The sequence below is a fragment of the Trachinotus anak genome, unplaced genomic scaffold (assembly GCF_046630095.1).
Source record: "Trachinotus anak isolate AG129_WGS33_773 ecotype Australia unplaced genomic scaffold, CSIRO_AGI_Tana_v1 ptg000013l, whole genome shotgun sequence".
NCBI classification, from domain to species: Eukaryota; Metazoa; Chordata; class Actinopteri; order Carangiformes; family Carangidae; genus Trachinotus; species Trachinotus anak.
Window position 1 is genome coordinate 20,590,597 of NW_027273864.1, and position 288,358 is coordinate 20,878,954.

Below are 288,358 nucleotides of genomic sequence, written 5' to 3' on the forward strand. Positions count from 1 at the left end.
TTGTTGTTGTGGTGGTGGTGGCTGCTTTACCTTCCTGTAACTAGTTTAGGATAACACGCAGGCCTGCTGGATGGCCCCCTCTGTGTCTGAGCGGATGACCTTGTTGAACCTACTGGTTTTAATCTCCTATTATATCACCAAAGCCTACTTTTTTTATTACGAGATGTATTGTTTGTGTGTGGTCCTTAATGCAAATTTATTTTTTGACTTCAATCACTTCTGTGGTGTCAAAAACCATACTGTTCGTGTGACCCTTCCGAATAGTGAATTTGTGACAGTATTATCCTTTAAAGGTTATTTACATCTGCAATGTGACATTATTAGAGAGTAGGTCTCTAAGTGCGGCTTCACCAGGGACCTAATCCTTTTAACCATCTATACATCTGTAAACACTATGATGCTCATTTGGAAGTGACTTTATTGATTCTATGGTGTGACAAAGCCATCATGTTAGTGTGAACGTTTTAGATGGTGGATTTATTTGGACTCATAGGATATTTATATCGGCAAATGTGATACCATGGGGACAAAAGTTGGTCAGTAAGTGCGAATTATGCTATTTTAAAACTAGCATTTCAATTTTCTATACTTTATATATATATATATATATATATATATATATATATATATATATATATGGCATATATATATATATGGCATTTATTTTATATATATATATAATAAATGCCATATGCATATTGTGTCTACTCACTGGTGTTTTTTTAGTGCATCTATCAGCTATAATCACAACATGCCAATGAAATTATTATTACCTTTATGGTTTTCGTAAGATTCAATCTTGTATTATGGTGTTTTGCAGTAATAAAAACGAGCCAAATGAATCAGTAGTTACTACTAAAATAAAGATAAAGAGACCAACGATAAGTAATAATACTACATAAAAGTTTTTTTTTTTTGTTTTTTAACGCGGACTAATGAATTTCATCATTAACAGATGAAAAGATAACCGGACATCAAAAAGAGGGGAGGGGAGGGGGTGGGGGGGGGGGGGGGCAGTCTGCTGCTGGATCCCACCCAGCACCGCCACAGACGCTCCGCCGGCCGGCAGCAGAGCGCGATGTATGAAATGACTGAGACTGTGACACCGCTGTGCACATGTTTTTAAAGTGTGCGGGGCATATTACAAACACCTGACAATCCAAAGACATCTGCCCTCCAGAAACGCACTGTCCCACTGGAAAAGTGTCGCTTCGGGTCGATCATTTCTGTTTTTTTTCTTCGTGGATTATTTACAGGTAAAGGAGGTTTGTGATGTCAGGTGCCACCGACAAACTTTACACGAGCACCTGAAATCCAAAGTCGGGTTAAAAACAAAGCGGGTGGCAACACAGTTGATAAAAACGTTCATGAGCAAGCAAGCAAGCGGTAAATGAATACATAAGGCTTCTTTTCTTTTCTTTTCTTTTCTAACCATAATAAAACAATTCATGGGGAAATCGATTCAGCCTTTGTGTTCCGGAAACAAACAATTCTTCGACATTAGATATCCATCCATGCATATATGTATATTTTTAGATTTTTGTTAGAGCCAACACTGTTTAATAAAACATGTTCTGATTCTGCTGGTGTTATCCCCAGCTAGAAATTGGTTGCCAAGCATTGCATCATTCCTTTCATGTGACTCCCATACGCCCCAAATTCGTCCTGGCCGTCTTATGACTGCATCACAATTGCTGCTCGTACAAACTATACAGGCTAGAGTGAGAACAACCAGCTGAGACGACAACAGACGTGCCCGCCTCAGTGCTGATTTCGGGCCACCCCATTGGATGTCGCCAAGGAGAAGATCTCAACTCCGCTCTTCCGATTGGACCATTAGAACGTCAGCGTTCACACTTTGTGTTAGGTTGTGATGAAGCTACCTTCCCATGCATAGTTCGGTTGGCCGCTCCCTCAATATAAACACCGCCGGGAGTTTCCGAAAAATCACATTCAGACGTCAAGACTGAACAATGGTTAACATGAGCTATCGCCAATTTTTACTAAACTATCCACATTCGTGTTCAAGACAGTCGAGAAGGCGAGCGAATAAAAGAAAAAGGGTAAGTGGAGATACGCGTTAATAGTTTTGTTTGGTAGTTAGTCGATGTTTTTCGGTGTTTCACGGAGTAACGGGTAACTCGAAGTGGTGTGGTGTACTGGAAGGAAAAAAAAAAGTGCATGCTTTTGGCAGATATCCCAGTGCCATTTTTAGAAAAACAGTTGTCTTAATCAATCACAATTTACATCGAGTTGTTTTTATGTGTTGTCCAGTCCGTTTGCCAAGTTGTTAAGCTCACGCGGACTAACAGCTAGCAAGTTTTGAGGTTTTGACTTGGTGACAGTGTCACACGTTTCAAAAGGAATTTAGTCAATTTTGCAGCTACGACTTAGTTATTATATTTTTAGGTGTCACTTCATTTCAACACGTATAAAAGATTTTATTCTACTCCGTGTGTGTGTGTGTGGCGTCTGACAGTGAATTGGTGGGGCTGTTGACTCGAAACTGAACGGCTTTCATTTTTGACAGCTGTATTTGTTCTTCACACGTTAACACAAACCCGTTTGGAGTAAATGTTTACCACTGAATGAACGGACGTTTCTATTATTTTGACTTTTTCCCTCCCAACCCACTATTTTCTTTTTTTGTGTCGTTTCCTTTTGTTTCGCCCAGTCTTCCTGCTGGACTTACATTTCCATGACGTAATTATCTTGGCTTAGAGTGGACATGTAGTGTTACTTTAAAAAAAAAAAAAAAAAAAAAAAGAAAAGAAAATATGTATTCTGAATGAAACATAATTGCCAAAGAAAATTAATATGTACATATTAACCAAAACAAAGTTTTAGTGCCTGCACGGTCGCTCTCCTACGGGAACATTTGACATCAAGTTACAGGAGGATTTCTTCTTTTCTTTCTTCCTCTTATTTTTTTAATCACTTTGTAACGTAGTAATTCACATCACTTCAACGCTACATCTATTTAAGGATGGGGGTAAAGCGGAAATCCTTATTTATATTATATATTTAGCTACAAGCTTTGTCTGCAATGATTATATTAAATTTTTATTATGATTTTATCATTTTTATTATTTTTTTGATGGTTTGTTTTGGACAGCTATAAGCAATTTTAAAAAGCAGCAGATGCTGCTGTCAGGCTTGGGGAGATCGATATTAGGATTTACTCGTCGTTTTTAACCACTTGTTTATCGATCCCAACGTGTTTTGAGGACCGGAGAAAGCAGGGGGCGCAGTGGAGAACATTTTGGTCTTTGTTTACTAGAATCAAGTGACAGGGATTTTATTTTCTCCATCCTTATTGACTAATTTGAACAATTACTGACTATTTATTTGTTTTATCATTATTTTAATTTTCAATTATTTCCAAAGCAGCTATTAATGTTTTATTCCAGGCACCTTTTGTTTTCAAACTAGGCTTGCTCTCTACTTGTGCAAATCATCATCTTGATTCTGAAATCTCAGCAAATTTCAGATTTTTCCCATTTTTAAGACTAACCTATCAAAAACTTTTTTCTTTCAGAATTGTTGGGACAAGCTATCTCCAACAAATTGGCATACTTGATTAACAGAGACTTTCTAAAGGTAAATTGGTCCTCTCATATTTGACATTCTGAATGCTTTCTGTTTGTGAAGTTAAGATTTTGATTTAATTTAGTTTTAATTTGTTAATTTTAATGTTAACAATCCTGGATATTGAGTTATTGAAATTTTTATACATCTTCAAATTCCTCTATCAGCAATTTTGGTGCAGTACAGTCATTTACTCACTTAGTGTCACTGTTATTCCATTTCACATTTAAGTGGATTACACAGTATACTGTACTTTGGTCTAGTTTTTTTTTTTATCATGGCGTAAATAATTACACAGATAAAGGCTTCTTGCAGCATTCTCATTAATGATACACATGCACCATCCTTCATCCCTGCATACCTACAAACCGTAACCGTTTGCAGAGCTGTGACGATCAAATTGAACAAGGCGGAGTTACTGTGATGTGTCAGTCATTTAACTTGCGTTTGCTCTGCCCTCTTCCCTTCATCCCTCCCTTTTTCCCATCCTTCCTATGTCTGACGGGTGCCCCCCTCAGGTCCAGTGTGAACCGTGTGGCCGAGTATCTGTGCGTTGCGACTGATTGGCGAGATGACTGCCGAGTGGCTACACCTGCCCCCGCCGTACCCCCCTGGCGTGGGGCCGTTGTGTGGTGCAGAGTTGGAGGCGTGGTATGAGGACCTGCAGGATATTCTGGGCTCCGACACGGGAGGGGCAAAACTGGCACGTGCCCCCACATGCACCGAGGTCAGTAGCTTGAAGAGCGAAATGGCTTTCACACCCACAATGAGTGTGAGTGTTTTTCGCCGGTCGTGTTTTCATTAATATCTTTTTTTTTTAAGTTTTACTGTTTTGCGAAAAAACAATCAATTCATATACTAGGTGATGTGTATTTATACTGCAATATTTGACATGTTTTGACAGCTTTGTGCTTTGTGTGTTCCGCCTTGTGTTTCATAGAAGGAGCCGGAGTTTCTGGATGTTCTGGAGAGTTGTTCTCTGACATGGCTGACTGACGGAAGCCAGACGTGGGGCGAAGGTGTCCAGAGGGCAACAGAGGAGATCCACAACACCCAGCCCCTGCATCACACCTCATCATCATCATCCTCCTCTTCCTCCTCCTGCATGAGTCCAGCGGTAACAGAAGAGCGGCGGGCGGAGGCTGAGAGTGGGAGAAGTGGAGATAGTGTGGCAGGAGGTGGCAGTGACCTGCTGCCTCCAGAGTTCTTTGAGTTGCTGAGTGAAGGAGGAGTGGGAATGGTGGATGCAAGTGGAGCCGTGATCAGTGGTGGCTATTATTACCACCACCATCAACACCACCAGGCTAATAATGTCCATCCTGCATCTCCCTCAGCCAGTGAGGAGGAACTGCCCTGTGTCCCCGATTCTCCATCCTGCTCCTCTTCCGCCTCCCAGTCGCCATCTCAGAATTGTTCCTCTCCCTCCTCACCTGTCTCTTCTCCCTCCGTCTACCCATCCTCCCGCCTGGGAAAACGCAAGAGGACCACCAGCGAGAGGACCAATGGTGCCTTGTCCTCTTTCGCCTCCTCCACACAGCGCACATCCTCATCTTACTCATCTGCCAAAAAGAGTCGTAAAGAAAGGGAGCAGGAGAACGAGAGGAAGGTACAGGAGCTGACAGAGCAGAACGAGCGCTTGAAAGCGGAGATTGAAAGGCTGGGAGAGGAGGTACAGAGGACACGTAGAGCCTTGATAGAGAGACTAGTCAACACCAGGAAATGAGGATGAGGAGTAAGAAAAAAAAAAAAATGACAGGTCCTACACAATTGGAATAAGCAGTGGTGGGGAAAGGTGTAACATGGTAGTCACATGAAATGCCTCTTAGACAGAAAAGGATGGAAACCAAAGAAAATTTATAAGAAAGAGGATTTTTGGAAAAGAGAGCTGAAGATGGCAAGAAGAAGGAAAGTGATGAAAGTCAAGACAAGACAAGGCACAGGGAGAAAGGGCTGCAACAGCAATGCGGCAAATAAAAAGACACAGCATGTATTAAGGAAAAGGAAAAACAGACAGCTCAAAGTGCAAATCATACAGAGGTTCTGATGAATGTTTGTCATTTTTGAAAATGCCTAACACTAAGTTTCTTCACATAGGATGGTAGAAATAACAGTTATGAGCATTTGCTGATTTGTATGTAGGACAGAAAGGAACTTAATTCAGAGAGTGCATTTCATTGTCATCCGTTCCCACCATTTTGCAATAAATTGTAACTCCTACTTTAAGGGCTGCAATCTGGCTAGCAGAGATTATTTGCCCCAATTTGTGGAGAGTTTATGAGCTCAGGAAAAGTTTGAAAGTGCCCAGTGCAGTGTGAGAATGAGAGTGTTTTTTTTGGGAGAGAATTCAGACCCTTTCTTACTTTTTTAACCCATGGCTTGTGTGTATGTGTATTTAGATAAAGCAAGTAGAACCCGGCTATACTTTCTAAGCTGACCTTTTCTATCATTATGGGAATTCGTGGTAGAATTATTAAGTTGTTCTACCCTGATTTACTATTTTTATACAACGCTGTAATATATACAATTGTACTGTAATGGCTTGTACTGTAATATGCCAACATATTCACCATTATTTTCTCATTGTAGTCAAATAAATTGTTAATTGTAGAATAATATGCATGGATTTTATCACTGATGGCATCAAATACATGTATTTTACCATACCATTTATTTTGTCCATCATTGTAATCCAAAATTTGCAATAAAAAAAAAAAAAAAAAGTGCAATTTTTTTGTGTCATGTAATATTTATTCATTTCCCTTGTTAATGACCTGTGTATGAATGGTTGTTTTTGGAGAAAATAGTGTAAACTAGACAGGGGTAGGGGAGAGTACAGACAGTTTTTAGCTGAACTTAATTTCTTTTCTGGATCCAAAAAGGGTATTTGTAGCAAATGGCAAAAAAGAAAAAAAACTATTTTCCAGAGGATATAAAAAACATCTTTAAATGCGCAACACACCTTCCAATGCTAATATCGTATGCTGACTTTATCACGGGGAGAGTATAAAATCAGTTTCTTTTGGTGTAGGGATTTGGAAAAATCCCTCCATTCTGTAGCTGTATTCATTTGACTCTCTCTTTGTGTGTTTTCATTTCCCCATCGGCCCATCCAGCATTTCATTAGTCCTCAGTGCCAATACCACATTGTCTTAGATCCTGTCACGGCTTTGCCTTAAGCTAATACCCTCATCTCTCTTAGTGTACATCTTGTTCCCATTCTCCACTATCTTACCTCAAACCATTCTATTCTTCCCTTCCTCTGACTAACCTCCATCATTTTATTTTCCATTTTTTTCTCCTCTCTCACTTCTTCTTGCTCTTCTGAGGTGCAGGCTCAGGGCTCTTTCCCTCAGCCACAGCCAGCTGTTTCTTAAGGTCCAGCAGTTTGGCCACCTCTGCTGTGATCACAGCCTTCTCTGCCTTCTGGGCTTTGAGTGCTCGCACCTTGTCCCCCTGCGATACATAAAACAGAGTATAATTGATTTTTCACACCTAAATCTGATTTGATTAAATTGTCAAGCTTGTATGGACAAATGGAGATTGTACGCTTACTTGTCAAATAATAAATACACAAAGCGTAAATTTGTGAGTTTACAATTACAGGCATCTGTCTGGGTTTGGAAATAAAGAGTTAAACATCGTATTACCAAATATTTCATCGCTGTATTTACAGAGAAAGTATAATGTTAAATTCAAAGATTGTAATAATATTATATAGATAAAACAATTTTGAATTTAAAAAATACAAATTCAGGCACAATTACAAAATAAAATACTAATTAAATGTAGCTTATAAAATTAACCATTATTTATTTCTGTGGCCGTTCGTTACGTGCATGATTTCATTTTTTGAGAATTTTTCGTTCATCACGGAAGATAGCACCCGTTTTGTTTTCCAATTCTAAGAATAACGATTTTAATAAAAAGCAAGGCAATTAAAATACTCTAACTGAAAACAATGGAACTCACAGTACAATACTGATCTAATAACTGATTATTGATTCCAAAATAACTTAAAATGTAAGAATTAGGTTTGCAGTTGACAAATCAACGGTGTGCTGCCACCAGCCAACGATCTCACCTGCTCGGTCACAGCCTGAGTGAGTTGCTTGGCTTTTTCCGGGTCCACTCCGTTCACCGTCGCCACCTCAGCAGCAGGAGCAGCAGGAGCTGGCACAGCGGCAGGCTGAGTGCTGGCAGCATTCTGCGCTGTCGTCTGAGGGTGGAAACAGACACATGAAGATGTTTGAGTCTGAGGCGATTTGATGGTTATTTTTTCTAGAAAATTCTTACCTCATTACAGACAATAACACTCATCACTCTAAATGTCAGATGGATTTTATGAGTCATGATGTGTGAATGGACAGTGAATCACACTGGACACACAGAGATGAGTAAAAACTCAAAACCCGAGGACATAGGATGAGCTAGTGTTAGTGAAGGCGTGCAGTTTGACACAGCGGCACTACTGTGGACTCGCACACAAACCAATACCACTCAATACCTTTTTTTTGGGCGGTTCATCTTCAGGCTAGAGGCAGGCAGTTGAGAAGAAGGTTTAGGGAGGAATTATTTTTTAATCTATATGATGGATGCTTGATACACAATTTAAACATTTATTGTGTGTTTGGTCTGTATCATGTTTCAAAAGGCAGTTACTCAAATTAAGTACAATTTGTGATTCCTGATGTCTGACAAAGGGATGTGAACGGCTATACATTATCAATTCTTTCTTATTTCATTATTCATAAATAGTCAACATATATTACTACAAGACCTGACTGAATGCAAAGACCATTAGGCATCATAAACATCAAATACCTGCTGTCCACCAAATCTCTTCTTTAAAGCTTCGATCTGGTCCGCCTCCAGTTTCTGGAACAACGGACTAACCTGGGAATAAAACACATTGGCAGGGAAATAAAGGTAGAAATTCAAAAAAATATATGCACGAATATTTAAAAAATTTGCAATTGTGGATCCAGCCCAAGGCCGGCGTAGCTGGAAAATTTAACTTGGAGGCTCTGCGCTCGTCTTTGAACAAAGAGGATTATGTAAGTAAGTAGATAACTATTTATGAGAAATTTGCAGTGTTGTTCATGATCGCCACTCTCCAATGCGGGAATACTCTGATGATAAAGGATGCGGTTTATCAGAGAGGTTATGTGCATATAAGCATTGTGTAGTCTTGGTGTGACATTGGAAAAAAGTGTTGTTTGCTGCTCATTGTCCAGAGACATCAGTCATGAATCACTATAGCCTGACTGAATGCAGCGTTGGCAGGCTGCTGCAGACACAGGGCACAACAATTAAGCCTGAAGGGACAAGTGGCCTGAGAGAAACTTGGTGTTCGAAAGCTAAGGGCCTAGAAACACTATTATTCTTAAGTGCATGTATGTGTGTTCACACGACTACAATGTCCTCCAGAGTATTGAAATATTGACAGACTGTTGCGTCCTCATTGTATCACCCAGCGTCAACATACTGGACGCTCCACAGTTTTGTGTGTCTGCACATGTATGAACAGCGTGTACTTTCTCAGGTCATACTCACGGTGCCGATGCGGTGGCCAGCTTTCAGCGTACAAACAAAGGTGCCAGTACCCTGCAACATGGTATTGATGCAAGCCTGAGGGGCGTTGAGTTGATCCCTGATGGTCTGGCTGACTGTTGGCATGTAAGGCAACAGCATCACTGACAGCAAGCAGGCAATGTTCACAGAGACACCAGTCACTGTGCCCGCACGCTGCCTGAAGGGAGCAAATAGAAAAGCATCAGTCAGTCAGTTGAACCAATCATGAGTCTAAATTTTTAAATTATTCTGACAATGGACAAAGAGTTTCACTTCTGTACGAACAAACATTTTTCTCGTCTAAGAACTGATCTTATGAATTCAGTCTCTGCAAGGTCAAATTTAATTTTCCTGTGTTCAGAGACACATGATGGTGAATGAGTGAGTAATTTTTCATTAGGCACGTGGTTAACCTCTTCTTTAACACAAAACAGTAATTTACATACACACACACACGCAATGGAAGAATGGAGAATGGAATTACACAGACAGAGATTGAGTTTGTTGGTCAAGGACATCTCACCTTTCTGTGTCTCCCCCCTTGATCTTCTTCCAGGGTTCATTGACCTGAATGTACTGGTTGCCATGGCGAGATATGTTCAGGATGTGTTTCAGAGCATCGCGGATTCTGGTGGAACATTTGATGATAGCATAACAATGACAGGAGCTGTTAATCCTGATTTAAGGTGGTTGTGTGAACAAAGCCATTGGTACAGAATCTATTAATGAGTAAGTATAAAGTCCAAATATGGGTTTATGCAATAACGTTTTACCTTTAGTGTCGTGATACAGCTAATGATGATGATACAACTGACAATTTAAAACTAGTGATATAAAACTAATCTGCCAATTTACATACACCTTTGATCATTTAATGGCTTTAAATCACTGAATATAACTAATTGAAGATGAGCACAATTTAACTTCTTAAAAGTAATTTCATTTAAGTTGATGAATTTCCCCCTCAGTCCCACCATCATCCCTCTATCATTGCTTTTGACAGGCATGTGATTCGACTGGTCTTACTTGACTTTGTCCATGAGCTGGATGTACTGCTGCAGCTCCCAGCCCACCAAAGCCAGCAGCTTCTTATCTTCCTGCTGTAGCTCCATTGCAGGCACACAACCCTCAAAGAACTTAGTGACAAACATGCCAGCTCTGGAGGAGAGCAGGGGGTTTGAATGAGACAGATAAAAAAAAAAAAAAAAAAGAGAGGGGGAAGGGGGTCAGGGAAACATGTGTGAACAGGGAGAGAAAGGCAGCAAGAGAAGCAGGGAGAGAAGGAGAGCAAAGCGAGGGAAGGGCACGTTACTTGACTTGCTAATTGTTTATAAATTATAGATTTTGTTGTCAGATGTAATACAGTGCTCTGCTAGTGTACACTAACACAACAGTGTACTGCATTGAGCCTCTTCACATCTCCTATATTGCCTCTAAATTGTACCCGTGTCTGGAGCCAGTAAGGTTTGCACTGAGTTTTACGTGTACATCAGGAGGATGTTTGTAGTGAGAAAGTTTTTATCATGTCTGATGCAACAAACTGCTCTATATTTTACACATCTCTCAGGCTCTGAGGAAGGTTTGCTGAACCAAACTGCTTTGACATGACTGTCAAATTTACAGTGAACTGTGATTTTGATGTGTGAGCATGAACTTTGTGTGACCGGCATTCTTAATTTGTTTTTTGTCTTTTAATTAGCTGCTAAGCCCTGAAGTTTGTTTTTCATCCTGAAAAAAGATAAAGACCAATATTCTTACGGTTAAAATGACCTAATCAATAAAGTAATGTTTGCTGCTGGTAAATGTTAAGTAAGGTTTTACCCATTTCAATTTGTCAAGATGATTATTTGTCAGATTGTTCACAAATGTTTGAACTGAGCAGTAATTAGCTGAAACACCATGAACATCATGAATTTGAACAGGCAGGGAATAAGATGGACACACTGTCGCTAACAATGCAGTGATTTAGTGACTGGATCCAGGCAAGGACAGAATTTCTTTTCTAAAGCGGAATACTTTCTACCTCCAGCACCTTAGGCTGGATGCAATCTACAAGATATTTTTGAACCAATTAGGCATCAACGCTGCTGCCCGAGACCAATTTTGAAGATCAAGGTACTTTGAAAAAAAGCTGCTGAGAAAAATCTTTGATGTGGGATTTAACCCTGATCTTTTAAAAATCATTTGAGGCAATGAAATTGGGGCTAAATTACGCCATCCCAAACAAATTTAGAAAACTAGGGTGAACCTCTTATAATAGTTACTGCTCTAACAGACTTTTTTCTATGAGTACAACAATCTGAAAACTTAGTAATTGGACCGGATGACAGTTTTGCTGCACGTTTACTTTTTGAGGGAAACTTATGTAAAAAAAACGAGCACTTGAGGTGGATTGCTCCATTTTTTAATTCACTGGTGACTGATCTGAACAGATCAAAAGAATTAAAATAGAAAGAAACAATGAGAAAGCAATGTCACAAAGTCACGGAACAAGTATAATTTGTGTTAAAGATACAAGGAGATTGGTGCAGGTTATCTTGTTAGGGTCACTGGGGACAGTAGGTTCCTCACTGTCGGGGTAAATCCTACTATTTGCTAATCACATGTGGGAAGCAGGAATCCATATCAAAACACATAACTATCACCAACCTGTTGATGAAGTTGCCCAAGTTGTTGAGCAGCTCAGAGTTGTTCTTCAGAGCCATGTCAGCCCAGGAGAAGGCTGAATCCTGTCCCTCTGGACGCACATACAGCAGGTAGAACCGCCACACATCAGACGGGATGCCCGTATCTTTTGCCATGTCTCCAAACACGCCAACACCACGGCTCTTGGAGAACTTAGTGTCCTCATAATTCAGATACTCTGTGGGGAGGTTAGAGCATAAGTCTCTGTTAGAGCTGAACCTCAATATCCAGTGTGAATGTGACCATTCATGATGTCTCTGTTGCTTAACCACAAAACTGGAATGTGCCTTTAGAGTGTTTTAAAAAACATTTTAAGATCTGTTGGGAACCCCAATATTACTCTAATAATACAAAATACTGATGATTAATCAACCACTGAAATCATTCAGATGAAATAAGTGATTACCAGTGGCAACGAGGTGGTTGACCAGAGTGTAGTTGTCTTGAGCTCCCAGTAGGGAGCAGGGGAACACCACACTGTGGAATGGCACATTGTCTTTGGCCATGAAGTTATACAGCTCCACCTGGTGGGGGAGACACAACAATGCATGGTGAGGATGACATCATATTAGATCATCATGAGATCATCCAGTTCAAAGAGGGCTTATCAACTACCCCCATCCCCCAACCCCAACCCCATCCCCATCTCTCTTTCTCTCTGCAAATACAGGCCATCACACACACATAACAGTAGCTCAATCCTGTGGTTTTAGATGGAGAAAGATGAGATGAGTCACTGTGAGTGCAGAAGATATGATAATTTTTTTTTTAATCTGTAAGGGTTTAGGTCTTTTTAATCAAGTTGCAGTCAAATGAGGCCTAACAAAGTGATAAGTAGCTAACTAGCACATTTCCAGCTTGACATTTATTACTGTATGTGTGGGAAGCAGGGTGTGAAATCTTAAAATATGAAACTCACAAGTACACACAAAATGTCAAACAGTTCTACTTTTCAAAGTAAGGATGATGGAGCATCATGTATGACAAAAATCAAGAAAACTGATTGTGCTGAGACCTCTGTCAGGGGGGAGGAGTCTAGAAGAACTGCATCGACCTGCAGTATTCTGCTTTCAACAAGGTTATATCTTCCTCTCTTTCACATTAGGGTTATATAGGGCTGGGATTTACATTGTGCGGACAGTGTAAAAGACCAGATTGGGCAATGAAAAAAACTATCAGATCCATTCTGTGCTGAACTTGTCCATCAGTATGGCTCATAAATTCAGTGACAGTATGTGCTTGAGGCGTGGGCTCGGAGCTGGTACCTGCTCAGGATTCTTCCACCACTTTTCCCATTTGTCGGTGTAGTTGGCAGTTATGGACAGATAACCAATCGGGGCGTCAAACCACACATAGAACACCTGCAGAAGTGGAAAGAGAGTCATGATTAACAACGGATAATATTTGCATTGCATAAGATGCACAAAGACATAGATATAATCACTCATTACAACAGCAAGTGTGAAATCAAATGTCCTTATGAGTTTCTGTGTGGAAAAACATTTCAGATGTGTGCACTCAAAGAAATGGTCACTGTTCAGACATGTTAAGACATGCCAGACCTAGATCATCTTCCAGTGAGGCACGAGTGTGGCATTAGAGAGGGCTGCAGTATCATCAGTCAATGCAGGATTTGTAAACAGTTAAATAAGTGCATTGTCATTTTCCATGTTTAATTAGGAACCTGACCTTAGATATTAAGTGCCTGCATTCATTATTTTCTCAGCAGGTAATACAGCTGAGCAGTAGGGCTGTATTATGTTTCATTACAGTGGTGTGAGCATCTTTTCCACAGCATGCAGAAATAGCAAACTAAAAACAAATGCAATCTAACGCCAACATCTGTAACGTGAAAAATTATATTGTTTTTTTTAAGTCTATATGACAATACCAGACCTTCTCTTTAAAGTCAGGGTGAGGTACTGGTGTTCCCCAGTGCAGGTCCCTGGTGATGCAGCGAGGTTTGAGTCCATCTCTCAGCCAGGAGCGAGTGATCTGTTTGGCATTTGCTGTCCAGTCTCCTGTGCTGGTTGACTTCTCCAGCCACTGCTCCAACTGAGTCTCTAGCTGCATGAGAGAAAGAGAGAGAATGAAAATGCTGTCTAAGGTGTCCTCATGTCTTACTCTAAACCACAGCTCTAGTAAGGGCAAAACCATTTATATTGTAAAATTACCACAGCAGTAACTGCACTGAGTAAGGGTAAGCTGTCTGAGTTCGAATGCTACTTTACACTCACTAAACTGGATTACTGTCTCCATTCCTGTGACCCAAAAAATACACTGTCTAAACTAGAAAATGGACAACTGAAGCTATTACAATGCAGTTAGAAAAGCATACCTTTGGCAGGTCCAGGAACAGATGTTTGGACGAGCGGATGACTGGAGTCTGCCTGCAGACTTTACACTGGGGTTCCTGGAGGGGACAACAATGATCAACACTGATTAAGCAAAATTTAACCTGATTTTTAAAATCTGAATTTATTATTTAGAGGAGTACATTATTCTGTCCAAATAATTTCACGGTTGCAGTGCAACCACAATGCTACATGAACAGTAAATGAAGGGCTGTAGTGTTTGCTTCTCTGATCAAAAGTCTGTATTTGTAGATTAAGAGTTATATACCAAAGTAGAAAGTCCTTTTGTGATGCATAAGTGATGCATATTAGATATATGGTGCAGGTGGCATCACAGACTCCATTCAGTGTCAGGATACAAATTCTCCCTTAATATATATTTAGATGTAAAGAGTAAAATGATGTTTCAGCTTCTACCTCTATCATTCTCTTAATCGTCATCAGTGGCTACAATCACGAGAGACTGATCATGACAATCCCTCCTCTTGGCCTTTATAATCACTTCAGATGTGCAGTCTGCTCCTCCAAACTCACCCTGAGCTCCACAGCATTGATGAGCCGCCCACACTTGTCACACTGATCACCACGAGCTTCTGGGTAGCTGCAGTGAGGGCAGATGCCTTCTACGAAGCGGTCAGCCAGGAAACGCTGACAGTTCTCACAACACAGTTGCTCCACCGTGTCTTCCACAAGAAATCCATGCTCGTGGAGTCGCCAGAAAATATTCTGAGCTATCCTGAAAATATAACAGAGGAAAGAGATGGTTGAAAGATTCTTCGAGGGTTGTGTCTGTGATGCAAGAGAAAGATTTTTCTCTTTTGCCCTGTGGGTCATTCAATGCCAACTCACCCAGAACTCAGAACCTTTCCCAGTTGATATAATGGATTTTCTTGAAAAAAATGCATGTGAAAACTTATATTAAATTCATGGGACCTTGCAAAATCCTACAGCTCCACTCCAAATACTTTAAGTTTGGTCATCTGAGGTAATTTTCTATCATTTTTGTTATTTTCTCCATGTGTATTCTAAGCCTCATCAATTTCTTGTTGTCAGCAGCAAGAGTGTAGCTGTTATCATTTTCACCTTATGAGTTTGATCACGGCAAAAAGTGGTACCACAGTGGATGTTTCAAGTACTTTGGCAGGTGTTAATTTGTCTATGGACAGATTTTGTGTAGTTGAGATCATAATGAAGGCTGAGTTGGAAGATGTGTCCAACCCATGTGTGCCAAGTACTCATGTCATAATATAGTACTAAGTACTGAGTATTCACTGGTCAGAACCTTAACATGTTCAAAGGCGTCGCTGCTGGTGTGATCCAACGGCAAGTTTTTCTGAATTTGGTTGAAATTTGTACTGAAATACCCAAAGGATCATTTGCAACGTGTATTCATGTTGTTGTTGCTGAACTTTACGTTACTTTTACAGTAATCAAATCAATAAAAAATAAATATTTTTTACCTGAACGAAGAATATTTATCAATATTTAATTTTTGAAAACTAATACTTCTACTATTTCTCACTTTTTGCAACCAAATTATGATTCTATGTTGTATTAGAAGAAGTTATTTACTTATTATATACTAATCACTGTTGAGCCTGTTTAATTGGGTTCAGTCACAGCTTGTAATGGCTTGGTTTGGTGCATACTAGATGATGCCATCTTGTTCTGAGTGACCGGACAAAATATCAATTTTAATCTTAGTTGCTTAGCTCAATAAACATGTATTACAGTATTCCACAATTTCTGACAATATCAACAAGTACCATTAGAAAACAATAAAGGAAGTCTGGGCTCCTCTCACCTGAATGAAAGAGACTGTGTTATTGATTTACTTAAGGACATATGAAGTAAAATGGTACAAAAAAACAAATCTAGCAGTAATCTTTGATTTTGAGTTTGGGTTGGTAAAACTAAAACCTTACATCCAAAGCACTTTTCATGAATCACGTAAAAAGTCTTTAATCTGTGGGCTGTTTTCACTTTTCAAAGAATTTGGTGCTTGTGCCTTTTATGTTGTTCTCTATCAAAGCAAAGGCTAAAACAAGAGTTTTCAGCTTTGTAATCTTTGTAACCCTTTTCAGTGTCCAAGCTCAAGGATTGAAGTCTAATTTTTACTCAAGAAAAATGTCTCTCTTTTGTTTCCCATTTCCATATTGAAGAAGGTAAACCCATCGTCTTACAATGTCCTATTTGAATATCAATATAAAATGAAAAATAATCTGACAGTTTATCCATACAGTGATGAGAGCCTTGCACTGCTCGCTGACTGCAAATCACACCCACTCCATTACTTTCTTGGCTTCAACAATTCCTAAGAGCAACAGTCAACATAACATAACACTGTAAAAAAAACAAGACTTTGATTACCTCATCCATATTATGAAATTGATACCTTTACAATAGATTTACCTTGCCAGTATCTTTCCTTTCGCCTGATTTACAAAAAAAAGTTTCTTGCATGAATAGATTACCAGACTATTAAAATAAAATGGAGCCTTATCTGTCTGTCCAAATCTACCTTCACACACAACCCTTGGTTTAGTTTACGTGTGCTATTTGAGTAATTCATAAGTGACAGGTGTCAATTGTAGTTCCAGACATGTTGTTCCTTAACTACAGTGTAGAAACAAATGTCATTTAATAAGATTTAGTGTATTTATTTTGTAAATCTCTGAAAAGTAAGCAATAACCTACATTCCACAATCATGCTCAATAATCTCTGAGATTAAGTAAAGCAGAATGTATGGTTGCAAGGGCTAGACGTCCACCCCGGTATTTACAGCAAGATTATAGTAATCCTATGTTATGTAATTTTATACTAAATCACATGGAAACGTGTTATTTCATACCAAAGCCAAACACCACCAGAAACAATTCCAACTCAGGTGAGGACCAGTGTGTTTAACTACATCTTTAGCTTTGCAGTTTATCTTTGATTTTTGAAAGAAAAACCTTGTCTTTAATTTCTCCCATATCAGCAGATTTCATTTTTTCCTCACTGTTGGCCCTAAGCAGACCAACACAGCCTCGTTCCATGCCTTCACTTACTCCGTCTGCTTCTCAGTGGTGGTTCTGCCAAAGAAGTCGAAGTCAATCTGGAACCACTTGTAGATGCTGGAGTGAATGGCGTGATACTTGTCGCAGATCTGCTGCGGTGTCAGGCCCTCCTCTCTGGCCTTGTTCTCTGTAGCTGTGCCATACTCGTCTGTGCCACACACAAACAGCACGTTCCAGCCTCGCAGATGGCCATACCTTGAAGAAGATGATGGATAGATGGAGAAAGTGGAACAATAATAGGACACAGAGGTTAAGAGTGAAAAAAAAATTACGGGAATGGATCAAGAAATAAGAGGATGGAGAGATACAAGGTGAATAACAGTGAGAATAAGGTGAGGCAGAAAATGAGATAATGTGCAACTTGTTGGTGAGGAAGAGTATGATAGAAAGCTTTCCTTGTAATAATCAGAAAGCTGTTAAATACAATAATGCAAATGCCAGTATGTTTTGGGAATATAAATATAAAAATGTGTTTGCCGCAAGAATGAATGTTTTCTTCACAATTATCAGTAGTTTTCTAGCACCAATATATAGAGAGAAAAGACAGAGATTCCTACCTGGAGAAGACATCAGCGCTCAGCACACAGCCGATGATGTTACCCAGGTGGGGGACATTGTTGACATAAGGCAAGGCACTGGTCAGCATGATGTTTCGCTTCCCCTCCTGTGGCAAACTGACAGAAATAAAAAACAGAACTGAATTTGTATCAGGCTCAGAAAGATGTTATTCTATGACATCCTACAACAACAAGCAGTATACATTCACTGCACACAACTCCGACTATCTACTTAGTGTCTAGATTGGGAAAAAGGCACGCTGAAGTATTTACACAGGGTGTTGTCTCTCCTTAGTCGGTGGGCCAACATTCAAATCTCTGCTCCAGGTGAGAACAGCAGCTTCCATCTCCTCTTCTGAAACCACACGTTCTCCCTCTTCACACTGAACAAGGAGGAGGATATAGAGAATATGTTAACAGGGAATTACACTGAAACCAAAATGTAAGGCTGGTAATCTCCACAAGCAGATATTTTACCAATATGTATGGGTTTTTTTTATCCAGCTGTTTTATCCATTTCAATTTGTGCAAGATTATCAATATGGCCCAGAAATAAGGTGTGATAAAAGGTCTGAATGCCTACATGTCCTAAAAATCATTTCAATCAATCTTTTCAATCTTGGACAGTTTGGTCAACAAACCAAAAAGTTCATTGCCCCTGAAAACTATTATAGATCATAACATCAAAATGCTCTCCAGTTCAACATGATGCAGAAAAGGCACAACATGAGACACTGCAGTTTGTGCACAAACTTGTTTTTGTGTCCAGTGTCACTGTATAAACTCTACGAGTCTTTCAACAACAGTTATATTTCACAAATACTGACAAAGGAACAATACACTGCAAGTGAACCATTCTCTCACTGAACCACCCAATCAAAGAGACAAAAAAGGATGATTTTTTTTCTTCTTTTGAATGGTGTGTTTTATTGTTACACGCTCCCCACCTGACCTCTCGACCTTTAACCCAAAGGCACTTGGCAATCTGAGATCCACTCATCCTCCCACCTCCTCTGACAAGGAGCCACAACTCGTGCAGCTAAATTTGACTGACACCTGTTCAAATCCTCCCATGCTTACACAAGAGAGAGAGTGGAGGATAAAGAAATAGTGATGTAACCTCTACATGCTGCACGTTCTATATCCTAACACAGGTGTTAATTTAGCTTTAATAGAGCTAGGTTAAGTCTCACCCGAAGATCACATCTGCTCGACAAGAGAGCCCTGCTTAGTTCAAGAGAGGTGAATTCAAGTCTGAATGCTTTAACTTTCTTCCTCTGAAGAAAAGGAGTGAAAATGTGAGAAAAGAAATGTGTGACAATACACGTCTTGGAAGGTGTTTTGTTTGTGCATCTATAGCTTGAAGAAAACAAAAAGACAATAAATCTTCTTGGAAACCTCGCAGGGTTCCCTGGGGCATGAGCACAAATGTAGTCACCACCTCTGAATGCTTTTAGTTTGGTGAGAATGCTTTAAGTCTAATAGTTATCCTGATGATCTAGCAGATACCTCAGCAGGGCTGCTGTTGCATGGCTGTGTGTCTCTGCAGTGGCTGCTCTGAGGGGCAGGCTGCCTCTGCATGTAGCTCTTCATGCCCTGCAGGCCTTTTCCCCGCAGCACCTTCTGAACAGCAGACTGGCAACTGTGCATAGCAGCCACACGGTCAAACCAAGCCTTCACAGACTTGCGTTCACCTGTGAAAACAAAAAGGGGCACAGAAATGGTAGAGGCGTGAAAATAGGAGCGCGAAAAGAAGCAAAAAGTGAAGGTTTGCAGTGAGGATTGTTTGAACATAGAGGAGGAGAAATCAGAAACAAAACATTGAAAGATAAAATGGAGGAAGAAGGTAATAAAAGGAAAAAAGAAGAGAAAATTGACAAATGAAAACAGGGAGGAAGCTGAGGTATTTAAAAAGGAAACAATTAGTTAATGGATGGAGAGCTTATGCATGACCACCAACAAAGGCTTTTAACATTTACCACTACTTACCCAGTGTTAGTGACGAGTCAGATAAAACGGGGTAGAGCGCGGCCCACAAAACAACATCAGCAACCGAAACAGCTTCCTAAACACAGCACAGTTTAATGAACATCATTTCTTAAAGTAATTAAAGCACCTCCCATGTGTCCCTTTCAGTCATCCCATCAGAAATCTAAATGCTTGTTGTTTCGAAAGCTGTAAACAATGCAGAAGAGGGATCATTTCAACCCGCTGTGACTTTGTCTCGACAGAAGAACCATGAGGAAGACTATTTTCAGCATGAATCGGTTTTGTGCTTGCGTCTCGCTAAATATGGACCATATACACTGCTACAATTGCCTCATTGTGTCTGCGTGCCACAGTTTTTCTTTAGCTTAACACAGGTTCCTCTTCCAAGCCATGCAGCTCACCAAGAGACTTAACAAATCATGTTTCTGCACACATGAAATATATGACAGACGTAGATGACTTATTGCCACAGGGGCTGCATATACCACAGAGAATTGACCCCCCCACCACACACCCACACCCACACCCACACCCACACCCACACCCACACCCACACCCACACACACACACACCCACACACACACACACACACACACACACACACACACACACACACACACTCTCTTAGGGCACATCTGCAACATAAGGGACCTCCTCCCCAGATGAATCTTTTTAACTTAAAAATGCATCACTAGCTCAGCATCAGCTGTTAAAAAAAGAAGAGGAGAAAAAGAAATGTTGCCCGAGGAGCCTGATGGGGCACACAGGAGGCGCTCAGTAAAACTCAGCTGAGCTTCCAAAGAGGCATCATGAACTTTTGACTTGATCATATATCAAATAGACTGAAAAGGCTTTGTTTGAGTGAGTGTATTTGGAAACTGAATGGGCAGAGGAAAATAAGAAATTGCACAGCTAAACAGGAGATTTTCATACCGTACCCCTGTTAAATATGGCGTGTTCCCCTTGCTTAAGCTTTGGTCCAAGTAGTTTAGAGGCCCCTGGAGGACGTTAGACACCTCTGAACCTTTTCCCTGCAGCACTGCCATGTGAAGAGCCACCAGCAGTGACGGCTGCACAAATAAGACAAAACAGAGGTTAATTACAATTGATCAAATGACATTAGATCAAGCAGTAAATCAAAGAAGTGTGACTAAGGTTAAGAAAGGTTAGATTTCTTTACACTGGTCTCTGTACATTGTTCTTTTGAGAGTGTATGTTTAATCAATTAGCTGCATGGATTTATGTCCCCTTTGGCAACACACTGAAGCACAGTCAGAGGATTATGTATAAAAGACAGTACAAAAACAGTTTGCATCTCAAAAGAGGTTTAGTGTTTTGTACAACAGTTTTCAACCAAACTAAAAGGTCTGTAGAGTTTACCTGTAGATCTCTGGCCTCCCATTCAAGCCATTGACTGCAAAGCTCACTGGATTCTTGTCCATTTACTTCAAACAGGTATCTGATATCGTGGGGGAAAAAAAGAACAAAGTCCTTTCAAACAGTTTCAGCTTGTTTAGTTTCAACAGGAATTTGTGCCTCTAGATTTTGCTGCAATGTAAAGTAACACAAATCCTAAATATCAGTAAGACGTTATTGATGAAATTATTTTTACACTCTACTGTTGTGAGCTTTAGTTTATATTATTACCTCTAAATTACAAAGTACCAAATTACAAAAAACTTTTTTTTCCCCTTTACCTCTAATGGTATATAGCCATGCAGATAGTTTTGTTTTTATTTATCTAGGTTTTGAGATACGGATCCTAGAGATTTCAGCTGGAAAAAAAGTACAAAAGAGGTGAAGAAAAATTCCAATTTAGGGCTCAGAGTAATAAAGCCTGGAAAATTAAAGCAAAAGCTGTTTGCATGGCTACGTACAAACTGAGCTCAGTGAAAATATTTTTTATTTGACCCTTTAGAATTTTGGATGTCTGAGAGGTTGTACAGAGGCAGTGACATTCACATTCATGCCTTATTGGCAATGACATTCATAAATGACCAAGCAGGAAGGACCATGTATGCAGTCTACTCACTGGCAGATGGCATTTGAGCTGAAAAGGTATTGTCCTCTAGGCAGGAGCAGGGCTGGCAAAGCTGGACGGCTAAGGAAGGGCACCACTGTGTCTAAGAAACAAAACAGAAAAAGAGATCATGAGTTTGTTTAGATAATCATGAATAAAATACATTACAGCAGATACAACTGTTATGTCTGTTTGCATGTTTCTGGACAGGTTAGACTAGATTCTTTACCCGATGTTACACCCTGATACAAACTCTTTCTAATGGCTTTGTCTTTAGACAGAGAGGAAAAGTCTACATCCATTTGCAGTACATTACACCTTATTTATTCCACCGATTCTAGGCAGAGATGGTATTTGAATTCAACATTGCAACTTCAACAAGTAATAACATGATGCTCCTCAAATACTTCCAGGATAATCCTGAGATCACATTCCCAGCCTCAATACTTATCAGCAAAGTTACTTGAATGTTGCACGAAGAACACACGGGGCAAACTGAAGGTCAAGGATTTGATCTTTTTAATCTGGAATTCATCAGAACTCAGGGCAGATCACCACAGGAGAGGGTTCTGATGACATTTCTTATAGATTTTTTTACTTTGATGGTTCAATTCACTGGTTTTATAGTGGCTCAAGATTCAATACATTTAATGCAGCTTGAATACATCAGGTATCACACATTTATTTTTCTAAATTACATTAACCTTAATAAATGTGTAATATTTCAGACTTTGTATAAAACAATGGATGAATAACAAAAATCTGCTATTGATTAAAGAATGTTTCAACTGCAACATAGTACTATAAGTATACATTCATATTTCTGGGTACAGTCCATTTTATTCATGGACTGTGACTGCCTGCCAGATGGTCCTGTTTATTCATCTCTGTGATCCAGCTCCCAAGGAGGACTAGCACACATCTGGGCCTGGGAGAGAAGCATCTCTCACATGTCTGAGACAATCAGGCCATAAGCCTGAGGCTGGGGTGAATTACCATTGAATTAGAAACTAATTCCTTTCCTTGATGATGTTCCACTGGACAATGACTTGGTTAAAAATACCTAAGTCTCCAAGAATAATGAGTAAGCAAGAGTATATACAGCCCAGATGATCCAGCTGTATTCTGTGTCAATAACAATACACCAGCTTAAACTCGTTGTTGTACTAGTGCCTCGAGTGGATTTGTTGTATTAAAACAGCCTGTTTTTTGAAAACATTGTGAGCTACAGATCAGAACAGTGGGTCAGATGTTAGTCACATGACCATTAATGGAGGGATGAGAATTGATTTTGTTTAAATCAATATTAAGCTTAGCATAGAGACATTTGATCTTGTTTAAATCAATATAAGTTTACCATACAGACAAGACAGACAGACAAGTTACAATATGGTTTTGATGGGTGAATTCACAAAGCCAACCTGGTTTTTTGCCATGTTGACCTTTTTTTTTTTCCTTTCTCTTTAAACAAGCCATTCTTCTTTTTTTTTTAAATAGGTTTTCAGGTCCTTGGGTTAAGGTGTGTCAAGGTTTGCTCTCTGGTACTACCTGACTGTCCATATAGTTTGCCAGATCAGATGTTGAACTAACACTTCCGGCAGATCCAAATCAGTCCTTTTGCTTTGGAAAATGTTTTCCACTTCCCACAACACTGACAGACAAAATATTTGGTCATTTGTGAATGGATTGTGTAATTTAGGTGCTTTTTAGATTTTAAAAGTAAGTGCTAGAATATTTTGAACATGACTGGTATTGGAGTTGACTGAAATAAACAGGGACTACATCTACCTCAGGACATCATGTATCATTTCTTAGATTTCTTTTCTGTGTAAAATGAGCTGGAAGTACTAAGGTAGTACAGGTAAAGGCTCAACACCTGTAGCAATGCAAAGATAAACAAAGGCTGCGTGGAGCTGCACATACACGGCTACAATAAGACAAACAAAGCAGTGATGTGCGGAAAAAGAGACTTTTCTAGCTGTTTCTCAGACGTAGACACAGGTTGACTGTTCACTCCAGTCATCGCGGCTGACGCTGACAGGCAGTTGTCACTCACAGCTAGCATGCTATCCCATACTAGCAACCGTCAGTTACAGCGCGCATTTAGCTCAAACTTGACAAAACAAAACTTTACATATAACGATTTAACCAAAGACAGCTGCTGTTAGGTCCACAGATGAACATAAGGCTAATCATGCTTTCTTACCTTCGTGGTTGACATACTGAACGTCACACTGAACTCCAGTCACTTCTAATGCGGCTAACACCTTCAGGCAGTGAGGGTTGCCTTCACTTACGAAGAGCTTCATTTGGTCGCTTGTAGTCGCTGCGCTGTGTTTGGACCGATGGCTGGCTTCAATAGTGACACAATCTTTACTTAAACACAAGACAAGCAGCTGCTCGTGGTAACTTTGCCGGCGAGTGCCGTCCACTTCGCCCGAGCTGATGCAAGCAATGTCCGCCCTGCTACAAATGACGGGGCTGTAGTTTTGGAAGGGCGTCTGTGCCGTTGTCAGAAACGGCAGCGGTCTGCTTAAAGAACTACATCTCCCATAAATAATTTCCTGTCGCGTAAATTCGCTGCACAGAGGCCGTGCGTGTTTTTAGTTACACCGTGGTGCCGCCGGGCGGGATGCGCCGCTCGTGTTTGCTCATTGCACTCCGGGCGGCATGTTGTGATTAAATGTGCGCACCACAGCGTCGTCTCCTCTGATTGGTCCGGTGTAAAATCATATTACAGCCAATCTTAAAGCAGCAAGCCCACTCAGCGCAAGCTATATTTTTATCCGCTTAAAGAGCCCGGAGGTTGTAGAGGCATGGACTGTATCGAGCAAGTTAATGGCACTGTATGACTGTTAATTTGCAAAAGTGCACGGCGGGGTTCTCCTCTGAGCTTCCCAGCCTGTAACTTATGTGAAGTTTTCAATATTTTTGTTCGCCCAACGAGAAAAGCGCAGCAAACCATCTAAAGACGCAACTCCTGCCGTGTCTGCAGTTTACCACAGAAACACAACTGAGCTGTCATCTCGTCGCTGCACGGTGAGTGATGTTGTGTCCCTCAAATTGAAGGATAGCCTACTTATTTCCTGCAAAAATATTATTGAGGAAAATGGTTATGCAAGATAAAAGTACTTATCTGATGCTCACTATCGGTATTTTAATCTACTGTGGTATTAATGCAAATTAATGCAAATTAATTAGATAAGTAGGCTGAAATGCAAGGTAGATTTATTTAAGATAAATGCAATTAAAGCTGTTAGATCAGATTAATTTATTACCTGCTACATGTAGCTACAGGTTTAAGAAAATGTCCTATTCTCAATCAGGCAAATCGCTCATCCAGTTACAACAGAACTCATATCAGTAGACATAAGATGATCACAGTGTATCTCATTACTTTAATTATATTTATTATATTTTTGCTCAATAATCCCTATTCTTGACAACCTTGGAGGGTGTTTATTTGGAAAAATGTATAATGAAATTTAAAGCTTATTTAAACCCTGATTCAGTGGCGTGGATAAAACTACAGTACAATATATGATAATGTTCCCATCTACTGTAAAGTTTGTGCAAAAAAAGTTGTAGGCCAATGCTGCAACACTTCCAGTTGTATTTAGCAGCATATTAGGCTGGCATCCACAAAAAGGTTATACGCTTCTCACTTAGCCTGCTAAAATTAACAAGCTCACATTTTCCAAAACAACATGTTTTTCCACATCATAGTGTCAAACCACATGTAGCCTGCCCGTCACAATCGCTTAAACTCGGCTGGGGCACTGCAAGGGAGGCACAAGCGGCTAACTTTTAGACCCAGAGAGCACTTGAACACACTTCAACCTACAACCATTTCCTGTGGAGGAGTACTTTCTACATTTTAGAGTTTCCTGTTCAACCCTCCGTATATACTTTTTGGCACGTAACTACTTGTCAGATTTTTTTTCTTATACTTTATGTATACATACTTCTTGAGACAGTGATGTACAACACCACTACAATGATGCTGACTCCATGACTCCATATTAGGTCATCTCTATAAATGTTACACTGATAAGAACTGCTAATCACAGCACTTTACATATGACAGACCTCTTCACATCCGGAAAAATTTGCATGCGCAAAATGTGCAAGCGAGTTACTGTAGCCCTTACATACTTCGGAGAAAGTGCATGGATGGGTTAACCACATGGTGTGATGGAAACAGTTTGACTGAGGCATTGCATTTTTGCTTTTTCATAATCTGTTTTAAGTCCATGCAAAGCAGGAGATTTGCTTCCTTTTTCACCAGCTTGTGACGGCACAGGCTTGAAAGATAATTCTCCAGTTGCAAGTTTGCTGATTAAAAGTGCCCTGTACCATGCACAGTATTAACAGGAGGGTTACAAGTTTGCTGTAATTACTAGTGTGCTCCACAGATTGCTGTTGTGGATGCAATGTCACAGTGAGATTGAGAGACTGAAGCGTCATACATTGTGGTGTGTTACTAGTGAGATTATCCGGCTGCTCTGGGATACTTCAGCAAGTCTGTCGGCTATCTCTTTTTTTTCTGACTGTGAGATGTGTGTGTGTGTGTGTGTGTTTGCATGCATGTTGTCACTTGTGCAAAAACATACAGTAGCAGATTACGAAGATAGTAAAAACCTCCTCTCACTGCTTTGCACTGTAACAACCACGTGAAAGCCACAATACAAAGGTGTCTCTGCAGACAGTTTTGTGACATCTGGCCCTTCAAAACAATCCTGAACTCCACATCTGAGAGATAAATATTAGTTTTTTTTCTGTGTTTATTTGCATGTTCAGTTGTGTAGATCACACTGGTCTGCTGAAGGCACTCTAGCTGCAATTAACTTGTAATGATTTTGAACTACCTGTGACTGAAATCTGGTCCCACTAGAGCAAGGTTCTCAACTTTTGTGGCCTTTGACCCCATTTCTCTGTTTCAAAAACTTCTCATGACCCTGAGCTAGTCATGTGATTTTACATGGCATACTTTCAAGGGCACGGGGTGGATTCAACAATTTATATAGAAATGATAGCATATTTAAAATTTATTAATTGTTTTTTATAATACATACACTCATGTTGCTAATCAACCCCACGATTAAGAAACTCTAAAGTCGAGCATCATTTGAGCCTAACCCTGCATAATGATGTCTAGCAAGTATGGATTTTATGACTTCACAGAAAACACTTGGCTCAATCCATTGGGACTGCTTTTTAGGTAAGTAAAAAGAAAACAATCAGAATCAGTTGAAATTGAGTTTGTTTTTACACAGGTCATTGAGCTGAAAGACAGTGGTGTGTGGCTGAATTCTACATTCAGGATACTCCTGTTAGAACAAACCAGGTCTCATATTCACTCACTATACTGTACTGTCCATATGAGAGCATATATACTACATTCACATCTGTGCTGTGTTTTAATCCAGTTTAATCCTGCATTTACTTTCTTTTTCACTATAGGTTGTATTATGCATGGGTGCAGCATTATAGATTACATTATCATCAACGTACTTGTCACTATAAATAACTTAACATCCTGTTTCCCACACTTATATTTCAAAAAAGAAACCAAATTTTAATTAGAAATAAAACTATTAGTTTATGCATTGATTAATTAATCAACAGAAAAATAACTGGTGAACTGTTGTAATAACAGATTAATAATTTCAGTCATTTTTCGAACAGAAGTAGTGCAAAATGCTGCAGATTCTCCAGTTTCAGTTTCTGGAATTGCTGTTGTCCTTAATAATATGTTATTGTTAAGTGAATGTATGTGGGGTTTGGAGTTTTGTTTCACTAAACGAGAATTGAAGACATCGCCTTAAACTCTAGAAAGGTTTGATGGGCACTTTTTCACTAGTTTGTGACATATTATAGACTAAACATTTTGCTAGCTAAAACAAATAATTTGCAGATTAACTAATAATGAAAAGGATTTTAGGTGCGGCCCTATATCCAGTGAATTTAAGGAAAATGGAAGGAAATCTATTTTTTTTAAAAGCAGTTGCAAATACTTGAATTAACAGACCGGAAGGCACCATGGGTAAACACTCCTTCAGTGTTTGACACATCCCACACCCATTTTTTTTTTTCCTGTATTGAACAAATAACCCTGTTAACGCTGTAGGCATCAAAGCTGTGTCTGTATGTGTGCCTCCTCTCCATAGCATTTGCCTTCGGAGGTTTAGCTGCTCTTCTTGTGCACCAACAGTATCATGCTCACTTCAGCTGTGCAGGGCTGAAAGTGGGTCTTTGACTTGCCTGATAGCTTTTGACAGCTCACTCTCATCCCTGGTGGATCAATGGAGCTCAGCACTCTTCATTAGAAACATCAATGTACCGCACATTCCCACAGGCTCGGCAACAACCCACCAGCCCAGTCACAGAGCGGAGGGATTTTTTTTTTTTATTCTCGAAAAGATAATTCTTGACTTCTATGCAATGTTTTATTTTCTTCAATTGGAGGACTGTTGTAGGAATACGATGAAAGAAGAATACCTTATTTGTCATTACTTAATATATGAGTGTTAGAAACAATTTGTTGGTCAAACATTACCATCCATATGAATAAAACCTGATATTGTTTATTTTTGGTTTATATCAATGAAAGCTGATATTGTTTATTTCAGTTTATATCACATAGAATATCAAATTATTTTAACACATCTTATTCTGTTTGACTACTCCAGACAAAAATCTATGCACTGCAAAATCTTTACCTTGGAAGCCTTACTCTTATGCTCAATCATAAAACAGTCTTTAGCAACAAAATAAATCAATGTGCTTGAATAACTCTACAGTGCCACAGTGTAGTTTTACTTTTTTTGCGAAAGGGATGAAAGACAAAAGATTTTTGGTAAATCTTTTAAGTAATTTTTCAAATAAATGTCCAACCTCATGACCTGTTACAGCTCATCAAATGAGCAGTGTTGCTGTTATTTTGTGTTTTATATTGTTGTGAGTGGAATATCTTAGTGTTTCACCCTGTTCATCAAACAAAACAAGCCATTGATTTGTTTGATATGATTTATGATATGATTTATCATAGGATTTGGACCTCAGTACTACTAAAAGTAGAACCATAAGGTGAGATACATATTAGGAAAGCTGCTTAGTGCTTATTGAAACAAGAAACTTTTCTCATAAGCTTATTTCCCTTACTAAAATAAGCGTATTATTCTTGAGCTAAAAGTAAGCTGGCTGTATGTTTTTTTTACCTTCCATTTTTTTCTATAAAATGCATGAGCTAATTAAAAAATGTGATGCTTGAATTAATTCTCTCAAGCGTTTAAAATGCCCCCTGAGCAATCCTGCACTACTTTGCCTAACTGGCAAACATTGGTCTGTCTGGTTGTTGTTTATATTCAAATAAGGGAAATGAGAACTCGAATAACATACAAGTGAGCTCTCTGAAGAAGTGTGCTATGTGTCGATGCAGGCTGCAGGGTTCATTGTAAACACAAGTATTGCGTCAGCAAATACTTGAAATGATGGCATCACACATATGAAATGTTGTTATATGCAACAAGAAACAAAAAAATACCACACGTACTAGAAGACACTGGAGATGGTAGTTGGTCACAGAGGCTGTTGTCATGATGATAGTAGCAAGAATGAGCCAATGGCTGCTTTACTGTCATCATCTGCTTTTTGATTGGCTCAGTGACAATTTACACAGCTAATCATGGAGAGAATCCAGCCCACCTGTTTAGTCTCACACACACACACACACACACACACACACACATACACACACATACACACACACACACACAGAGACTTGCAGTCACACGCACTACACCCAGGCAGCCAGCCGTCACACTGGGAAACGCAGTGTGTGTTTCAGTGTCTCTCTCTGGTCTAATCATCAATAATGCATGGCTTTGGGAGGATGAAAGGCTGTTTTGGCTTGAGGCATGTGTCTCATATGGAGAGAGAGACATCAGCGCAAGTAGTTATAACTGTACATTCACAGACAAAGTGAGCGTTCTTTCATATGGCTGTCCTCGGTAGAATTGCTCATCAAGCTGATGGTGGACTGATTTCAGACTAAAGGTGTAATTTGCTAAATGATTTGATATAAGGAAAGTGATTTTTTTTTTCTTTACTCAGAGTTTTATTGATGTCTGAACTAAATGTCGAAGAATAAAGGGTCTTTTATGTTGCGCATATTGTAAAACCCTCAAAGAAAAAGATGTTATTTTGGGCTATATAGACTTTTGGTGCAACTGCATTCACATTAAAGCTGTTGACTGCTAATTGGTAAAAGTAAGTTTTAAATGTATTGAAGGGCTGTCACAATGTCAGATTTTCAATACACGATTATTGTGGCCAAAGGAACTGACGATAGAAAACTTGACAATAATAATAACAAAAGCGTACAAAAAAGAACAACTACACCTAATTGATAGTGAAAAGCAAACTAGATGAACCAGTAAACAAAAGATCCTAAAGGCCTAACATATTTGATTTTCTAAATATCACAGTTATCGTCAATACCAGTATATCGCAACACCTCTAGTCTTGAAACATTAAAGTTTAAGGTTTCACTGTTTGATCTTTTCATTTGTCTCAGGTGTAGTTCAGTGAAAGTTTTGTTACATGCTGTTTGGTTTAGCATTGATTTTAGGAAAGTTTCAAGGCACTTCTGTGCTCGTTCCAAAAATATACTGCTGTGTTACAACTCCTTTTATCCATAATGTATGATTGTATGATGTAATCTCGTCCGGCCTTACTTGACTACAAGCTGGGATTCAAACAGCCAGTTGAGCAGACAAACTAGGATGCTTGTTTGCACATGGAGAACATGCACAGGCAGCACGGCTCCTGTCACACAGAAGAACTTGATATGAGCAGTTGTTTGGCTGAGGTAGTTATTTAAACAGCTGTCCTGTTAACTTTAAATGTCATTTTTTACTTGTTTTTTGTGGTAAACAGTATGTATGATGTGGAGAAACTCTTCTCTTATCTCATTTACATGTGAACCCTTTGGTAATAGACATACATATGTAAATACAGTACAGTCTACTTGAGTGTGTGTGTGTGTGTGTGTGTGTGTGTCTGTATGTGTGTGTTTGCTATGTGTATACGGATGTGGGAGTGCATGCAGAAACCCTTTGAAGTTCCTCATTCACTCTATACTCCTCTTCTCCATGTCTCATCTCTCTTTGAAGACCATGTAGCTATGATTATTAAAGCCACCCTCTTTCGACTTCAAACATATGGAATGAATATGGATATGATATGACACCAAACTTTGCGCCAACACCCCCCACTCCACTCTCATCCTGCTGCGTGGTGAAGTTTGATAGACCCAGTGATCATAAACACTCAAACACTGTGGGAACTAAACTAGTCATTTGGTGGCTTGTCTTAGAATTGAGGTATTATTTCTGACCGAAATAGAGCTATTTGGAGTAGCTGTGACATCTGTGATGATGCAGCCACTGGGGAACATTGCAGCGTTCTCCCACGTTACTCTTAAAGTTTGTCTTACTTTTTCTGGCTTGTCAGGTGCTCTTTCTGCATTATAAATGCTCTCTAAACACGATCTACTTGTTTCATTCCCCAGCCATATAATTTATTATGTGGTAATTTGCATTCTCTCTCTCGCCCTAGAGTGTTTTCAAAGGTGTCATGATATCTTCATGTTTTGCATGCATGCCTTAGACCATAAACTACATACTGTGTATAGTTTACACTACTGCTAACCAAAGCATTCCTCCCTCAGATATCAGTGTGTCCTTGAAGGCACCAACAAACAAAGTTGTCTGAAACTCCACTACCATGTGATGATAATGCTACTTTGACAAAAACATAGATAAAAAAAAAAGGGTTTTGGTTATTGTTTGACACTAGAGGACTATTTTCACACTCATCTGCTGAAGGGGGAGATTTTCTCTATACTCACCTTGAATCATGTGTAACCTTTAGCACACTGCACCTTTCAGTGTAGTAGGGGACAAAGTGGTGAAACATTTGAAATAAAAATATATTTGAATGTTTATAGATTCTGTACTCTTCAATATTTCAAAAACCACATAAGACACAAAATAGTATCCAAAAGCATTCAAGAGTTCTTATATGTTGCGCTTCAAGTAGACTTTCATGCCTTTATGGCAAGAGCTGAAATCCATGAAGTTCATCTTAAAAATTTATGTATGCTTTGGAAAATAGTTTACTAAAACATGCAAAACCACCAGGAGGGCCTATAATCCCTAAAGTATTTAATCCACTGGTCTTTCAGGATAGTTGATGATACTGAAAATGTAAAATGCTGATGGTATAGCATCCTAAGATGATTTAGATAAACATAATGTCCTCTGCCCCACTGCTAACACCCATGTGGTGGATTTTCTAACTGTCCGTGTGGTAGCTCTCTGATGTCCAGTGGCACTGTTGGCCAGCCAGCTCTGTGCATGGATCAATAGCTTGATCAATCAGCTGGGCTGCTGGAGGTTTTTGTTTGGCCAGCGCACAGCACCTCTCTCGCTCTGTTTCCCCCTCTCTGTGTGTTTTCCTCTTTCTCAAGTGCAAATATAGGTTTATTTGTGTGGACGGTGAACAGCCAACTGACACTCGCTCTGTCGCTGTCACTCCCTCTGTTTTGATCTCTTAGGCAAAATGCTGGCTAAATGGCGGTCAGCAGGGGTTCACTGAGTAGAGGCAAGATCATGTGGAGCATAGGATTAACTGTGTGTGTATGTCAGTGTGAGAGTGTGCATGACAGAGAGAGAGAGAGACAGAGATTGTGTGCGGTTTTCTGTAGGAGGGAGCGACTAGCTTGTGTCCATTTTAGTGGGTTTTTTAATGCCACACCTTTTTTCATATCCCATCTGTCTGTTTTTGTCCGACAAGACAGCAGTGCCTCTTCCATTTGGGCTTGAGATCAGTTGTTGAAACAAATTTGTGTAGTTTTCTCATCTTGCTGTTTTTTTGTGTGTCTGTTTAAGGCTTATCGCATGCATGGATCCGACTGTAGAGTGAGCTGGTGACCTTGTTGACATAGACACGCTCTCTCACTTCAGGACCATGGTGAGTTGCTCTTGTTTTCTCTCTCTCTCTCTCTCTCTCTCTGTCTCTCTCGCATGCATGCACAAATTCTGTCCTCTCCATTCCTTCAGCTCGGTCTGACTTGTATGCACATACACGTACGCACACAGTCTGAGCCGTGAGTGAAAGCACTCAAGCAAAGGCGAAACACGTGCAGCACTCACTGCCAGTTTCTCTCCCCTGTCTTTCTGAAAGTTTGTGCACATTTTACATTTTACATTTTCAGGATTCCTCACCTTTTTATTCTGTCTGTGCATTTCCTCCATATTTCCATTTGTGTTCTTGATACCATGCCATAAGCCCTCAGCGCCTGGCACAAACCATCAGTGCCTCTCAACAGCCCTGACAGGGTGCCCGTGTCTGTCTCTGACACCATATGGACCTCTCTGTGTGTTTGGGTCTATGACGCTCGTGCTCTCTCCACTGCCATCTGACCTGCAAATACAAACACAGGCCTCTTTTTTAATGTGTTCTGGATTATGAATAGTTTGCATCATAATTTTCCCGTTTGAGTGCAGGTTTTGCAGTAAAGTAACACCACGCTTGTCAGAGATTTCCCGAACTTGTTCAAGCATTTGTTTTAAGTTCAAAAGGCTGATTTGGTATAAATCAGGTACAAGTACTTTAATTAAAATCTGTGGCCATTGCCTTTGCCTCTGAGTACTCAAAGCCTGTCTGAGCTGCTGCCCTTTGCGAACATCATGAAAGTGTCCAAATTCTGAATATTACAACCAGGGACTTTAACCCTGCTCTTACAGCCTAATTTGCACATGACATAAAAAGCCTCCTGTGTCTGTGTAGGAATTTAGTGCCTGTACGGATAAGCGAATTGATGATACAGAGTTACCTGCTTTACAAATGTTTAATTAGATACAGACCTTTTAGTAGCCATATGCTCTGAGCAGTGAAGAGACACAGGAAAAGACAAACAGGTGTGCAGCAATATCAGAAGAGCTCTTCCTGTCTGTGCAGGGAGAAGAACTCATAATAGAAATCTCGGTCAGGTTGTATGAATAAGCATTACTGCTTGTTCGGGCCTTTTTTAAACCCAGCTTATGTTGTTATTCTTCCTGCCGATCTAAACAGTGAATTACTGAAGCCATGCAGCAAGATTGTTCAGCCCCCCAAAAAAACTACTACTCTCTGCTTCAAGGCTCATCTCGGTAGGAATGAATGCTACACACAGAGCTGTGCTGTAGTCATATGGGCAGAAAGAACAACTCTTGTTTTAAGTGCTGGCGCATGCATAGAAACAGACTTGGCTGTTAGCCGTTACAGGCTGTAACTAAACTACTAAAGCTGTCTCTTGGCAGAAAAACAAATGGCAAGATGGAGAGGATATGACCCAAACTGTGGTTGAACCTTGATGTCTATGCAGTTTCCTGTTTGCTTGCTCGCCTTGTACCTCTGCCTTTTGCCTCTGTCCCTCCTGAGATCAACTGCAATTCTTAGAGGTGTGGTTTTGAGCGCTGGAATCACCAAGATTATAACACTGTGACAGCTCAAAATTATTTAATTAATTTTAGAATAAATTCACAGATGAGATGAGATCATATCAAGTTACACTTTATTGTTAGATCGTTCTGAAACCTCTGTTTCACTTAAACAGGAAAAAACAGCATGAATAAATAAAAGTACAGGACGGTATTACAGATATAGGCAACTGCAGCATATTCAGTTTCATACAGTCAAAGATAAACATCTCATAGCACCAGTCAGCTTTAAATGACGCTCCCAGACATAAAAATAATAAGTCCCGTGAGAGGTCATTTCATGTCACAGTGAATTTATTTGCAGGTAAAGACTGTGAGTGGGGATGTTTACTAAAATGTTAAAAGTTTTACATAAAAAAAAAACAACAAAAAAACTCAGCTGTGGAGCATCTTAAAAACTTGTTGATATTTCTTTAAAGGGTCTGCACAGATACACAGATGTTTTTACTTGTTCTTATGGAGAATTCTAATCATCCAAAATCAGTTAAATGACCAGTGTGGATGCTCCATGGCTCCAGGGCCTTTAAACATTTTCTGCGAGTTAAGAGCTAGCAGCACATTTAGCACATTTTTCATCAGGCTCACTTGCCAACTAAGAAACAACTCACATGTGTCATGTAATGACCTTAAAGCCAGACGGTGTAACTTTTGAAAAAAAAGACAAAGCACTTTCTGTTGCATACGAATGAAATGTTGAATGTGTAAGAAACAAAACGCAACCTTGTTCAATCCAGTACACTCAGAGGTTTTACTGCTGCAGTCTTACTTGGTCTGGTGTGACCAGTGGTTACGGTGGATACTGTTAGCAAATGTTAGCAAACACTGAAAATGCTCCTGTGCGCCTTACAGTGATCTTCCTGCCAGTGTAAGCCAGACAGGTAGGCAAGCAGACAGACAGACAGGCAGGCAGGCAGACAGACAGGCAGATGGACAGGCAGGCAGGCAGGCAGGCAGAAAGTCCTTTTTCCCATATGCTGGTACAGAGGGGTTTCATTGTAATTCTCCCTGACCGTGGGGGTCACAGATTCATTCCTGTGCGTTAATAACAGTGGGATTATCAAGGTTCAGCCAGCTAAACCAGCCCTCCCTTCCATTGGCTTCACATGGCTCACAGCCTCATCCAGCTACATCCAGCTTCATCCATTCTTCTGCTGCTCAGGCATCTCTGTTTTTCTTAATTTTTTTATCTAGTGCTAGCTATGTGCTCTTTTCGCAGTGTTCAGTATGCCCCAGGCATTCAGACCACTCTTCTTTCCCCCGTCTTGTCCATCTACAGTATCTAATTCCTTTCTGCCTCTCCTCAGTGATGACGTGCATTTTCATATGATTTCTACAAGATCTCTCTCGTTTGCTACTCCTCCTCTTATCACCCGGACTGAGACGGGTTGGGCCTGAGTGTGACTGAAGCACTGTTGCTAGGTGCCTAAGGATGTTCCCCATTCTGTGTATGCTTGTGTGTATTTGCGTGTTTGAGTGTGCGTGTGGGGGTGGTTGGGTGCATGTTCTGTGTGAGGCTGTATTGCTATGTGTCTGGCAGAAAGTTACATGCTCTCTTATGTAAGCGGGTCTTAGCTGGGTAGAGCAGGGGTTTAGCTTGGGGATGCTGGCTCAGGTGGAGAGACGGAGACAGATGCTATTTTGGGTGTACTGCACCGCTTACATCCTACAAACGCATGAGTTATTTACTCACACGTGTCTCCTAGTTCTGCCAGGGTGAGAGGACAATAGACATTTCACCCTCAGTGTTTGTCACAAATAATAAAACTGGAGGTGTTAATTGCAAGTAAAAATGTTTGTTAATTGTTCTGATATTGGCAGTAGCAGTCAATTAATTACTGTGTAGTGCTGAGCGATGAAATGATTGATTGCATATATATATATATATATATATATATATATAAAATAAAATAATAAGTATATGTTACAGCCAGCAGCTGCTTGGATTAGTAGATCTCTCTATTGAATGGACAGATAGGAGAGTGATATCAGTTTTTTTCAGCATTCCCAAAATGTGATGAAAAAATGTTTTTTTTGTTTACAATGTCAGAATATAGTACCAAAATGGCAATTATAATTTTATAAAGCCCAAGGTGAGGTCTTCAAATGTCTTGTTTTGTCTGACCAACAATCCAAAACCCAAAGATATTGAGTTTTCAATTATATATAACAGAAAAAAACAGAAAATCCTCACATTTCATGAACTGGAACTAATGCATGTTTGGCATTTTTGCTAGAACAAGACATTTTATGAGGAAAAAGATGCAGAGAAATTTTTTTTAATGTCATTGTACAGGTGATTTCCCCCAGATTAACCCAGACTTCCATTTTTAGCATTAAAAGGATTCCTGTTCTCTTCCTTTGAACCTGCACAGAGCCAGGGGACATTTTGTCATTGTTCTCTGACAGCTTCAGTAATCTCTCTCTCTCTGTATCTCTGTGTCCATTTTTCCTCTGTGCTTGTTTCAGAGCATGGCACTGGGCTGGTTCCAGTCTCACCTGTCCTGCGCTAACCCGACCACTTTCTCCAGAAGCACACATCAGCACGCTCCCAGCAAAGCCTGCTGAAGAGGACTGCGTGGTGAGCCATGCTGTCTGGTACTTGGCGGCGCTCTGTGGGGCATCAGCAGACTGCTGCAGCACCTGTGGTGACCAACAGGGGAATGACAGTATGTGGGGTCCCAAGCGGTACTGTGGTCCTAGAGGCCCAGTATGACTACAACTACCGTGGTGCCGATGGACGCCAGGTCTGCATAAGGGAAGGTGAAAGGTTTATTCTCCTGAAGAAGAGCAACGCTGACTGGTGGCAGGTGAGAAAAGAGTTCATCTTTTATTTCTGAACCAAAAATATTAGAAAAACATGGACATAGCATCTCCGACGTTCTGTTGGTTTCTGACTGAAGGTTTGGACTCAAGGTTAATAGAGGCTTCTTGACACTCTGGTTTGGCTCTGGAGACCAAAACCAAAACTGCATTAATCCATCTAACTATCTGACCTCCCCAGCCTTCTTGTGGCTCTCAGCCCCAGGCCTGTTAGTTCTCCCTGAGGACATAAATCTTTAACTACTGGTCACAGATATATAATTTTATTTTTCTAAAGAAGCTAAATAATTTCCCAAAACAGCTGGGAGGCTGGTTTTTATGAAAAAGCACTCAACTAGTAGTAAATAGCACATTTGTTGCATTAGTGAGTATTTACAGCAGCAGAGCGGAGTGTGTGGAACTGACTCAACATTAACTACAGTGCCCAGGTTCATTGTAAAGGAGGAACAATATCACCCAGTACAAGAGTATGCCTCTTTTAGGTGTCTTTAATAGTTTGTGGACAACAATGTGGGTCAGTGGCACAAGGGAACAAACAGGAAATACATGCTAGTAGGATCAATTCATTGTTCATTGTTGTTTTTACTCCTTAATGGGGTCAGATATTCAGATTTGCACCAGAGCTGTGTGTGTAACAATGTGAGAAACCTGTGTATCAAGGAAACATATTCCCAAATAGGGGTGGAAAATATGGATAAATTGCACTATTACACTTTTAATTTTATACCACAGTTCAATTGGGAAATCATTTATAGATCAAATAACCAGATGGTAATGTCTGGCTATCTTTTACAGTGATTTAGAGAGCTAATAAATCAAAGTAGTTGATCGCATTAATGCAAAATGTCTGTAAATCCGACATTGCCATAACAAATATGTAGAAATATTAGTTAGCTTGGCATGAACAGCAAAACCTCAGAGGGGTGACCATGTCATGGTAAATATCATCAAATTGCCTCCAAGAAATGCACTAGAAGTAGTGACACTAGCCCATAAAGTTATGTGAGGAAAAATTATCGACTTTGTCTTTCAAAAGAGAAGTTGTGGGTTTGCTCATTGCCTCTGTTGGAGTTACAGGAACTGTAGTGTTAGACATTTCCGCACTGGCGTCAGCCCTCAGCTGTGCTGGTTGCCGCCTGGTTGAACTAAGTGGATTTATGAGGGAGAAAATAGCAAAAGCATTTGGAAATCTGTTTGTTCTTTGACAGGTGCGGAGAATTGGGGCAGCAAGTAAAACTAAGCCATTGTATGTACCTGCTACGTATGTGACAGAGGTGCCTATTGCACCCATGCCCTCGCCACAGCGCCTGGTAATGTCTGCCTCGCTGAACTCCAACCTCAGGATACTGCCAAGGGTGTCACTCACTCCCAGCCCGACAGAGGCTACCTATAATGAACAGCATCAAGGTAATGTGTGAGAGGAAGATAGAGAGTCTGAGAAAACATCTGTTGTGGGAGTTTCACTTAAAATTACTCTTTAGTTCTGTAATATAAGAGTCTAAAAAATAATAGATCTGTGCATTGATGTCTTGAGTATAAATGAAAATCTTCCTTTTAATCTTCCTCCGACAGTGAACAAACCCATCTACCGCTCCATGGAAAACCTCCACTCCATCAGTGCCTTCCAGGGGCTGGACAACAACACCAGCACAGGTGGAGGACGTATCCCTACCTTGCCCCTTTCTGGATTCACCTTTACCCCCAACTCTCCCACCTCCCCATCAGGCCACCTTCTGGTCCCTGGATCCTCAGCAACCTCCACGGCCCAAACAGCACCACCAAACCCCAGGGTGGTCCCCATGATCACACGGAGCCAGAGCTCCAGCAACCTGCCTGAAAACCTGACAGAGAACCCATATGATGAGGTGGGTGGTGGACTCAGCAGTCGCGTCAACCACAGGATTGCTAAGAAGTCTTGCAGCCAGTGGGACATGGTGGGGTCTCCCAGCAGAAACACCCATCTGCAGGTAGGGAGAGGCAAGACCCACAAACGTCACACACAAGTTAAATCAAATCTCTGGTTCACACTGCAGAGCCACAGTGCAACTGAAAGGAGTTCTGGTATGAGTCAATCTACTGTAGTTGTTATTCTCCTTTTCTTTCTCCGTTGTGATTTCCTGGAAGCTTTATTTTGTGTTTATCCTTTGATAGATTTTTGCTGGGTTGAAAGTTTTGTGGAAAGCTGTAAGAGGCTCGCATCTCTTGATCAAATTGGCATCATTTTTGCTGTGGTCTGTGTTTCCAAAATCTCTAAAAGGATTTGGCTGGTCAAATGTTATAATGATCAATAATCATAATGGACACAAATATGACAACAACACCCAGGTTGTCAGTTACCAGAGTTTCACTTCAATTGAGCCAAAGTAGGGCGTGTTTACATCAATTGTGTTTGAGTAAAGCTTTGGTCCAAGGACATCAATGCCTGTCACAGTTGGCTGGCACAAAATAATTGACAGCAGAATGCGACCAAAGATCTGCACACATGGCACTCAGTGACATTTGATACTTTATAGTATTTTATACTACTTCACACATTGATGTCTCTCTGTTAGACGAATATTCGAAATGTAAACGAGTGTGTTTTTTTTTAAATTTATTTGCAAATACTGACAATGGTGGTCATTTAATCCAATAAAGTGAGAAAAAGTATCCTGTTCTCTAACATACACTAAGATGAATTTCATGTTCTTCTACAGTAAGCCCATCTGAAATTATCTGATAGCTTGAACAAGCAACCAAACAGACTGATCCAACATTTATAAAACTTTCTTTTGATCTGTGTAATTAACAATCGTAGTCAAACCTACCACTACTGTCAACAGTGATTCTTAAGGGCGTATTTATCTATTCATTTATCTTATTCCTTGGAAAATGAATTAAGGCTAAACCACGTCTGTACCTGACGTTGAAGGAAGTGTTTCCTCTCATTGGAAAAATCTCTAATCTGATGGATTTATAGGTCATAACTTCAAAACTCTGATAAACCAGCTGGTGGTTTTTACTAGCCCTGTGAAAGGGCAGGATAAAGCATGCATGTTTGAAGATATATAAAAATACTCTGCTTTGAATAGGAATGTGTCTGAAATGCTTCTTCCATTTAAAAAAATCCAATTGCACTGTTTAGAAATTCTTCAAATCACATCTTAGCCTCTCATTGAAAAGTTCAGAATCTATGAATATGCAAATAGTTTTGATTTCAAACTTTTCACCACTGGATACTGGATTTGTCCTGCAACACTGAAAGACCACTCTCAAAATACTGTATGCCAATGCAGGCTTGAACTGCTTTGAACTTCAGATCTTATATCTGCATATAGCATATAGCAGCATATAGTTCTATATGTTTAAACTTTATATAGTGAAACAAGCTTTTCAGATAGAAACAAATAACCGTAGTCATATTCATTTTGTAGAAAACAATTCTTTGGTTCCCACCAGACGATGGAGTTCAGCCACGGCAGCAGAAATTGTATTCGATTTACGTCTGTACTTGACCTCAATAATCCTCCTAGAGCAGCAATCAAGTTCACATTGTCATGACGTCAGAGCTTCCCTGTATTACATCAGAGGGGATTACACAAGGCATTATTGGTGAGGAGAATATTCAAAGTCATCTGTCTGTCAGCTGAGGGGAAACTCCCACAGCTGAGTATGTCTCTACAGACAGGGTTTTGCTTCCATCGAACCAAGCAGCCACATGTGACTTCTGGCTTTGGATACTGTGATCTCGGTGGTCTTTTTACATCTCTCTCACTATCCCTCTTCCTCCCTGTCTGTCTCTGTCATTATCTCTGTGGAGCTTCTTTGTTCGAGCCTTAAATACCAGTAAGCAGGATTATTGCAGCCACATTCAGGTCACAACTCTCTACTTTCCATCCAGAAAACACAATCTCTCTCTCCATAGATTTTTTTTGCGCGCCTTTCTAAAGTGCTGCCGAATCATGAATTGCATTAAAATTTGATCTTATACCTCAAGGAGGCACAATTACAATACACAATTTGAAGAGGTTCACTTTTAATGTTAAAATAAAATTTCTGACTTGATGCATTTTCCCATTGAGTTTAGCTCAAATATTTCTTCATTCATTTTCTGCCTGCCAAAAGTATATGGACACCTAAACAGTTTGTGAGCACTCAAACATTATGCCCGAGAGTGATTGTCAAACTGCTCAGGCCACTGATGCTATAGCCTCCAATCTTCTGGGATGGCTCGCTACAACATTTTAGAACCTGGCTGCAGGGATTTACTCCCACTCAGCCACAAAAGCATTGAAGTCGGCAATAAGATGTCAGGCAATAACGTCTGGCTCAAAGTCAAATGCATCCCCAAGGTGTTGCAGGATGCTGAACGCAGGGCTCTGCGCAGGTCTTCTATTTTCCTCCACACTAGACATCTTTACAGGCATTGCGAAACATATTTTGCAAGATATGTTTGGTGAAAATGAATTTTGAATGGCAGTAATAAATACATATTGCACACAAACAGACTTTTACACAAAAAGAAATCAATCGTCATTGTGCAGGGCCCTCTGAGCGGTCTTTAAAGATTTTCTTCTTTTAATTAAGTTTCTTTTAACTATGGAAATTTGTCAAACAAAGAAAACGTTTATCTTTATATTTACATATATCCCATAGATACAACATGTTGATGTTTTGGTGTTGTTATGGCCGCAAATCATAGCTGGTATGCATTTTTAAAATTTTTCAGTGGAAAACAATCCCCTGTTCCTCTGGAATAATTTTGTGAAAATATATATTATATTGTCAACCCGTTATTTACTTTTAAGCTGACTGATTGTGACAGTTTGTGATGACAGGACACCCCAAGTGACTCATGAATATATAAGCCCCCAAATCAATATTTCTGTGCTCTGTCATTTTGTTACAAATCAAGATAATTTGTCCAAAGTGATAATGTTCAAATAAAGTTAAAGTTCTTTGATATAGCATATAGATAATGCGCCATGGCCCCATTTGAACCTGTTGAGAAACACTTGGTTTCAATTTAACCACTAAGGTGAACAGAAGGAAACGATGGAACACAAAGCTTCAGGTGAGCTGACGACTCAGTGCTGCCCCCTGGAGTCAACAACGATCACTTTTAATGTCTCACACCCCCTCACACATACATCCATAAACCTGCACACACCAACACACACACACACACGCCCCTTCAGTCATCATCTGAAAAGACTGTGTGCCATGTGTTACATAATAGGGATCAACAAGCTAGCCAGTCAATCAGTTAGTGAATTATGTCTCAACTATATTTCGTGGAAAGATGATCTTTCATGCACATCCTTTCAATTAATTTCATTGGATTTGTGGATCTCCTCTCTTGTAGCTGTTGCGTTAGTCCTCGCTATCTGGGCGAGCACATGCATTTCTGTAAGCTCTGTCTTAATCCAGAGTCTGACGAGTTATTCTACATTAAGAGGCAGTGGAAATTATTTGTCTCTCCTCGTGGTTTCTGTGGGGTTTCTGTCTCTTCTTTGCACACTGAGATAATTGTTTTTGTTCAAGGCACTGCTGTTTTCTGCTTGCGATACCTGATCTGTGCTGTGAACACACACATTTTTATTTACATATCGTAGCCAAGTCAAGCTTATTTATATATAATATTTAATAGTATATAAGAGTATATAAGAGCTACCTTAGAGGCTTGGATAAAAAAAATAAAAAAGACCTTAAATAAAACCTATTTGAAAAATAATGCATATAAGGTTGCACAAACACATAATCAGAGACATGGTAATGAACATACATAAGTCCCCACTCTAATGCACAAAAAATAGTGACGGCAGGGATGTTCAGTGTATTCTTATCCATCCATCCATCCATCCATTATTTATCCCGCTTATCTGTACAGGGTTGTGGGGCTGGAGCCAATCCCAGCTGACACTGGGCAAGAGCGGAGTACAGCCTGGACAGGACGCCAGTCTATTATATTCTTATCCCCAACTTATCCTTATTTCCAACTTTTTTTCCACCTAATATGTAATAAAGCTTATTCCTCTCCATTGTTGTTCAAGAATCATACATTTATGACAAAACTGGATGACTGTAGTTTATTTATGCATCTGAAATTAGTCCCCAGCAAGTGTGGTATTTACTCCAGTTGGAGTGACATTTGCTAAACACTAAAGTGCCCAGCTGTTTAGGAAATTATTTTTTTTCTTTGTATTTTACATTTGTATTTAATTTCCATTTTTCCTTCCATATCCTCCTCCATTTTTTGCCTCTCCCTCCACTTCCCTCCTTGTCTCTCTGTCTTTTTTTTCCCCTTTACACTGTCTGCCTACAAGGTCCCAGCGGAGTCTTATCTGTCACAACTGTCCTGGCAAGACTCTCCTCTTTACACTGAAAGTACACAGCCAGAGAAACATCCATCACAACCAGACCCACCCTGTCCTGCCCCAGGTCAACAGCCTCTTCAGATCAAGGATCTGTGGGAGCAGTACTCGGACCCAGCTACAGGTAGATTCTACTATGTCAACACCATCACCGAGGAGAGGTCCTGGAAACCCCCTCGCCGAGCTCGTGGACACACCAGCAACAAGGTACAACACCAAACAGTGTTTGCTACTCCTCCTGAGTAAATTTTATTTCTTCTACTGAAATTGCCAAAAAAAAAATTGAAAAAGGTGGGCATTTTCAGAGCTTGATGAAATGATGAAAGCTTCTTTTCTCAAAGGAGAGGATAGAAAAGGGTCAGAGTGTAGAATAAAAGAGAAAGCTCATTTGTATGCTCACATAGTTTGATGGTATCAGCACTAAAAGGGACCTTTTTAGCCAACAACTTCATACAGACCTAAAGGAAAGCGACCTGGTTTGCATGTTTTCTCTTGACTTAGACGTGATGCAGAGAAGGTCGTACGCACAGAGATCACCTGGCAGGTTTCCACACCTGGAGGCTCCAGTCCATTGCACGTGGGGAGACTCATATATGAGTTTGAGAGTTGCTGAATATTGCAAAGTAACTGACCAAAGCCAAATTAGCTTATTCAATTTCTTGCCGATTATGACAATATAGCCAGGGTAAAAATAGTTTATCTTAGCTTAGCATAAAAACTGGAAACAAAGGGAAACAGCAGAACAACAGTCCAAAGCTAACGAAATTCACCTACCAGCACCTATAACGCTCAGTAATCAATGGTATCTCTCATATGTTTACTGTGTACAAAAACTAATTAATATGTATAAAAATGGCACTTTGCTATTTTCCAAGTAGGAGCTTATGGCTCTGAGCAGTTGCAAGGCAACCAGCAGAGACTCCTGAAAGTAACCCCAACCCTAACTCCCCCTCATCCAAGAAATATCATATACCGCCTGTAGAACGATGCTCATAGGTGTTAGCACCTTTGTTACATTTAGACAGAGCCAGTTTAGCTGTTTTTCTGTTTCTGTCTTGATGCAAAAGTAAGCTGGGACTAAGCAAGGTCTGGCTTTTACCTCACAAACATGAGAATGGGGTCAATCTTCTTATCTAACTCTTGGCAGCATAGCCAATAAGCATATTTACCAAAATGTCAAAGTTGTCCTCAAGATGAGTCAAAGATAGATTTTTCCAGTTCCACAGTCAGAGTTTTTTTCTGTCTCTGTGGCAGGCCAGTCCAGCACAACCTCAGACATTACCCAGGGACACCAGCCATCTGTCACTACCGCTTTCTGAAGCTGGCAATGGAACTATGCACAGGGTAAGGCTGTTGTACAGATGTAGTAAAATTCAGGCCTCCTGATGTGTTGTGTGATTTAACAATGGACTCAATTCTGAATCAGCTTCATAGGTAACTATGCTCATAATCACAGGTTGTATGAGGTTTAGGGCTGATGGAATCAGGATGAGGTTTTCTTTGACTACAGTGACAGAATTGTGTGTATATTATCATATGTTTTATTGCTTAATTGAGGTGTTGATTCACACTGACATTGTACTGTGGTTATTATTCAGCGATCCATGTCATGAGGAAGTTTGCACTAGGTGGTGGGAAATATGTTTATGACATGGTCAAGTCAATGATTAAGTTGATGTTTTGCTGGTTTAGTTTGTTACGATCATTCATGTGGTTCTTCAGAACTGTCATGAAGCTTTTATGTTCTTAACTTCTTGCTCTGTCCTATTATGTGAATAATTGTTAAAAGTGTTAAATTTTTTTTTTTTATGTAACATGTTTTGAGTGCAAACAGCTGTGCTTTGGCATCTGTAAACACAGACAGACAGAACAAACCACAGTGAGACACATCTTTCAGCATATGAATCTGTTGCTAGCCTCTGTCATTCAGAGTGCACCAGCACTGTACACCACATTAAAGCAGAGAGAAACGCTGAGCGTGGCCAAATTACAAAGGGGATTACATCTTTCTAGTTGCCGCATCGTTTACTGACCGACTCACCGCCTTACTTATTTATTTATTTATCAACTGCCCTCTGACACACACTTCCTGTCAAATGGTGGGGTTTTTTTTGGGGCTAATCCTTGAGGGGAATAACAAGGTAATGCCTCTTGATCTGACGCAGATGAACAGAAGCCATTAAAACATTGCTAAATTTGAACCACTCACTGAAACTTCTCATCAGCCATAAACCCCCCTTCCTGACCTGGCAGTTGCTGTCGTCATGCTGTTGTTTCACCTTTTTTTGTAAACTTGATTTTACAAGAGGGTGTTAATACGCTTCGAGTGAGGAAGTACATCTGTTGTTTCAGACGTAAAGGGTTTTGGGAATTTATGCAACAGCCACCACCGACTGAAATTGATCCATCCACTAATTCAGTGACGACATCTACGTGACACAAGCCGCATGAACCAGATTGTTGTGGATAAGCATTTTGCATCTCAAGGATGCGTTGCCTCAGCGTTGCGTCAGTGTTTCAAGTTTAATTCATCAAAAAAATGCCCACATGATCAAAGCAGTGATACCCCATCAAGTCAGTTTGAGATGCATTCTGTTGACCTATATGTGTCAGTTTTCATTCTGTGGAACATCTGTTACCAAACAGGAAGTTAACCTTTGATATATAATGCACACTGCATGCCACATGACTATATGACCCAGGTGTTAAAACTGAAAATGACCCACATTACTTGTTAGCCTACAGTGTTCTCCACTCCTGTCCCTGTATTTGCATTTTACTTTATGTTTGCATGCTACTGCTATCTAAGCTTTTATGCTTTTCACTCCTCAACATATTCTGCATATTTGACACTAGAGCTACAACAATTAGACAATACTTGAATAGCCGATCAGCAGAAAATTATTTTGATAGTCGTTTAATCATTTATCTTAAAGCTAAATTTCTCTGATCCCAGCTTGTCGAATGTTCTGATTTGCCGCTTTCCTCCCTTTCATATGATTGTAAATTGAATATCTTTGGTCCAAGTCATTTGAAGACCTCAACACGAGCTCAGGAAATTGTAAAAATGTCCGTCGTTATTTTCCAAACATTTTATAGACCCAACGACTAACTAGTCAATCAAGAAAATATCTGCAGATTAATTGATAATGAAAACAATTGCTAGATGAAGCCCTATGTCACGGATATAGTTACTTGCTTAATGATCACTACGTAAAATATGATATAGTGAAAAGCTTATCATTATATAAAAGTAGATAATGTTGCAATAGTTTTTTATAAAGGACAGTGATCCTGGAATTACCAACGTTAAGGCTGTTGCTCTTAACTGCATCTCTTGTGTTCAGGTGTTAAAACTCACCCAGGTTTGTGAAGCTGTCTCCTGTGCAGTTGTAGCTGGTACTTTATTGGTTATTGTGACGATAAATATACTGAAGATTCGCAGCCGACCAGTTTGTAATCCTATCTGTGTGCATTTATTTTCCTCCTAAACACAAATATACAGATATTTTTTAAAAACAAAATCATTGATTTATATAGCAAATAGTAGAAACCTAAGCTCTACCACGAGCAGAAACAGTCTAGCCTTATCCCCACTTCAGGACTTACATTACTATAACAGCCCGTTGATATTGCTGGTACAGTATGTTAGCGCTTGTCTTCTATGCCACCCCATACATGATTTTTGTGTCTTCTCTTTCTTTCTTCTTTTCATTGTCACACTAGTTCACCAATGTGCTACATCTTAGCATCTGTGTATGACATTGTATACTGTATATTTGTCATTTTTTGTCACACTATTTCACCAACAAAAAAAAAAACAAAAGAGCAGAACATGGTACATTTTGCTCACAGTGCTTAGGGAACATTTAAAAGCTAAACCTTTACTTGTAGTGGACCAAAGTCTCTAAATAATTCTTCAATCTCTGTCTTTGCCTACACTACTTCCCAAAAAAGGACAGATGTTGGACAGTTGTTAATGTAGGTGGCAGTGTTAGCAAAGATCTTATGTGCATGTTCAGTTGAGCCCACCTTCCTGGATGAGTAGTGCATGATTGTGTGAGCTGATAAAGCCAGCTTCCCTCTAGAATGGGGAAATAGACATAGACGTAGACAAGAGGGAGAGATGAATGGTTTTTACATTTTGACACTCCGAAGAAAAAGTGCCATGACATCTAACAGCAGACAATTGAGGACTTAAACTCGGCAGATTACAATCACTCTGAAAGGAGAGCTGGTCTGGATTGCATAACTGGGTGATCAGGGGTTATGAGTGTCTCTGCTGTAAGTTCATTTTAGTTTGCTACACAATATCATTTATGTAATTGTGTTGTTATTTTCATGCTTTTACTCATGACATGATGTGATTTGGTGTTAGATCTCTGGTGGCACATGCTAAATGTCCTGCCTGTTAAATGGAACTGAATGGACTGTCATTCTAATGTGGTTTATTTATATTGGCTCCTCAGAGTTGGAGCTGTTAGTACTGGCAAAAAGCTGATATGACTGTACTGATGTAGATGTACAGTATGCCATGGGTGGCCCAGTTCAGTAGCTAAAAATCAGCATGCTTGAGTCAAACAAGTACTATGCAATGGATGTTTCTGTCTTACTGAGCAACGGTAGCAACTGCTTCCCATTAACCTCATCTAAATACACACTCACACAAGTGTGCGTGAGTATGTGTGTGTGTTTGTGTGTCCCTCGGTGCTGTGGTGGCGAATCAAAGAGCATTTTTAGCTGGCAGGATGTAAGGGGGCCAGATGAGTCGTTTCAGCGTTAGTGTTAGTATGAGTGTTAGGCTGGGCTTCACTGCTGAACTTAACTGAGAAAATTTGTCAGCATCCTGTTTTTCACGTGGCTGTGAAATTTACCCCAAATTGCTGCCATTTTGGGTCAGGCGTGTTCTTGCACAAAATAGTGCAGAGTCTAAAGCCCAAAGGTAAAACATTCTTTGATCTTCTTTTTTGCAGGTCAATTATACAGAGAATGGAGTAGACTTGTGTTTTAAATTCAAATTAAATACAAATCGTAACTGTTTCCTGTGTTTGTCTTCCTGCATCTCTCTTCTTTCTCTCTCTCTCTTTCTTTCTAGCTGTCACCTGATTTCCTCTTCGGGAGCCACCGGGGGAAAACCGACAGTGGCTGGCAGATGAAACAGGTGAAACTCTTCTCTGCCTGCTGCACTCTTTCTTTGCCAGAGGGCTTCTAATGCATTTCACCTTGACTTTCACCCTGCAAAAAAACAACAAAGACCAAAGTAAATGATAACAACCTTTAACGGCTTAACGTATTCTCCGTACACAACAGGATGCATTTACTTAACAAAACCATAGAACTCCTCTACTTAGATTGCTTGGACTGCTAATTCTTCTTTTTAAATGTTTAGATGGCAACTCTTTTCTTGTTAGTGTTGTTTGCAGTGACTGACTGTGAAGGTATTCCTAGTCCGGTGTTTTGTCAGTGCTTTAAGAGCTTTTGATGGAGGGTATTTTCCTCATGAAAATCAATGAACTTGAGTTGTTAGATTTGCAAAAACTGCATCTCCACTGTATTACTGTAGAATACATTAAAGTACTGCCAGCTATGCTCTTTAGATTCTCAGAGATCAGCATTTATGCATATTAAGGTGGCGAAATAGCAACTCATGGTGTAAAAAGAAAGGCTGTTATCCAAGCAGTTCTTCCTGCAACATGTTGCATCACAGTGGGGTGTGGGTGCGCTTGGTTTAAAGCCCTTTTAAAGGCCTCCTCTTAGCAAAGGAGCAGATTTGGCTCTTAGTGCTAATCCGCCTTGCATGAAGAGATGGCAAACATTAGGAGGGATATTTAGTCTGATTGTTGAAACTAGGTTACAGGGATTGGGAAAGGTACTTAATTATGGCTGTTGCTGCAAAAGTTGAAATTGTGTGAATATGTGCATTTGTGTGCGACCATGCACACTTGTGTATATGTGCATGTGCATGGGATTGTAGACATAAATATTTTGCATGTAAAGTTACAAATGCGCTTGCATGCCTCAATTTGTGTCTGACAATCTGTCTCTTGGACTTTCCTGTCTAATGAAGCAAAACAAGTTGAACTATTGATGGGAACTGCAGTTTGTCTCCATCTGCTAATGTGCTGAGTTCTCATGATAGGCACTCATTTTTAAAGTCATCAGTGTTTCTCAGAGTGCTTCAGTTCCTCTTTGGAGTTCATACAGGTAAATTAAGTTATAATGCAGCACAGCTGTTGCATTGTTGCCCTTCATAAAAGTGAAGTTGTTAAAAATACTTACAGCTTAATCCAGACTTGACCTGACATGGTTTCATGATTTGTACCACTGTATGAGAACTACTGGAGACAGCAGATGTAGATAAGAAACCTGTTGAAGTGCTGATGCTGAGGCAGGTTGTTCGGCTGTTGACCAATGTGATTGAGAGGAATTTAAAAGTGTGAACGATTTAGCATTCAGTTTCCACAGTGGCATTTTTTCAAAGTAAAGTCATTGTTTTGAGCCTTTTAATAACTCTGCTATCATCGGTCAGAGAAATGAAGTGATCCCACAGCATCAAAGAACAAATACATCTACTGCAGCAAAACAAAATAAGTCCAAAGATCTTCATCTTAGGTGTAACATGGAATGAAAAGTTGACAGAACGGATTGGAACAAAAACAGCAGTGAAGAACAAGCATTTTTTGTGGTGTCAGTAGTTACAGTGTACTATTGACTGTCATACCATTTAGGTGAACACATTGTGTGGGGCACTTTTGCATTGTAAAGTAGGATGAAGATTTAATATTGTTTCAGGCTTTACATGATTGTTTGCATGAATTGGATTTTAACTGTAAAGCGAACTGATCCCACATACAACGTGTTAGAATATACAGGAAATGAAATGAAGAAATAGGAGGAGAAACTGCTGAAAAGGCCCTGACCTTTCTGTTGTTCCTTACTGTGCTTTTTTGTAATTTTAATTTGTTTAGGCATTTGTTCTCATTGTACTGTTGCACTCTGGTTGCTCAAGGCAAGAGCATCAACTAAATACTAACATATACAGTAAATGTAATATAAAGGAAAAGGTAAAAATGCCACGGGAGTGTGTTGTATTTATTTCTCAGTTTGCACACGATAAATCAGCGATTGCCCTCTCCCTTGTTTGTCTGTTCCACTTCTGACCGCTGACCCCAACGCATGACCCTGACCCTGACCTTTAACCCTTGTGAAGAGCATGCAGCGTGCAGCCTCCTCTGATACCCTGAGCACGATGGAGTTCAGCAGTGCAGACACCCGGTGTCATAACCCTGCACCCTCGCATGATGTTAAGCAGCAGCTTTGTCACTCCCAATCTATGATCCTGCCTGAGAATGGCAAGGTACTCACCTACAGAGCACGCACACGCACACACACACACACACACACACACACACACACACACACACAATGCAGATAAACACCGGGAAACACAACCCTGGTACATATACACATACAGAAAAATGAAGACAGCTGATGATGGCCACTTCTTCTCTTTCAGCTGGTCCAGCAGTGCAGAGATTACTCCTGCAATGTGACTAACATCATCGTGGAGCCTCCATCTCCTCAGAGCTCTCCAGACAGTGATGGCTGCACACCGGTGACACCACACTACCTTATATACTTATAGATAGATAGATAGATAGATAGATAGATCTGTTCCTCACAGTCTTTCTAAACTGTACTCACTTCATAGTTAGTAGTAATTCTGTTCTCTTGCACCTTAAACGGGGCCATACCGCAGTGGGAGATAGTAGAGCAACTCCCCTCCTGCTATTTTTTAAATGATGCAACAGTCAAGTTAAATGACTTTGCTCAGGATGCAGTAAAGTACAACAGAGGAAAAGCCCTTTGCTGTACTTTACTGTTAGCATTTAAACTTGGCATCACATACTCTTATACCATACTCTCTGAATACAGAAGATTTTAATGCACCTTACACCCCCCATAATGTATTCTCAGGAGCTGGAGAAAGCTGGCCTCTTGAACAAGACAAAGATCGCAGAGGGAGGCCGGAAACTGAGGTGAGGCCCCATTGAGGCTGCTCATATTAAAGAGCAGAAAAAAAAGGTCAAATTAGATCGCACCTGTTTTTATGAATGCAGTGTTCAAGCAAATGAAGGCAAATATGATTTGCTGAGCTGAACCCTGACTGACCAATATACACATGTTTGTTGGGTTGCAGGAAAAACTGGAGTCCATCCTGGGTGGTGTTGGTCGGGAACAGTCTGGTTTTCTTCAAAGATCCTAAATCACAGACACCTTCCAGCTGGGTAAGAGCTCAGACCAACGCTGTCTTTAATGGTCCTAGACATGGTAATTTCTTCGATAAATGGGTTTTGCTCAGCTAGAAAATTATTGCATGGTTCCTATCATTTCTTGATTACAAAATCGCTAGCTACTACTTAGCGTGAGTCACTTTATAAAAAATGCAGATGCCACTTTTTGTTTAGGATGAATTTCTCAACTAGAAAATAAAAAAGTGGTAACTTACCCAAGTGAGCTGATTCAGGTCTGTTGCACAAAGACCAGAAGCTTTTGTCACACCCAAAAAGTAACCACACAGATCAGATATTTCTGATCATTATGTGACCACTTTTCACTTTCTCCTCATGCATCCTGCAGTAAATTGACAAACATTGGCTGTTCTGTTCATAAAACAGGTCACACAGACCTGTAACAAGTTGTTCATGATATAAGAGTCGGTCAAAAGTGGTGGCCCACAATTTCTGCACAGCAAAAAACAACAAAACCCAAAACATGTTGAAACTAGATTTTTTTATGTTGACCTGTTTATTGAAAACAGAAACCAGGAAACAGTCGCCCTGAGAGCAGTGTGGATTTAAGAGGAGCAAAACTGCACTGGGCCAACGAGCTGTCCAGCAAGAAGAATGTCTTTAAGGTAAGAAAGAAGTGGAATAACTAACAGAAAACCAAATTCGAAGAAACCTCGATGATCTCAAGATACCCTCAAGATACACTCTCATTCTTTAACTCTTGAGGAATTCAACAAATCATTAGATATTATAGGTGAGCATGAACTATTAAATGATGACCTCAGTAATACCCGTGAGCTAATGTACACACCATTCACTGTTCTGTCAGTGAAGGGCCCTTATCAGTGAGGGAAGTGAGAAGTGGAAGCTTTTCTTTCACCCTGTCCCTTGTCAGTGACCCCAAGTGAGGAAGAGGAAGCAGTAAAAATTAATTTTCCACTGAAATGTGACAGATTTAAGTGTAAGTGCTGCTGCACTGTCATTAGAATTAAGAAATCCCGAAGAAGTGCTGGTAAAATATCTACTTAAAACCCTCGGTCTGTAAATGTTTGTGTTTCAGCTGCGGACAGTGACAGGCAACGAGTTCCTGCTGCAGTCGGAGACCGACTCTCTGATCAAAGAGTGGTACCGCACCATTCAGAATGTCATCGACAGGCTGGTGAGTTGTACTGCCAATTTACCACTTCTCTGTTAGTGGCTAAAATGGTTTCCCTTTTGAATCTAAATTGTGTCATATCCTCTGTATACAGTATATATGGTTCATGCTCTCCACTGCCTTTTACTCAATCTGAAACACACAGAAACTTCCTGCAATTAATATTTATTTTCATTTTGCTTATTTCTTTTAAAGGTAGTTTCTATACTTCTCATTCCGCTATTTAATGTCAATTATGCCAAATGTAAACTACATTGGTGTAAATAATGCAATATAGATAAAGCACTTTGCTTTAGAGGACACATAGATTTATAGATTTACAGGATGAATTATATAGCATCATATTCAGGTAGAATGTTGTATAAACTGACACTTTATCACTGTACGCTGTAATGGGCTGTATAGGTGTTTAGGATAACACTTCATCTTATCTGTTTGATACCCATGGTAATTGTAGTTACCGCTATAGTGCTTGGTATCGAAATTTAAAGCTGTAGAGACAAGTTTAGAAAATTTAGAGAAATCCTGCCTGAAGTGGTAAGTCAAGGTCAGAAGTATTATTTTAGGTGATTGACATATATGTCAGCCAGTAAGTAACAATACGTAACAAGTCATTACAGTACTTTGAAAACGGCTTCGCTATTACATAGTTTGTCCATGAGAAAGGTCTGACAAGTTTATTTTTTAACTGTGAAATGTCACACTCACACATATTTTGGTCATAAATATTAAATTACAGAATTAAAAAGATGCTTTTCAAAATAGTTACACAAATCAATATTTTTTCTATTAACATTCTATGGCTCTATGGTTTGAATAAATGTTTTAGACAGTGAGTGGCCTAATTTTTACATGTAACAAAATTAACACACTTTTCCTCCTCCTGCCTTCCAGGACCGTGAAAACCCGTTAGATAATGTCCTTCTGTACTCTCTGAGGAGAGCGGGCAGCGTGGAGATGCTGGACCACAGTGGAGATGAAGATGAGAGGAGAACGTCACGTAAGTCATCACCACGTGTTGCATCTCCTCAGTCCATCCATTCTCACTTCCTTCCCTCACGCAAGCATTAAGCAAAACCGTCCCTGTCCTCAACCCCAGTTTACTCACAGCCTCTCACTCACATCAGCATCATCATCATCATCATCATTTTTTTCTTCAAACTTCCATACAGGCCTCTTACATCCCTCCATCCTCTCCTCCATCCTCTCCTCCATTCAGCCCACGTATATTTTCACACGGCCCCCCTGGCAAATAATCCCTCCGTCAGTCCTGTCTCACCTCCGCCGTCACCCGGCCCTCCCACTTTTCATCCTCACCACCATCCCCTCTCATCTGCTTTCCTGCCCCGCAGCCGAACGCCCAGCACTGACCTCCTCCTCCTCTTCCTCCCTCTCTTCCTCCAACTCCTCCACTTTCTCCTCTCCTCCCTCTGCAGTCCCTCGCTCGACATCCAACCTGGAAAACACGGAGAGGAAAAGAGTAAAGACCCGGCTGAAGAAGTTGATCCTAAAGAGACCTCCTCTGCAGACCCTGCAGGAGAAAGGGCTCATTAAAGGTGAGTTTCAGACTGTTTGAATGCATGTGTATCCTTTATTCAGCAGCATACAGTGCAGTGGTGAATGATGGTGATACGTGTTCTTTTTTGCCCCTTATGTTAATAGTACGGCTAAAAATATCAAATATGGACTTTTGTTTCAAAGTTGAAGACAATTTCCCATTTCGCTGGCAGCTATTACATTTGTGAGAGCAGACAAGAAATCTGTGTTTATCCTGCGATGATGCCACATCCTCTTGTGAATGTGAATCGCTGTCCTCCCCGTCTGTTTAGTAAGACCTTCTCAAAAAATGAAAGTTTCTTATACGGCATGTCTGCTGATTACAGCACTGTTATGACATCTTTCGTAAAAGCTGAAACAGTCTTTGGCCTAAGTATTTTTTCAAGCATGTCATCATTTCCAAAAGGTGACAAATAAAAGGGAAAGCCTGGATAAATGGGTGGAGAGTGCATGTCAGGAGCGGTCACTGGACTGTCAAACTTCTTTCCTCTACCGAGAGCTGTCTCCAGCAGTGGAAAGCAACACCAATGTAAACTCTAGTCTCTATCACATCTTCTACTGAAGTTAGCATGCTAACCAGCTAGCTGCATCCCGTCTCGTCCCTTTCCAATAGCGACTCATTAGCCTCCAATCTGCCCTGAATATGTAGTGGTTCTCATAGGGTGTATTTAACCTCTTGTCATGTAAATGGCCGAAGTCCTCGTCAAGTGACAACCACCACCAGCCGTTCCTGGCAAGAAACCGCGTTCGGCGGCAGAGAAAACTTACAAACAGCCTCCTTCATGAGTGTGAAAATGGTCTGAATCATTTCCTGTGGCCTTCACAGCCACCACCCCTCAACCCAATTGAACACCTATGGGGGATACAGTTTCTTGCAGTAGATGGTGCTCTCCACAACGTACATCAAAACAGCAAATGGAGGAATATCTTTTGGAAGAGTGACGCTCACGCAGCCTGCAGTCGAGTTTAAGACTTCTAGCAGAATCTATGAGCAGTTAAGCTGTTCTGGAAGCCCATGGTGGAGAAACACCTCATCGAAAATGGGTGAAATGTAAAGAAAAAACAAAAACTTCTCTGTGTCTCTCCTGCAGCTTTCTGCAAAGCTTAAACGTGTTTTTTTTCAAAAAAAACTTTTGTCCATATTCTAAACTAAAACTTCTCAGCAAAAGCATTGAGCATTTTTTAAGTATTTTGGGGGTATTTTGCCTTTATTTAATAAGAGAGGAAGAGGAAGAGAGGAAGAAAAACAGCACAACAGTAGCTAGGCCTTAAGGGTTATGTGGCCTCATCTACTTCCTCATAGGAGGCATGAGATGATTTCCTGCATGTCACTGGAACAGAAGAAGTGAGAATAAGATAAATGGCGAAGCACCTGTAGATTTATAATATAATTTTATGCATTTTTATTTTTTTTTAGCAACGTTGAAGTGTGGTTGAAAATAGGAGCCTGTACTTTTATGTTTAATTTAGTTTCACCCCAAAATGTCATTAAAAATGTCATTTTTTAATGTAATTTTCTCTTCACAAGCCAGTTCTTCACAGAGATAAAATAATATGATCATACAGGAGTATAAGGATTGCATATATTTAACCCTATAGAATATACAGTACATGGTTTGTGTTGCATCATCAAGTGTGAGCCGACATGTCTGCTGGGAGCAGAGGTTTTCTCACATAGTGAACCATAAATTTATCACTAGATTAACTTAAATCTGCAGCTCTTACATCATATCTGTTCTCTGAGAAAAAAAAAAATCTTCTGAACAGACATAAAAAGTGTGTTTGTATTTGTGTGTGTGTGTTTGTGTCCATCTGTCATCGCTCTTCAGATCAGGTGTTTGGCTGTCGTCTGGAGATGCTCTGCGAGCGCGAGAAGAGCACAGTCCCTCGCTTCGTCAGGCTTTGTACTGAGGCTGTGGAGAGGAGAGGTACAGTCACTGCAGACAGCCCCAGCTCCCTGCTAATGCGATTCTCAACTTCAAGCGGACACATGAGAGAACAACCTCAATCTTGTTTTGAGTAGTTTCAGCATCATTCCATGGCAGCCCTGCACCCACTGTTCATTTCTGTGACATAAATCATCAGACATAAATTTACTTCAAAATGGTTTTGATTGCCAGAGCAGGACGCAGACTCTTTTAAGAGAGGGACTTATGACAGCTGCCAGCCAGAGAGAGATCGAAATGAGAGAAAATGAAAGCTGTTTGGAAACTGTTTAGGAAAAATATGGCAAATAAATATTTAACTCAAACAAACAAACAAACAAAAAAACACAAGGGCTTTAAAAAAGTGGTTTTGATGATTTAAATATTTCTAGCAGTTGCAGATTGAGACGATTACATTCAAGGCTGTGACAGACTGAAGAAACTAAACTGCAGCCACAAAAATTAGAGAAATTATTTTGTTAGTTCTCATCTCATCTCATCTCAAATTACTTTGGTAGAAATGGAAGACGGTACAATCTTTTTTCTTCAGCATATTTTGTTATTTCAGATATATATTAACCACTGTGTTTGTCTTAGGGGAGAGTCTTTTTGTGTGGTTAAAATTGACTTGACCTAACCAATAAAAACATGTGGGTCAAATCCAACAACAAAGAAACTGTGATGAACTGATAATAAAAATAAAAATAATAATTATAATCCTCATCATCATCATCATCATAATAACAATCATAATCATAATAATATGCACAATTCTGCTGCATTTTAAAACATCAGCCAATAAGCTGGAGTAAAGTAAAGTTTTATAGCAGCACAAGGATAAATAAAATGTCGGTCAGTGGCTCCCTGTGCCTGTGAGGCTACGTAGTTTAAACTTGAAGCCGTCTGAATGTTTCAAAAAGCCTAACTTGTTCTGCAGTTTCTGAGAACCAGTGTGGAGGAAGCAGGAACTTGTTATCCTAACAAGGCGCCTCTACAAACAACAAACACGATGAAATGTAAAGAGGAACTTTAAAAATATTCATGGGGCCTTGTGATCATGCAAAATGTGACCTAAAAGTGGCAAAGTGGCAAGTGATTTAAAATCATAGGGTCAAGTTTTAAATACACACACACACACACACACACACACACACACACATTCTGTAAGTATATACAATAATATGCCAGTTACGTTTTGATACTAACCTCCTTATGTCTTATGTTGCAGGACTGGACACTGATGGCATCTACAGAGTATCAGGAAACCTGGCAGTGATTCAGAAGCTACGCTTCCTGGTGAACCACGGTGAGGAGGGGAAAAACTGAACAGTATCTGATGATTAATGTTGATAATGTTGATTTTGTCTCTGACAATGAACCCAGAGAGGAAAATGTCAAGGGAGGAGAGAAGTGGGGGCAGGTGGAGGCTTGACTTTCCTGGCATTTGTCAGAAATCATTAAATTGTTGTCTGATTCCTCTTTTTCAGCCACTTGAAATCAAGACGTCAACTGATGCTGTTTTGTTCATTCTGATTATATATAAAGATTGATAGTTCAAAATATCAGAAATTTCACGCACATGAACACCTTTTGCTTTCAACACACACTCACTGTACACCTGCTTGGAATCTGTCATTGTGTCACTCCCACTACACAACATCCCTTTGTTGAAGTGGACGGTGAGGAAGGCTGACTGAGTAACTGTTGGTTTTTGCAGAGCGAGCGGTGACTACTGACGGCCGTTACATGTTCCCAGCGGAGTTGGTACAAGGTAGACTGAGACGGACGAGGAGAGCAGCCGCTTTCATGTGTTACTCAGCCCTGCTTGTTTTGTGCATTATGCGTTGCATAACGTGAACATCTCAGTCAAAAACTCCCCAAAACACCCACCCACAGACTGACACGCAGAGCGGAGCCGTGCCGAGCTGCGGCGCAGACGTGCACTGAACAGTTTGGTGGTTGTGCTACCATTTGCTTAATGTATGTGTCTCCCTTAGGCTTTTCTGCTTTAAGTTTTCTGATGTAATAACACGCAGCAGGTTGTACAGCGAGTTCTCACACAGTCCATGGCTGCCATCAAGTGGACGAAACAGAGAATCAGCTGCTTGTGTACTGTGTAGCGCTTTAATCCCACAGCAGTATCTCACTGACTAATGCTTCTCATCATAAGATGCTAGACGTGGTACCATTTGTTTATACCATGAATATTGACCCAATTGACACTGAGGTCAAATTAAAGCTCTTGATTTTTTTTCCCCTTTGGTTCTTATGATCCAATTTGAGAAGCACTGGTCAGGCCTGGATTAAAAAAACAGAAGTGTGCTTTATACATTTAAGTGTTTGTGTGCTTGTGTGCGATTTAGAGTGTGTTTGTGCTTCTGTGCCTTCTCTTACTTTCACCATACAGCTTTATCTCCCTCCTGCAGCTACAAGCCTTCATGTTCCGCCTCAGCACCGACGTGAATTCATGCTCTGCTCTGTTCGTGTTCTTCACGAAATGATGCCGTGACTGTAACTCCACTTTTTTTTTTCTTTCTAAATTCTAACTCTCTTTGTCTCTCCTTTTCATATTGCCTTGCTCTTCACTTCTTCTGACCTTGTCTGTCTGAATTTCTCACTGTTCCCCTCAACCTCATCTCCCCTCCCTCACCTCCTTCCCCCCTCTGCCTCCCCTCCCTGTCTCTCAGAGGAGAAGCTGAATTTGGACGAGAGCGAGTGGGAGGACATTCATGTCATCACGGGAGCTTTGAAACTTTTCTTTCGCGAGCTTCCTGAGCCTCTGGTGCCCTACGGCTTCTTCACAGACATCGTGGAGACAGTCAGTGAGTGACCAGTTTCAGTCCCATTCAGGCTTCAGTTTTCTTTACAGTCTCTCCCTTAATGCAGCGACACTTGTCTTTGAAAGCACGTCTTCAGTTATCTCGTATATGCTTACAAAGCTTGTATGAAATTAAAACAAACTAATTTTTAAAAAGCAAATAACCACCTTTATATTTTCAGGTGAGACATTTGTATAGGACACAATTTTACAAGTTCAAATACTGAGAGAGAGGGGGTTATATGCATAAAAGTCCCTGGCTAGTGTGCAGATGCTGTATATACATGATCAGCATCTTAAACATCTAGGCCACCAGGACATCCTCACAGGAAGCATTTTGATCACACCATATTATTTTTCCCATGGTGCTGTTTTATTCTAAAGAATCATAATGCCACTGTGGTCTTGATGAGTCACTTCCTTCCACTTTGATACTTTCACACTTTGTCAAGCTATAATCAAAGTCATTTTCTTTAATACTTCCCAATGACGTACGTAAAAGAAAAAAAAGATTCTTACCAAGACAAAAATTGCATGAATTTTAAGGTGAGAGAAGAATGATTATATACTGACAGAACTGGAATTTGTCAAGCACTATTGAATTAAAGTGAAGTGATGGTTTTACTGAAAAGACAAAACAAAACAGACTTTAAGTAGTAGTAGACTTTAAGTCTTCACATTTAAGCAGCACTTTTTCATACAACTTATACTCCCATTCTTCTCTTTTTAAATATAAATAAATGTTGACACCATCACTTAAAGGATAATGCTGGGCTGGTGTTATTCTGTATATATTTTTTATTGTCAACAAATCCCATGAGAAGACCAAAACCAACCATGCGTTAAGTTTGTTTTTCAATACTTTACAACTTCCTTACCCTTACCCTAAGGCTATTCACTCCTACTGAAGACATAAAAAGTGTACCACAAATATAGTAGTAGTTTCTTTTTTTAACAAAGATTTAATTTTCAAAAAAGAAATTCAAATAAAAAAGCTAGTTTTTAGCAAACGCTTCTCAGACGTGAGACGGTGACTATTTTCAGCAACAGATGGACATATTCAGTGCACCAGTGAGTGTTTACACCACAATCTACAGTCCCAAGATTCATTGTAATACAGAAAGGTGTCATCCATTGTAACAGTGTGACTCAAGTATGTTTATTAATAGTGTTTGAACAACAATGTCAGTCTGCTGCACTTAAACCAAATCAGACTTAGTCTACATACAACACAGTTTTGATCTTTTCATGGGGTTTTCTTCTCCAAACTTTACCTTTATCTGTGTTTATCAATTAATTTGCATGAACTTCTGTGATACGTTGTAATATCTTTCACTTATCCTACTTATCCTCTAACAGTAGATAATCTTTCATTTTCAGCATAAATTACACAAAAGAAAATTGCAATAAATGTAAATGTATTCTTGGCGTGGTTTCTTATCAATCCATGGCACACTGTGTGATCAGTGATCAGCAGTTCACTGTTCATCCCAGTTTGAGATAGTTGATAATTGCAAGCTGCATCAAATTAGATAGTGGATGCTGATATGGTGAATGTGATATCAGTCAGTGGATGTAAATCAGGTTTTGGATTGTAATAAAGTATTGAAATATAATGAAAGTGATAACATTCATTGCGATGCGACATGTCTCTCGCTCTGTGTTTGCAGAGATGTCGGACTACATGGACAAAGTGGACCGTCTGAAGTGTCTGGTGCTCAACATGCCTCCTCCAAACCACGACACACTGCTGTTCATGTGCCGTCATCTCAAACGGTGAGAGGATGGGAATAAAACCATGCGCAGAACATCTCCGCTGTGTTATCTGTCCCCATCTCTGCTTGTTTCCATTTACTTCTCGTGGTTTCAGTGCCATTTCATAATATATTCCTTTGGCACATTACGGCACGACAGAATGAACCAGATGCCCTTGTAGGAAAATAAAATCTCTTGCTTATAACTTTTCTTTTTTAAATCTGACCACAAGATGGGGTAGTTCCCCTGTTGTTCTCAGTAATTTTCTGTCAGGGATTCTTTGGCCACGGCTCTCAAAGCATGCCAGCGCTGTACCAGGATCACACTGTTGTTAAGTTTGGGTCCCTGTGAAGATGAAAAGCCTGGAGGAAGATGAATGGCGTACAATGTTCTGCGAGCCAGTTCCTTTTACAGTACATAAAATGTGTGTTTTTTACCGCCTATGGTTTTTCCTTCCACTTCAGGGGTGAGTGTTCGTGTTCTGAGGCCGATGTTTGTGCCAGGGTGTGGTGGGCCCCATGAATTTGTCAACTCTGTGTCTTTCTCTCATTTTCTCTCCGCTGTCATTCCTTTCCCCCCTTGTTCTGTTTCTCATTTATTAGTTCCCTGCTCAATCACCTCTGTCGCTTCCTCTTTTGATGGCTTGCTACCTTTCTTTCCTTACTTCCTCTTCACTCTCTTCCTTCTCTTTCCATTCTCCCCTTCCTCTTCCTCCTTTCTTCCTCCTCTTTCCATCCCTTTCTTCTTTTTCTCCATCCTCCTCCTCCTCCCTCTGCCTTCCCCACTAGCTCTCCTCCTTGCCTCAAAGGTCCCATGGGAGCCTTGTGGTTCGTCTGCTGGAAGGCATACCAACACCACCGCCGCCACCACTGGAACCTCTCTCTTTTCTCTCTCTTCACCCTCTCTCTCTCGTTCGCTCCTTTTTTTTTCTCTTCCCTCCCCGCTCTCTCTCTTTCTCTCTCTTTTCCTCCTCTCTTTTTAATGTGGAAGTTTTGAGCAATTGCTGGCTGCTTCTGTGGCTTGGTGGGAATGGCATTTTTAGAAGAATGCCTCATGCTGTGGCTTTAACCCATTCCTGAGTCCCCCCAGATCACACACACACATACACACATACACACACACACGCACACACACACATGCACACACACACACACACACACACACACACACACACTCAAAGACACCAACATACAGTAGGTGGATATAGGCAGTAGACACTTATGTGCACGTATCTACTTTGTAAAATGCAGATACATGCATATGAACATGCACGCAAAAACAAGATGTTGATGGCAGATGTACAAATGCTGTTTCTTTTAGTTGCTGTCCTGAGTTTGTAAGAATTACAAAGATGTTACATGGTGACCACAAGAATGAAGCTCTATGACCAGTTAACAGTCATCTGCAGTCCCAAAGATAAACTGAGCGTCTACAGCCATGCAGCTCTAAGAGACTGTACTTTACGCTAAATGCTAATATCAGCATGCTAACATGCTGATATTAGCATGCCAACATTAGTGCTAAGCTGATACTGATGGGGACCCCATTAGTTTTGTAGGTGTGTGGCCATAAAGCCATGTACTGGACACATTTAAATTTTGACGTGAGGATGGCGACAGCTGAAAAAGATCAGAAAGTTATTGCAGTTCATTCTAAGTAGGGACATGAATGTCTAAACCAAATTTAAAAGCAATCCATCTAACTGCTTTTGAGATATTTAACTCAAAACCACATTGGTCAGTTTTTTTGTGGCTCTTGAGGAAATGATCACCAAAGTCATTAGGATTCATCACCTGAAGACCATTAATGTCTGGGCAAAATTTCATGGTACTTCAATCAGGCAGCTATTTTAGGCAGATAATTTAATCTGAATCAAAGTGGTGGTCATTGCAATCCCCTAGAGCCATCTGGCTAAAATCAAAATCCTTTATCCAGAACCATTTTGTTATTTTTGTTTTCCATTTTTTGTCAATATTTCAGAGGTTATTTTAAACTGTATGTCTCTTTCTCTCTGTCATTCCCTGTAGAGTGTTGGAACATTCAGATACCAACAGAATGACCACACAGAACATCGGCATTGTGTTTGGGCCGACCTTGATGCGCCCAGAGCGGGACAACGGCAACATGGCGGTGAATATGGTTTACCAGAACCAGGCGGTGGAGCTCATCCTCAGCGAATTTGACCACATCTTTGGAACGAGAGGCCCCTCTTGATCTTTTCGGACAGGGTGGGTGGGGTGGGGGTTCAAAAGGCTCCTCCAGATCAGACGAAAGCACAAGTAGTGCAGCGTTTGTCCTCTTTGCCTGTTGACTCATATGGTGTAAAATGGATTTCACATCAAAAGATAATTACGGGGTAAAAAGAACCAGGACAGAAAGCTGCTAATCATGACATCTGGCCTCCATATAAAGCCATGTTAAAACAATAATAGTAAAAAAAAAAAAAAAAAAAAGGCCAATTTTAGCTGCATTACTTGTGCCTTTGACTGCAAATGTGGAGCCCAGCCCGGGTGTTCTTTACTGCTTGAACAGACGCCTCCTTGTCATTTGATCAGGATAAATAAAAAGCCATAAAAGTGATAGATCTCCTCCAGCCTGTTCAGATAGCTTTGTCTTAATCAGTTATTTATCGAGAAGTGTGAGGAAGGATGTGCTTAAGCACAGCACTGAAACAAAACTTAGCAGAACCATCTCACTGTGAAAACACATGCACCAGCGCCTCTTGCAGGAAGGATGGACAGATCCCACCTGCGGTGTCAGTGTAGGTGCACTGTAAATTATGCAAACAAGCAGGAAACAAGCTGGGCATGTAAATGTGCCCTCATCTCCACTGATGTCATACAGTGTTTAAATGAAGAGTTGTCAGGTTCAATTGAGAGAACTCTTCAAAGATAAAGGCATAATTTCAGCGAGGGGATGAATGTGCAGGGCAGCAAATGTTCTTCAGTACCAAATAGAACTTTAGTTGTGTGTGGACCTTCAGAGTTTCCTTTATTGTAGAAATTGGGACCTGTCTTCTATTTTTATTAATGCAAACTTCTCAGATTAAGTTAAAAAATATGAAGTTGTAAATATGTGAAATAGTGTGTGTCAACTTGTAGCACTTTGCAAACAGTATGTAACCTAAACATTATATATTAGCTTAATTCAAACTTGATACATTTGTTTTGAAATGAGCAGTGTGCTGTTGAAATATTACTTGGACCTGGTTGTTAACTTTCCTGCAATAAAAACAAAAACAAAAAAAAGTGAACAAACTGATTTGATCTGTTTTGTGATATTTGGTCAGGATGTGTGTGTCAGGTTGTCTGTACCGAGTGATGGGTTGCGTGAGAGATAATTTAAGCGTGTGGAGGTATGTGGGCCGTGGAGACTCGGCGGGTGGAGGCATCCCCTGTGATTGGTGCAAATGCTGCTTTTAATAACAGAACAAAAGAGGAACTGGAAATGCATATGTTTAAAAAATGTGGATTTTCCCCAAAACCTTCTCACTCTCTCACTCTGTGGCTTTGGTAATTTTATATTGACTGTGGGTTTGGCAAAAGACAAAAAAGAGCAGAAAAGAGGCACGGTGGGGGGGTGGGGGGAGAATTTGCAAAGTTTTATTAGATAGTATTTATTCATTTTTTATGCTCATATTATTTCAAGTCATGTGAGGGAGTGAGGAGGGACCAGAGTGATGTGTAGCTGATTGATGGACATTCATCTCAACTTTTGATCATTGTGTGCACGTCCGAGGTCGTTGACGCAGAAGTATTTTCTACTTAACAGACAAACTGCCCTTCTTTATTTGATCCAAGTGCATGTGTGCACAGTCGTCACAGTTATCCACTTAATACATCTATCATTGGTGCAGTTTCTCTGATTCTCTCTTGTCTCTTGCAGCTGAATGTCCCAGAGCCTCCTCATATCAGATATATTGTTATTATTTATTATATGAAGCAAAGAAACTATAACATTAAATTAAAACCTGAAAACCTAATTTCATTGACATTTCTCAGAGCAGTTTTACTGTATGTTTTGTTCGTTCCACAAACTCTGAAACTCAGGGGGATGTTGTGCCATTTAAAACCCAGTGGAGTAAAGCTGCTGTAGACTCAAGCTTTGTGATGTGTTTTATTTCACTTTGGTGTGATGGTGCTAATCAGTCCCTAAAATTAGAATCAGTCCGTACCAGACACAATCAAACACTCCACCCTCCTAATCAGCAGTGTGTTGGCAGTGAAAGTCAAACTCAATTACTTTGTCTTTTAATGCTGCTCTTTTTTCCTCTTCCTTCTTTTTCTTTCTTTTCTGTCTTTATTTGACTTCTATTTGACTTATTAATGATTGTTTTAAATTGATGAATTTAAAATATAAATTAGAATATACAAATGTGCCCCTGTATGTCGCAAATGGAGATGAAATAATGAAGAATTTGCTTCCAACTTCAGATTTTTGATGCATCGACTGATGAAATTAATAGCCCAGCATTAGTTCAAAACCATTTTGCATCTGTAGGTAGTTATTTTGTTTGCAGTAACAATGAATCAAAAATGTTTTTCACTATTAAAATTTGTGGAAATCAAAGAATATGAGGGTTGTGTAATGTTTTTCATCCAAGTAACTAAATGTAATTTAATTTTCATATTCCACATTTCAATAAGCCTCGTTTGAAAGTGCACTTTAGAGTAATCTGCTTCAGCAGCTTTATTTTAAAGGATCTGTATGATTTATTCTTGCGGAAAGAGACACAACTGTTTGAGCAAACGTGCCATTAACATGGCATAAAACCACCCTTTGTGTTCCTGAATATCCCAGCTTTTGTCTTTTGTTAAGTCGAGTACAATGAAGAGAAGAGAAGAGAAATGTTTGTTTTTGAAGAATCATGCTTGATCAGTGTCTTTCTCGAGGAACTAAAGCAAAATCACCTGATTTCTTTCACAGATTTAAAACATTTCCTTGAGTCCATAGCTGTTTGTGTATCTGCAAATGTTTAGATCTGAGTAAGCTGTGGATCTGTAAATTTGTCTTGGACATTTATTACATTCTGTTGGGTTCAGATTTTATTTAATCCTGGTTTGATGTTCCCTTTTCAAATGCTTCTCTCCTTTTATTCCTACCCTTTATTTGCGGTCTTGTAAGTTTTATGGTTGTCTTAACTGTTTTTGTCTTTTCCTTTAATGTCCATGTGTACTCAGGACACCCATGACACTTATCAATACCCCAACAAGTCCTTTGACTTAAACAACCATGTAGGTCAGAAAAATGTGCCAGTATTCATGTGAAATGATGCGCTGACCTCTCTCTAGGCTCTGCAGGGGGTATCAGACTGTGGAGTCACAAATCTACTGGGCCCCATGACAGGCAATGCCACTCTGTAGCCCTGATCAAACTCAGATCTAAGCTACATTTAACTCTTACTCTCACTCTCAAGCGAAGAGCAGAAACTTGGCAGCTTGAATAAACCTTACATCTCCTGCTATCTATGTAGGCTAAGCTGCTATAGCTGGCCTGACCAGGCAGCACCATCCTCATGTCACGGCCAGCTCCATGTGTGGTTGTCCAGTCATCATCCAAACATATCTAGTCTCTCTAGTCTTACAAGTAATTACTTTTTACATGCAAAATAAAGTGAATCAGACCACACCTGTATAAATAAAAGTTGAATGAATTAAAAGATATTTCATCAGGACAACATAAATGCCACGACAGTTTCTCTACCCAGCAGTGAAATACATCAGTAGCTGTGCTCAGTCTAAGGCCTGTTTGCTCTGTACCTCTGTTGTTACTGGGAATCGAAACTTAAAAATGCTCAGCACCCAGCCTGACAACCTGCTGCTCATGGATAGGGCTTGCAGCATGTTGCAAGTGATACTGATGCTGCTGTCTGACTAAGTCAAGGCAGCTCTCTGTTAAATGTCACCTTACTCATGGTTGGGTCCAGGACGAATGTCATAACATCACCGGTTATTGATGCTGCAGTTGACTAAAACTTGTTGAAGCAAGAATATCTTACCTACGTCACCCGGCATGGTTTTGTTAATGTTACGGTTAGCTGATCGTTTACTCAACCTACTGTTAACCCAAAGCTCAGTGGATCAAATATCAGCAGAGCTGCTCATCCCCTAAATGCCCCAGCCACAGGCACAAAGCAGCCACCTCTGATGAATCATCATGCAAATAGACAGAGCCACAAAAAGTTAGTGTAACAAAACACAAAACACAGATCATGAGTGGTGATGGGAACTGTTTACTGTGATGGGAAACTGAGTGGCCCAGGCCACAGCCGAGCTTCAGAGTTGTGTTGTTTGCTTGCGGATGTCTGTGTTTACACCGAAAATCCAGAAAGCCATGGCATTTGATGACTTTAGTGTGATATCTTTAAGAGTAAACTTTGAGGCCCTTTCTGATGTTATATAACTCAATAATTCAACAGATTTCATAGCCTCTAAAACAAAATTAGCTTCAAATGTTTATAATTAAATCTTTGTCTGGCATGTTGTATAACTTCTAACGCCTTTATTTTCACTCTCACAAACTCTAAATGACAAGGTTAAGAACATTAGAAAACTCAATTAAAAAAAAAACAATGAAAGGCAAAATTCTGGTGTAAAAATCTGTACAATTTTATTACAAATATCCACAAACATGCAAAAAATATATAAAAAGTTAATACAAAACTTGCATCTGTGTCAGTAAAAAATTAAAATACTGCTTAACATAAAAAGACATAAAAAGGTGTGCAGACACTGAAAGGAAACTGTTTGTTTTTTTTTTTTTGGTTTTTTGCCTATTTGACACAGAAATAACAGGTAAGGAACTATGCAAGAGTAGGGTGGCAGTTGGTGTGTCACATATGCATATCTTTGGTGATAAACACACACACACACACACACACACATACACACTATGAACAAGAAGTGACTTAACTCACAGTATGCATGAATGCTACAAGCTTAGTCACACCTCATGCACCACCATCTTATCTTGTCGTACCATGGCTTTGTCGGCTCACTCACAGTGTCTGAGCACATCTGAGGCACTTTTCACTGACTACACTGCAGTCAGAAAGAGGAAGTTAAAAACTGGCGTATGTGTCCTGAGTCTTGACCCTCTCGCCACACCTCAACAGACAGCCTGAACGTGTGACACATTATTGTTCCACAAGTGTGAAAATTGGCTGAAGGACATGTAAATTATTACAAGAAATAGCAGACCTTTCATCATTAAATGAAAGAAAGCAGCTCCGTGCGATCATTACACAGTGAGACAGTGCAAGTTTGATTTGCTCCCTCACAGGAAAAAACCCCAAAGGCTGACTTCATCTTTTGCCCCCTTCTCACCTCCCATACAGAAATGCAGAAATGACTGTTCCCTACCAAGGCATACAATTAAATAGATGCAGTCCACTGCTTTTTGCTTACAAATAAATAAACAACCGCCTTCCAGTTCTTCCTCTTTCTAATGCTTGCTCTAAACACTGAATAGGTCGCTGATTAATTAAAGCCACTGAGCACCATAGTTAACCTGAAGAGATGAGTTGGTTTTCCCGTTTAATTTCACAGCATGAATGACAAACGTCCTGGCAATGATAACTCCTACTGTATATACTCAAGCACTCACTGGTTTTGGGACAAAGTAATAGCTGCATGTGTGTTTTAATTGAAAACATTTTACAGTTATTACTAATTCTTAAAATAGAGGTAAATATTTGCAGCAAAATACACCACAGGATATTCAAAAGTGAACGTTCCTTGCACTTAGGAAGAGGAATAAATATACTAACTAGGCATTAGGTGATTCTGTGGATATGGCTTCATCTATAACCTCTAACATCTAGCCTTGATGGCAGGTTAACATAACAGTAGATGTCCTTCCTTCCCGCTATCAGTCACACAAACAATTCCTTCACGCTCGCTGGTGTGCATCTACATGTAAACAGTTGAAAGGTTTCAAACAAAGTCTCTGCTTTATGGGTTGTGCAACAGTCAGCAGCAGCAAGCATATAAAAAGTTAGATTTCTGCAATAAAATATCTGGATATGTGACACAACCTCAGATAAGTCAACCCAAATACTTTAGCTGTCCTGGAAAACAACCCAAAAAAAAAAAGCCAAAAAAGAAAAAAAAACACAAAAACTAAACAAAAAAAAAAAAAAAAAAAAAAAAAAACAAAGAATACAAAACAAAAACAAAACAAAAAAACCTATATATGTATATATATAGATTTTGGTTTTTTGACAAAAAAATATAAAAAAAAAAACCAAACAAACAAAAACACTGAAGGTACATCAAGTCTATTTTGCATGATAAAATACTACAATTTATATTGTCACACATGTTTGGTTTGTATGGCTTGATCCACTTAAAGGACGTCTATGCTTTGGCAGTTCTGTGCATTTTTTGATGCTATAAAATACTGTAAGTAAAAAAAAATATCAAAGGAGCTATTACATATATGAGAGAAAAGAGATGATCAAAATTCTCAATATATACAGTATATGCATTGTATTGGCTTGTTAAAGTTACCTTAAGTTTTTATTCTGGGTAAATCTGTTATCTCCAGGCTTAGTTCACATTTGTCCAAGTCTTCACTCTGGTCCTCAGTGTCTCGCTCCCACATGTGTCTCTCTGCACTGTCAGTATGGTTTCCCATATCACAACCGTTTCTCTCATGCTGCTCTTCATGCTCCCTTGCAGGTGAATCTTGGACGGGGCTACCTTCCAACTGCTCCCCTGACAAGCTCTCATCCACATGACCATCACTAACTCCTGCCTCTTTATCTTCCTCCTCCTCTTTGAGGGCCTCGGGGGCTCCATCCAGGCTGGAATCACTGAGGAAAGAGTGTGGAGTTTGAATATCCTCCATGGATAGGGGGGTCTCATCAGCGAGCCGGCCCCCGAGAATGTTGCCTGCCCCTGGGGTAAAAGGCATCTCCTCGTGGTCTTGGTCTGGATCCTGGTCTTTGCTGCAGTAAGCGTAGCGATGGTTCATGTGCTGGGAGTAAGAGCCAGAGTGAGAGAAGCGCTTGCCACATTTGTCACATTGGTAGGGTTTCTCTCCAGAGTGTAGCCGGCTGTGCTCGATCAGATGGTGCTTGTGCTTGAAGGCCTTGTTGCAAATCTTGCACTCATGTGGACGCTTGCCTGTAATGAATACAAAGAAATTACTTCTAATGTCCTTTTTTTTTTAAATAGAGAAGACATTTGAGACTCCTAATGTTTTGATATTTATAAATAACATTTGAGAAGGAATAGTTTGACATTTTGGGGAATATGCTCTGTGTGGTAAATTTTGGACAACTAACAGCAGACAGTTAGCTAAGCGTAGCTCAGAGATGTGAAACAATGAGATACAGCTAGCCTCGTTCTGTCGAAATTTAACAAAATCTGCTGAACAGCGACTCTCCGTTTCACTAATAAACATTATCTAACACTATCACTATCTTATAGTTGTACTGATCCTATGATTTAACTCTCAACCAGATATCAAACAAGGGTAGATCCCAAATGTCAAATTATTCCTTTGAACATTTTCTTACAAATATGATAGTAATCTATAAACTACAGGAAATGGCACTTAATTTAAGTGGTTTTTGTGTGAATAAGCTGCAGACCTGTGTGCTCATATTTGTGCCGGAGCAGAGAGCTGCTCTTTTGGAAGGTTTTTTCACAGATGTCACAAGCATACAGCCCCTCGTCTGTCTTCTTCAGTCTCTTCCTCCCTGGCCCACCCTCTCCCTCCAGACCTTCATCCATCAGAGAGAGGTAGTCCAGAGCTCCACGGCTTAATACCTCACCCTGTGAAGAAAACATGTAAATTATAACAATACAATATGTACAAGTTCAATTCTATACATTTTTACAACAATTCCGTACTATGTTATATGGGATCATTTACTTAATGTACATGGCTGTTCTCCAGATTTTACAATACAATTTGTTTGAACCTTAAAGAGAAGCCTCACTTACCATGAGAGCTTGTCTCTCCTGGTGGATCTTTTTCAGTGTGGCCTCTGCGTCTGCCTCCATCAGGTAAGCCATAGGAGAGAGAAACCCAGGGCTATTCGCAGGCTGGCTGAATGGAATTGGTGTGATACCATCATGTCCCGAAAGCCCTAAACCAGACTGGCTGAAGATAGGAAAGCCATTGTATAATGAGCCTGGAAAGACAGGAGCTGCGGCCCCGCTGTAGACAGGGTGGTGGTGAAGGGCTAGATGTGAAGTCGGACTTAAGCTGGACCTAAGTCTCTTATGATGCTGGGTTCCAAGCTCTCTCCTCTCAGTTCTGGCTGAGCTGCCATTTACAGCTTTATTCCTCCCCTCTTGGTCTGAGTGATGCTTAGGCAGGGAGAGGTCCAGAGGTTCGTTCTGCGCAGACCAAGGACTGCTGGTCTGGTTGTGAGGCGAGGAGATTTCAGGAGGACAGGTGGTGAGGTCGAGGCAGACAGGAGAACCGAATCCTGAGGAGGGAACTCTTCTCCTGGCTCTGGGAGATGACAGCTCTGGAGAATGGCTGACTGGCTGGCTCGGGCTTCCCTTTTCCTGGGCAGACCAATAGGCATGTGAAGACAGAGCATCATAGCGGGGCTGTGGGGGGGAGTGCATGGCGACCAATAGTTGCTGTGGTACAGAGTGCCAGCTGGGCCTCTGCAATGGAGACTTGTTTCCAGAGAGGCCATTGGTTACTTCACATGGTTTGCCATTCTCTGGTTGGAGAGCAGATCTGGAGAAGATTGAAGGTTGTGGGGGGTGGTCTTTGCTGCGAAAACCCTCAGGCAGCTCCACTGCCTCACGGTTCATCTTACAGAGGTAGCGCTCGTGCTGCAGGAGTACTGCCACATTAGGGAAAGTCTGGGAGCACCAGCGACACGTCACCCCAAGCACACCTCTCTCCCCTTCGCCTGACCTCACCGACTCTCTCCTTCTGTCAGGCGAGGTCTTCCTCTCAGACCCTCCTCCGTTCTGCATCATCCTCCTTTCTTCTCCTTCTCTTTCTATCTCCTCATCTTTCTTCACCTCCTTGTGAAGCATCTCCTGCAGCATCTGCTCAAACTTGGTCCCAGAGTAAGGATAAGGCAGCAAGGTGGTCCCTTTTAGGAAACTGGCACTCAAAGAGAGCTCTGATGGGGTATCCCAAAGACGAGCCAGATCCAAAGGTCTAGGGAAGGCGGTAGGGTTCTGGGTGGGGTCTTGCAGTAAAAGCTGGTGAGGATCCTCTGTTACTCGGCCTAGAGACCTGGATTTATCTTGGTTCTGTGAAGCTAATGGAGAGCCCTTGTCATTACTATTTCTCCCCCCGCCTGCAGAGGGAGACTGTAGAAATGAGTGGTGAAAAGGGCTTTGGCTATGTCCATTAAATGCCCCGCTGGCTCCTCCTGTATTTCCCCCTCCATTTCCACCACTATTATGGCACTTTTTGCTGCTTAAGTGGGAGCTGTAGGAGCCAGAATGAGAAAAGCGTTTCTTGCAGTTGGAGCACTCATAAGGTTTCTCACCTGACGGATTAAACACAGAAAGTTGGCATTAGTCAAAAGATGCCACGAGTGGCATCTTTCTGCAATGGTGAGATCATTTTGCATTTTTTCATAATTCTCTTGTCCTGTCATGAATTATTTTTACTTCTTTTCTGTCAACACATCAAATTGGGTATAATTTCATTCCATATATGACATGATAAGTAAGGGTTAGTGATACAGTAACAATAGCAAATTAATGGGTGAGTACAACTGGTTTGATGTTATTTTGTCTTACCGCTGTGGATGCGGAGATGCTCTTTGAGGTGGTGTTTGTACTTGAATGCTTTCCCACACTGCAGGCATTTGAACTTCCTCGTCTCCATGCCTTGATCCAGCATGATGGGATTCTGGGAGGATGGGACATTGTTATTGGCTTTATACTAGAACACACTTAGAGAGCAATTTCAGGGTGTGAAGAAGAAGGCGTTGTGACTGTCATTTCTAACACAAAGTTAGAAATAAATAACCATGTAATGGTAAATAAGAATAATATACAACTACAGCTACGACATTTTGCCCTGACTGTAGTTGTGAAAGTTTCTCCTGCTCTCTCTGTGTGTCTCACCTTGTCCTGCATTTGATTGTGAAGTGCCAGGTGCTGCTCCATCTGTGCCCTAAGGGGGGCAGTGTATCCACAGAGTGGACAGACCATGTGGCCCCCCTCCCTCTCCTGACAGTACTTAATGTGATCCCTCAAAGAGGCTCCTCGCTGAAACATCCTGTGGCAGAACGGACAAACCTGCTGGGCCCTCCCTGCATCTAGAGTCCAGAGAGAGGCGGCATTTTAAACAAATCATGCATTCATTAAATATACTGTATCCATCCATCCATCCATACATACATCCAGCTACAGTATAGTATTATTCTTTTTTTTTTTTTTTTTAATTTTTTAAAATCCTTTGTGAACTTTGTAAAAATAGTTGATCCTATATGATCATGTGAGAATGAAGTATCAACAACACCTACTTGTGTGGCATACAGAGTGAAAGACATGTAATATCATGTCCTCTTAAGACAGATCTGAGAACTTTAACTCAGATGATCTTGGTTTACTATAAAAATGTGAAAAAATGACATTGTTAAGCTTGTTACCTACTTAAAAACATTGGAAAATATCAGAACATGACTATGCTATTTAGTAATTTTATTATTGTGTATGGAAGATTGTTGTTTTTATCTGACCAAGTAAAGTTATTTTATAATTTTGTATAGTGATAGAATTTTTATGTAGGTTGATGAGAAAAGCACAAACAACATAAATGTGGAAATGAGTTGACCCTGAGAAAGCAAAGCCATTATCGGCCGATAAGCCTAGGCACATTTGTTTTCCTTTTCATTTTCTCAGAATTACATTAGCATGTACAATCTGATATGCGCTTGCCATTATTTACCGTCTTTCTGCAGCTGAACGGCTCATTAGAAGTAACTGCACAAGAGCAGCCATTTCAGATTTTTTTTTCAATTTAATATCATTGCTGCTGTTCCCTCGTTACCGTACCTGCTCCTTCGGGTGAGTGGTGCTGAGCTCCTGGAGACCAGATAGCAGGCGGCAGGTCATCGTGCCTGCCGCCCTGGTGGTACACAGCTGCTGTGCCATTATGGTTCAGATGATCTGAGAGACTGGTGGAGGTAGAGGTCTTCTTCAGCTGGGCCAGAAATGCATAGTGAGCCAGGTCCTCCAAGTCATTCTGGGAGTCTGAGCTCTTACCTGTGGACCAGAGATAAAGACACTGAGGAACTGAAAAATCTACGAACACCGACATATTTATTTTTAACCAGCAGTTACTTCTTATGCAAAACTGTTGAATCATGTTGGACTTTTTGTGTTTATTCAACTCTGATACATGCAGACACTCAGCCTTATTACAAACATTTGCAGGAAAATATTAGTGTTGCCACAAGAATCTTTTTCCCCCCATTAAAGGGGTAAGCGTCACTACAAATCCAGGCTTCAAAGGCCGAACAAAAGCAGTTCAATGACAATAAATACAATAAAGACTCAAAAACCATAATAAAAGTGTGAAGGCATTTTCTTTGAGGAACCTATATATAAAGAAAGATACTAGTTTTGCTTACTAAGCAAAATCCAGTTCAGCCAGTTAATGCAGATTCATATATTCATTACCTTGAGACTTCTGGGTTATCTAAAAGCGTTTTCAATTAAACATTTTGTGAAGATGATCAGCGGTCTTGTCAGTGGCTGTATCAATGTGGTTGAAACTTTACATTTTCTACATTTTCTCTGAGCTAAATGAAATTCTAGATCAAGTGTTTGCTCAGTCTATGTTGTCTTCTTTGCTCATATGGCCATGAGTGTGAAGTGCAAGAGTGAGGGATAAATTGTAAAAGTGACTGCGCAACTGAACCTAATGGGAGTAAATTGTTGACTTAAAAGGACTGACAGATAAAACAATAAATACGGGGAGCTAGCTGGCCAGATACGAGACTAGATTTTAAGAATTCCTTCTCATTTTTGCCCTTGAGTGCGGTGACAGGCAGGGAAGGAAAAGCCACAGATGTACATGAAGCAGAGAGGGTGTCTCCTATCTCAAGCCAGCCAGCTTTGCGTACAGCGACTTTGAGGAAGATTTTTCAAATGTTTGCAGATGTTGGCATATTTTGAGCTGTTTTTTAATGTGGTGAAGGGAAGAGCCTGTGTGGTTGAGTGTTGTAAAAACTCAGCTTTGCCTTCATCAGGCAAGGCCAAATCACACGAGGCAAGGGAGCTAAGTGATTGTTAGTAGGCAAGCCGCGTGAGCCTTTGATCTCTCCTAAATAAAAGGGAAAGCCTCACGTCGCACAGTGCTGATTTCAGTACCGTAACGTCACCTCTTTGATGCATGGAAATATTGTGACATTGTGTGGGATGAGTTCTTTTGTCATGCTTTCAGAAGGCTGCCTTTTCAAAGAGAGGAGTGAAAAAAAGGAGCAGCTCTCAGGGAAGGCATGGTTTCACAAGGAGCTGATATGAAGGTGTATCTAGAGGGCTTTGAGAAGCATCATGAGACTGGAGGTGTCTTGCATCAGAAAAACACTGTAAACTCGTTTACACATACTGTAGCGTCCTACACATCAGTCTGATACAGTATACTTTACATTTTACACACATATTGCTCTGCTGCTTTCTTGGTTAGGCCCAAATTTTTCAGAAACAAACAGGTTTGCTTTATAAAAAAAATAAATAAATAAAAAAATAATAAGGTCTTGACTCATCACAAAAAGTTTCCAGTTTTTCTAACAAAACAGTCTTATACTTTAGTTTATAACTTACAATACATCCTCAGTGGTTCCTGATCTTCTTCCTTGTCAGTGGTGGATGCAGTGATGGCGTCCTCAGCAGCCTCAGCCTCTGGCTCCACCTGCACCCAGTAGTTCCTGCTGCCGGGGCTGAGGCTGTGCAGCCGTGTGGAGCGAGCTGGACTGCTGGGCTCCTCGGTCCCCTCGCTTGGCGTCAGGCTAGTCTTGTCCAGGCTCTCCTGGCAGTCCTGGGGCTCCAGGCTCCACAGACCCACCTCATCCTCCCCCTCAGATCCCAGTGAAGTCACTTGCTCAGCATCCACTGTGAGGCGGAAAGTCAAGAGAGAATTTCTTTTTAGGGAGGGTGGGGGGGGGGGCAGACACACTGGCTCAGGCTGACTGAATGTTCATGTTTAAATGCCCTTCACCAAATGTTCAGTACACCTATTAGGGACATCTGATTTTTCAATACCATATTGTATTTTCAGGTACGTTTAAAAAATATCAAATATCGTGAACACATGTCTTTGATCTATGTTAAATGAGATGCCAAATATTTCGTTGTGGTGTCCAAATATATATATATATATATTTTCCCAAATATGATTCATAATGCAATAAACATATGTTTCTTATAATTTCAGATGCATTTAGTTATTGGAGCTGTAGATTATGAGCAATGGAAACCAGAAACAATGCTACATGATTTAAGAAAATATGTCAGGAACTGAAACAAAACGGGGGGAAAACACAACGAGAAATTCAAAAATGTTTTGTAAATTCTGAGCTATGTTTTTATTTCAGTAAGTAAGAGGAATGAAATTGTCTTGAAGCTAAGTTGTTCAACATGTGTCTTATCGTGAGAGTTTTCATATGGCTTTGTGTGGTTTGACGTGTGGATAATGATCAATGCGAGCAGACATGCTCAGCATGCAACACAATTGTGCAAAGAGGATCCAGAATTCTAAAAGGAGGGTCCCAACTAGAAATGATGATATTTCAAATATTTTAATGAGCCCTCCCTATAATATAAAACTTCAGAGGGAAGTATAAAGTATTAATAGTAATTTCTGATCAATTTCAAAGGGAAGTTTTTAGTCTAATGGTACTGAGAGTGAAGTGTGGCTTTCATTTTGAAACTGATTGAGTACAAAATTAAAAAATTACAATAGATACATTAAATACAACATATGCATGTATTTAATTACGGTCATGATTAAGAAAACAGGCTCCAGTCTCTAAATGGGCCAATAAAGCTGTTTTAATGTTGCTATTAATTAGTGTAATTTGCATTAATTTTTTTGTTAGTTTAACCTAAAAATCTTGAAGAATACAATTTGTGTGATGGTGGATTTTTATGTAGTATTTTTTTAATATCTAACTTTATATTTCTAGCACATGTATGGTAGCCTGTGTGACTTGACTACAAAGCATGACAGTGTGGCAGGGGTGTAAGAAGACGAGATAAATAACATATTGTAATTTAAAAGCGCACCCTCGGTGCCCAGACTGTAGCAAAACTGGAGAGGCGCATTACTTTTTCCCATGGCAGAGACAATAAATGACAATCACAAACACATGCCTGGGATTTCAGCTGTAGGCTCTCATTTCCAAGGCTTCTTTTGAGGACTCTCTGTTTTCCTCTCACTGATTGGCAATATCTCATCACAACCAAGTAATGACCATTTAAGAACACAAATAGATTCCTTGCCAGTGCCTTTGAAATATATCATCAGAGAAAGCCAAATCGTTGTCGAGGGGAGAGTGTGGATTATGCCAATGTACAGAAGGCCAATTCTTCTCTTGGTGTTGTTGTGAAAATAAGATTTCTGATCAGTACGTGATGAAGGTTGCAGCACAACACTGTCATGCTTCTTATTAGGCTTCAATGAATTTTCCTCTTTGGCCTTGAGAGAGTGTTGTGCCTTTTTTCATCAGATCAGAGTGAAAATAAAGTTTCACAGATCATTACATTTCATAAAACACAAACAAAGTTTATTCATTCAACTGTCAAAACAACACTCAGTCACTCTAAAAGATTTTCATTTTTGTTTGAGTCGTTCCAATGACACCCTCACTGGCCAGCGGACACAGTGATTGAGTATTTTACTCAGTTACGACCCACAGCTCACAAGTGACAAAAGGCCTGTGACTGTACACAGGGGGTGACATTTTTGTAAATCTACCTTACCATCTTTACAGCCTATCAAACACACACACAGATAACACACAAACACACACTCACTCCGCTACTGAGAGAACAAAAAGGGGCTTGGGGCTACAGCGGGGGGTGGCCCGTAATCACAAACACTGTGTCAGTCACTATGTTCAATTTACACATATTCCTCCGATGAGTGCATCAGCTTGTAACACCTACATGTGTATCTGTTTGTATCAGCAGGTAGTATGTCCTGCCCCAGCTTCACTATACCTCTGTACAGATTGCACTCATGCAAAAACTCTGATTCACCCGAGGCCAGTTTGCTTCATGCGGTGCTGCTCTACTAACATGGGGAGGAATGACTTGCTCTTATGGGGGATGAAATTGGTCATCAAATGTGCTCCACTACAGGAGGCAGTTATGAGGTTATATTATGTAGTTGAGGTTGAGCTATCAGCCCTGTGGGGAGCTTTCTGGGATGATGGGACATACTGCTGGGCCCAAAAAAGGAAAAATCTGGTCCAGATTAGCATCAAATTGGCTCTAATTTTCTCTCCCATGACAGTGAGTGACACTGAGTCTATATGTGCTGTCATTAAAGCAGCACCGCACAGGGATGGCTTTCATTATCAGGGCCCGTTGATTTATTTATTTGGATAGCGATTGCATCTTTCAAATAGGTCTCTCTCTTTTTTTTTGTTGGAGCAGGACAGCTAAATCTTTGAACAGCGCAGGAGGTTAGGGATTGCCTGTAAATAGAGATGGTGTGTCAAGGTACAAAAGAGCTCAAGAGTGATGTGTTCACGCAATGTGCAAGAGTTTTAGGCATGTGTAATTTGTTGTAAGACACTGAACACCAAATAACACACAGCACAGCACAGTTATAAAACAGTACACTGCTATTGTGCATGCACTGTAGTGTGTGTGGGAAGAATGTGACTCATATCCAGAGAGTGCTAAGCGAACTGTGCTGCATCATGCTTGACAGTGTCGATCACTTGGTCTTCTGGGGACTCTTTCTGATGGCTTGACAACAACATTGTGTTCAGATCAAACAGTGCAGCACTATTTTAATCTGTCTGTCGCTCTCCCTCGCTGACAGTGACTGAAGTGAAATATACACGGTCTGCCTGCCAGAAAGATGACTACGTTTTCCAGCTCAGGACACTAGTCAGAAAGGCAGAATTTCACTCTGAGAAAACACACAGTTTTCTCTTCTTTTATTTCTGGGTGCTTGTGATCTGTCTTGAATCTGATCTAAAGCCTAAAACAATGATGACCAACAGTAGTTATTTCATTATTTACATCACTGAGTCCAAAATACAATCAGAGAGAGATCACGCCTGAATAAATTCATAAGCGCATGTGTTTGTGACACAGAAAGAAGGAATTTTTACACAACCACATTAAAATACCAACCACAACAAAAAAGAGATAAAGAAAAAAAAACTTCAACATTTGTTTAGCACTGGATCACAACATCACAGAGATGGTTTCAGTCTCGTCCGGTCTAATTCTGCACTGTTTGTATGCCGGAGGGCATCCACTGTACAGCTACACGCTAAGCTGCAGTTTATTTTACGATGCACATATGTGATCTGGTATTGACTTAGTAATTATGTGGCTAAATGGTAAGCACACAATAATTACCTAGAAATTACCTTGTTTGTTTCTTTTGGTTTTAAATGGCAACAAACAAGGCCAGGCCCAATTTACCGCACAATGTATTTGTTACACTTCTGTTGATTTTTACACTTCATTAGCGTGACATAAAAGCCAGTATAGCAGCCCTACAATATTATCAATTCTGTTGAACATATTCTTATTTCTCACAGTAAAATAAATAACTTTTTATGAACGTATTAGTTGGAGACATTTTAGCAACTGTCAGAAATACAACAACAACAGCACCCAAACTAAAAATAAATGGTGTTATTTCCAACACTCTTGTTATCTGTGTACAGGCACTTTAGAGTGTGTGAAGATGTCTGTGATGAGTTGAATTTCATGATATGTTAAAAATAAGTCATTATACACACATTACATGTGTACCATTAAGATGAAAGTGAAATATAAATAGGAAATAAAATAAAATATATATTTTCAAGATCTGAGTTTAGCTCTAGAGTTTAAATGCATTTTTCATTTTTTTAGGCCACCACTTTTTTTAAACTATTTTTTAACACTTTTTTTTTAAACAACATCGCTTTTTTGAATTTTATATCAAATTGCACTTGAAGCTTTTATATCATTCAAAGGTTATTTAGCTGCCCAAAAGAAATAAGATCCATGTTGTCCAAGTGTAATATGACATGTGGTGCACATACCACATTACAGTAACATCTGGTACATTTCATAAAGTACAAAATGTTGGTGGTAAAACTGTAGATCCAGCGAAATTAATACATTCAGGCATAATTAAAAACTTACTGAGCCATCTTGTTTTTGTAACAGAACTCCCATAGATATCAAAAATACTTTTTAAATATTATTTTTAAAATGACTTGGTTATCAGGTTTGTTAATGTAAGAAACAATGCTTCTTTCATGCTGTTAAAAGTCCCAGGGTTTCACAGGTACCAAAAGAAACGAAACACTTGCTATTTTCAACTCAATAAATTACCACATGAGGGTCATGGACGCCCACACGCTAAACAAAAACCGAGCACAGGAAGATGTGTGTATTGTCATTTTACAGTACCTATGAGAGCAGTTCAGAGACACGGCAGATCCATATTCATCTCCAGAGCACACGATAATGATGACCTCTCTTTAAATATATCACACAGATCAAACATGTCATTTAAACAATGCTCACTGTATAAGCTCTGCTATTCATACCTGCTGTCTGACATTCATACAATGAGTCAGGGCAGGACCACAACCAAAAGCAGACACCTCCCACCTGATCTCCTTCATCTTAGCAGCAACTCTCTCTCTCTCTCTCTCTCTCTCTCTCTCTCTGGGTGATGTTTGGCACCTTGGCCTGCTCTGGTTAGGGTTAGGTTTAACCTGCCCTTGCACTGATGCCAGTTGTGTTTTATCCACCTGTGTGTATCTACCTGAACTTTCACCAAATACATAATGAACACACTGTCAACAGTTGTCATTTTGTCAATTTCAATTTTCCCAAATGTTACACATTATATACATGGATGTTGAGGGCTAATCGGAGATTAAATGCTCTACATTACATGTTAACCAATAGGAATGGTAGTAATGTGATGTTTTGCTGCTCTTTTATTGCATTTTTGTGGCCAGAGAAGAGGAAGTGCAAACATACTTGTCTAATGATGGCCAAAATAACTACAAACACAATGATATGAAAGTCACAGAATCAAGTTTTGGTTCAATTGATGACAGTCTCTTCTTAGCTGGATGGCGGTGAGCCAAAAAAAAAAAAAAAAAAAAAAATCAGCAAATGGCTGTTGGTGAGAATAAATCAGACTGAAACTGTAATGGGGATTGTAAATGTCATATTAGTGTGGGAGAAGAGATGCTAAATTGTGATGTGTGGTGCACTATGTGATTTTGCATTCTTGCAGTGTGTATAAACAGACACCGTGCGCTGCGGTGTGTATGTTAGAGAAAGGGGGTGACAAGAGTGAGACAGAGGTGCAGAGACACCGGTGCATGAAGAATGCAGCACAAACAGCATAAACTATGCCGGGAGCAAGAGAGAAAGTAAAGAAAGGAGGGGAAAGTGGTGGAGAAAGAGAAAGATAAGAGAAAGGCAGAGGAGCGAGGGATTAGAGAAAAAAAAACAGAAAGAAAGACAGTAACAGAGTCAAACTGTCCCTGACACAAATCCTCCAACGATGTCGAGCTGTGAAAAACACGCTACAGAGGGAAATTCCCTCAACACACACACACACAAACACACACACACACACACACACACACACACACACACACACACACACACACACACACACACACACACACACAAACTAAGATATAGACAAATACAGAAAAACAAACACAACATAACTTGTATTGTGGGCAAAAGCAGGGAGCTAGAACCAACCTGCTGCTGTAGAAACAGCAAGGAAATACATCATAATAACTGTGTGTGTGTGTGTGTGTGTGTGTGTGTGTGTCTGTGTATGTATGTGTGTGTGTATACGCGCACAAAGCTCCAAGAATATCTGAGCTTCAGTCAGAGATAGAGAAGTTGAAGCCCATGCGGTGCCACAGCAGCGAAGTCACGGCTCTGTGCCTTTAGATGTGCCGCTCATTAGGAGACACCACCCTGTCAGAGTATTTAAACCACCACCACCGCCACAGAATGCGCAGCCGAGGGGCAACATCTGCACTTTGAAAGACACAGAGGCGCACAGAACAATCAGCCCAAGAAATAAACACCAAGCTAATTTCCTCATATTGATTAAAGCTCTGTAAAAACAGAAGTGCGGACAACAGCAGCACAAATCTGCACACTAAGAAGTGATCTTTAAATTAACAACAAACACCATATTGAAACTCTTTTTGCCTTTGTTCAGTGTGGCTTTTAATGGCTATGTTCAATTAGGGCCCTTGTGACACAAAAACAGAATCCCTTTTGGCATTTTATTAGCTTCAAAGCCACTGAGCCATTCACTGATACCACTCACAAAGTTGATTTGTCAACCAGTTACGCTTTTAGTGTGACTGCGTGCTGGTGTTAGTTTCATTATTCACATATGAGAGCGCTCAGTACGATTTCAGAGGAGCCCGGGCGAATCAAAGCACAGCCCCCAAGACACTGGCTCTAACACACTGTGGTGTTGTGTACAGCTGCCATGGCTGCTTTGAAAGGGCCCCAGCATCTGAAAATCGATTGATATCAGTATTACTGATCTGTTCTTCTCTATCTACATGTCACATCACTGCACCAAACAGTGAACCACATCTGCTTAGTGGAAACCTGCTCTCATCTGACTTCAACAGACCAACAGATTAAACCAACAGCAAACAGGTTTCAATAATGTAAAGCCAATAGTTAACAAAGCTGTAACTTACTGTACCGTTTATATGCTGCAGAGCAGGCTGATCTCCCTCTTGACGAAACTGAGAGGACAATGACTTGTCTGCCATTGTCTTTATCTTTCACCTTCTATCCTAGACAAAGTTGTTTTTCATTTTTACATCTGATAGGTCTAATCTCCTCCTACTCATATTTGCACTTTACCCATGCATACTGCACATTTTTGCTTAGCTTTGGTGTTCTATAAATACTGTTAAGTATATGTGAGTTCACTAAATGAAGATTGCAGAACAAAGTTTTTTTTAATGGTTTCATTGACATTTTGGAATTCTTTGTATTACATTATTTATATATACTTAGCATATACATACTGCATTTATCTAAAATGTTTTTGATCAGTACATTTTTGTGAGGATTCCAGTCTTAATGCTAAACATGCTACCAATGTCTGTGTGTGTTTCTGTGTGTCAGAGAGCGACAGAAAGATAGAAATAGGAGCAGTGAGAGACAGGAAGAGAGTCCCAAATAACTTGTGGCCTAGACCAGTAATCACACGATAAAGGTACATTTACGTGCCGGTGAAGCAGTGACAGAGCTGTGACTCACTTGGAGGTACGAAACAAAACGTGGTGTGAAGGAGAAGCACACTCACAGGGTATACTTTCCCCTCCCTCTCAAAGATTCCCACTGCAGCTACAGTATGTATTCTTAGATTGTGGTGAACTCAACTCTAGAAATCCATGCTATATTTTTGTAGCCTGTAATGATGTTAACTTGTACAGCTGCCCCCACAGGAACTTCAGAATGAATAGCTATACATTTCACACAGGTAGAGCGTCAACAGACAATGATAGTGTTCGCTTATCATTCAGTGTATCATAATAACAACTGTTATCTTTTACTCTGGATAATGCAGCCTCTTTCTATGTATAGGATATCCTGTATGCAGCATTTTAGCTATAGGAGGCGCACAGATCATCCAACACAAACCACAGAGGGTTAAAGCACCCCACTCTCATTTTCTATGAGTTTGTCTCCCTTGTTTATTTTTGACAAATGCTGAAAAGAGTAGGAGGGAAATGAAAAAGGAATTGAGATCACAGTTCATTTTTCCCTTTACCTCACACCTCTCTCCTGTGTGGTACGGAGAGAAAAATTAACACTCAAAACTACTGAAAACAAAAAGACTTACTGCTGTGATACTCCCGCTTGTGACTGTTAGCTGTTTACCAAAGACAATGATGAATTTGTGTGCAAAAAATTGCAGCAATCAGTTTTTCTCTTTGCAGAAATGAGACAAGGTGTGAGTTAAGAGGTGTGCAATGAGCCTTTGTGGTTGTGTGTTCTTCCTTTGGAGGTTTCCTGTATGCTGCTGCCTACATGTTTGCCACAATGTTTACCTGTCCTATAGACCACCGCAGTGACATTTGTCAAAAAAACTTTATTTCACACTGGCCTTTACCTTCAAAGCAGATACATGTGGCTTCTGCATTAGTACCCTGTTTTGAACTTTGCGGACAGCTAGCAACAGTTACACAGAAGAGAGAGAGGTTTTAATGGATTGTGAATTTATCTCTTCTGTTCTGCTGTCAGAACTTACAATGATGGATAGCAAGTTTATATTTAAAATGAATTCTTAAAATAAAGATATTTTTAGTTGGATTCTAAAAATTTTAGCAAAGTACAAAAACTGTTTTGAGAGTTTATGATCATCATCGAGTTGTTCTATAAGCAGTTTAACATCCAGAACATTTACAGCGTTCACTACAGTCATGATGACTTACAGCCTCTGATTTCATTCATTGTTTCTCTCTCGTTTCCTCGGTAAACATCTTTAACAAACTCTCACGCAGAATGCAATTTCCACTGACCTAGCACACAAAGTTAACATAGGAAACACTGCTAACATCATTCTGGACTTCCCTACTACGTCATGCTGAATTGTGACAATTGAGTCACTCAGTGACTCACCAGCAGTGACAAACTGATTCAACTACTGTACACTGTATACTGTGTACATATGAGTAAGGCCTCCCAACCATGCCCATGATGTGCATCTGCTGCACTGGAAGCAGGGCCGATTGTCGCTGAGAAAAAGTTAGCTCGGTTCGAGGAACACGTTATTTGGAGTTGGCCCTCTGCCTCATCCTGTGGCCCTGCGCTGGTTTCCGTGTAGCGAGGAATCGGTGCTGGAATGCAGTAACGGTCACAGAGGGACCCACGCACTCACCACACTGTGAATCAAAACCCAAACTCCACTTCATTAGGCTCCTGTCATTGCAAAGACTCTCACACCACTCTATAAATACCCCTGTCTCCCCCCTCCAAATTTGTTTTCCCTCTTTTTTCTTTACACATGAAAATGCTCAGGGACTGTTCCAGCTTTCTGATGTGGCTCTTTATTTTGTACGTTGGCGCAAGAAACCACACAATAGTGGCTCCTTTTGAATATTAAAACATTCTCTGACGGAGCACAAAGGTTCTGAAGATTTTTAATAGGGGTGCATGCTAAATAAAACTTCTCTTTGAGTTTAACAGCTATACAATGTGGGATTTGGTTAGTTCAACTTGAGCTGCAACTTTCAGTTACTCACTACGGGAGATTTGTTTTGAGGGTGAAACAAATATGCCTGGTATCCCACTGACTTTGTCTACTTCAAACATCTGTGTATATGATCTGTTAGAGGTGTTCTGCGTGATGTGGTGTTCTTGAAAAGGACAATTTACTGCATTAAAAACCCAAAATGTCTTAATCTAACCGCTCAAACTAGATTTAAAACACAAGATACAAGAATTGAGAGGAACCCACATTAAGATGCCCAAGATCAGAGCACATATGTGAAGGTATTCAATACACGAAAACACCAACTTAACTTCTTGCAGATGTTAGTGCCACTACAACTGACAAAATTTTTTTTTTTTTAAAAAGCCCCAATATTTCTTTACACTTTCAACAAATAAGAGTAAAAAATTAAGACTTACAAGTTGGGATGTGCCAAAGAACATGAAGAGACAAGAACAGATGTTTATCCACTGCTGTTGGGTTCAGAAATAATTCAGTACAATTGGAAACTATAAGATGCAACTGTATCAGTGTGATAAAATTGTTTGCTTTACAATGATAAATGTTGTCCTTATTGGCACATCGCTGTATATGAGGCCTGGCAGTTCAATCCTGCCTGGCTAACATACAGATGGGGCGCCATCCTCTGGCGCATGTGGACATTACATCCTCCAAACGAGACACGATGATAGGGCAAAACATTTCGAGTGACCACATGTGACCTTGGAGGCTTTGAAACATAGAAAAGATGCCTTTCTAATGTGTCACTCTGCTTTTATTTTCTTTGTCTTTCTCTCAGTTGTCCTCCACATGCCAGCACACACCGTCTACTCTCTCTGTCTTTCTCTCAGTAACTCTTCTTTCTTTCATCCCCTTTTCTGTGCTTTAAGCGCACACACACACACACACACACGCACACACAGCAAAAAACAGGAACACACGCACTGTTAAACCACTCCTTTTGTGGTTATTCAGTTCTGATTAGGAAGATGTATGAGTCACATTGCATATTAATTTACACACATGTGTATGTTCATTAGTTTCTACTTGATGTGCCTGTGTGTGTGTGTGTGTGTGTGCGTGTGTGTGTGTGTGTGTGTGTGTGTGTGTCTGTGTGTGTGTATGTGTTCTGAGCATGTGAAGCCTGAACCAACGCCTTGAAAAAGAAACTAATTAAAGTCATGGAGAGAAATGCAAAGGCAGCAGAACCACACAAGAGAGTGTGTGCATGTCATTACTGACCTGGCCCATGTTGGAGAAAAAAGTGATGGCAAGAAGTGAGAGAGGGAAAGAAGGAGAGAGAGACAGAAAGGGAGAGAGAGAGAGAGAGAGGAAGGGAGAATAAAACCTCAACCAGCGAAATAATGTATATAAAAAAGACTCAACAAGAAGAAAGGTTTAAAAAGCAAACTTGGGGAGTTTAAGAGGATCTTTGATGTGTATCAGAAGAGGAAAGCAGCCTTGCGACTGGGACGACAGTAATTTTAAGTCGAAGCAGAAGGCTGGCTGGATGACTGGCTGCCTTGCTGGCTGGCTGGCTGACTGCCTGGCTGACTGACTGTGGGCTTTGATGGCGCTGGCTGTTTGAAGTGGTTTTCGGGGGATGGGAGCAGCGTGTGGTGTCAGTGGGACAGGGGAGGCACTCAGGGGGGGAGGCGGGAGGGGGATTGGGGAGGGCCATGATGGCGACCCTACAGGCCGCTCGGGGAGCACAGGCTGGGTGGAGCAGAGTATGGATTGATGGAAGGAGAGGGGGAAGAAAGCCTGAAACAGACAGCATGGAGGACAAAGTAAAAGTAAAAAAAAAAAAAGAGTGAAAGAGTGAAGAAGTGGAGGGGTGTAGATACAGGGAAGAGAAGATAAGGAGGAATCAAGGTCACGACAAAGTGGTGAAACAGTAAGAGAAAGAAAGTAACAAAAAAAGAGAAAGAAGAAAGAAAAGCAACAGATGATAGCCAAAAAATGTGCAGGTTTGAGCAAAAGAGCAAAAAAAAAAAAAAAAAAAGCAAACATTCAGAGCCTTGTCCCTATATGAAGCATGGACAGACACATTCGCACCTACCTATTACTTGTATCATTTAAATGACGTTACCTCCCTCTGATATGCTGCCAGGCTGCCTTATGACTCTGCTTCCCCTTCCATCCCTCCAGCAATGCTGGACACATGCACCATATAATCATAACTACACTGTTTTCCTGAGGTACCACAGTTGACCGCACAGCAGAAAAGGAAAAAAGAAACTCATTCTGTACAACTTCAGAATGTTTTGTTCTCCCTCCCTGTTCATTTTCTTTTATTAGTGACTGAGCTTTTTAATTAAAAACCTTCCCCAGTTTGTCATTTTGCAACACTAACAAATACATGACAACCTGTCACGTACCATGTGAAATTCTTTTAAAAAATGATATGACTATCTATGAGATTGCTACCGGGTGATAAATAACAGAGTGGACCAGTGAAAACTGATTATTTGCGTTGCTTCCTCTCTAGCACAAAATACTTCCGGTGCATGGTTGTTTATCATACCTGAGCTAAAGATTAATTCACATGATCTAATATTGCACGCTACTCGCACACATCATCATCTTCTGCTCAGTCTGAGGCTGAGTTAGAGTTTGACCAGTGTGTTTTGTATCAATCAGACCTGAAGCAGACTGCATCTCGTTCCTTTCCAAAACCTCCCCATTTCACTTTCATTGTGAGCTTTTTGATGTGTGATGCTGCAGACTACTTATTCAGAGGTACTTTTTGGTAACACAAGTAACTGACTGAGTGAATGAACAAACAAACGAATGAACAAACAAACGAGCGGACGGATGAACATTGATTTTGGTGCTGATTCATTGCCAGTGAAAATTTCTTCAAACATCTCCAGAGGCGATGCATTCACTGCCTCTAGTAGAGACAAAGTGGAAATGTGCTGTCAGCAAAGGAAACACACACACACACACACAGAGAGAGAGAGAGAGAGAGAAAGAGAGAGAGAGAGAGAGAGAGAGAGAGAGAGAGAGGGAGTCAGATAGATGTGTGTAAAATTTAAGACCCACAGCCTTGTCCGTTACAGGTGGGCCTAAAGATCAGTGCAGCATGTTCTCTCCACAATGGAATGTGTTTACTCCCTAGCAGGTAACTGTGTGTATGTACATTATCTCTCTCTCTCTCTCTCTCTCTCTCTCTCTCTGTGTGTGTGTGTAAACCACAGAGTGGGCTGTGCAGGTCAGATGAAGGTGGTACCAGGTGATCACAGGTACAGGGAGACAGAGACAGAGGAGGAGCTGGCCTGGTAGAAGTACAGACAGGATTTATGGCGGTGGACTGAGCAGGTCAGGTCATTTGGAAAGTCTGCCTGCGAGAAGAGCTTCTGCAGATTTACAGTTGAGCAGGCAATATCATGATATGTATTTGTTTACTGACTGAGTTGTGTCATACTTTTCTATCATGGTGGCATAATTTATGGCAATACTACATTCATGTGACAATGAAGCTTTTTTTTTTTTTGGTCAGGTCTTTCATTTGCAGGATTAGACCAAATCAGACGTTTCAATCTGGTTTAACACTGATACGCTTGGCAGAAAATTCAATTCAAAATTCACTTTTGATGATCAATTAATTGTCGGAATCATTTATCAAGCAGTTCCAGCTTCTCAAATGTGAGAATTCTAATTTTTAATTTTAATTTCAATTATTTGTTTTCTGTTTGTGAATAAAATAACTTTGTCTTTTAGACTGTGGGTTGACACAAAATAGTAGCAGTAGCAGTTTGAGGATGTTACCTTGTATTCTTGTAAGATTTGTTTTCACTAATAAGTGTCATTTTATTGCCTAAACCATTGATCAGTTCATTAAAAAATAGTTGACAGATTAATCAATAACAGAAATAATCCCCAGTTGTAGCCCAGTGTGGCGGTTTTATACATAAACTGTTATTTGATTGACTTTCCAGAAACCAAACTACATCATGATATATAGTGATATTGTATTATAAAACTACATACTCTGAGAGATTATTTCTCCTACTTCAAATTATAGATTCATACACTGTAGATTTCATTCAAATGGAGACACAGCTAAACATTTTCACAGATTATTTCTCTTTCAGTGCAGTTCCACAGTATTTCAGTGAGCTGTAGTGGTCGCTGTGTGTAAAAATAAACAAAAAAACCCCAGAAAATATTCATTGAAAAAATAACACAATAAGATAACAAACTCGACCTCAGGGACAGATACCAGGAATAAAAGAATGGTGGTAAAGGTATGAAAGACAGCTAAAAAAAAAGGCAAAGAGTGTCAAACTGAAACCATAAGTACTACTCCTTCTCTGAAACCTGCAGGTGTGAGGTTTTCAGGCCTCAGAGGTGATCAAAGCAAACAAATGCCACGCCACTTCTGCCTCCTGCCGATACGCACTACTCCTCTTTCAACTCATTGCCCTGTTATATCTAGTTCCTAAACACTAGCAAATACTGGCACACTCTTCATCCAGCTGAGTGACTGGATCTGCCTGCCAGGCTGCTCTCCGTGTCTCTTCTCTTCTCATTTTTCCTCTCTCTCTCTCTCTCTCTCTCTCTCTCTCTCTCTCTGCCACCCATCTGGGTCTTGTAATACATGACAGCTGAAGCAGGGTCTCCAAATTTAATTTGAGGTGTGATAAAACAGCACATATCTATAAATTGTGTGCAGAGAGCCTGCTTATCCGGATAGTTTTAACCTCTTTCTTCTGTCAAACATGTGCAGCATATCAAACACACAGTACCCAAGCTGTCTGCACAAAAGGAAGATCCACAAATAGACTTAACGGTGAGAAGTCTTGCCAAAGCAATGACAAAGACTGTATTAATAATACTGGAAATAGCATATGTCAAAAAAGAAAAGGGATCCATTTGCAACATCATACTGTACTGTCTGTAAACCAGATAAAACGCCTTTGATGTGAAAACAGAAAATAGAAATGAGTGAGAAGCCACATATAGTTGGTGTCAGATGTGTGAAAAGTGCATACCAAAGCACCTAGATATACATATACATGCATACACACCTCATGGGCTCCGTGGTAATTAGTGTTATCTTACAGTCTGAAGGAGTATGATTCTCAGACCTACACCCAGTTTCTAATGAAGCCATGTGTTCACCATTGTGCTACTTCTTATCAAGTGAGACAATTTAACTGTCCCTGATAACTACACTAGATTTGACCTTCATCTACCGAGGGATCAGACTGTGATCGTTTGAGCAAAAGTTTATATTTCTCAGAAGAGGCCACACGGATTCAAGAGACCAACCCTTTTTGTTGCAACATGCAGAGAAGGATGTAACATCTTGACAAAAGAGATAGTACAACTCCAACAGCCATATGCCCCCCCCCCCTCCTCCCCCTGTGGGATTATTAATCCTGCAATGGCACCACAAAACTTTCCAAATAATTCCTCCTGGTGTGGATCACCAGTGTGGCGGCCACACGGCAGGAATGTACAGTAAGACATGGGACGGCTCTGGCTACATCTGAGACATCAGAATGAGCAGTAATTGAATAAACATGTGAAAAATACCAGAGGGACTCAATCAAGGGATTCCCCATTACTGCTGTGTTGATTTGGCATCAAACACACAGAGCTGGGATGGGAAGAAAATCTGTGACACTTGGAGCTATGGGAATGTTGGGGAACAAATAAGGAAACACTTAAGATTATCCCGCATTCTGTCGCCCGTCCTCCTGTCTCTTCTGTCTCTACCCCTCACGCCCCCTCAAACCCTCCATCTCTTGTCTTCTCACACTGAAGGACCGTTCTCACTGTCTTCAACCCTGTCAACCCCATCAGTTCCCCACCTCTGTCATCCTCCTCTTCTGTCTTCCTCCTCTGTCCCTCCCACCCGCTAGTACTGACGCCTGAGCTGAGCCCCTGGAAGAGTCCTGGTAATAAACTGTGGTGCCTGAGCTCTTCATTGCTGTCTCACTCTCCCCACCCCTCATCCCCCAAGCGCCGATTCATCTGCCGTTAAAGTCGGCCCGGTCCAAAAGGCCCGGCCCCTGCACTCTGTACAGTACAAGCACGTCAGTCTTTCTCATTCCAACGCCCCCCCCCCCATTCTCTTTCTTTTTCCCTCTCTTTTTTGCTGCTCGAGTCCTTTGTGTACAGTGTGCTATGCTCACTGTGGCAGCACTGTGCCAGAAAAACCCACACAAACACACACACATACATGTATGCACACACATACACAGTCACAGACACACAGCTGGGCCCCAGCTGCATACAAAGACTGGGGTTTGGAAATCAATGAAGGAGAAAGAAGAAAAGGGGAAAGGAGTTTAAATAAATTGGCACTTGAAAAAAGAAGAAAAACGAGAAAGAGGGAGTGAGGGAAGCGAGGAGAGAGAGAGAGCTCTCCCCTAAAAAGGCACATCAGCTCAACAACAGAGCGAGGCTTTTCATGGACTAACAAAACATAAAGCACAAGGACTAAATATGTTTGTGAGGGTGCTCATGAAATGCAATCCCACATTTAATTTAGGAGCGAGGACTGAATGAGTCTGATCAGTTGTGCGGATGTCATTCTGGCGAAGATGCCAGCTGAGTTTGAGAGCAGGGGAAAGCCCATGCATAACACAGTCAGCATGCTTAAAATAAATGAAAACACTTTTGAAAACTGGAATCTAAACAGTGCTGCCTCAACCCAGAGCAAAGGGCAGTTACTGCACCAATGAGTGGCTTTTGAAAAATCCATTAAGATAGAGACTGGATTTTAAATGCGTTGCCTCATTAAAGTTGTCGTGAAAATAATTGTCTGTGATTTTCTTCAATTTCTTTCAACATAAAAAAAATTAAATAAATATGCATGTCATTCTTTTTTATAGAGTAAACATAAAGATACCATCTCATCTATTTTTCAAAAATTATCCAGTAATGTTTGACACGAGTGACAATTAAAACCTTTAGGAGGAAATTCACCATCATCTCTATCGATATGGAAAAAAGCATTAAACTATCAAATGACCCCTTGGTGTGAGAGCTGACTGTGTGGAGGCCTGAAATGGGTTGGGGGCGTGCTCAGCTAATTGCTTCACACTCTTTGAAACCTAAATCTCTCCCTCACAGCCAGTAAATACAGGTCATCATTTTCAATAGATACGTTTCCTTCCTCAGTCCCAGGACTGTTTTCAATCTGCCTGGAATGGAGAGTAGTAATTTCCTCACATTGCTTGATATTGGTGAACATTGACAGTTTTATTGAGGGAGACAGAGACATAATCAATAGGCGCCTTGGAGAGAGAGAAGAAACGTCAGTTTATGTTCTTTTCTCTTTTTTCTCTTTTCTGGTTTGGAAAAGATCCTTAAATCGCTGTCTTATGAGTCGGTTCTGCCAATTTCATTTGGTTTTATCAAGGACCTTTAACTCCCTGCTCACGCAGCCCAACATATTCCTACAATATTCCTATTCCACACACAGCTTTAATGTACACATATCTGCACTGACATGAGGATGTACATGCAGCGCACATATTTTTCACATGCACAAAGCTTACCACCCATACAGGCATGCATGCAGATTCATAACATGAATAAATGAATACAAAAGAAAGAATTCAGCACGTAACTGACTCATAATAGATGATGTAGAAGATAACAGTCGTCAACGTGACATTTAAGAGAGATCAATTTGCAATCAGTTTGAAGATCAATTTGTAATCAGTTTCCTCTTTCTTTATATTCACTTTTGAGACACCCTCAGTTCTTTTAGTCCCACCTTTACTTAGTAAAACTTTGTGGAAACTGACCAGAAGTGATGTTTATCTGTGCTGTGACTGCAGGAATTAAAGGAACTGGACTGTGGTAGTCTGATAAGTGACAGGTCCTTGTCGGTAAGTGTGCTTTTTTTTTTTTTAGGCTGATAGCTTTCGCAGTACTGCGATGCTGTTGATTTGTGAAACAGAGTGCAATCGGTCGACAAACTGCTACATGACAGTCAAAGGTGAGAGTGAGTGTGTGTGTGTGTGTGTGTGTGTGTGTGTGTGTGTGTGTGTGTGTGCATACACAAGTACCCGTTAATGCTGAGCAGCCAGAGAGGATCTCACCCTGGTGACACTCTGCTGAGTGTCACACCTCTCTGAATAAAATGAGGAAACACTTACAGCAAACTAATAAACTATATAAATAAACAGAGTCCTCACTGCAAACAGGTTTGTGGCGGTTGCGTGTCAGATCAGAGACAAACAAGCATGCCGCCTGACTTTCACTGGCTTTCATGAGCCTCCAGAAAGTTAAGAATAAAACCAGCTTAATGTGTGTGTGTGTGTGTGTGTGTGTGTGTGTGTGTGTGTGTGTGTGTGTGTGTGTGTGTGTGTGTGTGTGTGTGTGTGTGTGTGTGTGTGTTCTTGAATCTTTTTGGAGTCAAAATATCCTTTCAGTGATTGACACATGGCAGCAGTTTGAGGCTACATTTGCACTTGGGGTGATGGGTTTGTTAAGGGTATCCCTGCATCACCCAACAACTCTGCATTAAATTCAAAGCCAGCAGCAAGACACTGGCTCACATCACACACACACTTCATTAGTACTAGCATGAATTAGAATGAGGTTTATTCTAAGGATTTAAGGTGAGGTTTGAAAGATTTGGGCAGTGGCTGCCAGTTAAATTCAGGGTTAGAGAAATGTTCAAAGCTGTGGATAATTTCAGAGTTTTGGTGGGTTTGGGTTTAGGGAGGCAGGATTTTGATTCTAACATAAATGTTCTGTCCTCTTCAGAGGAGGACAAGAACAAATGTTTACATGTGTATCCATGTGCAAGTGTGTTTATCCTTACTTCAGTCTGTGAGTTCAGACCCACACACTTGAAAACAAGGCAGTGCCTGATGCAGGCAGAACAAAGTCTCAACAAAGTCCCTATATTCACCATAGTACTGTCAACAAGTTCCTCTCAGCACTGTTGTAGGAAGTGCATTGACAGAAACTGATAACTGACATCATCTTAAGCATTAAGGTCATGTCAAACCTTCCACAAATTCTTGATGAGGTGATTGATAGTCATCTGAGAAAATACAGAAAGGGTAATAAGATTAATGTGCAGGATTAATTGCATACGCTTTAAATAATTCCAGCATATTTTAAAGTCTCTACGTTAAAGTCTCTACGTTTGACAGAAAAACATATTTACATATTTACATATTTTTTAGAATTATTTTATACTTCTGCTAATGTAGATTTGTCCTTTTTATTTAAAATGCAAGTGATTAACAGAAGAAAAAAAAACCTAATCAAATCTACAAAATGTGCCTTCATTTTAGAGGATCAATAGAAAATCTATCTTAAGTCCCACTTAAGTTATTTTTCTGTCTTTCTTTCTGCCGACCACTCTCTATTTAAAAAAAACAAAACAAAAAAACAAAACAGTGTCAACTCGCGAAAATCTGATGTGAAATACCAAATCACGTTGCTTATCAAAGCACAGAATATAGAGAATAACAAGGGAACAAGATCCTAGAAAGAGTAAATGTCAGAGCAGGTTAGGCTTTCAGCGTGAACTGCAACCAAAGTAAAAACCACCAAGAAAGAAAAAAGACGCACTGAAGTGAAGTGTTTGTGTTAGTGTGAGAAGCCTTTCTGTGTGACTAAAAGATTTCTAAGTTAAATTAACACAATCTAATTCTGGCATGAGTTCTGAGACAGTGTGGATCTTTCTAAACCGTTGATGATTTGCCTTTGATTTTGGAAAGAACTTTTTTTTTTCTTTTTTTCTTTTCTGGTGTATAAAATATACAAGAGATTTCACAAAACGCTTGCAGGAATTGTGGGCTGTGGGCTTTCCTCGGGGATTACCTTGCACTTTTTACTGCACGAGTTTGCCCAGGTATGTAGCCTATATGTACAGAATAATCCCAGCGGCTGCCAGCCTGCAGAAAGTTGGACAGCTCATCCCTGTGCTTTACACTGCAAGACAACCTCGAGCCATGAATGTAAAGTCTGAAATAGGAATCTAGTCAAACTGCAAACTGTTGCACAGCGATGAAACACTGTCTAATGTGAGCTCTTCTACAAACTCCAGAGCAGACCGACGCGCTTCGCCTTCAGTGCTCCTCTCTGCAACATCTGCCTGCATCATTCAGCAACTTCTTCAAACTTTCCGGCGCAGCGCGTCTTCTTACCTCGGTTTCTCCTCGGGTTGGCTTGTTTCCTTCGTTTGCCCCTGCTTTCCTCTGTCATCGTCGCACTTAATTTCGTTTGAAAAAGATGTCCGGGGAGCGGTGCGAGTCTGTGTTTGTCCCGAGTGCCTGCCGCCTGCAGAATGAATGGCGTTGAGGCATCGCCTTCGGTCACAGCGGGAGACTCAGACCTTGATGGGACTCCAAGCGGAGGCGACGAGCCGTGAGGAGGAGTGATGTCAGCAGCAGAGGTTGGCCCTGAGGTCAGCCTTGGCATCGCGTACGTTCACCTTCCTCATTTAAGAAATGGCTGTGAGACCTGCTCGTACAGCCCGGGTGTGTTACAACACCCGATCTACTTTGACAACTTATTGCCCCGAATCCGCCGCACCGCACCTCCTCTTCAGAGAGGGAATCCCGGGAGCGTCGATGTCCCGGCATGTGCTTGTTTCCTCCGCGTAAACGCGGGGACCCGCCGCTTTAAGGCTTTTCTCCAAAGCCGGTTGACAAAAATGTACGCTGTGAAAAATAATTAGGCAAATTTCTTCGGAGTAATTTAGCCCGCTGAATCTGATTAGAAGAAATTATGAGATCGATCGGGGAACTTTGTGGACTCCATGTGGGACTTTACTCGACACTTGTGTCGCATATTGTTGATGCAGCAGCTGATCAGAAAATCTCATCCTCACTGCAGCCTGCAGCGCGAAGCCCTCTCACAGAGGCCGAGCTGTAACAGCTTCTAAACTTTAATCTCGGGCTTTTGACGAGGTGCAAATCATAGGATCATCTTTTTTTTTTTTTTTTTTCTCACTACGAGGAGGTTCAACTAACTGCAGGTTAATGAGAACAGGTATGAGCGCACACAGCCCCCCACTCCCCCTCCACTCCTCCACTCCCCCTCCACTCTGTGGTTTATGGCTCGACTGTTATGCACGTCGCACCTGCGCTGAAGTACCCTGGAGTGGACCCCGTCCTGCGCCCCATTCACCGCTGGATGGCTGTAGGAAGTGGTGCATTGACGGTCCTTTGTGTTGCAACCTGGACCTTAATCTGTTTTGCAACTGAAAAAAACATCCGAAATAAAACTCTAACGCAGCGTTCAGGACCCCCACCTTGGCTTTCTAGTGCCCCCCCCCCCCCCCCCCCCCCCCCACCTCCATCACTTCTTAGTAGCTCTGTGAGATAATAAAAGCGAGCGGGGTAGCTTTTCACGGCGCATAATGTGTCCTGCCAAAGAGCGGAGTAAACAAACTGGCACAGTGAGGGAGATTAGAGAAATAAAACAAGTAGGATAAATTCCAATAACCATGCAGCATTATCACATGTATAGGCCTATTACAACACTGCCATATGAGATTTATATATTTTTTTAAAAACCACTACAGATCCATTCCATAGTCCCTGTAATATAATGAAATAAGAGGAGTCACCACAAACATACCACAGACATAAGACTTGACATAATCATTATTGAAATGTATATTTAATGATAAGCCATTTTGGGAGATATCTTCTTAGTCATACTTTATTATAAACCTATGACTCTTTCTATGTTGCTAACAATGATTGAAACTCCAACCACTTCCACCTTATTACTCTTTCAACCCTGCATGAGCTCAAGGTCACATTTTACATAAGACCCTTTTCCCTACATTATCAGCTCACGGTGAAAAATAGAAATACATCCCCCTTCATTCCTTCACCCAACATGACTGCTGGGGGTTTGTCTCTTAATGGATTCTGGAAGAGAAAGCATCCTGAAGGTGGGGAGGGAGCAGAGGGCCAAAGAAAGAGAGGGACAGAAGGGTCATCACAGCCCTTTGTGGCGGGATGGATGGAAGAGAGGGAGGAGAAAAAGAGGGAGGAGAGGAGGGGGCAATAAACTTAGCTACAGATGAGGGTCAGAGGTGCTTCAGAGGTCCTGGGAGCTGTTTTTTTAAGTTATGTTCACATGAATTTCAGATAAAGTGGATATGTTTTTTATGTTTTTTTCATATCAACATTTGATTTCAATCATATTGTACATTTCTGACAGAGGCCTGATTTGTTTACATGTACTGATGGACAAACTGTAGCTTGTTACATGGTACCTGAAGCTGTAGGTTTTTGGTTTATTTAACTTTCATAAAAAAGTGCCAAACTGCATTTTCTTTGATGGCTTTATCCAGTGGGAGATACAATAAATCAACCATTCAAAGCACAGCCGTCTTAATTTATTAAAATATGAACCTTCTGCACTTCTTTCAAATGCACGCAAAGAATTGTGTGCTGGGTTTATTCATGTGATTACTGATGGACTAAGATTGGAGTATTAAATGTTTGTGCACGTCCTTGTTTTGGCTCAATAGTTGCAGCGCATTGTACCAAGCACAGCAATGCTTTAGTGGTATAGTTTGAGTTTTCTATTGTCTTGTTGAAACAACTGCTTGCTCTCTCTCTCTCTCTCTCTATCATCCACACACACACACACACACACACAAACGGAGGAGCATGGAGGAAGCAGTCCCACTGGGGTTTTGTCCCTGTCTGTGCTCTATGGGTTCAAAGCGTCTTGCATGGGGAGGAGAGCCCTTAAACAGCATATTAAGCAGGAGTTAATTATATGCCAACCTAAGTGACAAAGGAAAAGAAAAGCCTCCCCCTGAATGGCAAGACAAGAAAAGAGAAAAGTCATTATGCTGCCCACTTCTTTGCATTTGAAAAACTCAGTTCTTATTTTGGCACTTCCATTTGTAACTCTACAGAAGAGTGGAGATTACGTTGTGGAAAGTCGACAACACTATCATTGCATCAGTGCTTTTTTTTTTTTTTAATTTTAGAGTCTAACACAAACCTGCTCAAGAATATAATTTAGAAATACATGTGCATGCACACATACACTCACTCTCTAATTTGAAACTATGGTTGTTTTGTATTACAATCAATTTGGCCTGAGGCAGGAGACAAGACAAAGTTTCCAAAAGGTCCAAAGTGTTTAAGGAAAAGAATCAATGAAGGTCACTGTGTCTGTAGCTCTGAGATTTATATCGGCGTGTCAAATATGAAGTTAAGCGAGACTCTAAACATTAAACAAATACAGCAAGCCTAATCAATATATTCAACAAGAATTTCTTCTACAAAACATATCACTGATTTCTTTTAGGACAATCCACCAGGCACAGACGCAAATCTCATCCAGCAGAGCAATCATTATACCCATGTAGAGGGAAACTTGTTTAATGGGTCTTTGATTCCTTGTCCTAAAATCACAATCACAACACGAGCTTAAAACAAACCTCCTGAGTAGTGCTTTTTCAGCAACACACACACAAGAAAAAGTTTGACAAACATGCCGCTTCCATCCCGAACTGAACATGTTTATTCATAAACTGTCTCAGAGGGGATCTATGAACTGCTCTTCGTGCAAAAAACCTATTTGATCCTGTTGTGTGGAGATTCAGCTATTGTTTCAGATCAGAAATCATGGACATGCCAGATTACAAATCAGTAGTCCGTCAGGAGAACTTCCCCTCGCCTTGGAGCAAATGAGTCAACATTAACATCTCTGCCAGGCTGTAGTGGCTGCCGTGAGTCTGCTGTGCCATGCCACAACACCACAATGCCAATATCGTCTAAGCACACTGGGGCCCCTGAGGCAAAATGAGCCGACACTCTAAAAAGTAATGGTATTGGTGCCATTTTAAAAGGTTACTGTAAATCAGCTTTCACTAAACACAGCAGATTAAATGACAGCGATGAAACATGACAAGATGTTTTACAAAACTGCAAAAAATAAAACATAAACAGACCAGGCTGAGGTCTGTTATTTTTAATATCAGAATATTTGGATGTGGGTAGTGTAATATTTGAGTGTGTAGCCACTTACCATGGGTGTGGATTAGGGTTCAAATCCTCATGAAGGTTAAAAAGTTTGCTTGAAGACAGTTTAACCTATACTCAGTCTGTTGAAATCAGCTACCTGGTAATGCTGCAAGTGGCAGTCGCACTGTAGGTACAGTTGCTGTGGTTACTGACAATTATGGGTCTGGTCTTATTTTAAACATCAGGAGCACATATGAACACTGCAAAACAATTTTGTTTGATTAAATCATTCCTCTGGTCATACTGATCCCTTCTTAATGCACTTTCAATCTAAGTAATGGGCAAAGTTTATTTGACGTTACCGTGAGGCTTCAGCAGCCTATAAGCAGTGTTAATAAAATCGAGTGGGGATCTACCAAAGTATAAATTCCCTCTGTGTTGTAAAAAATAAAAAGAAGGAAATTTATACTTAAAAGACTGTAACATTGGAAGATCCCCACTTGATTTGTTTAACTTGAATGGTGGAAGTTTTCAATACATTTTTGCATGGTAGAAGGGATGGAAGGTTTTGTTCCCCATAATTTTGACCAGTATTGGAGAAAAAAATTGCAGCAAGAAAAAGCGGTTTTAACAATTATATGGGCACCTGCATATTTTTCTGAGACAGACTTGAACAGTTATGAAACTATAATGTCAGTATTTCCAGTAGTCATGGTCTAATTACTCATTGTTGATTATAATTATTTCTATCACTTTTACTTTGTAGCTGTGCAGTTTAAGTAAACTGCAGTTGTTCTCAACCTGGCAGGGGGATACTTAATGTATGCCAAGATAAATCTGAGGGGTGTTTAAAGGGATGAGAAGGGAAAAAATACCCGTTAAACAAAATTATGTTTATTTCTTTTCTCTAATTTTGCTTGAATCTGCGGGTAAATCACTCTCTGGTTGCACAGCTCATAATTCACTTCCACACCGCCATATCCTGTGATGTGGGGTCACAAATAGACATTACTTCATTTTAAGGAGTCACAAGCCCAAAAGATTGGGAACCACTGGTGTACAGTGTCATATGACATAGTATCATGGGTATGAACTTTTTAATTCCCACTTCTTCTTTTCCCACTGGCCTCTTATATGATGTCCTTTAGAGAGTATATGTGATGTTGATAATATTTTACAAGCAGTAGTTTTTCTCTCTAAGAGCATTCAGCAGCCCACACTGCCAGTGCCCATTGACCACAGGGAGTCAGTCCAGGCACTGATGTCATCAACATCAGCCATTTTTAACACTCGTCCACTTCTTTATTGTACCAGCCTAATAGATCACTGTGGCGCATAAAAGGCTGCCATGACAGGCAAGTCTAAATCATATTCATAACAAGGGGTTTTCCAATCAGCCTGTGGGAAAATGAGCAATTATGTCAGATTAATATCCTCTGTTTGGCCAGTTGGTTAGACTTTTAGAAATTCTGGGGTGGATTGTACTGGATCACAACTAAGCATAACACTTGGTACAGGTGGTAGGCTATGTAGGAAGTTCTGCATCCAAGTTATGCTGTGGGCCTTCACTGGAAGTGAATGAAATACTGTATGCTCTCTGTGCTTGTTCCCAGGCAGTACTGCCCTCTATTGGAGGAAAGGAGTCACTGCATTAATCCATCAGGCACAGAAGCAAATGTCATCCAGCAGAGCGAGCATTACAGGCTACCCATGTCTTTAGAGGGACACTTGTTTTATGGATCTTTGACTCCTCACCCTAAAATTACAATCATAACACATGAGCCTAAAACAAACCTCTTAAAAAATTCAAATATGACTCCTTCCAAAAATCTGAGTAGTGCTGTAATAAAACACAAAGCCACATTGCTTTGCAAGGACGAAAAAAAAAAGTTTGACAAACATTCTGCATCCATCCCAAACTGAACATGTTTATTCATAAACTGGTAAAATATAGCACATTTGTATAAAAATGTAGAAAATTGTACACAAAATATAACACTTGGCTTTTGTCTATTATAGTTAATGCTACTATTATAGCTTTCTGTTGCTAAAGTTGATATTCTTTTGCCAGCAAAAAAGTCAGAATGAAGGATGACAGTTATAAAAAAAAACAACACACAGACACACATAGAAGGCAACATCCATAAAGTTCATTAATATAAAAAGATAATTTTATACAAAACATTTCATACATTCTAAAGAACAGCACTATCAGTCAATGATGCTTATTGCTAGTGTTAGTGTTGTGTTAAAATATACTATTTGTGCATCTTTTTCTCAGTCGTTTTAAGGTGTCTTTGGTACGTCGTACACTATTTCCAAAATGAATAGAATGTTCATTCCTGCTAATGCTTAGTAACACTTTCAAGTGACGCTACTATTAAATTCTGAAAAGTCACATAAAATGCTTCAGCAATACTTTCATGTGGCCTTATTGAGTCTAGTTGTGCTCTGATGTGTTCTTCAATGACTATTTAAAAATACTGTGACAATTCTGTATTCCTATCAAAATGAGGTTCATGTGAATAGGCTTAAGAGACAGAGACCTTTCCACACAGTGCTGTAGTCAGTGCAAAGCCACAGTGTAAAATTAGTTCTCTTGCCAAGAGCTGCAGCCTTCTTTCATATGATACAGCTCAACAGTCGCACAAAAAGTACCTCAGTGTACCTATACAATATGTATTTTACTACAGTGGTAGCAAGTGATAAAATTCCTGCTTCTCGATCCCCTATCCTGAATTAGTAATGCAGATTTTTCCAAATAACTCCTCTTTGGGATTAGAGCCAAAGTGCAGCAGCACTGTACTATGAATGTACCTCAGTTTCTCAAATATAGACAACTATTACTGATGTGCTAACAAATACAAACCAGCTGATTCAGGTTTAATTAAAGTAGCCGTCATCCTCAGCTGAGTTAAGTACGAGTCGTAGGGTCTGGTTAATGTTGGGTGAAGGCAGTATGTATGAATATATCAGACATATTGTAATGTGGAGGGGATTGTTGCACATATTATATTTTAGTTTTAATTGTTATGTACGTACCTAAGAAAGAGTAAGGCATTTTCTGTTTTGGAGTTATAAACACCAATGAAAAATGTACACGGCTGCTTTAGGAACACTAACAGTAAACATGTGGAGTGCAAACTCTCTGTCTGGAAAGGCAATTGCAACATAATTTGAACATCAAAGATTCAAAATTCAAAGTCCTGAGTGTCTGTGTGTAGGCTATGTGTGCGTCTGTGTCTGCATTTGTGCATATGTGGGAATACTATGTGTGTGTCCGTGTCTGCATTTGTGGGAATACTGATATGCCACTGGTACAGAGTGTGATGTTCATGACAAGGAAGAAATCCCTAGCAATACAGATTAATATTTAGTAGCACCAAGAAATTATTTCTCAATCACTAAAAGCATATATTTCTCATCCTTTCACACAACCATCTTACTAACTCCCAACTGAACACTGGCCTTCAGGATCCAAGCAGTCGATCATAAGACAGGAGATGTCTCATTGTCATATACACAACATATATAAATGTATATAAAACTTATTTACATGTAGGCCTATCCTTCTCTGCTCTACTGTTGCCACAGCCCTGTGACTGGAATGCCTGTTTGGAAAAAGTTCAGTATCAGTTTCATATCAGGCATTTAACACTGTGTCCAGGGCACAGAAAACTACCAAGTACCAAGGCAGTGAAGGACGAATACAGCAAGGGAGATCGATCAGGCACCTTTGGTTTTAAGGTTAAGGTGAGGATTCTTAAAATTTTGAAACCTGTGATAGGACCACACCAGTAGCTTCGTCTCAACTTGCAACCAGGACGGATTACAACATATCATTTTTCTTGTTACATGCATATCCAGTAGCAACAGACCCCTTGCCAGTTCAGTATCCTGGTTCGAACATGGAATAATGTGTCAGGTTTATGAATGATCCATGACATTAAATGTTCCATTCAAAAGTTTGTCTGACTGACCTTGCTTGCAATGCACAAGAGAATCACTATAAGCAACAGGAGTTAAGTGTTTTAAACCCCAGGCTGGTTAGATAAAGACCTTGCCAGGGGCTCTAATTGATTGATAGTCTGAATATATGCTGAGTTGCCAAAAAGTTGTCTTCTAGGACAATGTGTTCAGGTATTTATTCTCCCCAGCCAGTGAGGTAAGCATGGATGTCATGTCCCCAACAGCCATGTTGGACAGGCCAGAGCCTGCAGCCAGGCTGACAGAAGTCTGAGGAGTGGTGAGGCGGGATGAGGCCTGGGAGGAAGATCCCGGCTGACCCTGGAGGGGATTGTTGACCGGGCTGAATGAGGAGGACTCAGCATCATCAATGATGGAGGTGAAGTCTATGCGAGCATTGTCCAGGTCCAGGTTTTCTAATGCATTGGAGATGGGGCCGGACTCAGGATAGGGAGCCATGGGGGCAGACTTAGTGCCAACTGTTGGATCCAGGTTGGAAGTCATACTATGTTGCTGATTGATACAAGGCCCATTCTGGGGGTCCATGTGTTTCTCCATATCCATGTTGATCTGACCCGAGTAGTAGATGTTGTTGTTATTGGAAGGAGAGTACATTTCATTTTGTGGGTGCGGTGGATGCTGGACTGGAGGCAGTCTGACCCCTCTTCTGGGGCTGGAAGAAGAGTGGACAGGGCTGAGGTGGGGTGGGCTGCCCAAATAGCCTCCTCCTACCTGTGACAGGCTGTTTTGACGGCTGAGAGGTTTCCGTCCCTGAGGAGGCCTGGGCACCACCATCTCCTGGCCATAGCATGAGCCTGGGAGACCTGTCAGCTGCTGGTCTTTAGGTGTCACGGAGCCAGGTACTCGGCTGTGGTCTGGAGGGCTCATGACCAGGTTTTGGTTAGGGTAGGAAGGATAGGGTTGGTTGGGATAAAGATTCTGGTTTTGGTGCTGTGGACTGTGCTGCATTATTGCTGTCTGGCCACTCATATCCATGTTATCAGAAAGAGAAGTAGGTTTTATCCCACTCTGCTGTTCTTGTTGCTGCTCCCACATGAGTGCTTGCTGGGACTGTACATAGTTCCTGACCATCATTTCCTTCACTTGCATCATGGGGGTTTCTGACCTCTGCCCATCTGAAAGAGCAGATCCAGCACAACCTAAACTCAAGCCCCCTCCGCTAGGGTAAGACTTTTGGTTCTGTCCTTGAAAGTCACAACTTGGATTGTTAGAGTTCCTCATCATAACTTGGCCTGTCTGTTGTGGGTAACCCTGAGTCTGCTGGAGAAGCATCCGCTGATGTTGGAGCTTAGCACTTTGACAGGCATCTCTGCCTCCCATACCAGGGTGGAATTGGTGCTCAGGCTTGATGGTGAGTTTGTGGGTTCCATCAGGACTGTTATAGAGGCCATTGTTGAAGTGGGCCTGTGACTGTTGAGGCTGCAGGGTGGGATCTGAATACTGAATTCCTCGCTGGTTCTGAAGAGCATGGCTGGGAGTTTGGACTTGGCTGTGGGCGTCACTCCAAGGGCCTACAGTGTCACCACCCTGGCTTATGCTGGGATAATGGGGACCCGAGGGACTGAGCTGGCAGGTGCTCATACTGTACTCAGCCTGCTGGAGAAGTGTATTGGACATGCCCTCTGAGTGAATAGGCCTTGCTTGGCTCATTGGATTTCCACTGGCTCTGGAAGTGACTTCCCCTCCCTGGTTCTGATAGGGCCCCTGCAAGTAACCCTGGTCTGGACAGCCCATAGAGTCATGGCTCGGTGACAGCTGGTTGGAAAGAGGACCTCCGCCTCCAACTCCTCCAGTTTGATGCTGTTGCTGATATCCCATAAAGCTTCTTTCTCCAGGGGTCATCATCATGGAACGATCCCTGGCATCAATAGGGGCAAGATGGGGCTCCATACCCATAGCCTCCAACATTACATTCTCTGTGATGCTGGGCGGGCGAGGGGAGTACAGGTGGCGGGCAAGACTGGTGTCAGATCCACGGTGTTGGAGTGCATTCCTTCGGCTCATCATGGCTACATTATTAAGGCTATTGTAGCGTTTCGGGAGAGCTTGTGTATCTGCTACTGACCGAACTGGGTCACTGGCTCGCCTGATGTTGTTGCCTGGAGCCTGGTGGGGGTAGATAACACCAGTGCCATACTCTGTGTTGGCACTGTGCCTACGTGGGCCACCTTGTTGAAGGAAAGGAGGCAGAGGCTGCCCTTGGTACTCACTCAAAACACCTCCTCTTCTGCCTGGAGTTCCTGGCTGGTCCATATTGGGTAAAGGGGTAGGTGGTGGTCCACCAGTTGCTGCAGCATATTTGGCCTTAAGGCTGTATTGCTGGGCGGGTGTTAAATTAGGAAGACCTGGCAATCCTCCTCCTCCAGAACATGGAGCTCCTCTGCGATTGGTCTCAGGAGACAGAGGGTCTCCTCCACCCTGCTCTGAGCCAAGGACGTGGCATCCTCCCCCACCTGTTCCTCCCATTTGTGAGACCTCACTAGAGCGGCGACTGGACAGGTAAGGAGACACCATGGAGGAGCGACGGCTGACTGTATATGCCGAGCTTAGGCTGCTGGTACCGCTTCCTCTCCTGTCATTAGTAGAGCACCCAATTGAAGTTCCACCTCCTAACTCATGGTTAGACAGCTCCATAACACGTCGATTTGAGAGAAGTGGAGAGGGTACACACATTCCCATATTTTCCCCAGTACCTGAAAATGTACATCCAACAGGAAAGAGCTTAGAGATAGTTCATCAGTACAAACCAAGAATGTTTATTTTCAATTAAAAGAATTAAAATGTCCCATTGAAACAATCCCTTCAACAGGTCTGCTATGTTGTATCCCTCAGCTCAGTAGAAAAATTCTATTTTGTACAGTTTGCAATTCAACATAAATAAAGATTTTGCACATAACTACAATATTCTGATTATTCATGAATAACTTTGTCATAAAACTTACCCGGGAGTGTTGGTAACTTGTTGCTGGCACAGCGGCCAGGAGGGGTAGGCCTGCGGATTTGCTTCAGCTTGTCAATCTTTAAGTTCTCCAACCTCTTCAACGCCTGTGCTGACATTCCCATTGCTCCTCCAACAGTTCCTGGCTCCCCCCCTCCTCCACCTGCTACTCCATCCTCCAGTGCTGTGAGATCCTCCAAGCTGCCTGCTGCATTTAGGTTCATCTCCACCCCACTGTCATTGTTGTTGGCACTCCCCAGTGGAGAACGTTCACTACTGCAGGATGACTGACCACCAGGACTTGGCTGGGATTTCTGAAAGAGGCAATGTATTGTCACACATACTTTAAATTAATGACAGTCCTTTTTAACATTGAAATGTTCTTATATTGAAAGAACCTTGCAGGTTGTAAATAAAATTTAGCACTCACCAGAGCAGTCTCAGGAGCCAGCAGTTTGCAGTCCTCCCGGCGTGTCTCCTCTTTCTCCAGCAGCAGTTCAGAGTTCTGGCCTCCAGGGGTCATTGCTGAGCCAGGGGGTCGAGGGCCTGTGTCCCCTCGATGCTTCTTGGTGATGTGGGCCTCAGGGCCGTGCACCGTCTTCACGTGTTTGCGCAGAGAGCTCGGATCTGTGTACCGCTTAGTGCAGCCAGGGATCTTACATACATAAGGTTTCTGCAAAAGAACAAGGCGTCAGTCTATACACAAAATGTCGTTAATGTGGAGACAGTCTGGCATAGCATGATTTGCATAACTGCATCTGAGAGTGTCTCAAATGTTGTGCTTTGTCATTCTTGGTCAACACAAACTACTGAAAATAGTTTGCATAAAAGTTTCTTTTTCCTTCCTTTTTTGAATTTGACATTGTGAAGTATGAGTCTCCACCACACTCCTTTGAGTAAAAAACATTTACCAAACATTTACCACTTAACTGTGTTTTTTATAGTATTACTGTTGCTAAAACACATAGCCAAGACAAATGCTGATATTAGTTTTCAAGCTATGCACATAAAATTACTTAATTATTGTTCAGTGGTGTACACTACAGTACCTCATTGGAGTGAGTTCGGTTCTGGTGCTTGGCGCGGTCAGATGCATTGGAGAAGGCCTTGTTGCAACCTTCATGTTCACACACATATGGCTTCTCCCCAGTGTGAGAGCGCAGGTGGGTCTTCAAATTTTCCAGGCGAGAGTAGGCCTTGTTACAGCCTTCAAACTAAATCAGAAATATAAACAGTTGTTTTGTAAGTGAATATGCAATCAAGAAAAAAACCTTCAAATCGTCAAAACTAATAAAAGCAAAAACAGATATAGCCAGTTGAAAGTTTTAGAATCCTACAGCCATACTGTATTTGAGCTACAGTGTATTCAGTGTAGTTGCAAGAGCTTTATAAAGGATTATTATTCCGTTCCCACCCTGCATTAATGATTTCAACAAGGCCTGTGACCCCTGAAAACCTGTTCTTAATGAGTTTCATATTGAAATTAAAAAAGAGGCATTATTGTGTTCAAGGGGGAGAAAAGAAAAAAAAGGTTCTACAGTGCAGTGTACATTAGCAAAGTATGATAGGATCAGGACAGCAGACAGACACACTCACCGAGGTCACCCTGAACTGCCACCTGGTAGTGAAGCTATTGGGGGGGGGGGGGGGGGAGACTTAAGACTGACTCACAGTGCACTTGTGTGGCTTCTCTCCTGTGTGTCTGCGCATATGAACCACCAGCATGTACTGGGCTTTGAAAGGCCTCTGTTCTCGAGAGCACTCCTGCCAGTGGCACACAAACTCCTTCTTCTCTCCATGGATGTGCTCATTGTTGATGTGCTGCAGGGAAAACAGATAAACAGGAAGAGACATTAATAATCACAGTAATACACTGTAGATAGATATCTTTACTAAAATGCTTCAATGAAGGGATATTCAGTGGAATATAAAAATGTAACCTTGGATTTGCTCAAGACCACTCTATTTTTCTATTTTTTGCTTTGTTGTTTGGCCAGCCTAGAGTGTCTATAGATCAGTATTTCTTACATGAACTAGCTGGTCTTGTGTGTCAAATTCCTTGTTGCAGCTTTCCCAGTGACAGTTAGTTTCGTAGACGGCCTCTGGCTCAGGTTTCCCATCCTCTTTGTCCAGGTCATCTCTGCCATCCAATAGACCCAGGAGAGGGTCCTGATGTCCACAAACAAAAATATAATACATAGTTTAAAAAAAAACCTGTACAAACAAATTTTAAGTTTTGCACTTATCTTAAAGCCATGTATAGGTATAGAGCTGAATTCACTTAATCAAATACAGCCAGTAAAAGATGCAAAAATGTATAACATTATGAGAATAAAAGTGATACTGTACCTGAGTGCCAGTGGAAGAAGGACTAGCCACATCTCCCTCCGACCGCTCCTCAAGGCTCTTCACGTTCATGCCATCCATCACACCTCCAAGCCCTGGCTCCGTTTTCAGCTACAAAACAATACACACATCTTACTGTGTTGCATCTGGCACAATCTGTTCACATCCACGCAGTTAACACAGATTTAAATTCCCCTCATCATAGACCTGTCTCAGCTTCCTATTACCACCTCCCATCCCTTCTCTCCCGGCTGTCAGTAACAGAATGCGCCCCGATACTGAACTGCTCTGACCACTTTGTAAAGTCAATGAGAGAGCTGTCTTACATGTCCATGCTTGGGTGGAGCATGGAGCCGAGGATTATGTGGAGGTAAGCGGGAAGCTTGGCAGGGACCTGGTGTGTGTCCACCTAGAGGAGTCCCCCCGCCTCCACCATACATGGAACCTTGTTGCCTGGACTGGCAGTTTATATTGCTGGAATAACCCAGGGATGGACTGCAGGGTAACAGAAAAGACAATACAACAACTTCATGAGAACAAAAGCTGATGGAACCATTGAAGTATTTTAATTAATCAAATAAATACATACATATCAATAAAATAAATGTAAAAATATATAGGCGAAAATGGAGATTTGTGAAATATCTGACCTCATGGCGCTCACAGACAGATGGCCATAGGAGCTGGCTCCATTGGGGTTGCACCGAGAGTTGACAAAGGCCACTAAAGAGTTGGGAGATGTCCGGATTACTGTCTGCAGGTCCACACTGGCATCAGACAGAGGAGAGATGGACAGAGCTCTCTTTTTACTCAGCTTCAGCATGGAACGAGGTGTGGAGAACCTTGAGCCTACAGGTGGCAGAGGATGAAAAGAGCAGGATGGTTAGCTTTAAACACAGAAAATATTTATTTAAAATTAAATTCAAACAGTGTACACCACTTCCCCATTAATATGTGAGTGATCCCTTACCATCACCAGACCCAATCTGGTCAGAGCCAGGCTGAACCTGGCAGAAGTTATGATGAGAGGACATCATGTTGTTCTGGTTACAGTAGGGGGTGCTATTGCCACCTGCATGGCAAGGACAGACAGATACAGACATCAGCATTACCATCACTCAGGGTGTGAATCCGACAGATGTTTGCTTGACTACTGGGCAAATGTTCACGTCTCCAAAATCCCAACACATGTTGAAAATGCAGTCAAATAGTTTTGTTGTGTTTTTTTTTTTCTTTTTTTCTTTTTAGAAATAGATAAAATATTGGCTGGCAGGGTCAGTGATGTGGTAGAAATGACATTGGAACAGCAGGTATGAGCATCAACATTTGTAACTCATTTTACGACTGCTGAGCTCACCTCAAAATTACATTTGTCAAAGAAGAGACACCTGGAATATCTAGCTATATATTATATGTCATTATGTAAAAGCCAAACCCAGCAGTCAGCAGATGGCATCTTTACATTAAATCTACTAATCACTATTTACATTTACTATTTACTATTTAATGTTTACAGGGTTTATTCTTTCCTCTAGCTCATGGTAGGTTTAATGCTTTTTTTCTGCAATTCTACAACTTCTGCAAGCTTCCCTATTGTAGTTTCTGTTTCTTACTCAGTCTCTCAGGTATCTTTAAGTCCAAATCAGTAGCAGCTGTGAGATTCAGAAGGTGCAAGAGATACTCTGACTCACTCTCTGTAGGCGGCATGCCCCTGTGGCCCATCATACTGTGAGGCGGTGGGGCCTGAGGGGGCCTCATATATTGATCCATGCAGTGGCCGATCCCCTGTCCTGGCCCTGATCCATGAGTCATACTGGGAGTCATGGGATTATACATAGCTCGGCAGTCTTGGGGAGGGCCGTTGAGGAGTGGGGCATGCAGCGAAGACACATCACTGTAGGGAGGCTGGTCTGATGGGACTAGGCTGCAAATATCCAAGAAACACATTTGAAGAATGAAGTTAACTTAATTTGGAGAAATGGCTGCTGGTATCAGAGGAGGAATAAATGAACACATCACATGCAGCGCATCTTTCTTGTTCTGTAATTGCGACTTCTGACTCTCAAAGTTACACAACGATGTTCACTCTATTTAAAATTCCTATTCCTCTGTTCCTGAGGATGAGTTGTTCTAACGCAATAAAGTTTTAAAAGGGTCAGTCAACAGTGTTGTAAGTCACTGAGAGGCAGAAAACATCAGATAAGGACATATTCATTGGAGGCATAGGTAAATACCCAGCCCAAAAGTGACACAGGAAATAAAAAAGAGGATAAATGAGTGTGATAAACTAGAAATCATATTCATTTATTTATTCAAATGTAAAAAAGTATATAAATAAATAATTGAATGGGTAAAACAATTTGAAAGAATGTTTTGATGTTTCTGTTTCCTGTGTGTTCTTCATGTTCTTGTACGTGCTACATGTGTCACTTTTGAGCCCTCATATGAGATAAGATTATGCAAATTACCCAACTTCTATTAATACCTCTTCATAATGAAAGCATATATAAAAGCTGATACTGTTTTTTAGAAGCGACCAGCCTGGAGAAAAAAAAGCATGGCTTGAGGAGCTGAACTCGGGGAGAGAAAAAAAAAACTTCAGTCTAACTTTAGTCTAATCTTTTGTGATGTCTCCTTCCCACCAGTAGATGGCATATAACCCTTATCTTGGTCTACATTGTGGAAACTTACTCATCTGGGTTTTCCCCTTCCAAACTTGAAGCTTCATTGAAACTTTCCAGTTTTAGCATGAATTTCAATGTATTTTCTGACCTTTCCTCAGTCTCAGTGGTTCAAAATCAGTCTTTGCTATTCTTCTCCTCTTTCTCTCTGTCCCTCTTCTCCTCTTTCTCTCTGTCCCTCCTGCTCCTCTCCTAAAGGAGCAGACTTCATCCATCCACCTTCTCCTAAGACGTCCTTTCAGTTCTTTAATTCTTTCACCACAACGTGTATTCCACACAGGAGCTTAATCTGTCCTCTCTAATCCACTGTGCCGGTTCCCCCCGAATTTACCTCCCTCCTGTTCTCAGTCCTCTCTCCCTTTCTCTTCTCCCATTCATCCCTTCTGTTTTAGTTCTCTCTCTCTCTCTCTCTCTCTCTCTCTCTCTCTCTCTCTCTCTCTCTCTCTCTCTCTCTCTCTCTCTCTCTCTCTCTCTCTCTCTCTACCCCTCTGTCATTTCTGTCTCTTTCTATCTCCTCTTCCTTTCTCCCTCCTCTTCCTCCTCCTCCTCCTCCTCCTGCCCCTCTGTCTTTCTCTGTCCTGCACAGCCACCTTTCTCTCCAACTCTCTCCGTTTCTCCCTCACTCTGGGTAACCTGAGCGGGGCGCGAGGCAGTCATGCAGAGCGCAGCAGGGCCTGGTCAGCCTGTAATTAGCAGCTGTCAGAGAGAGGCCGAATCCACCCGCAACCTGGGTGGCATGAAGCAGGGAGGGAGGGGAGAGGAGGTGGGGGAGAGGGGGAGGAGTGAGGGGCTGAGCTAGTACTGTGTCCACAACAATTGCTTCTGTGCCTTCATAATATCGCTGTGTTAAAACAGGAACTGTTTCTCGTAATTCAAGATGAAATGTAATTTCTGATCTCTAGTGTCTGAAGAATGACATGGGCGAAAAAAAGAATGAGATTAGTTCTTGTAACAAGATCAGAGAGTTCAATGATTTGGAAAATATTTCAGAACATCAATATGAATCTCAGCATCAAGACCGGAAACAAGAACGAACAGCTTGTCTGACTTTGTCCAAAATACACCTAGAAAGATTAATATATTAATATATGGCTCAGTGTATGTTGGCAGGTTACCAAAGCCTTGTTGTCACTGTGAACTTGCCTGGTTTGGTACCTTCATGCTTGTGCACACATATTTTGGTCTCAATTCTTGGTCAAAAAGTTAAGGGATCCATATTCTCTCACTTTGGAGTGAGCTAAGCTATTTGTCTCCCACTGTTTCCAGTCTTTATGCTAAGCTAGGCTAACCATTTCCTGAGTGTAGCCTGTTACATAATACACAGACATCAGGGCAGTATTAACCTTCTCATCTTACTCAAATAGCATATTTCCCTAATATTGAACTATTCCTTTAAGTTTTGCAGAGTAGTGAGTGAGGACATAGCCTTAGACTAACTGCAGTCTTACCCTCTGGAGGGCTGGCTGGGTGAGGTCTCATAGTGATACAGCCCCTGGTGTGGCTGCATGTCCACTGGCATTGGAGCTCCGAGACCTACTGCTCCCCTTATACCCTGGACCTGACACACAGACAAGGACATGGTTAGAGAGAAGAGAGGAAATCCAAACAAACCCAGCCCAACCAAACTAAACTAAACTCTAGCAGAAAGAAAAGCCAAATAGACAAAAACAATTGTGGTCGGGGAAAAAAAGAAAATGTAGGATGTTAATAACATACCAAACCAAGCAAAACGGTTCAAGGGCAAAATAAGCTCTCTCTGAAAATCATGAGTCATACTTATTTTAAACAGATGGTATAAAGTACTAAATCCATTACATAAGTGAAGGTATATATATATATATATATATATATATATATATATATATATATATATATATATATATATATATATATATATATATATATATATTTATATTTTTTTTTTTTTTTTTTTTTTTTTTTTTTTCTACTACTACTATATTTTCTACTACTACTATGTATAACCTTGGACACAAACTGTGGGCTTGGCTTTAACCTCTCCTCTAAACAGAGTCTTGCACCTCAAACGCTGCTGAACTAAACAACTAAAAACCTGCCACACCTGCCCATCTGGAAAGTAGTGATCAACATGGAAAAGACATACTGAAGAAGAAAATCCGGGTTTTGCCTCATATCTTAAAAGATAAATAGTTATTGGAAGCTGGCACCGAAAACAGATTAAAATGAGACTAGAACAGAGCTACAGAAGCCTAATGCGTTGCCCTGGTTTTGGGAAGTAATCTCATTCATTCTGATTTAATTAATTCAGAAAAAGAAGAATAAAGGAATTGAATAGTAGATTTTTTTTCTTGTTCTTTTTAATTATTGAGATTATTATCTCAGAAGTTGTTTTTTTTTTCCATTAAATGTTTCTCAGAATTCTGAGATAAGTGAATGCACTACACTTCCGCACAGAGCAGCCTTTTGTATCAAACTCATATTGAGACAAGATATCTTTCAACAAGAGTGTATGTGTAAGGTAATTCTAGCTGAGTGATCTCAGGATCAAGCACCTGCTCATTACAGACATCCAACCACATCAGTGCAAGCACTAATAGTCAGAGGGTTCTTACAAGTTTACAGACGTAATTAAGGCCAAAAAAATTACTGCACACACACTGATGTCATGGCTACCACAGAAGGGGAGAGGCTATAGCTTTTTTCTTTCTTTGTGCGTGCTCTACAATTTTTATTCTAACAATGCAAACATAAACTGACTTTCTGATGCCACATTCTTTGGCTCTGCCCTTAAGTCCTTGTCATGCATGTGGAATTAAAAATATTACATTGCTGGTGTTCATGTGGCAAGTGTTGAAACCCAGTCTGGGAAAGCTGCTGTCCACTGCAGATGAAAGCTCTGTGGTTTGAGTGTAACAGGTTGCCAGGCCTGTTATGTAGTAGCACAAGTGTTAAAAGGGCAGTAGGGACCTATTTAAGCCCACAAGCCACCAGGGGGATTTGGTACGCAAAGTTAGCCAGTGGCTAAATGACGTGGGCGGTCCAGGCCTAATTGCACATATTCAGCACCAGCTTCGGATGTGGGTATGATAATTAGCCGGAAGTGCTAAATAGAGATCTCGCCGAGCACCTCAGCTGTCCAGAACTAATAAATACCAAGAAGGGGGTCCCCAGACAGCCTGACACACACATACACACTCTCACACACACACATACAGACACACCTGTCAGTCTCGCCAGGGGGTAGCATAATAATCCAGTGGCCACCAAGTCTACCGAGAATCTGTGTGTGTGTGTGTGTGTATGTGTGTGTGTGTGTTAAGAGTAAGTGTGACTGTGAATATACAGTTTGTGCTGTGTAAGCCCGGTGGCAGGTGTGTATGAGAAGAGAGTTTTGGAGACAAGTGTATTTGCAGCGTAGCATGTGTGTGTGTGTGTGTGCTGGAGAGAGTGGCGGCTCTCAGTAAGAGTGAATAATGTAGGAGACCACCTTAAGCAAGCTGGAAGCTTTAGAAAAATGTTTGTTTGTTTGTGTGTGTGTTTCTGCTGGGACACAGTTCACACTCCTATCAGGTGAATTACTGTAAACTAAGTGCAATTGCAGAGGAAGTCAACATCATAAATGTTTTTTAAGTCTGAGCAACCCTGCCTGCTAGAAATTACTACTAATTTGACAGAAATCCCACTTGCTGAGATGCAAAATAAATAAAACATTAAAGTTGAGTAAGGGGCTTTTACATTTAAAAAACATCTGTTACATTCATGACTTCACACAATGCTGATTAAGCCTATCAGAACTAAGTAAATCTCTCTGTATTTTGCAGTATACCAGAGTTTTAAATCTGCCCTCTGTGTCGACATTCCTGCTGGTGCTGACGCACTAGTAGTGGTGCGTTTTACGTCAACCAGCAATGAAAAAAATAATACCAAGAAGGGGGAAAATAAATAAAAATACATTTTTCACTGCATTTACTTATAGTTTTTCCAAACCTTAGCCTAAAAGCAACCGTTGCCCAAACAACCCACATGAGAGGGACTTAACCCAGCTAAGTGTAAAAGTCCGACACTTTGACTTCTGTTCTGTACAAAAGTGGAGCCCCTCTTAAAATGTTGTCAGTGGACATAGTCCATCATGCTTCTTATGAAACATACTTGACAAACTAGCATATCCACATACAATATGTTTATATGTAAAGTTTTTATTATATGTAATATATAAAAAATATTGTTTTGTTCACCAAAATATATGTGTGTAGTCCCTCACCAATTCTGATTCTTTCTGTGAAAATGAAACACTACTGAAGCAGGAAACATTTACATACAAACATGTATGTAACACATCATATATATTTTCATATATGTACTGATGACTTTCAGGTCAGGAAAAACTTTCAAAACCTTGTACCACTCAGCTTTATAGAATTAAAAAATGTATAAATGCACTTATAAGTGCATGTGTATAAATGCTTTCCATCTATTAAATGTCTACATGTCTGTATTGATATATGGATTTATGTTCTGTAATACCTATAATGTATGTACAGATGGATGATTTCATACAGGCACGGTGCTGACACAGGTGTTGTGCCATTGTGCTATTTTAGGTCAATATTTTGTGAGAAACTCTAAGGGAGTTTGCTCCCCGGTGTAATTTGTGGTGCTGGGTTTGAGAAGGACGGGGCAGCAGCATATTAAAAACCCCAAGGCCGTAAATCAAACGGCTAACTAAACAAGCCTGCTACACTGCGGCACCGTGAGCTGGGCTGGAACCAAGGAGCTGAGGATGAGGACAGGAAGTCCAGCCACTTTCTACACCCAAAACCTCCACATTCAAACACTCCAAGTTCACTAACCTGGCAACATCACCACCACCCCATACAAATAAGCCACACCTAACTGCCAGACATCTCTAATCTTGCACAGTTACTCTGGCCTAAACATCATCAACTATACACAGAACTATGATGAAACCGGTGTGAAAAAACCATGAATATAAAATGAATAGGCTCAACAGGATACACAGTTTGAAGAAAAGGTGTATGTTGTAAAGGTATCAGCTAATAAATAATTTCCAAAATTAATTTGTCTGTTAAGGCTTCTTTTACTCAATACACTATTTTTATTGTCTATGTAAAGTCAAAAAGTAACAATAAATGACAATAACAATAAGTTCTCACAGGCCAAAGTTATCTCTAACCTGCTGATTAACTAAAAAGATTAACATTTCTGCACTAGTGTATTGAAGATAATAGAGTACTTCAATAAAAAAGCTTGAAAGGAATCTTTAAAAAAGCATAAAAAAATCGAATTTGGTGCATGAAAATCCTAGTGTGACTTCATATTTTAGTATAGTTTAGAAGTATAGTTCTGCTTTGGGGCACTGCACTGTGTTTCCAGAGTGAGACAAACTCATGTAAGTCTATTTTATGTTCCTGGATTGTGATATTAGCTGAGCTTTCCTGTATTACCGAATAAAGAATAAAACAAGCCCAAGAAGTCCTGACTGTGGTTTATCGCAATAAATTTCCATTCCGGCTTACATACTTAGTCACCAAACCAGCACCACCAATAATGGACTATTACTCATTCACAGTCAGAAACCCAATCACTACACTGTAAAGGTCCGCCATTCAGCAAAAGCTAATGCTAAATACAAGAACAGATCTGGTCCTGGCTTTTCTGTGAAGGAAGTCAAACATTTACAGTTTGTGTAACCTCTGTAAGAAGAAAGACCACATGAAAATCTGAATCCATAAGCAATAAAATGTACCTCTACTTAGTCCAAAGCACTCAGGGGTTTTGCTGCTGCAGCCTTACTTAGTCTGGCATGACCAGTATCTTATAGAGGCTAATGTTAGCAAATTTTAGGTAGATAATGCTCTGCTCTGCAAGGTTTGCACTACATTTTAGCATTACCATTAAAATCTAGGTGATAATGTAAATACTAAAATGTGGTTTAACCATAGTGTTGAGTCATAAAGTCATAAAGTCAGTGAACCCTTTAATAAAGGTAAAAGATTAAGATAAAATATACTTAATTAATCTCTAGGGAAATTCAAAATCTAAATAATCTCCATTACACAGCAAAATCAATCAAAGTGTCTGACTCTAGCTAACATTAGCCACCATATTCTACTGGTCATACCAGACCAAGTATGGTTATAGCAACTAAACCCCTGAGTGTGTTGTATTGAGCAAGTCCCACATTACACAACAAATTCCACTTTATTATTAAACTGACAGGAACATGTCTCAATGAGTGTGCTCATTTTATTTTAGGGCTCTAAGTACTGCTCAGCAGACCAACACAATAAACTTGACAAGTGTTGTACTTGTTGCATCACTTTGACTAGACTGTATTAAGTGACTTTTTTCTAATGGCCTTTAATACGTATTTGTCCAATTAAATTCAGTTCCCAGGTGATAGTTTGAACTTGTGGTAAACAAAGAGAAACATTGTTTAGTCTTGCACAGTTTGGCCATTTGCGACATTCCCATAAAGCGTCGGTCCTCCTCCCTCTGAGGAGGTCTCTAGAGAGAACAGACATTTCCACAGGTCATTGGTTGTGTCAGACAAAAGGCCTGATCCGGCCCTGCTCCACTCTGCTTCTACACGGCTCTACTCTTGAGTGTAACATTAACCTGGGGCTCACACATGCCCCCCCGCCCCCCCAGCCAATGTAAAAAGCAGAATTTACTGACAGCCCCTCTCCTCTTAACCTCATTTTTCCTCTACTCTCAGATGGGAATGTATTGCATGTAATGAGTATACAGTATGTATGCTTGTGTGTGTTCTCATTTGCATGTTTGCAGAATATTCTACTGCTTAGACAGCATGTACACAACAGGCAAATATACAACACTCAACACACATCTTTGGAGTGTATTGTGTTGTGTAAACACCCATCTGAAAGTATTTTGTCTTTCACCCCCACCCTCTCCCTTGTTCCCTACTTTCATCTTCTCTTTGTCTTTTCCATGGCTCTGTATCACTATCTCTGGCTATCTCCTGCTCTCCCTTCTCCCCCGCTGCCTCCACCCTTCCCTCATTCCCTCTCTCCTTCTTGCTCTCTCTCTGCTCATTCCTGCTCTTGCGACCTCTCCCTCGCCCCTCCCCCTCCTGGCGGAGCTGCAGTCGAGGTGGGTGTTCTCTGGCTGTTATGACTTGAGAGACGATAATGGCAGCTATAATGTAGCCAGCCGTTCCTGATGTGGCTGGGCTTGTGGGAGATTCTGTTGTGTTAGGGCTGGAGACGGAGTGAAGGAGGGAGGGGGAACGGAGGCGGGGCTCAGGCCATCAGCCAACCACAGTCCAGAGTCTACCTCGTTTTCTTTTTCATTTTTTTCCCCCCTCTTCTGTCTTTCTCTCCTCGCCCACCGACTTCTTCTAGCCCAGTTGTTTTCCTTCGGTGGTAAACTTTGTTTTTAAATTCTGGCTTTGTTTTTCTAACCCCCCCCCACCCAGCACAGACTCTCCTCCGTCCCTGTATTTCTCCCCCAGCCACCCTCCCCTGTGTTTTTACCCCTTTTACCCAAACTCTGTGAATTCCTTACAGCTGCTGTAATGTGATGGGGGCCAATGGTGTGACCACTGAAAGGCCACAGGGCTGGAGACATCACTGTAATGTACAATAAGCCCTACTCACTGACCTGCTGCAGGGAAGATTAATGTCATATCTACTTATGAACAGCCAGTTTGAGTTTGATTAAAACAGCTTTCATCCTTGTTAAGCCTGAAACTGACATTTTCAAAAGATATTGAACAAAAATAAGCATTATTGTGACAAGGAACCCAGCGCAGAGAAGCAGCTGTTTACTACTGTTCAATTAACGCTGGGAAACAATTTGTTTAGTGATAGTTTCACTGATATTGTATTGAGATGATACAATCACACTATGAAACTGTTGTTTAAATTGATCATTGCAAGAAAATCCAGTATGTAGGAAACTGCAATCCTGCAAAAAAAAAAAAAAAACTCAATTCCTGCAAACTCTCAGCAATAAGTTTATTGAAAATGCATAGTTTCTATCATGAAGGTTTTAATGAAAAATGTAGCATTAAAAAAAAAAATGATGTAATTAGCCATTGAGGGATCTGATTTATACATTTGAAGAGCTATGTCTGATGTAAAGTGTATACTACTCCTGGTGTACATCACTAATAATCCTGGGTTCAAGAGTGTAAGACTACAAACTTGTAACTGAGTAGCCGTGTCGAGAAAGAAGAATCCCCGAAGCCCTAAACTAATGTTTACTACGCCAGCACTGTGGTTTGATATAGTCAGCACTGTAGCCCTGGTGTCAGCCCCACTGATTCACACCTCACATATCCCCGTACTGTAAACTGTGGGCTGAGGAAGCTGTGGTGCTGATGTCTCACTGCTGGGTTCTCACCTTGTCGAAATGGCAGAATGAGACGTTGATCCCTTGTTGCTACACAGCCGGAGTGACTGATGACAGACATCAAGCCACTAGAGGGCTTGAGCGTGGCACCTCAACATGATTACAAACAGTAGAGACAGGAGCTGGGCTAAACCAATCACTGTATAAATGAGTAGAGCAAACACTGCAGAATTTATTTTTTAAGTTAAGGCGAGCTGAAAGCCATATGCCATATGAAAATGTATGCAGAGAGCAGCAGCTGCAGAGGAAAAGAGTTGAGCACATACTGCTCAACCATGAAGAAAATAGCAAAGAAGGCAGAAATTCAGTCACAAAGAACGAATTTTGGCGCAAAAAGCTCTGTCATTTACTGGAGCTCCTTTGTAGTTGCATACACATTAACACACTGCATTGGCTGCGCAGTCATGATTACTGTTTTACCACCTCCGTAAACGCTTGCTTGATCAGTCAGTGACTTGATAGCGTTTGTTTTGGGATTAGGAGTGGTTCACCTCTACTTGTTTTCATTTGCCTGTACAAGCGCAGTTTTGTGCTGCCAGCCACTGAGCAGCTTCCCTTTCTCAGAGGCAGTTAGATGTTTCACATTTGTCAGATTAGGGATTTCAACCAAAATCTCTATCAAGAGGGCGGACGTGGTGCTACCAACCCATGAGAATGTGTTTCCTTCCTCTTCAGTCCCCCCATAACTGGCTGTTCCTTCACTCCTCCACAATCCCACATTTTCTCTGTCCTCTCTCCAGGCCACCCACCCGCCATCGTGCACATACCTGTGGTTTCCTGTACCCCGCTCCTCTCCTCCCTCCCTCCTCTCTCTTTACCTCCATTCTCCCCCTCCCCCAAACACACCTTACTCTCTCCTCTGTCTAACATGTAACATCTAACTCTTGTCTTGTCTTCCCCTTTTCTACATCTTCTACTTCTGCATGTCGGTGTATCAGGTACGCAACGCCCCGACCACAAATATTTCTTTGAACTCCTTTTAAGGAGGAGAGCCGGAGGAAACAGGGGGAGGAAAAAAGAGGGAGAGAGGGATGGATGGATAAAGCAGATGAGGAGGAGGAGGCTGATTCACACAGCTGGCTCCCAGCTGTAGACCGAGGCTGCTCGCAGTACTGCTCCATCTATAAACAACTAGGAGCCCAACCCCCAATTTCAAGAAAAAACGAACAGAGCTTCGTCATCGTAAATCCAGCTAAGCCCTCCTCTTCACCTTCACCAGTGCTCCTGAACGTCACCCAACTGCTTGTTGCTCTTTCCCTCCCATCCTTTCTGCAGCTCTACGTCATTTTTTCTCCTGGCTTTTGTCCACTCTACTCATCACTGCTGAGGCCATACTATCAATGCAGCAGTTAAAGTACAAATCGAGGCCTTGTAAATCTTCCCCAGTCAATCATATCCCTGACACCAGCAAAAGGAAAACGTCCGGTACAGAGACATGCTGCTACACACTGAAACGGGGACCCGCACTGAGGAACAAAAACCAGATAATAATCTGTTCGGTTTATAGAAAGACCGCAGTGATTATAAGAAAAATAATAATCCTAACAGTCTTGGGTGGGCATGTGATATTTATAGCCGGCCTGCTGCTACTTATATTCCTTAGCTGTATAACACAGCTGGAAGCGAGGGAGGAGAGAGAGGAGGTGGAAAACTCATGAGGAAAAAAAAGAGACAGAGGAAAGAGAGACAGAGGGGCTCCAGGGGATGGAGGGGGAGAGCGTATGTGTGTGCACAGGGGCGGATATCCAGCGCGCGCGCGTGTGTGTGTATGTGTGTGGCTGAGTGCAAGACAGACAAAGACAGGCAGAAAGAGAGACATAGACGGAGAGAGCACTACGTGAGCGTTTGTCTGTGTGTTTATGTGTGCGCGTCTGTGTGTGTTTGTATTCGTCGTGTGGGAGAAACCGCGGTGTTGTCCCTCCGAACGACGACAGCAGCAGACGAGGCCTGCAGGCCACCAGACGAACACAGTGACCACAGCCCTGAGAGCCTCTCACAGAGGGGAAACTAAAATTCAGCTGTCAGGGTGAATCGGGAGAAAGCCATGCTGAATTTATTGACCACTAACTTTTTCATTACTTGGCTTTTGATGACAATATGGATGGATAGAGAGCGAGACAGTAATGTAGATTTAAAGGCAGGGTCAACCTCATTTAGGCAGATTAGGGTAATATCTTGACTGGTAGGTCAACATACTGTATGGCCATGCAGGCAGACAGCTATAAATATGCTCTTCCTCTTAGAGTAAGTCATCAGTATCAATTTCAGTGTTCTTAGTAAATTAACACAGCTTGTATATATGATGCATATTAAAGATGCCGAGAATTTAAAATGTCAAATGTCAGACACTGCAGATTTGTTCATTTGCCCAAATGACACTCTGGTGTGAAGCATGGTCCCTGTCAAGCAAACTTCTCTCCAACACGAACACACAAATCAAACCTAAAATATGTCAGACTACTCAATATGTCAACGTTAAATGTTGTCTTACTACCAGGAGTCTTAAAACTAGGAATTTTTGCACACTGACATTTGAGCCAAAGCAGTTGTAAAATCCTTCCCACAGAAGGCTGTTTCAAAATGTCCTAATTTAAATGGGAAAAATCTGATCTAAGAAAAAACAGGATTACAAATCTGACCAAGCATCCAATGCCAACTTTTGTTTTTTGACAGTTTTCAGCATTAATACTACCAACACATTTTAGGTAGTGCTTTAGGGTCAATAACAACCTGAGCTTAAAGTTTGCAGACATCACATAAAAGCCGCTTGGAGCTGTCGCATGGGGCTGACCATGTGCAAAATCTGAGAAGTCTCAAACTGAAGTCCAGCTGTTGTTGTACTGTAAGAGCAGATGTTAGCCATAAAGTAAATCTGAATATGGATATTCAGTTCAGGTGTTAAAGGAGGAGTCTGCCAATTTAGCATGGCACTCCCATTACAGTGTTGGACTCACACTGGTCAGTTTAAAAATGGATCAGTTTTCTTTTTTTTTTTCTCCATGCATTCCTTTTCTATGTTAAAACTTTGCACCTCCATTACCCACAATGCAACTTAACCGAAAACAGTTCAGCTGGAGATTTGAGAGTGTAGTGTCTAGTCGCAGCTAATGTAGCTGCTCGTTTCAGGCAGAGATGAGGAGCAGGCTACAAGGTCTGGTGAGTTCATTTCTGTCTAACTTCACACCTCCAGATTTCCTTCATTTTCAAACTCGTATTCTGCACTTACAAACTAACAAAATGAATGGAGTTCCCCTTTAACACGGGCACCCTCATTCTGCCAGGGTTCTTGGTACATGAAACAGGCAACCCGGAGTTATAAACAAATCCAGTTGTTCTGCAGAGCAAGCCAGTCTTTCTGTGCGTGGGTTTTTATATCTCTTTCTCTCCTCAGCGTGTAAACTGTACTTAAATTTGTCCCAGCAGCTGAGCACACATGTGGAGACTTGTCTTCATCATTTCACAGTTGTATGACTAAACGTGCACACCTGTGCGTGTCTGCGTGTGTGTTTGCGTGTGCCCCCCTTGATAAGGGTCATTGTATTATACGGTGTTATATCATCACTTTCACGCTTGTGCTTTCCCTGAACCTCTCCCCCTTTTCCTCCCCCTGTTTCCCACTATCTGTTCCCATTTTCTCCTCCTCTCACTCTCCTCAAGAGTCAAAGAAAAGCCTTTTTACAGTTTCACAGTTGCCTGCTCATTCTGATGCCTGTCTTGTCTGAAACAACACATCCTCCATGAAGAATGTGCTCAAATTTGTCTCACGCCACAACCCATCTCCGTCCTCATTTGCGGTAAGCTACCAGTCACACGAGAACTGATGACAGCTGCAATCTGACGACAAATCTGATGATGCAAAACAGCAGGGGTGAAAATGATGATCTCCTTTTTCATTCTTGTTGCCATTTAGTTAAACAAACCTTATCAATTTACACAGTGAACAAATTACAGAGCAACTATCTGGATCATATACACTCAGACACACGGTGAAATGTGCACTTCTGTGTGGTCTGCCTCAGAGCTGCTGACTTCATAACTAATATATCGCAGGCGTTTAGTTTAATACCCAGATGTTGGTAGGGGCAAGGCATCCGGGCCTGCGTTAGCTTTTAATTGGCTGGGATCCCTGAGCTGATGTTTGGGGCTTAGCATGTGACTCAGGGACACACACACACACACAGGCAAAAGCGCCCACACACATATGCACTCACACATGCACACACACTTTCCCCGAACGAATGAAAGGGTTGGCCGAGCTTTGACAAGGCGGCAGTCTCCTACAGCAGTCTGTCAGGAAGAGACGAGTCATGGTTGTCCAGAGGAGTCTACAAACTAAACAAACGCAGACAACACACACGCACGTGCACACACACACACACACACACACACACACCCATGCACACTTGGGGAGATCCCAGGACTTACTGACGCCACTCTGCTGACGGTTGTACCGAGCAGCGGCCATGATATCTGCTTATTACAGCATGAAATAAAAAGATGCATGTTAGAGGAAGACGAAGATAAAGAGAGAGAGAAGGAATAAGAGGGAGGGGAGAAGAGGAGAGGAGGCAAAGTGGGGGTGAGGACTGAGGAACAAGAATTGCAGAAAAATTACACATCCATGCATGCAAGGAGATTGTTGGTGTGTGTTTGTATGTGTGTGTGTGTGTGTGTGTGTGTGCTTGAGGGAGAGTGTTTGTGTCTTGGGTTCCCACCAGGGCTGTAATTAAGTAGCATTAACATAACTAAAAGGCAACAAATCAGCTAATCAGCTGGCTGTGAATTGAAGGGGTGAGGAGCTTAAAACACACGCACACACACACTCAAACTGAAGCTTGTTATTGCAGACACATTTTAGTTTTTGCTCTTGACTAAACAGACGCACAAACTTGTGAGATCGAAAACACATGAGGAATGTCAACAATCTAAACTGCAGCTCATTTAAATTGATTGTGAAATCAATCCTGAAGTCGGGAATTTTACAAGATTTTCTCATTTGTAGCTGTGGGAGACCACACACACATAAAGAATGTCTTCACCATTTTTTTTAACTTATTGTAACCCATTGAAGTGTGGGCACCACACATTACCAATAACAAGATGTCAGACTGACCTCAGAGCTGTCACTCAAACTTCTCTCATGATTCTTTTAAGCAGCAACTTGTTGGATGCAAACAAGTCTCCCACCAGTTTTTTTTTTTTTTTTAAGATATTTATTGGCCATTTTTGCTTGTGTTAGATAGGACAGTAGAGAGTGACAGGAAAGGGGCAGAGAGAAGGAATGACATGCAGGAAAGAGTCAGGCCGGTCGAGAGTCAAACCGGCAACTTGCCTGCTAAGAGCATCTGTGCTCATGTGGTACTAACCACTGGGCTTGCCCCCCCCCCCAGTTGTTTTGTCCACACTACTAGTCTTTCATGAGAAACAGAAGGATAGAGAACATAATCTGGCTGTGAAAAATTTTGTCAGTCTGTTTGTTGAATCATTATTCATCATGAAAAATTGACAAGTGAGTAACTGTTTGCATGTATCAATGTAAAGTAAATGTTATGAATAATTTAAACTACTTTTCACAGTCTGTCATTGCTGCAGGTTGAGGACTCCCACACACAACTGGACACATGTTGTTTTTTTTCCAATCAGTGGGGATGTTACCTGATCAAGGGTGTCGGGACTAAAATGGTACAAACCTCATACTATATGAACATTAGGGAGGATAATTGTTTGTTATTGAGTAATACCGCTCAGAGTGTCACAAGTGGACAAAACAGCTGAGGGTGTTCAATTTTGGCTGACGTGAAAACAAACAACGGAGTCATTTATGAGTTTCTAGAAAACACCTCTGTATGGTGTCTATTCAGAATATATGTATATATTACGCTTCTTCCAAGGTATGAAGGTATGAATGCAAAACTTGTTCTGGTAAGTTTTACTCCACAACATCTGTGACTCTGAGGTTTAGGCAACAACAAGCACATTGGTTATAATTAGGGAAAGATTGTGGTTTTGGTTAAATGTAAATAAAATGCTGTGTCTGAAGTCACTGTAAACTCTTTCTGTATTAAACCAGACCACCATTTTTATCGGCTGAAATGACATTTGCTTCAAAACACATTTGCTGTTGCAAATTAGTTGTATATAAACATAATTTGTAGGAGACAGGGTTGCATTCTTGCAAACTGCAGAGGCAAATCAACAGCCAGTGGCAGTAATGTGTTGCAAAAAGGCGCCATGCAGCTATAAAAGAGACAAAGAAGAACCTAAACCGAAGTAAACAAAGCCCTTTAAAATTCTTTGCAAATGTTTCATGAAATGCATTCAGCGTGCTTCCTAGACCTTAACGATATGCACAGTGTGTTCTGGTGAGAAACACTGAGCGTAAACAAAACTGAGTTTGTTTACAATGAAAACTGCACAGGGTACATTTAGCATACAGTATGTGAAGTGTAGGGTAAGAACCAGCGCCAGACAGCGTTGATAACTTTTACAAAGAGGGATTTTCAGCTGGAAACGGTGCCAGTTCCCACATCAAATCTCAAATGGTTCATAGTGTTTCCCTCTCTGAAAACAACACGCTATCATCATCGTAATCAATATAAATGGAAGGGGATCATATCCTAGTGTATTCGCATTCTGAAATACTGTAGATAAACAAGCAAAAACTACCAACCCTTTTTATTAAACTCAACCACTTTTCTAAGAATCATTGTCAATGTTAATCAATATCACATTTGATCAAAGACTGGCCAGATAAAGAAGTTTAACTGTCTGTCAAATGCTGCAGTTTCCATCAGGAAATGTAGGAGATGTTTTGCAATCACAGGAGTTTTCTGCTATGTGTGCTTGTAAACACTGATCCTATCTCATGCATGAGGAAGGGGCTCCCTTTCACTGCGTCTCAGCCCTAAATTCCACTCTGTATCTCCATGCAGTGCTCAGTGATGCGCAGGGAGCACACGCACGTACGCACACAAAACAGACACATACATTACAAACACTCACTCTCTCTGACACACAGACTCAAGCATGCAAAGGCGTGTTGTACACTTATTTACACATAAATTGTCATCTATACACTGCCAAGAGCTGTAAATGTGCCCACAGGCAAACACAGGCAAAGACACACACACACACACACACACACACACACACACACACACATATACAAACAAAAACAGACTGGAGACTGGAGAGGGAGGCTGCTGGTCCTGATGACCCAGGGAGCTGATGTGACACACACAATAAGAATGGCAGTTTGCGTCACCAGCTAGTGAATGGCTCACTAAAGACACGCACACACACACTCACTCACACACACACACACACACACACACACACACACACAACTTGTGTCTGTCCTGCTATTTGATTTTTCCAAAAAAAATCCTTCTAGGAGATTCCCCAGAGCATTCATCTCCTGCTTTGTATTGGATGATGTGCCCTATGACATTTAAAACGAAAACAGAAAAACTCTGCAGTTTGACAAACTACTTCTAAAGACTAGATAGAAAAACCAGTTACACAATTTTTAAAGGGAGTGTCTATAATGATGGCTGCTGTCGACACAATCTCTTGGTTAAGTAACTTTAATGACATCACCAAAAAGTGACCTGAGACCTGTTGGAGTTGCTGTATTTAATAATTTCCGAGTTGTACACACAGTTCATATCAACATCCCAGTCATTATTAAAAGTGGGAAACTCAGATATATCTAACTCGACGCTTAAGCTGCCAGTAGGCAGGGTTATATAGTCAATGCAGGGTATCTTTAACCCTCATGACCAACTCTGACATTAACTATCATGAGTTTTCCAATAACATGTACACTCACAATGGAAACCTTTCTCATCTCTACCATCCATCCCATATTATATGAACACAGCAAAATAAGAAGTGGAATGAGCCAAAAAGCGAGGAACAAACGTGTCATCTAGTGAAGAGCTTTGTGCTCAGCTTGAGATTGCTTCACTCTTGTGGTAAAATCATTCAAATGCTTAAATGTGTCATGCCAAAATGTAGCTTTCACAAAATTAGACTCCTAAAGTTCCAACTCACTCACATCAGTTACACAACGATATCCGGCTTAAGTCAGCCAACATTAACCACTGTTGAAGGGTGCTGTAAAAAAAAAAAAAAATTCCTTGCCTTGCCTTTAAAGCCTTTATCTCTCATTGACATATCATGTAACCAGAAGGACCTCGCTTCAAATTCTCTTCTCTTTCTCCACAGTGACTGTCATTCTCTCCACAGTGTAATACCAGACATAAAGGCAAATGGCCCCAAAAATGATTAAAAAAAAAACTAATCAATACACAAAATGCAAGCATACCTTTATATATTAACAACATCAGTCGGGCAACCACGGTCACTGCCAGTCCTGCAGTGCAAAAAAAATATATATATATTCCGGATTTTAAACAAAACAGTACACTATTGTGTTTTGTGTTTGTGACCAATACCTCCTCATAAATGTCTTCATCTTACAACTTTTGTAATGTTGTAAAGTTATAATGTATCCTTTTAATCATTCAGATTTCCTTCTTTCACATTTGGACACCATCTTGACCTTAGAGAATTTCTGTAATTAAAAACAGCTATTTACACTGCTCCCCAGTATGGACACACAAGATATTATTTTGAAGAAAGGTTGATACACACACACACACACACACACACACACTGCCAAAGGACTCCTTAATATCCTGAGATACAACTCTCAATAAATAAAAACTCATTACATAAACTCAATAAAAAACTGAGCTTTTGGACTTGACATAGGGGAAATTAAAGATAAAAGGAGGCCAAGGAGAGTACACTTTTACCACAGTTTCCTGTGGAGAGAGAGAGAAAAAAAAGAGGTAAAGTGATTCACTTGAGATGGAAAAAATCTGGCGGCAGTAATGTTGCTGTGCAGCGAGTGACTCAAAGTCTGTGTGTGGCATTCATGCCCTCCTTTCTCTTTTACAAAGGAGGAGTGGGGGGAATGAGACGGGACAGAAAGAGAGAGAAAGACAGAGACACAGAGGTAGAAAAAATGAGAGTGACAAAGAGAAACAACGGAAGAAAAAGCGATTTGATGGAAGAAGAGAAACAGAAAAAAAGAGAGGGAGAAAGAGAGCGAGCAGTGTTGAGCGGCACTATGCTTCAGCAGTCCTTTTGACTGACGAGAGAAGGATTGGGGACCCATTGTTGAAATCCCATTCCTCACTGTATTGACCGACCTTATCAATGCGGGGTCATCCGGAACAATGGTGAACGCTCCCATAAGTTCTCAGTTGTTCCAAGTGTTGCAGCCCACAGCAAACAAAAAACGCAGGTGTGAAACCTTGTATGTGTGAAACTTCATGGCACGTGTATCAATGCTAATGTAAACACTAATTATTTATTGTGTCGTTGACCAGGTTCAAAATAATATTTCTTCATGGGGATCATAAAAAAATAGTTTTCTATTATTTGATGAACAATATGTAATATGATGAATATTTGATTTACAAATATCAAATTACAGTGTATTTATCTGCATATTACATATAACAAAAATACTGATTAGTAATTATATTTCATTCATACTCACAATTTTATTAAATCAATATTTCAACATTTTGGGAAATTCACTTATTTTCTGTCTTGATGAGAGTGAGAAGATCAGTGCCACGCTCATGTCTGTCTAGCTGGCTGTTAGCTTAGCTTAGCAAAAAGATCGGAAATAGCTAGTCTGGTTCTGTCCAAAGGTAACAAAATCCACCAAGCAGCACCTTTTAGGCTCACTGATTAGCATTGTATCTGTTTTGTTTAAAATGCAAAAATGGCAAGATTTGGTTTTATGAGTTATCTGCTTGATTATTTCTTGGCTGGGACCAGGAACCTCCTAAAGTCTCAGCTGGTTCAGTGCACGCAGCCCAGAAATAGTTCAGCCTCCCATATAAAAAGCAAACTCTTCATTACACTCCAGTTTTTGCACAATTAAATAAACAAAATGTTAAATTTATGAGCTTCAGAGGTGGTAGGTGAATTTTGTTACCTTTTTTGTTTTGTTTTTTTGTTAGCCAGGCTAGCTGTTTCCCCTAGTTTCAAGTCTTTGTGCTAATCTAACTGTCAGCTGCCTGAAACCATACATTTATCAGTCTGAGATGAGAGGTTCCAGCCATCTTTTCATCTAACTCTCTGCAAGAAAGCATACAGCATATTTCCCAAAATGTGTAAGTGTTTTCACTCCTAAGCACGTTATAAATTACTGACACAATCTAGCATCATGCATTCACATACTGATTAATACAATGAAACTATTCCCAAATTACAAAATGGCAAAAGATGTCACCAAACAGTAACTGCACTTTACACCCTCACAAGAGAATAACCATCTGAGTTTGAGGATTCGATTGCAGCAACAGAAAGTGTTGTTGTATAAAAAGTATTGCTTTTAGTAAAAAACAATACAAACCCACTGTTAATCATTTAACACATTCCTGGTAAAAGTATATGGTGAATAATGCTGGTTGCAATAATATCCTACATGTAAAATACTTCATGAATTTTGGATAGAAATGCCAAATTTCTTCTCGTTCCCTCAAACTCTTTATCCATATTACTCCAGGCTGACTAGAGTGAAAAAGAAAATTCCACCTGTGCGATGGAGAAAAAAAAACGAAAAAACCAAAACTCCTCTTGGGTCACCAGACGTTTCTTATTCATTACCAGCTATAAAGCCTAACAAAGAGAAGGCTTCTAGCCCTTCATCTGCCTCTTCACTCCCTCGCTCCCTCTTTCCCTCTGGCTCTTCATGGAGAACAGAGAAGGGGAATCATTCAGTGGCTGAAAAGGTTAAAGTCTAGCCGAGGGCTGGAGTTCCTGCGTCTGCCAGGGGCACCTGAAGAGGGGCAAACATTTACGGGCAAAGAAAAGAGGGGGAGAAAAAAAATCAACAGCCTGCCCAAGAGCGGCAAGGTCCGTGGTGAGTGGTGGTGTAGGGCCCTTGGAGAGTTTGTCTTGTAATTGAGTCAATTGTTGACCCCCTGTTCAGCCTGCCTCGGCAAAACTTGGGAGGAAAGAGCCTGCCGAATAATTAATGTTCTCTCTGCTTCTCTCTCTCTTGCCCTTCATCTATCCATCTCCTACTTCTCTTCACTTTCCCTCTTTCTCCTTGCCTTGTTTTCCGTTGTCTCACAGGATAATTGTGCTGTGAGTCAAAGGCAGTCATTTAGGGAGGGAGGTGGGGGGGGGGGGGGCGTTCAGGGATCTGCTGAGGCTTACAATCTTCTTTTCACCCCAAATCTTTCTTACCCTCCCCAACACTCACCCTCGCTTCTCTCCTGCATTCTCCCCCTTTTTCATTCCTCCTTTTGTTTGCACCGTGGGATGAATTTTAATCACTCCACTCTCCACCTCCGATCCCAGTTTCCCTTCATTTTTTTCCCCCTCTTTCCCCAGTCCGGACCCCCATTCCCTGTTTCCAGCGCTGCAGCACCTTCTCTCCTTACCACTCCTCCAGTGATCAGCCCCTGAAAGGATCAGGGAAAACAAGTACACAGATATAGCCCTTTGATGACGAGAGGAAGGGAGTATTTGTCACTCCAGCTTTAGCACAGGCCAAATGTCTTTAACAGGGACAAGCGAGAATGTGGAGAGAGAGGAAAGAGAAAGATGGCGAGACTGACAAAAAGAGGGAGTTTTAAGGGGGGTGTGGGGGTTGAGGTGGGCAGGACAAAGAGAGGAGGGTCGCATTCTGTTTGTGAAGAGCGATCATTTTTAAATGCCTCCTTCATTTGAGAACACTTTGTTTGCACAAGGGCTCTAGTGTTGTGCTCCTATTGTGGTGACTTATCCCGAGGGACGGTGTGAGCCAGGGACACTGTTGTCATTCACATTTCACACATTTACTAATTAGCAGGTGCTCTTAACAAGAAAAAGTGCATCAATACAACTTTAAAACATGAGAGTAAAAGCATATTATCATAATAGGGGCAAGTGTAACATCCACTAACATTAGCAAGTAAAAGAAACATAGTCACAGAATAAGTAAAAGCTAAAGGCCACCACAGCCTTCCTGACCAGCCAAACGGTGTCACTTAACGACAGATTTTTTTTTTTTTTTTACAAGGTCCCACAGTTCTTCCTCATTTCCTCTCCACAGGCCACAGGCGGTCAGCCTGCCCATTTGTCCCGGTCTAACTGCCTGCACCAGCTGAAAACATTTACAACGACATGAGAGGGTCAGACGATGCTTTATGGTGATGTCAGCCACAAGTGCAATAACTTATGGAACAACTTCATTGATTCACACGCTGTGAACTCCTGATCTCTGCAAGTAGAGTGTGTTTTCAGAGGTGGACAGTAAATAAGGCCCTTTATAATTTATTGAGGAACTTACTTCCATTTGATGCTACCTTATACTCCACAACATTTCATAGGGAAATCTTGTACTTTTTCATGAAGGGGTTGTTACCATGTCATCATTTTAAATCATTTTAAAACAAAAGCTGCTATGTGGCTTCATTTGCAACTATGCTGCCAATGAAAAAGAACAGTGAATCTTTGCATCTTTGCAATCATTGCATTTCATTTAGTTTTGTGTCTGATTCTATTTAATTTTATGTTCTACATTCTGTCTGTTCCTTAAGATTAAGAAAGGATTCATTGAGTTTTGTAGATATGTAAATAAATTGATTGAATAACGTCTTAATAAATAAACGATAAAACCACCACCACACAAAGTGAAAATGCTGCTTACAAGTGAATTCTGAAGTAATAATAATCTGATAATACAATTTGTGTATTATAACACTATGAAGGGGGCAATTTTGTATATTATGTGCTTTCACTTTTTTATACACGTGCTGATACTTAAGTACACTTTGCTGATTATGCTTCAATAATTTAATTTAACATTTTAAAGGCAGATCATTTATTTATAGTTATATATTTTTACATTGTGGTAGCCTGCCACTGCTTTTCAAGCCAAGGATCTGAGAACATATTTCACATCGCATGTTTGTGTGTTTATGAGCAGTCACTGTTATCATTTACCTCTCTGTAGCATAACCTGAAGAGTGAAATGAAAACCCCCCTTTCATCAGAGAGAGTCAAATCCTAACTGCCTCTCTTACTCTCTCACTCTCTCTCTCCACTCCCTCCTTGTGGAGTGTTTGTTAGGAAATCCTGAACAAACCGCGGCTGTTTGTTCTCTCTTTGTCAATGACGGGTTTTTATAGACTTCTACTATTGACAATTCTGCGACTCCTGTTGGCCTCACACAAGCTGGATAACGCTGTGCAAATAGGTGTATGTACACACACATTCACAATCTGTCCGAAACACGCTCACAACCTGTGTCCGAATCACCCAGAGCACACTGTGGCGGGGGGCACAGAGAAAAGAGAGTAATTTACCTTATAAACCAATAGCTATAAAAGCTTAAATACATACCATACCAGAGGTACTAATATGCTGCCATTAAACCTCCACTCTTCTTTAAAGACTTATGACAAGATTGTGGAACCAGGAGATTTTATGCTGTTCAGTCATCAGTGAGGCTGAGGGCAGATTCATCCCCGAGGTGTTGGACTGGGTTGAGGCCAGTCAAAGTCTTTCACACCAAATTCAGAAAATAATTTCTATATGGACCTTGTTTTGTGTGAGAGGGACTTACAGGCCGAAACAAGAAAGTCGCTGTAGACTTAAGATTTTTCTTGAGTGGAAATAAGGACAGGATTGTAGATGCCATTAAAGACACGAAGATGTCACGACATGTCCTTGGTCATTATTCAGGGAATTATAGGAGGGTGACACACATGAAAAGGAGTTTATATTCACTAATTAGCCTAATTTCAGTGTTTCTTAAATACTGTCTGACTAAGGATAGGGATGTCTCAATTACATTAATTAGTAGCATTTGATGGTGAAACACAGCTAAAGTGACCAGTCATCACCATTCAAAGCCATTAAATGCCTCAATATGAATCCAGCTAAATCAAACAGGAGAGAGGACGACTCTCCAGATTCTTTGACTGTGACTCAGAGCAAAAACTGAGCTGAAAGGGGAGAGAAAGGGGGAGAGAGAGGGGGAGAGGGTGGTGAGAAAGAGGTTGACAAAAAACACACACAGGGAGTGGAGCAGTGCTTCTCTGTCAATGGAGGAGATCATGGATGCCAGTAGGGGGCTCAGCCTTCAGCACAATAGACCCCCAACTGAGCCAAGACCCTTAATACCCATACTCCTATTTCACACATCTTTTCAAAGCACCCTTACAACCCGCATCCACCTCCCCCTGCCACGACACTCTGGCCGTGCTCGGTGATTGCAGCCGGGTGACAATAGCGAGAAAACCCTCAGTGGTGCAACTAGGGGCCATCGGGGGACTCACACGGGGGCCATCAGGGGCCATCAGGACACCTTGTCTTTGTGTATTGGAAGACAATAGCAACATTTCAGGAACAGCAGTAAAAGCTTCCTCTGTCCTGGCAGGGAGCTGTTAGGAATGACAGGGGCATCAAGTGTCAGTGATAAATGGGTCATTATCATCTGATCTAAGGTGAACTGTGGAGCTGATAATGAGTCTCTGTGTCAAAATCACAGTTACCAGCGAGAGCCTGTTGTGCTGCCACTCAAATGACTCCTGCAACTGTCTGAGGACAATTGGTGTCAGTCAAATCGAATGTTTCCTTCCAGTTAAAGAAGTTTTTGACGAAATACCTGTATAATGGAAGTTCATCAGCATTATGGTAAAGATTTTACATAATGTTGCTTCTGTGTCTACTATTGCCTGCTAAAACACGAAAGAAGACATGAGTACTGCACAATAATAATAATCATAATTCAGGTAAATACCTTCCTGTTAACAAGATCCACCATTAAATTATTCAAAAAATAAATCCGGACAGATATTATTAAAGCTCTTCAAGTCTTGTGTGATCTGGATACTGCAGTGACAGAGACATGCAAACATTTCAATTCTGCCGAAAAAAAAAAAAAAAAAGAAAAACATCTTGAAAAAACTAATCATTGGGAGTGGGGAGGAAAAATATACCTCAACATCCTGGGCAGCTCCAAGGGAATTCTGGCTCAGACCCAAACACTGGAAACAGGGTGAAGAAGGCCGGGCTTTGTGGAGCAATAGTGTAGGGAGCACAGTGAGGGGCGTTGGGTAACTAAAAACTGATTTACATTGGCAAACATGTGACCAGTTTGCGAAAAGAGTTACATTTTTCAGGCTTTTTTTTTTTAGATACCTTTAGAAAATTGGATTTTGACATGTAAACAGACATGTTTTAATCTTTAAAGATGATCAGTTTTCTACTGCAACAAAACGTACAACTTTCTTACCGAGGGAGCTCATTGCATCAGTTCACTTAGGGCATTATCAGGCTAACAAACTAGCCTTCAGTAGTCATGACCTAGCTTAGCTCCACTAGCCTCTCAACCCGGATACTGGCCTCCACTCAAGCAGACCCCCTCCTCCATTTACAAGGCCCTTCAGTAGTCGGCTGGTTGCTAGACAATGTGCTTGGTTATGTGGGTTATGTAAAGACCCTCCTGCACACAAAAGCCAATGTGGGCGCCTGTTATGTGCAGCTCTTCAGAGCCCCGGGTCAGTTAGCAGAAGAGCTCTGGCGCTAACACTCCAAGTTAAAAACGTTTACTCTTCAGCATGTTTACTGAGAGGAGAGGAGAGGAGAGGGAATTATCTTCTTCTCGCTAATGTCACTTCCTTCAGCTTCCAAACCCCACTTGGCTCAGGTTAAAACAACTCCCTTGTTGACCTGAGGGTGTATTAGAATTTGTGTTAGGAAAGGTGAGTGTGTGAATGTTGTGCTTATGCTTGCATGCACATGTACACTGATTCTTACATTTGCTTGTAATCATATCTAGTGATGACCCTGACTTTTATAACATTATGACGAATTATTACGTATGTCACATTCAAAATTATGGCAAGTTTACCTGTTGGTCTCATGTCTGAGGCCGTGTTCAGCAACTGTTACGTAATCTGAAAGACTTTCAACAGCACAATGCTGAATTGGATGTTGCCAAATTAACATAAAAGCAACAGCAGCATAAAGTGACACAGGCAGAAAAAGAAGCCTTATGAAAATGTATCTTACACATAAACTGTCACACAAAAAGACAGTAAGAGCAGTTTAATAAACTAAGGCTGAAATTCTTCTTTTGTCATGTCTGTGAAAACTGAATGAGATTTTTTTTATTTATTTTTTTATTCCTGGAATACCTGCTTACAAAAATCTCTTTGAAGCAGGGGAGAGAGATTGAGAACAAATGATCAATCAGAAAAGGGAAACAACATCTGTCTGTGTGCATAGGTGACAACAGACAACGAGTGTCCTCCAGGCAATGACATGGTGGTAAGCCACACACCTCATACACACCACCAGGCTGCTCTGATGGCCAACCAGCAGGGGAGGAAGCACTGAGGTAAAGCCAGCCACTGTATGTGTAAAAGGTTCAACGTAAAGACACACAACTTTGCTTACAGAAAAATACACACAGATCCCGCAGACGTTCTCCTAACACACTGCCTGTGAGTGATCAGGCATGATGTGGAACCACATAAACATGCCAGTAACCCGACTGTGTGAAATCATACAACTGAACAGGTTGGTTTAAAAAAAAAAAAATAAATAATAAACAAACCACAGAATTAGTTTCATGAGCTTAAAAAACAAAGAGCACATAGAATATGATTGAGCACATTTGTTAATGTGATGACTTGTTTTCGACTAGAACGCCACATTAACTCCTTTCTAATAAAAAAGATTTATTACCATTAGGTCCAAAAGATTAAAAACAAATACCAAGTTTGGTGTAAATATGGAGCTGAAACAGGAAATTGGAAAAGGCTTTTTTTTTTCAAAACCAAATGATTACTCAGATAAGATAAGATGCAGCTACAGTGAAGAGTAGCTGAAAGGAAAAACTGCATCTTCACAATGAAAAAAAACTATAAAATCCACATTTTCCTATGTTATATCTCATCTCTTTGATTGAAATTAAAAACTGCAGCTTTGACCACTCTAACCTACTGCATGAGGTGTTGTCTTATGAGAGGAGATTTTGTGCATCTGTGTTTATCTCAGTTAGGTGAATTAACAGTTGTATGCTAATAAACAGTTCCGCTGATGTGCAAGTAGTATTATCTGTACGTACTGTTTATTTTCCTTTGCAACAACAGACAGTAAATGTTTTACAATTCCTTTTAAATTTCATAGATTTTCCACTGCCGTCCCGCAGATATAACTCACAAAGACAAAGTTGTGTTTAGGCAACCTGAGATGAACCTGGACTGCAGCAAGTTCCTACTAATTGAATTTTTTTTTACCATGTCCTAGACAGTCACCTCCACCCACAGAGTGAAAACACTCATATCTCTGAACATCTAAACACACACACACACACACACACACACACACACACTTGCACAGGAAGACGACCAGGACATATCGGCACTTACATGCATTCACTCACTCTGACACCCAATCACCCTCACACAAACTCAGACTGACAAGCTGGAGCATGTGTGACAGAGCTCATTGGCTGGAAACAGACATCCCTCTGCCCCGAGGCTCGGCTCTATCCCACAGGAAGCTGGAGTGTGAGCTGGGACACACAAGATGAGGGGGGAGGAGGAGGTGGGGGCAGCCACAAGGACTCAGCTGGAACATTTTTTGTGATTATAATGTTGATTTGCATTGATTTGCTCGTGCTACTCAAGTTACTTAAATGTTGATTTTAAGGAATAGATGTAAATAAAATAGGAGAGACAGGCATCTGACATGTTGGTTATACATGAAGGTCCCTGGCACTCAACATCAGGTGTAGGCGGTCTGCTGAACCATCAGGACGCAGCTGTCATTATTTTGTTCTGCTCCACTGACAACCCTGCGTCACTTTGAAGAAGAGATTCAAGAGAAGAACAAACCGGATTCGGGAAAAAGAAGGAAACACTGACTTATTGCGGAACAGGAGGAAAAGTTAAGCAATCATTTGATTTTGTATCCAACTTATTCTACGATGCCTCAGTGTCCTCGCATCTTTATTGTCTGTCCTGCCAACACAGTATCATCTAAAAACCAATGGACTCCTTAAGGAAATGTAATGCAGTGACCTTTGCCAGTCCAAACTCTGCAGTGAGTGGACCAGCTTGGGAGACACAGTATGCTTACGTATGCTGGTTTGTTTTACAGTAACAAAACTGACCTACAAGCATCCCTCAAGCTCGCTCATTAACATGTTATACCTCGTTCATGTAAACCAAATGTGCCAAACTATCTCTCGGCTAGGACCAGTTGCCAGGTGACCTGTGACCAGCTAGGTTCCTGTTAGTTTCTTCCTTAACTCCTCGCTAATGCACGTCATTCTGAAGCCGTAACAGCAAACGACTAAGCAGTGCTACTGTGTCATGCTCTGTTATATACGACTGTATTACCTCCTCAATAGATATTTCTGATACGTTTCTCGTGGAATCAGCCGCCAATGACCAATCCATATTGTCATTTCTCCAACTATGTAACCTTTGAAAGAAGAAATAACAAATTACAGATTTTGCAAAAGTCTAATTCATAAGCAATAAAACACAGAGCTGCCCAAGAACAGTAAGTATATTTCTAAGGGAGTACTCTTACACTTACCATTATCTCAGAGTTGTAATTTGTGGCCACAATGGCTTCTAGTCAGCTATGTTAATTAAGATATTTCATACAAGTTTTAAAAGCGCAACAAATCACATTAATTGACACAAGCAAGCTTAACAAAGGACCCAAGCGTTCAGCTAGTCACCAACAACTTCCTTTCTTTCTCAACTTCCACATCTGGGAACTTTTGCCCACTGTAGGCCAAAGCACACGTACAAAACACTTAACATTCACACAGACACACTGACACGCACTGAACGCACAAGTGCTCACCACATTTCTTCTCCACAGCTGCACAAGAAGGCAAGAGTCGATAAATAACCCCTTTGAATGGGATCCTGTGGGTTTCAGTGTTTGAAACTTTGAACATCCAGCGATTGTTCTCTACAGTATAACAAATTTCCGTTCATATCCCAATTGAAGAGCTGCTCTCAACACACTGAGAACTCAAAGACAGTGTGTTATCTGTCAGTCTGTCAGCACACCAGGGCTTTTAATGGACTACAGGTGCCCGCTAAGAAGAGCCAATAAATGCGCCACAGCAGAACAACTGCCTGTCCCGTCCTGAGTAGAAATAACGGGAACAGGGTGTTGGACAAGGGGGTTTAAACTGCTGGGGAAATAATCAGCAGTCGGGAAAGGCTGACAAAGTCGCAACCTGCTGCAGAGTCATCAGATTAGGAGGCTGTATTGTTTTGTGTTAATGGGAAGAAGAGACATTCTCCATCAGATCTGAGAATAAAAGAAGGATGATTAGGATCAATAACTGACATCTCTTTTAATAAGAACAAAAAAGATGCAAAAACTTAAGAGTCAAACATTTGCCTTCAAACTAAATGCATGAACACTCCACACATAACCTTGACCAAAACAAATTAACCGAAGCTTGACCTGTATGTATGTAACTAATAATCAATTTTAATTGCAAGTATTTTTAAACTGTGGCTGTCCTGACAGAACTTGAAAGATTTTTTTTACCAGGTGTAATTGTATATACTCCACATGTAATATTTTTCTACAAGTTCACTCATCAGCAGATTGGTTACAGGGGGCAGATACCAGATGACTACAGTATGTGTACACTCTAAAGCAGCAGTTCCCAGCCTCTTTGGCTTTGGGTGCTGTAGTTCTTCTATATTTTGAAGGACTTTATAGACGCTATAAAAGTATAACATCCCAGTTCATATGATGTATAGAGAATGTGAGAGAACAGCTATGAATAAAGAAAGCACTATACACCCTGGCAGTATTTTCCATCCATTCATCTTTACATTCTCCACTTTACTCGGTGGGGTGGGGGAGATGGAGCCTTTCCCAGCATGCACTGGGCGAAAGGCAGAGAACCACCCGGCACAGGTCGCCAGCCCATCACAGTGCGAACACGCAGAGCTGTACTCTGTGTGAAAAGAAAAGTGAGCGTGGATCCCTGTTGACCTTCTGTGTATTCAGCTGAGTCTGGTCCTATAAGCCCGGCATAAATGCCCAGCATGGTACCTCGATCCTCCCTGCAGTCCAAAGACCAAGAGGCTCACTCTCACAGCCTCTTCCTTTCACTGTACCCTGCCCTCTCTCTGTCTCTGCCCGACACTCACAGAAAGACGGTGTCTCTCCCCCACCAGTTACTCTTCCGTTGTCTCACGCTCTCCTCAAACTTCTGCTAGCAGGTGCATTACTGTCTGAGCTCCTGTCCCACAGGCTCACCCTGCTCTACCCCCCACCCCCACCCCTGCATAAAGACAGTGAAGAGGACAAGAGGAGCATCAGGAGAAAGAAGTACAGGAGGAGGAGGAGGAGGAGGAGGAGGAGGAGGAGGAGGAGGAGAGGACAACAGCCCCGGACCTGAAAAAACAACAGCTGCGACAGCCGCATTGTCATTCCAACATTTGTTTCATGCTGAGTGCAGCAGCAGGTCAGTTCACGGCATGGGAACCACAGAATTAATTCTATTTTTCATCCTCACTCACATCATTTTGCATCCACGGCATAAAGGATAGGTTTAATATTGTTTAGAGGAGTGTGAGTTTTACAGAGCTGCAAAAATTAGTGGAACGATAGAGTCAATGGACAAAAAGATTTAAAGGCAACTATTACAATAATAGAATAGTTGTTTTTGTCATTAAAAATGAATGTTTGCTGCTTCCAGGTTCTCAAAGTTCAGGATTTGATGCTTTTCTCTGTCATAAGTGATACTGAACCAAATATCTTTGGCTTGAAGACTGTTGGTGGACAAAAAATAAATAATATTTTCTGGTATTATATCGCCAAAAGGATTAGTTGCAGTCCTAGTATTTCATTCCCCAACATTTACGACATATTAAAATCGCTTTATCTTCACAGTTGACAGAAAGAACAATTACATCAACTAGTAATGTTTTTAAGGTACAAAAAAAGCAAACTTATCCTTCAAGCGAACCAAATTCTACAAAATAAAAAACAAGGATTTGGTCACTATCCAGTCATATAGGGTCAGTTTTATATCAATATTTACATTCTCTCCAATCATGCTGAAACTCTGTGGTGACCATACATTCCACTCAAACAGAAGCTCTCCTCAGCAAAGCTACCATGGTGTGAAACCCACCACAGCCATCACACCTGCATCCGTCCAGTCACAACATGTAGGTGAGCCATTTCTCCTGGTCCTCTCCTGGAGAAATGACCTGCGGGGAGCTTAGTGTGTGGCCAAAAACAGTGGCTACTGATGCTGAAGAAACAACAAACTGTCTTTAAGAGTTTTAGATCAAGAACAGTGTTTAACTACCAGCTGTGCTGCCATGTCACCTCACTCCTGTTTTACTCTGAAACTCTTCTCTAATGTGTAAGATGTAGATTTACGTAAGCTCAATGGACGATCACACGCGCTCTCGTCAACGTAACCCTGGAAATACAACATACTAGGTGGCTTTTTAACCTTGGGTTGCTCCTATACATGGGAGGCCATGTTTCATGTTTCACCACACACACTATAATCATGTGTGTCTTAGAGCCCTTCTTTACTGGCTCTCTTTTTGCTAGTTATTGGCTACCAGGAAATGTAGGCCCTCCTCATGTAATTAATGGGCACAATTATGTAATTGAGGAGTGGTCTGCAGATTGCTGCAAACAGGACCAGATGTCCCACGGGCCTGCCAGTCAAGACATTCAGTTGTTCTGATCACTTACAGTGGGGTCAACGTCTGTACCAAGACCTAGTTTGCCCCCACGCAGTAACCCAGACCCTCTTTTCTTTCTCTTGTAAATAAAGATTTAATGGTTTACAAGCCTTCCAATAACCATAATACCTTCAGAGCGAATTAGCTCGCAAAGCAGCCAGACACACAGGCTGGAATGAACCAAGACTGCTGGGAAGAGGAGCCAAACCCACATGCAAGAGGTTTTTTTTTTTTCCTTTTTGTTTGTTTGTTTTAACTTGAAGGATAATGTGTATTTTACTTTGTTTCTTTTTTCAAAGATACACAATTGTGATTAAAGCCTTAGCACAATGTGAAATCTGAAGATAAATGATCCATGTTCACACTACTTGTTTACTTCCCTCTGGCCTGTATTATTGTCGTAGTGTATATGCATGCAAGGGCGTGTGTGTGTGTGCGCGCGCGCGCGCGTGTGTTTTTGTCAGCACATTATCGTGGTGAACCCACCAACCAGCCTCTGAATTTGAGCTGATTTACATGCTGCTTATGTCATCCCTCGCTGTGTGTTCAGCCCTGTGCTGTTACTGCGTCAGGGAAAACCTCCCTGTTTGCTAAAGTTAGAGAAACTCAGCACTAAACAGGTGTTTTAGTCTAAAAGTAGGACACAGCGTGAGGAAGAACTCAAACTGATTCATACTGTCGGATGAAACGAGGTGAATGAATTTTACAAGACTTTGTCTCACCAGCTCCAACATCAGACAGTCTGTTAAACATCACATTAGAAAGGAGGAGAGGGTTTTTGTGTTATAGGCCGCCACCACTCCACCGTGAGCAGCTTATATCCAGCCCTGAATCTCCCCTGTGAAAAACGGTTGGTTGCTGAGTGAGCTACTCTCCTTCATCCTAAACATCAGGGAATCTATTCGAAGGCTAGATGTGGGCCCAGATCTTTCTCATGCTGAGCAAAACAAACAGTCATTGCTGGCACGAAATACAGAGGAGCCAGAATTATACTTTATCTGATCCAAGTTCTTGGGTTGAAACGTGAATTGTCTCTGGCGTTTCTCGAGTAGAAACTACTTGGAGGAAGGCAGTTTAGGCCTGGAATTTCTTCAGCCTTGATATGAAATGTCATTTTTGGAAAAAGAATATAAACTGCTAAGTGCCATAATCCTTTCTCGCATATGAAAGCTAATGTGTGCTCACAAAGCAGTTATGCTGTAGCTTCCAGCTGCGCCCCAGTGCTAATAACAAGAAGGGCATTATTAAAATGAGAAATACTATCTAATACAACCACACCACGGTTGCTCAATAAGTGTAGTTCAGTCAGTCAGTCAGGCAGGGCAGGGCCAGGCAGTCAGGCAGCCAGTCAGGACGGTTGAGTTGTAAATGTGTTCCAGCAGGAAAAGCCAAGCTTCAGAGCAAGGCGAGCAGTCTGGAGTCGGCAACTTTCCCCTGCTCCAGCTAGCGCACCGCCCTCCCTGCAGCCCACCCAAGAAGCAGCCCATGGGCATAAATTTGAGAGCCTGACTCGCTGTGGATTTAAAACAATCTGTGTCTCTCTCTCTCTCTCTCTCTCTTACTCACTCCTCCACATTCACTATGAAATGTTTCTCTCGTGCACCCTTTACTCTCTTTTGCCCTTCTTCCTTTCCAACAAATTCCACTGTTAATGAAACTGGAAAGTTCTTTCTCGTAGTGTGCCAATGATATTATTTTGCTAACAGCTTAATTAAGTTTGCAAATATGCAGCAAATGTATTTCTGTGTTAGTGTACAGTGTTCATTAAGGATTCCTCTTCCTCTCTACTGTAAAGGAGACAAGAGCAACGCTTTGTTGAAACAAAGTTAATTACATCTCACAAAACACAACCTTCCGATAGTTTGTTGTTTCCTGAAGGGAATTATTTTCTTAAAAAAAAAAACTTAGACACAAAGAAGGCTAGTTTCCATTTACGTTTTATGGCGGCGGGCCACAGGGAACACAACTATAAACAATATTTGATGTTACAGAAGAACACATCCAGTTATTTCACTCTAGTTTAGGATATCAGAAAACAAACACACCACGTCACTTTTGTTAATCATGTGCTGCAGAGCTCTTCAGTCTAAATGGGTTCGGTTTGCAGATGCTTCTCTTTGACAGAGGATTTATCTTTCAGTTTGTTCTGGGGAGGAAAATCCAACAGATGGAACTTATAAATTAAATTGAAGGTGCAGAGTTTTCTGTGAATCACCAGTGACTTTCCGTACGGAGCCTGAAGTCTGATCAAAGAGCTCTGCAAGATTGAATGTCATGTCAAATCTGTTGTAGCAAATATGACGCTGTTTGACTGAGGGTGCAGTTACCTTTGACCTACAGCAGATTCATGTCAGTGTATCGGTGACGGCTCGGCCTGCATTTGGCTTGCAGCAATAGTAAGTCATTTGCGTGTGTCACTGTGCTACGTCCATGCATGTGGACTGACTTCCTGTTATGGCATCTGATCTGGTTAACGTGGCATCAGCAAGCCACTGTAGCTTCTCACAACTGTCACTGACTTACAGAAACAAGAATAGAAAAAGACGCAAGAGGCTGAGCGGCGGAGGAACAGTGAGAGGAGAAAGAATGAGAAGGATAAACTCAAAAAAAAAAAAATTTAAAATGAAGGAGGGAGATTTTTAGAGACCGGGAAATGTGGTGGAAGAGAAGTAACAAAAAAGAGGAGCAGAAAACAAACAAAGAAAGAAATTTCATCTTTCTTTGTGCGTCTGGAAGACTGACCACACTGTTCCTTTTGCATAAATATACAGTATGAAGCCACAATTCCAATGTGGTTCGGGTCATCCATTGTTTAAAATTTCGTTTTTTGTTACTCTGTAAAGCTGGAACACATTGAGAAGTCCTTCATTATACATAAAAAAACATATACAGTAAGGGTAAATGCAAATAAACTCCATGTACTCTCTTTTCACAATCTTGAGCAGCTTTTACAGAGAGCTTACGCAAGAGTTTGTGCAAGCGAGACTACCCTCTCGTGCACTTTTTTCAGTACAGTACAGATTTTGGAATTGCTCTTTTTGACCTTCACCAGATCTTTAAATGGTCACGGAGCTGCCTTTAAGCCTGCCTAACAAAGGCTTAGTATCAAAACTTTTTGAATACTGATTGAAAAGTGTCAGTAACATCAAGTGGCAAAAATATCCAAAGTTGGGATCCAATGCTTGGACACAGTTTTTGAGCAGATATTTCCTGATATAAATCAAACTTTTCCATCTTCCAGTATATTTTGTTCATCTTAAGTTCTTTAACACTGGTGCATTAAGGAGCTTTTCATATCGTCAAAAAGAAAAGGGGTTAAGAGATATTTATATTTCTGAACTAAGGTAATGGAATGTTAAATCAATACCATAGCTCAGCTATTGTATTGTACTGATATAAAATAGCCATCTGCAGACTCTGGTGCTGACCAATGAAGCATCAAGTAATCAGTAAACTGATCATGAATTTCTCAGTGTTTCTTTCTAGATTAATGCTGCTGTATATATTAACCAGAGTGTGCAGTATGTGAAACTGCAACTTGCCTGAGAACATCTGCCAACCCAAGAATCTTGGGATGTTATCTCATCTCAGATAACAGAGTTGTTGTCCAGAAGCCTCATCATAAACACACGCAACATGAATGTGCCTCTGCAACTCTTTCTCATCGAAGCCTCTTTCACACTGTCTCCCTTTCTCATTCCATGGAAGTCGGAAATAATTATTACAGCAGTAAAATGTAATAGCTTATCACATAAAATGGAGCAGGAAATTTAGTGACTTGCATACAAACTACATAGTAGAGTAATCTAACTTCTTTACAGGGCTGAAATTAAAATGAGAGATTGTAGTTTTGTTGGAGGGAGAAGAAAGAAGAAGAAAACAAGAGTTTTTAATCTGGAGCAATATTTCATGCAGATCTTTTTTTTTTTTTTTTTTTGCTCTGTTGTGTTGTATTAAGAAACTGGCCCCAAAAACTCATCACATCGCAGCAAAACCCAGAGGACGATCCTTCCCTGCACAGCATAAGGAAAGCGCACGTCTTGACAGTTTTCTTTTCTCTGTGACGTCCACCAAGGAGACGTCAGAGACACAGGCAGTGAGGAGGGCGACTGTCAGACACCATGTTGTAATTACACTGATGATGGCAGCACCCGAATGCACCGTGGCTATGGCAACCTGGTGAAATAATAAACACCGCCTCCTCTTCGCTTTCTGCCTGCCGACATGACAGCACGCCGTGAGTCATCAGCCGCTGAGAACACACACATTGAAGCAAACACACTGCCAAAGACACACACGCAGACACAGACACACACACACATACACATACACATACAGGTTCAGAAACTTTCAAGAATATAAATACTCTGCATTAACCTGCATGCATAATAACACGCACACACACACACACACACACACACACACACACACACACACACTTATGTAAATAAGTGAACGATTTAACCAACCAAGATTTTAAACGTAGATAACAAATTAATTCCGTCATCACGCACTCCCAGTTTAAACTTGCAGCCGTTAGACTGACTTTTTTTTTAACTGATTACTGAATGTCAAGATCCAGGTTTCCGCCTCCTCATCAGACTCACACAAAGGAGCCCAGGACACAAGCCCACTGTTACAAACTGAGCTAATGTAACAGTGGGAGTAAGCAACGGTGTGGGTTGTTTGTGCATACGAAAGCTATTCACAGTCTCACCTGGATCCTATTAGCACTAGCTTGATTTCTAATATCGTCCACATGAGACGATAGTTAACAGCTAGCATGCCTTACTGCTTTACACACACACACACACACACACACACACACACACACACACACACACACACACACACACGCACGCACACGCACACACACAAACTGATCAAAAACTGCCACCCCCATTCAAAGAAGGAGGAGGGACATGGGGAAGGGATCGGCTCTGCCTTTTACTGTCAGCAGTGTGATGATACCTATATCACACACACACACACACACACACACACATTCCCTCAGGGACAGGCTCACACAAAACACCTAATTTAATGTAAAATACAGCCAACATCTTTTTTCACACTGCCTGTTGTGCCACGACTTGAGCTTTCTCATCCACTATTATGGCAGTGAGTTAGACCAATGTGTCCACTCCAGCTGAGTTTGTTTCTAGGATCAGGACATCAGCCCACGACTTCATATGCAGCCAGGTATTGTAGAAGTTCATATTAGACTATTCCACAGGTCACAGTTTATGTCTAATGCTAATGCTCTGTGCAAACAGAAATTATCTCAGGAAATAAATGGGTAATATGGGATGTTCTGAGTGTGCCGCTCCCTCATTAGAAATCAATGCGCTGATGAACTTCATGAAACAGTGAGTTTACTGCATTATTAACTACAAGGATAAAGGCTGCAACTAGCAAATGATTAATCGACTAACTGTTTGCTCCGCACTATGACAGAAAATGGTGTTATGGTGGAAATGGAAAACCTAATTTTCCAGAACAAACAACATTAGCATCGGGTGTTAAATCAAAAGTGTGAATCTAGCCATTTGGAATTAAACACTGTGACTTAAACTTCCAATCGTCCAACCACTGAAAGAGTCACATCCGACCTCTCGCTCATTCTTCTGTTGCTTTAAACTGATTGTCTTTTTTAATCTCCACTGCAGCAGTTTCTCTGATACGCCTTATAATGGGTGGGAAAACGCCAAGTGACCGCAAACAATGATTTTCAGAATATTTCCCATGACTGCGACATTTCCCTTTTCTATTATGTGTGCCCTTTGGCAAATGCAATTCAAGTGTCTAATGCCTTTGCCCTCTTGTGTCAGCCCACTACTTAATAACACTCCCCTGGTTCCTCTGCCTCATTTCAGCAACATTTGATGTTTAAAATGATTATATATCTATATGATATATATATTCTAGGAACAGGTGTTCTCAACAGGGATCTCATGAAATCATTAGTGTGATCTGACTGAATGCAGCCGTTTTTGACAGTGAATACAGACTATCTGCATACATGATGACTGTGGCTTCTTGGTGTGACATTCAGATTGCTCCAATAGGATAAAGTTTGGCTCAGTAATAACCAAAACAACCATGACCAAAACCAATTCACTCCGGTCTCAGTGAACAATGTCCATGTCAGTGAATGACAACACGCACACAAAGCAAATAAAGCTTTGCAGCAGTTCGAAAACAACACAAACTCAATCCGATGAACCAAAATAACCTTCAAATACCAGACCCTGACATCAGCAAGCCGAGGCCTCTTCGCGAGCCTTGAAGTACGGGAGCACAACTAGAAGATGAAGGGTGAGGAGACTAGCAGGGGATAAAGACAGAAAAGGAGTATGCGAGTGTGTACGTGTATGTGTGTGTCTGTCCTTTAGAGCATCCCCAGGCCTCTTCTTTCTGCCGCCGAAGCCGATCGGCTCTGCACTGTGAGCCTACATGGTTTTAGCCAGGGCCGGCACAGACAGACAGCTGCTATTAAACCCTGATTGTTTCAGGTTCACAGGGTGTGAAAGGGTCTGATTGAGGGGCTGTGATCCCAGTGAGGGTGGTCCTTCTCCCCCTCTCTCCCTCCCCCTAACCTCCCTCTTTCTGGAAGGTGGGAGTTGAGGAGGAGTGTTGGGGGGGGGGGCTGTTGCAGGCATCACGTGACGCATGTTTCTTGCTGAGCGGACCAAAATGGAATCTGGACAAAAACACACCACTTGTTGCTGCCTGCTTCTGGGTACGTGTGTGTGTCACGTGACCGACGGACGATGGTGCCAACACAGAAATTAAACACATCGTCCAAATCATTAATGCCAGAGAAAGCTGGGAAGACATGTCTCCAGATTCTGCATTTAACTACCGATTGTCACTGCTCAAATTAGCTCTGCTTCATATTTTGCTTAACGCACGCTAAGAGCACAGACTGGCCTCAAAGAAGAAGGAACACAGTGCACTAAATTCAACTGTATTCAGCCCGATAGAGACTTATCACTGCTCTGATATGGCTGTGATAAACCAGATCAGCCCTCTCCTGTGTCAGGCTATTAGAGGACAGTTGCTTCCTGTATGGTCTATTTGTTTAAGAGCATTCCCATTAAGGAGCCTTTTGGCCTTAACAAACTTGATAAAGACCAGGGAGGGTGAGGAAGCTCCCCTGCCGAGCTTTTCACGTGGCCAGAGGACAAGTGCACTTTCCTCCCTGGATCTCTCCCCCGTCTCAACCTTGAGAAGGGCCAGAGTACCTCTCATTAATGGATTATATTCAAAAAAAAGCCCAATCCACACTGCACTAAAAGTTTACTTGATCATCTTTCCTGTTTTCCTTTAATCGAGTAAAATGTCTGAGGTGCTTGCCTGCTGGTATTCCAGTTCACACAAGGATGGTCTCGATGTCCAAAAGTTACACAAGCAAGTTATCACGATTTCAACAACTTTCACAAAATATCATGAACTCTATTTTTTTACCTGTTGTCCTCTGCAATGATTGTAAAAAAAGAAACAGATAATTTGGTGGCTCATGAAAAATCCACACTTTCCCTGTAAACTTGCCAAATGAATCATAAGTATTGTCTTTTCCACTCATGTTTTTGGGGATCTACTAATGACCTTTGTGACTTACAAATACACTCTGTGTGTGTGTGTGTGTGTGTGTGTGTGTGTGTGTGTGTAAATACTGTTTAGGAAGGTTGTAGGCTTGTGTGCTTAGCACTTCTCACTGTCACTTTGGAATAAATAAGTGTTTGGCTCCTCTATTGAATCCAGTGTTGACGCTCTTCAGTCCAGGGCCACCACATGAAGACCAGCAGCCTAATCTTTCCACATTAACAGCTACACTCACCTCTTAGGGAGCTAATTAGATTACATTCAATAATCTATCTCACATTTGAGGTTGATTACGAGGGGTTCAATGCACAAAAGAAGGCAAGAAATGCTTTTAGATTTAAAGTTAAACAACCAGCAAGCACATTTCAAGACGTGCCAAAGTTATTCAAACATTTGTCAGGGAGTTAATGGTGCATTTACAGGAGCTTTTTCATTTACACAATTTTCAGTGATTCTGTTGTTTTGTGGGTGCCCTCACAGAAACTTACTTTTGGAAAAGATATTGGCACCTCAAGTATTTTAGGTTACAAGAAACAGCTGTTCTCGGGTGGCCCTGCCACCCTTATCTGTGCCAGATGATTTTAAACTAAGCTGGCAGTCAGACCCCCACCAGAAGGACTTCCCAAATACATGGAGGCATGAAGGCAGAAAAACTTGCAATTTCTGAGCTCTAAAGTTTGAAAAACCTACGTCCATGTTTTCTCACGGACAGAAAACACTGGACGTTCCTCTGTATTTTGGAGGAATCGAATGAGTCCTCAAAACCCAGAGTATCAGAGTGGCTGAGGCATTACACTTTGTGGTGGGTTGGTAGATATATTGTGCTGAATAATCACTGAAATTTGGAGTGTGGAGGAAATGTAAAGTAGCCCAGTTAAAATAAGTCAATGCCCCCACTACATAAAGATCACACACCATCACTTGAAGAGATACAGCCAAAAGAGGACCTACTCTACACGTTTAATGACACATTTGCACGTTTTTTCTACTGCAGAAGTACGCAAGTAATTCATCTCCAGCCGACCAAGAAAACACAACTTACCAAACATGAAAAAAAAAAAAAAAAAACGTGGAACTTCTTATTCATCAGTGGTTTCAAAAGCGAATATAAAACACGCTGCTTACCTCAGGTTAATGCAGGAATAATCAGCATGAAACTTTCTGACTTGTTTCCCACAGTCTTTGGAGGAGCTCAGTGGGTCCAAGCACTGTGGAAGTCTGAGTTTCCAGTAAAGCCTCCCCTCTCTCTCTTTCTCTCTACTTTCTGGCAGGCGCACTCGGATGGAGATGACTGAGTTCTTCACACAAACCGAGACGTTATCCTGCCTCACAAGCGCTTTTCCATGGCGTTTTTCTTCAGAGTCACTTTACGCAAACGGTGACAAAATTGAACCCCATGTTCGGCTATGGAGTCCCGCAAAGCGCCCTGGAGTTGGCTGCACAGCCAATGCGGGAATGCGCACCCCCTTCTCCTCCTCCTCCCTCCCTCCCTCCCTTTCTCCACAGTCTGTGGACCACCCCGAAACAGGAAGTTCACTTTTTGTTTTTCTTAAAAAAGGGCCATGCTGCTGCAGTTTTTCCCCCGAGAAAGTTAACATGCTCTAGTCCAAACCATGATCGATTTCCAGTTTCTTTCTTTTTTTTTTTTTTTTTTTTGTCAATAGATGCATGTATGGCGATACAGTTAGTTATATAAAGATATTACAGCGTGCACATGTTTATGAAATAGTTGCATGGGCATGGCTGTGGCTATATAAAGTGCGTTCCTATCTAGCAATTGAGATAATGTATCTATTAATGTTTTTGTTTACTTTAATAGTGTAACTTCATAGCAGCTTCTCGGGCAGCGTGTGTGGCAGGCTACGTGTGGGGATGCTGCAGATTGCTGCGCCTTGCCAGTAAAGTCCACCGCAAAACCTGGACCGGAGTTCAGTCTGCAAATCAGGACCAGGACCAGAGCTACAGGTCTGTAACACTTCCTTTGTGTTTTATTCAGATAGCATAGGCTGGAGGACAGAGACTGACCTTGGCTTAGGATGACTTCTTGAAACTTTCACTGCGCATTTGTTGGTTTGAGTAACTGCAAATTTGTTTTGAAACCCAAAAAAAAATGATAATAATAGTCTAATGCAGGGCCTACATCTGCTTTGCCTAATCTTGCGGCCATGCCATGTAATGTCACATTGTAGTTTTAGCATCTGTATTATTTGTAATCTATGTTTATGTTGTGCTCATATGATATGTAGACCTGAATGGCTGTGTTTTATCAAATTACCATAAAACCTGGGCCTTAATTATCCTCACAAAAGTTTCTGTGTCCCTAGTTATTAAATAAAGGTGTGACTTATGGTCTGCTGAGTCCTCTGTATTTAATGGGAACTTAAGAGCAACACATACAATGCACAGGAGGGCAGGAGGTGCGGGGTAGTGGGGGCCCAACATGAACTTTTTGCTCCTCTGCCCACAACAATTTAACCTGATCACGCTCGGATCAATTTCTTATTGCATAGGCTACATAGTATGTGTTTGTTTGTGCTTTGAAAATATACTTCTATCTTTTGTCAACATTTTAACAGAAGAAGCGCCTTTTGCCGGTATTTCACTAGATTTTAAAATTAAAGACATTTTTTTCTGCTTAATGGAGCAAATGCACTATGTCAGTTGCAATCACTGAAAAAATACCTCATTAGCCTTTTTCATGGAAGTAAGTTTGACCAGTCATAGCAGGAAAAGCACGGGTCTAAACACTGAAATTAAGCATGGATGAGTTCCACTTAGCTCACTGCCACACTGTCATAACTTACTGGGGCACGACCAGAACAGCCATTGTTAATGTTGTAAGTAACACCTGTGTTTTCCTACTTTAATGAGTCAAAATGCCTGCTGTGAAAAAAGGCCTTGTTTCAATTTCTTTGCCAACAGTAGGCATCAGTAACAGCCGTCTTTGTGAAAATGTTTTCCTTCATGGGGTCTGAAGCCTCAGTCCAAATGGTGGCACTTGCCAGGCACTGCTGTTGCCACAGTAGGTTAGTGGATCAGTGAATTATTGCCCTCTTAAATGTTTTGAATGACTAATTGCCTGTGGTTGGATGACTTGCATTCAAGTTCAAGCCAAGGTAAAGCAATACTTTATGATAATTAACATGTTATGAAATGCAATAGCTGATCTTTATTTTTCAGGCCCATGTATTTTTTTTAGACAATGGGGTTGGTTGTGGTTTAAGACATTAGCAGGCTCCAGTGTTATTTCCTCTGTCTGTGTCGTTCATCATTGATTCTCTTTTTTGTGGTGTCTGCATTTCAGATGAGGCCCTTGCTGTTTTCTCTTTAATCTTGGTATGTAATATGGATGTTATCACAATAGTCATCTGCTTAACATTTGTGAAAGTTTAAAGTACAGTTCCATTGTTATAGCCTTTGCTATTTGCTGATTGTTTCCTAGCAATATACTGTATGTTGATGCTATCAGGTGACTTGATTTTGTGTTGAACTAATGCCACTGTCACTGGTACACAGAGGCCTTCTTTTTCTGTGAAAATGAAGTCATGTAAATAATCTTACGTAATGGAGCCTATATCTGTCAAGATGCTTCGCTATAGATGATATCCACCTCTGAAGTGCCAGCCATCACCCCAGTATCATGTAGTGTAAAAAAATAAAATTACATTTAATAAACAACAATATGTCTTTCCTGGATATTTATAGTAATGGCACCAGTTTTCATGGAACAAATCTTTTGGAAGAAAGTGCAGATGGATTTCTACTACCCTTTGCTATATTTATACCCACATAGACCACAAGGTGGACCAACGTGTCAATTAGCAACTACCATAATGCTGCAAATTGCATTCATTTTACAATGACACTCGTCTAACAAGAATGGCTATGTGTGTGAGTCATTTTTTAACTTTTAATCATCTATATTATATTATTTGATATCATATATTCCTGACAGGCATACTGTTTTTATTGAATTGATAAACATTTGCCAGGATTTGTTTCTGTGTACATCATAAAATAACATATAACTTAAGGCATCAGCACTGAGTCGAAGTAGGAACAGTTGGTGACCTGAACTAAGGCAGGAGTCCATTGAGAACATACGGCCAGTGGTTAAATCAGATTTTGTCAATGAGAGTTGTGGGCTTTAGTCCCAGTTTAGCTGCTGCTGTAGCAGCCAAGCAGGGAATTCTTGGATGTAAATCGGCCCACAGATGCTGGAGCCATATGCTTCATCTGACTGCAGAGAGAATCCAACACAGGCTTCACTCTAGATTATCAATGGGGAGGGATTACAAAGGTGAGGCAGAAAATCCAATGAGTCTAAGTATAGATGGTCTTACTGGTCGTGCTGGATCATTTAATGACAGGTATTTTTGGTATTTGCAAAAAATCAATTTTTGTATAGGTTTTCAGAATGACATTAACGCATTTTACACAACACACCAGTATTATCTCAACATCTAAACATTGATTACTTATCACCTCTGTACTGGAAGTACAAGAAAACACTTCTAAATGTTCATGTTAAATGACTGACAAATGACAAACACGATCAGTATTTAAAAATCAGAATCAGAGTCAGAATCAGAATCCAGTTTATTGCCATATGAGGAATTTATTTTGGTGCATAACAATGAACATGGTAAGAAGAAAAAAATAAATAAATAAAAAACAAGTACTGCAAGTCAGGTATCTTGAATATATATAGAAAATTTTAGAATAAAATTCTTACCATAAAAATATATATAGACACTGTCTGTCTGTAGAACAATAACACTTCCTAATCCTGTAGTATCACAGAATCTGAGCAGTCACAAATTTCACTATACCAAAATCACAGCTATCAAAATGTGTGACCCTAACTCAACACTATGAAAACAAACTGTTTGGGAACACCCAAGAACATAAAGTATGTGATAATGTATAATCAGAACAGTTGCAGTGGAAATATGAAAATTCTTAATAAGGTCATTCAATATGAATCTGTCACAGAATTTAGCATAAGATTGGAAAACCAAAATAATGCTCCAAAATAGGCTGAAAGGCTCAGCAGAGCCAAGGGGGACTGTAAAGTGGAAATAATCTGATCTGTTGTTAATAAAGACTGACTGCTGCAGCATTAAAGTACTGAGCAAGGATGTTGACAAATATGATTTTATAAGGAAAAAATAATCAGGCTTTAGCAATGTAGTGTGAGGTAGCATTGCACCAAGCACAACATGGAAGTAATATAGCTATGTTTGATGCACTATTTTTCATGGAAAGCCTATCTTTTATTAATAAAACAAACATAAAAAATACCAAATGTATTTCTCAATGAAGCATGAAGAGTGCATGTGAATGGGATAAAATCAAAGTACCTCAAACTTTAATCTTTAATCAGTAGAAACCGTATTGAGATACACTTTTCCCTTAATCTGCTGTGATTTATATGCATTGATATGACAAGGTCAGATAGTCCAACCATTATGTAATGAAGTGTAAACTGTGCCTTACAGCTTTTAAATGAGAAACAAAAATAACTTTTGTATTTAATTATGAAAAAAAAGAGGCATTGTTTGAAGTCTACTGAAAGTTAAAGAAAGTGTTGCATGGGTGGAGGGTGAAGGATCATCCAGCATTTAAGGCCACTGGAGGATACACAGGAACGTGAGTATTAGCCAAGTGAGAGGAGAGAAAGCATCTGTCACTAAGACTCAGGGCAGCTGGACACCATTCCCCCGTGCAGCAAAATCCACAAAATCTTTTACAGGATTTGTTTTTCCATTGCAGATGGTCCTTTGCACATGTTTTCTTCCCATTGGTCCAGGGTCCCAGGCTGACAGTCCTGCAGCTCTGCAGGTACTACATAAAAAGGTGCTCTGTGCCTGCACTAGGTTTCACCTCATGCCCACACTGAAGAATAGAAACGGGAGAGGAGAGACTGCAGGGGGCAAACAATACACAAGGAGGAGCAGGTCTGCATGAATGCTGTATACCTTCAGTCCCTGCTGGGTGCATAGGTAAGAGCTGCACAGAGAACGTATTTTAGTTTATTAAGTAAAATAATGCATTGTGCATGCAGTGCAGCAGCTTTTGCAATGCATGCACAAATTTAAATGTATTACATTTGCAGGGACGCTTGAGATTTGCAGCATTTATTTATGATGCATATACTATGTAGCAATAGTAGTTGCACTGGAGTATTGCAGCATGCTATATCACATTCAGTTTTATAGTATTTTGACCACGCAGCTGAACTGGTAATTGTATTATTATGGCAACAATTTGTTCGGTCAATGCATTTGTTAATATTAACAGAATACATGTGGTTGTAAATGCAGATATTTTGCATGCCTTAATACTCCAGCATATTCTGTAGATAAATTATGATGTGCATTTGTGTGTTTCAGGCTCAGGACACTTGGGGGCACATAAACCTAATGAAATTGAGGGATTTAACAAGCAAAAAATACATTTGGTATTTAACATACATTAGTTCTGTGATATGTAGCCTACTTAGAATGTAAATACTGCACCTAAAAGGTAACACTGTTACTCCATTCATCCGAGTGAGTTCTTTAAGTTACAAAGTGTAGCTTTGTTTTTTATTTCCCCAAATAAACCCAGTTTACTCTACAAATATATATTTGCCTTTAATTTGATGTAATTCAATGACCTGAATTTGCTATCATTTAGATCACAGGGAGTTTTCTTCCACTACAAGAAAATAACATTTGTGTCTATCTAGCGTCTTATTTGGCATTTTACTAATCTTCTTACCCTGTCAAGTTTCTCCAGGTTGTCTATCTCTTCTATCTTTGTGATGGTGGAATTTTTCATTCACTATTTCGTTAACTATTTAATAATGAATAGAAAAGACAAATGAAATGGTTGTTTGTTTTACAGCATTATCTGATAGTAGTACTACTCGCTGGCCAGTCTTGAGTCATTGTAATCCACAGTACTGTTTTGAATGGATTATATACGCCAGACTGTGAGACAATTTATACAAGAGCCGGGCCAAGTAAGGGCGTTTTACTATTTGCATTTAATTTATGTTTAATTATTTAATTATAAATTAAAAACAAAGATCAATTTTTAATAGAAATATAACCATAGTTAGTTTAAAACAGTCACTGTGTACGACTCACTAAAATTTGTTAATGATTTATTTGAACAATGTTTAAAAGGAAAATGTGACATCTGATAATTAAATATTGAGGGTTTAAAAAAATAAAAATAAAAAATCAATGTTACCTATATATGTGATTATATGATATTAATATATTGTACTTTCCCTGCATGATTTATATATATTCATAAATTGTTGTGTGTATGCCCTATCTTTTGGTCTTTATAGATATTATGTCAATAATTGTTTGAATTAAAATGCATCTCTCAGAAAATTTGCAGCTATGAGTGCAGATATTTTCCATGTCTTAATCCTTCAGGATATTCTAGATACAATATGATGTATACTCTGTGCTCAAGACAGTTAAACACATCGAGTAAATGCAATAGATGTATCCAGCCTGGAATAAATACATTTCATCACACTGTGTTTTGTTTGCCAGTGCAGCTGATTGTGTAATTGTTTCATTTAGCTTCTTTATCAATGTAATTTAAAAGAAAGTATTTTTTTCCCCAGTCACAATCACCAGAGGGCAGCATAATACAAGCCTGGTAACAAGGCAACCCAAAGCGTCTGCACTGAAAACAGTGTAGTCCTTTAAACAGTATACCCCATTAGAGCACTGTGTATAGATAGAGGATTTTTCTGCAGGTAACATATTCAGTTTATTCATAATGCCTTAAAATTCTTTATAGAAGTATATGCATGCTTTTATAGATACATGGTATCTAATGTGGTAAACTGAAGTGTTTGGTTCATGGTTTTGTTTTGTTTTTCCTTCCAACAGTTGTGTTGTTTGATGACTAACAGAACCACAGACTCTATTTTTTAATTTTCTTTTTTTAATTTTAGAGGAAGTGGCAAAACTTATGAATTAAAATAAAACATTTGATATATATACACACAGCTAGGATCTCAATGATTGTAAAGATAATTGGCAAAATATTTGTTTACTCTTTTGCACATATATTATCTGTTGTCGGACATATACTACATGACTGCATGTTTGTTTGTTTTTTTCTTTGCCATTTGTTGATTGCAGACTTTGCAACTTCCAGCAGCTGGACAGATTCTGCATCATCTGAGCAAATACTTGTTTCATATACCAGGAGAGACGTACATAAGGTTTTTGTTCTGGAATAGGTATGTATGCAATAAAATGCAATGCGCAGCAGCACATATAATTGTAAGAGGATGTCAACCCTGTACATATGGTTAATTGTATATTTTCCTAAAGCTTTTTCAAAATGTTGCAGTAAAAACATTATATTTTATTTTTACATGTACACCATCTCGTTTAAGTCAAAATGTATATAAACAGTTTCATCATCTACTTTCTATCAGTTTAAATCCATCAGAGAAATTGAATGGGAGTGGTCTAGCTTTTCCTCCTTTTTCTATGTCCTTTATTGTATCTCATATATTGAAGTACAAATTTAAACTCTATCCATTCTAAGCAATATTTTAGTCCAATAAAGGATTTAACTATGTTCAATAATAGTAACAATCCATAATACACTAAAAATTCTACTGTATATCTTAGTTGTTACATCTACAAGCTGTCACATTAGACAGCGTCATACAATAACCTGATTGGATGGATTGTGTTAGTCTTCCTTAACAGAATTAAGTCCACACAGGAAATTGTGTGTGGTAAGACCTAAGTGAAGGTTAAGGTGGAACAGCAAGGACTGTGGCATTAATTCCCTGAGCTGCACTGATGCAAGCTCCTGCTGGATCATGAACTATTTAAATCCATGAGCCCCTGTCCTCATTGAAACACTTCATCACAACCCACCTGTTTTTGAAAGATGCTTGGCTTTAAAAACTAAAGGGTTCAATAAAAGGAGTCTTAATCCTAAGTGAAGATCTCAAGGTCAGAGACTATTTGAAGATCTATGTATAGTTATTTATTTATTTATTTACAATTTTTAGAATTTCTCACTTTACTCCCTCAAATGTTAGAGCCAAAAAAATATATCATGGCTGAAATCTCCCACGTCCGCCTCTCACCTATAGACCCAGCACAGTGACACTGTAATAAATGGTCTGAAAACAAAACAAACCAACAAAACAAACCAGACAGTGCCATTTTGATGATGATTTTAATTGATGATTAAAAACCATTGTCAGAATAATCTGAAATCTTCTATAATCACATTAAAAATTCTACATTGAGTTTTTTGTGTTCTTTCTGTATTCTGTAAATTTGGAAACTTGCCTAAATTGTAACTGGCCACTCCAAAAAACTGCTCTAAAAGCTGCTAATGGATTATTATAAGTGAATCACTCTTATATGACACAAATGTATTTAGGTTACAATTTACATTTTTTCTGACTTTTTCTGAACCTAGAGAGTTAGGTTACAATTTACAGTGGTTTCTGTACACAGAATAAACACTGAAGTGCCTATAACCAATATTTTTATATAGGAACAATGGCTCACATGACTACTTGTATGTGAAAGATGTCGCTTGTAGCAATGGACTGACAAAGAGTTATCCCATGACTATGAATTTTCTCTTAGTGCTACGATGTATTTTAGCCTCTCAGCTCATTCTTTGGTGCTTTTCTGTTTTGGTTTCCTCTCAACGCTCTCATAGCATCATTTTTGGCTGCAATGGGTAGCTGTTTTCAGGGGAAAAAAAACAGCTTAAAAAAACTACTATGTCTACCTGGCAAACACCAAACATCCAACAGGCAGAGTTAAAGACTAACTGGTGAACGTAGTGGAGCGCTTAGCAGCTAAAAGGCCAGATATTTCTCCCCAGCATTTGTCGAGACCAAAGTGGAGCTAATAGGAGCGTGAATGTTGGACTCAGATTCGTCAGATGTGCAGAAGCACAACCCCAAATGAACAATAATGTTGCTCTGCATGTGTTTGATGTGGTGGCAAAAGTTTCCTAACAATTTCATAACCTTGACTTAAAAGGTCGTAATACTGTATGTCAATGTGGGATTTACAGCTTGTTTCTGCTGCCCCCAAGTGGCCAATCAGTTTTTCCACATTTAAGAAATATCTGTAGAGTAACATCAGCAGTGTATGACTAATGTATAATTATTATTTAGAATTTTTAGACGATCAATAGCATGGTATTAGACAACTGGTCTTGTGCATACTGTATATGACTCTATAGTAATACTTTTGACAACATTTCTGATATTATAGTTAGAAACAGAGAAAGAAGGCAGGAGCCCTGGTGGTATAGTAAGAAAACACCTACCACAGACATTAACATGACAGTGGCACAGCATTGGACATACTCTTTTTACATAGATGGATAGCTGACCATTGTGTCAATGTGAGCCAGAGGGCCACATTAATACATAATACATACATAACATTAATACAGCTACTAGCTGTGCTTGTTTGACATCTGACACATGGAAAATACAAACAGTGGTTGTTGACCTGCAAGGTGCTATTGCCATAAGGTCTGTGGACTAAAAGCAAGTGTGCCTAAGTACTTGCCCAAGTTCTTGAGTGCCCAAGCACACCCCAACCACATGAGAAATAATATTTATGCAAGATCTGTTAGATTTTGGGGGTGTGGGCATAGACAATTTGAACTGTAAATCAGCTTCCCTTAATATCACCCAGACTAGGTTTGGGCCAGAAATGAAACCGAGAATCAAGGCAGTGTAGGTCCCAGTGTTGGGACAATTCAGGAATGTCATTCCTCAGCCATTGTTGGACCAAACCATTTTAGCTATATGGGTTGTTGGGCAAATATGCTATGTGCTATATGTTTTGTCTTAGACTGTTGCAGGGCCTCAAATTAAATCACAAAACTCTTGGTGGATTTTTCTGAAGCCCATGACCAAGCTTCCATCTACTAGTACCTCCAGGCCAGTTTCTTGCATGTTGACAAGACAAGTCGGTGCTTCTCTTAGATTGACACTCAAACAAGGTATGTATGTCCATCAAATAGTCACAGGTGGTCACCATGTGCATAAACTCAGCATTTAGTAAGTAAATACTTTGGTCATCATGTCCAAGATTCGTAGCTACTTCTCAACTAAAGAAGCTCAAGAAACAAGCAAGGACAGTGTCTGTTGCCTTTTGAGCAAGCTCTACCTTGTGCTATTGCTTACTGTATTGTTGTTTGTAACCTTATCAAAAAATTGTAAATAGCCAATGTACCAGAGAGACTGCAAAATTTCAGGGTTACCACCTAGTATGATCATAGCTCATTGTTTTCTTCCTAGTACATCAGTTTAAATCCTCAGGCATACCCTATTCTTTGGATACCTTATTCATGCAGTATCGTCATCAAATCGTGCTTCCAAGAGTTGGCAATGTATTCCTTTGGGAACAGATCTGTAAATCTCTTGTGTTTCTACTTTGTTTTCAGCCATATATCTGTTGTCATTTTATATTTATTGGACCCATGTGGTGCCAAAGACAATCTACATTTTGGGACTGTCTGTTGAAACAGGGTGTCCTTTTTCAAAAAAGTCTATGCTATCACGTAAGTACTGTCAGTTGCAAGTAACATAAAGCTGTCTAATGGATTATGATATTGCTGTAAGGCATTTGAATGTGCATGTTTTGATATGTTCATACAACAAGAGACTCAGGCACCAACTCTGACTTGCCACAGCCTGAGGGCTTACCCAGTATTCCTAGTAACCTGCCTTTTTTTCAGGCTTGAGGGAAGTTGGGTTTTGATTCTATTGATACTAAGTTTTCCAAAGTTTGCTCACATGTAGGAATCCAGTTGTTTGATCAAACAGCTCAAATTGGAAACTGAATGGTTGGGACTTGTCTGAAAAAGCAAAAAATTGTGTTTTAATGAGCTACTGCACCCTTAGTCCTCAGCATGGGTTTTCAGTCTCACGTAATGGCTTACTTGTGAACAGGTCCTATAGCACTTCTTTGTGTCATCTTTGACACATAAAATGCTCCAAACATTTGAAAACCCCTCTACAGGTGTTTTCTCATATATGAATAGGGGCAACTTTGAACCATAAGAATCAGTTGTTGACATTGTCCTTAGTTGCCCACATGTAGCATTGAACAGGAGACTGTCCTTGTCAGACAAGTTCTCACCTACTGATTTAGGCAAAAGATGGTGCCTGGGTAGAGCATGAAGGAGGCAGGATAGATTTTTTTATTAACATGCCCATCAGCTTGCTGTAAATTCATCAGACAATGACCTACTCTTTTCAGACATGGGCTGAATCAGACATCGTACAGATTTTTTATTAGGGAGCTGGCCAGTTTTCCATTCCAACTGATTCTGACATTTGCCTTCTCACATACAGCTTCTGGTAATGTCTAGATAAGGTCAGTGTTGCAGTGCATGTGTGAAAGCACTACACCTTACTAGTCAAGTCTAAGTAATGGCTTTTTCTAAAGGATTCTATGAACTTCAGAGTACAGATGCAAAGGCACATTGCAGGGCAATAGTGTGTTTACACTGTCACAACCTCTTGATTCTCTTGACTGTACGAAACTTTTCTCCCTTTTGTAACAGCACACAGAGCCCACACAGCAGAAACATAGACCAATTAAGTTTTTAGCAACAAGCATAGGCTTGGATGTCAGGTGCCACTGCCTAATCACTGGTAAAACAAAGTCAACATGTATGAATAGAAAATTCTGATTTGGTATGTCCAGATGGACTACTCTGCTTATGACACCATGAGCCATGTACACCCAAATCATCCTGAAGTAATTTTCTGTGTGTTTTACCGCTAGCAAAACCAAGAAAAAAGCAAACAACACATGTGCATAGGTCGAAGTAGATGCTGTTTATCACAGGATACTTTTTCTACTGCATAGACATTTGTAAATGAGTTTTACCATAACCTTTCACTTTCTCATTTTAAAAACACGACTTTTGGTGAGTGTTAATACTTGCACTGATCAGTATTCCCAAACATTTGTTGTGTTTCTGCCCAGCAATGGGCTAGACTGTGAACTACAGATACTATGTAATAGCACTGTTTGCCATACTGTTACATGTCTAAGGTGGTCCTCAGGCTTGTGATTATTGTTGATCCGATCTGCCAGTGGAGCATACATAGTATGTGAGACATGTTTGATATTATGAGAACTTCGTGTCCACAATTACAGCTGTTATTTGCAGCTTCATCGCCAGCCATTTCCACAAGTCTAGTGCCCTCTGCTGACCAAAATGTAAATAATCATAACAGCAGTCACTATAGTGTCTCTCTTATTGCTGATATCTTAGAACTGTGATAGACAAGAAGCTGCACTGATATGCTGATCATGACATATCAGACAATTGTTTGTCCAGATACAATGTTTTGATTACTCTAGACCCCCAGTATTTAAAAGAGAATACCACAGACAAGTTTTCCTCCCTTTATATTAATTTCTTGCGCAAGATGGATGCTGACACAAATTAATGTTATTTTCTGCACTTTACAGTATTTCAGACCTTCAACTGCTCTCCAGCAGTTGACATTCTTGGATTTTGAAATTCTTCAAGTTAAACGTGACTGGGTAAATAGCATGATCACAGTAAAGCAGGAGTCAGTTTAATTGGATTGTTGCTTGTAGTAAATCTGAATGAGTGACCCTCGGGCTTATTACTTAAACAACGCCACCCAGTGGCAAAAACCAAGTAGATTGAGTCTGACACTGAGTTTTGTCAACATTGGCAGAATAACAGCAAATGTACTGTCTCTGTAGACAAGCCCACAAATACATTTTATAAAAGAGGAAAAATATCAATAATCTTTATAGCAGTTAAAAATAATTTGATATTTTAGTAATATTGGCTTAGCACCATTTGATCTTAAATGTACATTTGGTTAGTTTTTTCAGCTAGTCAGCAGCATCAACGCTGACACGCTGATATCAGAAGAAGTTGTCCAAGTTTGACAGAAATGGGATTTTATGGTATTGCAGCAGGTGAATCATGAATGTGTTATTTCTACAGTGTGTTCTACTACATTTTTATTCAAAAATATTTTGTTTATTTCGCTATGGTGAGTGTAAGTAAAATTGGATTTGACAGGTTTTCTTGTAGTCTCCACAATCCTTATTTGATAGTATGATATACAGATGATAGTGACTTTATATGAAGTAAATTCCCATGTCCCTAATTATTGATACCATGTAGAAATTTGTTATCTATTCTATTTATATTTTATTTTATTTGGAAGACAGCTGAAATTGAATGACGTCTTTTACAGTGGACACAGAGTCAAAAGCTAAGCTCTACCTCAGTTCACATCAAGGATTTAGGATATTGTTCTGTAACAAGGCACTTCTGATGTAACACATAGAGATATAACGGGTAACTGGGTCTGTTGTAATGGGATCATCCAGTGGATTTAAAAGTAATTTGAAGCACTTTGTACACTAGAGCAGGAATGCAGGCAGCATAACAGATCCAGGCCTTTTCAAATTGTTCTCAGGATATGACTGGGTTTTGTCTTTTGTCCATTATTTACATTTTGAAATGACAAAAGCATAGTGTGGCACTTAACTGATTAGTTGGTCTAACTGAATACAAGTATATAATAAGATTAGTATAATATCTATCATATAATATGCTTTATATTCTGTGCTTTTACAGGCTGGATTCCTACAGGACATGAGATCACTGACTGATTTAAGTTAAGTTTTAACATTGTCCTTTAGTTGAATAAAATGAATAGTGAAAGTAAATAACACCATTAACTATCTGACGCATGAGACTGACATAGAGATATCTCAGTGGAGATATGCCAGCAGTCAGCTGTACTTCACACTTGTTTGGTTACAGTACATTGTACCAGTTCACTCATTTGGTTAGCCTACATTTAGATTGCTAAATTGAATAATTGATCAGTCCTCAGCTTAGGGATTGAATTTTACCGAGTCAACAGCGAGTCTGATGGTGCTTCTACAATCAGAGCCAGACTCACTTTTCAAGCATTTTTGCAATATGCTGTGCACATGAATAGTACAAACATATAAATTCATATCCCTGAGCATATATCATACAATGATTAATACATGACAAATAATCATTACCACATATACATGTTTGCACACTATTAAAAACATCCAACATAACACTGTTGTTTACTGTTTACCTGAAGACCTCTGGGAGAAAGGAGAGTGTGAGAGCTGTTTTTTCCCAGGTTGTCCGGTCATGACACTCCAGGGGATGAGTTTGACTGACACCTTAACCCTCCCTAGGGGATTTATGGGATTGTGAGCGGAGTGAAGGATTAGGGTTTTAGTGGCGCACAGCAAACAGTGGGTCTGTGGGTCAGTGTGTCAGTATATCAGTGAGTCAGTAGGCTTTTATTTTTCCCAGAGTAGGTCAGCTATTTACTTTCCATGAGCAGAGCCAATGCAATTACTTCCTAGTGTCAAAGAGTACTCACCTGCTCCAATGTTAACACTGCACTGTCCTCATCCTCATACTCTAAAACCATCACACGTGCAGCCACACACTCAGCCTTCACCCATGTTCTTCACCCAACATAAACAAAAGGTCTCTTTTCTTGTTGGAAATTGAATGAAAGGGCTCTGTGCTGGCATTTTTTTTGGCCACGTGATTATTTAACTGTTTATTACTTTGTTCCCAATCAGATTCTGTGGCTCACTTACCATACCATGCCACCATTCACTTACTTATTTAGAAGTTTAGATGACAGTGAAATGACTGTGAAAATGCTTTTTAAAATGCTTTCAAGCAGGAACAACATGTTGTTTTAAGGGTCAGTTCAACCAAATTAGTCATCCCTTTAGTAGTCATAAGATTTAAGGTATCCTCCTGAATCATTTGTAGCCACCCAAAGATAATGGATGTAATTGGAAATTTTCTTGTGTCTTTCCAAGCAATGAAACGTGTTTTTTTCAAATCTTAAGATCAATGTCACTCATAAAATCACTTTTATGAGTGATTGTTTCTGGAAAGACACCTTGCATTTTGCTGGAATTTTCATGTCATCTTTATTAATGCTTCTAGCACCACAAAAACAAATTCCACTTTCCCTCTGTTGAAGTGGTGACAGAAAAGGAGGATATCACAAAAAACAGGTATCCACATATCCTGTCCATCAGAACAGCTTGTACCATTCCAAAGGATTTGCTAAACTGCAGTTAAGACACGTGTCCTTCATAAGCCAATGACACAATCTACTGTGTGGTGGTTACTTCAATTATTGGTCCTCATTCATATTACCCTGGCACTTGGTTTGCTCATTTCCACTGAAGCCTTACAACTCACACTATAAAAGCAGCTGTCATGGAATTTATTGAAGTGTTATACAATGTTGGCCATTTTTTCTGACAATGGCTGCTCAAACACGCCACTAACAAATTGTTTCCTGTGAGGCTAGGAGGAGGAATCTGTATGCTGTGACGAACCCAACAGCCTCCGCTTAGGGTGAAAATTCAAATTGGAATAAAATAAGGGTGCGTTGTATCTAGCGGTCTGTTCTAAAGTAATTTATTATTTACTATACTTTTAGAAGTTATACAGGAAGTACTTGTAAGCTATTTGCTAATGTGCAGTTAGCTTCTGTTTTGCGCCTTACTTGTTGCTTGGTAACTACTCAGGATTTTATGTACTGTGTAGTCAAGAATTAGCAGTCCTTTTAGACTCATCGTACCCCATTAGAAAAGCAAAGTTCAAATTCACACTTTTGGAACAGTTCACCAACACCCCAGAAGGGGGTGCCTAGTTCCTAGATTTCATCAAAACTGATGGCATCAACCGTGTTATCTTTCTCATCAGGAATGGATGAGTAGAGACGACTATGTCTGATTTATATCTGCACCCATGTACAGATACTTTATTAAACCATGTCTAGTGGTGGAGGTAGACTCAGTTATATTGGCACGTCTTGTAATATTGTGTGGTGGGCGTGTCTGGTACTAATGAATGAATGTATTTTGCAATGGGTCTGGTGGGTGTGTCTTGCTGGCCAAAAATCTGAAGATGCACTAAAACTATTTCAGCAGTGATGTGGAACCAAGCTTGCTCATGAGCAGTTACTTACCCCACACTAACTATTTCAGTGTTGACTTTTCTCTCTAAAGTTATCACATTTCATATAATAGTTCAAACTCTTGTATAATAATTTGAATTGTTATAGTCTAATACAGGTGTGATGTATTAGGCACTGGTAGGTCTCCTCATATTATTTGCCCAGTAGTCTTTAACAGATGTTATGAAGGTGTTATGCATTTTCAGCTGACTGGTTTCTAGAATACCACATTATACACCTTGCACCTACCTGGCCAGATGCAAGATGCTGGACAAATACTTGAGGTATGGCTCAATGTGAATTTCTGCACTATTGATTCTGAATGCCCCTTTCGTGGACAAATAAAAGTATCTTTGCAGGGTTTGTTGTTAAACATCATCTACTAATTTTATGAGTTGCTGATAAAACACCTGCTTCAGACCAATCTGAATAGGGTTAGGTGTAACTAACCTAACTACTAACTACTTTGTCATGATTGAGCCTACATACCAGTGACAGTGGTTTGCACCTTGGGAGTCTATTTGGGTTTGTTATTAGTATTTCTAAGTATGAGAGTATCCAATAAAAGGAATAATCACAGTGGGCCACATGTAAGTGCTGAGTTATTAAGGATGAAGTTGACAGTTTAGACCAGTACTTTGGGCAGTATAAACAGTCAAATATACATAATCTTAAAAAAACATTTTTCGTGCCAGACTACCCTCACTGATTATAGTCCATTTTGGATGATGAAACATCAGCACCACTGTTGGCTGTACAGGGGGAGTTGGCAGATGTTGGCAGAAAGGAACATTATGTTATGACTGACTGTTTTTGACAGTGCAAGTCAATGATTTTTGTAATTGATATGATTTTAAAACATGGAAGAGGGGTTTATTGTATTGTGTATATTTTGAGTGTTGTATATTTCGCTTCAATATGGGAATCAAATATCAAAGGTATCAAGGGTGCAGTTAAAAAATCAGAATAGAGCATAGAAATCTTTACAGGTCAGTGTATGATTGTGGTGCACCATCAAATGGTGTGTGGTTGTGCGGTAATATATTGATACAATAGAAAATATAGCAGGATTTTTATGGTTCATAAGATAGTGACCAGGGCCAAATGCTAATGCATGATGTGAAAATGATATCATGCCAAGGGAATGTGACAACTGTTTACACACCAAACACAGACGGTCCATAAAGCCACTTCTACTGTTTGTATGAGCAAATACGACCTTTGCCTTACAGACAGTACCAATGTGATTACACGACAGGCACCTTGTTTCTCCTGCTGGGTAAAATTGGAAAATTAATGGCTGTGTGTTCACATGCAAAAAGACATGTCATTATGGCTAAGAGGAGAGACGCAATGATTTAAAATATTATCTATTTATTAAAAATATACTTCAGCTGTAATCATATAATTTCAGCACATTGAAACAAATGTGTTACACTCAGTTGCTATACAAATAATTCATTATGCATAAAAGATGATATAAAAAATCTGTTAATTTCCACCACTTACAGTATACAGAGATTGCTGCATCATCTGTGTGTTCTGCAAGTTCATAAAATACCACACATTTAAACACAACTAGAGCTTAAGACAATAAGCTGACTGACATTTGCTCTCAGTGGACCTATTTACATTTTAGGTAAAACCCACATGAGTTTTAAGTAAGATATTCTTCAAGCAGAATTTGCTCTAAAAATACAGTAGGGTGATAAAGTGCTTTGCAAGTTAGGGTACGATGGCACCTCAATGTCACATTAAGTCCTGGGACAGGAAGTGCTTACAAGATAAAAACAAACAATAAACTCAAGCATTCAATTTCTTTTTTACACAAGCTTGAGCTCTAAAGCATAAACACCAATGAAGCTTCAGAGGCAACAGAGAGAGGTGAAACAAGTTTGTAGAATATTTGGTCAGAAATGTCATGGCAGTACAGTACAGAACCTTAAACCAGACAGTTTGCTAATACAGTAAGGACAAAGCCATCAAAGATCATTCAGAAACCAGAGAAGATCTCGCAAACTGAGGTGGAAAAGGACTATAGATGAATTTGGTGCTAGCAGTGTAACACTTTAATTATTAGTTGGTATACAAGAAATTATTGTATTATGTAATTTTTCCTGACACAAAATTATAGTCATATACTGACAGATGTCAACATCAACACCACCTTAAATCTAGTGAGATTAGTATTGATGCAGGCATTTTTAAATATAAACTTCACTTTGTAATTTTCCTGGTATTGACATACCACTGTACATACTCAGAACAATTGGGGTAAATTCCCCCAAAATGATTATTAGATTACCTTTAGCTGGAAAGCATCTAATTTTACATCAGCCCAGAAAACTTTAGACTTTGAAAGATATAAATGCCAACGTGCAACAGCACATGCTCGTTGACCCAACTGCCTCACAGACCTTCACATTACCTGACACTGAAGCAATAGCTAAATGTTTGCTCACGCTGCTGAAAAATGACCCTGAGTTCATATGCTGTCAAAGTCACAGTTACCCAACTGATTAGCCGACTTGTGTAAATAATACAGTGGAGATGCTGATTAAACATATTTCCACTTGCATGTAGCATCGACTGCTGTCAGACAGAGAACAGGGCAGATTTTGGCTGTTCAAGCTGGTTCAGTTCCTTTAAGAAAAATTTAAATATATCAGAATACAAGCACAAAATAAGCACTTTGACACAGGTCCACATAAAAAGACTCTATTAGTCAGTAAAGGAAAAAAGTGATATACTTAAACTTAAGGTCAAGTATTAACAGATAATCTTTAGTATTTAGCCCTCTTTTAGCCAAAATGACTTGATGCTCATTGTCCAAGTTGCACTTTGTCATTGTGAGTTAAGGAAGAAGGCACACTTTGAATCAAGGATCTCTTCCATTGTCTTCAAAGCCTTGCTTTGAAATGGCAGCGATTAAGTAGACCAACAAATAAAACTGTTCTGTAAAATAAAGTATTTAGTATTTATTTAAGTTTTTCTATGTATTGCATGTGGACACTGTGACTATAACATACATAGATAATGTGTCTTGAAAGAGTTAAAAGTGACTAAAAGTCACTTCTGTTCGCAATTTCCTGAGATCCGTGTGACATTTTACTGCATCTTTGAACTGAATCCCAGCAGCAACAGCGGAAAACAAAATAAATAAACAAAAAATGAAAAGAGATGTACACTACAGTAAAGGCATCATATTAGTCTCTCGGTTTATGGTGTGACCTCCATAAACAATTTCTTTAATGTAAGTGGGATGACAGTCAGCCCTGGCCTGATCTACATGTCACCACTGTAAAACGTTTTACATTAATACCACACCTTTTCTTATCTGTGTTGAGTCTGCCATGTGTTAATGTTGCTTAATTTAATAATTTATGCCGCTGATATATGGATGAAGAAATGTGTCTGAATTAAGTGTATAAACATATTCACTCATCTGGTTCTAGGCAATGAAATTGTGTTCAAAATGGAATGAGTGAAGATGAATCTTTCTCTCTGCAGCCTACTCTTTACTGCATATTACAAGACTTTAAAATTAAATGAAAATTGTTTATGAGTGATGAATCCTATAATTTCTTGAAAAATAATTAAAAATCAAGCAGTTTAATTTTGGAAATGGTCTAACTTTGCATTAAAATATGCTGGGGTGTCCTGCTAATGGCTACTCCTACTATATTCTCTTTTTCACTCTGCCTGTTATGTCCGCAGTGTAATCTTGATTTTGAAAGTGTTTGTGACATTATAGTCATCTTTTATGTGTGTGTAAACTACAAAAATGGCATGTCTTTAACACTTTGTCCTTTATGTACATCCACAGGACTCCACTATCATGTCAGGAACATCCATTTTGACAATACTGTGCTGAGAGTCAAAGAAGACCATGGAGAGTGGCCGGCGCTCAGTGGGAACACAACATGAAGTTGTAGCTGTGTTGATGCCGTTGATTTTCAGCTGGCTGAAGACAGTGGCATGGAATGAGGATGCTATTCCTGGGGAGCCAGACAGATGTTGGGGGCACTGACCTATGCAGTAGTTCATGTGGTAGCCTTCTGGTGCAATGATCCACTCATCCCACTGTATATCCTTGAACTTGATGTAGAAGTCTCTCTTGCAGCACACGGTTACATCGTCACCACAACGCAATGAACGCTTCCTGAGTAAGTGTTTGGAGCGGTCATCACGGAGACGCACCTGGGCCACCAGGAAGGGCTGGTAGGGGGTCTCAGCAGAGGCATCTAGGGAGCAAAGGTTCTTCCCATCTTCATCGCAGCTTACCTCCAGCCGCAGCCGGCGTTGGCCACCGTCAAGGAACGCCTGCAGGGTGCGGGTGATGGGGAAGGTGTGCCAGTTACTCTCCTGGACTTCCAACATCTTTTCTATCACCAGGGTGCGGTTAGTGCCAGACACCCCATCATCTGCAGAAATGAAGACTCTGGCAGAGAGGCGGGAGTCCCGGTGAGGGTCATCAGAGGAGCGGGCATAGATCCACAGAGAGGACTGGAGGACCTGAATACTCTGGCCACGTTCCTGCAAAAACTGGAAGGTAAGGCTGAGACTGGCCTCATCACCATTCCCTGTCGCACCTACAGATGAATGACAATTTAAAAACAGCAGACTGTTAGTATTTCGGACACTCTAGAGGGAAAAATCATTTAAACCATGCTTGTAAAGTTGCAGATTAATGTACAAATAAAGGACAAGCCGATCTATTTTCACTCATTTAAACGTTTTACCACGATATGGTTGCCACTAAATATAAACTCAAGCCCTGGAGACATATTATACTTAGGGTTAAATCTAACAATTAGTGACATACTGTAATACCGTAAACTTTCATCACACTGTATGGAACACTAGAAGAACCTACTATAGTTACACAGGAAATGGAAACCAATGACCTAATTTGTGCGCATTTTGAGCACCTGAAGCGCACACAAAATGCTCTCATGTGGCGTTTTAGTGACATACACTGGAAAAAAACAGCTTTACATTATAAAAGTTGGATACAAAACTTACTTATATCTGCAAAGCTCACTATTTCATAGCCTTGATCTTTGGTAGGTACATTGTTTTCAAGCTCAAGAGTACCATCCTGTCTGACGCGCCCCGAGTGCAGTTTGCGCAGCGCAGTGAGGAGCGCCGCTCGGGGCACCATGTGAGTTATGTTTGGTCTCTCTTTCAGGTGCAGCTTCTCCAAAATCTGCTGCTTGGCGATCTCTATCATCAGCCTTTCCTCTGCATCTTTCTCCATTGCCGGTAAGCCACACGACGCGCAGCCCGGGGAGCCACTGACCCAGAGACCCTTCAGTAGCAAGGATGCCAAAAACAGAAGTGATGAGAATAAAAAAGACGGCGTCATCCTTGGCCCTGAAGTAAATAAATGCATATTTGTGCTCGACTTGAGTCAAAAAAAAAAAAAAAACGAATGAAAAAATCTTCAAATTCTTTTCCCTGAGTTGTTCTTTGGAAGTCACAGGTTTTCCAAATGCTGTCAAAGGTCCTTGTTGGCAGCTGGACACCGCGAAGACAGGAGCTGAGAGAAAGGAGTGGTGTTTCACCCTCCTGAAGTTGAAGATATCATCTGGGGTAATCCACCAAAAGTGGTGACACGTTGGAGGTATGCACCAATGAGCGCATCGGGGCAACCGGGGAAATTACTGGCAAAGCATCTGTCTGTCCTGCTCTCTAACAACACACACACACACACACACACACACACACACACACACACACGCACACACACACATACACACACACGTAGGCTTGTGACTCACAATCACCGACTAAGAGAGAGGACGTCTCGTGGCTCACGGACAAAACCTTATGTCAGTGTGACACACCTGGACACTTGCAATGAAATCGTACAGCCTAAATAAAAGTTTTTATACATTCTAGCTTGATATAATAAGGTCGTCACCTTCTTTATCACAACAGGTAATTTCTGCGGTGACGGAGCGAGAAACGTAGCCTTACATCACCCTTCCCGATCAAAGTTGAAATCCAGTGCCCTTTAACCCAGTTACTGGATCTGCCAGCGTCATTCCCCCCAAACAATTAAACTGTAGTTCAAGATGTGCGAAAGTGCTGGAGGGTATGAGGCGGAGACCAAAACTAGGTATTTGAAACACGTTCCGTCCTGTTCCGTGTGTGTGTGTGTGTGTGTGTGTGTGTGTGTGTGAGTAAGAGAGAGAGGAGAAGAAGAAGAGGGATGACTGTGATGCCTTAGTCTAATCCATGCGAGCCTTGTGTGTTTTATTCATAAAATAAAATCAACCAGTTCAAAGAAATTGCATCTTTTAATTGGGCTTTAATGCACCCTTTTAGCATGGTGATCCTGCTGAATGGCATTGTTGCTCTCTATATATGATATGGACCCCCAGCACACACGCTGACTTCATTCATAACAATGCTGTGAAGTCTTCTGTAGACATCTAGTTAGTTTGTAGGACGTTTAGAGAAAGCCACTGTTTCATCAAAACGTATAATATATTATATGTTATATCATTGGTATGTTTTTCCCTCGTTGTTTTTTAGCGTTAGGGTTAAATTAGAAGTACAACATAAGGCCTTACCATTGACACTGAAGTACTTGCCTGCCGACATGTGGGGACTTTGAGGAACTACAACAAATTTTACTGTACAGGCTGGTGTTGCCAATGTGTAAAATACAAGCCTGCAAATTAAAAGTCTAGAAAACTTTTTATTTCACCCGCCTAAACATGAACACAGCCTACATTATTTCCTAAGGAAGACGGACAAAAGGTTACAAGTCAATCATTTAATTTTAGACTGATAATGTTAATATGTATATTTTAGATAGAGTTGACCTGGTATGGAAGATAATCAGTGGTGGAAGAAATACTCAGATCTTTTACTGGGGTCGAAGTACTAATAGGACAATGTTAAGATAGTTGCTCACAACATACTATGGTACAAGTCATTTTCAATCGAAAAATAAAATACTGTTGTTGTAGAACAAGTTACAGTGAATCATTCTTATTAGTTCACAGTGACCTCCCGTAAATCCCAGCATGGGTTTGTGTACAAAGTAGTATACAACTCCATCCTAGTAGGTTTAACTGATATGAATACATCGTATAAGTAAAGTTAGTACCCTGCCTAGAAAATGTACATAAGTGCACTTAGCTTACTTTCCACTACTGGAGATATCTCAATAATAAAAGTGTCCAGTTCATAATGTGATTAACCTTGATTGCTTTCCGTACCAATCACAGTAAAGAAAGTAAAAAAAAAACAAAAAAAAAAAAAACACCTTAGTGAAGTGGCATACCGTACGTTCACAGAGAAAACATTTTGACATTCAGTAACATTTGACGGTGTATAAGTTTACAGTATCCTGAACGTCTCCCTGCGACTGTGAAGTACGCCGCTGACGTATGCTGTCGGCGAGGGGGGAAAAAAGTGACGCTGACACACTCACACAAGCCGGAGCCGAGAAGGGGGAATAGCGTTTTGTTTCTTTTTTCTTTAATTTGTGTCCTTTTATTCTTTGGTGTTTTGTTGTTATTTCGCTGTATTGCTCTAATAGATCTGACTGCCTTGCTCTTCAGCGCTTGCTCTCAATCGTTAACGTTCATGCCGCTCTCCCCTCAAGCGGCGCTATTTTGACAGTCGGGGTCGCAGTGAACCAACTCAAGCTAGCAGCACCATTATATTAGCATCGGTAAGTCATTCGGAAAGCTAGCTGACCGCTCTTGCTAGCACCTGTTATTTTGAGACTTGACAGTGCGGGTAGAGATTTCTAACAAGGTTCTCCCCACTGTAAATATATGCTACTTTGTTGGCTAGCCAGTTGTAGTATGAACGCTGGGTTTTGTTGATGTTGGGTAGCAAGCGTACACTGAAAAGAAAAGGCTAGCTAGCGTGCTAACATTAGCTAGGCTAGGTGCTTTAGGTGGCTAATTATACTCGCCGGAGGAAGCAAGCTAAAGCTGTGAGCTAGCTATTGTTAGCGTGTGGGCAAGCTAATATTTTCAGTTAACTGCACAGCCAAGGCTTTGACCATACTGCCATCTGTTCTCTACAGACACAACTTGAAGGATTCTACACACGGAGTCGAGACGTGAAGCCAGCGAAACGGTGAGCTGAACCCCTGAGATGATTTGAGATTATTTGAAATCGACGAGCCATGATTTTTAGTTAGATATGTAACGTAACGTTAAAGCACCATCTTTAAAGTCCGCGTTCTCCGTGCCTGACTTGAGATGGCCATGTTAACATTGTATCCCCCTTAACGGAGAGACGGCACCGAAACTTGGTGAATGAATGCATGACTGAATTGATCGGGAATGAAGTGATCAATTATTTGGTTGTATCTGAATGAAGCCACTGGAAATTGTTTGTAGTTGTTCATTGCAATCGTACTTAAAGCCCCGCTTAGCCGGTGACAACAAGGTGATATAGTAGCTATGTTTGTCCACTGATGGTCAGAAACGGTAGCAAACAAACTGTAGATTTAACAACTAAGTAACCGGAAGTTACAGATCCTCAGTTTGACTCAATGATGGAATGATAGTGGGGTATGCAGCTGGTCTAAGTGATCTGACTTGGAAAAAAATGTCTAAAATCAAATACTCAACACTCCTAGGCTTTGTTTGTTGAACTGTGACGTTGAAGTTTATATTGTTTTTAATTCATTTCTAAGTTTCTAAGGTAATATCTATCTTGTTAGGCCTTTGTTCAATGACATATACTTTTTTCTTCTGTAATTCTATAGAAGGATTAAAGAGGAACAAGCATTTCACTCATTCTGTGTTTCGAGCCATAGTGAGTAAACTGATTTGAATGAAGAGGATTCACTTACAAAATAGGGTTTTGTCTGGAAATATTTTTACAACTGTGTCTTGGCTTTAATGCTACTTTTTAACACTTGATGTGAAAATGACAGCACAGGCTGACAAGACTGTGATTCAAACATCTGCTCTGGGAAAACATGCATGTGTGTCTGAAAACATAAATATTCATATCAATTTGCACTGATCAGTCATGTGATGCTGAGAATTGTCAAATGGCAGGCATGGACTGCCAACATAGTCATGTTTCATGTTGAGATTGTCTTGAGAATATCACAATTTCTCTGTTCCTTTATAAACTGTTTTGAGTAAGATCAAGTCCAGGTTGCTCCTACAATTTCAGGTTTAAAGCATTGGTATACTTAATGATTCTTGTTGTACCAGATGTGGCCCTATTACAGCTATTTTCTCCGCATTTGTAAATTGAGCACTGGTCTTTCCTAAAGAATACTGAGTCCAGTTACTGGTGTAAGGGCAGTATCATTGAGAAAAGGTTTATCTGTTGTAAGATCAGATGGAGGTGAGTCATTGAATCAACAGTCTTCTGTTGCTAAGGCCGGCAATGAGAAAGATGGAGTATCCTGCCTCATTGTCAAAAGCCCCCCCCCACTGCAACTTTCCATCTTTATAATGTAGAATGTATCTAATTGTAAAATATCAATAAATTGTTAGGCTGATTTATTACAACTAGGTGAACAAGTGAAAGAATTGAGATTTCATAAGGGCCTTGATGCATTTGTTTGGTTTGCAGGATGCATGACTATTAACAATTCTTTATTCATACACCAGTAGGACATGTGATTTTATGTGTTAACCTACTTGCCTTTACTGTATTCACGTGCTATGATCAAATATTTATACAAGCCAAGATGGTCAAAGCGCTTAAATCCTGTGTTTAGACATGTAATTTAAATAGGCAGCTATTATCCAATAAGATATGGTCTCTGCATTTATTTGTCAGCCAGGTATCCATATCTGCTTCTGTTTCTGAATCTCTGTTTGCAGTAGCAGAAGCAGAAGAGTGGCTTTTTCTAGAGAGATTTGAAGAGCTATTTATAGATCTCTGCCAGAGCACCAAGCGTGGTGCTGTTGCTGCTGCTCCTGTCTCTCTCTTCTCTTAACCACTCCTGTTTCTCTGTATCTCTCCATCTTTATTTTGTTCCCTTTTTCCTGTTCTCTTTGTTTTATTACCTATTTTTCTCTTGATGTTTCCACTTCTTAATCCTCAGTTTCCATATCTATCCTTCAATACTTGCTCTGATGTCAATTATTTATCAGAGCAGAAGGGAGGTGACTGGTTGCATTGCTGGGGGCTTTTCACATGATACTTCAAAAGAAAAGAAAACAGAGAATTCGTCACATTATAATTTATTATTAGATTGTAGGATCCAAGCAGGGTTAACAAAGCATCTGTTTTGTTATTTATTTTAAGGTTGATTTATTAATACATTTAGAATGAATTTCTATTGACTTAATGTAAGTGTAGCTTTATTTATTAAAATATTTAAGCCAAAATAGCCCTCATTCAACCCATGCTGAATCATAAATTAATAAGAAAGCGGTTATGTCTGTACAATGTCATGTGTTCTTAGTGAAGACCTGTTTTTGGCTGTTTGTACTTTCTTACTTGTGTACTTACTGCAGTGTAAATAACCATTTCCCAGTGTTTTCCTAATAGGGTACCCTCAGTTATATGCTGTATGTAGCAACTGCAGCACATTGTCAGGTAATCGTGTTCGTGAACGGTTTATCTGTGATATCTCTGGCTGTTGATCCTTGCTCAACTCCTCCCCTTTCTCCTTCCTTCTTAATAAGCCTTTTGCTGTCTTGTGTTACTGTCCTGTGAAAGAGGCTACCTGGCTACAAATGCAGGAGAAGCTGTTGGACATGGATTGAGGCATTAGGTGGTATTAGTGCTTGCCATCCCCCTTATCCAGTCATGTGGTCAACCTGAAACAAACCTTTATCCAGGGCCATGCTAGGATCGTAGAGTCATTGGTTGGTTTCTCATCTTCACATTGCTAAGTAAGTATAGAGGGTCAATTGTGTGCTGAGGGTCCATCCATTCATCCATTTTCTGTACCTGTATGTCGTGCATGATCCACACGTCATCATCTTGCTGTGAGGTAACAGTGCTCGTCACTAAGCCACAATGCTGCTCCTGTGCCGAAAATAAATAGTTTTAAGTGAAATATGCTGGACATGAATAAACATTACATTTTTTGCATCACAGTGTATTGTGGCAATGCATAATTATTAGTCCAATCACATCAACTTGTATGTTGTGTACTTTTTACTTAATTCCTTACCTAAGAGCCAACAGTGGTTTTCCATGAAGTATCTTTTTCCAATTCTAATGCTAGGACTGAGTCACATATGTCTTGATACTTTCATACATCAGCAGCATGTTTCTCCATGTCCACAGAAGATGAAGTCGCCTGACAAGAGAAATAGTTGGAGCACAGTTGCCATGATTGTGGAAAAAATTATACATTTCCAGAGCCTCGACCAGTGTTGACACTAGGAAATGGTGCAGTGTTATGTTCTGTTGTGAAGTGTCCACCTGTGTAGAGGAGCACCTAAGAAATAGCAGGCCCAGCTGTTGTGATGCATTTTTTACTCTTCAGGTTTGTTTTGGACTTGTACATGGGTTCATCCCTAACTCTGACTGTTGGTCTGGTTACCTTGTGGTTGATTCATCATACTGTGGAGTGTTGACATGGGTAAGTGGTCATCCTGGTTACAGTTGCAACTAAAATATTCACAACTACTGATTGAACTATTAAAGACTAATCTGATCATTGCTTCTTGAATGTAATTTAAAGCTGGAATTCTGCTTAACTAGGCCACACATTTGTCTCTACAAATTTTGCTAAGTGCCCAATAAAGCTTGATCACATGTTGTCAGCTCAACTATGTATGAGACAGACATCCCTGGACTTCAGCCACCTTATGTAGACTTCCCTAATGACATTTTCTTTGATGCTGAACTTTTGACTGCCTATTTTCCACTGCATCTTTCAGCTGCTGTTTGCAGTAAGGAGGCTGCAGGGAGAAGATGCAAATGTTGTCTTGCGGGAGTAAGGTTTTTCTTAGCTAATGAGGTGGTTTCATTATATTCCCCCCACTAGTTTCCCTTCAGAACCTCCTTTTTTATTATTATTTAATTTTGACCATTTCAGCAGTGCTTTGTTTCACCAGCAGCTGTCACTACTTTAAACTCATTCAGTTTATCAGGACACAGGCTACAGATAACAACCTCATACATTCCAATGAAATGGAGAGAGATGAATTGTGATGTGAATGTGCCTGGACTGTGTCCTCTGCCTGTCTGCAGATGGAGGCTTATATCTTTTTGGGGAAAAAAGTTGCAAATCTTAAGTTGTAGTTGTGAAAAGAATAATTCTATATACTGTAACCTCTCATAAGTGACTGTTGTATCAAGTGACAGACTGGCTGATCCAAGCAGCCCTTTAAACTGCTGGGCTTCTTGCGAGCCATGGGTTGGCTGTCATCGCAATTATATTGTTGCACAGAGGCAGAGAGCAAACAAGATATGTAAGAGAGAGAGAGAGAGAATCCAAACGAAAGGGAGGGTTGGATGAGATGGGAGCGGTGCAAACTGTGCGCATGATAGCATAAGAGCAGTAGAGAGAGAGAGGGAGCCAGTCAGCAAGCAAGGCTTTCCGTTTCCCTGTAGTACTTGTGGTTCATTCAGAAAAAGAAAGGGGGCAGTCAAAATAGAGAGTTCTGTCCATTTTATGGGAAACCCATTAAAAAAACAGCGCTGTTGGTATCTACAGACAGGAAGGTAATGGAGCAAGTGTGAAGATGAAGAAAGTAGAATGAGCTAAAGAAAGTGACAGAGCTAAACACCCCAGAATCTCAGCTATTTACATGCTGAAGGAAATGGAATTCATTAATCTGTACGACTTGGCAAGATAAAACTAATATCTGCGTTGGTCCAGAGCTGCTTGTGTTGCTGCTTCTCCTGCGATAATGTGCTTTTATCTGTGACACACCTGATCCGACTTGGCTGGATATTCACAGAGCTGAACGCTAAATACAGTAAGCATGTGCTGTGTGTGGACGTTGTGTGTCTTTGTCAGTGGGTGTTAATAATTTGTAGGTGAGATATAGCTTGTTCACGTACTGTTCACATCTCTTAAGATTTGGTTTGACATGTAGCCATTGCCACTGTTATAACTGCCTCTTATCTTGGCACTTTTCATTGTTGCACTTTGTAAAGTTCCTGCTGCAATGTATTTAATTATGCCTTAGTAGCTGTGGAGAAATCATATAATGGGGCTTGCTGAAAGATAATTTCATATACTACCCATACTGTTTTTACTTATAATTGCAAGTCATCTTATCAGTGTGCTAAAGCTGGAAGGAGAATCAAGATTGGACTTATGAAGATGGATTTTACACATTATAGGCAGTGAGATGCTAATTTGTGATAGTTAAATGGTGTTTATGTGCGTTTGCCTAGTGGTCAGTTTCTATTCCTATGTACAGATACACAAAATATGTTTGGTGAAGCAAATGATGAGGTAATCAGGAATTCCCTTCCTCTGTGTCCTTGTGTGAGAGGAGGGAGGGTGGAGGTGGCCTGGTGGGGGTGGAGAGTCACTAAGAAGTAGGCGTCATCCTGCAACACTGTCATACTGAGGAGGGAGGGTTACAGTAAAAAAGGACAACCTATGCGCTTACATAAGGCATGTGGGAAGTCCTGCATTAAGAGACCCTGCAGTTTATACTCAATGGTCCTCTTAGCTTGAAGATGCAGTAATGGATTATGATTATGACTGTTTATGAATGGATCAGATGTTAGAAACCTTGTTTGATTTCTAAAGGCAATATACTCCTATACCTGCATATGTTAGTGTTTTACCCCTTTATTTGTCAAACACAATATTTTGGAACAAAGAATAGATTGGAGGTGAAAGAGAGGCAGCACAAGTGTAAGAGAAAGCACAACAGCAGAGCCCTCTTGAATAAAAAATCTGTCGCTATAAATAGCAAGCCATCCTCATGGCCTCAGCACTGTTTCGGGTTTAACAGACCTGGCTTTTCCTTCTCCTTCTCCGTTCTGATGGTTATAGCCTTGCAAAATCAGATTCACAATCTTCCACATTGCTTCCGTTTATTCTTCCTTTGTTCCCTTGGCCCAGATCTGTCTTGTGCTGAATATGGACTGTTTATATAATGACTGTGTGTTTGTATACATATGTGTGTATCTTCAGTGTTAAAATAAATTGAGATGGATCAGTGTCCTGAGCAATACACCCTAATTCAACTAGCTTGATGCTGGCTCATAAAATGATGATGATCCCACAATTCTACCCTCTTGTCAATTAGAAATGGAAAAGAGAGAGAAAAACCACAGCAAACCCCAGAGCAGATAGAAGCCACCCATTGGTGTCAGGTTGCTGTAGTTAATGTCATTTTCTTCCTTGTGTCTTTTCGTCTACATGTTAGAATTGGTAAAAACAAGGAAAGCTGAGATAGTGACTGACATAATACAGTCCATCCCCTTGTATTAAGCAGCTGTGTGTGTGCACCCTTGTCTCATGCATATGGCCATTACTTTTGTTGTTTGTTTGTTTGTTTGTTTGTTTGTTTGTTTGTGACTTTGGAGTGCTCCCCAGGTAGTTGGTGTTCCTGCAGCCTCACTCCTGCATACTAATTGCCAATGCGTGGGAAAAAGACTTAGTACGACAGAGAGGAAGCACGAGAGAGAGAGAGATGAAGGGAGGAAAAAAATCAATAGCAACCCCTGGAGTAGCTGCTGTAATTGCCTTTTAGCCAGAAGGCTCACACTTTCTCATGCAGAGCTTTTTAGAAAAAAATCTTCATACATTTTTTGTTTAAATTAACAAATACAGCAGATGAGCAGACTGGGTCAAAACCTAGTATATAATGGAACAGTGTATGTTCAATGTGTGAAACTGAGGATGTAGTAGAAAACTGTTGTGGAACTGCTTTAAACATCTACTTATAAAAGAAAGTAGCTAAAGCCTGTTTGAAAAGTAGCTTAATGTTGCTAGATGATGTAATATGCTTATTGGCATATTTGTGACATCATCATGTTGCATTTAAATTCTGCCTAGTGTCAGCTGGTTTCAGCCCTTTATCTGTTTGCTTCTCTCCTACACTCAGTGCTCACATACAGTATTTTGATACAGCCAAATTCCCAATAAAGCTGTTCATATTTACATGTTTTTCTATTTCTGTATGAAATAGTGACTGAAATGTGGCTAATTAATGCTTTAGTTAGACAGCAGTCACTTCCAAGACATTTCCTAGTGGCTACTCTACACTGCTCAAATGTAGATTTTTTTTTTAACTGCGACATTGTCTGACAAAATTGCCATATACACAAGTTTAGAAACAACAGCTGTGCCATTATTTACTTGCAAAATGTAATCACTCAGAGAGAAAGCTAGAAGAAACAGAATATATTTCTGATTTTTCACTGAAATTATTCCACACAGAGAGAGGTGTACTTTTGACTCTTTCTTATGTTGATAAAGAGGTCTAAAAATGAAAACTATTGTGGCATCATTATAATACCTCTTGATGACGTAATGGAAAATGTTTGCGCCAAATAATTTTCAAAGACCAACAGCCAATGGGAAAAGTCCCACATTTGGCTGATCAGTGGTTCAACGTTATCATAGGCATGGGCGATCTGGCCAGAAGATCGTATGACAGTCTTTTTGGGTAGAATCTCATCTGATCTGAATTGCAAGTACCCCCTAAAGATTTAGCTGACCTCTGAATTGAAGTTGTGATTCATATGTTTCCACCGCTTTGACGCTTGCTGCTATTCTTCGCTGACAATGCTGTCTTCTCTTTTATGAATTGTGTCACAACCAATCAAACTTTATGCTTATCCCATATGGAGTATTCGTTTGGACAGCGCTGTTATTTATTTATTAGGTGCTATACCTCTGCCCCAGCTAGTCCTGCTTTGTATTTCCCAGGCAGGTCTCTCAGGACTGCAGCTGTTGACAGTAGTTCTTGTTTTGCTCAGGTGGAGAACTTGTACCTGTGGTGCTCCGCCAAACTGGCCAAGGCTGCAGAGCAGAACAAGGACTGCCGTTGCCAGCTGCAGTTAGCAGGCTAGCTGTTACAGTTAACAAGAGGCTGGTTATCAGTGTTGGGCTTTTAAAAGGAAACATTTAAATATAACACATCTTTAATCATGTGATCTGTACGATTCATCTGAAAAGTAGATCATCCACGATATAAGAGTCAGATCGCCTACCAACTACCTCATCACACACTCAACCCTATCACTCAGTTGCTTAATGCTTGAAACTTCCATGATTTTGTGTAGAAAGTGTCACCCTACACCCTGTTTTCCCTTCTCTTAGCCTTTTCTCACTATATTTCTCCCCTCAGTTGTATTTTTCCCTGTTTTGCCTTCAACTATCACATTTTTATGAATCTTTCTGTATATTCCCAGACATTCATGATCATTTAATTATATCAGCTTAAAGAGATGAACAGAGGGATCAACTGAGGGAAAGCAAACGGTGTCAGTAAGAGGTTTTTAAAGACAATAGATTGCCTTTGCAAACAGAAGTTGTAAATAAATGATGGAAGAGTTGAGAATGCAGAGGAGGGTGGAGGAGATGCTATACTTACCCAGAACAAGTTTAGGAGTGGTTGTTTCTGATATAATTAGAAGGTTGTGATGATGAATGGGGATCTTGAGAGACAGACCGGCAAGAAAAACTAGAATAAAGGACAGATAAATTACTATCCATGGGCAGGCAGAGGTATTGGGAGTGGTTGGCTTTCACAGGTAAACAGATGGAGTAGCGCAGCGCGACGCTGACCTGCAACCACTGTCAGGTCAGCTACGTGATCTAGTGATTCGCTGCAGTGTGCAGTTTCTCTAATTAACACTACCTCTATGCTGGGGCTGCAGTGCTGCCAATGCAATACACATTCACTCTCTCACACATGCAATGGGTGAGTGGGGTGCAAAGCTTCTAGTGAACTTAACAATTGCAAACAGATTCAAGGTTTTCTTACCATGCATGGTGTATGTTGTGGGAGGCATTTTTATTTGCTGATGGTGAATGATCATAGTAACGGAAATAGTCCTTCCCACTATATGGGGACATACAGTCAACCTCTCAGCTAAGAATATTGTAATATGAGCTCTGCAAATTTTTATTCCAAAGATGTCAAGTAGGTGAACGGTGACTAGATTAGGATCTGCACAGCTGTATTGAGATATAGTGTTTCCTTACTTAGTTGAACTCGTACGTCTGTCAAATGGTTTACTCAGTATGCATATAATTTTGTCTCTGCAGCTCATACAAACAGCAGACCTATCATCAGCCCCCTATTTTTCTATTTTAACACATGGTCATTGTTTGAACATTGCAGTCGCTGGTGTAATGGTAATATAAAGACATATATTATGTCTCTGTGCTGACTGTTTGAATGGATGATTGCAGTCGTTTCTGCCTTAAATACAACCTGTTTTGATGGGTACTAGAGATCTCATCTACTGCAGAATAGAGAGAGATCTTGTTTTGGGTCTGTGTTTTGTTTTCAGAATCTGACCTGTGCATCATGTACATGATTTGAAGGAACTATATTTAGATGGCTATATGCCTGTGGAGAAGCCCTGAAGAAGTTGAAGGGGATGCTGGGTGGTAGTCTGAGCTGACTGTTGGTTGGTTGGATGGTTTTCTGAATGACTGGCATGTTGCCTTTGTGTTGGCTGTTTTGGAGTGCACAAGCCACATTATAAGAGACCAGGCTCTCTGCTGGCGCAACAGAGACAGCCTTGCTGGTTTACTGGCTGGGTGCCTGACTTCCGGGTTAGGCTGGCAGCACTCAAGCGTCCATCACTGTTTTGGCATGGCAGCCCAGCCAGCCAGCTGTTATGAAGTGTGGCTGTGGCAAATGGAGGTGTTTGTGCAGATCATAGAGGGCATTGGTCCATCCAGACACATTGAGCTGGTTGGCAGTATAGTTACAGCTAAAAGCATCTTTTTCATCATGTACATAGTCATTCCTCTCTGTCTCTTAAGGAATGTTCAGACCCAGAATAGCGCTGTGTTTAAAATATATTGCCAAGGGGCTGCATTCTAGTGGGTGTGCTGTAGGGTTGTGCCGATGGACAATGATCTCAGTGGTCAACAGTCATCAGAGCAATTGCTGATAGCTTATGCCTTTGCCAATGTCAAGGCTACATTTGGCTTCCCCATTAATGTAGTAACTTATTTTCATAATTATTTGTAGTGTTAAATTTAATTTGCTGCGCCACAGTTTCACGCCTATAACTGCGTATAACTGATGCTTGCAACCAGATGCGCACACACACTCCGACCAGCTGACTGTCACTGAAGCAATGCCTGTTGTGTCCAGGTACTGTGCTGTGATTAAACAGAGCGGAGATCAATGGATAGACAGGACATGCCACTTAGTTTGTTTGTTTTTTTAAGTCTGCTGCTTTTTAAGGTTGTAAGTATGACTTTTGGACGGTCAGTGAGAGAGGGGGGAGAAAGAGAGAACTGAAAGCCATAAACAGCTGTTTCTACGCGCCTCCCCCTGCTGATTTTGAATTAATATTGTAAATCCTCTGAAATGCTCTAAATGAGTGCTGTTGTCATGTTATTTCATTTAATTTTTTTCTTATTAGTTGCCACCAGCAGGTCATCTATCATACTTGACTATGCCAAAGCATCAGTCATGGGAACTGATTGAACCTGATTTGATTTACAGTCTAAAGTATTGAAGAGTGAGCAATTCATAATGTGACTAATCATTTTAACAGCTTTGAAATGTACATTTCTGTTATAACCGTATGCTTATGAGTTCATGTTGTTGGAGACTCTGGGTTACAGTTCATTAAGTTTTTGTTGTGGAAAACACCCAAGTTTCCCATTCTTTGAAGAAATCTGTGATTTTTCTTTAAGAAAAATCTCTACTTAAATGAGAAACAACTTAGTAATTAGTCATTAAGCAATATACGCCATGACCTATAAGTTTTGCCGTATTTACAAAAGTTAGGAGGAAGATGTTAGAGCTAGATAGCTTTGCCACAACATACAGCCATAGCAGACACTACACATTCAATAAATACAAATGTGTTAAAATGTACATATTGACATCCATGTAAAGTTTGTAGAGCTTTATGTAAATGTAGCTGAAAGAAAAAAATACCAATCACGAACCACCTCAAAACATCATTTTGACCACTCAAACTAAATGCAAAAGTTTTCTGTCCTTACTTGAGGGCTACAATTCTGTGGAAGAGGGATTAAGACACCAGCAACTATAGATAGGAACAGGGTGTGGGAGCAGTGTGACATGATTTTGCCAGGAACGCGAAGCAGCTTGGAACATTGGATTTCCTCCTCACTCCAAGATACTAATCCATCCCACAAGCATCAGCATTCAGATAAGCAGAAAGGTTAAAATTTGTTTAGCTGTATTTGTGGGAATTTGACCACAGGGTCAGTATTCACAGGACATCTGTTCCCTCACAGAATTTATTCAAGTTTGCAGCAACAACTTGAGTGCAGTATGTTACAGATCAGACATACTGACTTTAAACTTGCCAGGAACTCCAGTAGCTTCTTTTATCTTCCTGCAAACTGTTTTTGTTCCCTTCAGTGTTTAAATGATAAAATAATAAAACTTGCGATAATGACAAATTTTACATTGAGGTTGAAACTGTGGCACTGATTTTATAGGCACTCGTGGTACCTTTTTTAAAATTCCTTTGTGTTGTATTGTGCAGCAGAAAGACCAGACTCACCGTATTTGCAATGGAGTATGAAGGAACGGAGAGCAAACAGTAGACTGGGAGTGGAGTGATTATGAAATGCTTTGAGGGGGAGCAGAAGCTGCTGCTGCTCCACTCTGCTCTCAAACTTGATGGGGCAGAATATAACAGATACTGGGTGAGAGAGAGAGACAGTCAGAAAGAGTTTGTAGTAGTTAGTGGCAAACAGTAAGAGACAGAAATGAACATTTAGAAAATAAGTGAAGAGCTCTCATGAAGTTACAGTACAGTGAGTTGAATCGGCTTTCTTTATGATACCTGGGGCCAAGTCATTGGCCTTTCAAAAGTGGTGGGAGCGGCCTGACAGCATGATGAAATATGCATTTTAAGCTAGCGGCATAGCCAGTCAGCTAAAGACCATCAGCTAAACAGGGAGATGGCTTGAGACATTCAGGCTACATCCACACTACTACATTTTCATTTTAAAACAGCATTTTAAAGTGAAAACGATCTCCGTCCAGGCAAGCATTACATAACGCATACATATATGACCATTCACCGACGCTGAGCATGCGCTAGCTGGTGTTAACAGGAAGCCGAATGTCTACTCTCAGGTGTACTCAGCTGACAAGCATTTGTAGTAATAACGTGTAGGATATCAATGAACAACACCTGCTAGCAAAGACAACAAGACCAGTAGCACTCATGTTTTTCACTACTGGCAGCCAAGGCTGATAACACCCAATCAGGGAGTAACTGGGGTATCTATGTCATCTTTTCCAAAGATCTCTGTTTTTGCCCGTCCAGACTATACCGCAACCCTGGAGTTTTCAAACTGAAACGGGGCCAGCAGTGTTTGCAAAACACTCTGGAGTAGTACGGCCGGGAGGTGAAAGTGTAGCAAAAGAGATGCGTTTTAAAATGAAATTGTAGTTTTGTGGACATAGCTTCAGTGTAGAGCGGAGATTGTACCAATAAAATTGCTTGGTAACTTGAGCTTGATTGAGGCACCAGTAGTCATTGGTGGTCCCTCCCTCTGGGCTGGACCCTGGCTGCTCTGCTCTCAAACCAGGGCTTTTCTGATTAATGCCAGTTATAAAGACAGGTCATATGGGAAAATTATGTTAAAACGGGTAATGAAATTCTGTGTTTTATAGATATTACAGCTCAGTAAGTATTAGTCAGTATTGGTGTAGACAGTAAAGAACTTTTTCTGTTTTGGTTCACCCATGGCAGGCTGTGTGAAATTAGTGTTTTTAATATTTGCCACACAGAGCCATCAAGTCTGCAAAAATGCCATGTGTTGGTCAGGTTTTGGAGCATACTCACAAATCACCCACAAATGCAAACACAGCAGATTTGCTATTGCCTGTACATGGATCAGACCAAACAAGTTTCCTGCTTTTTACCTATTGCTTTCTCTTGGTAGACATGAGTCATCAGTGCCTTTATGACACTTACTTTCATGCTTGGAAAATTAAATTATATTGTTTTAATCACATCCATCTAAAAAGAAATATTCCCCTCATCATGGCAATCATCAACACTTCAATGAAAAAAAAGCAAACTCATAGGCCAAATTGATAAAATATATATTGCAATTTTATTACATCATCGTCTCAGTCATTATGTTAGCAGTGTGCTAGAGTATTCATCGTCACATGTTTAAAATGTTTAACTAACTTATCCCACTCTGCACCCAGCAGTATTTGTCTGTTATGCAGCTGCCTACAAAACAAGGTTTGAGCATACTTGAGCATGTCTCGCTACTTCTGGGAGGCTTCACCTCTCAGCTTGCACTGCTGGCATAGCATTTTCAGTTGGTTAATGTTGCAGTGGTTAAGCAGCAGTCCATTATTCTAATTCTTCAAGCTAAGTTTTAGGGTTAACCTCAAACATTAAGACTGGTGTCCTGGGATTTAACACTCATATCAGCTAACTTTAGCCAGTAAAGCTAGTCGAGTCGACTAACACTGGGTTCGTACGTAGGGATGATGCCCTCTGATTCCGAGTTCACCATGTGCAGATTTATGTCCGTAAGGGAAAGGTAGAGTCTTTCTATCTGCTGGGGCCTACTTCCTTATTCTGGAGGTCTGTTCTTGTGTCTGTGAGCTAAATCTGTTTAGTTCAAGGATCACCTCCACCAGACCTGATAGTTAGTCACTGCTCTCATCTGGACAGAATGGAACAGAACTGTCTGCAGTCAGACAGTGTGTGAGGGGAGTCATCGCCAATCTGCACATTTGAATAACTGTGTGTGAGAATGAGTCACATTCTGATCACTTTGTAAGCCCCATTAAGTCTGTGTGCTTATGTGTACATCTGCAAGCCCTGTTTGGTCACATGTGCGTATGTTTGTTGTGTCTGTGCGATTGGGCTGTGTTGTTAAGGCTATAAGTAACACATGATGGTGCTGTGTGTTTTGTGTGTGTGTATGAGCTGTTTAATTTGTGTTTATGTGAGTACCCAGTGATAAATACACTGGGCCTTGCAACTGGGGAAAGGAGGGGGGTCGTGAGAGAGAAAGAGAGAAAAATATGGGGGTGTTGAGGGATATGGCTGCTTTTCTCTTGGTGACAGAGCCTGTTGCCATGGAACTGGGCCTCCCATTGGTGGAGGTTTGGTCCAATCGCTTAACAGCACAGATTGTTTCATCATTGAGAAGTTTTTCCTCTCTTCCTGTCTCACTAGCCACCCCTTGGTCCTCCATCTTTCTCTGTTTTCCTTTTTCTCTCCCATCTCTCTTCCACTGTCTTCCTCCCGCACTCCCCCCACTTCTCACAGTAAGAGAAGCTGATAAATTATATAAGGTTTATAATGAGTGCAGGAGCTGCCACCCAATTTCATTTTGACACAGTAATTCATTTTATATCAGCAGCTCAAGCTGTGGAGGCAGAATCTTTCCCAAATCTCCTTACTGTACTTGAGAATACAAGACAACCCTACAATTCCACATTCAGTCATTTATGAATATATTAGACAGCTAAGAAATTTCATTATTTTAAATCACGTTTCTGCCTGCGCAGCACGTTTAAAGACTGAGAGATGGCCAACATTTGGACAGGCAGACTTATTTACTAAGTAGTGTATTAGGTACAGCAGTCTTAAACTAATGCAGTCTAATACAACAGTCCTGCAATAAATCCTACCTTCATGAAGGTTATAATATAAATTTTTTGTTGTTACTTTTGGGTTCTGGAATTATTATTATTATTTTTTTTAAATCGTATAAAGCGGTATTATGAAATGTATTAACATTCAACAGAAAATAATGTATGTTAATGGTCATATACTACGACTGTACTGTTACACTTTTTCCAAGGTGAAACAGTGGAATCTGCTGGTGGTGTCATTAACACGCTCCCTAAGGGCTCCCTCTTGATAGAAACGCTGATGAGATGATGTCTAGGCTCAGCATTACATTGTCCATTGATTGGACCGAAATAGAATTGCATAAAGAAGCAGGGAATTTCCTGGATTTCCCTGTGAGACTTAGGTTTTAGGTTGCGCATGGTATGGTTTGTTTTTTTTGTTGTTTTTTTTTTTTTGGCCTTGATAACCTCATGTAATGTATTATGTGACATTTCAAGTGGTTATAAGAATTTCATGGTGTTGTGCAAAGCTGCAGCTACAGCAAAATATTTCTTGATTGACATATTCTTTTAATCAGAAAAAAAGTTTTCCACAGCAGTGTAACCCATCATTTTGTACACATCCAGTGTTTATTTTAACGCTGGCATCAAACAAATTTATTCCCTTGTCTTCAAAATCACAGACAAATTTTTTTCTCTTCAGTTCTTCCTCTGAAGCTCTTTTGCTTGCTGTGGTTGTTTATACATTAGAGTTTTTTCTGCCCCCACTAGGGATGGGAATTGATAAGATTTTGATACCAAAGCCATTATCAATTCCACTTATCAGTCTGATTCTTTATCGATTCCTTTAATGATTTCTGATCAGTTTTCTGTGCTGGGGGAATAAAGTGGGCTTCGACAGGTTTTCAGCTTTAGCACAAATGCTTTATCATCTCTGCGTCTGACCAGTCTAGAAACAGTAAGAAAAAAGCTATGCATGTAACTCAGGTGTGCAAAAGAGTGTCAGATACAAAGCATTCCTGGAATTTAGGCCCATGTTGTGTAGAAAGACGTTTCAGCATTTTGCAGATGTCTCCACCCCTATTTGAAATGACCATTTTAAACAAATTACACTGTTGTCACACTGTTGTCATCTTTCTCTGTGAATTCAAGCCATGCTTTGGACTGCTGCTTTCTCTCTGCCATGACTTGTTTTAAGTTTCCAGTGCATGTGTTTGTCGTCATTGTTTTGCAGTACGCAATCATCAGTAAAACATGGTGGCATCGATAAAAGGAATTCATAAGCTTGGAAGCATGCGATTCCAGTAGTTCAGACAATTTGGAACCAGTTCTGGGTTCCCATCCCTGGCCTCCACTTGTGTGTACACAGTTTGTCAAATGGTGTAATGCAGTCTTGTCATGTCTGATGCAACTAAGGGAGAAATAAGGATCAACAGAAAGCACTTCTTCCTGCTGATGCAAATAGGGTAAAATTGTCATGTGTTATTTACTTGTTTATTTCTGCATTAATTAATGCAGTTGTTTCATAATTATTTACTTGCTTAATTTTGGCCCACATGGAATTCCATATTTCTCTCCCTCACCCACATTCCAGCACTCCTGCCTTCATCAATAATACATGCAAGATCAGGATCCCCTCTCTCTCTGCTGGCAGTCATTCATTATGCAGAAGGAAGACTGTCGTTCACTTGGCCAATATATCTTTCTCTCTATCACCCACTTTCTCCTTGTGTTCTTATTCTTCAGTCTTGATTTATTCTCTCCATACACCTTCTGCATGTTCCCCCACAGACAGCAAATAACTATACATAGGTTGTAACTAGTCAGAGCAACAGAGAAAGAGAGGGAGACTTGGAGAGAGCTACAGAAAGGTAGGTAGGTAGGTAACTAGGGAGGGAGGGGTGGGAAGTGGGGAGAGAATGAGTCATAGCTCGTCCCACAGGACTGAGTGGGCTGGCTGAGTGGAGGAGGATGGCGTCAGCAGCAGGCCTGACAATTTAAGAAGACACATTAAAAGAGGAAGAAAAAGAGAGACGGAGAGTTAACATTTCATAGTGGGTGGATGGAGAGAGAGATTTTGATGGGAGGGGTTAATACGAAGGGGGCGGAAAGCAGGAAGGGGTATCCTCACTGAGACTGAGACACGAGGGGGGGTGTGACAGGGAGAAGGACAGAGAGACAGATGGAAAAAGAGAAACCCTGTCTTCCACCTCATTTGACCATTTATGTCCCCTTCATTTGCATTTTGTGACTTGTTAGTCTGCCTTCAGGGTGTTTTTTTTTTTTTTTTTTTTTTTTTTTCCCCCCTGGGTCTTTTTTTTTTTTTTTTTTAATAATAGAGTCATCCTAATCACTTTCTACATAGCTCATGACAGAAAATATATACAGTATTCTGCAGTGATGCGTGGATCCATTTTTTCACCGTGTGAACCACAGATTCTGTTTTAGTGCAACTGTGTTTGGACTGTTCCTCAACGGTCCCTAGTGCTGTGCCAGCCCCCTCATCCCCTCCCTGTGTGAGATTGTGCAACCGACGCAAAGGGGAATCCTCTCTGACACAGACAAACAGTGGTACGCACACACTGCAACTGCTGCTGATATATAATATGTGCAGGCACTGAGCTTGCACAAACTCTGCCATTACTACACACGTCAGCCTCCACTCTGTGAAGACATAACCTTGCTGCCTTTTGTGAAATGGGTTTCTCTGACGTCAAATGGGCAAGGTGCACGGCTGAATACAGAGGAGATGAATTGGGTCGAGCTGCCTGTGTATGTCTCTCCCACTGCTGTCTGTGGGTTTGTACGTTCTCGCTCACTCCTGTTTGCAGCGTTCTGCGCTTCCATTCACCTTCATCTTTCATTCAGCCTCTGCAGAGAAAATGGAGAGGCATGTCTGCTACGCAGGCTTCTCCGTTATGAAATTTGAAATAATACAATGAATGAAATAATAGTAGCAGCTCTCATCATAACCCACACAAAACTGTAGAAATGCACAGTGCTCATTCTGCGTTCACTTGCACTCTGGCTATTGTTGATGAAAAATAACCAGGGTAGAAAAAAAAACTAACCCATTTCCACATGTATGTGCTGTTTTGCTTCTGGCAAAATAATGCAGCTCTTTTTAATTGTGTTGCTGTGTCTAAGGTTATTCACTATATAATTACAAGTTAGAGATAAGTTTGGTCTGGAACCTATGTGTTTGGATTTTTATTTAAGAAATTACTGTAAATTATCAATAGTTTGAGATTGTGGTCGCTTAACTTTTCTTTGGATCCAGCAATTGACTAATTTCAGTTCCACAAGACAGTGTAGATTAAAATTGTGTTTTAACCGTATTTTTAAAATCCCAACTTGTAAAACTAATATATTCTTGCTCTTTGGCGACAGCTGGTATCAAAGTTTGTTTTTTGGCTCCATGTGCAAGATCTATGTCAGTTAATCAGACATTATTTTTCTGAAGAGCTAATGAGTTAGGAGACTTGATATACACAAGCTTTCTGCTCTTATCACCTACTATGCAGTAGAATTCTTCTCATTTCTCTGGCTTGCCCTGCTGCTAACTATTGCTGAGAACCCTGACCCAGCTTGACCTGGAGCTGCTAATTTTGACAGTGATCTCATACCTGCTCGAAATATTTAGTCCATCTAGCCTACCGACTAAAGTGGTCATATGCATTCTGTGTGTCTTAAACATAAACACACACACACACGCATGCAGTGTTGACCAGACAGATAACTCTCTGTCTCTTTCAGTCAGTGGCCCACTATCACATACACTCAATGTCTCACTCAGTGTTCCCTTCTATTGGCAGTCTTTGGTGTGGTAACCTGACACAGTAGGCAGGGCAGTGTATGACCCATGTGTCTCAGCTGGTAGCCTGTCATCAGGAGTGCCTATGTAAGAGTCTGCAAGGCCAGTAATGTGTGTGAAGTGGGTCAGACTGCCCTGCAGCATTATGACAGCTGATGAGGATGATGGTGATTTTGTGAGTCTGCTTGTGTAGCCCATCTATGTGCTTACCTGTGGTGTGTCGTGGGTTTTTGTGAAACTTCACAATTTCCCCTGACATTACTCAAGAAGCCAACTTAAAAAAAAATGTTGTCATTGTGTTTGTATAAAAGTAGCGAATGTTAATTTCATAGTAAACGGTTGATTCTTCTTGTTTAACCAAAGATAACCAAAACAAAGTCGGTGAGATGTGGGAGGCCAAGTTGCAGTCTGAAATAAGAAGCTAGTAGTAGAGAGGACTAGATTTATATCTACAGCAGTTTGTCACTGCTTAAAAAATTCAAAGTGGTGAATTTTGGGATGTTAATATTTGACCTCAAATGTCTGATCAAAGCACCCCTGCCTTGCTGTGTTACACCAACCTGTTATTGTGGTTTTGTGAGGCCAACATGATGTGGATATCCTTTTTTTCTATGATGTAACTGGCCTGAGTCCTGTGTGCATCAGCTGCTCTGCAGCCACATGTGATGATGCAGACAGTTGGCAGAAAGATGTCAGCATCAGGCCCACCGACATACTGACTGAACTGGGACACACCAGGCAGAGATCAGTGCTGCTGCTGCTGTTGGTACTGTAGTTATTGAGTCTGCAATGGGCAGCCTGTATTATGACACACTGTAGTTCTCATGCCTGGATAATATTTTGTGTTACTACTACATAGGAATATAGGTATTTTTTACTAGTACCAGCTACTAGCAGGAATGGGCAAGGAATGTTACCACAGTGCTATGGTAACATGAGGTATACTGCTGTGTTGAGCTCATTATCATTATTTTACATCAATCGGGCAACAATACTAGTAGCAAATTCTTCCTCTTCATCTGCTCTGCTCAAAGATGTGATTAAGTTTTTGTAGATGCAAACAAAACACTTCCTGTAGCTGCTCCACAATTAAACCACTAGTCAGCTATTGTCATATTTTTATTGCTAGGTGTGATTTTTCTTATGGGGTTTTCTGGTTTTCTTTTTTTTATTTTCTTTTTTTTATTATTATTATTTATTTTATTTTTTTTTACAGTGATTTACCAGGTAATCAAGACTTGATATAACTGATCAGAATTGCGCTGTGTTGGGTTAAAATTCAGGGTATCATCATCAAAATTAAAAAGCTTAAATTAGTTCTGCAGCTCTAATTTGACTTTCTACCATTTGATATCCCATGGCCCAGATGACTGATAACCCAGATTTTTTGTACAATAGGCTAAGATTGCTTGAAAGAAATAGCAGATCCTTAGGCTTTTCATCCTGCACTGTTTTTTTTTTTGCTTCTGTCTTCCCATCCCTCTCAGTCTCTGCACGCTGCAATCCATGTATTTATTTTTAATATCATCCTTCTCTCTGCCCTTCTCACTGGTACTTGCTCAACACAAATGGCAGCAGTTGAGAATGACGTTACCATCTCCTTGGCAACCCCGTGGGCTGATTTGTGTGCGTGTGTGTGTTGAGGGAAGCAGGGGAGAGTGCTGAGGAGAGAGCTAAGGGAACATAAGAGAGGAATGGGTGGAGGAAGAGAGAAAAGGTAAAGCTAGTTTATTCATAAGCATCCCACCACTGCCTCTGATTCACAATTTTTCCTGCAGCCCCTCCCTGCTATTAAACCAGGGCGGTCCGCTCACCACGAGAATGACACTTAAGATGAATGATTATCTCTGCTTTCTAATCCAAAACCATTCATTCTTTTTGTGCAAGAGGACACGCTGTATGTCTGTGAGTGAGCAAAAGGAGGAGATTATTTTGAAGTGAATGAATCAGGCATTTGTATCTGCCTACAGATAGTAGATAGTGTGGCTGTATTCTGTGCTGCTGTATGGTTGCTTTATATAAGCAGAGTGGGGTTGGGGCATGTGGGTGTCCTGGTCAGCGATGTGGTGTAATGTTGCTGATGCTGCTGCTGATGACGCCCTTGCTGTTGCATTGCCTGGGTCTTCCCCACTGTGGGAATCCCTGCCTCGTTTGTTCACTCATCTCTTATCTATCCTGCAGCACGGCACAGCACAGCAGTACAGACAGGGACATGCATGAAAGGCACCCATACACGCTGCATGCATGCTGACAATCATGCTCCTGCTGCCTAAATTTGTGATTAATGACACTTCATCTCACTTTGCATGTATGCATGCACCAGTAACAAAGCTGTTTGTGCTTCTGTGTCAGGTGTTTTCTATGATGGGAAAAAATAGTTTTATTATGTGATTTAGAATACATGCAGAAAAGAGAGAATATATGATATGATCATTGTAGTTATTGCTGTAATTAACATTTTTGTTGATGATGCTATAGCCCTATTTTAAGCTGTTGTTGATTTGATAAAAGGTTAAAGCTGCTTGTATCTGGAAGATGATGAAGATGATATTTCAGTGATTCTTTGTGTAAGCAGATGAAGTTGGTATTGGTGTTTGACAAATACCCAGAATCAGTTTATTGTTCTGATCTAATGGTTGAGCTTTGCTAAAGAAATACAACTCTAGTTGGCACTATACAGGGCCTCCAATTGAAAAGACAATCATTTTCACTGCACCTGGTCTACAGCTTTGCCTGATTTACCCATGCTAGTATGAATCATAGTGAAAAAAGACAATTTATATTTTTCTTAGAAAAGATACATTTCAAGAGTGGTGGCCACCCTGTACAAACTTGCATATTTAGAAGTGATTAATTTAAATAACAAGCATTTTAGCAATTTTGGGAACATTAAAATTGAGTTGAGGTTGTGGTTTGTAAACCTTGTGCGCCAGTAGGCTGTGAGCTTTCAGCTCTTTGTCCTCCACCCTGCTAGAATGAGCAGCAGCAGTGATGACTCACTCAGTGTGTGAAATTTGACGTCATCCGTGTCCTCCTCTTCTGCTTCTTGGTGTCTAGGGCTCCTAACTGGAGGACAGACCATGCTGCTGCACTGAGCCCGGGGGAGAGAAAAGAGAGGCCTCAGAAGATCGCTGAGGTGGTGGCTGGCCTGTTGGTGTGCCCCTCCCACCCCTTGTTTGGCTGGCCCACTGCTGCCTCTTCAGTTCACCTGACTGCTGTAAATATTATTGCCTTTTTTTCTACATGTGCATGTTGTATTTTTGTTGTATTTTTGTTCTACTAAAGATGTGTCTTTTGGAACGGGTTTGTACCCACATTAGGAAAATTAAACCTCTAAATCATTGTTCATCAATCATGTTCATTTTTAAAAAGGTATAAAATTGGTCTTGAGAGAAGTTTATTTTATAATGAATTTTCATGACTGAAATGAAATATGTTGGCTTATGCTATAATGCCTTGGTACATAAAAAAGTAAAACAGGGATTGAGGTATTTATTCAGATTTCCTTACTAGCACCAATCTGCTGTTAATGTATCAAACTGGATGAGTTCAGTCACCTGGGGTTATGGCCATCTAAATATCACATCGTTTGAGCTTTGGCCATACAGTGTGTTCTGACAAATTAAATAACACTTCTTGCTGGTTACAAATCAAGATATTGCTAATAATTGCAAAACAACAATATAGTTACTGTCTCCGTCCAGATTAACCTGTTTGTGTTTGTTTGTTTATTTTAATGTGGCCACATTTTGGCCCTGTTCAGACCTGGTATTAACATCTGTCCTGATTGATCCGGACAGTGGACAGCTTTAAGTACAGGAATTAACGCACCCAAGATGCACTGAGGACGCATTTGATATCAGATCACTCAGACCACATTTGGAGGTGATCTGGGTCACACATGGCCACATTTTTAGCAGTGTGAACGCAAATGCATTCTGGCCCACATTGAAGGACCACCTCCTCTATTGACGTCCTCTAGTCTACAGTCTAATTGGTGTCTCCAGGGTTTGGTAATGAACTTAAAATATTTAACTATTTCAAAAGAATAAAACCTTATTTAACTGTATTTAACTGATTCGCTCAAGTCCTCCATACCACTCTCTCTCTTGCTCACTCTCTCAGTCACACGTTTAAGCAGAAGCACATTGACAACTGACCCATCTGTTGGATTGGCTCTTACATTTGATTTACATATAAAACGGGGAAGTGAGATCTGATCACAAGTGGTCACTTGAGGCGCATGTGGAGACGTATTTTAAAGCCAGGTGTGAACAGACATATTTAGAACTGACCACTTGTGATTGGATTACTAAAGACGCATGTTAACACCAGCTCTGAACAGGGCCTTAGGGGAAGATTTTCTCCCAAATGGCAGCTCATTCCTAAAAAATAGTAGACCAAACCAACTGAGGAGCTAAATAAACATGTTTTAGTGAGCAGCCATTTAACTCAGAAAATATATCATTTTTAATAGAGTTTTAGGATTTTTTTTCATCTGTATGCTGTTTCCTCAGCCCCACCCCGAGAGCTAAGGCTTGCTATGGACGTCGCTTCGCCCCCTGCTGCAGCGCTGCCCAGTACACTACCTTAGTGGGTTCCCCTCAAATTCCTGTGTGTGGTTCCCATCCAGACTCCCTGTACAGAGTCCAGCACAGATCTGGTACCACCTACAGGTAGATAGTATAGTAGTGCACTCACGCATATACTATATGTGCTTTGTCTCTGCTTTCTCTTTTTATCATTCATATAAAACTATCAGAACCTGGAATTTCCCTCTCTTTTCTCCTAGCCACTCCTGGGTTCTCCACCCAACCCCCTCCCCAACTCCCACCCTCTCCCCCTCCCCTAAGAAGATGTCAGTGAGCCTGACAACAGACATCCAGCAGGAGGGAGAGAGTGGGCCACTAATCGAGCCCTGCAGTAGAGGCAAGACCTCCCCTCAACCACAGGGCACCAAGGAGGGGACAGGGGAGGCCCTGGAGCCTGAGGATAGCTCCCCACAGGATGCACAGGTGGGAAGAAGTGGTGATGTAAGAGTCCTAGTAGGAGTTTTACACTATTATATTGTATATAACAATGACGGAATAGGTGAATAAATAAAATAGAATAAAATTCAAGGCAGGAACTTTAAGTCCTTTTACATGTCAGTAACCTGGCCTTAAAAATACCAGCATTTGTGTCTGGTCCATAATAATCTCTCCATACTTTTTTGCCAGTTTTTGAAAGGACAAGCTGTATACTGGTAAATGCACATCTATTTTTTTCTTGCTGCACGTGTTCCTGAATTTTATACACAACAGCTTAGCTAGAGAATGACCTATTTCAGTGTTGGCCAGATTTTGGATTAAATAATTTGGGATAAAAGAGCACACTGCTAGAGAAGTCTCTGTCAGCTCACTGCCATCACTGTGGTATTTTCACAGTTACAAACCCTTTTAGAGATATACATGGCCATAGAATCACGTTCAAAAATCACAAAAGTGATTATTCTTGGCAGAGACTTTGGCATTTGAACGTGTACCTGAACACAAATAGGTTAATCAGCACCAAATTTATATTATATAGTTAAATCTATAGGTACTGAATCCTTGAGTGTTTAACATGTGCCTTATTATTAAGGTTACTAAATTGATATGTTTCTCTTGCAGAAACGGGCACCTAACCACAGCCATGGCAGGAAAAGAGCCAAGGTAAGTAATTTGATTTTGTTTGTTGTTTTTTGTTTGTTTTTTTTGGCTACAAAAATAGGTATTCACCTTTTTGAAAGTAACCCATATAACTTTGTAATCCCACTCCCCTCAAATAACCCTCTGTAGGTTTGTCGTATAAGATGACCTTCCATTATTAACATTCTAATCCTTTCAACTACAGTGGACCACCTTCTTCTTATCATTGGCTTAAACCCTTAAATCCCATGAGAGGGTTAAAAGTAGGTGTGTCATGGTGACCTTAGTGAAGGGATACACTTGAGTGCATCTTTAAAGATGTCAAGGCTTCCAAATAAGAATGTCACCATCACGATACCAGACATTTGATAGTCTGAATGAATACCAATAAATACCACAATTCTCCATACCGAATTTGACACCATAGCAAAAAAGGAAAATAACAGAGACTGCTGCACACAGTGTGCCCACACATGACACACGCGCACACATGCACATACATGCACATACACACACACGCACACACACACACACACACACACACACACACACGATAGCTTACCAATGTTGTGAGCACCCAGCTCACATTATGAGCTGCTGCTGTGTTAGCATAAACAAACTAAAGTTAGCCTTTTTCAACATTGTGTGTGGAGCCTTGCTACAACAGATGCCAGCTGTTGCAGTTTTCAAACAATAACGGTAACATTTCAGGACATTTTGATGATATGTTGTTAATATTAAGTCAACAACTGAAACTCACTCACCCTGAATTCTATGTACAGATGCAGATGTCTGTCTTTAAGGTGGTTAGATAAGTTTGAGGTGTCTCTGCCTTTCATTTGAAATGCTCAATGGCACTGTTTGTATATTGGCTCTTGGTTCTTGGTCGTGTTGTTGTTATTGTTTACTGTGCCTGCCTTCTTATTCTCTTCAAGGTTGATGTCAGAGTAGGACACATGTAGGGTTATTTTACTGCCCTTGTCAGTCCCCGAGAATCACATCTCAGAAACAAAACGAAAAACAAATTCTGTCACTTTTTCAGAGTTTTGGCTTCAACTAGGTACCAAAGTACTGGTTTTCATGATATCCCTGCTTAGACATGAGTTCAGCTCTGTCCAGCTCTGTGTTTTGAGACTGACTTTCTCGTGTGGCAGTCATGCTCATAATTCCTCCTGTTAGAGGGGTTAAATGAAATTGCTGTTATCGCAGTGATAAGATTTTGGAAGTTGGATCACCATTTTTTCCCTCTTGGTTTTAGTACATAATCTGCAAAGGGACAGTGTCCTAATCAGCTTTGTTGAAATGGAGCTCTGTGTGTTCTCCATGTCTCACTTCCGCTTCTGTGCCATTCCTCGGGGAACTCTATTATCAGACATTACTCAGGGTTTTATGTAAGCGTCACACTCTTACAAGGAATTTAGACACAAGTTACCTTTTTAATAGTATGAAAACTCAAAGAAACAGCAGAACTTCCTTTAGCACAGCAGAACATAGCTAACTACCAAAATGAAGCAGAGAGGCTTTTCTTATCTTCTTATTTCTTCTTATCAAAACATTAGGTCTAAGAAACACTTGTTACACAGCTACACACCTTGGGATTGTATAGAATCTGTTTTGTTATTTTGAATAATATTTTGTACGTTCTTAAGCCATTTAAACTGTTAATCAGCATCATTATAAATAAAATAAAGAAATTTATCTTATTTTCATATAAACAAACATGCAAACTGGGATACATTTAAAATGCCTTTTGCAACTTGTAATGTGAGGATGCTGCAGTATAACCATTTATTTATTTTTATTTTAAGGGACTTAAGCAGCATGTAATACTACTTAGTTTTCACAAGTGTGGTCAATATTATTAAACACCAAATTTTCAGTGAACCTGCCTAAAAATCAAAAACAGTCAGCTTTACAGATAATACATCTATGGTTCTGTTTCAGTCCAATGCCAAACTGAAGCTGGTACGGAGTCTGGCAGTGTGTGAGGAGTCCTCTGGTCCGTTCTCCAATGATGGACCTCCAGAATCGGTACTGTTCTTGTGTCTAACCTTATCACCTAACTCCTAACCTTAGTCCATACCCCACAGTTAGCCTAGCTTGCAATTATTTTGTATTTACCTGCTGTTAAACTTCAACTGCTCTGTAGGATTAACAATACTTAATAGACTAAACAAAATTAGAATTCAAAATATTACCATCTTTTCTCATAGCAATGGAATGTGGTTTTCCAGGATATCATCCAGCTTCACATCAGCTGTCCTTCAGACAAGGAGGAGGAGAAGTCCTCAAAAGACGAGTATGAAAATGAAGAGAAGGAGAAGAAGGACAAGACTCCACGAAAGATGCTGTCACGTGGTAAGATGCAACTTTGGAAGTGAAATGCATTTGCAGCCTGTTGTTTTTGTCTTAATCACACCTATGTTAACTACAGTTTTGGTACATGTATAATTTTATACAACAGAAGATTTAAATATGTCATGTGTAAAATTGAGTCAGTTAAAAATTAAGTTCACTTCCCTACAAAAATACAATGGATGCAAAATAAGCTTCTGAAAATAGTTAATTAAAATAAACATTAGTAAATGTAAAAAGATTCTGTTTTGTCGTGACGGTTACATGTAAATAAAATGTCCATTGTTTTATTAGTACCCAAACTAATATGTCAAGCTAATTTCTCCAGAAGATAATTGGATCTCTCCCTTTTCTTTTTTTTAATTACCTGCCTCACTCCCTCTCTCTGCAGAGGCCCTCAGGCATCATTAGACTCTGAGAACAACAGAGATGAAATGGCTAGCCCAACTGTCTAGTGTAGTGGAAAATACTGGAAAATGAACCCCTGAAGAGTGTGTTTGTGTGTGTATGTGTGTATGTGAGAAAACATAGAACAGCTACCTGGTGTCTCATGCTATCTGCCTCTAATGTTTATCCTCCCTAAACAACCTGGAATGTTGTTGCTGGTGTGTTGAGGTGCCATTTTAGGGGCTATGCTTAGTGGCTATTTGACTTTGCTCTTTGTATCTCACTTTGACTTAACAGAAGTGCTCTCAACCTGTCAACCCTTTTTTCCTCTTGCCTGTGTTTTTACATTTTTTTCTTCTCTCTCTTAGACTCCAGTCAGGAATACACTGACTCCACAGGCATAGATGTTCACGAGTTTCTGGTCAACACACTGAAAAACAATCCCAGGTATGAGATTGCCACCAAAGACTGACTGACTAGACATGGCTGTAATAACAAGAGCACAATAGAAAATGAGCAGAAATGTGGAAATAAAGTAGATAGAATTTGTTGTTAATTTACTTCCATTTACTTGGTCATTAACATATTTGTTTATATATGGCAAGGCAAAATGAATTTTGGTCCAACTGCTGCTGAGACTCATTAAACTTTTGATGAGTAAGTAATTCTTTAGCTGTCAAAAGGCAAGGATCATTGAACTTTCTGCTGTCTAATTATATTGTCTGAAAAGTCAAAGTTTCCTATTCACTACAGGAGTTTGCATAGTTTGTATGTTCATATCATATAGCTACAAAATGACAATATGATAGCATCCATTTGTTTAAAGAAGTTCAGATAAAAATGTCAGAGTTTGAAAAGGATACAAAATTTTCGCAATCGTTATAGAAGTGATGCAACAATTATTGGAGGCATGTATTGCTGTACATCCTGCCTTTGATCTTTGGTTGGTATGCTCACAGCACTGTAGCCACTAACCTGCTCCCCCTTCTGACCCCCCCCCCCCCCCCCCCCCCCCCCTCCCCTCCTCTCTCTCCTTCCCCCTTTGGCCAAGCAGGGATCGAATGATGCTGCTCAAACTAGAACAAGATATCCTGGAGTTTATTAATGACGACAAGTAAGCCACGTTCTTCATAACCACTCACTTGTATTTAAATTTAGCTCCTCCACATCCATTCCTTCTTTATTTATAGACTGCTGAGCTAATGAGATAAATATGGCAAGTTGCCGTTGGTATTATGGGGCACGTTTAGATCAGTATTTCTGTAACCAGAATAGTGTTTTAAGAGTGTTTTAATTTTTAAAAAGATTCTGAAAGCAGTTAATCGTCTTGTCAACAATAGAGCCAAATGAGTTGTCTCCACAATGTGACATCCTGCTGGTCATACACCTCAGAATTTGAAAAAAAACAACTTAAACCTGTTAGAGGAAAGTTCTTGTGGGGTAGACAACAGATGGAAAATCAGGAGCTGAAATAAAATCCCATAATAATAATAATAATAATAATTATAATCCCACTGCTTACTGCATCTAGAATACAGTATTGTACGAAAAGGGATGTTGTTTCAAACAGCATGGTTAAACTTGTGAAGTATTTACAGAATAATATGCCCATAAAATGCCAATCCACTTATCATTTGTACATATAACATTCCAAAAAAGAGAAAATATCAATTCAGCAATTAGCAGTTCATTACAGTGCAGTGTTGAAATAACATAGGATTCTTAGAATATTGTCTTTTGTGTCCCCTTTAGTAACCAGTATAAGAAGTTTCCTCAGATGACTTCTTACCACCGTATGCTGCTGCACCGTGTGGCTGCCTACTTCGGTATGGACCACAATGTGGATCAAACGGGCAAGGCTGTCATCATCAACAAAACGGGCAACACGCGAATGTGAGTGTTGTTCCTGACTTTGCTTCAAGCTTCAGTAGCTACAGTCATAAATGTAGGAGAAGCTCAGGTCTAGCATTATGTTTTCCAACCTTTATAGAGTTCTGAATACAAGTTAAAGAAACCATAGTTTATTCTGACTTTATCCAGTCTAGGATTGTAGAAGTGTTAATAAGCATTATCATGGTGGTTAGTGGATATAAATGAAATTTAGGTGGTTATGTAAATAATGTAAACAACCTCAAGGGAACACACAATAGCAAACCCTCATGGATGAGGTTACACAAGAAACACAGCATGACGGTAGCAGAAGAATCCCACAGCCATAAACTCTGTTCAAACAGGACGATCAGCCTGAGCCAAACATTCAACAGAACAGCAACATGTAACTGAATTGAAAGTTTGTTACTGCTTAAAACTGACAGAGTATCAATACATCTGAGAAATGAAACCAGCCTTTGCCCAGCATGTACATTGATTCAACAGAGCACCTCAATGACTGGCAAAAACATAGGGATCTGTTCACATGGTGTGTGTACTTAAGGCAGAAAGACCAGAAAGTTGTTTCAAGTTATGTTATACCCAATAGTCACTGCTATTAAGTAAAATATGTGTAGGAAATACATGTAGCATCACTGGTTATTTAGTTATTTTGGAAAAATATACCTGTTTCTTCACAAAATGCCAACAGTTGTACTGTTGCATCCTGTACTATGTAAATTGTTATGGTGAAAAAGTAGTTCCATTGGACTTAACAGAAAAGGCTGGCTGAATTAGTGTGGAAGCCCTCGCTAATTGTAATAAACCTTTCAGTGTTCATTCTTTTTGAGGCAGAACAAATTTTCTTTCTTGACAAAGAAGTAAAAAGTTGAAAATTCAATTTGTTGAGGTGTTGTTCGGGTTAACAGTAGCCAGATGCACCTTAACAGTTGCAGTTTTCCAAATTAATGTCTGTGAGGATTTGTTTAGGCATACATTAGAAAATCATGAAACTCAAACAAACAGCACAAACTAAATCTGGGCAGATTTGACTTTCAGATTCAGAAGTACTAACATTGTCATATTCACAATGAAACTGCTTTTAAACCCCCCTTTTTTTTGTAACCTTGTAATTTTTTTCCTCTAATTTAGTCAAATGTTAATGTTTCATCTAGTTTTATTTTTAGTATGTAATAAAACACATGCTTGTCCTCTATTTGTTCTACAGCCCAGAGCAAAGGTTCTCTGAACACATCAAGGATGAACGTAACATGGACTTCCAGAAGAAATTCATCCTTAAGAGAGATGATGCCAGCATGGACAAGGATGATAATCAGGTAAACTGCACTCAATACCATGATATTTTTAACTGTATCACATTCACGACCCATTTCTTTCATTGTTACCAGATATGTGTTTAACAATTTGAGACAAGTGGTCCTTTTTCTTAGCCCTGAGAAGTTCTTGCTGCAACTTGTTGCATCAGTTGGAGTTGGATCCCATAAGTTTTGTTTCAGCTGTAGTAGGACACAGTAGACTAACTGTTAATACCTTTTCCAGATCAGATAAGGGGAGGCAAGGTTTGGTTTTGATGGCAGCTAAGATGTGAATCAAACACTCACTGATTACTAATAGTGAGAACCCATATGTAGCTATGTATACGAACAAGCTGAGTCTGAGCAGTAATTACTGTACATTATTGTGGTTACACAGTTGGCAGGTGGGTGTGGAACATCAAGACCTTGGTGGTATCAGTGTCAGGGGACACTCAGCCCTCATCTTTGGGTTGTGTTTATTTGTTTTAAGCCCGGTGTTTGTCAGAGATAAAGATATTATTCTGATTAGACAACTCATGTTTCCTGTATACGCCATATTTCTGGTTGTGTTAAATTGCTGATGATAAATTTAAAGTTAGGATTGGAGATGACCTGATACCACTTTGCTCTGTTACTATATAGTAACTTGCATGTTCCTGGTACTGTCTCTTAAAATGACACACAGGTTACAGTTTTCCTCCTTCACTGCTCCTGATTCGCTGTGTGTGAGCTACAAAACAGTTTAGCCTGGAGCACCACTTTTTGAGATGCACAACCTGACTGTATCCAGTGTGCTGTCAGACACAAGACACAAATTTAAACTCTGTTATCAAGTATAACACTCACAACTGCAACATTTTCCATTTGTTACAAAATGAATTTAATACCTTGTGTGAGGTGCAGAGGTGCAACAGTAGTTTCTGAGGTTTTCAATTAAGCGTTGAGACTCAATATTTTCAACCACAGTAACGGTTTGATCACCATTTTGGTGTTCAAACTTTCCATACTGATTCCACCCCCAAATACTCAACTCTGTACCTTGTTTTTTGTTTTGATGGCAGGCAACATGGCAGTCAGGTTTAACAAATAGTGGCTATATACGTATTTAACTTTCAATGCAATGTGTATTTGTTAATTTTGTATATTCAAATTGTAACTTTATTTATTCATTTATTTTATTTGTTTATTTATTTATTTTTGGACATGATTGTTTTCCCAAATGTTAGATCCGTGTGCCACTGCAGGACGGGCGGCGTAGCAAGTCTATTGAAGAGCGAGAGGAGGAGTATCAGCGGGTACGAGACCGGATCTTTGCCCGAGAAGTAAGTTTTGGACCTGGACTGGATAACAAACACTGACATGGACAAATTAACTTTAAATCAAAACTCCATTTCATATTCATATGCTGTTATCTGCCAGTAATAACTGGTGTAGTGGTGATATTTATACTTAGTTCCCAACATTTTCTGCTAGTGACCCATTAATACAAAGAAGCCTTTACCTGTGACCCCTCATCACAGGGTGCACGTCTGTGGGTTGGGAGCAGTTTGTTTGAAGAATGATTTTTATCTTAGCTTTAAGTGACATACCTCATCCTAAAGTCATACAACATCAAACTTGGAAACTGCTGAAAGGTTGACATGCAGAAAATATTGGTCTTAAGTGCCCCTGGTTGAATTAAGCATTTCATAATGTGCAGGTGTCATTTTTTTTACAGTCCTCTCAAAATGGATACATCAACGACAGCAGGTAAGATGATGCATTCTTCTGGAGACTCTAGTGTGTGCAATATGTAAGACTCCATCCTTTCCACCTGTTCCCTTGAAACTACAGTTTGCTCGTTAGGTTTCAGTTATGAGATGTATGGGGCTATAGAGCCATAAACGTAGCAAACCTGATTTTAGAGTTTACAAAAGTTGGCAAATTTGACCTTGTATAATGTTTGCTGTTAAAAGCGAATTTACAAAAGCAACATACAACCATACAAAAGCAATAGTTGTTTTATTCTTCTAATTTCCAGGCAAATGTTCACTATACATTTGCAGTTTTTTCTCTCCTATGCCAGACTTTTATATATAATAATTTAACAAAGGAGAAGTCTTTGAGAAAGATTTGCATGTAGTGCAACACATTTATCTAGAAATAAGTTGGCTCACACGGCTCACACAGCAGATACAGCCAGCCTCCATCCCAAGGCACCTTGGCCATTGAGGTTGAAAGATTAGTACATAATATGCTGAGAGAGAGAGAGGAAGCGTGGGCTTTCCAACAGTCGGTTTCTGCCTTGTGTGCAATTTTTTCCTTTTTTCTTCTCAGGGGTAAAACTTTTACACTACTGTGCCTACCTCTACCTCCCACCCCTCCTTATCTCACCCTTCCTTAAAACCATCTCCTGTTCTTCAATCCAGTCCTGTAACCCTAGCATTTTCTCCTAATGTTAACCCCAACAGACTTTCCACTGAGGGCTACTGCTCTAGCTCTCAAAAGAGGAGGCAGATCTTTAGGTATTGGGGTGCTGCTGACTTTGACTTGTGTGTTGCCATGCCCATTTTTGAAAGTGATTTGGTGATGATAGTGGTGACTTTTGTGGTGGTTTTTATATCTTTGCTTGGCATAGTCGGCTGATTGATGGCTATTCCAGCACTGCACCGTGGGGCTTCCCATGGCCCATGCATGGCTGCTTTGTGGTTTCACTGGGGACTGATTGACCTACTTACCCATCCACTGTCAACTACATTTTATAGAAAGTAACTGCATCGCACCCACAGTAACATGTTTGTTTTGTGGTTGACCTAGTCTTGTAGTTTTTGTAAACATGTCACCTGTTAAATAGTAACACATAAAAATGTGTAAGCAGTACATAGACAAAATAGTGCTGTTAAACTGACAGTGAGGAAAATAAGAAACATGAGACTGTGAAGTAAGCGCCTCATTATGTATTATAACACTAACCCCAACCTGCTTTTCATCATTGATTAATCTTCGGATTATTTTCTCAATCCATCGATCAGTCTTTTGAACTGTGAAATATGAGAAAATATTTAAGAAAACCATCACAATTTCCCAAGAATCCAAGTTTTTCATTTATTTTGCACCGCCCCCTTTCAAAGATTTTCAGTTTACTATTGTACATGACTAAAATAAAACAGCAAATTTAGAAGATGGGACCCATTAACTTTTAGCATTTTTTCTTTTAAAATTAATTGAATAATTATCAGAAGTGTTTCCAATTAATTTTGTGTCAGTCAACTAAAGATTTAATCAAACTTATTGATCTAGAGTACAACTATAATTTTTTTGGTTTGATTTTTATAATAGTATTAAGTCTATACTTTGCTGTTTATAAACATTGTTGCTTGTGTGCATCATGTAATTTATAGGCTTTAAGATTAGCCTCTAGATGTAGCTCACCTTTATTTTTTTGTCTTGTGTATTTCAAAGATATTTTCCATCCTCAACCTTTGAACCATGCAATTATTTGGTGACTGTTTGTTCACCACTTTATTATCACTCTTGTTTGTGCTGCTTGCAGAAATTTCATCAGAGGTTCACATGCAATCTAAAGTGTTTAAAGTTTTGAATCTTGTTTTAGCCTTTTTATATTTAACCTAAGCCCAAGCCCAGCGCTCACTTCAAGTATATTAGGCTAAAGACTGAGAGTGGTGGAACCACATAACAACAACAGCCTAGCCTCCCTGCGTCTTCTGTTTGTGCATGTGATGGGCAGTGTTGTCGTGAGGAGAGGGAGAGGAGATGAAATATCATGTGATGAACAGCAGAATCCCTCCTCTTCTACCTCCTCCTCTACTGCTCATCTTGCTCTCATCTTGTCTGCAGAGCGAAGCGAACAAGTGAGCGCCTGCCTGCACAGAGAATGGCAGAGCACCCACCCTTCCTTTAAATAGGCTGTGCAGAGAGAGAGGACTCAAAATAGATGTCCATTAATTACAGTCTCTCTGAAATATTTATCAGCCTCAGCCACTCACTATTGCTAGGGTTTTACAACCCTCACCACGTCCCTGCTCTCGTCATGGAGTTTCCCACAGTCAGCCTTGCATGTTTTGAATTCATTTTACTCATTCTCTCTACACAGACATGCTCTGTTTGCATCCCTCTTCCAGTCCTAACAGGATGAAAAAAAAAAAAAAAAACGTGTTTACATGCTGTTTTTTTTTTCTTCTCTCTGCTGTCTTCAATGCAGAGTCGCAGGTTTCTGTTCACCTGCAAGGCTTTCTATCGATATTAAGTTTAATCCCTATACCACAGTATTTATAGCTGCTGACACATTTTTCTTTTTTGATTTTCATCTTTTATTTAAATTTGTTATTTCAAGCAGAAGCACTATCGGACATGTACAAATGGAAAAATAATATAAATGCTGACATGTCAATGGCAGACCCAACCATTCACTTGTGATGGAGGGGTTTCCCCCAGAGTGGTGGTTACGCTTACAGTGTGATCATTGGTTTTCTCGGCAGCTGCCCTTATCCAGGGTGACAGCATCACAACAACACAATGAGTGTGTATACGGCAATATAGTTTAAAAAACCATAGTGGTGAACCAGTGGTAGCAAGTGGTTATTTTGTAGATAGTGTGTGAGTCTGGGTGTTGATGTACATCTTCTCTTAATGTCTGAGTGTTTGTGTAAGTCTGGTATTAATTTACAGGAGTATGTGTGTCTTGTTTCTATGTCATTCTTTGTCTTCAACACAATGTATTTTAAGCGCATGTGTTACTGTTTATCTGTATTCAAATTTGTAACACATATGTATGCAAGTATTCAGTCAACCTAGATAGACTTTTATGTGAATGTTGTCTCTGGTCTTAGATGGTTTGTGTGTTGAATTCATGGAGGTTTGTCTCATCTAGTGTCACTGTAATATCCTCCTACACCCTGGTGTTGATTGTCTGGAGCATCTTTTCTCCCTGCATGTGTGTTTTCCTCTGTGGATCGGTTTGTGTGTGTGAATGTGCGTGTGGTTGTATGTTTAAAATTGGAGATAATATTGTTTGGTGGCTTGTTGCCTGATTTTGTATCGTGGTTTCACTAAACTATCCAATATGCATCTGTGTTGAATGCCCCATCCTAAAGCCTGTTAAACTATGTCTTTTCTACCTTTATGACCTTCCCTTGTTCTTCTGCTTCTGCTCTCCCCCCTCTGTCCTATTCTGTCTTTATGTTTCTGCCCCTTCCTACATTCCTTTCTGCTTCAAATTCTGTCTCATCTTCCCTTTTTTAATATATTCTTCATCCTACTCTTCCACATGTTTTTGTCTCTCCTCCTCTGACTTCTTATTCTTCAACTTTGCTCTCTGTAATTTGCACGTCCATCACTTGCTACCTCCTAACTCTCCTCGCTTTAACTGTATGGTTTCATCTCTTTGTTTTCCCTTTCCTGAATCTATTGCCATTTTATCCCCATCATTTCATCTCTTTGTCTGTCTCTTCTTCCTCCCCATTCTGTCTTCTCTCAGAGGGAATCGTGAGAGCTCCAGCCGGGCATCTAGCAGTCGTCAAAGCAGCACAGACAGTGACATGAAGTGCCTAGAGCCACGGCCCTGGAGCAGCACCGACTCGGATAGCTCCAACCGTACCCTCCGGCCGCCTGTCACTAAGGCCAGCAGCTTCTCTGGCATATCCATCCTTACCAGGGGGGATAGCCTTGGCAGCAACAAAGGCTCACAGGGAAGCTGCAAAGGCTCTCGCTCTGGTAAGGACTGAAGAGACAAGTTCAGGACTGAAGAGACAAGTTGAGGAGAAATGTCTCTGTAGTGTATGTCATTAAAGCTAGCATCAGCTAACCTCTTATTGAAACATTCGCTTTTGCTGTCCATTATAATAATTGCTACAGAAGCAAGCATTGCATGAAGAACTGTCCTGCCCCGAGTCATGCAGGCGCCCTTTTTATATATAAAGGGTAATGTTATAATGTAGATATTATGACTTACAGTCATGGTAGTTAATTGATTGGGGGGGTGGAGTGTATAGTAGTGTATTGAGCTGAATTTCACCCTAATTATAAGATAAAGCCTCCATTTCCAACACTGATATGGAAAAAGCATTTTTTGAAGTTACAAAGCACGACACGTGCTGTTCAGAACATTTCTCTGACTCTCTGAAAATATTCTTATATTAAGCTCATTTAACATTCCCTGCAAGCTTCACCTTTGCTGGGATTTTAACTTGAGTTTGCCCTCTAGTGGTTTGTTAAAGATGTATTATTTTATAAAATATAATATTACAAGAATATTTATGGAGACATTAATGTAACCCCCTTGTTTTAATAACTAAAACTGCTTTAATAGGGAAGTTTTTTGGGTTCATCATTTTTGCTCAGTGCAAAATTAATGCAGAAATTGTTTCTTGTATCTATCATGTCTTTTCTTGCATCATTAGGCCTGCCACTAGTCAGTCCTGATGTGTGTCCCCCACCCGCAGCCTCCCAGTCCAGCCGTAGCCTGCTTCCCTGCCCATCACAACAGCCACAGCAGCCACAACCCCAGGCTCCGCCTCAGACTGCCCTGCTGCCCACCCCACAGCAACACCCTATGGGCAACCATATGATTGCTCAGGCAAGTTACTCCAATACCTGCATTTATGTCAACCATATCACCGAAAATGAAGACACCACTATCAAGTAATAGAGGATCTAATTCCATGTAGGGATCAATAGAAAAGCTTTAGCAGTATTTTGTCCACAATCCTTCTCTAATAGGGTTAGTTATTAAATTAATGTCATGTATAAGGAGAAGGTACAATATAAAAGTTTTTGACAGTCAAGAACAACATGTCTTTGTAGTAATCACATATTTTGTATGCATTGCTTAATTGCTTTTGTATAATATTGAGAAACCATCTGTTCATTAACAACTTTTCCTCTGTATTCTAAACCCATATCTTTCCTATGTCTTAATTTCTCTTTATTCCCTTCTTTCCATCTGCCTCTGTCACCCTCCTTCTCACTGGCTTGCTCCATTCTCTTCTATGCTCTTCCTCTTTATTTCCTCCCTCTTCCTGGTGGTGTGTATAGCCGGTGGCATCTCTGCAGCCCTCTCAGCCTGTCTCCTACTCCAGCCCTTCCTGCCCCCAGGTTCTCCTGCCAGTTTCTCCTCCCCAGCAGTACACAATGGTACTGACACCTCTTGTAGTTTCATCTCTTAATAGTAATTCAGTTTAAGACTGCATTACTGTCACTCTCACACTTCACACTTAACTAATGCTGTATTCTGCTACAAAAAACTCTTGCACTCTATTACCCTGCTCTTATTCGCATCTGTTAGGCATTTCATCACATTGATGGAAGACTCATGTCTTTGCTGCTCTGAACCAGTCAAATAGTGCTTTCTCTCAGGCTGCATATCTATCTGGAGTTGCCAGAGACACTGAGGCGACAAAGTCTTTTTGCTATTCTAGGATGTTAATGTTTGTATGTGTTTGCAAGTACTGTTTGTCATAAAGCACATGTAACCTGCTAAAAAGGAAAAAATTAAGTGACAAAAAAGCTCGATATTACAGATGTGAAAAATATGTTTAGTTCACCAAGCACTGTACAGTAAAAAAGAAAAACAGAAGAATCATGCCCTTAATGGATTAAAAAATTTAGATAAATTTTAGGAGCAAAATGAACCATTTTTATGATCAATGTGTGTTAAATTTTATAGCAGTCACTTCTCCAATGAAACATTAAATCACAGATTCTCATCTTACTCAGCCATACAAGCATGTCCTGCCACATGAGCAGTGTTTGTATAGACCCAAACTTTACTGGAACACTCAAATATTTTGAGAAATATTCTAGTTTTCTGTCAAACCTACCATCAGATGTGACGATCAAACAGAACTGCAGAACTGTGTCCTTTGGTTTAGCTTGCAATCAGGCCACCATTACGTCTGGGTATCGGTGTTGTGCAGGATTGCCAAACACATTCTTATTTTACTGGATACAAAGAGATCTTCTCTATTTACTGTATTTCCCAAAATGTTTCTTTAATGCTCATGTCTCTGTTGCTAATGATCTGTGTTAGTGATCATTCTATCACTCAGCCTTCAGTTATACCTTACAGCTGCAAAACTCATACAAGCTATTGATATACAGGTACCAACTGGAAATGACCACTAATGACATCATTCCGATTCCTCCCAGGGAGAAGAGCTAGCGCCCCAGTTCAGCCAGATGACGCTGAGTCGGCAGGGCTCCAGTGAGAACCCTGAGCCTCCCCCTATGTATCAGGCTCCTCCCACGGTGCTGTCCCAGCACCCGCCTCCTCAGACCGGCTACATCATGGCTACCACGGGTCAGCCTATGCCGCCCCCATCTGGCTACCAGCCTGCCACTGGACACCCCCATCCTCCACCTCCACCACCTCCTCCATCTCAGCCTGTCATGCAGGCTCCACCACCCCCACAAGGCTACATGCAGCCTCCTCCACCTCAACAGGTACAACATTCTCAGGCGTCAGACATGGGTTAAAATTCACTTGTCAGATTTTTTTTTTTTAGGTTTTGTTTGAATGTTCTTGGAGTACCAGATAGAATAGATCTCTCAAAAGGCGGTGAAACAGTGAAATATTTGAACATAATTCTGGGACACAATTCTGCTTGGCACTGGTAATCTCGTGAGGGGCAAACACCCTCCATTTTATTGGCTTCAGTGTATGATAACTAATAGTAGTAGTTGGCCTCAGGTGAGCAAGAAATACTTTGGTATTGTACCCTTCTTATGTGCTGCAAGTCAGACTTTCAAAATTCCAAGGGAATTACACCCAGGGAGAAACGGAGCATATAAAATAAACTAAATTTGATATCACTTCTACAGCCATCATGCTGGGTAATTAAACTGTATTTGGTAGTCTTAATTTGATATTCCACTCAAGCAGAGGATTTTCCCTGCTTTCCAAGAGAATACAAATGTTTCATAAGCAGAGGAAATAATTTAGACCTCTAACATTTTACATAGGCCATGCAAAAATAACATGTCATTCACCCAGAGATCCTAGGAAAGAGATAACACAATCACTTTCACCATAAAATGTTAGCAGTTAAAGTTATTGATGGAGATTTGACTTACCGATGAAAAATAGCTTGATTTTTATCAAAAATCCAAATTTGTGCCAAAGAAAATTAGGATGAGACCGTTAATGCTTGTGAACGGCCTCAAACGTATTCACAGCCAATATGTAGAACTCTGCTACTCAAATATTAAATAAGGATCTGCTACATGTACTGGAACAGTTCAGTTTTAACAAATGTACTTGTGGAAAATGTCTTTCGTGTTAATGAAAGTGTTAATTTTTTTCTCTAAATTTCAGTTTATTTCAAACAACCTCATACGATCTTCATTCATATTAGATGGTTCCTGCTTCCTTCAGATTTTTGCTACTGTGGAGGATCACTTTCCTTACACCTCATTAATTGGTGTTAATGTAAAGATTTGTTAATGAAAGGGAAAGGTACACAGTGTGATCATCCATCCACCTTGTTAAAATAAGAATACAGAGAGATGAAGCTTGATTTCTTTCTTTAATTCAACACTGAATAAATCTTTATGGTGGTTTTACATTACAGGAACTTAACTGCAACAATAACTGTCATCCCCTATCCCTTCAGATAAACATCATAGCTTAACGGCAGAATTATGTTTTCTCCTGCTGTTTTTATAAAATAAGATTTTTAAAAAAGCACCAGCCGTGACAGTTAAACAACATCACACTGTTTTCCTGTGAGTAATAGTTTTCCTGGTACCAGGAAATAATAACTGGTTTAATTAACAATGGCTCAGGCCAGCTGTTCTCAGTCAATAAATAGTTTGTGTTTCCAGCTGTGGTGTAGATTTGCCACTCATCTCTGGCTAGAAAATTAGCAAAAACGATGTCATCACAACCTGTGTTCTTGTATCAGGTGTCAATGAATGACAGAAATAGAGACCCATGTGTCTCATTATTCCACTCTTTCTTTTGTCTTTCTCTCCTTGGTAAAAAAACGAATGCTTTATTTCAAGCGTATGTCATTTCTGAATAATTTCATTGTCATTTAATATGTTTCCTACAAAGAACCACGTAATTTGGTACTAAAGAACTCTGTCAAACCCAAGAAAATCGTCAGTCATTAGTTATTTCTTTTATTTCTTTTACATTTTTTGAACTGCATGCTTGCCTGTATACAAATTTTATACTACTGCATTTTCACTTAGTCTGCTCTGCACTGATTTAAAGACTAGGTTACAATAGCATCGCAATTAATTTAGCGTGTACCAAAGTGCAACTGTCTGTAGTTCACCTATAACTTGCATCAAATTACAGACCTGTAAAATAATGTGTGTAAACTTGCACACTGAGGTGTGACATGTCAGCGTGTGATTCCTATGAAGTTGCAGAATTCACCCAGTGGGGAGTTTGGTCCTCTCATTCAGAGCGCTGTGTGTTACCTTCACAAGCTCAGTTTTAGTCACCAAGCCTATCACATTCTTCAGATTGCAGAGGCGGTGAAAAAAATGAGTTCTCTCACTCTGTCACTCACACACTTCATTCCCTCTCTCAAGCATTTGCTTGAATCTGTAAAATAGTTATTATAATTCATTTGAGGAGAGAGAACAAAATTGAGCTGGCCATTAAACACCCTATGGGATGTTTTTAGGCCCTGTAATGTAGCTATGGGGCTAAGTTGTAAAAGACGATGGTCTGTTCAGTAGAGTGTTTTGAAAAGTCTCTAATTTTTTTTATAAATTGTGGCTATAGCGTTGTGTTTATGTCAAGGGAATCTGGTGTCAATAGTATTTCATGAGAGCAGATAAATCACAAGCGAAGAAGACTCCCCCAGGACCAGAGTGACTTTTTTACAGTAGTTCTAATAGATAATTGTGGATTTAGGGGAATAGGGTGCACATTTTAAAGTACTCAATAATTGTAGTGTTTTTATGTTGTTTTTTCCACATATATTTGCTGATTGGACTTAATTTAATGATAAATCTATTGTTCCTGTACCTAACTACTTACAAATAGTTTTGACATGTTCCTGTACTGTAAAACCTGTTTTTTGGTTGTTTGGTTTTTTTTTTTGTTTTTTTAATCTTCTGTTTTGTCTTTTTATAGCTTTTATTTTCTAGTTCTTTCTGATCGATATAGACAGTGGCTTTAATTCCTTTTATCACCCTACACACCTTCCTATATTATCCTCACCCTTTGATCTCTGTACTTGCATGAACAGCAGTGGCTGGGAAAGAAGATGCACTGTGTTGTTCGATGTGTGGGTGGTCGACAGTGTAACAGGAGTGCAAATATTGACACCGCTGCAGCCGCTAGATGGGCTGAATCTTGTCATGTATGCAGATGAAGGTGGAGGCAGAACATATCGATCCTCCTAACATTTATCTTATTCTCTGTTTGTCCATTTGATGTTTTGTTTAGAAATTCTTATGCTACATTTAGACTGGCTGTGTAAGACACAAGCTGTTCCAGCTACAACACTGCACACCTAAAGCTGTGTAACTGCTGTGAACTGTTACTTTCTCCTGAACATCTTGTTTGTGTGCATCATTGTTGAGGAAGCACGGAACAGAGTTCTTGGAGGCATTGTTTTAAAACTGCCATGATGATGATTTATTTTAACAATGGATCACGTGACAATTTTTATGTGAAAAGGCTTGCCCATAGTGACGAACCTAGCTGTTTTGGTCGTCTGTCTTCTGATGAGTGTCATTATTTGTCACTGCTGTTTTCAACACTAAAGCTCTAAAAACTGACAGTATGCTACCTGGCCAGCACCAAACAGCAGACAAACAAAGTTAGTGAGTAGCTGATGAACACAGTTCAGCATTTAGTTTCAACTCAAAAGGTGATAATATGTAAATGTTGTATTTCTAGTGTGTTTCTGCTGCCCCCAGCTGGCAAGAAAAAAAGAATCTGTTATCATTGGTTTCATGTTTAAGCTATGGTAGTGTGGTCTAAGAATATTTTTTGCTCAGCACTAACTTGCAATTTGTTCCTTGTTGCATTTTAGATATTGGATAGTTATGAAAAAATCTTTAAGAGTGTAAAGCTGCAGTGTAAATGTTTTCCTAAATGTCTCAAGAACCTGGTTCTCTGGCAGAAAAACATAAACTCAAGCTCCCACTAAGTCTGTGGTCTTCATCTGGGGTCTGTGAAAAACAACCGTTTTTTGTGTGCTTCTCTTCAGATACAGGTGTCATACTACCCGCCTGGTCAGTATCCCAGCTCAGGCCAGCAGTACCGTGTGCCCCAGCCCATGTCCCACCAGGTGTCTTATCCTGCCCAGCGCACACAACCCATGCCTCAGCCCACACAGCAGTCAGGTCAGTACTTTGTACTGTGTTGTACATGTGTACTGTGCTGTACTGTCATAAACACTACCTCTTGTCTATATAGATGAATAGATAGATATGGATTATTGCTGTACATGTACAGAATCAGTGTTTCCGGTACCTTGTTTTAAAGTTAAAATCATTAATTGTTGTTCTTAACAGCAAACACACATACACACAGTCTTCTTGGTGCTCAATATTTTTAAGTGTCCACACACAGTGTTATCATTATAAATACGAATAGAGGTAAGTTATGGCATGAAAATAGAATATTAATTTTTCACTTGTTTAGAGTGTCATCCAAAATGTATTGTCCCTCAGCAAAAAACTGCTAAATCATACTCAGTTTCAAGTCTACCAGGTGAAAGGTTGATTTTAAACAACCTTGGTCCTGCATCGTTCTGCCAAGTCAAACATGCTCAGACCAAAATAGACCTCTTTGTTTTTTTTTGACAGCTGTATCCTTCAACTTTTTCATTTAGAGTCTGTGAAGGCTGGCTCTGTGTTTATACAGTAAGTGACAGATAGACTTTGTTGACAACCTTAATGGACTCTGGCTCAGATCAGAGGCCTGCCAAAACCACATGGATCATGAACATTGCAGTCAGTTGCATCAATCCATGGCTGCTGCCTGGTTTGAAATCAAGAATGTTGTGATGGTGAAGATTTATACATAAAGAAAACACGTACAGTGTGAATTAAGTCCTTCTGGGCTGAAATAATTAGCTTTCTTCCACTCCCTTTATCACCTCCACCAAGGGGAGCATGTTTTCATACGTGATTTGTTTGTTTGACAGCACAATTATACAAAAAGTAAGAAACCCATTTGCACCAAACTTGGTGGAGGAATGGAGCATGGGCCAGGAAAGGACTCGTTAAATTCTGGTACACATCTGACTAATCTAGGAATATTTTTTTTATCACTTTCCCTAACATTGCAAGATGTCAACATTTCTGTCAATTTCTCAGGAAATAATGTACGATTCAGATCATAATGCAGATCTGGTGGAAGAAAATGTTGAATCCACATTACACACAGAGTTGTATTTATTCTCAGTGAATATGGCATCAGCAGCATCTAGAAATGATTTTATTAGTATTTCATTCAACATATAACTAATCAAATTACACAATAACAGACATGACACAGCAATGAAGCATTTCAAACGACAATTATATAATGCTGACATCATCATTTCACACAACAGATAATAACATAATACAGCAAATAAAGCTATACTTGAGAACTTAAGACATGTAGGAATGTGTGGTAGAGAGGTTTGCTCTACTTAATGTCATTCTGGTTTGAGCTGTAATTGTTAAAACACAGTTGGTGTGAAACCTGGGTTCTCTCTATAAATACTTCTGTATTTTATCATCATTCATTTTGAGCAAATAAAGTGCTGTTAAAATCATTTTATGAAAAAAGGGAGCGCAGCGAAGTCTGGCCCCTGTTTTCCAATCCAATAGAAGAGCCACTGTAGCTCAAATTGCTGAAAAAATTAATGCTGGTTCTGATCGAAAGGTGTCAGAACACATGGTGCATCACAGTTTGTTGCGTATGGGGACCTGGGGAAGACATGGCACCAAGATGCACTATGGGAAGAAGGCAAGCCGGCAGAGGCAGTGTAATGCTTTGGGCAATGTTGAGCTTGGAAACCTTAGGTCCTGCCATTCGTGTGAATGTTACTTTGACACGTACCACCTACCTAGACATTGCTGCTGACCAAATACACTCCTTCATTGAAACGGTATTCTCTGATGGCAGTGCCCTCTTTCAGCATGATAATGCGCCCTACAATACTGCAAAAACAGTTCAAGAATGGTTTGAGGAACATAATAACGAGTTGGAGGTGTTGGCTAAGCCTCCAAATTCTGCAGATCTCAATCCAAACGGGCATCTCTGGGATGTGCTGGAAAAACAAGTCCAATCCATGGAGGCCCCAACTCGCAACTTACAGGACTTAAAGGCTATGCTACTGACAACCTTGAATGTGCATGGCTATTATGGCGGCAAAAGGGGGACCTACTCATATTAGGCAGGTGGTCATAAAGTTATGGCTGATTGGTGTACATAAATAGCAAAGTGCAAAGATATTCAAGTTTTGTCTGTATTCTAGTTGGCCTTTATTTTGCCCTTTAGCAAGTATTAACTACTACACAATAGGTAAAGAAGTCAATTCTTCTTATGTCCTGCTGTACATTGATTTTTCTCTCAAAGGCAAACACTTGGCTGTCAATTTTCTAACAATTCATCTCAATTTCTCCTTTACCCCCCCCTTCTAAATTTTCTTCTCCATTTGTTGTCTGTTGTCATCAGGTCTCCAGACAATGATACCCAGCCAGCAGCCGAGCTACCAGAGCATGATGGGTGTGCAGCAGCCCCAAAACCCTGGTCTGCTCAATTCTCAGAGGGCAGGCATGGGGGGACAAATGCAAAGCATAATGGTCCAGTACCCACAGATGCCATCATATCAGGTATGGATGATTATAAGTTGGCTGTAAGGTGTAACTTGCAAAGTATACAAAAATAAAACTTAAATTGTTATTGTTTCATAAATATGACTTAACTCATTGATGTCCACAGTGGAATTTAATAAATTCCTTTATAGCACCCAAAGTACTAGCTGAGCTAAGCACAAATCCATTGAAATTTTTCAAATCAGTTAAAGTGAGGCCACAGCACAAGTTTTTCTATACAGCCTTTTTTGTTGTCGTTAGTTACAAGGGGTTGTTGGTTTTTCTTATTTTTCAATGAGAGCACCTCCAGAACAATAGGTTAGGATTTTCAGATCTCCATAATTCTTGATATGTTCTGGCAAAAAGAAAAATTGTGATTTGTTGCTTTTCCTTTTTAAAAACTGCAATGAGTAATATAAAATGCTTGTTACCATTGCATTCAAAACAACTTTAATTTCAAAATATGTGCTTTGATGATAAATATGTGAAATCAAATGTTTGATTTTGTCATGTGTAGCCACATGTCTTCACAGTTTCCACAGCAAATCTTATGTTTGGCGTGACTTTTCCTTAACTTTCCAATAATTGCTATATGCACAACTTTCAGTGAGCCTTGTCTGGAGGGCTTAAAAGTTGAGCCCCACCTGGTGCACACATTTTATGTTGAAAAGTCAGAAGAAGTAAAATGATGTAAAAAATGTATCGGTTTGATCATTAATCTTTAGCATCATGAATATAAATGATGGGTATGTTATCAGTAATCATGTAAATCATTACACCAGAGTGGTAAACTTGAAACAAGCTCAACAAAAACGCACCAGACAAATAGTGTAGCATTGCACAATTTTGCAATATTTTTTCTGCTGCTTGTAGTGCAGAAGAACGTTTGTGCAGTTGATAGATTAAGGTCAGCCTGAGTCAGTTATATTGTAGCTATCACTGAGGATGTGTTACTTTTTAAACCCATCATGTTAAATTGAAAAAGTCACTGCAACACACTGGCATAATCCTTGAAAACAGTTACAAATGAAGCAAAAGTCCAATTAATCAACCAGAGGAAGGGACTTTCAAAGTGGACGGACAGTGTGCTGAAGATACGTGTACTGACGTTCACTTCTGCACATATCAGTGCATAGCACAGTAGTAATATATTATAATATTAAGAAGAAGAACTCAGTAGTTTTTTCCGATATTGTTCCAAATGCTCATGAACAGAACAAGATGAAAATTAATTGAAATGGTGCTACAAGCATTGGACCAAATCAGATATAAAAATGACTACATGGCAGGTCTCATGTTCATCCCTCTGTGTGTCTTGTCTTCATTTCTCCTAACTTCTTTAATTTTGCAGTAGTGAGGTGAACCACCAATTACTTGTACATTTTCTTAAAAAGTCTTCTCTTTTGACCCTTTACCCAGGTGCCTGTGGGAAATGAAAATCAGCAGGTGGTGCAGCAGCAGTACCAGCAACAGGTGATGGTACCAGTCAGCCAGTCTGTCCAGGGTCCCATGCCTGTCTACTACAGTGTTATCACACCCACACAGCAGAATAGCACAAGGTATGTATGAATATATCATATTGTAATGTAATTATCATCTGCATGAGCAAGCTGCAAATGCTTGAAGTTGCACAATTTTGTATAGATGCTTGTGGCCAATGTTTTTTATTTTATTTTGAACATGTCTGCATCCTTCTGACCAATATGTTGCCTAAAGAAACCAATAATAATTGTATTGTAACCTCAGCAGAGCTCTGTAAAATGTAATATACCAACAAATGCCTGCTAAACATTGTCAATTGACTCCTGGGTATAAATATATTACATTTTGTTTATTAAAGTTTGGATATCCCTCTAATTATATTCTCCCCTTTGTATGTGTCTGTCCTGAAGCCCGTCAGTAGGTTATCTGCAGCCCCCCAGCAATGAGCAGTATCAAATCACACAGTCGCCGTCCCCCTGCAATCCTCAGCAGTTGCAGCAGCAATATTCAGGTGAGTGCAGTGAAGAGGTTGTGAAGTGACCATTAGTAGCTTTTTTTTAAGACTTAATTTTATTTTAACTGTTTAATTTTGGGGCATTATTCTCTCAAAAAAAGTGTCTGTCATATTTATCACACAAGGTACATCCATAATACATGTCTTATGTTCTTTAAAAACTGTGGATCTCAAAACAAAGTTAAGCCCAACTTAAGTACAACTGAGAAAAAGGACCGATTGCAACACCTTCTCTACTGTTGTCTCAGTTTATTTTTCAAGTACTGCTACTGAACATGGTGATCAGACTGGCCAGGTTGCACGTCCGTTGTAAAGTCATGGTGTGCTTCATTCCTAGAAATCCTAAATTGACTAACAGTTGTTGAAACTTGTAACTGTCCTTTACAAAATCAGGTGAGGGGGATCCAGGGGAAAGTTCAGACAGAGGCACACGGAGTTCACACATTGAACATGCAAATCAATATCCTTAAAGAGGTCATGTTTGAAGAAATCAGGGAAAACCTAAACCTCACAAAGGCCTTGTGCTCCCATTTGCCCTTAAGTAAATGTTGATCAAAATGATGGTCACGTTATCCTTTCAGCCTCTGCTGTCTTTGTGCCATTTACTGAGGTGTATGTCTATTTGTTGAAAGAGTAATTGACCTGAGACTTAATTCAACAGTAGGCCTAAGTGGGTGTATATTATTAAGTATTGGTGTGATCATCTAGTGAAATGATGAAATGTGATGAATTAAATATACATTTTTCACCTTTACACTTTACACTCCTGCAGTACTTTATAGGATCAGAACTGAGAATACTTTATGTAATTTTGTCTTAGAAAAGAAAAATCAATAGAAAAAGGATCAGGGTTTAACTTTGTTAAACAGAAGCGTTCACACATCTCTAGGGGGCTGTCAGTATTGTTTAAAGTCTATAGGCACCTATAATAGCATAGAGGACCTGTTTAAACACACATGTGCCTGTCTCTCTGTACGCTTCCCAGGAGTACCCCCTCCTGGGCCTGGGGTGATGGTCATGCAGCTCAGTGTCCCCAATGGACCACAGCCTTCCCAGAATCCTCCTTTGGTCCAGTGGAACCCATGCAAGTACTACAGCATAGAGCAGAGACCCAGCAAGCCAGGAGAGCTCTACAAACCTGACAACACTCCACAGGTACACACGCATACACACATTAACATCTCCTCAGTCATTAGGTTAAATTGAAAAAAAAACTTCATCAGGTAAAACCTGATGAATCCATGCTGCAACCCACATTCATCCACATGTATTCATTTGTGCGGTCATTATTAGCCTGTCAACCCCCTAGTGGTTAACTGTAATACTGCTTAACTCTAAAAGGTGCTTTAGATTGAGGTGTTTGATATTGACAAAAATTGATATCAAGATATTTTTTGCCATTTTCCCAATAAGAAAATTTGACGATATTTTAGTAATTACAAAAAGTGTTAAGTCTTATTTTGCACCTGCTTGCTCTGGTGAATAGAATATTAACTGTTGCTTACTAATGGTACTTAAGAGACAACACACAACAATACAGCAACAACAACGCTTGAAGAAGAGCAGGTCATGTTAAATTTATTCAAAACAATAAATAACTGTTTAAACACTTTTTTGCCAAATAAATCTGCCAACGTTTGCTTCTGTGGTTGTTTTTTTGCTGTCACCACTACCGTGGATTTACCGGACTCCCAAAGCTTTTCGTAGTCTTCGTACTGAGTCTGGTGGTTAGTCTGGAGATGGTGAAATAAGTTTGTTGTGGCGCCGTCTTTCACTGCAGCCGCTTTCCCACAAATTCTGCAGTTTGGGCGGCGTCCGCCCGAATGAAGCCAAACCTTCTCCATGTGAGTGAGGATGACCCACGTCTACAAGATCTAAAGAAGCGGACTGCGAAGCTGGTAGCATTTTAGCAAGTTGGTCTGGCTGTCTTTCTTCATTCATGGTACAGCAGCAGCTTGTTAACTTCCGCCTCTACTCTGGAGCGCTCTGGAGCCTGAATACGCATGTGCACTGAATACGCATGCGCACAATGTAGTCAATACGGGTCCTTCTATATTACATTGGTAATTGCGATAGAATAGAATACTAGATAGATAGAAATACTCGATAATGCCAGCTGCCTCATCGTTAAAACAACAATTTTGATATTAACGTAAACGATATATCGCACACCCCTACATTAGTTCAGTGCGTTGTTGTTGGATAAAAATAGTCAGCTCACAGTCTGCTGTGAGCTGAAAAGGTTATCGCTAGATTGGGAACATTGGGTTCACATGTCTCAGTATTTTTATTTTGCTTTTTTTTTCTTTGTCTCCAGGCCACTACCCAGCTGACGAGTCCCCTGGCCTCCCCCACTCAGTCTCCCACCCCGTCTCCCTCCGGCAGCGTCAGCAGCGTCTGTCCAGGCCTTGGACCACTACCCCTCATTTCCCAGTTTCCCCGGCCAGGAGGCCCAGCCCAAGGTACAGATAAACAAGAAATGTTACTAAGGGAAATGCATGTAAATGCTTAAGTGTAAGCAGTGACAATGGATATGGTACTGTGCAGCCAGATATCACACCTATGTAAACCACCACAAATAGATGCATCTGTGCTGTCACACTTGAATACTATATACGTGACATTTGTTAAGGTTTTGTTTGTTGCGCATTCGTTGCAGTTTATCCCTGACCCTTGCTGTTAAATGAATCATTAGTTGCTGTTCTGTTCCAGCTGTGTTTAAACACCTGCTCAGACTCATGTTCCTTCACCCATTTCCACAGCGACTTTCTAAACCTTGTCAGGTGGCTTTTGGCCCTGAGCCAATAGACAGTCATATTATCTTACTACAGCTGGTTCACATGACTGGCACCATGCCACACGGTCAAACCTGCAGCACCCACACATGGCTTTACCTCATCCCTGTCCTCTGACCTATATTTACACTCAGAGCCACAATATCTTGACTGACAAATAGAGCCACTATTTGGAATGCATGATTACTGCATCTTGCATCAGGTTGTGATTCCTGTAATATCACTACGACACGTCTTTAACATACTGTCTTCAAAACATCAAAATGAAAAAATACTAAATAGTAGTGAACTGCATTAAGTCATTTTACCCATTTCTAGTGATTATTTCAAGGTTTTTCTTTGAATTCTCTAAGTTCATCAAATCCATCATTCATCTTCTTTTCCCTGCTCTGTGCTAGTGTATTCATTGTTATAATGCTGTTTTTATGCTGCCGTTTGGGTCAGGTCTCTCTTGAAAAAGAGACAATGAAACCTGTTAGCTAAAGAAAAAAAGTGTGGTGATAAGATTCATCTGAGCTCTTCTGCGGCAATAAAACTCTGAATTGAAGTATTTTCAGGGTTGATCATTTTGATTTCAACTTATGATTTAAATTGTTTAGGTGATGGACGCTACTCTCTGTTGGGGCAGCCTCTCCAGTACAGCCTTTGTCCACCTTCCCTCATACACGGCCAGTCCTCCTACAGCTCCCATCAGGTCAGTAATGCCAGGCCTTTGTAATGAATCACAATGTAAAGGTTATGATATTGACTGTTAAAGATATATTTTTTTATATGAACCTTCCAGAAAGTGGACTTAAATAAAAAACTAGCATGCAATCAGAATTGATTAAGAGGTTTCAAGTATATATTGCTCCTGTTATTCAGTTTATTTCAGGCTTTGAACACAGCCATCGTGAATTCCACACTCTAAAAACTGGATAAAATTCACCACCAGGCACAGAACTGTGTTTTCTGAGAAGTGTTTCAGAAGTGGAAACTCTAAATGCTCTGCCGTTCAGTGCTGCTACACCTTACTTTTGGATCATTCCTTCAAGTTGTACCCCTGAAAAAGGCTGGGGCATTTATTTTGATGTAAGAACGCAAGATGATAAATGATAAACCTTTCTGTAATTTGTTCTTAAAGGGTGCAAAAGGTGGTAAAATAGGTGAAAACGACAAAGTTTAAATTCCTTGCTGACAACTCACAACATTATTATGTCACACTCATAAAATATAGGTAATGTGGAAATTGTTCACAATCCTTCACTGCAGCATTTTGTGTAACCAAGAGACAATAACATTGCAAACATTTCAAATGGAAGCCATAATACACTGAGTTGTCCATCCTTCTGTCTCTCTGCTGCAGGCTTCATCGCCTCTCCTGTGCCCACTAGTGTGCAATGTTTTCTGTTGGTGTCCCCAGTTACCAAAGACTTAAAAGTTTAAGGCTTCCACTGATTGCTTATACCCCCATCTAGTGTCTTCTCATGTTACTGCATTGTAATAATAAGCCTTGTATCTATGTTGCTGTGTTCAGGGCCAAGGAGTAATGAAACACGGGGCACGAGGGAAAAAACAAACACTCAAATCTGCATCAACAGATCTCGGCACCACTGATGTTGGTAAGTTACAGATGCATCATCACAGACCAGCATAACTTCTATAAGTGCCATTCAGTTTTTCTCCAGGTGTTGTTATGAACTCACGCATGTTGATGTACAAGGGGACAATGGCTTTTTTGTTTTTTTCCTCATATGCTCCAGCTGGTGTGGACACAATTAAATAAACATCAAGTTCTTGTGAATATGCTCTGTATGTGCTGGTAGTACTACAGTCAAAGTTCTACTGCCATTCTAAATATGCCAAATTTGATTTCTTCTGGAGTATCCTTCTGGCCTCGGGGCCCTGCACACCATAATGTCTCCAAGCACCGCTCATTTCAATAAAGTTTTTAACTGAAATAAATGAGCATGTCTTTGGAACCAATGCTTCAAGTCTGTAAAATACAGCTTGAGCAGCCAAACCTGCTAACATGCTCCATGTCTCTCTGACTCTCTTTGCTTCTTCTTCGTCCAGTGGTGAGTCGAGTACTCGAGGTAACGGACCTGCCAGAGGGGATTTCACGTCCAGAAGCTGAAAAGCTCTTCAACCAGCTGTCAATGTGTGGTGCCAAGATCCAGTGGCTGAAGGAGCCCCAGGGAGGCCGAGGAGGAGCAGGTGGCTGTGGCCCCTGTCCTGGTGCAGGTCCTTCTGGTCCGGGAGCCAACGTTGGGCCCGGGGCCACTGTGGGATCCGGAGGAGCAAAGAGCGATGGCAACGACCCAGCTCACCTCTACACAGTAGTGGCAGTGTTCCCCAGCACCATGGCTGCCCAGAGTGCTTCCTTCAAACTTAACAACAGCGGGGCCAGCCTCTTCAAACTGAGGGCCGCCAAAAAGAACTATGACCTGCGCGTGCTGGAGAGAGCCAGTTCTCAGTGAAAGGAAAAGAGAGTGGGAGGAAAGAACGAAAGTGAAAGAGACAGAAAGAAAGAGAGACTCTTGGCGGAGTGGTGGAAAAGGAAGGAGGACTGAGGGGGACTGCTCTTAGTGTACAATTTAAAAACAAAACAAAAAAAACTTGAGTTAAATGTATAAAAGGGAAGAAGGTGTGAATCATGAGGTGGCTGGTGTTTGGTTGCAAATATGATTTTGTTGTTTGTTTTTATTCATTGTTTTTGTTTTGTATTTATATAGCAGAAGAGCACACAAGACACGCAAGCATGTGTTTCACTGTTGCCGTGGAATGTGTGCTGCCGTTATACAAAAACATGCAATGCCACACACATACACAAACATACCAGGAGACACAGACACACAAACGCAGGCAACAGGGTCACGTAGCACATAACAAAAACACACTGGACAGTCGACCTCAGTCAAACCTTTTCCTCCTCTTCCTCCTCCCCTCTGCTCTAACCCTTCCTCCTTTTTCTGCCAATGCTTTCTCTCCCAACTCTGTCACCCAGTCGTCTCTTAATCTCACATATTTATACATTTTCATACGCACAGTTGTGCCCTCTTCTCTGCTTTCCCTCGCCGCTCCTCCCTCTTTTCTTTCCATTTCTCATGCTGCCTCTTACCTTTCTCTGCTCCCCTGTCCCTCTCATGTACTCTCTCTGCGCTCTCCTCTCTTGCTTTCTGTTTGCCTTACTGCTGTTGTGGGTTTCTGTATTGCGCTGTTTTTTTTCAGAGAAGTTTTTTTTTTTTTTTCCTTTTTTGTTTTTTGGGGTTCAATATATTTATATAAGTGATGTAAGGAATAAAAGAAATCTATATATTCAGTGATTTTTCTTTCTTTCCCTGAGTGACAAAGTTTAGGCCTTCCTTTATCCTTTATTCCTTCCCTTCATCCCCTTCTCCTCTTCTTCTGCCCTCTACCTCACTTCTTCTGTCCTCTCCTCTCTCCCACAACTGCCCCCCCACCCCACCCCCCGCTCCACCCCGACGCCCCACTGTGTTTGCGTTTTTCGTTGACAGCTGTGCAGAACGTATCAGAAGAAGTAGTTAAAGTGCACAATGATTGCATATGTCTACTGTAAATTTTATTTAATCTGTTATTTTTTGTTTGTTTTTAAAAATATAAAAGTCGAGAAAAAAATCTATCAAAACATCTCGTGTGTCATGTGGTTCATTGTTTGATTTTTCTGAAGCTCACTCTGAAGGCTGAACGGCAGAGCCTGTATACAGTGGTATTAGACATTCTTCATCTTTAATGTTACTGGAGGGTGAACACCATTCTTCCAAAAGATATTCCCTCATTTGGCATTTTCTTTGATCCAAAATCTCCCACAGGTGTTCAGTTGGGTTCAGATCAGTTAACCATGAAGCCTTTAACATGATTCAGATCATTTTCATACTCATTACAACCATTTAGCTTCTTGTATCCTGTACAGAAACATCTGCTGTCTTTGTTTCAGACCTTTTCTATTGAAGCAGATCTGTCTCACCAGATTTTGAAATTTAAAAGACTGAATTTGAGCACTGATTTTTTTTTTTTTTTTTTTTTGGCATTGAATTAAGTATCTGATGTGTTTTTGACTTTAAATTCAACTCTTCAAATTTTCAGTAACTCACTTCACTGATATTTTTCAATGGTCACAACATGACAATGAAAAACTGAACATTACGGTAATTCAACATCTGTCACATGACCAATGTACTGTAACTTGATTGGCTGGATGTTGGTTCCATTTGAGACAGAATCGATTGCTTATCCTTGGTTTTCCAGATGTGGACTACGAATTTTTAACTCGAATTCTGGGATCTGAATTTGGCCTATCAAATTTGAGCATCTTGAATGTGTATGATTCTAATATTTTAAAGCTTTTCATTCTGAATTTGTGAAGACTGAAGAATAACTGAAATTATAGCTATTGAATATTTCAAGAGTCAAAAAGAAACTGATCATTTCTATGCAATAAAATATTCAGTGTTAGAAATTCATAGGCTTATACATTTCAAAATCTGGTGAGAAAGATTTGCTTCCATACATTTCTTTTCATGTATCACCCCTCTGTACATACTGAGCACATTCATGCTCCCCAGAGGAAGAATCCTTTTTATTTTAAAGAACTTTACCAATTTTTCTTACCAAAGACTGTTTACAGGTCTTGGACAGGAAGAGGACTGCATGATGGCCGAATGGTTGAGGCACATATCAAACCTTTGTTACATGTCCTACCCTTCTCTCTCTATCCCCGCACTCCCAGTCGCTCTCTGCGCTGACTGTCCAAATGATTTTGATCTGTAAATGTTGTAGGAGTGCAATGAGAAATCAGCAGAATACTCTGAACAAAGACATGACATAAGGACAAACTTAAAGTTGTGATCCTCTAAGAATAAATGAAAAGTGTGTCAAGGTCAGATACAGCAGCTGAGAAAACAATCTCAGGTCCATTAAGTAGCTGTTCTGTGGTTTTTGATCATATCACATGATCTTCATCAGCAGGTGGTTTGCTCAGCTTTTACTTTTTTTTCCAATTTTATTCATTCATCTTGTTTATGTTAGCTATATGCTGTATATGAGAACTCCCTAAGATGCTAAAAGAAACAACTGGGCAAACACCATCTGCTGATGAAAGTGCAGCTACTACCAGAACTACTGTTGCCACCAAGCACATGACTACAAATGACTGGAGGAGCTCACGTTTGTGAGTTGGCAGTTTGGAGACCCCCGATGGCTGTGGGGCCTCAGGCAGCTGTTAAACATGCACCACTGTAAACATGTTTTTATCTACATGGCAAAAGATCTAACAGGTTATGTTTTTTTATTTTTTTTTAAAGGCAGTTTCTCAGACCATTTTCTGTTCGTCCATACAGTCTCTATACCTCAATCTGCTCAAATATGTTCATGTAACAAGTTTACATAGAGGAGGAATGAAAATCCTACACTGGATGTTGAAATGTAATCTGACATCTGTTTTCCTATTTTGTTCTTCGCTTGTTTTTTACATTTTAGGCAAAAGCAACAGATAATTTCACTTCCGCACCTCTTGGTTTTCAGTCATCCATCTAAGTCTGACAGACCAGATACATGAGTAACTGCAACACAAGGACATACCAGCATTCAGTTATGGATGCTTCACAATAGGAAAAGTTGTTGACAGCTAATCAATAAATCTTGAAAAAGATCCAATATCTGCTTATAGTGTGTTATAAACCTTTCATTAAACGTATATGTACACATTAGAAATGATAAAAGTAGAGACTTCAGTAATATGAATTGAGAATTTTACATTTAATTTTCACAGAATTCAGAGATTTCTTATTGAAAAACAGATCAAACTTATAGACCAACACACGAAAGCGCACCGGTCTGGTTACAGTAAAACCAAAGATCAATGAATATTGTTTATTCAGTAGAGTGAAATGTATTTCCCAAATGTGTCCCATACCGAGGACCTAAATATATATAGTTTTTGAGTCCAAGACTCAATCCCCTCTCCCTGTTTTCCTCCGTATTCAGTTAACATTGGAGCCAATGGAGCAGTTGGATGGTACTCCTGTCACTCAGAAGCTCATAGTTCAAATTCTGTAAGTCACTGGGCTTTGGTAGTCACACCGTATCAAAGAGGACAAATTTGCCTACGTTCTGACAAAAATGATGATGAAGGAGTGAAGTTTGTGGCCATGAGGCCATGAGGTTAAACAGAACATTTTCAGACCAGTTGAACAGTTTCTCCCACTCTGCCTGTAATGTCACTCATTCTAGCAGTGAACACTCCACTACATACACACTAATGTAAAAATCTGGAAAGGTCCAGAAACATTCGTGAAACTTAAACTGTCACTGTGTAAAAAACTACAAACGAGATTTAAGAGTTGAATACAACCAAATATGAAGGGAAGTTTTTTGAACATTTTGACTTTCGAATTGAGTTTCTACCTGAAAGTATAAATGAGACTTTGAACATTCTGTCCTTTCATCTGAGTGGGGAAAAATGTAATAAAAACATTGAATATTTTGGAAAGTATGAAATAAAACAAAAAACTGAATACATCCGGTAATGTCCTAATTTTTAAGATTTTTCTATGGTGAAGCATCTAGAAGGAGATGCGAATCAAGAAATGGTGGAATAATAGGGTACTTTTGAACCTGAGAAGGACATATAATAGGATTATGTTTGCAGCACCTAATCAAGCAGACTGAGGCAGATTTCGAACATTTCTGTAATTACAGAACTTAACTACCACCAAGCTCAACAGGAAGCACTAATGACAATATTTACCCATAAAGAGCTATCTTTATTTTACAGTTTTATACTCCAAAAGTAAACCTTTTTCTTGTCTTTGATATAAGATCCTCTCTATCATGCAACGACAGTCAGTGGCTTGAATTTGAATGAAGAAACAGTTGAAGTAGCGTAGTAGTACAGTGAAAACAGTATAGAACGTTACTCATATTGTTTAAGTAAGTCCACAGAGAGAAACTAAGCTGTATACACTGTAAATCCCAATTCACTCACTCATCTCACTCCTCTTAAAAGTGTATTGGAAATGGCCAGCGTATATAACTTGTTTACATGCATACCAACTATGCAGGCGGTGGAAACACCTGGTACACAACAACATCCTTCACAGTAGAATCAACCCCAACCCAGGTCAGATATTTAGACCACTTATTTCCAGTACAACAGAGGGTTCTACAGACAAAATCATGGTAGTGCTACGGGCTCACTAGTATCTCCCATTGTGATAAACTTCTACATGAAAAAAGTAGAAAGCTGGTCCCTGAAGTCTTTCAGAAAAAAACAGCATCAAGCCATTGTTTGAGATATGTGGACAATGCAGGGGTCAAAATTCAAACCCAGGAAGTGCAAGCCTTCACAGAACACATCAACTCAGTGGTTTAGAAACATCACGTTTACACGAGAGAATGCCAAAAACAAGAGCTTGCCTTTTTAACTGTGCCATACACGTTGAAGATGGCAGGGGCCTCCACATTCAAATTTACAGGAAACCCACCCTCACATAGCAGTATCTTCTCTTTGACGCTGAGCTGATAACGCACCAACAAGTGTCCAGGCCCGAGAGATGGAACACAAACAGAAGGATGAATGATGCACTTTAAGCTTATGGAAACCCTGACTTTGCAAAATCAGCTACAAGATCGAGGAAGAACACAGACACTGTGGGTGATGAAAAAAAAGACTAAACGCAACAATATCATTCCATGTGTGTCTGGGAAGTTAGATGGAGCGGATGAGTGATTTAGCAAAAAACAGCAAAACATTAATTGTATCCACTCTACCAAACATATTTTCAAAATTAAATAATGAAGCCATTTTTACATCACACATAACAGAACATAACACATACATACAGGATTTCACCTCAAAAATATCACATTTGTGGCTTCATCAAGCTGGACACCTCGGGAGGCGTCTAGCTGGCAGAACTTAAAGAAGCATAAAATTTGGTAATGAAAAAATGCTATTTCTGTATTTTTACATGTATTCATTTATGTCTGCATGTCTACATTTATTTATTTATTGTTTAATTTATATATGTATTAATTTAATTATTTGTGCATTTTTATGCGTTTCTTCATTTTTTTATTTATGTATTTAATTCTGCATTTCTAAATTTCTAGTAGTTGCGGCCATGTTTTTTGTGACCCCTATATTAACCTGAAAAGGCACAAACGCTGCCCAATTACCAGATGAGGGCGGTGTATATAAAGTGTAGCTCTCCACTGCTCTGTCTCTTCCTCACCTCTTCCTGTCCAACTGTCATCCCTAATTGTCAGGTATGTTTTATGTGTGTTTGTTCCCCAGTTTGTTTCTTATGCTGTTATTCATATTACATTGGCAAAGACTCGGCCGAGTCTGGACCGAGAGATCCGGTGTTTTCACGACTTTTGCCGCTTTGTCTCATGAACACACAGGAAAGAGTAAACCACCAAACAGGAAGTCCAGCTGCAAGTGATACAAAATCCATACTTACTGAGAGTTAATGGACGTTCAAAGTTCATAGGCTGCAGGGGGAAAAAAAAAATCCAGAGTAGTAAATGAAGATAAATTTAATTAAAAGTACAACCAAGCACAAAGTTGTAGTTATAAACAATCAGTCAACATTCATAAACATACAGTTAATTCATTTGAAAGTGTTTTGAGTAAATAAAAGTTGTAAATGTCATTTATATTGTTCTTGTGCCCAAGGACAGTTAAGTCTGTATTATCCTAAAGCTAGAAATGACGTAGAACCCTCAAATGGGGTCACTCCAAACAAATCACGAGGTACTGACTCAGTGAAGTATCCGCATTTGTGTATTTCATTCAAATAGATTCAATGTCATAAGTGACAAATGAAAATGTGGAAGGCAGAAATTGCATTACTCTTTTTAATCGACTCCCCCCACATTAGGAGCCTTTGAGTACAAATGAACTAATACAGCATAAAAACATACTCTGGCAGTGTAGACTTGCTTGAAAATGTCATTCTCAAAATGTTGAATGTTTGCTTTCAGTCAGACTAGTGAAGTTATATTACTGAAATTACTTTGAGCCATAATCTACAGTAGCTGTGTAGTGTACTCCCTAACAGGTCTCATCTCAGGATATAAAGATCTGAAACGTTCTTGGTGTGAGATATTACACAAACATGTTATGGCCTCGTAGCGTCCCACTCATCCTTATAGAGCAAACTGACTTGACATCGCACATTTTTAACCTTTTGGTTTCTGGAGCACAGGAATAAGAAATGTGAATTCTTCAAAAGGGTTGGGTTCTCTTTTAAATACACAACCCATGATTATAATATAGTGTTTTATCTTCAAAGCAGCTGCTGCAGAAAAATAACAGACTAAAACTATAAATGCTAACTGCATTACAGAAGTGTGCAGGGGACTTTACTAAAATGATGATGTAAACTTGAAAATGTAACTTTTCCACACGTGTTCGTTCTAGGACTACACTGGACCTGACTTAATGAATATGAGCAAAGCAGGAGAAGAAATCAGCAGGTTCTGTTTGGAAGTATTTAATCTTTTGCTTGCAGTCAGTCAGGTGTGAGTAGTTGCAGTTGACTGGTTATATTTATACAGATGAAAGAATAAAGCAAAAAAACAATTCTAAAATCAACATCAGCACATCAATACATTCTGACTTTAAATATACACTCACCAGCCACTTTATTAGGTAAACCTTGCTAGTACCGGGTTGGATCCCCCTTTTGCCTTCAGAACTGCATTAGTTCTTAATGGCATCGATTTAACAAGGTGCTTGAAACATTCCTCAGAGATTTTGGTCCATTTTAACAAGATAGCATCATGCAGTTGCTGCAAATTTATTCGGCTGCACATCCATGATGCGAATCTCCTGTTCCACTACATCTCAAAGGTGCTCTATTGGATTGAGATCTGGTGACTGTAGAGGCCATTTGAGTACAGTGAAATCAATGTCATGTTCAAGAAACCTGTTTGAGATGATTTGATCTTTGCGACATGGTGTGTTATCCTGCTGGAAGCAGCCATCAGAGGACGGGTACACTGTGGTCATAAAGGGATGGACATGGTCAGCAACAATTCTCAGGTAGACGTTGCTCAGTTGGTACTAAGGAGCCCAAAGTGTGCCAAGAAAATATCCCCCACACAATTACACCACCAGCAGCAGCCTGAACCGTTAATACAAGGCAGGATGGATCCATGCTTTCATGTTGTTGATGACAGATTCTGACCCTACCATCTAAGCGTCACAGCAGAAATTGAGACTCATCAGACCAGGCAACGTTTTTCCAGTCTTCTCTTGTCCAAAAGTCAAAATAATCTCACTTCCTAACCACTTTTCCACATCATGGGGTCAAGGAAAGATGTGAAGGAGAGTTCATAGAAGACAATTGAACTTACAGTAGTCTTTTTATCTTTTTAAACCAACTTTATTTATAACCTTGTAAGAATTAGATGGTAAATACTTTGCAAAGCACAAAAATACACAGGAGTGAAATTTTGAAATAAGATTGGCGTGAATAATCAAAGGAGAGGAAACTTCAGGGTCGAGCGAGTGCCCGTCACAGCCCTTGGCTCGCGCAACCAGGTGTGCTCGCGCAGCAGAAATGCTACCTCGCGAGGACGGTTTTCCTCTGTTTTAAAACATACTGTACATACAAAATGAAACTCTTATGCTGTTTATACAGTACATTAGCTAAGAGGCAGAGGATTTCAGTCCATTAGATGGAGCCACTGTATTTAAATGAGTTCCTTACTTCCTTGCAAACTAGCTGCATAGTTGTCCATTCAGTTTTTCTTCCTCAGCCTTGTTCCCATTGCTCCAGGGTTGGTTTAATGATGATTAGGCCAATGAATGGTGATCATCTTGTTATCTATTAGAACCAGAACTCATGTCATGAGCATGTAGATTTCAAGAGACATAGCTGACAGAAAAACAAAACATGTGCACAGGACATTCTGAGTGAAAAAAAAAACACTCCGTGATTCAGACAGCAAATTATTGATAAATTTTCATTGATCAGTGTTGATCTTCTCATGAAAAGTGAGATTTCAGTTCCACCACTGCAGTGGTTTACTCGATAAAGTCGCAAAACAGGCCATCTAATAATGTGTGTGTTTGTGTGTATGTGTGTGTGTGATAATATTCTAACATTACTCTTTAATGAGTGAAGAACCAGAAACAGAGTGCTCTGGTTTTTTACCACTCAGCTGGGAGAGGTTCTCAGCTTTTAAAGTGCTCAGCTGTCCCAAACAGTCACATGGACAACGCAGACACACACACACACACACACACACACACACACACAGGGCTGGGCTGTGTTGGCCTGCTGGCATTACTCATCCCAATGTCCCACCTGTTGGAGCCTCATTTGGAAAGTTGAGCATGTAAAGGAACAACAAGGCTGGTAGAAAAAGCCAAGAAGAGTCCCCAGAAGTTTTAAGCTGGGAGGGACGCCTCCTGACAGCATCAGCTATTCAAGAACCACGTCACTTTGAGAAGAAGTGGAATTCAAGTTTCACGGTCAGTTGATATTAATTATAAATTTGCGTGCATCCGGAATAATGATATAGCCTCCCTCAGTCATTTCTAACCCCTTACTGATAGTCACTGGAACTTGTGAAGTGTTGGGTCCCTGAATGTTTTCTCATTCATGTCTTTAACATGATCTCTAACATGTAGAGCAACCCGAGAAGCGGCAAATGCTCTAAACCCTCAGTAGATGTGTTTGACATAAATCTTGTACCAGGTTACAAGTGAGTCCTGTTTTAACTTTTGCTAAGATCAAGTTGCTTCACCAAAAAAAAACCCAACAAAAAACAACATGTGAATTAACAATTTGTGGATAAGTCTGACAGATCTAATGTGACTGGTTGTTCGTTAATCGTGAACTTGAAGCTAAACAGAAAGATTATTCCTTGTTAGTAGTAATCTGAAGGGAAAGGAATCCTCCTACCAGGAACAGAAGTGATGCTGGTGTGTTTTCTGTCCACAGTGACATCTGCTGGAACAAAACCTCATCTGACCAAACACCATGGCTCATTATGACTCGTGAGTTCAGTCTGCAGATCGAATAAAAATGATAATATAAAAATCTTTTGATAAACTGCCTCATTTACTGGATGCAAAAATTACTGTGATATAGAGTTTTTCCTTACTTGTAAGAAGCCCTGCTGTGTGGGAGGCTGGTTTCTAATGGTTTAAATGCTTGAAGAGCCTCTCAGTATCAGAAAATAACATTAAAGAACAAAGGATTAGAATATAGAACATAGTAAATTAAAAAACCCAGTGTGTACCCTCTGAAGCGGGCACTGACACACTAAGACCACCATGAGCATGTCTCAATTTATTTCCTGCATTCAAACATTTGCTTCTCGCTGTGACATTTGCTACCCGATGATGACAGGTTGGATGACAAGGACTCAGTGGATATTCATGACAACCCACCTCTCCCTGATAACGTGGTGAGAGAGGAGGACAACACGGTGAGACATCTAATATCCAGCACTTACCATGTGACACACGTCAAGAGGCTGTTTACAAGTCAGTTAACTAGAGAACTGGTTATTCAAGATTTCCTTCTTATATTAAGATGCCAGATCACAGGTTTTATCAGATTATACACACATCAATTCACATAAATGAATAATTTAAAGAGTTTACTCAAATTTCGAGAGCCATATATTCTCTCTTGGCACAAGTGGCATCTAGCCCCTTTGCTCAGGTTTTGAGATCTGCTACCTTGTCAGTAAAATACAATTCTGCCTTAACAAATGACATTTTAAAAACTCTGGGAAACCCACAGAACGCACTGTCAGCAGATTATGTTTTGGTATCAAGTAGTTTCATTAAAAAAAAATTCAAAACCTGGACAAATTAAACCAAAACTCTTAGCCCAGCATTCCCAAGAATTCCTTCTTTTAATACTTGATGATACAGTATGGACAGATGTGCCAATGTTTTTTTGCTCCCTTGATTTAGGAGCGATTTCCAGAGTGGGTTTGAATATATCACCCGTAAGCCGACAAAGAAACTGAGGCATTGCGGTTAGTTTGTTTAGGAATCCTTACAGCTAAATAGAGTTGCAGAGTAATGGTGCTGTAATGTGTGAACTGTCCCTGGTATTATCAGTTATTGTAGCATAAATCCTCAGCCTGACGGCCACAGGACACCTCTAATCCTGCCAGTGATGGAGAGGTGGAGCCAGTTCAGTCCGTCAGGCGTCTCTCTGACTCTGTGTGTGTGTGTGTGTGTGTGTGTGTGTGTGTGTGGGATCCTTATGACTCTGTTTGACTAGGCTGGAGTCTATTTAGGAGTAGCAATGTCAAGCTTTGTTACATTCAGTTGGGAATTCTGTTGGTCTCTTCTGAAGGCTATTTTCAGATCTGAGCCCTTTCAACCTGTCCCATCTGTGGTTTGCATATGTGTGTATGAGTGTGTCCCCTTGCAAGACTCCAAAAAAAAAAAAAACTCCAACTCCAACTATCATACAGAGTTACTTTCTAAACTTAATTTATGGATTTGAGCAGAATGATAAAAAAAGACATGCAGTAGTCCTGACACTTGTGAAGTCATTATTCATGTATCCGGCTCTGGCTGATATGATACAGTTTGTGCGAGGACCAGACAGGCTCCATGTGGCTCAGACCGCAGGGTGGTTCAGTATTAATAGAGCTGTTCTCATATAAATGTGTCAGGCGGTGGGTGGTGCTGGATAACTGGGACTGTTTGGGTTAAATAAAGAGACAACCAGAGAACAATTCAGTGGAATCCAAAGATCCAAGTTTCTCGCTCTATTGAAAAAACACACAGGCAGATAAAATTGTCAAATGGCCTGATATTATATAGTCCAACACTGTTGACCAATCTCTACTGTCACAGCCTGAACTGACATGCATCGTGTTTCAGGTTAAACTGCTTTCTTGTGTTTTGTCCTCCAGCAGTTGTCTTTACATGACCCATTTTTATTCTGAACCCTCCAGGTATATTTTGTCTATGATGAGGAGATAGAAGAGGAAGAGAAAGAGGAACCTCCTCCCCAAGAACCAGTCAAACCAGTCAATGACAAACCTCACAAGTTCAAGGACCACTATTGCAAGAAACCAAAGTTTTGCGACGTCTGTGCACGCATGATCGTTTGTACGTTCCTCTTGTTCCTTTTTGTCTCCTGTGTGACAAACCAAGTGGTCTTCAGTGGTCTTTATAAATGTTGTTATTTTTATTTTATTTTGGTTCCTTTTCAGTGAACAATAAGTTTGCGCTGCGATGTAAGAATTGCAAAACCAGCATTCACCACCAGTGCCAGTCCTACGTGGAGTTCCAGAGGTGTTTTGGCAAAATTGTGAGTTGCACAGTAGTTTGACGATAATCAAGGCTAAACTGCAGATCATATTTTTTAAATATTTTCTTTCATTTCTAATTTTGTCTTTTAGCCCCCAGGGTTCAGAAGAGCATACAGTTCTCCTCTGTACAGCAGTCAGCAGAATGCCACAGTCTCCCAGTTGCTGCCTTTTTGTGAGTCCCACTAATGTAAACTGCTGCATGAAGAGGAAATTCACTTTCACATTAAAATTCACACTAAAAGAATATGAATCAAACTGTCTTGTTATACAGCATGAGACAAATTTGATGTAGTAATTTTTGTATATTTTTAGTAACATTTTTTTCTGTTTGGCACTTCCTCAGTGTTTATATCCTTGTTTAAATATTAACTTAAGAGACTTAATTCAATGTTCGAGTTAAGAGCTTAGTTAGATAATGGTTCCTACATTGTCCTCTTCATAGCATGTGGGTATAACTGTTAGAAATTCTGTTGAAATTGAAATACCTCTTGTGAACCTGTAGGTTTTTTTCTTACCTGCATTCGTGTTTTCTCTCAGCACAGTCAAACCGCACTGACCCTGTGTTTGAGACGCTGCGGATCGGTGTGATCATGGCCAACAAGGAGCGTAAAAAAGGGTCAGAGGACAAGAAGAACGTGAGTGCGGATGCACCAATAAGACCTCTAACTGAGGCTGCCCTATAGCACAAAGCCACTTTATTGTTATTTTACTAAAAATGATCACTTTCTCTGCTGCTGTATTCCTGTATATATGATTATGTTTCTATTGTTGTCCAGATGTTGATGATGATGATGGAGGAAGATGAGTCCCAGCCCAAACAGGAGGATGAAGGAGGTGAAGGAGGTGAGTGTATGCTGAACACGGTGTCAGCAGTAGAAAGAGGAAGTGGTTTAACTGTATGCCTCAGGTCTGAGTCCAGCTGGGACCTTTGCTGGACTGGACGCCACCTCGCTTGTATCTCGCTCTCTCTGTCTCCGTGTTCACTGTCTCTACGTAATGTTTGACAATGCCCGACAATGATCCCTGTCTCATTTTTGTTGTACATTGTACCAGCAAACACAGAAGGAGACAAACGAGGAGACAAAGCTCCTGCTGATGACAAGGTCAGAGAATGTGGAGATAATGAAGCTGATGATGATGATGATGATATCAATGAAAAATATAACTGTCATTAACTGACAGTTAACATAACTGATATCAAGTACTTGGTATGAGGAAGATAAGATGATGCTGAGTCCGTGTTGTGCTGTCTATGTTTTTCCAGAGTAAAAAGCTTCAGCCAGGGAAGATCGGTGTGTTCAGTCAGTCTCACTACTATCTGGCTCTCTATCGCTTCAAGGCCATAGAGAAAGACGACCTGGACGTGCAGTAAGAACCTCTCCACACCTCACCTCACTCTAATATCTCTGTCTTGCTTGTGTCATTATTTAATATTCAAATATTCGAGTACTCATATCCAGCTTATTCCTCAGTGCTGGGGACCGCATCACTGTGATAGATGACTCCAACGAAGAGTGGTGGAGGGTGAGTCTGAGCGTACAACTTACACATGTCTCAGTGTGTTCATGAGCTAGGTGATGATTTCAACCATGTTTCCTTTTCAAAAGTTATGAAATTTTACAGGGAGACAGCCAGAGGGCTTGAGGATCAGTTAATTAGATTTAGGTCATTATCTCGGCCTGGGACTTCTGCCATTAGGTGATTATCTTTTCTTGAGCCAGAACAATTAAGCTGATTTTCTGTACTGGAACAGCAAGTCGGCTGCTTTAGAGCATCATTTACAATATTTATATCACTGTTAAGCTAATCAATATTCAAAGACTAATGATAAACAAATGTAAACTGTGAGACTAAGTGCTGCAGCTTTGCAACACTTTCTTTAATTCTGAATTTCTGCCTCACCAGGGTTTCATTTCTGTCATTTTGGTACAATAGTTTCAAACAGCATAAAGTTTTCATACACTTGATTGGACAAACAAAGCACTTTCTAGACTAGTGATCAGGATTTAGGTTCTACATGGACCATGTAGCCAAATCATGCTTCCTTTTACAGATAGTTCCAACTGTTTCCCAAGAGAATTTATATTTTAGGAAACTGTTATGTCATCATCTGAACACTGTGGTTGGGTGTAATCGATTGACACTAGATGTTTTATATAATCTTCTAGTAAAAACAGAGCTGATGAGATGTGGTTTGACTTGACTGTGTGGCTGCATTTCTCGGTCCAGAGGTGAAAATCTTTCAGAGACAATGTTTTCCACGGTGGATGGCTACTATAACGCTGTTTCCCCCTCCTCATCCATCCATCCACCTATTTTTGTCAGTCACTCAGCTTTCAAAGCCGCACCGACCTCATTGCATGTTCGTGTTTAAATCGAGCCATGTAAGTAATCTACATGTGAAACTGGAGCTGCAGCACCGCACTGTTACAGCCTCTGTTCCACCAGGGGAAGATCGGAGAGAGAACAGGCTTCATACCTGCCAACTACATCATCCGGGTGCGAGCAGGAGAGAGGGTCTACAAGGTGACACGCTCCTTTGTCGGCAACAGAGAGATGGGTCAAATCACTCTCAAGAAAGACCAGGTCAACGAACACACACATGCGAACTGACACCGGTACACACAGTCCATATTAGTATATAATCAAACCATAATATCTCCAATGTATTTAAACCTAATCCCGAACTGAACATGCATGCACACATGTATATGCATGCGCTCACACATATTACATACTGTATGTATTATTGTATGTATATATTATATACTGCATATTTTACACACAAATACACAGAAGGAGTGTCCACAGCAACATACAGCCTGAAGCACTGCCTGATAATTTGTCTTTGAAATTAATTCTCTACTCTTAAGAATTTTCATATAGTTTTATATACCCTTTAAGAATGATTAAACACTGATGGAGAGGAGGAAAGTCAATATCATTTTGATCATTTGGCATTTCTATACACTTGTTATTTTAAAATACGTGCCCTCAAGTTTAGTGAAGTGAACCTGGTGTAGTACACACTGTATACAGAAATACACACACAAAAGCATGCATCATGTTGACATGAGGAGACAAATGTTGCAGTTTCTCACTCACCAGCCCTGTTGCTGTTAGACCTCACAGCTGTTTACATTTAACCCTCCCTGTTAACTAGCCTGAACTCTTAACTTTAGATTTTTATGCCTCTCATGAAGACGTGAGAAATATTCAGTGGCACGATCTGCTCTCTGCTACAGTGTCTTTATCACATATGGTACCAACACATGCTGCCATAGTTGGATATTTTCCAGTTCCACCCACAGTGGCTTCAGGAAACTTCAAATCAAGATTTAAGAGTGTTCAAGGACACATTCATCATTTCTAAGTGTTAAATCCTGATTTTGTGCACACTCCAAAAAATGTTCTTACTTTTTCTCCATTTTTTTTTTTTTGATTCTGAGTGACTGCCAATGTAAAAATTAGCTTATACCAAAAACCAGAAATTTATGCACTTAAATTGAGCTGGTCAAATCATTTTCACAAACTGTCATTAAAGGGGCTATTTTTAAGTTTCCTCTGCTGTCAAACATGGTTTCTTGCCAGGAGTGGGTGGTGGTGATTGTCGCTTGAGGGAACAAGAAGAAAGAAGAGTTTCAGCCATCATTGACTAAATAATACAAGAAGTTATAATATGCCCTCTGAGCAATGCTATGTCTTTTGGAGGCTGTTGTGAGACAGGCCGGGGCTAACTTCAGTAGAAGAGAAGAGGTGATAGAGACAAGAGTTAACACTCATGTTGCTTTCCGCTGCTGGAGACGGCTCTTGGTGAGTAAAGGAAAGATTTTTGATGCTGAACTCACAACGTCTCCTCTAGACTGGTAAGTAAACAGCTGTTTTGTAGGCTATGTAGCGATAGCAAAACTTACAAATAGCTCCTTTCAGACACATGCAAAGGCTAAGCAGATTTTGTTCTCACTTGTTTGCAGCCCTGTTGAAAGTTAAATTTCAGATTCATTTCTGGTGGGAGTTGTGTTCTCTCAATGATTTGTTCTTGATAAGTCTTCATATAACAAAGAAACACAAAAACACGCTCATGCATCAAGAGGAAAACCTACAGTACTGTCCACTTGCAAAATATATTTAAAGAGATTTCCCCGTCTAACTGTGTGTTTTCTGTGTGCATGTGTAGATTGTGGTGAAGAAGGGTGAGGAGGTGAACGGCTACCTGAAGGTCAGTACAGGACGCAAGCTCGGCTTCTTCCCTGCCAACCTGCTGCAGGAGATCTGAGGAGGAGCAGCAGGCGTCTCGTCAAACCTCCAGCTCTCATCGCGGTTTCATCACTTGCTGCTGCTGGAGAGTTCATTCTTGGCAACACTGAAACACTTTATACTTGAATTTGTATTTCAGCACATTTTCCTTTGTTCCTTTGCAAACTTCAAACATGACCGTACAAAGCCTGCATGCAGAATATATTGTGACAAGTGTAACTACTTACTATGCAGAATCAGATAAATAGCTGACTTAAAATAAAAATAATGTGCAGTCTAAGGGTTATGAGTGTTGTCAAAAGGATTGAAGAATGGTAAAACTGGCTTAATTTTTGGTTTTGGCTTAATTTTTTTTTCAGGTTTATACAAAAAAATGTGGTTGTCTGGTAACAGTTGAAGCAGTATTACTCATCTGAAATGTCGTTTTCATTTCATATTACAGAAAAGCAACACGTTCATTGCTCTGGCATAAAAAGACAGCATTTTTATTTGTGTCTTCAACTTGATTACTATGTCTGCTTTTATATCGCTCTGCAAAACAACACAAACTGGAGTCAGTGAGCTGAGGAAGGAAAGTAGTTTGGTTTGCACCTTTGAATGAATCAAAATGTAGCAGATCTATGACTAACAGCTTCTGAAAGCTTCTGAAATTAGAGTAAATTACAAATGATAATAATGATAATTGTAATAATAATTGCAATTATTATTATAACAGAAGTAGAAATCTTTCTTAATCCTTCTTAGATTAACAGTATTTCATTGTGTGTGTGTGTGTGTGTGTGTGTGTGTGTGTGTGTGTGTGTGCATGTTAACAGCAAGTTACGTTAACCTTCATTGTCTCCCTTGTGTGTGTAAAAGAAGTGTCTGAATCTATGAAAAGGTACAGAGTTTGTTATGACTTTGTTATTGTCATCATTCATAGCAAAGGTAAGAGTGTATTCATTTCCTCACATGTCAGGGAAGAAATGAGAGATTCAAATGAGACGGAGGCATTTCCAGAACTTCAAAAGGACGCAGAGCTATTTTGCAGTATCTACCATGAGTGCAGTGTAATTAGCCTAAGGAGACACAGTGTGTTGGGAGATCAGGAATGCAGGGACTGACATCTGTAGGTCTGTGGAGACATTCCAGTCCAGACTATGGGCCTGAATAGCATGGCACCTAGACAGAAGAAACATTTTCACTTTGTATTCTTTTTCCATACATCCTTTTTTTTCATCTTTTTCTTCTAAATGTTTCTTAGTAAAGAATAATTCCTTCCTTTGTTCTACCTTTGCTCTTTCTCTGTTTGTTCTAGATGATATTGATTTTCTCATTCAGTTGCATTTCTGTGCCTGTTTGGGTTCCTCTCCCTCACTTACACAGACACACACACACACACACACGCAAAACAGCCGCCTTCAGATGCAGATGATGAGTTGTCTGGTCACGCCTCCTTCCTCCTCTGTCTGTCGTAGGAAGGGAGCAGCGTAGCCCAAGCAGGTAGAGTTGCCAGGCTTCAGCAGTCCTCTGATTGGACAACAGAGCACCCCTTTCAGACATGGGTCACTTCCTCCTGAGAAACAGCCTCTGCGTCATGCCGCTCCGAACTGAGGGACTGCATGGAAGATATCACAGCTGCCATGTTATCATCCCCAACCCCTTGACCCTGCCACTCCAGACAGGCAGGATGGAGCAGGGATGCCAACATTTTTGTGGCTTTGTGTGGGTGGATGGTTTTATATGCAAGTTAGCTGGTGAGAGGGCAAGGACATGGGGGGGGGGGGGGGGGGGGGGGGGGGGCGGCGGCATGATGCTGTGGCAATGAATCTGTTAAATTCAAGAGAATTTCATTTTTGATGGGGGGCACCACATCAACAGCCAAACTTCGACTCCAGCTGCAGGTGAATCTTTGTGATTCCTCTGTGACTCAGCATCCATGTTGACTTAGGAATTGAGTTTCATTGTTCACTTTTGTGTTCAGACATGCATGTTTCCATGGCAACTTAGGTAACTCAAACAAATGATGACTGTGTAATATGGTTAAAAGCTCAAGGACAAGTGAGTCAGTGGTGCATATGAGTTGAAATTTTTTTGTCAGCTGTTGTTTATAAGGTCATGAATGAAGTGTCAAGCCCAGTTTTCTCAATGTCAAATATGCTCAATAGATTATTTTAGAAAGAAAGACCATTTTAATAAATAGAGCAAAGGTTAATTTAACAAAAAGATGTTATTCTGTAGCATTTTAGGAGGTGGTCATTTCAACCAAATGAGAAAAAAATGCTCCATAAGTTAGGATATTGAATTTGACCTCTGCAGATGAAGATGTAAGATTTTGACTTTAATTCAAAGGGCATTGATGCTTTAACAGTTTTTAACTAAATACATAGCCAACATATTGTGTAGTGAAGTGAATACACAGGTAAAACTAACACATATTGCAACACTATATTACATACTGAATAACAGCATGTTCAACTTAGACACAGTTAACATGTAACAGTGATTTTACCCAACAGAGGTCCCTGTTGCACCGGATATAGAGCAAACCTTACTGTAATTCTCACTGAACCAACCTCACTCAGGTAAATAGTGTGTGTTTATTGAGAATAACAGTTGTGAAGCTGCTGTATAGTCTGTACAGGCTATACCAGGCTTGTAAGACACAACAAAATGTGTTATTTTTTACGTTAATGATCATGCGGTCTAGAATAACTCTGTAGAGCTACTGGAATGATTCATTTGGTCTTTGTAAATCATAACAGATCCCATATTTCCATAGTATTCAAACAATCGAATGGAGACATTTAATAGACATCAGTCAGTATCTACACTCTACTGTATTAATTCAAATCCAGTGATCAAATTACTTTTAAAAGTCCCACAATCCTCCTCTTCTTAATTTGTGATTCGGAGGTGTTAAGTATCACACCCACTTGTGCAGTTTGAGGCTGCACTCGGCTTGTTACTTCGGCAGAAGCGTCTCTGAATGTGTGATATGTCATTTGCAACACGTGTTGGCACATAAAGCACTGAAAAATAATACAACTTTGTGAGATGTCAAACTGCACTTATTGGATGTGCAGAAAATGACACATTCCTGTTGAAGAGTGTGGGCTCTGCATCGTCTCATTGACCCACCACATTCAGAATCACATTTAGCATCCAGTCGAAGAGAAAATCCATCTTTCCTTTGCCAGCCGCTGAGAAGTGTAGCATGTGTGAGGAAAAATAATAACATAAAACTATATTAGAGATCCTCTTTGCCTAGCAGAGCAGGTATTGATTTTTAGAGAAAGGTTTCAGAAAGTCTCTTCCAAGGGCCAATACTAATGCCGCTTCTCCACCCAGATCCAAAGCGCCACAACAACATTTTAGGCCTATCACAAAGCTTAGAGACTGGATTTATCTTTAGAGTTTTTTTTTATTTTTTTTTTTACTCTCTTTCTCTCTGTCTGTTTTTTGGGACTTACAGATGAGTGTGTATGTGCGTGAAGTAGCGCGAATGTGTATGAAATCTCATATTTCCTGACAGAACATCTGAAGCGTTAGATTAAAGCCCTGACATGATTCTTTTAATAACTGTTGCAGAATAACAACCCTTTTATTTCCTTCCATTTTTCATTGAGGCACCAAAATTCAATTATCTAATCTGATTTGTACAATTATTAATCTCCATTACTCATATATTCAAAATGATTTTGGAATCTTGTGAGAAGGAAAACTGTGTCTTTATTTAAAGGGCAAATGAAATGAAGTGTGGTGATGGTTGGGTAGGGCTCAGAGTGGACTAAACAGAGGTGGTAAAGAGAGTCAAAAAGTTCCCTTGCTGCACCATTAAACAATTCAGGGTGTTTATGTGCACTGGCTGCCAAAAAGACACCACAGGAGAAGATAGCATGAAGATACTGGCAGCCTGTTATCACAGTATAGTACATAAGTGTGTGCATTCACTTCTGTCCATCCATCTGTGAGAGGGAAAGAAGAAGGGGACAGAAAGACAGGAAGTGCTGATGTATACGTGTGACTTCATGCTTGTGAAAGAATACATTTCAGATGACACCCACACACACATAAAGAGAAAGACAAGTTTACCGAGTGAGTCCTGGGGCCCAGAGAGAGAGAGAGAGAGAGAGAGAGAGAGACAGAGTGGGGGAGCGAGGGAGGGAGGGGAGGTAGAAAAGGCTGGAGAGAAGGCTGCAGGGTTAGAACCAATTAGGCCAGGAGAGGATCCCTCCACCTGCACTGCCAGGCCCCCAGGGGAGAGTCCCAGTGACAAGATGAGGGATCATCATCATTACCATTATTTATTTGCTAAGCAGAGGCCGACTCTGGGGCCAATCCTAATAGGATTCACGAATTACAATGAGTGTCTTGCTTTTGGGGCAGGTAGGATGCTCACGGAGGAGGGGAGGGTTAATGCATGGATAAAAATGAGCATGCATTTGAAAACATCAACAGCAATACAGCTGGCTTATGCTAAAATAAATGCCTCTTAATCAATTATGCAGACCTATTATAGGCTCCCAAACTGTCATCAATAATGCATGGGGTATCTCTGTACAGTAGTTTGGTATGTTTGGAAAGAAGTCAGGTCAAACTGACCCCTTGAAATCAATCCTGCTAATTCAGATGCATGCTATTGAATTCATGTGAGCAAGACCAGGTAGAGAGCTCTGTAGAATTTAATCATATTCCTTGTGTGATGTATAAATAACACTTGCAACATACAGTATGTGTTCATTGTGCAACATGATTTATTCAGGTAATTCACTTTTATTTATTTTGCTCCTGTAATTGACACACTTCATACTTTGTACTTTCAGTTCCTGCTGTTTCCATTTCCCCTGCCATTACTCCTACTGCACCCTCTTCCAGGGGTTTTTCTTTATTTCTGCAGGTTTTAGGGGATTTTTCTTACTCTTCTTAGAAACTTTGGGCTGGTCAGGAAGTGGCTGTGGTACTATGGGAATCTACATGCCTGTGCCACACTATAAGTGATTATTCTATACAAATATTTAATTTAATTAAGTGTTTTCTGTACTAAATTTATCTGACAGCTTTAGTGGCAGAATTGTGCATACAAAATATATGAAGAGTTGCTAAAATACGTTTTTTTATGGACTAAACTACCAGGTAGTTTATGAGCTGAAATTATTACTTGATTAATTGATTAGTTGACTGACAGCAAAGTAACTGGTGTTTAAGTTATTTTTCAGGCAAAAACTATTTCATGGTTCCAGCTTCACATTTGAGGATTTGCTTGTTTTACTTTTAATAATTACATTTTTTAATTTATTTTTAAAATTTGGTCAGTTGGATTAAGCAAACGTTGTGAAGAGGTCCCTTGGGGCTGATTGTGATAGCATTTCTCACCATTTTCTGCATTTTTACAAACCAATCAATAAATCAACCAGATTCATCCATAATGAAAGTGATCATTACAGCCTTACATAAAATGTAGTTTCAAGTACATCAGTTATATGCTGCTTTTACATGCATGCTATATCATAATATAACAATAATAATAGTCATAGGGACATTTTTTGCATAGAGTACTTTTACTTTCAATACTCTCAGTACATTCTCCTGAGAGTATTTTTTTTATAGTGTGGTATTAATACTTTTTTTTTTTTTTACATGGGTAAAGGTTCTGAACTGAATAATTCCTCCACTGCTGCTGAACAGAATAAAATAAAAAGAAAATAAAAAAACAACAAAGTTAAATGGTAACTTTCCTCAGCATCACATGGAATATTTTAATTGAATTATTTGTCAAAGTGCCCAGTTTGTAGGTGGGAGGGGGGAGGATCCCCGGACCGGAACATCGGATTGCGCTTTTTTTTTTTTTTTTTTTTCTTACCCAGGTGCACTTGTTCATAAAATGAGCAGGAAGTGTAAGTTCACAATCATTAGGCATCAGTAGAGGCTCCTGTGGCCGCGACAGCTGTGGACACAGTGTGAGGTAAAAGTATCAGGGAAAAGCAGCCGTCAACACTCCTCCTCCATGCAGCCGCTGTTTCCACGGTCAACCCACAGACGACCCACGGGAAACGCCACCAAGTCCGTCTGTACACGGTAAACGATGCTGACGTCTCTTTGCGTTGTGAGGACGCAGACTGTTTGAAACTGTCGAGGCACTGCGACCCTCAAGTTGGCTTCGTCATTTAGTTAAAGCCTTCGTGCTGTTTAAACACTGCAAACACAAACCTGTAAAACCTCTAGTTTATTTATGAAAGGAGGAAAACTGAATATTTTACTTCCATCCAGACAGTTGACCAAGCCTAGTTTAAAAAAAAGCCTCCAATTACGCTTCAAACCTGGACATGTTTGACAACTAGTAGACCCCAGTGACAGTTTCAAACTGACTCCAGATTTGTAAAACCTTTATTAAAAGAAAAACAACAACAAAAACCCAAACAGGCTATAGATTAAAAAACACAAAGCAAAAAATAAATAAATAAATAAATACTTTGACTTGTCTTGGACCATCATTCACAAAAGTCAGAAAAAAAACCTGTTTAAAACACAGTTTCAGAGTTCCTAAACCTGCAAATCAGAAGCTCACTTTACTGCCACAGCTTTGTTCTGCCTGGACACCAGAGTCCCAGGGGTTCCCTACATTCAGACATGCTCGGTGTTCTCACCACCACATGTGGAAACTCATTTTCCCAATAGAGGGAGGGATACTTGGGTTGTATGGCTCAGTTATGTAAAATGACAAACAGAACTATAAAAATGTCAGTTGTCAGTACTTTAAATTCATAAAAGTATTAGGGCTGCCACAAATGAGTATTTTCATTATCGATTAATCTGTAAATTATATAATAATCTTCAGAAACTGAAAAGGTATTCAGTTTAATATTGTAGGCTAGAAAAGGCTAAAGAAAGAGCAAATATTCGTAATTGAGAAGATGAAAAAAGGCATTTTTCCTTTAAAAATGGCTTCAATGATGAATCTAATATGAATATACTCTATTTGGCAATTAATTTTCCATGAGCCAACTAATTGATTAATTGATCCAGTCTACAAAATATAAAAGTATCAAGAGGAGAAGTACTCATTATCTATCCCCTCTGACTAGTATATTGTTATATAATTTATAATACTGGATTATTGGTACAGGATGATTAATTAATGTGCACGGCATTTTATTGTTGTCATTGCATTTTTATCTGCTTTCTAAAATGTTGGACAGTTATTTTATAAACTCATTGAATGTTTGGATGAACCGTTTAATATAATATGTAACTAGCTATGTATTGGAGTAAGAAGTACGATATTTCCCTCTTAAGTATATTGACGTAGAAGTATAAAGTAGCACAGAATTCTAAGTAAAAGTACTGAGTAAATTGTGGTCCAGCAAAGTTCTTGGATAAATGTACTTGCAGTAAGTTACATACCACCACTGTGTTTTCACACAGAAGATCATTTTCACTAAACATGAACGAGCCAGTGCTTCAGAAAGGAAGGGCCAGGTTACTGCCGCTGAACTACGAGACAAACCTCAGCTGTGCACCAGGTGCTGAAATGATATTATCCCATTATGGTTCAGCAAGGACACTTTTCCATCTTCTGCTGTTTTAATGGTGAGTAAAGCTTTTTTTTTTTTTTTTTTTTTTTTTATCCCTGCCATTACATTGCTGTGTGTCTGTTTTTCCGTAGATTATTTTGTACACCATACAATCTCTGGCTGTTCGTGTTATTAAATCATGGATGTAATATTAAGATGCACGTGATTTACTTGTATTGCAATGAAAATGAAAAAAAAAAAAGTCAGAGGTCATAAACAGATGTGATCTTCCCTGAATGCAAACGAGCAAAAGCCCAATAGGTCATAAAGGGACACAGTTGAATTATACCTCGGTTGAAGTTTTGTCTGCAATCAGCATCAGATCGCCTGTGTGTGTGTCAGCAAGTGTAACTATGATCAATGTGTGTGTCCTTCCTTTTTGCACACAAGGGTTGGTTTGCATTGGAGAAAGCAATATCTGTGTGTGTGTCTGTGCGTGTGTTTGTGTGTATTTGTGTGGATGCCGTGTCTGCCTGTGATTCAGGTGTTGTGGAAGAGTGACTATAGTTAGTCCATAACTCATGATGCTCTCCATTCAGAAGACACCTTAGGGCCCACATTACACCCAGTGAGACTCAATCACAGCCTACGCTAAATCGATAATCCTGGAGAGAGTTGGTGGGAGGGAGGGAGAAAAAGATGGAGAGAAAGTGGCTGGGGGAGAGAGAGAGAGAAAGGGAGAAGGAAGAAGAGAAAAGGAGACAGAAACTCAAGAGAAGGAGGGGCGAGAGAGACGGTAAAGAGGGAGAACAGGGCCAAGATCGGAAGATGAAAGATGAGAGCTGGTTTTCCCACAAACTCCCAAAGGCCCCTTTGCTGACTGTGTTTTTATCTGGGGATGATAGGACATTGTTGAAGTGAAAGGAGAGAAAGGAGAGAATAAAAGAAATTGAGAAAGAAAGACGGAGAACAAGTAGAGTTACACTGAAGCAACAAGGTGTCTTCTGCACAAAAAGCCACCTCCTCTGGATATTTTGTTAGACTTTTTTTTTTGATAATTTGATATTTTTGACTCAACTTGGGCATGAATGCAGTCATTTTGCAGCTCATTGTCCACCGCTAGAGTCTTGCTTCTTTTGCCCATTCAGAAGAAAAATGACCTCACACTAGATTAGGGCCACAACAAATGATTATTTTCATTATAAATTAATCTGCTGATTATTTTCTCCATCTATCGTAAAGAAAAAGTAAAAAAAAAACTAAAAAAAAAAAAACTAAAAGCAGATTATGCTAGTTTTGTTTGACTAACAGTGCAAAAGACCAAAGTATTTACTATCTTATGGGACAAAAGTAATAAATCATCACATTGAAAAGCTGAAACAATAAAATCTTTGTCATTTTTACTTGAAAAATTACTGAAACGATTAATAAATTAGTATTTAAAATAGTCAGATTAATTGTCTTTCAATCAACTAATAGAATTAATCAACTAATCCTTGCAGCTCTACACTGGACTCCAGTGAGTTTATTAACCTATTTGCTTCTCCCTTTTAACAGAGACTTCAGACAGAGTTGTTTGCTCTACAGAGAGTTGTACATTGAGATTTTGAACACTTTTGAATCATTACAGTTTTTCAGGATGACTGACGGACAACTATAAATGTATCTACAAAGTGCGACATGTTGCACTGTGGGAGTGTTAATGCCATGGACACAACTTTCAATATCATATATGCTTTTTGAGAACAGCAGACAACATGAAACCTACACCTCTTAGGGTTCTCAAAAATGTCTCAATAACCCAACTTAAAGAACACACTCAAAAAGTAGGGCTATTTCTACAGTGAAATGGGCAAATAAACTTGATTCTGTTTACAAGTAATTCATAATGAAAGGAAATGTAGAATTAAGGGCATGCATTGGAAAATAATGTAAGTTACTTTGGATAACAATATTTGATAAATAAATGTAATATGGAAGCAATAATTAGAAGATCATTTAATCCATAAGAAGTAAAGGTAAGTCTTGAACTTAATGATTTGACTCCTCCCTTAAACATTGTCTGCAAACAGATCAGTCTTAATTTTTTTGTTGCTGTAGGAAGTACGAGCAGTGTACTTACCTTTGGTATTTTTTTGAGATAATGGACGACACAAAGGAGACCCACAATGAATAAGGCCAGGAACACACTGTCTACGTGGTGTGTGCGTGGCGTTCATGTTGCAACTGCGGAACATCGTGGTTTTCATTTTGGCGCCCATGATAATGAGTTAGAGCGACACACTGCCTCTGTCTGGCTATTTGGCGTCTCACCTATTTGTCACGTGACATGAAAAAAAAAAAAAGTTTTGAAATCATTTTAGCAGCAGTGGATTATGTGAATAATAAAGTGAATGGCAGTACTTTACTGGTGCATGCTCTCTCTCTCTTGCTCTCTTGCTCTCTTGCTCACGCTCGGTGTGTGTGTGTGTGTGTGTGTTTGCTCTGAATGAGGGTAAATAAGGTTAATAAGGTTTTTAATGAAAAGAAATCCACATTTGAGTATTGATGGCCATATCCAAGGCAAACTCAATGTGGAAAGATAGCGCTGCCAGTAACAGCAACGCAGCAGACATGCAGCCGCAGGACGTCAGTGATGCAGCCGCCAAGCACATGTGAAGCAGGCAGTGCAACATCAATGGGCAGAAAATCTCTATCTCTTCCTTTTTCTTGCTGTGTTTGCCGCTCTCTCCATCACCCCTGCGCTCTGTCTTTTCACCTTCTTTCCCTCATTCACTTTCACTCACATTCTCCAACTCTCATTCTTGCACCTCCCAATCTCCTCAGCTCTGTCTCATCTCTCCTCACCTTCCTCCCTCTTTCTCTCTCTCTCTCTCTCTCTCTCTCACTCTGAGATGTCACAGCATATGGGCCCACTCTCGCTCTCTTTTTCTCAATCTCTCTCTCCACGAGTCGCTGTTGTTTTTGAGTGATGTGCGGCTGATGGCGAATGCTGGGCTATGACAGATGGATGTGACAAGCAGATGGTTTTGCTTGTCGTCTCTTTAATCACACAAATTCAGTCGGCCATGAAGCCGGAGCTCTGTCTTGTCAAAGCAACACAAAGTGGAGACAAATTTATCCAGCAAGCCATAGATTTTGATACAGAAAATGTGTAGGCATTTGTGAAGAAAAGGGGCTAAATGTAAATGGGGGTCTTCATGTTGAAGTTGGCGCTGATATTGTTTTGATGAGTGTTGACTGCTGTTTGGCTGCATGGCAAGAAGTTGAACTTTAAATTTAACAGGTATGACAATGTAAAGTTGGGGCGAAGCAGAATAAACAATTGCACTTGTCATTTTGATCTTTGGAATTGTTTGACTTCATATGCTGAATGCATTTTTAATAAAGTGCAGTATTATGCTAAAATGTTGGTAAGGACACACACGAGCTGGTGTGTGTCCAGCATCTGATCCCTTATTCACAGCCATAAGCTGAATGACCAAGTGGGGTGATCCCGATAGTATATGTACTTTTATGGTATGACAGGAAGCAACATGTTAATCCAGCCAATTTCACACTTGACACATCAAGCTTCTTTATCACATTACAAAACTGAGTAAATCCAATATTGCCATTAAGCTATCCTGCTTTTGATTTTGCTGAATTTTCCACATTGGTGTAAAAAACCAGAGATATTAAAAGAATTAGTTACTTTGGTATTTAATGGTTCAGCAAAATCTCTACCAGTAGACAAAACTCTATACAGTATGCACAGAGGCTTTAGAAACCTTCACTTTTTGCAAACTTTAATGTAAACTATTAATCCACAATAATGGAGTCTCTCAATAACAAAAGCAATCAAAACCAGTGGTGTCCTGCATTGCACACATTATACATATGCACATATGTGTCTGGAAACTAAACTTGCAGATTAGAAAATTACTTCTGTTAAGAGGCAACAGGAGCAGGTAAACAAGCAAATTACAGTGATTTATCTGCATTAAGTTTGAGACAGAATATTGTTACACAAGTAGCGCAGCTCCTTTCAGGAATAGCTCAGTGCGTAGGTTGGGTGTATAGTTGGTGAGAGAGCAAGAGCGAGCCAATGGCGAGGCTGGCAACTGAGGCAGAGAGTTAAAAGGTAGCACCATACCAGTGAATGTAGTAGTGCAATGTATGTGCACATTTGGCTGTTTGTCAGTAAATAAATGCTATATTTGATAAAGCAGGGTATGCATTATGGCATAGCCATCATATGAGTACAGGTCAGATCCACCCCTCACTTCACAGCTCCACCTTCTCGTCCAATTATGGTTTCCTATGGTTTCAAAAAACCAAGATGGCAATGGCCAAATTACAAACTTGAGGCTTCATAATGGCAGTTCACAAACCAGTGGGTGACGTCATGGTGCTTTGCCACTTGGCTTCTCAGTAGCAAGGACTGGCAGACTGGTTAGAATTGGGGAAAGGATGAATGTAGCCAAACACAGAGAGATCCTGCTCCAGAATGCATGTGACCTGACGCTGGTGAGACATGAAGATGGCAGCTCATAGATGCCTCCAATCCAATTTGATGGAGCTCGAGAGGATCTGCCTGGAAGAATGGGATAAACAGTCCAAATCCAATTGTACAAAACTTGACTTTCCCCAGAAAGATTTGAAGCTGTAGTTGTTGCCAAAGAGGCTTCTACAGATTACTGAAATAAGGGTCTGAATATCTCACACCATCTTCTTACTCTATTGGGAACATTCCTAATTGATCTTAACCTGCCTACAATAGGTGTTCATTGTAGGTAGGCTTTATTGCAGAACACAGAACTTGTTAACCTAAAACCATCAGAGAGGATAAAGGAGGAAAAAAAGTTTTCTGGTAATTACATCTTAGTCCATAACACACACACACACACACACACTCACACACACACACACACACACACACACACACACACACACACACACACACACACATACCCACACACACACAGACTGTGGCCAAACAAGCTTTTCAGAGTTTTCAAATGAGAGGTGTAATTAACACGTAGATGATCAACTCAGCAGAATAAGCTGGCAATTGTCTGATAAGGTGTAATGTTGAACATACACACACACACACACACACACACACACACACACACACACACACACAAACAGACCACAACACACCCACAGAAACATAACCCCCACTAGTGCAGTCTATCTTTACGCTGACAAGATACTGCAAGTGATTTCTCTGCTGGTGTAGAGATAAGCCGACATAAGTCTATCACTTCCCTCCATCCCACCATCAGTCCAGTTCCTCGTCTCAGTGTCACGACTACCACGGCTCTCAATCTCAAGGTTGGGCTGGCAAGGTCAAATTGACTTTAGATTAATTAACTGTCAATTAAGGGAGTAATTGTTTCATAATGTGGTGTGCCCCCGAGACAAGGTGTATGTGAGCAGGGCCAGCACTGTCAGAGCTGGTTTAAGCCGATAAGGTGGTGAGTGAAGCCTCTCAGAGAGAAAGGGAAGGGAAAGGATACAGGTGTATGTGCACATGTGCGCTTGTGCAGTGTGTTTGCATGAGAGGAAAGAGCCTGGTAAGAGGTGTGTGTTTATGTGAGAGAGAAAGACAGCTATAACGAGAGAAATGAGTGATACATCCTCCATTATCCCATAACAGCAGCACTGCTGGATGCCACGCTCACCTCCGCTGCCATCAGGGTGCAGAGGGGTCGCCCTGAGGTGGCTCAACATAAATGCACACAAACATCAACACACACACACACACACACACACACACACACACACACACACACACACACTTGTGGTAGTTACACATACGCATAAAATGTTTCACACCGGCGTCGTATTCTTCACTCAAATCAACATTCGTCAGTGCATGCAGAGGCAGATGAATGGATGTGTCCTCCACCACAGCCAACCAGGTGAAGGAGAGAAGGGCTTGGAGAGGGAGAAGAGTGATGAAAATAGAATCAAAATGAGAAATGGAGGAGGAAAAACAAAACTAAAAAGAAAGCAGACATGAATAAAAGAGAGAGGGGGAGAGGCCATGCAGTGAACATTGATGAAATGGTGATTGCCTCTTGCTTGCTAATGGTTGGCCTGGAGGGGTGTCTGAGAATGACATGTGCAGCTAAGCTCTTCCCTCTCCATTTGTTTCTCCTCTTCCTAATATCATCAGTGAGGTTTGCCTTTGCAGACAATTGCTGATGTTCCATGTAGAGAACAAATCAATAAGAATTCAATAATTTGTTAATTGTCTAAAACAGCGAACCTTGCACATAACAAATATTCTGTTTTTAGTCCCCTGAGGAGGAAATCAAACAGTGCCACAGCTTACCTCAGTGACTTACAGAACAAGTAACAAGGTATTATCAGTATCAGTTCTCATGACCTCTTTTTCTGGAAACGCCCATTTAATACATTTTTCATTTCGACCAAAGCTGTTTATTTTTGTGAAAAGAAAAATGGGGATAATCTGAAGGTCATTCTGAAGCTGAATTACCTTATGACAGCAAAATCTACTTCATAATGTAATACACCATTAAAATGACAAAAAACAGTGTACATTAAAAAGAACCAGGCCACGTACTATGATCCAGTTGATCTGAACAGCGGCTGGCAGGATGGTAGACGCACACAAATGACAACGCTGCATGTCACCTCAGATGACAATTGAAGTTAATTCATTAAAACAGTGCACATGTGAATCAAGACTTGCCGTAATTTCAGTCATTTTCTGATCTATATAGCAAGCTATGTGTGTGAAGATTGCATTTCCTGTCAGTGTATTGAGGAAAAAGTTGGCCATACTTGTTCTCCACAATCCACTGCGCATATCATCTTTTAACTAACTTAATCGCCAAGAACTGCTATAAAGCTGTAAACATCAACTCTCCATTAAGCACTTTGTCAACCTATAATCTGTGTTTTGTAAAGTGTAGTCAAGTAAAATCTGTTTCTTTCTTCCTGTTTGTGCCTTCCTGTGTCTTTTGTCAGTGTAGTTTATAAAGTATTTGCGTGGCATATTTTGTCATTTTTTAGGACAGTTCCTGTTAATATATGAAATTATATTTATTTAATATTTATTTAGTATCAATCCACGTGCAGAATGTACCAGTCTCCTGTTACTTATATATCAAAGTGCTGCCAGAACTCTTGTTTTTAGCTGACGAATGCTAATGCTAGTAATTGGCATTCAGCCAATCTGGTGTCAAATTAAGCATACCGCAGGCTACATTTAAAAAAACAGTGTCAATCACATGCTATGTGGTGGCCTGTATGCACAACGCCTTAATTATAAAAGAAAAATCAAACAAATGATCTCAAAGTGAGAGGCAGTTGTTTTACACTCTAAAATCAGAATGAGATTATGTAATCAATATCACAATGTTAATAATTGTTTTTTTAATCTGATATTGATAAGTGAATAGCATTATATAGCAATATTAAATGATATTAAATGTGTTGAATGCTGTTCGACTGTTGTGCATGACAGAGTTTTATCTACATTACAAACTGAAGTTTTTAGTTTCATTTCTTCAAGACATTATTCATTTAAACACAGACTTTGGAAAACAGAGATGAAATATGATCATACACTCGTGATATTCCATTGTAATGTGGTTAATGATATTATTGAATTAATGCTCACCCTTAGATTATGGGCTGCATTTATATATATATATATATATATCTTTTTTTTTTCAGCCTGTGTTTTTTATGGTCATAGTTTAAGGATAAACTTTACAGCAGCTTTTTTTGTAGTTATATAGTTATATACACATATAAACCCTCACTTTATGTTGATGAATATGGTGATTATATAGCTAAGAAACAGTCCTAATGGCACATAAACCCCCTGTGAAGCGGCAAATTATTTTCTGTGCATATATTTTTCTTAATACAGATTACAAAAGAGAGAGCATATTGATTATTAAGCTTTAGATTTGGTGGTAGGCAGATTTTATTACCATTTGACAGAGCCAAGCTAGCTGTTTCCCCTTGTTTCCAGTCTTTGTGCTAAGCTAAACTAACGAACTGCGCGCTGCAACTTCAGTATTGTGCAGACATGGCAGTCGTAGCAATCCTCTTATCTAACTATGAGTATGAAAGAAAATAAGCATTTTTCCCCAGATGTCAAGCCCTTCTTTTAATCTGCAAAGATTCTACATCTAGGCAGTTTTACACAATCACTGGCTTACTGTACATGGCTAGGGAGAATAATCCTTGAACACTAATCCATTTCAATTACAGGATATATCTGTGAGCTTGTAATTGATTATAGTGTCTAGAGACTCTCTTGGTAGTCAATGCTATCACCCAATCCTTCGAACAGCGTCTGTACATTGTTTTCTATCAGTGTTTTTAATTGTTTACCCTTGTTGCTGTACACTGCATTTTCCCAGAACTGTTGAGTCACATAGAGTGATTATAGCGTGCCCCATCTATTGATTGAAAAGCTCCTCTGTTTTCCGTTTGTCTGTTTTGAAGTCTAACACTCAGCCTGTTGTATTCATGTGAGGCACTTTTAAACAACTGAGGTGCAGTCTTGATGGAGCCGCTGGAAACTGATGGAAGCAAGCGGGTGTGTGAGGATGGATGGATGGATACATGATAGACAAATGGATGAATGATGGAGAGATAAATGGATAGGTAGATGAATTGCTGGATGGATGCACAGATGGATGTGTTGATGGACTGATTATCTGAAAGATGGAGGAGAGGAAGAAGAATAGTGAAATGGACTGGGTGGATTGTCATCAGATGAGCTGATGAATAAATGGGCAGACAGATAGGTAGATAGCCAGGGAGAGATTGATAGGTGCTTTCCTCAGTGGGCCACCTGCATCCTCAGCATTTAGAAGAGGGTGGAGAGCAGATACTCATCTGTAATAGGGGTAATGGGGCTCAAAATACACTCACAAACAACTCTATTTCTGTCTCTTCACCCCCCCCCCCCCCCCCCCCCCCCCCCCCCCCCCCCCATATCATCCTCTCAGCACACCCTCACTCCCTTTCACACTCTGAGTACAAACATTTCCCATCTAGCTGGTGCTCCATTTTGACACTTTTTTGAGGGACTACACATGCTACAAAGTGAAAACAAGCTCAAACACTGGAAAGCAAAATGCCCATTCTTCCCCAGTCCATCATACCCTCATGATTTAGTTTTCTAGGAAGCGCTCCCTTAGCACTGGTGAAATCTCGCATTTTTCTTGGTATTTTTTGGATTAAAATAAGAAACAAGTCTTGTCATCCATTATGAATTAATCCATCAATTATTTATTTTGAGTAATAGATTGATAATTTTGTCTATGAAAGTGAAGTTTCTTGCTAGTACCGGGTTGGATCCACTTTTGCCTTCTGAACTGTCTTAATTCTTTGTTGCATAGATTCAACAAGGTGCTGGAAACATTCTTGAGAGATTTTGGTCCATATTGACATGATAGTATCATGCAGTTGCTGCAGATTTGTCAGCTGCACATCCATGATGCAAATCTCCCATTACCGTTGTCCCGCTATCTGGTGACCGTGGAGGCCATTTGAGTACAGTGAAATAATTGTCATGTTCAAGAAACCAATTTTAAGATGATTTGAGCTTTGTGACGTGGTGCATTATTCTGCTGGAAGCAGCCATAAGAAGATGAGTACACCGGGTCATAAAGGGATGGACATGGTCAGCAACAATACTCAGGTAGGCTGTGGCATTTAAACGATGCTCAGTGGGTACTAAGGGGCCCAAAGTGTGCCAAGAAGATATCCCCCACACCATTACACCAGCAGCCTGAACCATTGATACAAGGCTGGATGGATCCGTGCTTTCATGTTGTTGATGCCAAATTCTGACCCTGCCATCCGAACGTCGCAGCAGAAATCGAGACTCATCAGACCAGGCAACGTTTTTCCAGTCCTCTATTGTCAAATTTTGGTAAGCCTGTGCGAACTTTAGCCTTGGTTTCCTGTTCTTAGGGTTAGGGTTAGGAGTGGCCCCCAGTGTGGTCCTCTGCTGCTGTAGCCCGTCTGCTTCAAAGTTTGATATGTATTCAGAAATGCTCTTCTGCATACCTTGGTTGTAACGAGTGGTTATTTGAGTTACTGTTGCCTTCCTATCAGCTCGCAGCAGTCTGGCCATTCTCCTCTGACCTCTGGCATCAACAGGGCATAATTGCCCAGAGAACTGCTGCTCATTGGATACTTTCTCTTTTTTGGACCCTTCTCTATAAACCCTAGAGATGATTGTGCAGAAAAATCCCAGTAGATCAGCAGTCTCTGAAATACTCAGACCAGACCATGTTCAAAGTCACTTAAATCACCTTTCATCCCCTTTCTAATGCTCGGTTTGGAGGTCAGTAGGTCGTCTTGACCATGTCTACATACCTAAATGCATTGAGTTGCTACCATGTGATTGGCTGATGAGATATTTCCCTTTATGAGCAGTTGGACAGGTGTAACTAATAAAGTGGCCGGTGAGTGTATATTTCATACGCATGGTTTTGTGCTGCCATTATGTCAGAGTAGAAACATACCTGTGAGATATAAATGCAAAAGGGTGTTTATTCTTATGTTCCTCTGCACGTTTGTCAGTTTTCTGATGCTATTCAATCAAAATGTTTTATGCTCTTTCTACAGTGACAGTTACCAGCATAATACATAACTGCTTATTCTTCATCTCATTTATCCTCCTCTCCTCTCCTCTCCTCCCTTTTTGCATGGACTCGTTATGCTGTCCTCTCTCAGCAGATGGGCCGGACACACATTGGTGGCTCAGAGTGTAAAGTAAACGGTAGTGAGCCGGTAGGGTTTGACTGGTGTGTGTATCTGTGTGCATTTCCTGTGACACGACATTCTCTCTCTGTGTCATGTGATTGTGTTTATGTTAAGTGTGTGTGCATGTACGCTGTGAGTTGACAGGTGGTGGTGGAGGTGTTAATGCCACCAGCCACCACATTTCCATGTCTCTCACCCTCTCATCTCATTTAATAGTCATCCTGGTGGCATCTGCACTCAAATCCACTTATGCTAATGATTTTAGGTGTAAAGCTGCTTGCTCTATAACCATTTTATATTAGCTGTATTGATCATCACTTCGGTACAAATAATTGCGCAGATAAGTGTTATCTACTGGTGAGAAATGCAGGACATACAGATGGGCAGAAAAAGGTGAAGAGTCTGCAGAATGAGTAAGGGAAATAAAAAAGAAATCAATAGAATGTAAGCAGTTTTCCATCCACCTGTTCAGAAAAGTTCAGAAAAACTACTACTCTGCCTTTCTGCAAAAAGGTTTGAGTCATTTAAAGCAGTGAAAAGTTGAACAGCTGAAAAGCTGTTAATGTCACTGGTCCAGTTGCCGAATGCACCATATATTTTTTAGTTGCAATTAGCAATGGTATTGGAGATAGACTCGCCATTAATTGAGTTTTTCCAGTTGTAACACACTTAAAAATATAAGCAGTTTATAAGCAGTTTTGTTTTTACTGTGAGATGATTTATTCAGTTTCCCTGACTGAAGGTGTTTCTAGACATACAATACTCTTTAACTTTTTTAAATAAACCTCTACTCTATTTAAAGCGTTTTAAATAGTTGCTTCCATGAACCCTATTCATTTTGGGATTTATTTTTTGTATATCTGTTTGTAATATTGTAAGTGGTGCCATTAGGTACAAGTCTTTGAAAAAACAAGAGTGACAGAAGGAAAGATTGATGGCCATTGGCTGTATTGTTTCAAGTCTTTGTCTTCAGGTAAATCTTTGATATCGCTGAATGACAGAATGGTGCCAGTGATCAACAAATACTCTCCAGAGAATTTACTAGGTCTCTACAAACAGATTCTGAAAGATGGACTGTCAAATCAAACCTGAGGGAAGCAGTTTTGTAGTTACGTTAAGTTCAGACTCTACAAAATCATATTGGTACTCAGGGAGCAGATATTAACAGGGATTAGGAGTTTCCCTTTGGTGAAGATTAGGCCACAGTGGTGATTCTATATGTTTAATTAGATACAGGAAGCTCCATTTTTAGCAACGCTAATGGTGGGGCTCTAGGGATGACAGTCCCAGCCAGCCTGTTGGTCTGTTCTTCTCACACTAAGGTCGTGAATTATTTTGACAATGGTTGGACCAAATTTTGTACAGAAGCTCATGGTGCCCGCATAATTCCTTGTGACTCTGGTGATCCTCTGACTTGTAACTTGTCCACTTGTCTGACACAGGATGTCACTCGAAAACTAAGAACCAAATTCTTCTTGGCCTCAGCTGCACTCCGAGATTAACGTTGACATGCTAATGTTACCATGTAAACATAATAAATGTTAGCACATTTCACAAAGTGCGGCTTCAACAGATAGAAGTTAAAAGAAGTCTGATAAGATGTGCCCGAGATGTCTAACAACATAGTGAGGATAAACCAATTTTATTTTCTTGACAACATGGCCTTCCTCTGGCATCTTCCTTAAAAGAGCTTTTGGTAAGTTTCACTATTGCTACATAGTTCCCATTAACATGAACAGCTGTTTACTTGTCTAGAAGCAACGTAGCAAGTTCAACATTCATTCCTTTGCTCACCAAGAGCTGTCTGCAGCGGTGGAAAGCAGCCCTTTTGTTTTACTTATATTTCTATCACTTCTTTTCTTCTACTGAAGTTAGCATGCTCATCACTTTCTGATACAAAGTCACTGTAGTGTACAGTCTGCCCTAAAAAGGTAGGGCTGCTTAGAGGGCACATTGTAACCTGTTGAATTGTAAACGGCTCGGCACGGCACGGCTGGTAAATAAACAGCTGTTACTGCTAATGTTGGCAATTTAGCAATAACAAAACTTACAAATAGCTCCTTTAAAAAGTATTTAATATCGTGACACATTTTTGAGGTACACACAAATGGAAATAAGTGATAATAAGCACTATGAGATCTCTAAAATGTAGGGAAGCTTTCCCTCTTGAGAACCTTTGTTGTACAACACCAGACATATAGATGAAAGCATAGTCCTGATAACCGGTCACAACGCTGTGGAAGATTAGAGAAGCATAATCACTTCTGTGTAAGTCCTTCACATCAGCCAGTTGAGGTCTTCACATATGGGATCTGGAAAGATCAGGTGTCAAAACAAAATGGAAAGCTGTCTTTCCCTGCTAGTTGTCCCCTTATGTCCACACAGTCTGCAAGACTGATCAGCTTTTTTTTTATTTTTTTAACCTCAATATAGTAGTCGAATTTTTACTACATATTTTTTGATGGCATATTGTAAATTTTTGCTACAGGAAATATGAAAAACCAAAGTCTTGTATCTGGAGGGTGTTTTATTTGTCTGTATGGAATGCATTTTTCAGTCAAAATACATTCATCACCCTCAAAGCTGCTAAGAAGGTGTATGAATTTATTAACACCAGGAGCTCTGTGGGCCAAGAGTTTTTTTCTCCTCTCCTGCACCTGTTTGATATTTTTGTTTCTTTCCATAAATGTGACTGCGGTGATGTGGAAGGAGAGTCACTGAAGGCTGTGTGTCAGTCATGGTCCAGCAGTGTCATGCAATTTTAATGGGAAGGATCGCTCAGGTCTGTGCTTACAGAGCCTGCCTGCTCAGGTAGCTGGTATTATATCTGTGCTGTATTTGTATAGTTTTGTTAAGTAATGTTCCCAAGAACTAATCCAAATGCTTGCAAACACGTTTTTGTCATTTCTCCTTTATGGAAACGTACCTACAGATTAAATGAATTGTCATTTAACATAGAGCTGTCCGTGTTGGTTTGACACAGGGACTACTGTATGTGCAGCCTCTATGAATGTCGATGAGGCTGGTGGTCCTTTTCCTGTACTCATACTGTCCCTGCAGACTGCTGGTGGCGCTGTTTGTCTCTTTACTTAATATCACTGAAGTATTTGTTTTGCTGGGCTTTAGGTCTCCTGGGACCAGAGCAGCATGGTAACCAAATGTGCTATTCTCTCCCGGGCTAATTTAATTTAAGACGCCATTCATTCTCTTGTGGCAGTTCTCCACCTACTGCACAAGGACAACAATTTCCTCTAAAGAGACTGAAGCTTCTGGCTGATACTCACTAGACTGTTTATACCATCTCTGAATGCCACAGTGTACTTTACACAGGGACTTACCAAAAAGCCAAATCCCTTTTCCTGCGATACCTCAAGCATAAAGTATTTGTTCAACATTTGTGGTCATAATAGTCTGTTTGGTAATTGTTGGTAGGCGTAATAAAAAACTGAAAAATAAAGAGTGAGGTCTAATCATAGGCATTTTATAAAAGAATGGAAAAACTTGAAAACTTGAATAATTTCAAAGTTATGCATTTACCAATTTCCAATAACTTTGAGGAACATTTCCTTTTATGGAACATTTCTTACAATATTAGTATGCATAGAGTCTCTGGTATGATTTGGCATCAGGTTAAAAAGAACACCAGTGGTATCACTTGTCCCTGGTGTGAATTTTCATGGATGTTATCAGAGTCTGATCCAGTATTTGGCTGAGTGATGATAGCTTATCACAGATCAGTTGATATCAGCATATACTTTATGTGATGCATTAGAAAACAAGAAATTCCAGTACAGAAAGGCCAAAGATATGTTTGCGTTAATTTTAAGTCTCTCCTCTAAATAGTTTGTCCATCGGAGAGCACTGGCAATACAAGGCTCCAGTCAGTATGCTTCTTGTACACAATTCCCCCCAAAAATGGTTATATTAAAAATGAATTTTTGCATTTAGCCCCTTCATTCAATCAATACTTGTATACAAGATATATATCACACTTACGCATCAGCACTCACATGTACAGTACATGCAGGTAAGTGTTCAATATTAGAGCACACACACACACACACACACACACACACACTAAGACAAACACACAAAAACATGCACTTCTGTTGGGTTCTTGCCCCAAAGCCAGTGCAATCAGTCAGGGTCATAATATAAGAGGAGACAGGCTGACCTTCACAGCCACAGGACTGCTAGGACACAGTGGGAGAAAAAGGGGAGGGGCAGGGGTTGGATGCCAGATGTTACAGGATACAAAGACATTAAATGAAACAACTTAAAAGTGTTAATTTTCTCTAAGTGAGAAACAAAGACGAGTTAGTCTATATGGTTTACAGTTTGCAGTTGGCAAGAAAATGTTGGCTGCTCTTTGAGATTTATTGCTGACTGGCTGCTTATCTGTTGCTAAATGTGCCATATTTCCTGCCTTTTTATGCAACACTGCTGCCTTTGTTACAGTCATTTTTAGTTATTAGTTTCTTTGGGTTTTTTTTTTTTAATGGAAATGTCTGACACCCAAAACCCAATCAGACACCAGTATTTTATTTTCATGCCCTCTTTCTGGATTTTTTGCATTTTAGTTAACCCTGAAGAAAATTATCATATACTGATCACTGATTTAATGAATAAATGAATGAATACTCTCAGATTAAATCTGATAGTATAATGATACAATTGACTGACATTTTTTAATGTTCCATCCAAAGTAATTGTGTTTAACCCCTTTATCCACCCATAGTACTCTGTCACCTCCAGTATTCTACATAGTGTGATGATGACCTGTGATACCACACTAATCATGTTCATATAAGCATCACCACTTTTTATGCCTCCGCGCTGACAGCCAGGGCCAGCGGTGTATTGTTTTCCGGTTGTCCGTCTGTCCTACCATCCATCGATCCCATTGTCGTGGACACAATATCTCACTAACACCTTAATGGAACTACTTCAAATTTGGCACCAACGCTCACTTGGATGCAAGGATTAACTGATGAGGTTTTGGTGGTCAAATGTCTAAGGTTAAGGTGACCTCACAAAGCACTTTTAAGCCATTCCTCAAGACTTCACACAGCAATTATGACAAAATTTCACACAAATGGTTGTTATTTTATGACTCTGGATAAACAGGGATTTAATCCACAACACGTCTGAGTCACGGAGGCATAAAACCACAAGGTGGTAATTCGTGTTTTTTTTTTTTTTTTTTTCCCCCACTGCCAACATGACAGTCCAAGGTCTTGGGTCAGATCATTAAGGTGTCTGACCCAAACAACCTGGTGCCAGATTGCTTTGAAACTGCCCATAACTCAGAGACGACATTACCAACACCTTATCACAAAATAACAAGTGACAATCCAGTCCAGACAAACCTCTGTGGTCATGATATGTTAATGTTCTCTCAGATTAATGGAAACGTTAACATCTTATTCTTGAATTATAAGAGAGGTCTAGAAAGATACTTTGTACAAAAAAATCTTCAATACTCATCTGTTCTTAACAAACCAATCATGTCTATGACTGCTGTGTCAGTATTTATACAGCTGTGACCTTCCCCTCTGTAACCCCCTGATCCTCTTCAGTATGTATAGTTTACTCACTGGCTGTCCAACACCAGATAAATCACATTTGATCTGTACTCGCCGTCTCTCTGCAACCACAGGCAGAAACCATGGACTCGATACTGGCTGGACAGAATCGATGGATCCTATAGCAAGAAGGGCAAAAAAACAAGATGCAGAGTAAGGCATTTGTTCTTTTTTGTATGCATTTGTATTTCTGTATGTGCATACATGTACTGTATGTAAGTAAAACAGGCTGACAAAGTCAACTAGCAAGCGAACAAGACGTCCCGAATAGCCTAGCGTATTACGTCATCTAGCGAAATTTAGCAACTTTTCCAGCAGCAAAGTCCTGCTGTAGACAAGTACTTGTCTACAGCAGTTCCACAGCAGTTTTTAATTAGGTCCTCATTTTTACATATCGGCCATTAACCAGGTTTTGACCTATTCTTGCTCTACACCAGCTGATCCATTCCATTGATCTCAAAACTTATGTAGCACCCTGATTATATACTTCCATGTAGCCACTGGGACAAAGTCGAAGATGGCCAGGTATGCAAAATTAATTATCCTCTCAAAACTCACCTATTGTTATAGAGAAAACCCACTGAAACAAAGGCAACCTTTTAGCTCATAGGATCGTCATCAGCACATCTCAGGTGTCAGGCTCTATGCACCTGACACCACTTCTTGCTGAGCACGAGCCTTTCCACATTATGCACTTAAAAACACCTGCTGCCTGTTCAGAAGTTAAAGTGTGAACACCTAGGGTTCAGCTGTTTAGGAAGAGGGGATGTGTACCCATTTAACTGCTCAAGTGAAGTTAGATAAGGGGCTCCAGTGCACGAGAGGCCTCAAGAGACACATGTTGACAGGAAATAATGAATCAGGAGGAACCCTCTGGAGGTTCAGGGGATGAGGGGAAAGAAGAAGGAGAGGGGAGGGGAAATATGAGGAAAAAATGGCTATGGGCTCTTGATGTTAAAAATCCATCTGTACCTACGTGGTGTCTGTGTTGCGTATGAATGTTTTTTGTGTTAATGAGCATGAATGTATATGTGTGTGTGTGCTCTTACTCTGTGTATACATAATCAGTGGCAGAGCAGCTATCATATAAACCTCTTCCTGTGGCAAAAAGAATACAGACAGTGACAGATGAGTGTCAGTGACTGAAGGAAGAGATAAAGATCTATTTATCACTGTTTTCAGAAGGGAGTTTTGCACAGATTTTTTATTTTTTTTCCCCAGAGGAGTTTTGTAACACTAATCTGAAGAAGAGGCAGCACTCTCAGATAAATGCACAATATTGAATTAGACAAGTGCCCAAGGAAATTAATGCATCCATCAGTTCCACATTATAAATTCAAAGAGTTTACATATAGAGGTGATCATCAGGACCCACTATCTTAAAAAAAAAAAAAGATGCAACATTATCTGGCAGCAAAAGCCCCTTTTCATCTTTTTCAGTCAAGAGGAAATATGATTGTATTTCTGTATGTGCGGAGTAATGGAAGATAAATTCTGTTTCAGGAAAATGAATTAGTTAGAAGAAGAGGGTCTTGGTGAGGAATGGCTCTGTCATGACGAGAAGGCACAACGTTGGCGATAATAAAGCAAAATGATCTCAGCAGCCTGGGTAGTTACAGAAACAGCAAACAGTATGGATGCACGTAGACCATCTGGTTACTTCCAATACTCCCAATTATTTTGAAAGAGCAAAATCATATGCACATCACAAGTGCACGGCTATTGAAAAATCAGCAATGATAAAAAGAGTAACACTTGCACACTGACTCAAAATGACAAATTTATTGACACGGACAATGTTTTAATCACAGTTGGATCTTCATTGCATGAAATTGTTTAATATGGTTATCACAGCCATATAGAAACCAGCAGGAAGTACACAATAAAAACTAAATCAAAAGGATATTAGATCCAGAGGTTGGGAGATGATAATACAAATATGATCAAGTATGTAAAAAATATCTCATACATAAAAAATATCCAGAATAATTGAAAATGTTTTGTACATGAAAGAAAATGATTTAAACTCATATGCATATTTTTCAAATAAACATGCACGTTTATGAACAGCTTTTGACAACAAGCTAAACCAAAAATATATTTACATCTAAAAAAATTTCAGTTTACACAAAATGCATTTCTATTGGTCCATTTCACAAGAGGGGAGGGTGTTTGAAATTTGATCAGTCTCTGTTTATGTTTGTTCATGCATGTGTTAATTATGTGTACATGAGCACGTTGATGAGAGTGTGTGTGACTAGTGATTGTATTTTCCTTTTTTTTCACACCACCCAGATGTGAAGTGCTGACGTCAGGTGGTCTTCATTAATACAAACATGCACATACGCACAGGCATGCTGATACTGGCTTACAAAAGGCATACAGACTGAGTGCTGGCACTCTGGCCCCTGTCCTGTTCCAGCTTGGATCTTATCAGTGTGTGTGGTGGGTGGTAATCAGAAGATATAATGCATCAGGCAGCTGGCCGGCCAACCACAATGGAGGGTGCATCACTGCTACAGCCACACTGCCATCACACTCTCAGCAGCCAATGTGTCCTTGAAATGGAGAATGAGACTGAGGTGGAAAAATTAAAAGTCCAACACCCAGTAATGATGAGTTTGGTCAACCCTCAATCTGTCCACACTCAATCTGTCCACACTCAATCTGATCTCACTTTCATCTTAGTGGGTTTCTTTTTGATTGGATTCCACATGGGGTCATTTTCTACTGTCAGACTTGTATGACATCCCTGTCAAACATCTGTAATAGCTGAAATCTTGTACATTCTACCTTAAAGTCACAATCCTGAGGATTTTCACTTCACCAAACCCTATTTCTGATATTCTTTATAGTCTTCATTTTTTTAGTAATAGGCATTCAACATATTTACGTTATCGCCTCAAAGGATTAACAGGAAACATGAGTTCAGTGCTATGTCAGACAACATTGTTGACTGTCTTCTTAAAACAGTATGATGCTATGACTCCTCTCAGTTAGTGGCTGTTAGGATTGGCTGTAGATCGACAAGTTGCTCTGATGTTACATTTCTTCTCACATTAGCTGCTCAAGGTCGATACACATGTTGCGTAAACAGAGAAATGCAAGGAATGTCATCTAAAACAAAACGCACTACTGGAGGTTATATGTACAGAAGAGCCAATTAGTTGTGCTCAAAGATTATTAAATTGATAGTCGATGGTCCGTAGAAAATAAGAATATAAACAGTTTTGATAACTAATTAAACAAAAATGCTAAATATTCACTGATTAGCTGCTCTGTAAATTGAATATGGTTGGGGGTATTGGACTGGGAAATACTATTTTATGACTACAAATATCGATCAATTGATTGATTAATAAGCCTGCATTATGCATATCCTTATCCTTTAGCTTCAGCTGGTTCACGTTTTGGTATGCCTTGTTTTTTTGTGTGTTTTATTGTTGTTTTAAGGGAAAGTTTTTTTAACAGTTAAATATTAACCTCTTGGCTAACACTGGCAAATTTACAGTGGTGTTGATTAATGCATATGGTCCTTAAAATTAAAACGCTTCAGTTGCATACCTGAACAAATATGAATATTGTGTTCATTTTCTTTAAAAGACTGTAAATTAGAGGAATAGAGAGATTCAACTGCCAGACCAGGGTCTAACATCACCTCTAATAAGTGAACAGCATCAACGCGGTGACATTGTGCAGTGTGGGATTGTTTCATCTGAATTCTCTTACTCCATCTGCTACGGTGCCTCTCTCCAGGGGTCCAGTGCTACTCTGGTGCTGGCTGTCACTGCTCTGCTCCCTGCCTGCCTAAATGAACAGCCCTGCCTGTATCTCAGGGTCACCTTCCCCTGCTCCGAGCCTCCACTACCACCGCCTTATTTCATCCCTCTTTCTCCCCCTGTTTTTACCACCTGTGTTTTTCATCATGTCTCCACTGTCACACATTTTATCCTTCATGCTCTTCCTTTCACTTTGACTTTCCTTTCTGTCAGGTGTCTCTGTAAACATGTAAGACTTGAAGGTTGGCTGTGGACTCAGCATTGCACTCACTAGTTGCTGTATGTTTCAGGCAATCAAGGCATTGATTGTTAGACACCGTAGCCAGCATTACCCATCCTCAGAAAGCCTAGCAAAGCAAAATGAAGCCACGCTATGTAGCCCGTTGTTTCACAAAGCTTTTGTAGGTGTTGCTGATTACGGCAATGAGCGACTTGTCCATGATGCTTAGCTAAAGGCTATGACTGGGATTAGCGTTGGTTTCTGTACAGCAAAAACCTCTCAACTGCCAGTAGGGCTGTGCTCAAACAGAATTTTCCAAATCAAGTCTGAGTAGCCAGTTTCAACAGAATATTCAACTCATCTTATTGATAGATACATTTCTCATTTTTATAAATACTTAACATCGTCATCTATGTTTTTTTTCTTTAACGTACGTTACGTATGAGTATGAAAAATAGATTATTCACATCACCACTGGTGATGTTTTCATGATGTAAAAACAACACATTTCCACACTGAAAAATATATAAAAAATGCACATCCTGGTCATAGTTCAGTAATAAACTGAGCGTCACTCCTGTCAGGCTGCTGACAGCTGTTGTCAGCTGCAAAGTCCATCATCCTGGACAGCAGGAGAAGAGTTTGTACCAGCATCTGGTTCAAAAGTAGTGTGTCCACCTCACTCACATTCAGCGTTAGAGTTAAGGGTGTTGGAGCAGCAAACACAAACAAGTCAAGTCACAAGTAATTTTGAGACTTGCTGTCATCCTGCGTTACTCTGTGTACAATGACACAGCTGAAAACAACGTGAATCATTGACTTTAAAGACAGTTTTATATTAATCCAATACTTGAGCTATTTGAGTTTATATGATGCAAGCCTTGATTTAAAGAGTAAAACTGAACGATGTTGAGCTGAAAACAAAAACTAGAATTATATTGTTTTATTCAAAATATATTGAACGTTTTAAATATTTTAGTCACACAATATTTTTTATTTAAATTGTTGGTGCTATTTTTATTTCATTAACTAATATTAAAATGGTTCACATAAATATACCACAAATTGAAAATACACATGAAATAAAATTGACCCCAGGACCCAATTAAACTCCTAATATTCACAGTAATTACACTGAGCTTAGAGCTCCAATTTCTAACCAGGGGCCTTTTGATTGATCAGTGGATCAATCCAGCAATTAATCACCTCATTAATTACATCAGGTGCTGATTGTGATCAAGGTTGAAGGTCAAACTGCAATGAGAGACAAAGCAATATGCACCCTGGATTTCACTCGCAAAGAAGTCATTGCCAAAGTTGTATGCATCAAAATTTGCCTAAATTATTGCAGATATTTCTTAAGGTTTTTTTCTGGGGTTTTTTTTCCATATAAAAGGTGAAGTATATGCCTCACTCAGTATCAATATCAGTCTGGAGAAATTCTCACAAAAAGGAAACAAGACATCTTTGTAATGGTTTAAATAGACATAAACTTTAACAAGTGATTCCAAAATTTACTTTCAGGTGCCGATAAACACTTCATCAAAAAGCATTGTTTAAGCATGCACACAGAGGTATAGTGTGTGTATATGTATGTGTATATATATATATATATATAGTATAATATTTCCTGATCTAAGCAGAACAAATTGCTCTGAATTGAAGTTCAGTATAGTTCACTTTTTATGCTATTAGTAATTTGCACAGCTCTTTAATCTCCATTTCCAGTTAAACATGCATAAACACAAATGTACTGACCAATGACAACAGAATGGCAACAGAAATATTGTCATAATTCTTCCTGAAACTGGAAAACCATAACATTTCTAAGCTCTTTATCTTCTTGCTACACTTGTGTGACAGGAAAACACTTTTACTGGTGCCATATCTCTGGGAGTGTGAACACTGTGTAACTGTGGAGTGCTTATCAGATAGAGAGCCCTGATAGTGAAGGCAAAACTGGCGAAAATCCTGAAATAACATCTTATCCCATGTTGATAGCACGCTGTTCACCTTCCTTTCTTTCCTCCTCACCCTAACCTCACACTGATGACTTGATAACACCAAGGCTGCATCAACATTACTCCTCCCCCCTCCCCTTCCTTATTCCCTTTTTGTGAAGAAGTCATTGTTTATCACGGCGTTCATCCCCTCCAGGCAGCACTCATTGCTTCTGTAAGTGATATGGTTGTTGGCTACTAATTGCATTAGCCCAGCGGGTTATTGAAGTTTTGCTCCACGACTTGTGGTCAGTGCAGAAAACGATGACCTCAGTCACCAACCCAATCAGTAGGTTGAGCATCAGTGAGTGCAGGCAGGCAGGGCGGTGAGTTGTGCAACACAGCGTGATTCCCATTAGTGTCAGCCACACAGGGAAATATGGAGGTTATTTAGTTCCAACACAGGGACACAGAGCAAGGATCTTTACATTGAACTGTCACGGTTAAGAGACCCCCGCCCGTGCTCGCTGTCAACTCTGTATTTTTCCAAGAATGCAGCTTTTATGATGACTTGACCCTGAAGTTACATAAATATCTTTCTTTTTGTATTCACTTGTTATTGTTGCATAACGATCTCACATCAGGATGTGATCAGAGTCTTGTGGGATGTTTATGATTAGTTTTAATAATAACTTTGGTGGGCAGCTAATTAAATTGTATGACTGCACATGGAGGGGGCTGATTAAGAGGGGGATTCAGAGGGCTTAGAGATGACAGCAGGTCATTATTCAAGCTGTGGGCACTCTTTCTAGATACCTTCAAATGTGTGGATCTGAAGTCACATGGGAACACACATGCACACTCTAGCACATAGCACATCTTGAGAAAAATTTGAAATGCAGTAGAACAACTATACAGTAATTGATCACACACGGAAACACTCGTACTTCTCTTCCGCAGCTCTCAATTTCCAGCAAACACGGGTCAAGAGTAAGAAAAGCATCTCTCCTCGGATGTACAAGCGGGAGTTTGTGATACGTAATGAGTTTAAAAACACACTCCAGATTTTTAGGCAGTTGTAAATCTATAGAATCCGTGCACTGTGTTTACAAAGGATGTCTTTTGATTTAAATATAGCATTTGTTTTCATCCTTCCTTTTCAAAGTAAGTAGCTGTCACTGGGTTATTAGAGGCAAGAAATGCATTCATGGTAAAGGAGACTGTATATTTAGTACATGACATATGGGAAGATGAATTGGAAACAATAAATAGAGGAGCAGAAACAAAGGAGTTATGTGACTAAACACATACATATTAATGGAAGGTGCAGTTGTAGGCAAAGGACTAAGTGAGGACTAAGGATTTTAGTCAACTACATAACTGCCTTGTCTGATGGCCAAATCAAAATTCAACATAAAGGCTACAAAGGAAAAGGAGTCAGGCAATGTGGGATATGATCTTAGGTACGATCATCAGATTAGAGGAGAAGGGATATAATCTTTACTTTCACTGGACTCACTGCAGAAGAGCTGAAGAGTCTGAGTGTGGCTGCTGAGGCAATTCCAATTTGTCGCAAGGGTGTCGCTCGTTGGTCACAGAGAGTTAATGAGGCGAGGCCCTGAGCTCTAAGTCATCCTGCCACCGCTGCCGATCCCAGCCCTGATTACTGTAATGAAATGGTCAGCAGATTATTAACCAAACGCCACTATATATCCACACAAACACACATAGATTGAATCTTAGACACACACACACACACACACACACACAACAAATATGTACAATGCAACAGGAAATATGTGACACACAAGTGATAATACATAACAGAAAAGTAACAGGGAGCAAACACTGTAATTTCACTGAAATGTTCTTGTAGACTGACAGACTGGAAAGTGTAAATGCACTACAATAAGAAATGTTTTTTATAGTGTGCAGGAAAATGTTTGAAGGCTACACAGGATCTCCCACTGCAGTTGGGATTTATCTAGATTTCCATGTTGACAAAGTCTCTGAACTGGTGGTCCAGGTTCCTAAATCACAATCCACTAAATATATATAGATATTTTTGGTTTCACGTGACTTTTGTTCCTTAGTCATAGTTTACAGCATGTAAAAGGGTTGTGTGGACCAAAAAACAGACAAACTAAAGTAAACAAAGTTAACTTTTCTACAATGGTTTAGATAAAACTAAAAAACTAAACGAAACTGTAATGTAGTCAGATCCTCCTTTTTGTATCTATTTCTAGGACTTTTTCTCTGTTTTTTCCCAAATGTTATGTTCCATGTACTTACTAGGCCTTTTTACTGATGTTAGGTTCCACTGAGAAAGAGTTTTCACCTCTTTGCCTCCGTGTCTGTAGCTGAGAAGTGTTAAGCCAACTACCCTCAGATTTTTTTTTTTTCATTTGTGGACCAACTACAAAAAACAAAGCTTGAACATGGACATCTTCGATGAACACTGTTTGGGCTGAGCGATACACATGTCCAAAATCAGACAATGGCCAGTCTATCTTAAAATAAGTGTTTTGGCCAGTCTGTCCAAACAGAAAGATATATATGAATTGATCATCAGGGTCATTTTCAAAAAAAAAAAATATTAAAGAGTAATTTGATACCAGGCTGTTTCACTGCCCTCACAGGTTAAAAGTGCTTCACCTCTGGCCACACACAACAGTGATGTCACAGTGTACTGACACACCCTGGGGTACACTTCTACATCATTGCAGCAGGTGGGAAGTTAAACCACTGGAGGTCAGCAAAAACAAGAGCTTCAGCTGGTGTTAAGTTGCACTTCTACGACCCTGAAAACCGTGTTTCAAAGTTTAAATATTTCTCTGCAACAGCAATCACAGTTAGTAAAGCAATGCTCAGTTAATATTTATCATAACACTCAAACACTCAGCTAATCCGATTCTTTTAGACCATGTGGATGTGGTTTGATCAGATTTGATTGACAAACCCACTACTGTCATCACATTTTGATCCATAATATTGCAAAATCCTTATTAGTGCACTTTTTTTTTTTTTTAATTTTTTTTATTTTTTAACCTGCGTAGATCGGGTCCTCTGTGACATATTCTGCGCAGAGGAGAGAATTTGGCCTGTGTACAGAGCAGACCGTTCGTCCGTCTGCCACCTTACTGCTCCCACAGAGAGCAGAGGTATTTTTCACTGAATTATCTCTCCTTAATGACCAAGGGATTCTAATTAAAGGCGTGATTAGGGATCGCTCTGAGGCACCTTATTGGAAATTAAGTACAATCCATTCTGCCTGACAACGAGTTTCTAGAGATACACTTTTGCTGATCACCAGGTGAACAGCAGGGATGAAGATGCTCAGTCTTGCTTTTTGAGTTTACATGTGCACAACAGGCCAGGCTTGTGGCCAGTTTTCATCCGCAGAAATATTGTTGGAATGTGCTTCCTCAGATAAGGTAAATTAGACCCCCTCCTTCACACCGTACTATAGAATGGATTGTAATATCTTTTTCACTCTCCATTGTCTTAATTTTCCCTGCCCTGCTTGGGAATAAGGTTAATGCTTCATGTCTTGTCTAGGTTATTTCATAAGATCTTCCTGGGTGAACCAGGAGCATTTGGAGCAGTTGCACATTGAGCAAGTTCAGCTTAGTGTCTTCTTTAACTCTTAAAGATTATTTACTCTGACCTGACATCCTGACAGAGTAGTGAACAAAACTGAAATATCAGCCCAGGCTGCACTGTAAAAAATAATTAAAACATTGCCAGAAGAATTATATTATATTGTAGTCCATTTTTGTATTTCCCAGTTAAAGCATGCAGTTAAACACTGACCAAAGCTAGTCACTGAAAAAAAGGTTACACTTTCGAAGTTGTTTCATAAGTGTACCCACATGTTTTATGGTTTAAGTAAGTTGTGAATGGTAATCAAGTTTAAGACTGTACATAAAAAACTAACCTTCCATTTTCTGAATTTGTCTTCTGGCGCCTGAAAAGTTCTAAAATTGCAATAATTCTGCAGTCTGGTCCTATTGAACCTGTTCCTACTTTGCATACTGTACACACACACACACACACACACACATACACACACACACACACACACACAGGCTTTAATGACTCTCCAGATACAATATCATCTACACACAAACACAACACAAACAATTCTATTACAGCCTATTGATTTGCTCCATGCAGCAATAACAACTGTAGAGTATTGATCCCATCTAATTCAGCTATACATTATTTGAGGTCTGAAATGCTTAAAAATCATCTTTTCCAAGTAGCTGAGTTTCATGTCTACTTATTACAAACACATCTGGGTCAATTTTAATGTTTTTTATTCTACAATAACTAAGAATAATGCTTTAAATGCATTATTGCTGTACTATAACATTTATAACATGTTATAAATTGACACGGTAGTTGGACGTATTTTTATTCCAGTGGTCAGTACTGTAAAAACACAGCAATGGTAATGGTTAGTTTCCCTGAATCATCTAGATGTCCTCTGCGTTCCTTCAAGTAACATCGTCTGGCAATGCCACGCAATCTCATTCCAGACTGTTCTCGTCTGTGGTTCCCCAACGGTGGAACAAGCTTCCAAATGCTATCAGAGCAGGGGCGTCCCTCTCTATCTTCAAGAATCTCTTTAAGACCCATCTCTTCTGAGAGCACCATCTTTCCTGACACCTCTACACCCTAATGTTTCTAATTCACACTTACTGTGCACCTCTTTGCCTGATCTCCTTCCACTTTGTCTTCATGAACAGATTTCGTACCTATTACTTACTCCAAAGGTCTCCTGCTGTACCGAAGCTTGAGTATTGTTCCTCACTTGTAAATCTCTTTGGATGAAAGCATCTGCCAAGTAAATGAGTAAATCTAAATGTACATGAGAGAGCTCCTGTCAACTTTTAGGCAATCTTTCTTCAGAGAAGAAGGAATAGTTACTTGTTTTTCAATCACGACAAAATGTATATGGCAATCCTGTCAAAACAAGGAAATCCATACTCTGAGTTTTAAAGATGTATGCTCTCTACAATTACTGCATCCCTCACTATTCTGACAAAGTTCCATGAAAAGGTCACTTCCATCCGGTTAGAAATGAAAATCCTTTAGGAGAGGATTCTCTACCCTTTTGTAACCTTTACACAAGAAATCCCATTGGGCTGTCTCATTGTGCAGTGGAGGGGCTCATAAATCTATATCCTATGGAATGGATGTCTCTAATCAATGGCTTTGGGTGCTTGTCTTCTCTAATCACCTGGTCAAACCCACTGATCATGACAGTTGGGTCAGAACTAAGGAAGCAATTACTAGTCACAATGCATGCTCCTGGTGAGCTGTGTATGCATGTACATATGTGTAATTATGTGCACACTTGAAAGCCTGTAGTACCTGCACTACTGGCTGTAGGTGTTAATTGAGCTGCTGTGGGAGTAAATGGATTGTGGTGTTTCAGCTTTACCAGCTGAAGGGTGGAGAGTGTGTACGAGTTTGTGAGTGTGTGACAGGAAGGGTCAAATGTTCCCTGAGGCCCGCAGGCACTCCTGACCCTCCTACAACACCAATTTAACAATCGGTTAGTCCATGTGTGGCATGGGGTGGGCTGTCGATGGTGGGCTGTCGCCACGTCTGAGGCCTGTGGATGTGTTCAGGTGACATCTTAACTAAGTCTGCTCCTATCAATTAGAGTGAAGAGGCGAGAGGCTGCAGAACTGAGGGGGGGCCAGAGGTGAGAGAGGGACAGAAGAGAAATACCACAAAGGAATTGAGGAACAAGTCACAGCACCACAGAGAAAAAGGTGGGCGTTCAGTGAGTCTCTGAGATAACTATGTTGGAATTAAAGTGTTACTTTAGTGACTTGGTGGAGGGTAGAACATGGCAAAGTGTGTCTGCACAAACAATCATTAACTTTGTACTACAGTCACAGCAACATCACACGTTATTTGAATCATAGATAGAATCACTTCTGACGCTGTTACATTGCTTTTGCAGTGAATGAGTACATTGCAAGCAAATAGTCTAGAGACTAGAGATATACAGTATATCAGCTATATAGTGGTAGATGTCTGCTGATAAGCAACAAGAAATTATGTTAGGGATGGTAAGGATGTGTTCATTTTTTAACTAACGTGTCTCACTCTGGACATGTCTTGGTCCTAATTCTTTTAAAAAGCAAATTTGAGACCAATCTAGAGTGCCAGAGGACTAACTCTGGATACCTATCTCTGCTCTGACTTTCTCAGAAGGCTTAAGCAGAACACAGCTACAGGTTCACAAGATGTGTTTAGGGAACCTGCTAGCTCGAGCTACAGTAGGAAGTTACAAAACACTGCACAGTTGTTGGATGTCATGAAGCCAATATATAATTGCACAGCCTTCCCAAGGATAGTGATAATGGAGACATGTGGCTAAAGTTGAGTTTTTCTGAAATACCAGAGCATTTTAGTCCTAATTTGACCATCTGTTCAGCTCCTCTCAGTGATCGTCAGTATTTACGCTTACCAGTAACTTTTGCCAATAGTTCCAGTAGTGCAGTAGCCACAATCCATTGCCTATGGTTGTCTTGGTTGTGTGTCACTCGGAAAAACACTTTGTTCTTGATGGAACTTCAGAGAGAAGTGTGAGAGAGGAGATGTAAAACTGTACTGAGAAGGTTTTTGGTACTTAAAACTATGAATATATATTCTCAGAGATATAAAAGCTTCAAATAAAACATTGGAAAGTATAAAATATGGGACCTTTAGGTATCATTGAAGAATTTATTACAGACAGATATTACAGAGCAGACATTGGAAAGGGCTTGTTTTCATCTATCAATAGTTTATTTCAATTGATCCAATACAATTGGCTCATGAGAACGTATGTATCTCCTGGAAAACCTCAATAAATTGAATCCTAAATGTAGAACGGAGATAGGAATACTATTTCACTGCACCTGGATGTATAAACACTTACATGACTTTTAGAAAGGAATAATCAACACCATTTCCAACATCACCAGTATACAGGACCCTGCTAGAACACAAACTGTTTTTGTGTGGTGTTACCTGAAATATTGTTTTGTAACTTGGCTCTAGTAACACTGAAATTTACCCAAAGTAATTTTCGCTTTGTTTGGTCAAATGAAAGTGATGTGTTGCAAAGTTCGTCCCTCTTCATTCTCTATGGGATTCAAAGAATTCCTTTCTCAAGGCATTGTAGCCTTGATGTGCATCAAAACCCGCCTAATGTTTACTATGTAAAATCACACACAATAGTGGTGTTGTGCTGCTTCTGACCTCTCCAGAAAAGCTGCAGTTTTATAACATTTGAATCAATACATCTCAGCTACTGTACCTAAGTCTCTCTGTCTGTCTGCTGAGTTCAGTGTGTGCTACAGGCATCAATAAACGGCTCAGAGCTCTGTGATCTGGTCAGTGGAGTTTCACTTCAGCCATAAGCATGTACAGCAGAGAGGAAGAGAGAATCGGTCAAGTAACTGTTGATTGCCCTTTTATTCACCCTTATTTTATTGTACTATTGCATTTCTTATTGTAAAGCACTTTGAGCTACATCTCTTGTATGAAAAGTGCTCTATATATAAAGTTTGTTGTTGTTGTTGTTGTTGTTGTTGTTGTTGTTGTTGTTGTTGTTGTTATTATTGTTATTATTATTATTATTATTATTATTATTATTATTATTATTATTAAGGAAGAAACGTTTGCAGTCACCTTTTTCCATCTCATTTACGTTTCTGTGATGTACTGTAGATGTGTCACCACACTATGACATCACTGTTGGGTGTAGAAACAGGTGTGAAACTGCACATTTCTGACATCAGGGCAATGAAACACAGCTTTTCTGCCTGGTAGTAACTTGCTCTTTACACTCTTAAATTTAAATATCATTATTGGAATTGGATTGGTTGATTCGGCAGAGGTGAACCTCTTCACTTGGGACATTGCCTCCGGGCCTTTAGACAAAGCCCTGTGGGACTCCAAAACAGAAACATTCAATAATAAGCTGAAATGGATGCGAATTTTCTTGACGAAAGCCTTCATTAAATGGTCATTACAGCCCTTCAATGTGAAATCCACACAGGGTTATTTTGTAATAAGAGGGCCCAAGGGCTCCTTTTGCACTTCCATGGCAGCTTTTAGCCCTGTTTAACACTGTTTCTCCTCCCTTTATCTACCATTAACATGCCATTTAAAACTTTCAGAGACATGGTAAGCGTTTGCTGCTACAGTTGTAAATAATGTGGCAAATTTACCAAACTACATAACATTGTACCTGTATTTTCACCAATGCATTATTAGCTGATTTCATCTGTCCGCTGTTCTTCCTTCACCTGCCTTTTGATTTTGCTCTGGAAACATTTATGCTGTAGCACTGCTTGCAAAGCCACTATTAGTGTGACTGCTGCTTGGCAAACAAATATGCTTACACACAAAAGAGTGGGGGAAAAAAAGAAAGCTTAATAAATGAAATAAAATATGAATAAACAGACCAACACAGTTTATAATATAAAAGTTGACATCTTAATACATACTGGCCATTTAATGGGTGTTCCATCACAATCAGTCTCAGATATAGATGTAGTAGGCTTCTTGTGTATCAGACAGTGCCTCATCAATCTTAGTGGCGCTGTCCCCACTACAAAAAGGAGAGGAAAGCAAATTGCTGTGTTTAATTAATGCACTGCCTCCTTTTGTTACACTGCTGCTCAGCATCTTTCAGTCGACAGTAGGAGAGAAGGAACAAGAGAAACTCATTCGCACCGCACTGTACGCACGCAGGGAAAGCAAAAGAGGGAGTGAGAGGTACAAAGATGGAGATGAAGCGAGGGGATGGAGCGAGAGAAAAAGAGAGAGAGGGAGGGTTTAAAAAATGAATGGCCGAGTAGAACAGGCTGCATCCATCGGCAAACTTTATAATGAATGTCTAAGTTTGGCAAGCATGATGGATGAGTGGGGAATGGTGTTTGTCACAAATGCAATCTTCTTTGAATCGCTCTGCTGTTTCCCAGTTCAGGGCAAGGGCTCGTGTGCTGTGCTGAAGCAGCTAGAGCGTCGGCCTAATCATGTCATTAACGTTTAATGATCTGACAATTAACTCAATGACTACAGAGCACATATGTATAACAAATTTCTCATATCAGTGAGTGTAAATGTTAATCTCGTTAGACTTGTTTACAGTTACATATTGGACAATTAAGGCAAAGCTGCTACATATTCAATTACCTTTGAGTGATGCGCTGTAACTGTGGAGCTGAAGTGACATCGAGCTTATAAGATGGTCATTTTGTGCTGAACCTCACAGCTGGGCCGAGCTCACTGTGTTTAGTCTGTAACCAGGTCAGTTCAGTCAAAAATCCCTTGATGCTTGAATGCGGGAAAAAAAAAAAAAACATTTACTCACATTTTTTCCAATCTTTAGTAATATAATTGTTGTTATATCTCAGATTACATTGCAGAAAAAGAGAAAAAGTTAATTAATAATAAAAGTTAATAAGCAGTTAATTATAAAAGGATATTTCACCGGAGTACTGTAGTTTTTCACTCTGATTTGTGAGTGCAGTTTTAAAGCCCATTTACTGGCATTATGGAATCAGACGTTTTGTTGTCTTGTCAGCTGCAATCATTTTTTTTCTCTCCATATGTATTTTTTTTGTGTGATGAAGGTTCTTAATTCTTTTTCACATTTATTTTGCTCATCTCACAAGCATCAACAGCATCTCCAATTTATGTTCATGTATAAATTTGGGATACACTGACCCGATCTATTGTATTGATATTGGCACAGATATCAAGCAGACTGGGCATTGCATGACATGACCAATCCACATTAAATACAGGTTTTTCATCAAAGTTATTAAAAAAATTCAATTTTTCTGCCATTCACTAAGTAGCTGCGGGATGTCAGCTAGTGCCACCACAATCCCTGACACCATGTTATCTTACATGGAAATGATTCCTTTGAATTCTACACAGTGAGCAATATATTTTTAGATTTGGAGAAAAGACAGCATCGCTGTTGGATTGGTACTCTGTATTAGCAAATACCCAGGTATCATTAACAGTATTAAGACAAAAAAATGATGCATTGGCTAAACCCTATCTTAAACCTGTATGTACATATTTAATGGTCAGCAGTCTTTATGCACTGATGAAATCAAAATACATACCGTATAGTAATGGTTGCTTTAATTGGCTTGGTTCTTGAGATGGACTTGATATGCTCATAACGAACACACAGGATTTTGGTTGTTGTCTAGAAGTTTGAGTGGACATATTTTTGCATTTGTCTTGGCCTTGACTGAGGTAGTTTAGAGCCATTAACAACTTTGAATGTTCAGGTCATTTACACTTTTTTTTTTTTTTTTTGCTAAAACATTCTAGCAACACAAAAGTCCTCTTTCTATGTGACTACACTAGAACCCAGATGAAATACACTTGGGGATGTGAAGCTTAGAAGTTGGGGCTCAAATGCCTGATTTAGTTGGACATACTGTATATTGGTATTTGTGAGGTGATATCAAACGACACTGTTACCTCTGTCCAGGATGGAAGAATACTGTCTCCCACAGTCTGCTCGGGCTAAAGGACAGAACAGCAGGGTCCATTTCTCAGAGATGTGGGTGGCTGGCTGCTTACCCACCCATCAATATCATGCAAGTATGTTGCTGTGACCTGCCATCCGTGTCCCCTCAGCTTAGATCAATAACATGAACAGATTGTACACCCCCCCACCCACCCACCCCCCAAAACCCCATCCCCACCTCCACTCTCTGAGGGATTAGCGTGTGCCTTTTCAACATTATTATCATAAATCCTCTCCTTGAAAGGGCAGTGTAAGCTAGACTGTTGGTGCACTATAGAAATTCAATTGACAGGATAAGCTCTGTGGGATATAACAGAATAGGTAGTAATTTAGTGTAACTGATAATGATCAAGTACAGACTGTGATCTGTTAAGCTTCTTTTTTAAACTTCCTGAAGTTACTCCAATACGTTTTTGGGATAAGACATGCTCTTGTTTTCTTTTTATGATACAAACAGCAGTTTGACAAAAACACTATAAAATATAAAACATAACAGCAAACACAAAGAAACAGGAGAGCATCACTCACACACAGTGGGTCAAAAACAACCAAAGGAGATAGGCCACACGCAGCAAGTCTCAGTGGAAAAAGAGGACGCGTGAGATGAAGGGGGAAGAGAAAAGAGAGGAAGTAGAGGTGTTCACCTTGAGAGTGCTCATCCATTACAGGGAGGCTGAGGCCCGCTCTGTCACACTGTCACAGTGATGCCACCTCTACACCACCCGAAAGGTCACCTAGCACTTCACTGCACTGCTTCAAACACAGTGCCCACACACACACACACACACACACACACTCCATTTGTGCATTTCCAAATACACAGATGGACACACTCCCATCTGTCACCCTATCGCTGACAAGTCACTGCTGCTGCCACACAGACACAAATAAGCACAGATATGCATACACCATCTATACGTGGGAGTGGAAGGTAATGTGTCACCAGTCACCTTTAAACAAAAACTGAAAAGAAAGAAAGACATTTTGATATTTTGTGCCATTTTGCAAGGGACCACTGTCTCTGGATCTAGGGTGGGACACTGCCCTCATAGTTTACCTCCCTCCCGATGTTAGCACTATTTTATTTGTTGCCAAATTTTTTATTCTAGTTGTGAATGGTGTTGGTTTGCACATAGCCCGCTCCTCTGGGATACTCTGGGATACTGGGATACTTTCACTTTCACACAAAACATGTAGTGAATTTCTACTTCTCTGTAGTATTGTATGTATTGCATGTCAGTGCATTATTGTCATGCAAAAAAACTTTTAAAACTTAGGTGTTTTAACTTTAGAGCTCTGTTTTGACTTAATGTATTAAAATGCATGTTTTCTGTTCTGTGGGGATTTTCTTATAAGTAACAGCGATGTTTTGTGTTTGCCATTGTGCATAATGACTTGATGCAAGCAGTGCAAATTTGACAACCATCATAAGACAATTACTAGCTTTCAAAGTGAAATGGCAGAACAGATTAAAGGAAAAGAAAGGACTGAGGCTTCTAAGGCTTGACGTTAGGCTGAAAAAACAGTGTGTTATTACACACAGTGAAATGTCTGAGACTGTTGTTTAGGCAATCAACTAGTGCATAGCGCAACTGATCACAAAGGATGATGTGCCATCTCTGTGTGTCATCTGTTGGGAAAATAAATGAACGGGTCTGTCATCCCACACTCTTTCAAGGTCAAAGATCATTTTTGATTAACAGCTAAATCCTGAAGAATATCTACATGTCCCAAATCAAAACAATTCTGTATTAATCCAAACAGACCATTTAGACTGTTAATGCCTGACAACTGTCACTGTTTATTTTTTAATTTTTAAAAAAATTACATCCATTATAGCATCATAACTGTATGCGGGAGTATTTAGCAATGTGATAAGTTAGCTGCATCAACATGTAGCTTCTATAGCACTGCTACAATACCTCTGTGGACTGTGCAGCTCATTGGCAACTTCTGTGTTGTCTTTTGAGCATTTACTTTTTCCTTGTTTGCCTAATAATCCTTATTTAAAATATCACAGGAAGTTAAAGCAGATGTCTGCAGCAAACACATCCATAAAATGCTGTCGAGACAACACACCAGCCGACAAAAAGTAAAGCTTTGTAATTAGAGTTAGGTTGTAATTAGATGGTGTAAATAAAAGTTAAAAAAAAATAAAGTATGAGATTTTTTATGTTGCTTGAAGTGAAGATTACACTTGATGAGCATATGTGAAACATATGTTATGATCATTTGGGCAATATTATAAGAGCCATCTTTAAGTGTGTGTGTGTGGTGTTTACACTGTACTTTGTATCAAGTCTCGTATGGCAGCTACAGCTCCGCCACACAACAACACTGAGGCTGCATTCACACTTGCCGTTTCAAGTGTGTCATACCAGTCCAGATCCAGATGAGGTTTTATACGTGTTAGAATACACTTAGCTACAAATATATGTGACTCTGCCAAATCACAAATGTCATCACAGTCTGTCTCAGGTTTCCTGGACTACATGCAAATCAGAGTGTGGTGATAAAGCACCTTAAAGTGTTTGGTTAATGCCACAAACACAAGAAGAAGAAGAATCTATGCACTTTAGCATACCCATCCACAAACACATGGATAAATTAAATTTATGAACTACAAACGAGACAAAAGATTTATTCTCTTAACAAACTCTCACTCACATTCATATCTTAATGTGTCAAATGCTTCTTGGAGACATTTACACGTATGTATTTTACTGGCATGAAGTGGTTTAGTGTAACTGTGTCACAGAGGAGGCTGCCAACATTTGAACCAATGCAGACAACAAAGTGTCATTTGAATCCTTCAGAATCCTTCAGAATCCTTCAGATCCTTCACTTAGACTCAACAAATGGAGGCGAAATATCTCTGTGTCTCTCTTTCTTACTACCTATTTACCTTTTTTGTGTTGTGAAAGAAAGCAAAGACCATTAGAAACTGAAGTACAGAAAGTGAACCAGAGATTTTCAAAGGTTGGAGGAGCAGGACCAAAGAAGTGCGAGTGAGTCAGAGAGGTGAGAGAGGGTGCAACAGACACACTCACTCTGTGTCTTAAAGATCTGGTGAGAACAGGTGGTGTTATGATATCAGCGCGGTGCTTCAGAGGCTGCCTTGCACAAATGTTCATCTAAGCGGCCAGTTACCTCAGCATCTGCTTACAGAGAACAGCCTCACAGCAGGAGGTTTAGGACCATCCATAACCCAGGAAACCTGCAGGCTTTCTGCAGTATGGACTTCATCAGACCGCCTTTTAGAGGTGGTTGATCCTAGATCATTGGGAAACTGGTACATTATCAGTACTCTTGGTATGAATAATGGGGATTACTATGGACTGGATGCCTGTATATTATGCATTTGTTTTTAATTGTACAAGGTCATACAAATTGTTTTGTTTCACAGTGTCAGATGCTTAGAAATTTAACCCTCATATGATCTCACCTGTTAATTTGAGGTACTGAGAATGCCTCATACGTGGCATGAATGTGAGTTATTTTTTGCTGACAAAATATATACAACGCCGACTACTTGACTGATCACTATCCTAATTCACTCACCTTCAGGCTTTGCCATAACAAAGATTGTATGTTTGTAATGTCCATCTGGACTGATTCCAGATTTATAGGATATATTTTGGGTTTGACTTCCAAAAAATAAAAACATAATCCTCAGTCCCCAGTGATCCTCTGTTTTCATCACAGATGTCTCTATTTTCTCTGCTCTGATTAATATCATAGTTCTCTGGTAACTTGCTTCAACAATTCATAATGTCCTCCAGACAGTGATCAATAGGTCTGAAGTGCTGACAGTTTTTATCACCATCATTAATTATCCATAAGAGTAACAATAAATGCTGCCGAGGGTGTTATGGCTTTTACAACAATTACAGCTCCTCCTTTTTTTTGCAAAAGAGTAAGCAAAGATAACACATCACTGATTAGCTCGCTGATGAACACCAGGGTTGCCATAGCAACTAGCAAATTTGCTGTTACAAAAGTCATGACAGTATGGAAACTCATGGCACAGTTGGAATCGACTTTAAACAACGAAACTGCCTGGGTAATTAAAAATGAACTGAAGTCATATAGAACATTTAGTCGCACGCAGGAAGCTGTCAGTCATAAGCAAGTTTAATGGCACATGGTTTACGATGTCTCCGCAGGACTGGTCTGTTTAAAATTTACCGTAGTGAAATTTAGCATGGCTGGTGTCTGAAAATGTGAATATGGACTCTGTACATCAAACATGTGCTCTGTGAATGAAATGGGAACACGTGAACAGGGGACTAACATCAAACATACTTTGTTTGCATTAGGATAAACTTGTAGAAAAGGTTAATAATAACTCAAACATTAATTGCAGCTCTGTAACAGGGTAGAAACACTTGCACAAAAGAGGTGCTACACACCACAATTCAAAACCCTGAAATTTGCATCTGCTATAGGGAACAGTATTCACTGCACTAGCAATTAACATTGGCCAATGGACATAAATTGTGAGGTATTAAGATTATTTCCCAATTAACAAATTTTCCACCGCAATTTAAGTTCTTTCATTAATTGAACAGATTCCTCTGCCTAATCACATTGTTTTTCTTCTCACTTCAACAAAAGTTTCAGGTACACTAGAATAAGGAATAGTCTGCAGTCTAACCTCTGTGTTGGCTTAACCCTTACATGTTGACATGGATATTGAGACATATATAAAGAGGTACTGTCTATACTCCAGCTGTTTATTGTATTACAAGAGCATCACTCAAACAGTCCCTGACATTCATGATTTTAACCACAGAATCCAACATTTGGTTGACTTTAAATTCTCTCTTTGGCCTCTCGGACAAATTGTCTGGTGCCATCACCACCACTTACACAGCTGTGTCAAAACCACTCAGTTATATCTCTCTGTCATAATCATCTATAAACCATCCTGTCCTCACCAACTGTCTCGTCAACATAAAATGCCAAGTCCACTAAACTGCCCTGAAATGAAATGTGATATCCTTGAAATCTTGATTGTTTGGCCTATACATGTCATAAAATCCTGGTCGACTAAACCTCAATAAATAAAGTGTCCAAGTACTTAACACCAGCCATTTCATATGAAACACAAAGTCTGGCTCAGTTACTATCCCTGATTGGCATCAGTATATTTCCTCCAGCCTGTTTACTTCCCTGTGGTTGTTTCTTCCTGTAACTGTTTGTGTAGGCATGTGACTTGTCCAGTTAATCTCTTACAAGGCCTTTTACTTGTTACTCAGCCTGCGGGGATGATGGGATAGCGTTGACTCCATCGTATATTCCAAACCTCAAGGTCTTGGTAGATTGCCTGTTCACTTTTAAAGTGAAGTTAGAGCAAAGGCTCTAAAAAAAACAAATTCTCAATCAGTGAGTTCACACTCTAGGTCTAGGTAAGTAGACTTGAATAACTCAAACAATTAAACATCAATTAAATAATTTTCAAAACACTTGATTTTGCAGTAGGATCAATCATTTATTTCAATAGAATTACTTCTGTTAAAGTTCTTCAGTTAAGGTCTGATAAAGAGTGCACACACATGACTGAAGGTGAGG

At 40.1% G+C, this 288,358-nt stretch overlaps 9 protein-coding genes across 34 annotated transcripts in view; 5 read left to right on the plus strand and 4 right to left on the minus strand.

Annotated features, from left to right (window-relative positions):
• Positions 1–1,926: 1,926 nt before the first annotated feature.
• Positions 1,927–6,314, plus strand: ddit3 (DNA-damage-inducible transcript 3). The gene is made up of 4 exons (XM_071495420.1): positions 1,927–2,063; positions 3,539–3,600; positions 4,107–4,315; positions 4,529–6,314. Exons 3-4 carry the CDS (start codon positions 4,160–4,162, stop codon positions 5,309–5,311), a joined length of 939 nt encoding a protein of 312 aa, XP_071351521.1. The 5' UTR covers positions 1,927–2,063; positions 3,539–3,600; positions 4,107–4,159; the 3' UTR covers positions 5,312–6,314.
• On the minus strand, positions 6,315–24,337 carry mars1 (methionyl-tRNA synthetase 1). Of its 2 annotated transcripts, XM_071495416.1 has the most exons (22): positions 24,031–24,337; positions 21,837–21,927; positions 21,185–21,263; positions 20,743–20,874; positions 19,805–19,880; positions 19,325–19,509; positions 18,089–18,198; positions 17,816–17,932; positions 17,250–17,453; positions 14,733–14,934; positions 14,183–14,257; positions 13,741–13,911; positions 13,110–13,205; positions 12,251–12,368; positions 11,809–12,022; positions 10,186–10,317; positions 9,683–9,787; positions 9,142–9,337; positions 8,410–8,481; positions 8,093–8,119; positions 7,670–7,804; positions 6,315–7,041 (listed from the first exon to the last, which is right to left on the minus strand). In XM_071495416.1, the coding sequence occupies exons 1-22, from the start codon at positions 24,131–24,133 to the stop codon at positions 6,892–6,894; spliced, it is 2,790 nt and encodes a 929-aa protein (XP_071351517.1). In that variant the 5' UTR covers positions 24,134–24,337; the 3' UTR covers positions 6,315–6,891. The 2 variants fall into 2 exon arrangements, with proteins under 2 accessions (XP_071351517.1, XP_071351516.1); XM_071495415.1 differs by lacking the exon at positions 8,093–8,119 and having other exon boundaries at positions 24,031–24,272.
• Positions 24,338–24,608: 271 nt separating this feature from the next.
• On the plus strand, positions 24,609–63,530 carry arhgap9 (Rho GTPase activating protein 9). Of its 3 annotated transcripts, XM_071495417.1 has the most exons (22): positions 24,609–24,863; positions 32,780–32,861; positions 36,839–37,179; positions 38,401–38,599; positions 38,765–39,159; positions 43,498–43,752; positions 44,800–44,889; positions 48,641–48,706; positions 50,756–50,902; positions 51,062–51,160; positions 51,523–51,584; positions 51,746–51,833; positions 52,367–52,462; positions 52,897–52,995; positions 53,887–53,992; positions 54,429–54,548; positions 56,379–56,477; positions 57,703–57,780; positions 58,192–58,245; positions 59,162–59,296; positions 60,963–61,068; positions 63,075–63,530. In XM_071495417.1, the coding sequence occupies exons 3-22, from the start codon at positions 36,958–36,960 to the stop codon at positions 63,259–63,261; spliced, it is 2,703 nt and encodes a 900-aa protein (XP_071351518.1). In that variant the 5' UTR covers positions 24,609–24,863; positions 32,780–32,861; positions 36,839–36,957; the 3' UTR covers positions 63,262–63,530. The 3 variants fall into 3 exon arrangements, with proteins under 3 accessions (XP_071351518.1, XP_071351519.1, XP_071351520.1); XM_071495418.1 differs by lacking the exon at positions 58,192–58,245 and having other exon boundaries at positions 24,722–24,863; positions 63,075–63,387; XM_071495419.1 differs by lacking the exon at positions 44,800–44,889 and having other exon boundaries at positions 24,722–24,863; positions 63,075–63,387.
• A 4,101-nt stretch (positions 63,531–67,631) lies between these two features.
• On the minus strand, positions 67,632–96,084 carry LOC139631137 (zinc finger E-box-binding homeobox 2-like). Its single transcript, XM_071495119.1, has 8 exons — positions 95,610–96,084; positions 75,819–76,106; positions 74,046–74,255; positions 73,113–73,306; positions 72,783–72,894; positions 71,001–72,526; positions 70,646–70,829; positions 67,632–70,175 (listed from the first exon to the last, which is right to left on the minus strand). The coding sequence occupies exons 1-8, from the start codon at positions 95,881–95,883 to the stop codon at positions 69,559–69,561; spliced, it is 3,405 nt and encodes a 1,134-aa protein (XP_071351220.1). The 5' UTR covers positions 95,884–96,084; the 3' UTR covers positions 67,632–69,558.
• Positions 96,085–101,308: 5,224 nt separating this feature from the next.
• gli1 (GLI family zinc finger 1) lies at positions 101,309–150,586 on the minus strand. Its single transcript, XM_071494650.1, has 13 exons — positions 150,266–150,586; positions 112,808–112,917; positions 110,370–110,602; positions 109,649–109,750; positions 109,329–109,527; positions 109,005–109,173; positions 108,682–108,789; positions 108,361–108,501; positions 108,004–108,153; positions 107,382–107,546; positions 106,763–107,005; positions 106,337–106,646; positions 101,309–106,087 (listed from the first exon to the last, which is right to left on the minus strand). Exons 2-13 carry the CDS (start codon positions 112,876–112,878, stop codon positions 103,530–103,532), a joined length of 4,449 nt encoding a protein of 1,482 aa, XP_071350751.1. The 5' UTR covers positions 112,879–112,917; positions 150,266–150,586; the 3' UTR covers positions 101,309–103,529.
• Positions 150,587–167,580: 16,994 nt separating this feature from the next.
• On the minus strand, positions 167,581–171,618 carry LOC139630060 (inhibin beta B chain). Its single transcript, XM_071493133.1, has 2 exons — positions 171,249–171,618; positions 167,581–170,815 (listed from the first exon to the last, which is right to left on the minus strand). The coding sequence occupies exons 1-2, from the start codon at positions 171,616–171,618 to the stop codon at positions 170,034–170,036; spliced, it is 1,152 nt and encodes a 383-aa protein (XP_071349234.1). The 3' UTR covers positions 167,581–170,033.
• A 95-nt stretch (positions 171,619–171,713) lies between these two features.
• Positions 171,714–227,508, plus strand: LOC139630058 (R3H domain-containing protein 2). Of its 11 annotated transcripts, none has more exons than XM_071493122.1 (28): positions 171,714–171,849; positions 174,280–174,332; positions 195,771–195,930; positions 197,231–197,389; positions 197,506–197,728; positions 198,365–198,406; positions 200,327–200,413; positions 200,596–200,740; positions 201,493–201,571; positions 202,179–202,238; positions 202,877–203,017; positions 204,222–204,330; positions 205,536–205,631; positions 206,009–206,058; positions 206,760–206,813; positions 209,786–210,021; positions 210,708–210,883; positions 211,342–211,440; positions 212,455–212,748; positions 216,483–216,618; positions 218,948–219,105; positions 220,507–220,646; positions 220,980–221,080; positions 222,069–222,238; positions 223,401–223,545; positions 224,478–224,572; positions 225,395–225,479; positions 225,934–227,508. In XM_071493122.1, the coding sequence occupies exons 5-28, from the start codon at positions 197,570–197,572 to the stop codon at positions 226,335–226,337; spliced, it is 3,261 nt and encodes a 1,086-aa protein (XP_071349223.1). In that variant the 5' UTR covers positions 171,714–171,849; positions 174,280–174,332; positions 195,771–195,930; positions 197,231–197,389; positions 197,506–197,569; the 3' UTR covers positions 226,338–227,508. The 11 variants fall into 11 exon arrangements, with proteins under 11 accessions (XP_071349223.1, XP_071349222.1, XP_071349224.1 ...); XM_071493121.1 differs by lacking the exon at positions 171,714–171,849 and adding an exon at positions 173,621–173,916; XM_071493123.1 differs by lacking the exon at positions 171,714–171,849 and adding an exon at positions 173,621–173,916 and having other exon boundaries at positions 206,027–206,058.
• A 7,725-nt stretch (positions 227,509–235,233) lies between these two features.
• On the plus strand, positions 235,234–242,722 carry LOC139630763 (SH3 and cysteine-rich domain-containing protein 3-like). The gene is made up of 13 exons (XM_071494454.1): positions 235,234–235,366; positions 235,839–235,894; positions 236,250–236,328; positions 237,826–237,982; positions 238,087–238,184; positions 238,276–238,357; positions 238,723–238,820; positions 238,962–239,028; positions 239,239–239,288; positions 239,450–239,553; positions 239,658–239,709; positions 240,634–240,771; positions 242,363–242,722. Exons 2-13 carry the CDS (start codon positions 235,878–235,880, stop codon positions 242,459–242,461), a joined length of 1,041 nt encoding a protein of 346 aa, XP_071350555.1. The 5' UTR covers positions 235,234–235,366; positions 235,839–235,877; the 3' UTR covers positions 242,462–242,722.
• A 5,522-nt stretch (positions 242,723–248,244) lies between these two features.
• LOC139630940 (neurexophilin-4-like) overlaps positions 248,245–288,358 on the plus strand; it is a 115,574-nt gene continuing 75,460 nt past the window's right edge. The window contains exons 1-4 of one of the 13 annotated variants that reach the window (XM_071494802.1): positions 248,247–248,499; positions 249,847–250,011; positions 266,350–266,428; positions 277,889–278,000. Coding sequence is in view for 2 of the 13 variants with exons in the window: in XM_071494800.1 (XP_071350901.1) it covers positions 250,009–250,011 (3 nt within the window). In the remaining 11 variants the exon portion in view is untranslated. Of the gene's footprint in view, positions 248,500–249,846; positions 250,012–251,492; positions 254,667–266,349; positions 266,429–268,570; positions 268,933–277,888; positions 278,001–279,569; positions 282,724–282,745; positions 286,859–288,358 lie in introns of those variants that run through there. The other 12 variants (XR_011693246.1, XR_011693248.1, XR_011693247.1 and 9 more) reach the window with 12 other exon arrangements.

Coding starts and splice junctions, on each gene's coding strand:
- ddit3 (XM_071495420.1), top strand. CDS start 4,160: ATGACTGCCGAGTGGCTACACCTGCCCCCGCCGTACCCCCCTGGCGTG. Junction 4,316..4,528: donor GTGCCCCCACATGCACCGAG/GTCAGTAGCTTG, acceptor TGTGTTTCATAG/AAGGAGCCGGAGTTTCTGGA.
- mars1 (XM_071495416.1), bottom strand. CDS start 24,133: ATGAAGCTCTTCGTAAGTGAAGGCAACCCTCACTGCCTGAAGGTGTTA. Junction 19,510..19,804: donor TGACTCGTCACTAACACTGG/GTAAGTAGTGGT, acceptor TTGTTTTCACAG/GTGAACGCAAGTCTGTGAAG. Junction 14,935..17,249: donor ACCACTGAGAAGCAGACGGA/GTAAGTGAAGGC, acceptor TTATATTTTCAG/GATAGCTCAGAATATTTTCT.
- arhgap9 (XM_071495417.1), top strand. CDS start 36,958: ATGCTGTCTGGTACTTGGCGGCGCTCTGTGGGGCATCAGCAGACTGCT. Junction 43,753..44,799: donor GTGGACACACCAGCAACAAG/GTACAACACCAA, acceptor TCTCTGTGGCAG/GCCAGTCCAGCACAACCTCA. Junction 58,246..59,161: donor CCCAGCGGAGTTGGTACAAG/GTAGACTGAGAC, acceptor CCTGTCTCTCAG/AGGAGAAGCTGAATTTGGAC.
- LOC139631137 (XM_071495119.1), bottom strand. CDS start 95,883: ATGCCAAGGCTGACCTCAGGGCCAACCTCTGCTGCTGACATCACTCCT. Junction 74,256..75,818: donor GGAACCACTGAGGATGTATT/GTAAGTTATAAA, acceptor TCTGGTCCACAG/GTAAGAGCTCAGACTCCCAG. Junction 70,830..71,000: donor AGGAGAGACAAGCTCTCATG/GTAAGTGAGGCT, acceptor TTTTCTTCACAG/GGTGAGGTATTAAGCCGTGG.
- gli1 (XM_071494650.1), bottom strand. CDS start 112,878: ATGCCAGTGGACATGCAGCCACACCAGGGGCTGTATCACTATGAGACC. Junction 109,528..109,648: donor CCAGATTGGGTCTGGTGATG/GTAAGGGATCAC, acceptor TGCCACCTGTAG/GCTCAAGGTTCTCCACACCT. Junction 106,647..106,762: donor TGGCTCCTGAGACTGCTCTG/GTGAGTGCTAAA, acceptor TGCCTCTTTCAG/AAATCCCAGCCAAGTCCTGG.
- LOC139630060 (XM_071493133.1), bottom strand. CDS start 171,618: ATGCATTTATTTACTTCAGGGCCAAGGATGACGCCGTCTTTTTTATTC. Junction 170,816..171,248: donor AGTGAGCTTTGCAGATATAA/GTAAGTTTTGTA, acceptor ATTCATCTGTAG/GTGCGACAGGGAATGGTGAT.
- LOC139630058 (XM_071493122.1), top strand. CDS start 197,570: ATGTCAGTGAGCCTGACAACAGACATCCAGCAGGAGGGAGAGAGTGGG. Junction 206,059..206,759: donor GGATACATCAACGACAGCAG/GTAAGATGATGC, acceptor TAACCCCAACAG/ACTTTCCACTGAGGGCTACT. Junction 223,546..224,477: donor GCCAGGAGGCCCAGCCCAAG/GTACAGATAAAC, acceptor TAAATTGTTTAG/GTGATGGACGCTACTCTCTG.
- LOC139630763 (XM_071494454.1), top strand. Junction 237,983..238,086: donor CTGTGCACGCATGATCGTTT/GTACGTTCCTCT, acceptor GTTCCTTTTCAG/TGAACAATAAGTTTGCGCTG. Junction 239,554..239,657: donor AAAGACGACCTGGACGTGCA/GTAAGAACCTCT, acceptor CTTATTCCTCAG/TGCTGGGGACCGCATCACTG.